This window comes from Pseudopodoces humilis, chromosome 3, assembly GCF_049639895.1.
Source record: "Pseudopodoces humilis isolate 2021_Gansu_Grassland_sample_001 chromosome 3, ASM4963989v1, whole genome shotgun sequence".
NCBI lineage: Eukaryota > Metazoa > Chordata > Aves > Passeriformes > Paridae > Pseudopodoces > Pseudopodoces humilis.
Window position 1 is genome coordinate 40,476,483 of NC_142202.1, and position 288,358 is coordinate 40,764,840.

General features: G+C 40.1%; 3 protein-coding genes across 36 annotated transcripts; 2 read left to right on the plus strand and 1 right to left on the minus strand.

Annotated features, from left to right (window-relative positions):
• The first annotated feature begins 43,009 nt into the window (after window positions 1-43,009).
• On the plus strand, window positions 43,010-160,762 carry AFDN (afadin, adherens junction formation factor). Of its 27 annotated transcripts, none has more exons than XR_015772291.1 (35): window positions 43,010-43,458; window positions 76,955-77,150; window positions 78,686-78,801; window positions 80,308-80,471; window positions 80,925-81,085; window positions 82,063-82,220; window positions 87,365-87,476; window positions 87,893-88,060; window positions 89,452-89,496; window positions 94,306-94,400; window positions 95,137-95,399; window positions 96,916-96,985; window positions 99,166-99,281; window positions 104,044-104,105; window positions 104,950-105,155; window positions 108,925-108,945; window positions 109,681-109,826; window positions 112,088-112,182; window positions 114,239-114,504; window positions 114,990-115,133; window positions 116,291-116,489; window positions 117,991-118,094; window positions 119,553-119,639; window positions 138,088-138,153; window positions 138,312-138,385; window positions 138,890-139,008; window positions 140,027-140,221; window positions 140,490-140,581; window positions 141,020-141,208; window positions 143,728-144,750; window positions 146,565-146,600; window positions 151,106-151,240; window positions 153,305-153,401; window positions 153,512-153,599; window positions 157,768-157,846. XR_015772291.1 is itself a non-coding variant. In XM_014263476.2 (35 exons), the coding sequence occupies exons 1-35, from the start codon at window positions 43,348-43,350 to the stop codon at window positions 158,741-158,743; spliced, it is 5,778 nt and encodes a 1,925-aa protein (XP_014118951.1). In that variant the 5' UTR covers window positions 43,010-43,347; the 3' UTR covers window positions 158,744-160,762. The 27 variants fall into 27 exon arrangements, 26 of the variants coding, with proteins under 26 accessions (XP_014118951.1, XP_087909803.1, XP_087909813.1 ...); XM_014263476.2 differs by adding an exon at window positions 158,599-160,762 and having other exon boundaries at window positions 153,305-153,824; XM_088053677.1 differs by adding an exon at window positions 158,599-160,762 and having other exon boundaries at window positions 153,305-153,599.
• Window positions 160,763-165,333: 4,571 nt separating this feature from the next.
• KIF25 (kinesin family member 25) lies at window positions 165,334-206,519 on the plus strand. Of its 5 annotated transcripts, none has more exons than XM_088053219.1 (15): window positions 165,334-165,476; window positions 166,189-166,254; window positions 170,301-170,417; window positions 172,269-172,407; window positions 177,147-177,250; window positions 178,474-178,562; window positions 180,038-180,080; window positions 183,847-183,914; window positions 188,882-188,956; window positions 193,254-193,403; window positions 194,440-194,616; window positions 199,662-199,813; window positions 202,278-202,475; window positions 204,854-205,009; window positions 206,169-206,519. In XM_088053219.1, the coding sequence occupies exons 1-15, from the start codon at window positions 165,399-165,401 to the stop codon at window positions 206,324-206,326; spliced, it is 1,770 nt and encodes a 589-aa protein (XP_087909345.1). In that variant the 5' UTR covers window positions 165,334-165,398; the 3' UTR covers window positions 206,327-206,519. The 5 variants fall into 5 exon arrangements, with proteins under 5 accessions (XP_087909345.1, XP_087909346.1, XP_087909347.1 ...); XM_088053220.1 differs by having other exon boundaries at window positions 194,536-194,616; XM_014263400.2 differs by lacking the exon at window positions 165,334-165,476 and adding an exon at window positions 165,564-165,654.
• Window positions 206,520-223,058: 16,539 nt separating this feature from the next.
• Window positions 223,059-262,193, minus strand: FRMD1 (FERM domain containing 1). Of its 4 annotated transcripts, XM_088053511.1 has the most exons (15): window positions 261,976-261,999; window positions 256,094-256,144; window positions 251,915-252,079; window positions 247,096-247,186; window positions 237,495-237,574; window positions 235,323-235,399; window positions 233,504-233,690; window positions 231,186-231,341; window positions 228,876-228,941; window positions 228,599-228,667; window positions 228,236-228,410; window positions 227,009-227,344; window positions 226,748-226,876; window positions 225,994-226,073; window positions 223,059-223,986 (listed from the first exon to the last, which is right to left on the minus strand). In XM_088053511.1, the coding sequence occupies exons 3-15, from the start codon at window positions 252,008-252,010 to the stop codon at window positions 223,699-223,701; spliced, it is 1,830 nt and encodes a 609-aa protein (XP_087909637.1). In that variant the 5' UTR covers window positions 252,011-252,079; window positions 256,094-256,144; window positions 261,976-261,999; the 3' UTR covers window positions 223,059-223,698. The 4 variants fall into 4 exon arrangements, with proteins under 4 accessions (XP_087909637.1, XP_005518633.1, XP_087909638.1 ...); XM_005518576.3 differs by lacking the exons at window positions 256,094-256,144; window positions 261,976-261,999 and adding an exon at window positions 262,083-262,193; XM_088053512.1 differs by lacking the exon at window positions 256,094-256,144 and having other exon boundaries at window positions 261,976-262,051.
• Window positions 262,194-288,358: the final 26,165 nt, after the last annotated feature.

Below are 288,358 nucleotides of genomic sequence, written 5' to 3' on the forward strand. Positions count from 1 at the left end.
AAAGTGGTAGCCATGTTGGATTCAAATCTTTCAGGGTAGTTTGGTCTCATAAAAATATTCTCTGTGGCTTTCCTTGCCAAGAAACTAAATGTGACTTTAAATAAAGCAGATGAAATCCCTTCTCCTGTCCTCCTTTCATATGCTCTAGTAATTTTTTCTACACTGAGCCCTTGACGATATGCCTGTACTCACTGCTGCTGCCTGACACACATCCTGGCAAAATAACACCAGGTTTCTAAGGATGTCCTCATGTGCAGGGAGGCAGGACCATGTTCAATAGCCATAGACACCCCCAGCCCCTCCTGCCACCTCTCCAGACTGCACTGGCCATGATGAGCTGGCACCATGATGCACAGGGACCAAAGGGACAAGCACCAGGATGATCTCAATCCTGCAGAGAAGGGCAAAGCAACTTCTCTGGAGCAATGCCAGCCCCAGCCTTTGGGCTGTCTCTTGGTGAAGCTTACTGGCTGCTGACAAAATGGTATGGGAAAGACACTGAAAAATTATTTGATGGACAAGGGCCCCAATCTTGCTGATGTATCAAAGAGTCTCCTGCACCCCCCTTCAGCAGCTGCCTGCTCACCTTAGTGGGGCTACTGACATGTATCACTCCATGCATACCTGCAAATGCCCAGTATTTCCATGCCTAACTAATTGGAAAATTTCTACAATGGCAGCTACGAGAAAGGTTCATATGCTTATTCTGCTTGGCCTTTGAGTCAGACATTACTCCTGAATGCACAAGAGGTGGACCCTGTTCAGTGATGTGTCAGGCTGTTCCCCCCAGCACCAAGCAGAAAGAGCAGGCTGGCTTCAGCTGCACTGCATCACCTACTTTCCCTGTGGAAAAAAAATCCCTCACTTTGTCTGGGATCTTGGAGAGCACACAAGGTATTTCCTAACTCAGACTGCAGCAATGCTAATGGGATTTACCGAACATGTTGATCTTTCCTCCTGTGCCCTTTCTCGCAGGATGTCGATGTGAAGTGGCAAATGAGCAGGGTTTAGGACTGAGTTCTGCTTCCTCTCTCTGGCAGAGCTGGCTGCAAGGCAGGCTGTGGCCTCCCCGTGCTGGGTAGGTCACAGCACAGCAGGGTACAGCGCAGCTGGGGTGCCTGCCAGAGGGGGATGCAGATGGGGAAGCACTTGCAACATAACATCGTGCCCTCAAATCATTACAGCCAGACAGGCCAGTGATTTGCAGTCGTGTTCTTCACTACACTTTAGCATCTCACCCCTCAAGAGATTTCAAGAGAAAATAAAAACCCAAAGTCTGAGTGCTGGCAGGAGAAGCTGGCAGTGCTGAGCAGCTGCCCGGCAGTCTGCAGAACTGTCCCTTCCCCCAGCCGCCGTGAGCTGATGTGCCAGTCTCATTTTGATGCTGCCAATGTTCAGATTTCACCTTTATTTTCCCCCCGTTTTTTTACCCTTAGACAAAATTTGGCTCTTGCATTTGCGTGCTGCTGAGCTCTCCCCAGTCCCAGCAGCTGGAGGGTGCAGCCCTCAGCCCCAGGACAGCTGTCACCACCCCTGCTGAGAGGCAATCAGCAAAGGGGCTTCCAAATATGCAGAGCAAGAGATTTGGATCAGCAACAAAAACATTTAATGCAAGCTTGAATGCATATTAGTTTGGAACACTGATTAGATCCAGAAATAAAGGGATCGATTAGCCAAATGTTTTGGGGAGCCAGCATTTTGTGTCATTTATTATTCTTCAGCTAGCTTGAGTTGGAATAGAAACTGATTGAATAATTGAGTATCACTTTGTCGCATACCAGTCCTGATGGTGTCAGAGGTTTTGGCTTAGGATCTACAAAAGATTTGGCAAGAAACCCAGCTAACTAAATACGACCTTTTCCTAAAAGGTGGCCAGGGATTACTACTAAGGGGATCACAGTATGTGTGAGGGAAGCTGTTCCTGTTTCTCTACAGTGCTTTGGCTGCATGGTCCTGGCTGAGTGTTGGCCCCAGACAGTGCAAAAACATCATTTGTAAGTGTAAAATGGGGAGACTCAAGCAGGAAACTCTAGTCCAGTGAAGGGAATTCCCAGGTAAAGGAGACCCCACAAACTAGTGGAGAGGGAGGAGTCGTGGAAGAGACAGTGTGCCTGATGGAGATGGGGAGCAAGGGCTCCAGTGGAAGAGAGAGGCAAGAAATGCAGGAGATCATTAACAGCACACTCACAGCACTACCCAGAGCCAACTTCAATTAAAGAACTCTCTCCTCCTTTCCTGTAGAAATCCAAACTCAAAACACTTCCCTGCCTACATATAGGTCTGGGTAAACATGTTGAGGTCTACAGAGGAAGTTCACTGTAGAATGATTTCTCTGCTTGAGAAATGTATATGTAAAGGCAATGCAGGAAAAGGCCTGGTTTCCATGCAAGGTTGCTTCATGGGTGCTCTCTCCCTGGGCTTTGCCTGCCCTGTCCCTCCTTGCACAGCCCCTGCACACATGTTGCTTGCTGGATCTTTCTGAGGATTATCTTTTATCTGCCTCTCCACCTGCTTCTGCAGAGCCCACCCAGAGGAAGGCTGCCACACCAGTTATTATTATTGCTCACTGGAAACAAGGGGTGTGGGTGACTTTCCTATTTATATCCAGAGTTTGTCTCTTTGAAAACATCTTTCTCACCTCTCATTAAAGTGTCACTGGATGAGCACCAGTACTGCTGTGACACTGGGCCATCTCAGCCTGTCAGTCCTAAACTATTAGAATATCCTGGTGAGAAAAAAAGGGTCATTGCAGCTGAGCTTTGCCTAGTTTGTGGTACTATGGTGTAAATCACTGGAGGCAAAACTACTCTTGGTTTCAATATTTATTTCTTTTGTCTAAAAGACCAAAGTTGTTGGTGAACAGCAAGAGCTAACTGTTCACAGACTAAACAAAAGGAAGGTGATGCATAATGCACTCTAGGATATAATTATTCATGTGATAGTAACTGGAGTTATTTCTGTCCTCTGTAAGACTCATTTTCCAGTAAACTAGAAGAAAATTGATTGAAGCCCATCCAAATAAATCAGTGGATTTATTCAATAAATTCACAATAAATTCATAGGTTGTGATGTATGTGCACTGCAGAATGCCTGTGGGACCCAGTCTGTACTTCACTAGACACTCAGGCAACCAAGTCATCATCACCTTTACTTCAGAAGGTTTCAGGTGTAAGGTCCCTGTCTTGCAAACTGTCAGGTGGCAACTTTCCAGTCAAGGCTGGGATGAGGGGAAGTGAGGCCTGTCAGAATTCAATCCTGAGCCCAGTAACTACACTGTGACAGTTAAATTATTCCACTGGCATCCCATCCTGCTGCCTCTCACTTCTTCCAACCAAAAGAATAGCTATTCAATAGAGCGAAATGAAGGAGACACCCAAGCGGGAGAGAAGGACAGCAGGGCAAGGAAGCAGCAGAATCCATGGCTGTGTATGAAGGCAAGGCAAGAAATTAATTCTACCACCTGTGCTATGGTCATTATAAAACACATGCATTTCATTTATTGTGTTATAACAATTTGACATTTTAGTCTGATCCAGTTGGCCATAACAATACTGTACACATGCTTAAGAGAGGTTGATTGCAGTGAAGAGGAGAATAAATGCTTCTGGCATCCTTGACAAGTACTGGGTTTAGCAGAGAAGGCAGATTGCCATGGAAGAGATTCTAGCATCATTATCTACCTAGTCTTTCAGCAGCACATGAAAGTTCCACTGGTCTTCATCTTATGCTAATGTGGTCCCAATATTTATCATCACAGATGATTTATTCCATTCTCTGTAAAAGAAGACTTGCTTCTGATAGTACATATTAGGTCAAAGGGTGTAAAATCATTCTTAAAAAAGAGATTTTTATCAGCATACTTTAAAGGATACACTTAATGATACACTTGCAGATGGGGGTTTAAAGCATCATGTACAGACATCTTGCATTACAAAACTCTGGCAAAGCGATGGAGGCAAGCAGGATGCATAGATACATCTTCCTTAGATTCCTTTGCCAGGCATCTGGACCAGCTTAGAACAGGACTTTAAAATTCTGCAATCATATCTACATCTTTCATTCCTGCAGAAGCCTGTCAGATTAAGGGATGTGATATAGACTCTTCAGTCATAATAGAAAAGGGTTTATATGAGTTTTGCATTAAAGATATTATAAAGCTTTAAGAGGTTTGTACAATTGTACACTAATCCTCGGCAAACAGATCAATATCAAGGTAAAAGGCATAATGTTTTTACAGAAGGACTGATCAAGATGGATGTTCTCAAATGAGAGGCAAGGCTACAAACAAGTTGTCAGGTGATGCTTGTAGGACAAAATCAAATAAGGAAAGATTTCTTTTTGTGAGCATGGTAAAATTGTTTCTGTTTATCAGGAACCATGTTAAACCTGGAGGAGTCACATTTGATCATCTGACCTATCTGAATTGTTTAGCACATCAGATTTCTGAGTAGCTTATTGCTCAGTGTTGCTTCATGGAAATTTATGCTCCCTGGGAGAACACTCATGTACACTTATGAACATCATTAAAAAATTAAATAATTTAATCACGTATGCAATGCAGAATTTGTCAATGACAGTGGATATTTCACTGAGTAGGTTTTCCTCTGCTGTAAATCATTACACAGAAGCAGAATAAAATACAATAAAATGAGAATGACTATCTAGTGCGGAGGGAGCATAGCAATCAAAAATGATGGTTCCTCGACTGAAAACAATTGGATTTTGCAGACATGCCCAGAATCTGCTAATACTTGTGTCCTTGAAAAATATATTGATGGGATTACTGACTAGTCACAGCTTGCAAATTAAGAATATTTCTGATCTATTCCACGGGGAATAGGAAGGAGCAGAAAGAGGCCCTACAGGAAGGACTGGTGTGGATAAGGCACTTAATGAGTTATGTGATTGAACAGAGTAGCTTGATGAACACAGTGATGAGAAGAGCAGGAGCATAGTTTAATACCGGCCTTGACACAACAGATTAATTTTGTAGGCACAGTAGATTATCTTTCTGTAGCCCTAGGCTACTCTCTCCCTTCCTCCTTCCCTCCAAGAAACCTTGCTCGTGCTGCCTGCAGCCACCGACCTGCATGTGAGAAATTGCCAAGAGAAACACAGGTAGCAGAGGGCACAGAGCAGCCGGTCAGACTGGGGAGAGGAGGGGGAGGAGGAAGAGGAGGAGGAAGAGGATGAGCAGGTGGGCTAGGTGTGGGAAGGCAGCAGCAGGATCTGGGAGCTGGGCCTCGGGCAGGAGGGAAGGGCAACTGTGGCCACCTCTGCCCCTGGGGTAGGCAGGGCTGGTGCTCACTGTCTGCCCTGCGTTCCCACATCAACAGTGCTGGCTTGGCAGGTCCATAGTCACCTCTTAAAATCTACCCAGACTGTCACAGCCCTGCAAACCCTGCAAGGTCGCTGAATGCAAAGCAGGTAATGCAGCCACCTCCATCACTGTCAGGGCTGGGACACGTTTGAAGCTCTGGCTTTCTCAAGTTGTCCCTGCAGAGCTGTGTCAGCCAAAGGGGAGTGGACTGGGTGCTGCTCCCTTTTGTTCTTGAGCAAACACTTCCAAGATCCCGTCAGATACGCATCTGCAAACACAATTATGCATCCATCACCAGCAACTTAATTTGAACAGAGCAGCACAGGTGTGTGAGACACCTGTAGTCACTAGCTACAGAAAATACAATTCTCCCTTTTCCATGGGAGCAACTGGGTCAACTCCTAAAATGTCTTCCCACCCTTACAAGTACTTTCAGGAGAGTAAAATACTTGGAGTTTATGGTCCAGTTAGTCTGGGGTTATTTGAGCATGCCCTCTTTTTTAGCAAAAAGTTTTGTTTAAATGAATAAACTAAAACAGAATTTGGACTTTTTCCAGATTCTGCAGGTGTCAAATACATTTTGTCTCAGCAGACAGCTTCACGCTAACTCCAGAACCATTTTACACACACACACACACACTCTTACACCAACTATGCACAAGAGAGGCCATCTGTGGCAAGAGAGGCTGCCTTAGTGACATCCACTTCCTCAGCAGGCCCCACATGTGGCAGACACCTCTGATTTACCACACTTCACTGCACACATGATACAGGCTCAGTTTGTTCCAAATTCTTCAGATATATTTTTGTGTGGGATAAGTGCTAGAGGTCTGAGACACCTAACACACTCTGCACATGTCTTCTGCACACTCATTTCCATCCAGGATTCCCTACCCAGAGATACAGGGGCCAATGTGAGTAGACTGAGTAAACTATAAGCACAACTTCACCACACCCAGCCCACACCATGCACTGGGTAGCACAGGGGACTCTGGGCAAAGACACAGCCTGTGTTGCCAATTAACACCAAGAACCCTCCTTCCCAAGATGTGGGAACTGGAGATGGGAACTGCTAATACGCAAAGTGCTTACTTAGTTTCCTCCACCCTTTTAAGTCAGAAAGGAAAGGCAAAAGCAGAACAAGCAGTGGTAGGTGTGTGATGATGGGGTTAGCTAACTGTGCTCTTTGGCAATTTCAGAGGTACGCAACTGCACGGCGGTGGTGGTGGCATGTAATCGCATATTTGCACAATGGCGTGAGGCAGCAGAAAGCTGCCCAGATCAGAATTCAGTTATGGGTCTCATTCTGTCAGTGAGAAACTTGCTTGGTAATCCCTCATAACTCCAGGATTTTAAATAATGTTTTCTAAAGTCATTCTTCTTTCCAGGGAGGCCAATCAATATGCATTACAGGGAGGCTTTGCTCCTAAAAGTCTTTGTATTGTTGTTGCATTCACAAACAACAACAAAAAAACCCTGGGATGCACTGTGCCTGGTGCTCAGTAATGACTGGACTAAATACCTGAGTTGGTTACTGCCCCAGTAGAGCTGGACCTCTAAGACTCTGTAAGAACCCCAGCATGCTTCTTTGCCCACAGAATCATTGGCATGAGTGGGGTTTCTAAAGCAAATAACTCACCAACTAATCTTATCCAAAAGAAAATCCAAGTCCAGAAGAAAATCCAAATCCACTGATTTAAGAAAAATGTGCTTTATGTATTCCTTGTTCTAGCAACACAGAAATCAGCTGGATGAAATTCTGTTAAAGTTATACCCCAGTCCTGCCCTTCTGGCTGCAAATTTCCGTACTCAACTTTTAGATGAAGAACACATTATAGCCCAGATTGTAATGGGTGAGCAAAATCAAGATGCTTGTGAGGAAGTGCATGTTGCCATTTTAAACAGAAGGCTAATGTGGGGAAAGTTCTCAATTAGATTTACACTAGAAACAAAGTTTGTACAGGCAGAGAATGCCAAATTCCAGCATCTGAAAACAAAAGCCTCTTACTGTAGGGCAAACCAGAACACACCCTGGTGAAGCTCTGTTCAAAATCTGAGCTCTTTGAAGGTAGCTACTGTTTGCATCATCTGCTAAAGAACTTGAATCTCAACAGCAGTGAACACCATGAAGTTCAAACATCTGGGTTAACATGAAGATTTCTACTACTCTGAAGCATTAATGTGTCACCATTCTCAAGCTCCTTGAGCAGCCTGAGAACTGCCACAGCATTGTTGATCTTTAGCCATTGACTCTGCTTTGGGAAAACAACATTAATAACTGGGTTTCAGAAGCACTTCTCCCCTAAGCATTCAATGTGACTTTGCCCTTCAAACAGGGTGGATAGGACACACGTTGTTTTGTTATTGTTATTTCCAAACTAGGTCTTCTAGGTGTGTCTCCCGTCTTTTGTAAATGGGAGTGTTACATCATGCAGCTGAGGAGCTATCTAGATTTTCAAATTTTTTTCTGGTTGCTCATACCCATGGCACCTCAGCCTTAGCATAAGGCTAAGCCATAGAGAATAAATCTTTTGTGCATTCTCCTGAAATGCCTGCAGTGGGTCTGAAGAGAGTGAGAAAAGAGTACATGTAGGTTGAATATGTGGGGAATAGATAAAGCTGAAACTGAGGAGCAGAATATAAAGGAGAATGTGCTCAGAAAACGTCATGCTCACTTTTGAGTCTGTGAAGGAGTGGGCTTTTTAGTTGGTTTCCCAGCCCCTGAAAGATAAATGGCTTTTCATGAGTGTGGGCAGGATCTCCCATGAGGAGAGGCCATCCTGGCTGCCCTCTGGGGATGTTGCTGCTCTCCTGGTTGGGACAGGACAGACAACATCTCAGCAGGTCCTGTAGCTCCCAGCCTATTGTCATCCATCTGGATGCTGAGATACTTGCTCAGCAAGTTTGGCAGCTCAAACAGCTTCTCATAAGATACTAGATAATTGCTCCTGGATTGTTGTGTGATGAGTAGGTAAGATAACAGGACTATTAAGCACTGTTTCATCACCACCCCCAAACCAGTATACCAGATACTTCCTCTAAAAATACTGTTTCATCCCAAATCTAATAAACATATCTATCCTAAACTCCATCTGCTGTTACAATGCTTAATTAATAGGAAAAATGGCCAGTGTTAGATTTGACAGCCCAGGTGTTAATTATAATGTACTAGGATCTGTTAATTACCTGAAAAAAAAAAAAGAGGTAAACAATTTGTGTTTTCAGTCTGGGCAGATACAGTAATGATTTTTCGAAGCCTTCAAGCCAACTTCCTTATGCATTAAGATTCCCATTCAGAAAGAACCATAAACACATGCAAAATCCCAGTGTGACAATGGGTAGCTTGCATTAACTGAAGATGAATACCTTGCTGAAAGAGGGCCTGAGAGACCCAGGAGCAGCAAAGCTCTGTGGACCTGTTTCTGTTTGGCAAGGGAAAGCAGTGGCTGGTCCCTCCTCACAGCTGCTTCAGACTGCAGATGAAATCCCACCTGCCAAGGGCAGCAGGTGGTATTAGGTTATATTGTTTGGCCCAGAAGGTCTGTTTCTCCTCTGAACGCGCAGTTCATCCCTGTCATCATCCCCATAGTACTGACGATAACAGAAGCTGGAAATTGCCATTTTAAAGCCCTTTCTACGCTACGCTTCTGTGGCTGTTGGAAGGTCAAACCATATCCTGCCTCAGAGGAAACAAGAGGGATACACAGTGAGGTCATGTCAGCGGCAGTCAAGGGATCAGCCAGCATCTCCCAGCCACTCGCCCTGGCCCTGGGCCAGCAGCTCCACGGTTTCCCTTGCTCTGACACTGTGCAGCACCCAGGGCAGGCCTTACCAGGAGTGATCATGGGGCTGCAGTCCTCCCATGCCACAAATAGGTCTTGTACAGGACCAGGGTTGCGTTAGGCAATGCCAAAAGGGCTGTGCTGCTGCCTGGTACCCACCTTGCCACAGCTATTGCACCCATGTGCAGTATCTGGGCACCAAGCATTTTGCAGGATGCTATGCCACTTGCTATTGACTGATACCAACTGCTGGTAGGGTGATGAAGGGCTTATTATGGGTTTGGATACAATATGTTAGCCACCAAGATCATCATCTTTGATTAGACCATATAATCTGCCAAAACTCATAGCACAGCTAGCCAAAGGACTGGAAAGCTATAGTTTCACTTGTGGAAAACCTTCAGAAGCTTCTGGGACCTGATCCATCTTTGAGTTTTGCCGGTAGTGTGGAAAGTCTGCACAGCAGAGCAAACTGCTGCAGCTCTGTTAGCTGATGCCCTGTGGCACTTTGCTAGTGGGAAAGTGCTTTTGTTGATATGGTTTGTTTCATTTTAGGACTTGCAAGAGAGTTTTTTTGCTGCATATCCCTAGATTAGACTGTACAAAAAAGCCAGTATCTACCTTTCAAGGACAAAAACGATTCTGTGAGACATTTCAATCTCAGTAAAAATCTGCTGGATTATTATCACTTATAATTAATTCCCTACATGCTGTGACATTCCCTGCTGGCAACATCTTTTTCATCTGTAAAAATACTGAAGAGTTGTAGGCAGCAAGAAGGCTTGCCAAGACATCTGTATCAAGGTTGTTAGTATAGACAAGGAATATGTGTGCCACACGGGAGGTCTGCTGTGTTTAAAGCAGACCCATTCCATCCACACTGTATCCTCTCTAGGGGTATGGCTATGGCAGTAATATGGTATTCTGTTTTCAGCACAAGCTTTAACTCTTTATTGTTTGTACAAAAATATATTTTGAACCCTAATGCATTTTTCACTGTGAGTTGGTTAAAAAATTAACTACCAGAGGAAGAGTGCTTTGAATTTGATTGTGTAAGTAATTTTCCTTTTTAATGGTTTGCTCATCTTCTCTTTATACACATCTAAACACCCAATCTGAGTCTGGACCAGTTTGTTGCTTCCTGTGTCCTTACACTCAGCACATCAGTTATACTGAACATTTTGTACCAGCTGAGTTTAACAGCAAACATATGCACCACGCTGAACCAGCTGAATTCAAATGTTATGATAAACAAGCTGCCATAGAAATGACACTACTTGCCAAATATCCCACTAGCCTGGGTGCTGGGCTGCAAAAGAAGAGAGCAGAATCTCAGATCTCTTCAAACTCCTGCATTATTCTTCACTGACTTACACCACTCTTACATTTCACACATAGAACATCCTGAGAAGAACCATGCTCTTTGCTTTAGCAGTGGTCTTGGTGTTAGTAAGGCAAATTGCTTCCCCAGAGGCACAGAAGCTGCCAGGCCCACATGCTAACTTGCAGGTATGCACAAGCATTTAATGGGCTAACTGATATGGCTTTGGAGGAGAAAACATACTTGCAGAATTTAAGGGTGAGCTGTGATTTTTATTATCTGGTGAAAAGGAGCACACATTTTATAAAATGCTGGAAGGTGGAGGGGGACTTTGCCCTTCACTATTTCTTCACATCCTTTCACCAGTTTGGATGAGCAAAGTACGATGTGTCTCATGCTTAGCTGACGTAACTATCTGCTATGTTGTCTAAATATAAATTAAGCAAAACTAATATTGGCCACCTTTTTCTATTAATTTAAGTAGCAGCCAACCTCTTTATGGTGCAGATTATGTTTTTTCTCCTCTATGAAGGCAGTGGTCATGTTGTACCTCCACACTGGTTCTGCTGCTACCAGGATCATCCTTGACCTGCTGAGAAATCCTTACATATTTATAATGGCATATGCATGAAACTTGTCCCCTTTTAATTAGACTCATGCAGAAAAGCACACTTTATAATGGCAGGGGGAATTCTCCAATGCATTTAATGTCAAGGCAGGTCAGTCAGACTATTAGCTCTAATTGCCAGTCTAACCATTCTTATATTCCTTACCTGCATCCCCTTTCTTGCCTGAGGCAATATAAATAATAAAAATATTTTCTATCTCATCACATTGGTTCATTAAGGAGCATGAGGGGATACATTCAGCAGCAGCAGCAATTTGTGGGCTGGGAGTGGGTTCGACCCAGGTGTCATTCACTGAGTCTGTGATTCAACATTCATTTTATAACAACTCTGTATCTACCAGGTCATCTGGCTGTACAAGTCTAATCCAGATCAGGAAAAAGCCCTCAGACGCATTGCGATCAGGTTAGTAGTTGTGTACTTTAGTACAATTAATTGTGTGCCAGCTTGCACCATCATCATGACCTGGCAGCTCTGCTGTTGTGTTTGCTGTCTTTTTTCAGTGTTTTCATGTGACTGAAGAACGCTGTCCCAGCTGCATTGAGAGGATGCTTGGTGGTGGCACCCCAAGGGACCAGCCTTCTGGTTCCAAGGCAAGGTCATGCGTGTTTCCAGTGTGGTCCTGCAAAAGGTGTTCAGGGGAAGCTCAGCATTATTGTCAGCAAAATATCTCCAAATCAGAGTAAATAGCAGGATTAATCCACACCTAACTGCATCCTTATGGTAGAACTGATTAATCTAAATCCTCTTGTTTACGCTAAATTTCCCGATTCCTTGCCTGTTGGTGAATACAGCCTAAGAATTACACATGGCCTACCCCATGTCAGGATCTTGTGGATCACCTGAGACAGCAACTGAGAGTTTGCTCTGCTGGCCTGGTAAGCTACACAACCCCTTGGTTTCCATAACTCCTGACTGGCCAAAGCATGTGAAACCAGCACCTGTGCTCCTATTACAGAGAGCAGTGAGGTAATTGGAGTGTATGTACTGTCGGTCATCATTCATGCTCTTGCCTCCCCTTCCTCTTCAGAAGACACCAATTGACTCTAAACCAACAGGGTAAGAGATGCTCCCACAAAGCATCATTGTCATATTCAAGGGCTGTGCTTAGGTCCCAGCTTGTAGTGCAGTCCAGCTCCTTTGCCCCAAGAGGAACAAAACACTTGGTACCACACATCATTGCAGTTGGCTTTTTGTAGGGTCATCTGGGGGAGTTATCCAAAAGTGTCTATTCAAGGTGCTGAAATAATTGTGTGGGATGGTATGACAGACTCTACTATTCCATAGGTTTCAAGTGACAGCCAATTGCATGGGCTTGTGTCCTGATATGTCCGTGCCAGTACCTATACTTGGGTTCATATGATGCAGTTTGGATGTGTGGAAGTTGGATTCTGCCTCTGCAGGAAGACAGAGCGGTGGAGCTACACTGCTCATGCTGTACGAGGGTGAGTCCAGGCACTAACACAATTGGAAACTGAGGCATGTTGGCAGCAGGCAAGGAGAAGTATGATCACAGTTCATGCCTGAGGAGTGTGCAGATAGAAGAGGAAGTCCCTGGGTCCAAACCTGCTTACAAAGCAGAGCAGCAATAGCCAGAGACCACAACATTGGTGTGTAGATGGCAGGAAAAGGCTATGAGAGATCCAATTAAAGACCTACAGACAAAAAGCTTGCAGATCTGCTGAGAAAATATTATCAAACATGAGCACTCCAGTCAGTATTGTCTCTTTAGGCTGATAAATGGACTAATAGAATACATATTTTAATTTAATACATATTTCTGACACAGTGCCAGGTACCCAAGATTTCTTTTGTGGACTGACAGAAGCAGGGCCTGGGGGAAATTCAAAGCCAATGATTTGGAGCCATTGCATATAAGTCAACTTCTGTTTTAGACTCAGAGATCCGACACTCCAGAAAAATCTAAAACATAAGCAAAATGCAGTAACATAAATGTTAACTATGAAATACATAATTAGTCTAAACGCTGAGAGTAGGGAATTTAACATTAATGTAGAAGCTTAGAAAAGGCTAGGAGATAAAAAGTTGCTACAGCTGATTAGTAGGAAGAACCAAGTGTCTCCTCATCACTCTTTTTAGTTTGGGTGTTTTTCAGAAATAACTCATTAGATCATGTATTTAAATGCCAGAAGAAGGCTTCACATCATTCCTCCCACCTCATAAAAAGGCAAAAAATGGACAAGGAAGGGAGGTGCTGGTAGTATTTGTAAGTTTGTCCCTGGGCTGCTACGGAACAGTTTCACCATTGTGCTGATTACTGAAGGCTGAATCACTGGTAAGTAAATGGCCCTTGCCAAGAACTGCAAATGTTCCAACCACTGCAAGAATGAAAGTGTGCAACAGAGGCTCATGTCCAACTCTTTGGATAATGCCGTACCTTGACTGGGGGGAAGGGGGCTTAAGAAGTGACTTTTCTTCCATGGACTTTCCACTGTGAATTAAATACAGATGGACCTTCTCTTTCTCATGGAAGACCAGAAACCACTGGAAGCTGGGAAATTATTAAAAAAAAAAAAAAAAAAAGTAAAAAATAAGTGTATGCAAGCCCCTAGACACCTGGACTTCTTGTTCAAGGCAATGCACCAGACTACAGTGACCCCTGGTCTGATCCAGCCACTTCCCTTCTCTTCCTGAAACAAGGAAAACCTTAATTAATTTCAATTTCAATTAATTTTAATCTGGGGCAATCTTTTTCCTATTAAGGAGTTCTAGTCTCATTTATTATCTCTGAAACAATCTTCAGCCTTGCATATGGCCAAAACCCTGGTAGAAATTAGGAACATTTTGGCTATCTGGAAATGTGGGGTTTTCCAATTTAGTCTAGAATAAATCCATCTTTGTGGGATTTCACAAGGATATTCACCCATACATTTCTGATATTCTTTGCTGATTTGTTTATCACCAAATATTTAGGTTATCTTTACTTTGTTATGAGGCCTCAATTGATCATAGCCGTTCCATTTGACTCCACTCGTTGTACATTTACATAAAAGATGGAATGAGGCTGCTGCTGGAAGACTGTTCATTTCCCAGCTGTAGAAAGTTTAGAAGCAGAAAATCAACCAGCTTACCTCACAGGGATTTATCAGGAACTTGTGTAGCATTAACTAAAACAGATGGACTAGACGCATGTCCTTAAAAAAAATCCTAAAAAAAATGCCCTAACCAATCAAAACCCCAAAACCACTAAGCAAACATTACAGTCTGGTATCAAAAAACAAAACCAAACTATCCTTCAGAAAACCCAGCGCTCAGAAATCTAAGTGATTATTCCATTCGGGGACAGAGACATTAAATTGACAAAAGCAGAAAACTTTCAAGAGATACTTCAAAAGATGCCTTAGTTGCCAGCTCAACTGCACGATGATGTCCCCTGGAAATCTATCATGTTTCTATGCAGAGCCCAGTTTTGAAGTCACTTTTATTTATGTAAATAAATAAATAAAATATTATTTATATATTATGTGTGTTTCTATGTATAAGAATGCATTTTAAGAAAGATTTGTATATCCTTTTTTCTGCCTACAAAATGTCATCACTGACAAATTTTGCAGCATGGCTCTGCAAAACTTTTGCCTGTTCAGAGAGGACAGGGGCTGAGAGAATTGAAAAATGCAGAATGTCCTCAGGGGCTCACTCCCAGTCATAATTCATGCATATTGCTGCAAAGAGATGTGAGTAACATCTCCCATCTTGGCTTCACCCCAAAGAGTAATGACTTTCACTTTTCATTCTGCTCTGACCTCTGTTTCAGACACTGGGAAAACTGAGAGGAAGGTTTAGTTTAACTAGTTCCCAGTTCATGTAATGATTTTAGAAAATAGCCTCTTCACCAAAAAAAAGGTCTGATAATTTGGGGTTTTTTTTCCTAAGCTGAGTAGCCCAAACTTCAATACAACACTGAGTCACTTCATGCCCTTTCTTAGAGCATGTATTTTTCATCTTAATTTAACAACTTAAAAAGTTCATAAATATTCTGAGGGAGAGTAGATCACACTGACACTTTCCTGTGAGTTCACTCATGTGTATAAATATACATGGATATATTATATATATATATATATATATATATATATATATATATAGGCATACGTATATACAAAAACTGGCAACATAAAAAAGTGTTGCAGCATATAAGACAGTATACACAACCTTACCTCTTACAGTAGAAATTTAATATATAAGAAATCCAAGTTTGCAGAACAATTTGTATCAAAAAAATTGCAATTAAAATTTGTATTTGCTTCCTATCTTTTATAAAAGACTTTTGTTAGCAAAACGGATTAAACACAGTATTTCACTGCCCATACCTGAATTTTTATATATTTGTTAGCCATAAGGCAATATTGGCACAACAAAGCAAACCAAAAGGCATATCTTCCGAAGAAGATTCAAAGGTGAACACAATTCTGCAGTCAAGCAAAATTGCCAGCACACGCTTTCTGTTGTTCCCAAAATAAGTGAATTGTCAGTAAAATTCCAGTTCACACAAGGTCATAAGGAGTTCTCCCTCCAGAAATTACACCATGATTTGCAAAGAGGGAAAAAGAATCCATGCCCTCTTCTTGACTGTGCTGGCATTACTAAAAGAGTGCCACAGGTGATGGCTCCCCAGAACACAGACCATCACAGACACTATAACAGGTTTTCCCTGGTTCATTTGAGCAGTTGTAGTTCATATCAGAGAAAATCAAACAGAGGATTACAGACCTAAGGAAAATAACCAGCTAGTCTGTCTAAAATTGATCCTGCAGCCTGGATAATTGTAGTGCTATAATAAATAGGCTGCTTTGTTTTCTCATCCATACTTGTTGTCTACTGCAAGCTTTGTTGAGCTTTCCATTATTACAGGCTTACAAGATTTTCTATCCCACTGTCCCCCATTTGCTTTTTTCTCTTGTATGCAGAAAAACACCTGTAAAATATTAATACACTTTATGTAAAATATGGCCAAAATCCAAATAGGTGCAGGTGAGACCACCTTGATAACTGCTTATCATGGTAAAGACCCAGTATAATTTCATTTAATGTGATAAGCACATAAGTTCCAATTTTTCTGACAGTTACTTATCTGGTGTTTCACTTTTATTTTTCTTCTTTTAATATTCTTTTAGGTTAAAAAATTATTTCTGTCAGATACACAGTGGGTAGATAAGAACAATAAAGTATTCATACCATTCACAAAAGTGCCAGGCTTTACTTTTATTGAAAAATATAGTAGTGATGTGTAATAAGCATTCTCCCTTTGTGGAGGTGGAGAACAGCTAGTAACATTCCAGAAGGCCTCATTTTTCTGTACTCCTTCTGCATTTTAAAGAAGAATTGCACCCATTCTCACTTGATTTTCAGTTTTGATTGAAGCCAACATACACAGGCAAGAAATTAAACCTCCATAAATCTGATTCTGCATTGCAAGATTTGTTTATGCCCCCTGCTTCTCACTTAGGTTTGGAAGCTGTCCCTGAATGTAAAGTTGGTCTTTGTAGCAGTCACTGTCAATATAGCTGGTTTGCACATATTAATTATATTTTATTTACTGCATCATATTTATTGTGATTGCTTGGTGGGTTGTTTTTTTTTTGTTTTTTTTTGTGCTATAAAATACGCTAGGCATATAGCATTGTCACATAAACATTCCCAAAACGATCTTGCCTTTTGGAAGATCTAATTCTGCAGTGCGGACTCCATGACGTTAATACTCCTTTTCACCAGTCTTTTCCATTTTCACTAAACCATCAGTGGCAGGTCCTGGAACCAGCCCCTCCCAAGTGTCTCCACATCAGGCAGCACACAGAGGAACAGGTTTCCATACCTAATAACCTGCAGCTAGAATATGAATCTCTTTCACATGCTAATGAGCACTTATACCTATCCACCCCTGTGGCATGGGAGTGTGTCAGGGGGCTGCAGTGATGTTAGATTTGATTTCCAGTGCATCCCATCTGGCCACACACAGGTTGCACTAACAGGTGTCAAAATCCCTCTCTCAGCACCTCCAGGGATCTATGCAACCATTTCTGACCAAGTACCTCTTAATTGGCAGACCTCTTACAGGCACATCCAGGAGTTATTAACTTTAAGCCAAAAAGCACTGATGAAACAAGGAAATTAAGAAGACAAGAGCATGAAATGAATGGCCTGTACAGACACACTTGGCCCGTGCCCTTTCCCAGCCTCAGTGCAGGCATGCCTACCCATTTTATTTGCAGAGACATTCAGGGGTCAGCACAAAGCCTATAGATCATCTAAGACCTTGGGCTGGCCTTCTGGGCAGGGCTGAATTTTGCTCAGCTGACATCTTTATTATCTTGAAGTAATCTCCAATCTCTTGGGTTTGGTGCCACATGGAAAAATACCTCTTCTGGGAGAAAAAACCCTCCCTGATTATTTGAAAGGTCTAGACTGGGTGGAATTTTCTTTTTCCTTAAAATTATCCACATGATATATATATTGCATTGTAATTTTGATCTGTATCTGTTAAGCTTATAGTTCTGCTCCCACCAGAGTCTGTGGCTAATACTCCCTTGATTGTAGGAAAAGCAAGCCATCAACCTGGAGGGAGTTAGACCTCTGTGGAAAGAAAAGCAATAAGAAAATTCTAATTTCATATCTGTGGTAATAAAAAGAAACAGATCAGATAAAAATGAATTAAAGGAATATGAAAGCTTCAGGTCTGTAGGTTATTGTGAGATTATTGTGTCTCTAACAGTCTGTCTTAAATGTTAGACTAGGAAATCAAAGTTTGATCCAACAGTAAATCATCTGGTTAGCACAAAATCTGATGCATTAAAAATCTGGCTTCATAAAAATGTCATTCATTGATGCAGTATAGAGAGACTGCCTGGTATGTCAAACACCTTCAAGTAGGAAGTAGGTCATCTTTTAGGGATTAGTCTAAGTTGCTATCTGTTGACATTTCACATGTGACATCATAAGCTTCTTAAAATTAATGAAATTCTGTTTCTTTTCTTTGCTTCTTTTTTTTTTTTTTTAAAGGCAAATGATAGCTGAAAGGCAGAAAAATTCGCAAACCAGGTAAGTGATTTTTGGCTGCCTCTTATTTGAAGTATCCACTTTCACAGAATCTAAAAAGTCTGTCAGCAAGCGAGTTTATTTTGTTCTGAAAATTAGACCTTTTGTCTCAAACTGGAAATCAAACCATGAAACATTATAGTAATGAACAGCCTACTTTAAAAGTCCCAAGCCATCACCTTCCAATTAATGATGTATTGCCCTATTATTTGCCAGAAAAAGACCAGTTAGGAATATGGATGTGAGTTTGATGCTCTAACTTTCAGAATCAGTTCTGCCACCGATTTCTTGTGTGCCCTTGAGCAAATTACCTGTGTTAGGTGTTTCAGAGGTGCTCTGCTTGCCTGTCCCTTGGGCATTACAGCCCACTTAGAAAGGATCTGCAAAGCTTCCTCCTACTGCAGAGAAGCAGTCTCAGCACTAGGACTGTGAGTTTGGTATGTAAAATTGACCAGTGAGACCTACACAGGTCCACAGGGCATTATAACACACAGATTTCTTTTTTTTTTTTCCTCCAGATTATATTTCAACAACCAGATGAAAAAACTCAAGAATGTCTCAGAGCTGGGCTTTCTAATGGAGTGGCTGAAAGGTACAGCAGCTTTTTTTGGTTGCTCCTTTCCTGTTTGTCCTCACAGCAACCACAGGCTCTGGTGTGGAGGACAGTGAGAGAAGGTGAACTACACTGGAAATTAAGGTTGTTCCCTGCTACTGGTAAGGGGAAAACAGGACAAACTGTTGTTTACTATTGTTTTATGATGAACTGATGAAGACTTTATATGAAAACTTTTATGAAGACTAATAACGTCTCTGAATGCATTAAATTAAAATGAGAGACATTATACAGGAATGTTTCTTTTTACTGTAGGGAAGCAGCATCTTTTTGTTGTGTGTTCTAAAGATTTCAAGCTATCATGTTGGCCATCCTGAATACAATTAAGAAAAATACGCTTGTGGAACAATTTTCTTATTAACAGTAACTGGAGAAGAAAGCTAGTATGAATAATGGTACACAAGTATACTATTTATAAATGTGATTTATTTATACATCCTTTGTATATTTGTGTATTCATTGAGACCCTAATTTCTCAAGAAACTTATCTCTGTATCTTATTTACTCGTTTGGAGTGGCTTCCCCTTTTGAACCAGTCAACTAAACATATAATTGTTTAGAAACTCTACAGACTTGCCAAAATATGAAGTCACGCTCGTGGAAGGGGCAGAAGTTCAGATTTCAATCTGGCCATGTAGAGTGGCACGTGCTGTCCTAAGCTGCTCCAGTGAAGTTGTTCACTTTAGTTGCTCTCCAGAGGCTCTTTTATTGGGAGAGAAAAAAGATCTGACTGCCAAGAAGGAGGACGATGCTGTCTGCGGAGATGTATCAAGGCTCTGATAGGGAAAACAGAAGATTTATTTTTTCTTTCTCTCCCTGTTCTGAGGGACTGTGGGAGAAAGTACAAGTGGCAAAATGGTAACTCTCTGAAAGTCCCTGCTTTCCACACTGGGCCATGCTCTGGCCTTTCAACTCACTGTGCTGGGCCACTGACTGCCCCTTTCTGTTTCATTCCTTTGCCACTAGAAAGGAGCCCCTAATTCCTGGGTCATAGCCTTCTTTTCTTTTGTGCTTCTGCAATCTGTCATCCATCAAGCAGCTGTAACCAGGATGGCAGTCTGCTTTACTGACACTTTCTCTTGCACCTTAGACATAACTCATAAGCAATATTCCATCATACAGACCCACACTGGAACAAGATGCAAAACACCATTTCTTTTTCCCTTGGACACACATTTAAAGGATGTCAGGTCACCAAGGGGAAAAAAACGTGGATTCCAGGAAAATTTGAGTTTTTCATCTTTTCCCGAAAGCAAGACAAATGTTTGTTATCAGCTGTATGGAGCAAGAAAAAAAGATCCACTGCTTTTGATCTTAATTACACACAATCACTGTGAAATACAGATTACTAAAGAGGACCCTCTAGGTCTCACGTTGTTTAGTGCTTGGCAGGATCAGGTTCACAGCAACCTGTGAGCACAGAAGTGGAGACCACATCTTCCTTGCTCTCACAGCTTCCAGGGTTATTCTCTTAGGATTCTGACTGGTACCTATTCTGGGAGCCTTCAGGTCTGCCATGAAACGTGGGGCCAATGTCTTTCCAGGTGAACTTTACCCTGTGGTATAGAGGAACAAAAAGGTAGCTGCATTTTTCCTGCCAGGTACACCTAGTATCCTTCTAGCTGGCTCTTGTGGGGTGCAGCAGCTGTGGCAGAAAGCCATTCCAGGCTTTCTGTTTCATTCAAGTTGCTCAGTGTAAAATGCCAAAACATGCTGCTGACCCAGAGTCAGCCAGAGCAGGTGGTGAGGCAGAAATGCTGTGACTCCTGTGAGCTGAGGTCTTGAGAAGCTGCTCAGCAGCAGCTGTTTTGTGCAGCTTCAAGGACACATCATGATAAAGAGCATTAAGGCATCTTAGAGCCTGACAGTGCAGCTTCTTTCCCACTGACAGCTCGGTATTCTGACAGCATTTCTCAGCACTTTAGAAGTCCACAAACTAGCGACAAACACTCCTGTGAGCATGCACAAGATGCAAAGGAGCCATGCAACATGAATAGCATGCAAGAAAACTCAAGCTAGCCTTCACTCACCCCATCATTTAGATGAGCTGGAATAGGTCATTGCAAGAAAACTGTGAGAAGACGACTGCTGCTCCCTTCTGCAGAGGTTTGCCATGTGTTACGGCTCATATGGCAAATTGTTCATCGGATTGAGCTTTCTTTCCGTCCTTGGATAATATATCCCATCCCTTCTTCATTCGTTATTGGGCACGGTACATATGGCAAGGCTTGGTGCACAGAGGGGTGGGAGGAGGTGAGGGTGCTGTGCTCAGGTGCCTCCTGCAGGCAAACCCCACAGCTTGAAAGCCCTGGCTGGGAGGACAGGATGGCATAGGATGTCGGGTTGCTATTGGCATGTTCTATAAAATATGTGTCTTTTTGACACATTTTGGGAGATAGTGCAACAGACATGCATATGCCACATAGCACACTTCTGGGAGTATGGCAGCAGTCCAGTGGAGTTACAGATTAAAGCTAAAATGGGATAGGATGTTTTTTAAAGATGTGTACCAGGCACTCAGGTCAGGCCCTATGGATAACATTTGTAACTAAAAAAAAAAAATCTGCAGACGTTTTGTGATTTCTCTTGTATTAATAATGACCTGTATTTTGTCTTGATCAGCAGATATTTCTTCTCAGATTAATTATGTCCTCCCTGTGTTCTAATAGGAACTCAGATCCAAACTCCTGGAGGATGCATGCCAGCAGTTTTAGGGAACAGGTGGGAGAATGATGCAGTCATGGGGACATCTAGGCTATGCTTTCTTGCCCACTGTCAAACTGATTTTATGTGCAGCATCTGAATGTTATTTTGTGGGCAAGATTAGTAAAAAAGGTAGTTGCAATTCTCTGCATATATATTGGGGGGTGGGGGGTGGAGGGTGGAGGAGAGTCTCGAAATCCCAGACACAACCCGGTCATTTATCAGTGCTGACCTTTTACCACTAAGCACTCTGAGTCTTACCTGCCAATATCCTCCAGAGAGAGAAAATGGACAGGTCTCTGTATTCTTCCTCAAGGTGTTGCAATAATTCAAAGCACATCTGAAGTCTGATAGAGAATCTGTATGAGTATCCTGACAGCCATTCCAGCTTGACACCTCTTTGATGTGCAAGAGTACTCTGTCAGCACACTCCCTCTCCTCATGCCTCTGACTTCCAGACATGCAAGCCTATAGTCCTTTTAGGAGTATCCCCCCAAGAGGGCAATGTATGTGTTACCTGTCTGCTGTTAGAATTTTTCCCAATCCTCCAATTCTGCATTGCTATTGATTGATTATGTGCTGGCTGGCTGACTCTAATATACAGCATATTCACCACCTCTAATTGACTGCAAGTTCATCATCCTTTGCCCAGTACCCTGAGCAGATTGCTATTGATATTTACTTATTTCATAATACTATTTATTGCTATTTGTCTTCTCATCAGCTTTTCTCTTTCCCTCTTCTGTCCTTTTTGCTCCCCTTTTATCCTTGCTTCCAAATCTCTGTTTGCCCATGTCTCTCCTTTTCCTCTTGTTACATCCCTACTCTACTACATCATGAACCTGTTTTTTTGCCATGGTCTTGGTGAAACCTCTGCTTGCCACAGTCTCCTTTCTCACTGACACCTTTCTGCACTATAGCCTCTCTGTCCTCTGTTCTGGGCCTCTCCTCATCCCCTGCTGTTCATGCCCTCAGCAGCTCTCAGGAGGAGACACAGATGGGCTGGCACTGAGCACAGCCCATGAGAATGCAGAACCTGAGCCCACACCTGAGTCCTTCCTCTGGGGCTGCTCAGTTGTGCAAGTCATGGTGCGCCAGATGAACCAGATGAAAGAGCAGGCAAGAGTTAGAAGCAGGCCTTCCTACAGTGCAGGGAATAAGATAACCAGCATCTGTGCTTTGGAGCGGGAGTATTTTCTACAACCCCTTTGCTGACCTGCACTGTGGCTGCCAGCATAGGGACACAAGTCGTGGTGAAAAAACCTCTAAAAATGAGTGGACATTGTTGGATAGGGAGCCTCTTTCTGGTGTGTGTGAAGAGTCTTCTACATGGCAATGGTGCACGTGTGTGACCTCAGGAGGTGACATTCAGTGGGACTGTGGGCAGCAGCATGCTGGTGGACACACACTGAGAGCTGTGAGTCTCCAGTATGCCCTGCTGCACTTGACACATCCCAGCCAGGATGCAGCCCAGGGACAAGCACACCTGTCTTCAGCACTGCTCATCAGCATGCAGAGCTACCACTGCACAGCAGGGTACAGCTACTGAGAGCTGAAGCCCGAGAGAGGGATGCTGCGGACAGCATGTTCGGACATGACCCACAGCCTTATGCATTTCATGGATCAGCACCAGGGAGGTTTGTGCATCTCCTCACCTGCCTTCCCACTCCCATATGTGCTTGATTGCTGCTGTGTCCCCTTCCCAGGCAGTGGCTGCCACTGCAGCAATGCGCTGCATTATTTCACATTATTTCACAGTCAGGAGGAAAGGGTGCAAGCAACTGGCCCCCAGCACTCCCAGAAATCAAAGGAAAGTTACCAGGGACACTCAGAATGCTCAGGAAAAAGAAAACAAAACCCAAAACAGAAAAAAGGGGCTCTTTTTAATAACTCAAAGCCTTGCATTCCTATATGTCTTAGAAGGAGTTATATTGCTCTGTGACCTTTAAAAATAGTCTTGGGTTTGGAAATCATCATAGTGCAGATCCTCCTTTACTGGAAAGTTGATAGCAAGGTGTGAAAAAAAGAAAAAAGAGCAGACAAGGATCTGGAATCAAAGGCAGGGAAGCACTTAGAGATGTGTCGACAAGAAGTGCTATATAGATGCCACATTGAAAGGACTGGCAGATTTCTATCTAAGCTGTTCCTCTGCCTGGTTGCATTCCTCTCCCAGCACAGTGCTTCTTCATCCGCACCATCCCCGTGACTGTGATAGCACTTCCAGGGAAGACCATGTTTTGAGCAGAAGTGCACAGTTCTGTCCTCCTTCTGTGTTCATAGGGCCCTATCCAAAGCAGCAAGGTCGTGTTTGGTCCCTGACCTGTGCAGTGTAGCAAAGGGGCAGACAGCAGGTGGGGTGATCCTAGCTCAAGTCCATGCAGGTTTTCACTCCTCCTTTTGATCTGTGATGGGAATAGACCAGGTTGAGTTTCACTTTTCATGCAGAAACTTAAAGATATTAATTCACAGGCTTCAAGCAAATATCTGTGGATGACCAATAAGACAGCTGAGAGTTTTCCTCTTCTAGTGGGAGTTGCATTTGCCAACATAGTAGTGCAAGGCAGCACTTTGGCCATAAAAAAATTAAAGCTGTTTCTCTTGCCCAGCACATGCCAGAAAAAGCACAAATGAAGTTTGGGGTTTTTTCAGTTCATTTGCTGGATAAATTATGTATAATGAAGAAATGGCACAGATGGGGCAGTTGAAATGAAGGATGGCAGAAGGGAAAACTGAGAGAGATCCCTGGGGCAATTCACCTCAGACCCTGAACAGGGGAAGAGAAAAGCCTCCCTACATCAACCCCCACATCTGCTCAGTGCTGGGAACTCCTAGCAGAGGAAGGGATAGTGTGGTGCCTGATGGGCTGCTCAGCCCAGGCAGGTCACCCTGGTTTCAGTGGAGGGGACAGAGAGAGTGGCTGCTGGCTGGGGACCACTGTGGCTGGCTGACACATTGGACCTGGCAGGCGCCAGTGCTCCACTGTGGAATTTGGCAGTCACTCCTCTGCAAGCAGCAAGCAAAGGGTCAAAAAGGAAACAAAAACTTACCTTTTAAACTGATCTCAGAAGATACAGCAAGACAAATTTTGAAATCAAAACCATAGTTCTGACAAACTAAAAATTATCAAAATTTGATTCATCATTCCTATTATTTAACTTTAGGTGGGAGAACTAAAATTTCCCAGAGAGGAAGGATATATATAGTTGAGTTCAGGTGTGATGCAAACGTAGTTTAAATTACCCCTCCTTTATCTCCATTTTTATCTTCTTTTAAATGAAAAAGAGCATTACTTTTTCTATTTTTTCTTTTTTTTTAAATCAAATTGGTAGAATTTAGTCTTTGAGCAGGAGAGAAGGCATCTTTACCTTAAACAAAAAATTGTTTGTGGAAGTTTGTATTTGACAGCTGTCTTCAAACAGGTAATAAGATTAAATAAATGCACCAGATACTCACTGAAAGTTATCAGTAAGAGAGCTAACAATTACATACAGGAAGACATGACATCATTGGTTTTGATGGTTTCCCCTGTGGTTTTTACTTCTCCTTTTGGTGAAAGTGAAGCAACTGTGATTTCTCTCATTTCCATTCTCTTTAGATATTGTGAAAGTATCTGTCTTTCTTTTTATATCAGCGTCTTCACTTTGATGTTGATTCAGAAGCAAATCCAGTTGTACAAACAGATTAAGGCTAAAATGAAATGTAGCTAGAAAACAGCATTTTCCTCAAAGAGTAGTTTATGCACAAAATCACCAAGTCACAGAATCACAGAACAGTTGAGGCTGCAAGGAACCTCTGTGAACCTCCTAGTTTCCCCCTCTTCTGCTCAAAGTAGATGGCATATGGGGACCAAAAAAATAGGAGTGTGCTCTGCCTGTCACTTCAGTGAAATGTATGCAACAATTTCTGTAAAATACTAGCACTTTCTTAGCGCATCTAATGAACAGTCATTGTTTAGATATTTTGGAATACAGATGGCATTCAGGATTCATAAAGTGGGCCAGAAGCACTAATCTTCATCCCAGAAATTAGCAACACAGCTATAAAATCAAATGAATACTTGTATTCTCATGCGCCAAATTATAAGTTTTTAACCTAACAGCACTCCAATGAAAAAGTACTGAGCAATTTCCCTTTAAGCAGAATGCAATGCATTGCTTTCGTGCTTGCAAGCCCCTGGCTGTGTGAAGCCTTCTGTATTTTCATGGTTTCATAGTTTTCTTAGCCATCAATTTATTTTTCACATAGGAGATGTTGATGACTCTTCATCAACATTTGGCTACAAGCAGCAAGTATGGTGATGTTTTTGAAGGAATATGCGAAAGCAGCTGCATCAGGTGTTTCTACACAGGAACACTTAGCAGCAGCACGCTGACATTGGCTGGCCTGTGTCCTCTTCTGAGCCACTGACCCTTCCCTGTGCCCACTCTAGCCAGCCAAGCCCCTAAACATTGGTTTAGATGCAAGATTTTATAGCCACCTGAATTCTCTTGGATCCAGCACTTCATGTCTACTCCTGAACTACATCAAACTGTGGGAGCCACCAAACACATCTGTGCTTGTGCCCACACATGGCTCTGCCTGAGCAAGCAAGGGGCAGCTGTCCAAAATCATTTGCTTTAGGGACAGGCAGGCTGTAGCAAGGCTCTCCCTCCTTACAGGTCTTTTTCATTTAATCCAGCAGCTTCAGCAGTCTCTTTCTTCAGGTTAAGACACATTGAGGTTTTTGGTTCATGTTTTTCTCACAACTCACTGGGAAATTTTCTTACCCTCTGTTCTTGCCACCTCTCTGCCAGCTGTCACCATCCCTAGAGCAGTATCAGGACAACAGCCTCAGCCTCTGTTTTAAGAGTAAACTGTCCTGGGGAATGATGCCTGAGACAATGATGCTCTAGATGTCTTCCCCATGCCTGCTGTACCTGGCCCTGTGCTGCTCACTATTGTGGTCTGAGCCTCCATGATTTCCAGTCAAGCAGTGGAAAGCAAAGCCTTGCAGATTTTGGTTTGCTCAAGACATGACATCAGCGAGGTTGCACAAGCAGTTCCAGCATCTGCTTGACAAACAGGACAGCAGAGGCAATGAGGAAGAAAGTTGTAAGTCACACAAATGACTAAGTAAATGGCTAAGCCACCCCTGAACATCTACACAGTGATTTCACTGCCATGTCAGTGGACACATGGACAGCCAGGGACACTGCCTTCAAACACCAGCAGGTTTGGCTCTAATATAATTAATTTAGAACTAATTACAACTGCCATAGCAAAGTCAGATGAGTCTCAATATTATATAGGAATTTAGTAAAATTAAAAAATTATCAGATCTTACCTTATGAATGTTAAAAAGAATCAAAGAGGGATGTGCCCTGTTTAGAAAGTGAGAGACTTTTGCCAAAACCTGTAAAGTTGTGATTGAAAGTGTTAACCTTCTGTGTGCTGAAATAAAACTACCGTCTGACAATTTGTCTTAGGAACCACGATTAAAGCTTTCTTCTTAGAATTATGTTGCTGAATGGTTGAGTACTTAAACAAACAGCCTTCTCTGTGCTTTTGAAAATCATATTGACAACCTTGAAAATCTCGTTGCTGCTTTTCCCTGCCTTCACTGTCAGAGATGTTTATTAATTTGGTAAGAAGAATGAAATGAAAATGAAAATGTTATTTACCAAGAATTGTAGATAATTCATTCTTTTCATGCTTTTAAATATACTCTAAAGAGTCTCTAAATAGACACTAAATAGACTCTAAATTTACAATAAACTCTAAAATCCAACTTTATAAAATATTATTTGGACAGCAAAACCTTCCCTAGATTGACGTGCCATGTGCTTATATGCATGCATTTGATATGCCTATTTTCCCACATCAGATTAGGGAACATAAAAAGACCATGGCATTTCACAGCATAGAAGAATAGAGATAGGGGGGGAAAAAGGAATAATACATTTCTGAAGATAGCTGAAGTCTGAGAACATACCAACTCTTTCAGGCTTCTGGATCTGTACAAAGTAAAACCTAGGACTGAAGCCAATAAGGCAGATGGCAATCTGCTGGTCATCACACCTCTTGAACAGACTTTAGCTCCATTCAGGATGCCTAGTCACAGGCTGGTAGAGGTGCTTTTTGGTGCTGTGACTTTTCTCTACCCCAGGTAAAGGGTTACAGAGATTTTAGATTTTCTTATTATTTTTGGGCCAGCTCTTCTTTGCTTTCCAGAGTATCTGTCGGAAGTATTTTGACAAATATGGTATGAGGCCTATCTTGAAGTCATGTCAGTTACCAAAAACTTTCAGGTCAACTCCCCAACTAATATCAACTTTTAAGAATTCTGCTTTAAAAGGTAGTTTAAATATAGTCAGTGTTCTGCTTCCCACAGTGCCTCCCTACCCCAATTATGTACAAAATCCTTAGACAGAAGACCATTTTGCGGAAACTGGTGTGGTCTTATCTAGCTGAAAGGTCTTGAGATAACATTGTGTCACCAATGTAGAGAAAGTTCAGCATAAAAATAGAAGTCACTACTTAAAAAGGAACTATGATAAACATTCATCACCAAGCATGTGCCCATCAGAGATATTTAGCATGTTTATTTTAAAGGTAAGTTTCACTATGGTGATTTTTTTTTCCAGAAACAGCTGATATATAATGTTTTATTCAAATGGGATCCAAGTCAAGATGTCTGTCAACTGGAAATTTCATCTTTCAAGACAAAAGTATTTTAAAGCTGCTCAGGAGTGAAATTCACATAAAGAAATAAACTGTATGTAGCAGATTTGAATTTCTTATCTTCCTGTGCTGGAAATTACAGCACTGTGTTGTTGAGAACAGAGAATGGTTTTAAAATATTGCAAATACTGTAGAAGTTTCTTCCATAAAGTTACTTTCACTGGGAGCTGCATTCATGGGAATGTTACCATCTCGCAATACCAGCAGTAATAGAAAATATTATTTACATGAATCCACACAGACATTTACATCATTCTCTCCTTGAATCCCACAGCAAACCACCTTTTGTCTGAAGTCAGAGCAAACAGAAGAAAATAAACATTGTGCTGGTGAATGTGATTAACAAGGCATAAAACATTACAGCCATGGTGACTCTTAGATGGGAATAGAAGCATAAATGCCAACTAATTCTTTGACCTGAAAACCAGGGCTAAATCATCCTGTTGGCAGAACTACTAGTGCTACAAGTACCCTTACAGGGAAACTGTCCTATGACGGAGTCTCTCCAAGGCAGATTTCGTCATTTACCAGCAGTAAGAAAAGAGCAAACAGAAAACTGCTCAGAAACTGCCAGTGCTGAGAAGGAATGACTCTGCAGGCTGCAGATGTAGATTAACAGAGAGAGACCATCAGGAGCTATGACTCAGAGACAGTTTCAAAGCTGTGGTTCTGAGATTTGGGCAGAAGCCTTCCCCCAGAATTGCTTAAAAACTATTCTTATTTCTTTAGTCTCTGTCCTGACATAGTTTGTCATCTTTATGCCCCTTCTTCCTTGGTCAACACGCTTTACTTTGCATCTCTTGCCTCGACTAATTCTTGTGCTACAGTCCCTCATTTTTAAGTCTTTACTTTTTAAATTTATGTTTTTTCTTGCTGATGACTGATGGACAACTGCTGGAGCTGATGGTCATATCCATGTGAATTTCTACACCTGTCTGAGCTACAATTCCCACAACAATACAGAGGGAACATGAATGCTGTGTAAGGACCTGCCTTTATCTACAGGTAAAGTGGCACCAGAAGCGTCACTTATAAGGAACAATAGGACCTTGGGCCACTCAGTTGTACCCTTATGTTAAACCTGTGACAAACACGGGGGAGTAAAACAAATATTCATACATTTTTAGTTACATAGCCACATTCGTATGTGTTACAGCCAAGTATTAAAATTCTTATGCATCCATGATTTCACACTGACTTTGCACTGTATTTATATCACTACAAAAGAGGCTTAAAAAATTCACCAGATTTTCAGAAGTGTAAATCAGTTTAGCTTCACTGCATGCAGTGCATTGCCTTAACTTTGGTGAATTTAATTCAGACCTGAATCACTGAAAGCCCACTTACTTGTACCAGTTAAAAGTCTAAATATAAGACACTCATAGAACAACTAATGCATTTATCTCTTTGTATCAAAACAAACTTGGGTGAAAGCAAGCCAATGAGTCTATCTGTATACATACTACATTCCACAGGACTGCCAAATTTTTTTTTGTTTAGAAAATGTGGCTGACATATGAAATTCTCCATGGGAATCAAACACAAAACTGTTAAAATTGCCTCTCTGCTGCTAATTACTTCTTCCAGTTCTCATCCATATGACTAAGGTTTTGCTTTATCTGATAGCTATAGTCAGAGTTCTATTATGTATTGGTAAAGGAATTATTTATATTTAACTTAGCAATGAAAAAACCAGCTGATTTCTTCCCATCTAAAGGACAGGTCCATTTGTATGTAGTTTCCTTTTTTTTTTTTTTTCCTTTAATGCTCTGCAAGAAAATGCATTCATTTTTTAGAGAGCTACAAAGTAGATTTAAGCTGATACTCACTGCCACTATGTAGAAGGCAAATTGCCAGCACTGCTGACATAAATGAGCACATAATCTGAGTAACCCTTAAGACTCTCTGCAATCTATTCTGGCTTCCACACTGGCATTGTGGACTTTGCTGCTAGCTCATCTACCAGACATTTTCCAGCAAGATCTCTCAGGCATAGTCTGAACTTCTAGGGTCTCATGTCTGCTTGGTGCCTAAATTTGAGGGTTTTTTTCTTTAATTGTAACTCAAGTTTTACCGAGTAACTCACAACAGTGTGGTGGAGTCCTGCCTTTGAATGCAGAGCTTTTGCTGCTGAGATTCAAGCACAGTTTCGCTGACCTCCCTCTGTAACAAAACTCTTCACCTGCCAGTAGTACGCCACAGGAACAGATTGTGAATGGGGAGCTCCTCAAGAAGTCCTTTTAGGGAGAATTTGACAAGGCAAGTGGTGTGTTGGGGCTGCCGCTGCTGAATATGGGAAAAACACTTGCACCTCCCCATCTACCCTCTCCACAGGAATGGAAACTATTTGGATCAGCACTTTCCTAGGTCCCTGGACATATCTAGGGTACTTGACAGGTATTCAGGCCAGGGTGGTGTCCATGGGTCTGCCCAGGGACAGCTAAGAATAGCTGTGTTTACTAACTCCTCTCACAAATGACAAGAGCAGCCAAGAGCAGCAAGACAGGGGGTGAGTGGATAGGAGGAACCAGGAAACTGCTTCCTCATTCTGCTTCATTGACTCACTCAGCACCTGCTTCCTTCTCTGTACAATGGGAGTTTCTGAGTTCACTCCCACTTTTGATAGCTGGATGAAAAGAGGTGATGCACATTATGATTAATTTTCATAAGCAGCTATTAGGCTTGCTCACGGTTTTGAAAAGCTCTGTCAGAGAGAATCATGATCTGACTCCTTCCCCAGCTATGTAAAGACTCAGTAGTCAGTGGACACTGAACCTTCTCATGTGGCAGGTTTATATCCCACTCTGAGATATGGCAGTTTCAACAAGGCAGTCAAACTCACCGGTTGGGCATGTCAGAGAAGAGTAGTACTCCCACAAGGGAACTTGTTTGCCTGACTTGGATATTCAAATTGTATCAGATAGGATCAGGATCTCCTTCTGCAGCAGGCGAATTTCCTTCTGTCCTGTGTAAGGAGTAGCCCAGGCATTTGTTCAGGAACATGACATCATTATGTACTTCAGTGCAGGAACAAGATGAGTGCCAAAACAGGGTAACTGGGGCACAGCTGTGAAAATGTCAAGCAATGGAGGATCCACCACAATATGACATGAGACTCTGGAACATGCATCTGTGTCTTCTCCTCTTCCTCATTGTTCACATATGTGTGTACCATGCTCATCCCATAAGAAAACATAGTATAATAAATGTGGTGGATTGATCAACCTGAGTTTTTACCCAGCACTCTGTCCCCAGGAAGGGCCAGGAAAAAGATATTTGCTGGAGCTACTCTGAGTGACTGGGTGTGTCCCTCAGCTCCCAGGGATGTGGTAGCAGTGAGTCTGAAATACATCATCTGCCCCCCCTGCCCTGCACAAGGCTCCTTTGCCCACTCCAGCCCTACGGGGGCCAGAGACAGCAGACCACGAACAGCAGAAACAGCGACTGAAACACCTCGCTCCAGGGTGTGGGACTTTCCACACACAGGTGTGGGGTCTGGCACGGGATGAGGTGTGTTATATTGAAAGGATTTCCTACTGTTGCTTCTAAATTAAGGAAGAGAATAATTTCCAGGGGTTGATTCTGAACAGTGAGGAGAGGAGCTTGTCCTGAAATGCCCTTTGTGAGTGAAAGCCTCAAACAACAGAGAAGTTGCAGTGAGTGTGGCTTTCCCAGCCTCTGTGAGCATCTTGTTATCAGCTGGAGAAGTCTTTGAAGATTCTAATTAAGGTCTGACTTCACCTAAATACCTAAGTAGTCAGGAAAGATATGTAAGCATAGCATGAGCTGAGATATATTTTTCATAAAGAGGAACTCAGCAAATATATAACTGTCTTCTAGAATGGGCAAGACTAGGCAAAGAAAAGCAAGTAAAAGAAAGAAAGAAGGAGCAAAACAAAACAGAAAAAAATTGAAAAGGTAGAGTGGGAAGAGGAACTTTCTTCTAAAATGGACAAGGTTTTATTTTATTCTACCCTCATCCCTTCCCTGTGTATCTATTACAGGTTCAATCTTGCTTTTGTTTTGTCACTGAACATTAAGTGTTCCAAATCGCTTCACAAGAAGTCTTGAACCACAAATGAGCCTCAGTTTTGATTTTGTTACAGTCACTAGAAAATCCATTTATATCAGGGACTAAAGATCATAGTGGATTTGCTTGAAAAACATTACATCAGTAGCAGGAAGGTGATTATAACGTGTTAGGCTGGGTTCTTAACTACTTAATTCAGTTTGGGTCTGGTGTAATTTTATTTTTCCACCACTGGTGTGGAACCTAGAATAACCCTTTTAAATCTCCTGTACACTTAATCCAACAGGCTGCTGTACAGATATCAGAGCAAGGCTGGGCAGTTGCAGTCACTTTAAGATGTTTCTTAACGAAAATAATTATATTTAAAAGGAATAATACTTTCTGAAGACCGTTTTTTTCTCTGCTCAGTCTAATGGAGCTTCTTGAGCTCAAGACATCATTGTATATGACAGTATGAAATTGCTATTTTCTTTTAAATCTGTTTCACTTTCTTACCCTTGCTGAAATGCTGAAAGTTATAACACTGATATATCTGCTTCTCAGGGACACATGCAAGTAACTAGAACTTTGAAATATTTTGTAAGTATTTCTGAAAGCACATTTAATACCCCTACATAATTTTTCTCCTTTTTGAAATGTATGTGCTGTAGCTTGTTCTGAGACAGCAACCCCCAAACTGGCCACTGAGCAATGCTGTGGATCATGGGAATTTTTAACTATGTCCTCTCTGACCTGCACCATTGTGTTTAACAATAACAGAACAGCATATAATCTTTAACAAAAGAAGAGTTATCATATATATACACACAGTCTTCAGACCCACTGCAAGCATTCATTGCAATGAATCTGTGATTCACTGCAAACAGCCACCACTGCTTTCCTTAAGGTTGTTCTAGCATTTCCTCCATAAGCAACCCACCAGATCATTAGGACTGAAATTTAGACCACCTCTGACGTACCTCAATACATCACTTCTTGGCCTAAAAGCTTGATGTGGGAGAAAAATCCCAACATTATATATATTTATTTCCATTTAGAGAGATTTGTGAGTGAATAGAAGCTTCTTTGCACATTCAGACATCAAAGGACTGGTTTTAAGGAGTGAAATTATTTGTATTACTGCAGACAGAATTTATTTCTCCTTAAGATATTTTATGTTTTTTAAAGAGACATGGCTAGAAAGAATGCTGCTGTGCACATGAAGGAATGTTGTCTTAATACACACTTCTTCAAATTAATTTGGTAATGCTTTGTACTCACAAATGAAATAATACAATACTGGAAGTTCAGGAAGAACTTGATACTAGAAGTACAGCCTGATATATGCAGAGTTAACATTTGTGCCAGGAGGCCCTGGAGAACTCGGTCTGTTCTCCAACTCCCATAGCCAGAAATATAAACTGTTGTTCTGCTGGATGCTAGTATCTCCTTTACGATAAATCAAAATGTGCTTGCAAGTGCAGTGAACAGCCTTAGTGCTTACTTCCAAGCTAGAAAAACTGTGTTACGGTGAGAGAGGGGGTTGTCTGTTTAGCTTGTTAAAAAGAAGATAAATTGATGTCTCCTTAAACCAGCAGGTAAGATATGAGTGACTTAAAAGAGAGAAAATAGACTGTACCAAAGGGCTATTCAACAAAACAGAGAAGCGTGACAAGAGCTAGTGCCTGGAAGTTGGATTTGGGCACATTGGATACGACACATATCTCAGCAGCAAGGATGATTAATGGCTGGAACAAACCTCACGAGGTTCTTTATCCTCTGTCTCTTGCCATCTTGAGTTCAAGCTTTTGTGAAAGATGGGACTTCACCAAATGTAAGTTACTGAATTACTCTAAAGACCGGCTGAATTAAATTCTACATTTTGCATTAAACAAGCCAGAACAAATCTGCTGCTCATTCTCCGTCATACAGTTGAGTTTTTCCATTGCTCCCTCTGCACAGTGGCACTTGTGCCACAGCCCATGCCTTCAGCAGAGCATTTTATATTTTGTCTCCTTAGCAGATGAAGCTTAGTCCACTGTAAGTCAAAAGTTAGAGTGAGAAGGAGCTGTAGTATTTTCATACTGCCTTCTCACAAGACATCAGATTAAGGCAAATAACTGCATGGAAATCCAGCATGGTCTTGGGACTTCAAGACTCCCTACTCACGCTGAACTCCCCATGTCTTGGGATGACTACGCTGCCCTAGCTGTAAAATGCTGCTAGCAGCATGCCCTGGCAGCAGAGAGGTCTACCAGACTGACCCCTTGGCTCAGCATCATGCTCAGTTGAGGTTTGCAGAGCTCCCTGCTGCCACAGCATCCTTGGTAGCAACAGGCAAAGTGGCCATTGCAGCCCCACGGGAACACATGGCAGTGAGCATGGGGCATCGATGGGCCCAGAGCAGCTGGTCACTGTGCCCTGGGACCAGGGCTGAGCAGGCAGAGCCCCTGGAAGGGAAAACCCAGAGCCTGGCAGCATGTCCCAGCTTCAGAGCAGTGCCTCCAGATGCTGGTAATTTGTCACCCTAAGCAGTTTACGTCCATCTGCCATAACCATGTCAGGTGAAGCAATTTTGCAGAGCCTTTCTGTTGAATTCCCATATTCGGAGAGGTGCTATTGGAAGGAAAAGGACACATTTTTCAAGCCTCTTGGTCTAAATTTGTAAATGATGACTCGAAGGTGCCTTTGATGACTGGGGATTTATGACATTTTGGAAAACAGGTCATTAATCTAGGTGCCTATTTCTGTGCATGTGTTTCTAACTTTAGTCAGAGAGCGAGAAAGTAGTGCCTTCCCATTTTTAAATGAAGAAGTAATGTAATTCGGGAGATCCTTCACTTACAGAGCTGTACTCCTCCAAAATCTTTGTCTACAATCATCTTTGAATTCTTAATTTCTCATTTGATTGGCCTGCAGTGCTGGATCTGAATAAACTCCATTGGGATATATGCCTTGAAAATGGTACTTTCTTTGCGTCAGATCTACCTCAAATTGTTCATGGTTTGGTTTTCTCTTTTGTCTGGTAACATCTAAACACACTTTTACAACGTGAAAACAATGCAGGGACAAATTTCACATTCAGAAAAACTGCATTTGGGAAAGTTTGTCTGGGAGGTGTTGACCCTGAAGGTGCTTCCAAGGTAGAGTGTGCTGTCTTTAGGATTTGCTTAAGCGAATAAATTCCACAGTGCCTTGCTGGATAACATTAAGTAAGGACACTCTTACACATTTCCTAACTGACCTGCAGTTAGGGGGTCATTAACAGCAAGGTGTAGCTGCTATTGTGTCAGCCCGACTGTACTGGCCAGGAGATGGTCTGATTTTTCCATTCCCTGTTATTGTACAAAATTGCACTCATGGGAGAGAGAGCCAAGGATAAAAAATGATTATTGTACCAGGGTCTGGTAGTCCCACTCGCTTTCCAGCAAGCTTTAATATTAATCAAATGGTGATGCAACCTTCCCCTGCTATTTTGAGCTGTGTTAACTGTACATGTGCAGAAAAAATTGGATCCTGCCTCAAACCAATACACAAATCCCAGCACATACTGAAACACAGTAATGTATAAAGGAATATAGTGACCAAACAGAAAGGGAAAAGATGTGGAAAACAGGGTAAAAATGTGAGGTTTGTAGTTAACATAGCAAACAGAGGTCACAGCATAGCAAGTGCATTATCCATATGCTAGTTCTTGACAAGATTCACGACTGTAATGAGTTTAGAAAGGTCTGAAGGAAGTACTTTTGTGATTTCAGCTGGGTGTCTTCCCACAATAAAGAAGTGGCATGGGATAAAGGTCAGGGCATCTGACCAAAAAGAAAAAAGCAATTAAAAAAAAAGCACAACCTGGTATTAAAGGTTTATCTCACAGAGAAGAGTTAAGGCTCCATTATTTAAAAGTGTAATTATCAAGTATTCCTGCGCTGGCAGATGTGGTATTGAACACAGACACACAGAGAGCTGTCTAGGAGATGAGACAGAAAATAATTTCACCTGGATAAGTTTAGCCACCTGAAAAGGACATGCTTCGAAATGTAGCCCAGGTAGCTCTATTTCTGCAATGTAAATCTACTTCCTAATGTGCCCCACATGGTTACTTCCTTCTTTACCCAGTTGGGCAGGGCTCAGCTGTGACACCTGTAAATTGAAACCCAGGTCCTTCATTGAGTTTGAGACATTTGGTTTAACACAGATGGAGAGACTCATCTTCACGTAAATGTGATGACCGATACAGTTGTAGCACACCCGATAGAAAAATTGCATAACTGGCTAAAGCAATGTGGGGCTTGGAGATGAAGCCTATGTCAAAATCAACAGATTTAAGCTCTTAGGAAGATGGGGGATAGCAGAATTACCTTCAAAGGAGGATTCGTCTCACTTCTCTGTAGCCTTCTAAAATTATGGTTTAATCCTGTCACAAGATATGTGTCAATTGCTGTCTGCATTACCTATAGAGGAGTCTATACTTACCCTCTTGTTATAACTTTTAGACAATTTAGGTTAGCTAATATAAATACCACTCCAGGCTTCTACACAGGAGTTCCCTGGTGCTTTCTGTTACTTTTCATTTGTACATACAAACTCCACTTCTATTCCATACTTGCTCAGGATGAAGACCTCAAAAATACAGAAGCATTACTATGGACAATTTGTAGAGGGGAAGATTGATTTTTTTTTTTTTGGCTTTCATTTCACAGGTTTACATTAATGTTTTCACTTACAAGCTTCCTAAAGTATTTGTTTTAAGGCTGAAACTTCTCCACATACAGAACTCATGCATATTGAGTTAAAAAGAACTGCAATTGCTGGACCAAAGAAATGAATATCCATTGCATTTTCAGCTCACAGGATATTTCTACGTGAAAATACTTTTGGTGCTTTTGGACTTGTTCTAAAAAAGTGAAATAAAACCAAAAAAGCCAAGGCATGCTGACCCAGTTTGCTCCCAAATCAAACTTTTCTAACAAAAACTGCTCAGATGTGGCCAAATGACTTCTGCTAATAAGTGAAATATACACAGGAGTTATAGTCATCATGTGAGTGTGAAGGAAGATTAAAATTAATGCTCTTTTAATTTTCTATACAATGTATGCATTGAAAGGTGTTATTTTTTCAGTCAAGTAATTACAGGGTGGAGAGAATGTGAGGCCAATGGCAGAAGGTTAATTGCATGACCAAACACCCACTACATCTTGCTCAAAGAGCCCTGAAATGATTACACATTGTTGTAAATAATAGCCTAGTCTGGTTGGAGGGCTACCCTCAGCTTAAAAGAAACGCATAACTTCTACCTAAGAATCTTTACTATTTTAAAAAATAATGCTGTATACCATAGAGAGATTAGCTAAATTTCTGGAGACAGGAGATGTCAGTTTACTTACACGGTCCACTTGAGAATTATACATAGACTCTTATTCTTATGGCCAGACAATTTCTCATCTTCTTTCACAACACAGCAGTTGGCAAAAAAATACTTTAAAGTAGACATCTGTAATTAAAAATAAAAACTGCCAGAAAGCTTTATTTATACCTGCAGCAACTCTGAACTTCACTTTAACTGATTTAATTTTAGATTATATTGGATAAGGCCAAGAGATATCATCTGATAATCTAATGTGTATACCAGTCATTAAACTTCTCCTCTGTACCTCTGCTTTGAAAAAAACACTCCCTGGATGTAAAGAGTTTTCAAGAAAAACATTCAGTATTTATCTGAAAATGAATCCAGCAGATATTGCAGTATTGGGATAACACAGATTGCTGACCTCTTACTGGGACCTGACTCTCTTCCCACATGCTTCTGATTCCCAGGAGCTGTTCACCTGAGGACAAGCATACATCTTGCTGAAGTCAACCTGAATGCTCACGTGCTACAAGACAGTCAGACTCTCATCCACCTCGCTGAACACAGATCACAGCTCAGTAAAGAAAGGACAAAGGCTGTCTGTGCTCTGAACCTACAAACACAGGTATGCCTGAGCACCCCACTCTGCAGAGGACCGTGACTTGAAGCCAGGTGCACAAGAGCTTCCAGGCTCTTTCTCTACTGCTAAATGGTCCCCTGGGCCATTTCAACACCCAAATCCACTCCTTCATGCCCAACTATCTGTAAGTTAAGTGGTTAGCAAAGTCTGGTGGTGAAATGGATAGCTCATAGACAACTCCCGGGCATGGACTAGGAAAGAGCTTGTGCCAGCGACCATTCCAGCAGGCAGTTTGCATGCAGCCACTATGTTTTAGAGCTAAAACAAGTTTAAACCGTGGAGGTAGTCAGGCTAGGTCAGATGGCTGTAGGGCTAGAGAAAGGTCCTTACATTGCCTACTTTATTAGAACAAATATAACTCCAGAGGTTTTGATCCAGGAAGTGTTTACTAATAAATGACTTTGAAAGATCTGTACATAATAAAAATGAAGCATCTTCCTTAAGGAAAGTTTCTTGACAGTTTTTGTAATTCATCCGTACATAAACCAAAAAGTAAGATACATTTATTAAGATAACTGACATTTTATACATTTATTAAGATAACTGCCATTTTATACAGTTCTCCTCCTCCCTAAAATAGAGCAAAGATAATTGAACTGAAAAAACTAAAGATTTCCAAAACCCAATTACATAACTTGCCATACTTCCTCTGTTTTCCCCTCTTATTTGTATTTCAAAGAGGTCAAGGTTATTAAATATAGGCTTCTGCCTTAGTAGGAAAAGCAGGAACTAAACACATAGTAAAGACTTTTCATGTAACATGAATTTGCTCACATAGTCTGTATATACTACATTTACCAGTTTGGGTATGAAATTGTTACTTCATTGTACACAGTGGGTGCAATTCTTACAGGTGAGATAAACCTGTAAGATAAAAACTTATTTTCTCTCCCTGATTTTTATGTGTGTTTATACTGTCAGAAGATGCAATCCTTATTCTGGAAAATTTATTTTCCTCAATGGGTATGTCATCTATGTAGAGACTGCAGTCTGATGACCCAGGTTTGTTGATGTTGCTCTAACATAAGGTTTTGCACTGCATTATGCAAAATTACAGCTCTGATACCTCTGCTCTCAAAACACATGTACACTTGGGAAGCCATGAGAAGGGTTACTTTAATAATTTTGATCTTACATATGAATTTATAACTTTCAGTAGTTTGCTGACTTACACAGCGTGGCACTATACATGAGATGCATGCTGTCTCAGAAAATTAATGCTGCATTATGGCAACCATATGGGCAGCTGGCAAGTGGCCAGGAGACCAGCAGAGCATGACCCTACCTTCATGTAAATCTTCCCTATGCGAGAGAACTGTTTGCATGGACTGCACTAGTCAAGGAGCAGAAATAAAGGGATCCTGTACATGGTTGTTGCTCATAACCATCAGATCCCGCAGGGACCAACGTATGCCAATGTGATTAATGAGAGGAGCTGCACAGACAGCAGACAGACCCTTGTGGCAGGTAATCACATGGGCACTTCTGACTTTGTGATGTCCAGGAAATGAAGAGGATTGTAAAGGCTTCCTTTTATATCTGTGTTTCTTTATGGTTCTCTTTTCTAGTTGGTGCTCTCACCTGTGACAAAATTTAGCTTGCAAGCTCTACAGGGAAGGGCATTTATCTTATTTGTTCTGTAAAATGCATATAATACATTGAGTGCTGAACAAACAATCAGAATAATGGCTTACAGTAGCTTAGTTATCTTTCGCACCTTGAAAAAGAACACTATTCAGCAAGAAAATAAATTAAAAAAAAATTACCATCACTTGCAAGGAAAGCAGTTTTTGTTTCCCATTCTTTTGCTTCACTTACCCTATTATTTCTTATCAAGCATGTGATCTTCTAAAGACTTAAACCTAACTCTGCCACCAGCTTTAGTGGGAATACCTGCAGGAATGATAGGCCGAATTTGAAACTCCTCAAATAGGATTGTCTTCTCACTGTAGAAGATAAAAATCTTGCAAAGAATAGAGAGGAAAATTTAATTTAATGGTTTCAAGTAACTTCATACATTGCCTTAAATGGAAGATGCCTTGATGATAGTCAAACACACAACCCTGCTTATAATGCATTTTATACATATAATACTTTCCATTCATAAATATCTGTAATTTTTTTTACAACTGTTCACAGGAATCATGTCACTCTCCAGGCTTTATAACAGCTGTTTTACTTCTCATTGCAATGACCCTAGGAAAAAAAATAGGGATTGCAAGTGAAACAGCACAAATTTTCCACTGTAAACTAGCTGGTACACTGTAATTTCACACTCTGGCTTCCTGCACACTTGCTTTTCCAAGGAAATCAGGGCCTATGTTTTATCTTCCACAATACAGTCTGTACATGCTGGTCCTGCTGGTTCACTCAGACATCTAAATTTTTGTCTACACTAGTATTTTTCTTAAATCCTGATTCTGTACTAAAGATGCTGTCATTTAACTGTTGATGGTGACAACTTGTTCAGCAGGCCTGGCTTCTTTCAGTGCCGCTTCAGCACTGACCAGCTAATGGCAGTATTAATCAACAGCACAGTTGCTGCTGGTATCTGACCATCAGTAGCATTTCCATTTCTTCTGCTACACAGAAATATATTGTAGTCACCTGGGATTTCTGAGAAGTGACACCTAAACATTATTAGCCTGCTCCAATTCTGCTCCGTTTGAGGGATTTGTTTGTATCCAGGCTGGAGTCAAGCTATGGTTTAGAAATGCTGACTAGACACAGTTCAACTGGAAATAAATAAATTCTCAGCTGATTATATACACCATGTGGGTCCAGCACAGTGGTAATTTAATTCCTGGTGCTCCCTGGCATCTGAAAACCCAGGCATGCCAGCAACGCTAAATCAACTACTTTTAGTAGCCAGTGTTCCCAGAGCAACCACCTCTTTTCCACAGGAAAACCAATTTTATCTATGTAGCTCATAACAACAAAATGTTGACCTGTGCACACTCTGTACCTAAGTCTCCTTTCTAATCCTGAAGCAATACAGCCACTGTTCCTCACCCTGTGAATTGAACCAACCCATTTCACCAATATGCAGACTGAACCAAGCATACAAACCAGCACAACAATCCACAAATGTCATCTGTGACAGCGCACATCAGATATCTGCCTTGGGTAGTGAGCTATCACATCACAGATTTTACATGGTTTCTGGCAGGCATTGCAAAACATCCAATGCTATCTGGCTGCAAAGTTAAAAAAAAACCAAAAAAATCCAACTATTTGGTATCACACTCTGGATGTGGAAAAAAAAAATCAGCCTATTTTCCCCCCTTCTTTTATGTAAGAAAAGTTTTGTTTTATTTTTCCTTTTCTCTACTTTACATCTAAAAGGAATACAGTATAGCTTTAGTATGATGGCACTACAAGAACTTGAGGTTTTGTGTGTTGTCCTCCCCCCACCCCCGCTAAGTTCTCCAAGGGCTCTCAGAAAGGCTTTCAACACCTTCCGAAAGTCTGGGACCCAAGAAATAGAATCCCTTCCGTCCTTGGAACTGGAAAGCCTGAATATGGCACAGTTACATATGTAGGGCAAAAGTATAACTGACCTTCACCTGTAAAACCAGAACTTCTGGTAGTTATGCAGGTGCTGTACTACTGGATAAAAACAATAATTTAATTGCTTAATGTAGACGAGGCCTCTGAGGAATCTCCTTCTTTAAATAACCCAGTCAAATCAAAACTTCATCAGCAAAACTCCCTCCTCTGAACTCCCTCAGCAAAGAGGAACTTGAAATACTTTGCCAGGTGTGCTAAAAGGAAACAGTATTTCCCTCTTTTTAACCACCCGAAGAAACCAAAGATACACCCTTGGACAACAGAGTTCAAAGAGGATTGTCCAACTGTAAATTTCAGAGGATGCCCAATGCACAACAAACATGACTGCTGAACTATCAGGATGCATTACTTACTTCTGCAGGTTAAGAAACAAAGCCAAACCCCCAGAGCTGGTCTGAATTCCAAAGTCTACACAATGGGCAATTCCTCTTAGGGCCAACTGACACGTTCTGCGAGACACCACAGAAAAATGACGCGTCTAAAACCCATTAAAACGCATCTGATGCTTTAACTTCTTATCAGGTTCATCTCAAGGTGTGGAAATTTGGGTCGATAGAGCCTTTTTAGACAATTCCTTTCACGCGGTGCCCCCCAAGCACTCCACAACCATTATCAAACGCAGCGGCGACCGGGGCAGCAGCGGAGCGTCGCTCCCCTGGCTGTGCCGGGAGACGCCGAGGCACCGCGGCGAGCCGGGGGCCGCAGGGCGAGGGGGCGGCCTTGACCTGCAGCCGCCCCCGGGCCGTGCGCGCTGACCTCCGCCCGCGGGCACGGAGGGCCGGGCAGCGCCGGCATTCCCGCCTGAGCGCGGGGAAGCCACGGCGGGGCCGCGCCGGGATCCGCCCGCAGGCTCTTTGTTCCCGCGGCCGCGGCGGCTCTTTGTTGGTGCCGCAGCCCGACCGCGGGCCCCGCGCTAAGGCGGCACCCGGGGCTCCCGCCGCTTCTCCCGCGGGGCCTCCTGCCGGCATCGCGCTCCCCGCCGGGCCGCGCTGCCCCCGCCGCCGTGCGGGGGTTCCCCCCGCACCTGGCCGCGCCTCGCCCCGCCCTGGCCACCGCCGGGCCCCGGCCGCCTCCCCACGCCGGCGGGAGCGGGGGAGCCGGAGGGGAAGGCGGGACACCCGGGGCACTCTCCGGAGGCGCGCACCGGCGGGAGGCGACGGCCGCCGGGAGCGCGCGCAGGCGCGCACACGCCCGGGAAGGGGAGGAGGAGGGCGGACGGCCGGGCGGGGGCGCGCACGGCCGGTGTGTGAGGGAGAGCGAGGGGAGGGCGATCCCGGGGCGGAGAAAGGCGGCGGCAGCGGCGGCTTCGCTCGGCTCAGGGCAGGCGAGCGGCCACAGACGCTGTCGAGCCGGGAGATACGGCGGCCGCTGCCGACTCGGGGCATCCTTCCTCTTCCTCCCCGCCCCCTGCCCGCCCTTCCCCCTTCTCTTTCTCTCCTTCCCCACTGTCCGCCGGGGCCGATCGCTGTCGGCGGCACGATCCCGGGGCGTTTCCGCGGCGCCCGAGCCGGCAGCGGCCGCGGGGAGAGCCGGTCCCTCACCTCGCCGGCCGGGACTGAGGGACCCCCCGCTCCGTCCGGGGCTCGGCTGAGAGGGCCTGGCCCCGGCCCCGGCTCGGCTCCCCGGCGGCGGGCTCGGCGAGGATGTCGGGCGGCGGCGGCAGCCGGGAGGAGGAGCGGCGCAAACTCGCCGACATCATCAACCACTGGAACGCGAACCGGCTGGACCTGTTCGAGATCAGCGACCCCACCGAGGTGAGCGACCCCGGCGAGGGCCTCCCGCCCGGCCGGCCCGGTGAGACGCCGCGCCCGGGCCAGGCCGCGCCCCGCGACAGCCGGGCCCCCGCGCCGCCCCCCGCCCCGGCCGGGGGCTCGGGCACGGGCTCCCCTGCGCTCCTCGGTGGGGAGCGGCAGCCGGGCCCCTCGCCGCGCCCGGGTGAAGGCAGGTTGTAGGGGGCGCGGAGAGGAAGGGAGCGAAGGGCCGGAGCCCTCCCCTCCTCCCTCTCTTCCCTCCCGTAGGCACATGCCGGCCTGACCCTGCGGGACAGGCGGCTCCGAGGCAGGGGAGAAACCCGCTGGGAGATGGAGGTGGCGAAAGGGGGCCGGCAAGGGCTAGGATACAGGAGCTGCCCCCGTCCCGAGCCCGACGAGACCGGGTAGCTTCGTGGGCTTTTTTTTTATCTGTCTGTGACTTTAGCTGTACCGACAGGCGGCTGGTGGAGGAGGATGGAGAATCTCGGTGCTGGGCGCTTTTTTTTTCTTGCTAGCTTGTTTGTTTCTTTAAATATTCCTCTTTGTGCAGAAGGCGCCTCTTACAAAGCAACCTGCCGCTTATAGTCCGGCTGCTCTCCGGGCTGCTGGTGCAATCCCCGGAGTGGCTTTCCCAGGGCGTGACGGACGGAGCGCCTTGGCTCTCCGAGCCTGCAGGCTGCCAGCCCGCCGCCTAAAGTAAATACCAGGAGCAGGTTCGTAGACCCGAGTTCACATGTTGTACTGGAAAAACACAGCCGCTAATTTCTGGCTAATGAAGTGGGTGTTTCTGATGGCCGAGAGAGGCTGGGTTTTGTCCTTTTTTTAAAAAAAAAAAGAAAAAAGTAATAGTCAAACCACACCCTCCCGCTGCCCCTTGTCGTGTTCCCTTTGGCTGGTTCGTGCTGCGCGTCTGGTTTGAAAGCGACGACGGGCGGGGGGTGGGGTAGGGGGAGGGCTGGGGACGCAGGTTACAGCCCTGTTTGTGTGTGACAGCGGGCTCCCTGCTTAGAGGGCGGAGGCTGATCATGTGCGTGTTCCTGGGGAAAAGGAGGAAATTCACACTTGCTCTTGGCCTAGCCCTGGTTGTTTATTAACAGAAGCCTCTGAGAAATCACGTTGGCTTGGTCTTGGAGCTGGCTCCTGTTTCTGCACCCAGGTGCTGACTGCTAGCAGAGCCACGACAAAGCGTTGAAAGCAATTCTAAGATTAGGAACTACGACACCTTCGGGTATTTTCAGTTCTGTTCATTGCAGACAGTTTCTTGAACACAAAGATGACGGTTTTCTGTGATTATTCTCTACATCTTGCAAGATTTATCGTAATTAGAGTTCCTTGATTGTATTGCGTAGGTTTTAACAGCATCATTGTTGGCTGACAGTCACTGTCTCAAAAAAGTGGGCTGAAGCCAGTGTCAAGAAGCCTACGTGGCTGTGTTTGAGACCATAGCACAGCCTTTTTGGAATTGCAGGCTGACTGCTAACGGCCTGTGGCTGAACTTTTTTGTCTTATTAATGTGTTTGTCCATTCCCAGTACATTCTAACTTCAGCCTTCTTTGTGTTAATGGCAGACTGTGCTTCTGTGGTTCTGTTAGTAAGTAGTTCAACAAATCACACTTTCTTTAGGTCTGCCACGCATATTTATTATCATAGTTAACTAGAGCTTGCACAAAAGTCACCAGCTTCTTTATAGTTATTATTGAAAGAAAAAATAATTTTCCTTGCATTCACTCCACACTTCTGCAGTTAAGCCTCTGAACCTATATAGGAGCATTCTCACTACTTTCAGTGATGCTATTTCAGTTGAACTACTGAATGTGAAAAATGAAGTGCATGCATAATATGCTTAAATGTATGAGCTCTTTAGCCTACTAGTTCTAAAAGTGTTTGATAAGTCTGCAGGTGCGTTTCCATGAACTGGCAGCAGGTAACAATTTTATAGATAAAGTATATTTTCCTTCCAGATAATTACGGTTGCGAATGTTCACATTTATTTTCACTGTTACCCTGAGTTGACACAAATTTGGCAGTATTTTCAGCCCAGATGATGGTGTGATTCCCATTTGTACTGTTTATCAGCTTAAATGAAAGCCCGTTTACTAGACTGCTTGAGAACCGACAATCCTCTGTTGTTTCCCTGTTTTTCCAGGCTCAGATGTGCTTGACTGTAAGGCACATCTTGCTTTTTGTAGAGACTGCAGCAACTGTGGCATCTGTGAAGATGCAGTAACCTGGATATGACTTTTGTCTCTGTGTGCCTGAGCTGGGTCAAACTGAATAATTTTAAACTATCCAGATGTAGTTGCTGGCCTGCTGTGTTAACTTTGTAGTAGCCCAAACTGCAGACTGTCATCCTGGAGCTGCTGATTGGATGTATCAGTAGAGTTGATGCCTTCTAGTGATTCTTCAGGCATTTCCTCAGTGGAAATAACGTGGTTTAAGTGACTTGTAACTTTCCTATGTAAGAAACTAGGATTTTTCCAGAGGGGGTAATCACAGCTTTAATAGTGGGGTTCAGAAAGGTTTATATTTTTGGTGAAGCAAAAGTAAATTGAAATGTAAATTGACGAGTTCTGACAGTATAGATTTTGCAGTGACAGTGAAAGGAATTCACATGTGACCAAATGATATACCTTGGTATTAGTTTTAAAAAATCTAATTCTTTGGTGAGATGCAGTTGTTCCAACTCCATTAGATCCTCTTTATTTTACTGCAGCGAGTAAAATGTGACTTTGTTTTGAAGGTCGGGCAGTATTTTGGAAGTAGTTCAGATGTGTGGGATTTTTTCTCAGAGAAGTGCTTCATTAAATTAATCTGTTTGAATTCCTGTTAATATTTTATTGAGTAGACTAGTTCTAAGGGATTAGAGATTTACTTGTTTACTTGCCTCTTGGGAGACTTAAAGGAACAAATTGATAAGGTATGTAAGACATTGAAAAGCAAAAGCCTTGGAGTAATAGAACTCATGTTGAGTTCTATTACTAACTTCTTCTTAACTTCTCTTTGACTCTAATATTAACTAAGTCATTCAGAGCTGCGTTACCCTAGCAAAACAGAAGTGAAAACTTTCTGTTCCATGCTCAAAGCTGAGTATTCCTCTCACTGTGTCACGTGTTAGGAAAACTGAAGACTTCTTTGGAGTGAGGCTTTCATATCTTCACTTGCTTTCACTGAAGTAATTTGTGGACTCATGCTTGAGAGCAAGGTGGTAATTTTAAATTTATGAGGTGTTTACCAATTTGAACCATTGTTGCTGTTCTGAGAAATCTGTTAATTTGCATTATTTTACTCTGATTTTTTTTTTTTTTTTTAAATTCAGAAAGTAGCAGAGAAGCTCTGTGGCTTGAGAAGCTTATAAATGAAAAAATGAAAACTCTGCATGTACTAGCAGAAGTTTAAACCATAATGTTTTAGGAGTGCTGCTAGGTACAGACCTTTGCTAAAGATGTCTGTAATACTGGTCATAATTTAAACTTGATTAAGCTTTATTGTGTCTACATTGCCTTATGAGGCAGCTACCTGCTTTGGCAAGTCTGAGAAAAAGACTGGTCTTTTTGGGGGAAAGTAGGGTGCATCATGTTTTTGTTTGTAGATAAATTCACAGATTCAAAATGAAGCAGAACGTTGACCCTTTTCTTCAATTGTTTCCTGTTGTCCTTGTTCCAAGTATTACCAAGTTTTATGGATGCTTTTCCTTTTTTTTTTTTAATTTTTTTTTTTTTTTTGGTCAGGCATAGAAACACAGTAAATAGACTTAGAAAAGACTTAGACCTTTTGGAGTAGGAGACAAAATGATTGTTTGATCTTGATTTAAGTCTTGGGTGCTTACAGCACCCTGAGTTTTCAGAAAGGAGCAAGTTTGAATGAATTTGTAATAAGTGCGTAGAGTTGTTTGGAAACTTGTAGATACGAAATGATTTGCGTTTATACAGTTTAGCTTTTTTAGCCTCCTCCTTTAATGAAAGTGCTAAGTGGAGTTGATTGTTAAATAAAATAACTGCACATGGGTGTTTTGAGTGAGAGGAAGGAATGGAGGGGTACTGTACACTATGCATTTATCACTGTTTGAATGCACCTAATAAGATGCCTTGTCTGTACTAGGTGCTACAATTATTGCTGGTGACAAAATCAAGTTTCATTTTAATACATGCTTTCATAGCTGTGTATGAGAGGAAGAGAAGTGCGGTGTTTTTTCTAAACATAGTTTGCGGAGTAGGAATGTGAATTACATTTAATTCCTTTGAGATAGGCACATTTTAGAACAAGTGAGATTTTTTTATAACAATTGCCCAAGGGCTGGGGGATTGTTGTCAAAAACATTGATCTGTTAGCGTTTTGTTTTCTCATGGAGAATGTGGTTCTAGACTAATATAGATATAATATACCTCTGTGTTAGCAAAAGTAGAAAGGTCTAATCAAAAAGCTTAGAGAACATACTTTGCATTAAATAATAACTCCTGAGAGTTTGACTTTTAAATGGCCATCATTTAAAAAAAAAAAAAAAGAAAAAAAAGAAGGAATTTCAAAAGTCTTCATGGCTATTTGATTATTTTTTGTGTGAAAAACCTTAGGTACAAGCAAAAACCTTAGCAACAAGGTATTAGAAATACCTCTTCAGAATGTGGGTGGGGCTTTTTTTCCCCGTGTTGCTTTGTTTTGTTTTTTTTCATATTGACTTCCTATATATTGTGTTATGTATGTTTGGTCTATTCAGTGTGTTTCATATTGTTTTGTTTGGCTTTAAATACAAGTTAGCAATGTATTAACAGAAAATATTGCACAGTACACTGTATGGCAGGATATTTTGGGGCTGATGGAATTTTTGTCTTCATTTTTTGGATTCAGATCTGATTCTGGTTCATTAAGTGTTGCAGGGAAGACTCGTATATGACATAAGCTTATAGTCTTTTAATGGTAGTTATGCAAGCTTGTTATTTAAATCTAATTAAAGCAAAAAGAAATGGGAAAAATGGGTTTTAACCCCCCTGCTGTTTGTCTGCATGGTTGCTCACTCACCCATAAAAAGATCCCACCCTTTTAAAAATCTGGCTCTGAGGCTTTTTTAAGACCTGTTTTTGAAATTGGTAACCTGTTGTGTTATGGGTGATATTAGTAGCAGAAATGCAACTCTGGAGCTAAGGAAACGCCATCTAAATGGTAGAAATGCTTGTGCTGTCTCCACTAGTTGGATATCACTAGTTCGAAATCCCTTTCAGTAGTTTTAGCAAGTGCAACTCCTCATACTGTACAGACCTGAAGAAGCTGGTAATATATCTGAAAATACTGTCTTTTTAAGTTTGCCAAACCTATGGTATGGAAAGTAAACTCAATTTGGAACAAATGTTTAAACTAGTATTTAGTCAGTCTGGAAAGGTGATTGGAATCCTGAGCACTGATGCCTGTGCTTTTTAGTGAACAGAATATTTTCCAGTAATTGCTACCACTAAGCAGGCACAGTTCAAGAGGGGATATAAACACTGAGGCATTAGAGGTTTGGGATTACTAATTGCACTTTACTGAGCCTGTTGAGCTCTAGTTCTGCATTAAAATGGTTGGAGAAAAGAAGTCAGGGATGCAGGCCTGCTCCTCATGTGCCTCAAAAGCAGTATTCAGAGACCAGTTTTCCTTTAACTGAGTCAAAGTGAATAGTCATTACAAATAACTTAGTGCTCTCTAGAGAGTCACAGTTATAAATTTGAATTAAGATATTGACCACAGTATACAGACAGCATGACGTACTGAAAATAATTCTAGGAAGAAGTTTTAGGCTGTACTTTTAATATTCCTTATGTAAGTTATTTCTTGAGCTAGTGGCTAATTAGGTCCATACATTTCAGACATACTGGCTTTAAGAATTCCCTCCTGATGTGTCAATCTGCTCCCTGCCTAAAATGCCATTGACAAGCATTACCCTTCAGCTGAAAAAACCCCTAGTCCTCTAGATATGTAAGGGGTTTGCTTTGTTTGTGCGAGTGTGTTTTTTCTGTCAAAATCATTTCTCTTTCAGAGAGGTTAAACCAAGATGAATGGAACACACTTTTATGATTTCTGAGGGAAACCTAGCTTTATAATTAATGAAATTCTACTCTTGTGTCTAGATGTTTTTGTCATCTAAAGGAGGTAACAAAAACTGAAACTTAGCTGGAAAGTGATAAAAGTTGAAATGAACTGGTGTTTGTGGTAAGGCTGTAGATTATAAGAAACCACTTTGAGTTTATCTTCGTGTCAGTATCTGTTGGAGTAGTTGCTTTGTTATAAATCAAGGGAAATAAATTGTAGCTGTGCAAAATTCAGAACATGCGTAAAGAAAATAACTTCTTGTTTTGACCAGTGGTTTCTAATGAAGGTGGAATTGAGAATCACAATGTGAATTAGTAAACTAAATGTTGTGATAAACTTGAGAAGTCTAATTTAGCAGGTATTACAGATACGTATTGGAGTGTTTGCTCTATTTGTCAAAGTGAACTTCATGGTAATGGAAGCCTCTTCTGAAGTATATTTGAGTTAAACACTGTTTAGGTAATTGTTGATTTTTCAAGATTTTTGCTAGGAAGAATATTTACATGTAGAATAGATATTGAGTGATGCTCATTTCATCTTGTGAAAAGGCTAAAGCCTGTTTATTTCTGCTGTTAAGGTTGATAGGTAGATAAACCAAAGAGATAATTGATAGTTGTTCTGGATGCATGCATGACTTGGCTCATAATTGTTGTTAAACTTTTTGCAGAGATCCCCCCTTTCCCTCAGGTCTTTAATTGCGAGTAAAAATTACTGCTTTTCTGTTACAGTCCCTGTCTGGACGCTTGATAATCTAAGATGAAAACTTGATTCAACAGAGATAAAACTCTGTAGGAGATCAGATCTAACAGTAGCAGTCAAATTATCGACCCAGACTGTTTTGTGCCTCATGAGCTTTTGCATAATGAAGATGTGTAACGTTGTAACATAACTATTTTCAGTGTAGGGATAAGTTTTCCATGTGATTGGTTGTCTTCAGTCATTGAATTGTAATTCTGCCTTTTGCTACTGTCTAGTTTGGTTCTTTAGTAAGACTAAAAAAATCTGCTTTGACATGAAGTCCAGTGTTCATTACTTATACCTTCTTCCTCTATGTTACTTTAATGTTTTCTTGTGTTAAGTGCTTGTAACTTGCTAAAACAGTGGGCATTGCCCTCAAGGTTATCAACTGATCGTTACTACATATTTCATTAAATTTTCCAGATCTGCCTTCTTCCCTTGTATGCTCACCTTGTAAGTTAGACAGCTCCTCTTCAGATCATCTACTACCACAGATCCACAGATACTCTTACGAGGAAGCCATTCCTCTGGTTCTTATTAATTCTTATCTCCTGTGAAGACGCCTTCTGTCTAGATACTGCTTGCTTTGTGTTTCTCTATGCACAGTGCAGAACAGGGCTCTTTATTGCCCTGGTCTGTCTTGCAGAATTTTGTTGTAGATTACTAATTACTTTGGAGAATTTCTTTAGACTTTAAATCCCAGAAGAACTGGGAAAAGTCCTAGGACTAGGGTTGTCATCTAGAAGATCAGTGTAGGGTGTTAGTTTTAAGTGCAAATTTGCACTTAAACATAAATTTTACTTGGTTACATGTATTTGTAATTTATCATCATATAACAATCATCATGTAACAATCATATTAGTAGAAGAATCTATTAGAGTTTGATTGTACTGATGAAATTGTGTACACTTCTGTAAGTTTGTTCATGTCACCTCTTCCAGTGAAGAGCAGAAATTACATATCATCAGTTTTGAAAGTTTTAAGCTTTTATTAAATGGTATTTGGTATATCTTAAGGATAATTATAAATGGATTTCTGATTTCACTTACATATTCCAAGAGTATAAGATAGATTTGACTTTAAAAAATAGGAGTTACTATAGTGACTCTTTTCAAGGACATCAGATAACCAGCTGGTTTGTTATGGAACCGGAAACTGAGTATGTATTTGGCTATGACTCCCAATGCCAGGTCAACTCTTGGGTAAATATTTTAGAAGGGATTTTGTGCACTACAGTACTAGTTGCAATAGACTGATGGCAGACCTGAAACAAAGGCTGCTGGGTGGGGTTTTTTATTTGGTCAGTGTTTTTCTTACTACTTTGATAATTTGCATTCTTGTAACTAGACCTCAGGAATATGAAGGCTCTTGCAAAAACTCACTACCTACTAATAGATGATAGTTTCTTGATGATCTGGTTTAAGGCTTCCCCTTGGTGAATTGTGTCCCAGAGCATGCCTCAATATCTGGCTCTGCTGTGTGGTAAGAGCACCTTTTGTGGTGTGAAAAAGAATGAGTTGTCTGGCAACAGTATTTATTTGGCCAACAAAGTATGTTGCTCAGAGCAGTATCTATGAACTAAGATTTCAGTGCATAGACTTTTCAAGCACTCCATGATGTGTTTAGTAGAGCTTTCTCTTTGTTAGATGACTTGTCAGTCCACACTCCTCTATTTTCTTAGAGGCAAGACACACCTTTTGATGTCAGTGTAATGCTTTTTACATATGTTTACATTTTGCTTTTACATATATTGTATTGCTTAAAAAACCCAGCAGAAGATCTGAATCTCACTTCTTAATGAAAATTAGGGGCTGTTGGATAGCCTGTGGCTGGGCAAGTGTTGAAAGGACAAACATTTCCCCAATGTCTAAAACAAGAAAAGGTCTCATTCCCTCTGCCCTCCAGAAGGTGCTCTACTTGGAGCAGTACATCAGCTTGAAATTGGAAAGGGCCCTTTAAAGATTTTGTTATCGTTCTCAATTTTAGTAAAAGACAATTATACCATATTCTTAATTTAAAAAACATTGGGACAGTGCTGTCTGTGATACAGTGTCCTCCTTGACGGGAAAATGTCTATGTGGAAACAAACAAAATTGAACCAGGTTGTGTTTTAGAAAGCTTTGCATTGCTAAAATGATTTTCATAATATCAGTTCTTTTATGTTGAGATATCTGGTTTGCATTCACCTTCCATGCACAGTTTGATAATATTTTCTACATTCGGATCATATCCAAGCATTGCATCCTTGTAGAAAGCTGTGTATTTTATTGGGAAACATGGTAAGTTGTTTCCAGTTAAAGTGATAGCCTTACTGAATGTGACTGCTACTTACTTTCAATGTAGACAGAATCAAAGTTTTAAGACCTTTAACACTCACTGTACCTATTCTGACTGTTGAAAGATTTGGATAGTTACTTTTCATATCTGGAAAAGGAAAATAATCTGAGAATTGTTATGGAAAGACAATGTTTACTAATGAAAACATTGCTCAATCCTGGTAATTGATTTTGATGGATTTGCCTCTTAGGTCTAGTGTTTGCTGTACAGTGAAGAAGGTCAGAACTGGAATTACTAAGATTACTGCATTTTGTGATCTAATTCTTTAGCTTTTTGAAGCCTTTAAAAAAAAGTAAAAGGTTAAACAACTGTTTACTTCTTTAAAAATCAGTGAGGTGCTCTAACAAGGCCCTTCTTTGTTTTGTGTGAGATGTATTGTAATACTTTTGATAAAGTCTCCAGCAATTCTGAAACTGTATCTAGTATTTCATGAGAGTTTTTCTTGTTGCCATAGCACAGCAAGGTCCATTTCAATAAATTTACTTGTTATGCCTATAGCAAACTGTTTTCAGACAGATAAGGATTGATACATAGACTGGGAAAAAAAAAAAAAAAAAAAAAGAAAACAATGAAGTAACTGACTGCTGATATATTCACCAAAGCCATCTACCAGCATCCAAAGACCAAACCAGCCCAAAGTTTTGACATTATTGTAGTTCTGTGAAGTTTTCAATATATGAGCTGGGTTTGCAGTCTGTCTCAGGTGTTCTAGCCATTTAATAGGAAAAAAAAAAAAAGTGAGAGGATTTGGCTCTACCCTGGAGCCTTTGTCAGGATTTACAGTAAAACATCTATTTTTTTCTATTATCTTCTGATTTCTGCCTTAGCTTTCTGTCTTAGCTTTTGACTAAAGGTCACCTGTAAGGTAGGATCTGTGATGAAATTCAGAGTGTTTGAATTTTAGAGTGTTCAAAATTCTGGTAGAATTTTCTGAAGCAATAATCAACAGTATATCCTAACATTCTGATACTGCCTCAGTGTCTTGAGTATTAGAAGGTCTGAAGGCGTTACTAATTCTTACTGTTATAAATAAATTGTTTGTGGTCTAATACAAGCTCCAGAATGCTTTTATTTCATGCTTTCTCACCTGCATTAAGTTTAAGCTTGAACTCAAAAAATCAGTGCATCAAATTTTTAAGAGATTAGACAAATTTGAAAACTTTGCCTTCTCAAAGTAGTCTTCATTCATTTTGGGTTATAAGTGTCAAGTGGCAGCACAAAAATTGGTAGCATTGTACCAATGTGAGACAGTCATGTACTGAAGCTCAAGTGTTGTACAATGTACTGGTACTGCTGGTTTGTAAAAACCTTTTGAAACTCAGCACTTAAGTAACAATCTTCAGTGTTCTAAATTTTTCTTTAGGTCTTTGAACATTCTTGTGGTTATGGATGCTCATAAATATCCATGTATATAATTATAAATGCACTGATCTAGCTCTCTCAGTAAACCTTCCTGTGTTGAGACCTTTTCTCCCTCATTTCCTCTCACACTCTGCTCCAAAAATCTCACACCCACAACCTTAAACCAGACACTCCAATCTTCTTCTTTTAGGGAAAAATGGCAATTACAGCATTCTTCTCCTGCTACACTGGCTTCAGAGAGCTGCCTTGTGATTATCTGCCTCTGTCAGAAGTTTCCTGTGAGGTTACAGATCAGACATTAAATCCTCTACACTTGCCATGTGGACTTTGTAGTTTGAAGTGGCCTTGCAGTTGGACCTGTTATAACCAGTTAGTCTGTGTGCTGATGTTGGCTGTGACACCTGGGTTTTCTTCTAAGGGAGTGCTTTTTTGCTTATTATACTGTTACAACCATAGATACTTTTCCCTATTTTTGGAGAAGATTCCTTTTAACAGGCTTCCAGCTTTTGTCATCTCTTCTGGGTATCTGCTAGATAGAGACAGACTGAGTTTCCTGGATTAATCTTATACTGAATTCCTTAGCTGCTGAGAAGGAAATCTTGCACCAAGGGGAAAAAAACCTTCCGAACCACCTCGGAGGTAATAAGGATGGTACTCAGAGCATGTGGAGCTTAATATATCCAAATCCTGAGGATAAACAGGGTGGTTTTTTATGTTGCAAAAAGGTCAGGACAATTTCACTGAATCTTGATAGACATGCTTTTTTCCTAATGTCAGCTGTATTCTCCTATGGCAATATCATGATGTTATTGGTAGTAGTAGAAGCCTGCAAGCAGGGTGAAATACCAACATATTTCTGATAGATACCTTTATATCCTTAATTTATGAAGTGAAATGTTGAATAGCAGTGTTCTTTGTCATGACTGATGGATGTGTGAGTAATCTGAAGCTATTTCCACCTCAGCAACTGTAAAAGAGGATGAACGCTTTCACAGGTACACATGCACTGTGTTCTTCAGCCACTTCTTCACCCACTTCTCAACACTTTTCAAGCACAGAAAGGAAGTGGTAGCGTTGACCCTCTTCCTGCCATCACTGCTGTCTGATTGCTCTCATGGGGTTCTGTCTTCTGCCACACGGAACTGGCCATCTTTGATTCTCTTCCAGCTCTGTGGTGTTGATGATACTGACTTTTACAGCAATCACAAGTACATGGTAGCAGTTAAATTTGTATGCTGCTTTTTACTATGGCTTTCAGGAGCTTTGGCTAGCTCTTTCTCTGCCTTATTTGCCACCCATAATGTCCATCTGACTTAAACATCATTAAGCATTGACAACATTTTAAAATTGGTGCTTAGTTTATTTCAGAAATTTCTTTCTATATTTACATACATGAAATCTAGGTAAAATAAAGGAAAAAAAATAACTTCAGCAAGTTTAGGTTTTGCTAAAGCTTACTGCATTTGTTTTTGGGAAAAGCTGCTTACTTGCTATATGCAAAGAGACTTTTTCTTTAATTACTGAGCTTTCCTGTTTTCCATATGACTTTTCCTTACGTTGACTATCTATCTGAAACAGTTCTGTAGGTAGAATATTTATGATACATTTTGTTCATGGAATGAGCAATTTTGAGTATAGTTCTTGAAGTATGGGCAATGGTCATTCAAGTATGTTTGGAACTGAGTTATATTACTTGAATTGATTTTTTTTTTTTTTCCCCACAGAGTGCTTCTCCAAGTTGTTGCTATTAGCAAAATTGAGGGTTGGGACTAGATGATCTTTAAGGTCTCTTGCAACTCAATCCATTCTGTGATTCTAAGACGATAGGTATTTAGATAACGCTTAGCTTATACTTGTGAGTAGCTGTATCATCTCCTTAAACTACCTTGGTTTGTATAAAAGGCTTCTAACATTCTCTCTTTGTTATAATGTTTCCAGGACAGTGGGATGGGGAAAGTGAGGCAGATAAATGAAGTAATGTGTTGAAAACTGTTCTAAATTTAGTTACTACAGAGTCAGAAAGAGAAGCCAAATTTTTATAAGTGTATGCAGTTCTCTAGGTTATCCTAATTTGAGATTTCACCTTTTAAAACATAGGGGGAAGGGAGTTAATCACACTTATAGTGTCATCTACCAGCACTACCACATCATCTCTGGTTTAAATCTTAAGTGAGTTGTATGGGTTAGCAAAGAATTCTCCTTTTCTCTGTTGGGGAGCTGCATACAGTAGGTTACATATCTTCATAGAAAACTGGAATAATTTTCATATTTTGGGTTTTGTTTATTTGTTTCAGAAACACTTCTGTATCAAATTTACATGAGACTGCCTCATTTCAGTAAACATGTAACTTAAGTTCTAAATTTGATGAATCAAGCTGCTAAGGAGTTGGAATGGACCTTAAGGATTGCCTGGTTACAACCCCATCTACCATGGGCAGGGACACCTCCAACTAGACCAGGTTGCTCAAGAGCTTATCCCGTCTTCCTTGAACGCTGCCAGGGTCAGGGCATCCACAACCTCCTTTGGAAACCTGTTTCAGTGTCTCACCACCCTCTCAATAAAGAACTTCCTGATATTAAATCTTTCCCCTCTTCCAGTTTGTACCCATTATTCCTTGTCCCATCGCTGAAGTTCCTGACAGGCTCTCCAGCTTCCCTGTAGGTCCCCTTTAGGCACTGGAAGACTACTTGAGATTTCCACACAACCTTCTCTTCCAGGCTGAAGAATCCAGGCTGAATAGCCCTAGCTTTTTCCCCAATAGTTTCCTGTATCCACATGTGTAATTATCTGGTGTTCTAACATCTCATAAGCTATGATGTTTTATTAAGATTTTTGAAGTGATACAAAATCCCCAAATGCTTTGCAATAATAATTTAAAAAATGAAATCTTTTCGAATGTGTTACTCTAAGTACCTAATCATAAGGAAAGTTTGTGTCTCACCGTGGAGAGTAATAAAAAATGCACAGAACAAATGATATGGTGTTATAAGAGTTTATAAAATGTGCATGTGTTTTTGTTTGGGTTTTTGTTTAATTTGTTTTCATTTCTATACAAATAAAATATATTTGTAGGAATAAGTCTGGAAAAGTTTTCTGTCCTCAGTAGTAGAAAAACATACATCCTGTAGTCAGCATACATACTATACTGGGAGATATTATTGGTTGTTATTTAAAAGGAAAAGAAGCCAGAGACTCCTTAGATTTTTAAATTACTTTCCACTTCCGCATACTGCTATCTTTGCTTCCTGACAGAATTTTTGTTTTGGGTCATCTTCTCTTATTCTTGTGTCATCCTCTCTCAATAATGAGAGTATAGACCTCTTTGGTGTTACTTTTCACTGTGTTAATTCTGATTTGCTACAGAGACTGTTTGGCTAATATCAGCAGTTAGTTAAAGCCTAAATTGTTTCACTGTGAGTCAGAGTATACTTGAAATCTTGTACAGTAGTATCATTTATGCCTTCATTAACTATGTTTTAATATCTGACTAAGCCAAATGAAGTTACTGAATACTTTTGTAATCTGAGCCTGTTTAAACTCGAAATAGTCCTGCTCATGGTTAATCATCTCTGTTAACGTTTGTATTTTAACTTTTCCTTGCTCTGTGTGCCACTCAAATGACAGTCCCTTGATAAGGATAAAATTAAGGGTATTTGATAGAATTGTGTTTTAGAGCAAGAAAATGCCTGAAAGTAAGCAACCATTTAATTTTCTGATAGTTTCTTGCAATGTAGAGATGACAAATGAAAGGTGGGAATTTAAGTGAAGTGAACTAAACATACAAACCATGTCACTGGCAAAACTAGCTACGGGGCAGAAGTGCAGGACTTGGTGAAAGTAAGAGTTCATGCACAGTACACTTTTTTTTCTGGCAACTGCTAATTAACGGAGGTGTAAAGACCTGTTTTGTTAACCAGTGCTGCATGATAAATTGTTGTCTTTGAGAAGAAATCTGTAAAATAGAGCTGGTAGCACTTCTTACACATAGCTCTTTCGTGACCAAATGTGCTATTTGAAGGTGAAATGAGCATTTTTATGAGTTTATTCCACTGAACAAAGTTACTTTCCTAACTTGGGGAATACTTCTCACTTATTCTATTTTAAAAAATATTTTTTAAAATAAAAAAAAGTATATAATAATAATCTCTAAAAATTAAAAAGGTATATTTTCTGTATGTGTAAGGCATATTACAGAAAACTTCAGTTGCAAGTATAAAATTGCAGTATAAAATTTACTTCAATAAATTGAAAGAATTAGATTGTATTTTCAAAATGGAAAGCATTTCAAGCATTTTTTTCATAAAGCTGGAGTATATTCCAGAGGATTGGAATTTAAATAGTGAACAATTTTTGCGTAAGCAAAAAAAAGTATTGCATTACTTTGATAAATATGGGTCTGATCTGGGTTTGATCATTGTCAAAATCTACTCCTTGGGATGACTTTCTTCTTGAAACAAGCATGAAGATTTTCAATGCTTATTTTTGTAAGCCATAGCGATGATGAAGCAGGGGATGGTATGTGGGACAGGGAGTAATGGCATGTCTAAATTCAGTAGTTCTTGATCACAGCTTAAAAATGAATGGATACTGGAACTACCATTTCTGACCATGTTGCAAATGAATCCATCTAAGTTTATTAGTATGGATCGGTCCAAAGAGAATGGACTGAAATGGACACCCATATCCTTACACAGAGAATTATGTTTTCTCTTTGTGATTCAGAAGAAAGCCTGAAAGATTTGGCTTTGGGGAAAAGATGTATTTGCTGGCCTTTAACTCTTCGAGGAATGGGGCATCTACCACCTTGCTGGGCAACCTCACAGTAAAGAATTTCTTAATAATTAACATCAGTCTACTCTTTTTCAGTTTAAAATCATTCTGCTTAGTCCTGTCCAATACATGCCCTTATAAAAAGTCCCTCTTGACATTTCTGGTAGCCCCCTTTAGGTGCTGTAAGGCTGCTATAAAAATGCTTCCCTAAAGTCTTCAGTTCTCCAGGCTGAACAGCCCCAAGTCTCAGCTGTTGTCATAGGAGAGGTGTTCCAGACCTCTGATAATTCCTGTCTTGATCTCTCTTTTGTCTTGGTCAACCCCACTTTCCTTTCCTTCCTGCTTTGAGTTTGTTTTCTTCTGATGTTCTGTTGCTTTGTGGTGTTCTCAAAATCAAGCTGTTTGCTGTCGTTAGCTTTTGATTATTATTATTATTTTCACCACTCCTGCCTTCCTGTGCCCCACATACCCTATAGCAACTATACGATAGCAACAAATACTTATTGATGGTAGTGAATCACTTCCTGTGTTCCACTCAGATGATTGTCTGGAGCTTCAGGACTGAACTGCTTTCAAAAGTAACATGTAGAACCTATGGAAATCTCAGTGGTTTGAGGATGTAGGGAGGGTAGGGAATACTGAATCTTATTCTTTTTTTTCAAAGCCACTTCTGAGTTTTTGCCTTAAATGTCTGTGTTTCTCTTGAGTTTTCTGTTCTTTCATTGTTTTTTGGTAATATAATCTTTCTTGAAGAATGAACTTCTATGTTAAAAGAATTATTATTTCAGGCATAGAGTTCATTTTATCTGTATGAAAAGTGAAATCATTATGCAATTCACTAACTACAAAAGTGCTCTGCAAAAGAAGACTTCTCAGATGCCAGTGAACAGTCAAGAAGTGGAACGGGTTGCACAGGGAGGTTGTGCAGTTTCTGTCCAGGGAGATTTCCAACAGCAGGCTGGATAAAGCTGCAAAAGAGCCTGATAAGACCTCAGAGATGACCTTCCTTTCACCAGGAGGTTGGATTGGAAACTCCTGAAGTTCCTTTCTCTGTGAATCATCCTGTAATCTTAGATGGCTCCATGGTGTACATACCCAGTGTAGTTTATTTCCAATTGTGATGGATTGCATTGCATTATTAATGACTCTTCTTATGTGTAGTAGAACTACTTACATAGGCTTTACAGTCTCTAATGTCTACCAGTTGGGCTTGTACCTGAAGAGAAATACGCAAATGTTATGCTGCCTCTAAAACTACTTTATTTAGCTTTTTTCATCCCTTCATTTGTCACGGCACTTTTTAAGACACACGTTGGGACATCTCAGTATTGGGAGCTCTCCTGTTGGTTGGAGGTCATCTTGTCTAAATTAAGCATATCTGCCTGCCTGGCTGCTATAACAATTAGTGTTTTCTGTAGCTGAACAGTCTTGGAAAATTAGCTTTGGAAAATGAACATCCACAGGTGTTTAAATATGATCCTAGCATACTTTGATTTGGAGTAGACCTCAGGAGATTTCTAGTCCAACCTACTGCTTGAAGCAAGGTCCGTCCTGATGCCCTTGAGGGCTTTTCTTAGAAGGTGTTGAAAACTGCCTAAGTACTGCAATAACTCTGGGCACCCTCCTTCAGTGGTTTGACTGTCCTAATACTGAAAAAGGTTTTCTGTATGGTCAGTTTAAAGGCTGCTTTTGTTTCAGCTTATGTCCAGTGTTTCTTGTCCTCCCACCATACCTTGTTGGTCACTGCTGCATTTTCTTTTTGGCCTCTTTGCAGATCCTCTGAGCTGCTTTGTAGATCTCCCCAAAGCCAGCTCTTCTACAGGAGCGAGAAACCCAGTTCCTTCTGTCTCACCTCCTAAGAAGGTTCTTCAACCTCCTGATCATTCTGTAACTCTCTGCTGAACTTCAGCTTATTTCTGTTCTTTCTGTACTGACAGCCCAAAACCAAAGTGATGGGTAGAGCAATACAATTGTTTTACTTCACCTAAAGCTTGTATTCCTCCTGTTAATGCAACTAAGCATGATGTTGACTTTGCTGCCAGTGCATGCATCTGAATAATTTTCAGCTTGCTGTCCACCAAGATCCTCAGGTTTTCTTTAGCAGAGCTTCTTCCCAGCCAGTCATTTCTTAAGTCTGTGTTGTTGCAAGATATTTTACCTTTCAGTGTCGGGACTTTCCTTTTTCCCTTGTTGAATTCTGTTGAGTTGAAAAGCTGCTCCAAACCTCAAGCAAAAAGCAAAGCAAAAAAACCCCTACCTAAACCCCCAGCTTGAAGAATTTCCTTTGGCAAAACATTTAACCATAGACTAGAAAGCTTTGGATATTGAAATGCTTAGATTCTTCTTGAAGTTGAGTGCAGCATTCTTCTACCCATCCTACACAACCTTCAGGACTGCAAGTCCCTCAGTTGTTTCAGGATCACTTTATGTAACATTTTACTGACTCGAACTATGTTCTGTCAATGTATCTTGTGTGTTAGATTGCCCAGGGGAGACATGGTGAGGTCCTAGTGCTGCAGGACAGGAAGTGTTTTCAAGTTGCATAATTTGCTCACAGTTTTTCTGTGTTTCTTCCTTCCCCAGATCACATGCCAGTATTAGTTTCTGGAATAGATAGTTGCAGTGTATGAGCTGTGCTGGATTATTTTTGTTGATTTGTGTTTATTGGGAATAAAGATTTGCTTTCTCTCCTGATAATTGTTAGTGTATAAAACTCTATTTTTACAGGATGGTGTGTTGACTAGGTCAATTACACATACTCAGCTTCATGTTCTTTGTTTTGAATTCTGCTATTGTGATATAGGTCTCTGTGTGATGCTGAAAAGTAAGTTATGCTGATAGTGTACCATTTTTGATGGAAGAAACATTGAAAATAGACTACAGTCTCATCTGGCTATGGGTATTTGTAGCTACTTTGTTATTTCAATGAACTATTTTTACTTTTAAAATTTAAGTTGCTATTTTGAAACTTTAATTTCAAAGCTTTAATCTGTTAATTCTACAAACATTCTTAGGTCAGTATTAATATAATAGGAATTTTAAGATGAAATAAACTAAGAAGAACCTCAGAAACTCTGCATTAAATTGTATATGTTGATATTAAGTTTAAAGAAGCTTTAACTTACTTTTTAAGTTAAAAGTTAAAAAGTTAAAATAACTTTTTAAGTTTTAAGAACCTTTTCTGCATGTTATGTTTGAATCTATATTGATGCAAACTTGCTAGCCATTCTTAAGTAGCTGACCTACTACTTTAGCTGTTAATCCCTATTTTGGAAGGATTTCCTTCCAAAAAAACATGGTTAAATAGGTTTGTTGCACGCACCCTGGGAAGTCATTGGATAGGACTGGTTTGCCCCACATGTTCAGAGATCAGAATGTGAGTTCCTCAAGAAAAATATCTTTCTGATCATTTCTTTTCACAAGTGGAATCTGCTCAGTTGAAGACAGTCATGCTTCATGTGAGTGGGGGGAGACTGCCGAGGTTATAACAGCATGAAGTCTTACTGCTGGGTGAACAAACTCTGGAAGAGAGCTGTTGAGAGTAGTATTTTGTAAGATCTGTAATCGTCTGCTCTCTCAGTTTTAGGAATGAAGCTGCTGCCTAGACTAAGCAATGTACAAATACAGAAATGCATTGTTTATTTTTAAGTTCATTATTCCAGACTAGGGTGGATAGGAAGGGTGAGGAAGAAAGTAGTAATGTGAAGGATGCCTATGTGATGATTAAGTATTCAGCTTTTCAGTTGTCTTTTTGTTGTTCTTATCTCCTGCCAACTCCACACACCCAGTCTTGTAACTGATGATCTGACTGACCTGCCCTCTGAAACTTCCTCACTCTTCTGTAAGCAGGCAATGGCAACCCTTTGTGAAACAAAGAGCAAGGCACTACAAAATGAGGGGACGGTATTAGTTTGGTTGCTGACCTACCGCACTAGATTTGTTCTGATGCTGAGATGAGAGGTGAGCAAGTGGTTCTTGACTACTTCAAATTTTGAGCACTTAATCAAGTGAATCAATCCCATACTTGCCTTTCAACCCCATATCATGTCTAAAAGTAAAGCCACATTTCTGCATTACCTTATATTGCAACAAAATTACGATTTAAGATGTCTTATATAATTTTAAAGAAGTAATAATATATTAGTGTTTATGACTGGGAAAAGAGCTGCCTTGCTACTGTTTGAGAATTGTAATTTGTCGTAAGACATGAGTAGTCTTGCACAGAACACTTACTCTAATGGGAGACTCAACTCCAAAATATTTGAGAGGTTATGATCAACAATTATAAAATAGTAAGACAAACTTTTTTTTTTTTTTAAACTGGGGTGTGTATATCTCAACTATTGTTTGAAAAACTAATGCTGGTTTCTGACTGAATTCCTTCTGACAAAAAGTCACTGGAATTGGTCTTTATGCTACCCCCACATGATACTTTTCTCTAGACTATTTCTGCTATTATGAAGAGAACTGCAAAGGAAATGAGGAGCTTCCTATGTAATCAACTGGTCAACTGCTGTTTCCTCTATCGGGAATAGTGTTGGCGATTACTCACAGTCGCCGCATTTGCATTGTTGTCCTGAGCATGGAATAAGAGACTGTGAAGTAGTAGGAGAAAGAGAAAATATAGTGGCCATGACTGAAAAAAGAAAGCTTTTTACTCCTATAGTTAAACTTTTGAGTACTTCTCTGTTTTAATGACTGGTGGCACAATGAAATGTTACCTTTAGCAGGTCAGATTGAGCTTTTTAAACCTGTGTAGCCCACCTTGTCTGTGGACTGACTTTGTTAATTGACTGCTTTTTCAAATCTCATTGTCTCTTTGTTTACTCTCATCCTCTAGCTTGGAATGGTGCTACTGTGGTCTCTGCAGGACTTCGGAGACTCTGGGGCTGTAAAACTCAGTCAGTGTTTGTGTGTGGACAACTGAGACAACATCTGATGCAGCAGGGTTTTGCGGAATATCTCTTGGCACTGCTGAGTAATTCCTGTACCATTTGTGTCATTCCTGCTTGAGCTGAACCCTTGCCTTTTTATGCTCAGGACATTTAAAAAAATTTGCAGGTTAGAGTTAGAAACTGGTGATTGGAGCTCTAATGTACTCTGCACTGGGTGGCTCCTGATGTTTTGGAGAAAACACTATTTATAATAGAAAATAACACCACCTTGGTATTTGATACCTTTAGTCACTTTTAGTTGAAGCAGTAGAAAACTGTGTTTATTTGTGTGTAGAAAACATGGGTTGCTATGTCCTCTAGTACTAAATCAGAAACATGACTTAAGTTCTCAGTTAAATGATTTATTAATTGAATTATGGTCTGATTTTATTTTAATAGCCTTTTTTAGGTCTATTATACTGAGTTTCAAATACTGTATTACTTTCACAATGTTTTGTTTGTTCATCCTTAGGCAAATGAAATTGATTTCGTTGTTTAGACAGGGATGATGAAATTCCCACATTCCCACAGATAACCAGTTTATTTCCACTGTGGAAGCTGGCCTGTTATCATACAGCTGACTGGTTAGATTTCTGGAAGTATTCCTTACCTCTGTAAACTACTGCTGTTGGTTTTTATTTTGGGTGTCAATAGCTACCCAAGGGAAAAAGTATGTGAATGAGATTTCATATTTATAGCTTAAGCTGGTAAAATGGCTTTCTAGCTGCAAGAATGCTCCCTTCTCCCCTTCTTCAATTGAACAGGTTTGTTTGGGTTTTTTTAATCCCTCCTTTATGCTGGCATTGGGATTTATGTGACTCCATGGTGAAGTTCTTAGGAAAACTGGTAGACTAAGATTAGTTCTTGTTGGGCTTTTCTCTCTGAACTGGCTCATTAGAGTTCATCTAAATGCTTGTGTTGAAACAATTAAAATGACACACAGCTGGGGTGATACGGATAGGGAAAGCCTCTTCCAGTGTAACTGTTAGTTGCCATTGGATTAGCTTAATGTCATATTTTCCCTTCCTGCCACAAACAGGACTTAGAGAGTAATTTTTCTTTTGAGGTAGCCATCCAGTAATCAACAGTTAGGGACTTCTTTTGGGAATTTATTTCTAGGTCTATGTGACTAGTACATTTTGTGTTCTATAATGACAATAACAATAATGTGGAAGATGCATATAAGAAGAAAGTATTAAGTTAGAGATTTTCTTGTTAGATAAGCCTGTTTAGAGAGCAGAACCTTTCAGCCAATAAACTTGATTCCGTCTGGAAAAATAGACACTTCTGTAGATTGTGAGCAAGTCTGGAACCCCACTGGAGAAAAGGAAGTTGGTAGGTAATTGGAATGTAAAATGCTTCTTCAGTAACAAGGGCGCCAGCTCAAGTACAAAACATTAAAGTGCATTGTTATGTTGATAGCTACATGGTATCTTCTCTTTCAAATCTAAAAGTAAACAGAGCAGAGAGGGAGTAAAATCAGAAGCAAAGTAGTGTTTTAGTTGTGCAGGTGCCTTAGGAAGAAACCTTTTGATATGCTTGGGACTGCTTTGAGCTAGCTTTTTTGATAGAATGGAGGATTTTGTACTATGAAAACAGTGAAAAGAAAACATCACAAAGCAGGGAGTGCAAAACCACTGTCAGTATGAAGACACTGTATATGGTGTTACTGCAGAGAAAGCCCTTTTTTAGCTGTCAGCAGTTGTTTTTAAATAAAACTAACTGAGGCTGAATGTCATTCCCCAGGCACAGAGCTTGATGAAATTATTGCCAAAGATTATAAAACAGGATTAAGTAGGATTTGCAGAGAGAAGTCAATCAACAGATGAGTTTTACTAAACTATTAGAATTACTGTATAGATTTTTCACAAGCTATCTGTGGCCTTGATAGTCCAACATTAAGATAACCAACATCAGGATAACTAACAGCATTAATAAACTGCTTTGTAAATTCTAGAAATGTCTTGAGTCCTTTAAATATAAAAATAAAGAATTAATTCAAAATGACACTTCCTGGAGGAGTTTTTGAATGACTGAACTAAAAAAACCAAAAAACAAACAAACAAAAAAAACCCCCCAAAAACCAAAACAAACAACAAAAACACAACTCTTTTTGGGACATGTTCCTGTTTGGAAGTTGCAATGTCAACCCCATATTTTTTTTTTTTAAATGTTCAATTTTATGCTTTCTAATGGCAAAAACTGTGTGGCAATTTCGTGTTTTAGTTTGACTACGTTTGGTTGTATCCGTAGTGAATGATTATCATGTTTTCTGAATATCTGGTAGAAGTAACCAGAAGGATGTCTTAGCTTGTGTATGTTTACTCTAGACAAACCTGCTTATAAAAGCAGCATGGTTGTGTGTCTTTGGCTGTGACACAGATTATCTCACTAAATTTCATTCATCACTGCAGATTTTCAGTTTGGGGTTTTTTCAAAAGTATTTTTGTAGATGTTTGTTATTCCATAGCCTGAAGTACGGCTGGTTTACCCTTAGAAAGGAAAGGGGAAAGTAAATATTTCAGGTAGGGAAGAAAAACAGTAGTAGTTCAAAGAGGTCCTTTGCCCCAGTTTGATAGAATTTGTTACAATAAAATTGCATTTAGTGGTACATTTTTACCTTATATTATTATTTCAAGCCTGCTGGATTTACCTAACTTATTTGGGAAATAACTTACTGATATCTAGTCAAAGGTTGTATTTAAATCATAATGTTGTGGTTTGGGGTTTTTTCTTTTTTCTTTGTTTGATTTGGGGTTTTTTTTTTGCCTTTTTTTTTTTTTAAATGTAGATTCCGGGCTGCAGTTGTCTGCTTTAGGAGAATCAGGTGCTTGCTTTCTATTAGGCTTGTTAGCATTCCTACTTCAATTCAAACTCCTGACTAATTAGCCTTGTTGCCAAAGCTCCTGGATGCAGAGTATCAGATAGCACTGGGGTTTTTCTCCTTCAGTCAGTGTAGCTGGGTGTCTTAACCCTGTATGGTGCGGATTCCAGCTCATCCCACGGGACTGAGAAACCGGGTACCACAATAGAGTTCATCATTACAGAGCAGAAGTTGGCTCAAACTTTACTGGCTGTGTCAGCATAAATACATGGCATGACCCTTGTTGCATTATGTAAAAATGACTCTGTTTTTGTGGTTTCCTTTGATACCCTCATCATACTAAAGCCTGATACTAAAATAGTAAAAATACAGTGCTAATTACAAGAATTTAATCCAGACAGCTGTTAATTTAAAGAATTGTTGGTGTCACCTTTTTTTTTGTCATGTAGTGAGAGTTTATTTCTTTTATTTCCAATATAGAGGTTATATTGAAAGCAAATAAATATGAATGTTTTGTCAATGAATGTCAGGTGGTTGAAGTGGGTGTGGTTTCTGAGTTGCTCTATGTAATTTGCTGGTGACAGCTCATCAATGGGTACCAGCTTGTCAAATTTGGGTTCTCATTGGTCTGTTGGTTCTTGGATTGAATCTTCAGCCTACTGTGGAATGTGAAGTTGCCAGTGTAAGTGGTCAGAAAGAGCCAAGATACTTGATTTAGTTTGTACTAAGTAGTGTATGTACTTCTGGACACTAGAGAATCCATGTGGGAGGGAAATGTTAAGAATAATTTTATTTGTGCCATCCATAATAAAACTGATCAGCTTTGGGAAGACAGCCACAAGAAACCAGGCTCCATGAGTTTTGTTGCTGGTGGAAATGTTTTTTTCAGTAAATGCAGCTTTCTGCTGTGAGTAGATTGACATTTCTGTTAGAAATACTGAGTTTGCACTCGAAAAGAAGTATCTTATCTGTGAAACTACTAAAAGCTGAAGAATTTGCAAACTACTTGTATTTTATGGATTTAAGACTATTTCTAAGACATTCCTCTATCAGAGTTTTATTATAGAGGAAAAACTATAATCTTTTTAAGTTGTAGAGAATTTATCATGTAACTCTGGAATCTAACAATTTATATGCCAGTTGTAGAAATGACCTTAAGATTACAGTATTCTAAATTTTAGTTTGTGATTGTAGAAAATTAATTTATCTAAATGCCATGTGTTTGTGGACTAAGTCTTTAAAATATCTGAGAGATTTGCCATTCCTGTAGCAAACTACAGCTTCCACTTAGCTGATCAGGACTGCCAATCTCTACTAGGCTGCTGTATTTCTGCAGCCTTCTTTGGTCTGGTGCTTATCTCACCTGTGTCAAGACTTCACAGCGGAGTCACCATAGCCTGAGACAAAAAACAATAAGGGCCTGCTGGCTCATGCTGCTGTAGTCAGGTATGTGCTGATGCTGGTGCAGAACTAGGAATGAAGTGTCCGGCTTGGCAGAGGTTGCTGTTTCATGGTTCCTTCAAGTTAATACCGTGCCAGCCGAAGGACAGTTTCCCCAACTGCTAGCACTGACAATTTCCTCCACACTGAACGAGGGGAAGGGAAATATCTTCTGAGTTAACCCGATTCATGTTGCTGTACAGCTGCAGGATGCTGGTGCCTGGCATAAGAGAGGAGGTGGGAATGAGTGTGTCAGTATGAGGAAGTGCTTTGTGCAGCACTAGAGTTTCTGTTGCTGACTGTGTGTCTGCACTTTTAATGTTAAAGTGAGTAAGGGCAGTCTTTTTTGTGTGCATCTGACTGATGCCCGAAGATGCTTTAAATACAGGGATTGCAGCTCTGCAAGTAGCAATGACAGTGAAAAGTCACACTCACAGTGCCTGAACTTTCATTCTCCCCCTTCAATTTTCCTGTTGTATTTTGTTTTGAGGTGGATGTAGTAACCTATTTCTTTTCCTCTAAATGGGACTGTTCAAAAGGAACAGTCTTTAACACAATAAATAGTATGGAGAACTCTGATTTATTTCAATGGGTTTGTAAGATGCATCTGAAAAATATTATAGGGGATTGTCTGTACTTTTAATTCTTCTCCTCTATGTTTTCTGGTGCTGCTCCTTAGCAATGTCTTAGTTGCACAACAGTGACAGGTTGTAGATAAATAGTAGAAAAATAAGCAATATTTTATTGATGCCCATTGCTATTTGTTGTTTTTCCTCTTTTATGTATGTCATGATTAATTCAAAGGAGGCTTTATTTGGTTTTGACTCACTTTTTAGCTGGTTCCAGGTATGATTGAACTCTGCCTGTACCTCTCTCCTGTTGCTGGAGACCTTCAGGGTATTTTGATACACCAGATGTATATCAATCACTTTTCCATTGCATTACTGCCATATCACTGCCTTCAAACAATTTACATAATAATAATAACAGCAATAATAATAATAACAAGCTTTTGTTTGGTATATTTTTTTTCAGAATATGTGTTGACAGTTACTGCATGGTCCTCAGTCTAAGGGTGTTGGGGGAGTCTCTTTATGGTACTGGCATCAATATAATTTATAAAAGTAGGTATGTTTTTAACTTGGGAATATGATTTGATTTTCTGTAGCTTTATTTTTATTTTGAAATTAGTCAGTCTAATGAATGATTAAATGGTAACCAAACTGTTGGTAGTGCTTATTGTTGAAAACATTTTTTGTTTGATTTCTTCAGTTAACTGCAGGTTTAATTTATACAAAGAATAGATCTGCATGTTCTCTGGTTGATGGTGTGAATGCTGTCCACTGAAGCTTATCAAAGCACACCCTGCAGGGGGCAGGCAGCAGCTGTGTTGAAAGTGCTGTGCTGATTTTGCTGATCCCATACTGTAGGTTTGAAAATTAAGAGTTGGAAGGTAATGTCTGTCATGCTTTTGAGGAGTACCCTTGGCAATTTTTTTTTTCATTTTTAATGGTAGCTCCTTTTTGACTCATAAATCTTATGTGAAGATGCTTCATGTTGCTTTTGTAATAATATCTTTTGTAAAAAGGTTGTGAAGACTTTGGTGTATTCAGAATGAAGTGTGGTTGATGGCTACACACAGAATGTGGTAGCTCTGGTAAAAGACTACTCTGAAAACAACTTGTTTTGTTTTGAAGCCAGTAGGAAATACCTTGTCTCATCTACCTGGTGTAGATGGGTCTCTTTTGAAACTTGATTTTTTTGATCTCTGAGGTGTAAGTTAGCAGGAAAGTATTGAAGATTAAAGTTGTGTTTGTTTCATCCCAAGAGTTTTCTGTGTTAATTAGTCTTGCTGTTGGGGACAGATAGGCAGCAGGAAGCAGGGTCAATGCCTATACAGTAAAATATTTACATCTATGATAATTCAAGGTTCACATGGGCATTCAAGCTGCATTTATGAAAGTTAATCCTTTTTTAGTGGATATGATAGTTATAGACTTTGGCATTAGTTTTAAGATTTTGTGTACCATTTGTCATATACTGCAGTGGGTTTTGCATTGACTTGATTGCATTACATTTATGTTGTGAGAATGTTTGTAGTACCTCTTGTCTTTTGGTCTTGAGGTTTTATTTTGTACTGTAGTGGGGGTGGTTCCTAAGATGCAATTTTCCTCAGGAAAATAAAGAGGAGGTTTCACTTAGTTATGATCTTCATGTTGTGGGTTATTGGTAATTCTCTCTGACAGAAAGGTCAGCTGTTGGTCCTGCTGCTGTGAACATTATGGTGTCTAAACTGTTGTGGCAGAATGAGTCATTCTGTAGTTGAAAGTCTTTGTTGATCCAGGTGTCAAAAGTTTGGAAGAGGAAATAAAGCTGATGAATGTTTTTTTTTTGTAGCAGCTGTTTTTTCATCTGTATTGTTCTTCCTTTCTTCTGTTAGATTAAAGGTAGCCTTTTGTCATGAAGCTGCACTTTTTGAAGTAAACTTAAAAACTATAGCTTAACAAGAACACTGTGTTTCTTTACTACATGGAAGACAGTTTATAAAAGTTACCAGGATTTTTTTTTTTAAAAAAAAAACTATTTGGAATTCCTTTTTAATAGTATTGTTTGTCCTCAAGTTTCAAGTTAAGCAGTCATTATGGGAATTGAGTGCTAGAACTGGGAATGAGTGCTAGAAACCTCACCCCCATGTAATTTCACAGTGCTTATTCCCTTACTGATTTAAGTGGGTTTTAAAATATTGCAGGATTTTTTTTTTAATATAATATTCTTGTACTCATTAGAATTCCATCGATATGTTGCATACATACGGCTTTTGGAGAAGGAAGCAATTCCATTTTGCTTTGTAGACTGACAAGTCAGATACAAAGGCGTTATATGAATGTTTCAGCATATTCTGCAGTGATAATACTATTGCTCTGCTGACATGTTATATCAATATTGTGACCCAAATTCATTTGAAAGCAACTTGTATGTGATTTAATTCTAATTTCTGTACTGTGGATTGTTTTTATTGTTATTTATATTCTATTAGCAAAACTCCTGAGCAACAAGCACATGTACCTGAATAGTAATTGCAGCTTAGTTCTCTGTAGGTTTTTGCCTGCAGAATTTGAATGGGGCATGAAGAAAGATGTGATGTTCTTAGTGCTGGATTTTGGTATTTTCTAGATGCAGTCATGCAGAATGTGCTTGCAAGGCAAACAGTGTTATCAATGCAGCTGAAAGAGATCAAAGCCTCTTGGAGGTGGTGCAGATGAGGATTTTTGAAGGGAAAGTTGCATATTCTCTGCTGCTCCAGAGACTGAATAGTTTATAGAATGGGTAGTGTAATACTCTTAAATACTGAAGTATGTGGTGTTTTATGATGGATACAGGTGGGATAGGAGTTTAAATCCTATGGGTATTCCTTGCTGGTTGGTGCTAATAGTAGTTTTGATTTCATTCATTGCTGTGCCCTATGTTGTGATAAGTACTCTCTCATTATCTCTGACACTTGAAAGGAGGGGTTTCCTTTCCATGCCCATGGCTGTAGATTATGGCTCTTGGATAGTACTGCTTTGTTTGCAGAAGCTTCTCAGATTCTTCAGGAAGTCCAGGTTTCCCTGCTGCAAATCCTGTTATGTCACATTGCAGGCTTTTCCGAGCTTCATGTACAGGGCGGTCTTTTTCTCTCTTTCTACTTGTCTCGCATATTCTTTCTTGACTACTATATTCTTGTATAAGAAGAGTGGGATGATTGACAGAAAGAGTTTGGAGACATTTTTTTTCATGGGGATTTTCTTTGTTTTAGATTGCAAAGTATTAAACACCTTTGCTTTCCATAATTTTTATCATTTCTCATATGTATTAATAACCACTCTTCTTAATTGGAGACGTGAGCTTGAGATGCTCTTCCCTCCATCTTTTACTTACTTGCATTTCTCTGTAGCATAACTTCAAATGAATGATCTTGTTTATTATTACTACTTTAAAGCAGAAATCCACTCTTGACAGTAAGTAGCTGAGAACTAGATTAAAACTGTTTCGAGAAAGAGGAGTCACTTTGGTGAAGCCTCATGGAAAACATTGATGATAATTGATGTGATAACTTGTACCTCACATCTTCAGTTTTAAGTTTGACTTGTGTGTTCTGTGTGACTGACTTTGTTATGTATTAAAGTTTATTTGCTTCTTGCTTTCGTAGTGCTCTTTTTAATTGCATAATGGTCTGAGGTACTCAAGGAGAATGTCAGAGGAGATTGATAGCACTGAGAATGCAGATGTTTTCTAAGAATGTTTAATCAAAGCTTTTCACAAGATTTTGTAGAATTTCGAAGTTGTTTCACTTTGTGAAAGTGTTGTTTCAGGTGTTTCATTCTGATGCTTTTGTGTGATTTTATTTTTGTTTTCTGAAGACATACTTTCAGAACATGTAACCCATTGATTTTGAAGCAGTTACTGCCTGTCATTACCTTTATGCAAAAAGTCATAACTAGGTATTCAAAATGCTTCTATAAACTCCTTGCTTTGTGCCTAATGAAGAGGTGGTGCAGCTTACTTCTGTTTGTAAAACAAAGAAATGATGATTAACTGGCAATTGTTTTGTAGGTTGAAACCTTTTGAGTAGGATATGCTTTTGAAAACTACCATAACTTCATTTGAAAGTGATAAAAAGGAAAAATTATGCTTTGTATTTGAGGAAATAGGCCTTTATTAAAGGTCTAAACATCTGATTTTCACTGTATGCTCTTTAAAATATGTTTTGTAGTCTAGATGATCAGAATTAAGTTTTTGTGAAAATTGACTGTACTTGTGTGGCTGAAGACTGGTCTGCATCCTTGCATTCCTACATGAGCCAAGATCTTGAACAGCAGATACATAAAATATCAAACATGATCCAGTGATGTTGCTTATGATGCATATAAACAACCTCCTGAGAGAAATTTAGGAGTGTTCATACACTTAAGTAATTAGTCGCTCTTGAAATCCAGAAAACATTTTAATTTCTTTTTGTTAACTGATAAATGACAATTCTCATCTTTAGAGGAAGATGGTTTCAAGAGATTTATAAGTGTTTTGGAGAGATTCCTTCACTTACAAGAATATATATCAGGGAATAATAGATGCTTCTGTATCTACCTGATTTAGGACAAGCGTTTTTTTGTTCTTCAGCCTCTTTTATTGTGAGTTCATATTATAAACTGCAGCGAATGTGCCTAGCAGTCTTGACAAAGAAATTCAGAAGTGAATGAGTTTGAGGGTGAAGCACAAAACTCTGAGAAATAAACACTTTAATGCAGAGTTAGAGTGGAGTGTAGAAATTTAAGTGCAGTGCCTATCTTGTTGTCTGAGTGTGAGTGGTGGCATCTGTCTCTGTGTGGTTGGGATTTATCTGCTAAACATGTGGTGGGAAGGTTAAATATGGCTTGAACTGGAGCTATACACACACTCAAACACATGTGATTTAAAAAAAAAAAAAGTATTTTTCGCTTTGTTTTTGTAGTCTCCTACTTTCTGATTTTTTGAAATGTGAAGCCAAATTCTTCCATGTTATCAAACAGTTTTATTTAAATATGTAATAGTCTAGCAGTGCCCCAAGGTACAGTTTTGGAACAGTGGAAATGAAACATTAAAAGGAGTTTTATATGGGGAAGTGATAGAAGATTGTGATGCTCTTGTGCAGTCTTTTTTTTTTTAACAAAAAACTTTGGGAAGAAGTAGGGAGAGGGAACTAGGATATGGTTTGTGGAGACACAGCTTGAGAAGCTGCTGTAAAGGAGGTTGTAGAGGGGAAATGGACAGACAGTGGTCAGTACATTCAGTTTTTTTATAGCCAGATTGTCAAATGGCAACTTTAGAAAACATGTTACTTCTTTTGGAAAATGAAAACAAAACTTGCTTATACAGATACTGTATCTTGAGAATTCAGAATGTACTTTGTCTCCTCTGCTTTGTTAGTGCCTGGAAGCAGAAATAAGTTGTAACTTGCATTGTTATTATTGATAATACTAATATTAACAGCAACAACAAACATGGTAGCTTAGAAAGCTTCTTGGATTGTTTTTTTACATCTTTTCTGAATGGATCTGTGTTCCATTCCCTTGCTGTTCAGTCTTTCCTGTGTTGTTAAAAAATCTGCAGATTAAAAGCATGGCTAGTTGGCAGTGGAATGTGTCCCCAGCAAAATAATCCCCTCTTCCTAACAAAAAACAACAGAAACAAAAAAAATTGGAAAAAGCTACTGGAATCGTATCACTATGTAGTACCTCACATGGTACATAATGCATGGAAAAGATTAGCAATGTGCTCATTTTTCTCTTTTAAAATTTGTGCTTCAGCAGTACCTTGAGATAGTGGTGGGGAAAACTTCGTATAAAGGGAAATAAATGTTCTAAATGGGACATGATTGTGCTTCATGATACTTCTGCAGAAGTCTCATGTGTTGTTTTTTGCAGCAATCAAACAAGTGGCTGGGAACTTAAAGTTGATTATAAAAATACTATAGCTGTTTTGTGAAGCATCATGGTTAAGGAATATTAGCAGAAGAGGCAACCATTTAAACCGAATCCACATAAAAGCATGCATGGAATGTCACTCAAAATATTACCTATGAGAATGCTCTCCTTTCTAGAGATCATGACATGCTTAGATTAATTTTTCTTGCAAAAAATACAGAACTTTCCAACCCAGTTGGAAATGCAACATACGTGCCCCCTAGGAAAGCTTGGTAAAGCTAAAAGGAGCAGGTAAGTAACCAAGTACCTGCGGCAGCTGAGAGTTAAAGATGCTGTGCCGGAGGTACAGACCAAAAGCATGCCAGCTATCAAGGGAAGTGTGAAAGGAAGCTGGCATGACTGAACATCAGGCGAAGATAGTTACTAGAAAGCTGAAGTAGTATCCAAATCTGGAAAACTGTGAGGATATAAAATCTGACAAGTAGAATATAAAAAGCATGAGATAAAAGAGGAATGCTTTCAAACCAGCGTTTGTTAAGAGAGAAAAATGCAAGAAAGCAAGTTAATAGAACCAGAGAATGTTCATCCAATAAGTGTAAGAAGTGAGAGATGAAGTGATTTTACAAAGTGGTCTATAATGGCTCTGTTAGGTGGACACCTTCAGGTCGTTGGATGCAAATGCAGTGTGAAGCCAGTATTAGAAAGGATGTTCTCATAGAGATAACATCAATAGTGAAGAAGCTGCATTAGCCTACAGAATTCATGGTGGTGTCTGTAGTAGACTGTGGAAAGGTCAACAGGACATAGAAAAGAAGTTGTGCTTCAGAATTTTTGGCACTCACTGAGAGAGTTAGCAAGAACACATAAAAGGAAGCTCCAATTCGCTATGGTAGGTAAGATTTCCAGAAGTCATTTGGTAGCCTTCTGCATGAGAGGGGTAAGTCCTCATATGGATAATTAGTTAATCATTTGGTATATATAATTAAAGGCAATAAATGAAATAGTCAGGGTGCTTTTCAGAGGTGAGTAGTAGCTGTTATAAAAATGTTCACAGCTGAAGAATTATACCCACAGTTGTATAATTGCAGTCAAGTTCAGAGTGTATGCAGAAGTGGGAGTGAGCTGGAGGAATGTGGAAACTCTAACTCCTTGCAGGAAGGAACAGTGGTTTGGAAGTACAATAGATAGTTGTGTGAACAGCAGTGCAGCCTCAGATTAATTCTGTAAATTGTTAGGATAACAACAAGAGAATAAAACACAATTGGCTATTGTTGAGGTCCATGGTGCATTTCATTGGACTGCTGTATTGGTGTAGGCTTGGGAGTATTGTGGGAAGAACAGTGCTTACTTCTGCAAGTGTCTAGGTGAATAGATGTTTGTCTAAGTGCAGGTTACTTGACTTTTTAATTCCTTTTTAAATATTCTTATTTTTTCCTTTCTTTTCGCAGAGGTCTTCTGTATGATAGCATAGCTTCAGTAGATATCTCGATTCTTTGCTGTTCTAAGAAGCATTGTGATGTGTGTCCTGTGATCAGATGTAGAACTGGAAAGGGCTGTGCTTAGCATAAAATTTACCACTGTGCCCAACACATAAGGATTTGCCTATTTCAAAGCCTCAGGATAATGAAGACAGGAGGAACGATTATTAAACTGTAGAGTAAACTTGGCAAAGTCAGCTGGAGACTTGAATATCCTTGCTTCCTCTTGAGTGCAGGGTCCTATGATTGTTGGGATTTATGTAAGGGGCAAAAGTTGGCCAGGTGGAGACCACTGGGAAACTAAAATTTGAATTTGGAGTTGTTGTTCAGACCAGTAGTGGAGTAGACAGTAGTCTCCTGAAGTTTGCTGTGCTGCAGTAGAGCACAGGCTCCAGTGGCTAAGGAAAGCACTTGAGGATGTGAATTTAAAATAGTTTGAACAAATTGCTATTGCAGTTGTAGTGCAGCCACCTGTTTGACAGCTGCAGTCCCTTTCTTCACCTTGTGTTGGTGCTGGAGTTTTTTTTCTTTCACAGAGTGTTTAGGGAGCTGTAGCAAAGACTAAACTTTCTTAAAATAAAAAATACAATCAAGTCAAATGGTTTAACTTCCTTAAAAGAATGTTTCTGGGACAAACTGATGCCAGCATGAGAGAGGAGTGCGTGAAGGGATGAATAGAGGAGAGAAAAGATGGTCCTGTGACTTCTGTGACAGCAAGCTGTTCTCTTCAAGACACGCTGCTGTTCCTTGAGCATACACTTTTACAGACTTGGGCTGCAGGGGTCTGTTCTTAGTTAGTCTTCAAGATGTATCTCTAGGTTTAAGAAAAGAGGTTTTATTAATTCTCCTGACAATGGTTGTAAATTTGGATACTTAAAGATTCAAGTTCAGTATTTTCAGTTATAGATAGTCCTTAATTTCTTTTTACAGGATAGCCTTTTTTTTTTTTCAAGTTTATAGTGTCCTGGTTTTTAATTCTAATGTTACGAAAATTTTGAAACCAATGTAATATTTGAAGGTATGACATTTTCATAATAAATTTGTAATAAATAATAAAAGAACTCTGAACCTTCTAGCTGTTAGCTAGCACTCAGATTTGTATTTTTATTTCTTTGCAGGATCTTGAGTTTCATGGAGTAATGAGATTCTACTTTCAAGACAAAGCAGCTGGAAATTTTGCAACAAAATGCATCCGTGTCTCTAGTACCGCCACAACTCAAGATGTGATAGAAACTCTTGCAGAGAAGTTTCGACCAGACATGCGAATGTTGTCGTCCCCTAAATACTCACTTTATGAAGTGCATGTCAGTGGAGGTTTGTATTTATTCATTAAGTCCTTCCTGCATCTGCACCACCATCATATCTACTCCCAGCCAAGTAGTACCTCTCAACTAGGTTTGCCCCCAGTTTCTGAACCACATGAGACTTGGGTTTTTTATTCCTAAATATGTTGTTTTTTAAATACCACTTGTTTTTTTAGAAGTGGTTTTCAAAACTTTATTATGCATATCAGGCCTGCAGTTCATGTAGGATTTGATTATGATCTATTAAATGCTGTAATAGGCATCCAATAGTTTGTTGACATTTGTGAGCGAGTTGCTATTTTTAGGATTAGTAGGTAAAGACTAAATTCTTAATGGGAAACTAAGGTTGTTAAATTAAAGCAGTTAAGAGTACATCTGTTCTTTGAAGCTGTGGGCCTTTGATGGCAGCCTTATAACTCACGTTGTTTTACTGCTAAATTTGGGGAAGTTCAGCTTTTGTTTGAAGCCACTGTGTTTCTTAGACAGATCCTCTAATGTTACGTGTGAAGAACTTGAATATCTAAATAGCCTTTGGTACTGCTAAAATTTGTCTGTTTCAGATTAGAACATGATCGTGGTAAAGACAGATATAGGAGAAACTACCTTTTGATTGTGTTTTTTATTGTATTTCAGAAGTTTGCACAAGTGCTTGAACAACCTTAAATTCTGCATTTGAAAGACTGAAAATAATTTAATTTTTTCTGCTTTAGATTTCTTGAAAAATCTGTTAGGACTTTATATATAGTCAAAATGGAATAATTTTCTTTGTGGAGCAAGTTCATGATTTTTAAAAGATCATTGAGTCATGCAAGGTCGATAGGAGTGTTTCTCACTAAATAAAAATAACCACAGAAACATTGTTGTTTTCCTGGGCATATGTATTGTCTCCTTTTAAAAAGGAAAATCAAATGGCAAGACTTGCTTAAGTTTTTTAACCATTCTGTCAGTTGTTTTTCCATATACTTAAAATAGATGTAATACACTAAATGAAATTTTGTCTTGGATCTGCATAATGTTGTGGGGGTTTTTGGTTTGTTTTATTTTGTTTTTCTTTTGTTTAAATTTTGTAATCTTGTTTACTTTCGTGCAGTCTTTTTAGAATAGTATTTCTTGGGCTGCAACCAGGCTGTCAACTTTAAAGTAAATTTAAAATATGACAAATGAGTATTTGGAAATCCCAAGATGTTAAAAAGTTTTAAACATTTCAACTGTAGATCTAACTTCTCCTCCAGACTGGTAATGTGTTCTGAGACTTAGTTCTAACAAAGGAGTTTGACAAAGGAGTAAGGCAAGACTGCCTTATGGGGACCTTTAGCTTTTAACATCTGTATAGATGGAATGCACTTGGGCTTGTTGCTAGAAAGGGGACATGTAATTAATTCTGCATTCCCCAGCTTTCTTTCTGTCCCTATAATTAACAGGAAAACATCAACAGATGTGTTCTGTTAAGCCAACCTTTTGGTTTTTTTTAAAGTTTAACTTATTTCTAAATATCTTTGCTCTTGAGATACCAAGTAACTGTTACTGCTTTTCATTTTTTTGAAGAAGAAAGAAGATTAGATGTGGATGAGAAGCCTCTTGTTGTACAGTTAAACTGGAACAAAGATGATCGGGAAGGAAGGTTTGTCCTCAAGAATGAAAATGATACACTTCCTCCAAAGGTGAGTCTTTACAGAGCATGCTAGTGGTAACAGCATGAAATCTCTGGGGTTTGCTTATATAAGAAAACATAACTTTTACTTTTTTTAATTCCTGGAAACAGCTGCTGCTCGTGACCTTCAGTATCTGGAACAAGTATTTTTAAATACTTAAAGTGCATCTTTGCAACACTGCATTTTTTTTATCTTTCTATGGCTGATGATGCTGTCATCCATGTAGCTGTCTAGTACCTGGAGCATGTAATGCCTAGCTTTGTTCTATTATGATGACTTGAAAATTTCCTCAGTGTACGGTGCCAAATACCAGGAGGTAATCTTGCCTCTTGCAAAACTTTTAAAAGGGAATGCCAGGGGGAGTTAAAGAGCTAAAAATTATTACCTCCTTAGGTAACACTCTGTTTCTAGAAAATTGATGGAAGACTCTTTCCTTTTGTACAGGGTTTTTTGTTTTGTTTTGGTTTTGCTTTTTTGGGCATTGATTATTTTTTTCTCTTACAAATGCAAAATGAATGAGCTGCCAACATCAGCTGTACAAAACTTTGCTTTAATATTAGCAATTTAAACATTAAATTAGATTAGTCTTTGGCTCCTGAAATCATGTAATTACGTATATTATATGTAGCTTGGTGTCCTGTAGCTATGGAAAACATGCTGTTCAGTGTGGGCTATCTTAAGGCAAATTTTTAATCTTGTGCTGAGCGCTAAATTTCCTTTGCTTTTGGAATTAGAGCTTGTTAATTTTAGAAGTGCTTTGGGTATAGGTACGTGAGCTTGCACTGGGCTTTTGACTACAGGATACATCCATGTTACAGGGCAGAAGAGGAAGTTAATGATATCTTGCACTACACATACCAAACCTGCTATTCCTATTAATTGAATTAAGTGATTTGCAATCTTCCTTCTCCATGTTCTTCACTTCCTGATAGAAGTGAGAAAATCTGCATCTTCTTTCTCTCATGCTCTGTAATCTTCTCTACAGAAGGCAAATGAGTGGAGGATTACAGGTATCTTGTGTAAGCAAGGAGCAGGAATTGAAGAAGAGAACACTGGAATGACAACTTGGAAAAATAGACCATTGGGGAAAAGTCCTCTGTAATGTTTTTTCTTCTGCAGTTGATTATCTGGTGCTCTAACAGAGTTGCCTTGAAAGCAAATTAAGCACAGTGTTGTTACAGAATATTTTTACTCAGAAGCAAAAATTTGTTTTGCAGCCTTCAGTTAATCTTTTGAGGCCAAGTAGATAGCAGGCATTACTCAAGTAAAATTCTGCACTTTGTTGAGTAGAATCAGTTCATTCCATCTTTGGAACATGAGATTACATTTGTCTTCTCTGTGTTTTCCTCAAGAGCTTTAGTCCCATCACTGTGTAATGGAATGTTGTTGCCTTGAGTGTTGGTTTTGCGTCAGTGATACTGTGTCTTAAACAGATTCATCTGTAAAGTTAAAACCAATGCTAACTTTTCTTTGCATTGAAATTGATGGGAGCTGTTTTAAACTCATTTATTTCAGAAAGCTCAGAGTAATGGCCCTGAAAAACAGGAAAAAGAGGGAGTAATTCAGAATTTCAAGCGAACTCTGTCAAAAAAAGAAAAAAAAGAAAAAAAGAGGCGTGAAAAAGAGGCATTGCGACAAGCGTCAGATAAAGATGATAGACTTCTTCACGGGGATGATATGTAAGTGGTTTAAACTTTTTTTTTTGAAACTTAAACGATAGTTGTTTTTAAGTGTATTCGCAAAAGAAAAAGTATGACTTGAAAGCACATGCCACTTTGGCTTTCCCATGCTTTGCAATATTTGAAATCATAATAAAGTTAGGGGTATAATTTAAAGTTTTTTTAATGCCTTTTCCCCTTCCCCCATGTTTAAGAGGTGGAAGATCTCTTGTTTTCTTGGAAAACTAGCAACTAGCAGTCCTTAAATTATTTTTTTTATATCAGGTAAGCATGGGTATATGAACAGCATTAACCTTAGCAAAAGTGAAATTCATGTTAAAACCATCTTACAATAACTTAAATGAGCTCCTGTGTTTATGAATTCTAATGCTTTTTTGTCCTATGTGAAGTAATAAGGATTATATGTATTTTAAGCTCTTAATGACATTCTTTTTATTTAAACTAACTTGACAGTGAGAATTTTCGCCTCGCAGCTGAGGTTTACAAAGATATGCCTGAGACCAGCTTCACTCGCACAATATCCAATCCTGAGGTGGTTATGAAACGGCGGCGACAGCAAAAACTAGAGAAGAGAATGCAGGAATTCCGCAGTTCTGATGGCAGACCAGACTCAGGTACTTGAAGGTCTTCTGGTTAAGTTACAAGCAGTAAACTTTTTACCAGGAGAACATTCTTATGGCCAGCAATTCCTGTAAATTTGACTTTTGCTTTCTCCAACGTTTTTTTACACATGGCTAGTTTATCTGTGGTTTAACTGAATGAAGGATTTGTAAAGGTAGGATTCAACAGGAGGGTGTTCCGTGATGAGTGGGAGTCAAAGCTTTCAGTGGTGGGCAGACTGATGAGAGTATGCTCATTGAGCTTGCTAACAGTGCTAAACTAGGGAAAAAGGAAGGATGGACTTTGGCAAGCTGAGGAGGTTGGCTGAGATAACTGATAGTCATTGTACTAAGAAGAAGCTGAATGACCTGAGACAAAATTCAATCAGTAGCATAAATAAAGGATGTGAAGGACTGATTGTTCTGCATAAAGGATTCTGGTAGATCTTGTGAATAATAGTGGTTAAGTATTTCTCATTCATGGGGTGGGGACATAACAACAGTGATTGTTTAGACACCATTAGAAAAGAACAAGTGAAGCAATGTTAGAACTGATAAAATCACAAATTATGTATTCTGTTCATGGAAGAGTAGTGAAGAAAGATTTAGAGGTTTAAAAACATTGTCTTGAGAGAAATCTTAAATGGACTTGTTAAAATAAGGGGAGGTAAGCACAGACTTCCTGTCAAGATTGGGAAGGTCTGTTCTTCAAGCAGTCATTGCCACTATTTAATTTTACCTTCTTGTTAAGCATGGTGAAGCACTGGGAAAATGACTTCATTAGATAAATTACAGAAATATCAATGGAGATTTTTACCAATGGCAGAGATAAATCTATTTTGGTGACGTTATGTAATTTTTCTTGTATTAGTAGAGTAATGAAATTATTTCTGAAGGGCTTTGTTCTTATATTCTGTTAGAAATATAATAAATTGCCACACGTCTGTCTTCTTATTCTCTGGTTGCATTGTTAATTCCATTTGGTTTCCAAGGTGGGACGCTGAGAATTTATGCAGACAGTTTAAAACCAAATATACCGTACAAGACAATCCTGCTGTCCACTACAGATACTGCAGACTTTGCAGTTATTGAAGCACTGGAAAAATATGGCCTGGAAAAAGAAAATCCCAAGGATTATTGTATTGCTCGTGTAAGTCACTAAAACACAATCTTCTCACGTTTCATATTTGGTTGGGTTATTTTTCTTGCAGTAGCTTCCAAGCTAAGTAGAATGACTCAGTTCTGTAACTAACTCCCTCTCTTCCCCCCTCCCCACCCCTAAATCTAGGAGCCCCAGGAGTTGTGAAGTGACATGTCAGGTTTTTTGTTTTTAAAACTTCAGTCTTCCAATCATACTAAATTACTGCTTGTATATAGAAAAACATTAATGCTGAAAATGGCGTATTTCTTCATTTGGCACTGTGGTTTTAGACCACTAAGTGTGCTGGTGATTCACAGATGTATAAACTAATAGTTCATCCTGTGGATACCTAAATTTGTGCCCAAAACTATTTCCCTGAACCAAGAGTGTTCGCTCTGGAGTGGAAATGCTGAGGCAAGCTCCATTGTAAAAGGTGTATGTTGTGTGCTGTTTCCTTAAACCTTGCAGTGCTAGCTGACTCTCATTACAAACTCATCACAAAAAAAACAGGAAAGATTAAAGTGACCCTCTTCAGAATTTAATTATTTTAGAAATTCCAAAGGAATTGCATAGAATTCTTTCTTAGAGGCATAGCTTTAATCAAGAAATCCCATGGGCAGTACTGATTAAAGATCACAAACTTCTGACTATGTTGTCTTCTCAGGGAGGACAGTGAGGCTTAAAAATATTGATCCTTGTTTGAATCCAGTGTTTAACTGCATTTTTGGCTATGACTTGTCTAATAAACTTGAATTTTTTACTCCTTAAAATGTTGAAAAAATGGAAAAAGTTCTCATGATATTGTTGGTTTGAGAGTATCATGGACTACAGCAGAGGCACTGAGACTGAATTTGAATTTGGAAGGTAGTTTTACTTCATTCTGCTTAGTTCAGACTTCCTGTGATGTATTAAAAAATCTTTGAGTATTATGGAATTTACTGGACTACTTGCACCTTTACCCAGGAAACTGTTCAAGTTACTCTTTTCACAGTGGTGGTGTTCCCCTTGCATCCTATTTTCTGATCTTGTGTGTGGATGTTTAACGTAGAAAATAGTCTGGAAAATGTTGCTTTGATCTTTGGAAAGGTTAATGAAGTTATTGCTGCAAAAGAAATTGTTTTATGTCAGTTTTTTGGGAAGTACTTCTGGAAAATATTTCATGTTTTCTGCTTAACACATCTTCATACATTAAGTTCCTGAACTGATTGATAAAAGTTGTGTGCTTATGTTTAAATTTGACATACATGACTGGTCTTCACTGACTAAGAGCAGATCTGTTTTTATAACTCTTAAGTGTAGCAGGCCTTATTTGCTCACAGTAAGTTGTTGTAATAAGCTAAAATCTGCTTGGCCATCCTCTGCTGATACAGTGCTTGGCTTTTAATATGTTGATTCTTTTATTGATGAAATTGAGTATTTTGAATCTAGATTTTAAATCTACTTTTTTCCAGATATTTTATAAAGTTACTTTCCTTGTTTGAAACATTAAAATAGCCAAGAATTAGCCTGATGTGTCTTTAATCAATGTTACTTTTTTTTGGAAACTCACAAATGCACCACTAAATTTGTCCAATGGCACTCCTTTATACTGAAGTCTCATAGCTGTTCTCTGTCCCTGGTTTTGCTTTTTCTCCTGTTGTTCTGGCACTTTACAGTACTCTGTATAAGACAGGTCCTGTACTATTCCTGTTGTTACACTTCGTTAAGTTCAACTGCTATCAGTGGAACATGCAACTTCAGTTTCTTACTATCTGGGATTTTGAAATGTTTTTTTTCTCTTTGAGTGCCAGGTGCAGTATCTTCTTTGAAGATTTAAGCAGTTGACATTTACTTAACAATTAAGATGAATTTTAAGTTATAGGATAAGACCATTGTAAGGCTTAAGTACCTGTAGTAAAGATCACTCCTGAAGTTTCAGTTGAAAGATAAATATTGTAAGACTTTTTCATAACGCATTTGACAACTTTTATTTTAAATAGCATTTCTCTATTGGTTGTTTGCTTTCATACATTGGTTTGCAGTGCATCAAGTTGTGCCTTTATGCCTGGTTCTAAACTGCTTTTCTGTGTAAGCAAATAAACACCAGTTCATTCCAATGTGTGTTTTGTTTGCTTGGTTTGAATTTCCCTGAGTAATGTGGGGTTCACTGCACATCTCTGAAGATGTCAAATTAATTAGACAATCTTCCAAGCTACCTGTGCATATTCACTCAGGGCATTAGACTTCAGGCATGCAGCAAACCACTTAACTCTTGAAAGTAGAATCTTGATTAGACTTTTGTTTTTAGCATGTACTTATTTTTTACTTGAGGGTAAGACATAAATAACTTTTGGTAATGTCAAGCAAAAATATGCATTTCATGGTGAGTAGTTTTATTGGTTTTTTAAGAAGTAGTTATTACAGACATAAGGCATTAAGTATTTTAGCAAGATTTGTTGAAGGGGTTTTGTGGGTTTTTTTGTGGTGGTGTTGTTTTCTTGTTTTTTTTTTTTGTTGTTGTTTGTTTTAGTAGGGACATGTGCAGAGCCTGTCTTCCCAGCTTGTAAAGAAAATTGTAGATTAATGAATCACATCAAGTAGATATACTCAAACATACAGTATATATGATAGTTTTTACTTAAAAAACATTAAAATGACAGAAGAATTTATTGAAGACCTGTTGCAGCATGGGGTGTTCTCATGTGAGACTTTTATTAAGGATGGGTCTGATAACTTGATCTCTATTTATTAATTATCACAGGGGGCTTAATACTCCAAATACTTAGCTTCTCTTACTTGTTTATTTCAACAAAGGCTTTGAAAGTTAAGGCTGAAGTTGCTATGCTCTTCATTTAAATTTCTTACTTTGTATTTTCTTCATGTTTCACTGCTTTTTAAATGAATAAATAATAGAATGGAATGACTCTATGATAATTTATGTATGGTTGTGAATACATTCATGATGAAGCAGAGTGTATTTTTCCAAATCTCAATTTTGTGTTTGTTTCTGTTTATAGACTGCTTCCAAAGCTCGAGGTATTAGGCTGGTTTGACCCATCTCTATTTCCTGTGCTGTTGGAGAAATTGGGGAAATGTCTGTACTTGATATCAGCAGCCTGTAGAGATGAAAATTCACAAGACTTATTTAAGTGCATCTGTTTCTAAAAACTCAGGCAAATCTGAACCCATTAGCCAAAACCTAATCATTATACAGACTTATTCCTATGCTTTTCCATTATTCTAAAATGTAGGCATTTCAGTTTTGTGGGTGGCACTGAGGCAGCGTTTGCCTAAACCCAGAGGCATTTTCTAAAATGGCATCATAACAATTAGAAGCCTTCTGGCCCACAGGAGCTCAGCTATCTGGTGTTCTGTATCTTTCTACAGGTTAGAAAGATACTTTTTAAAGTGAGGGATGTCTAAGTAATCAGCTCATGCTTCCTGGGAGATGAGGTGAATGGTAACTGACTGTGAGGATTAAGGGAGCAGTGCTTTTGTGACCCCTCTTCTCTACCTTGTCTAGTTCACCACTGCTGCCCTTAAACCCAATAGTGAGTATGGATGCTTATCCAAGTTCCATGGTAGAAGTACTTACAGATTCAAGTAGCACCTATGCATTTGTAGCACATCTGTTCCTCTGGTTTCACTGCATTTGGTTTTTCTTTGGTTTCCTCCCCAGTCCAATATCAGGTCCTGGAATTGTATATATTTTGTGCTTTGTAACTAGTTACTTTCTGTCTCAAGGGCTTTGGAATTTTAGGATTGTTGCTTGTTGAACATAGCTTGAAATAGCGTTTCCCTAATTATCCTGTATGTGTAGTTGATTTTAAAATCTGAGATGTGAAATAGAGTAGTTTGGCAAGATAAGATTTGAGTGTAGATGTGTTTCTGCTTCCCTCTGGTTTATACATTTTAATGTTTTCCTTCTTTTATAATATCTTGTCTATTTGAAAATTTAATTAAAGATAATTTAATTAGTCCTATGTTTAGCCAAGTTTTGCATAGAAAATGGTTTAGGGATTACATACTTTTGATCTTAAATGTAATTGTTTCCTGCTTGGAAGAAGATGAAAGGATGTTTGAGGTGGATCTGTGAGAACTTGGTTAACGCAGAAATGGGTGTGGAAAGGAGGGAACAAATGAGAGTGGAAAGTCTCTAAAGGGCTGCAGCATAGTAGAGTGCTGTAGCCAATGACTGCATCACTTCAGAAGGTCTTACCTTGGTCATAGTTCAGAGATGGGAATAATTTGGAGTAGTTTAAAATAGAACTGTCTATGAATTTAAATAACATTGTTAGGATTATAAATGTGGGAGTACAATGTATTTTATTTTATTTTTTGATTCAGCTTTGAAAGATCTGTCTTAATAACTGTAATACTGCCTGTCATTGTTACTTGTTCTCGATCTCTGTGGGGAGCAGTAATACATGAAATTACAAGCTGTCTCTTCTCCAAAATCAGTTTTCATTAACCAAGGTCTCCCCCTTCCTCTGCCTTGTAAGGATGCAGCTGTAAAAAGTAGGAAAGGTCTGTAGTCCAAAAGTATGCTTGGTTTTGTTTCTTTTTAAAAGCTAGGCAGCATGAAGCAGTTGTGTGAAGTGCTCCAGTTGTGCCCTTAGTACCTTGTGTAGATCAGGTAAATTTTGTGTAAGACAAGGATACAGCGGGTATGAGATAGTCTTTGCCAGCTTGTTGTGTCTCTTCTAAAGCTATGTATATGTTATGTTAGCAGAATGGCATTAGCAAAATGAAAGGCTAATTCCAGTGTGTGAAATAATAATGGAAAGTTCAGGTTTGTTTTTTTGACTATCATCTCCAGAGATTTTTTTTTTCCTTTTTTGTCTTAGCTGATGAGAAATTAAAATATTTTTTTCTTTTTACTGAAAGAAGATCTTGCCTACCTGAAGTGTAACTTGCTTTTCTTTGCTTTTTAGACTTATTTGGTGTTCTGGGAAGTGTGATTTAACTGTAGCAAGAGGCAAGAGAGGAGTGTTAGAAAATCTTGGAAAGCAAAATGCATTCCAAGTTACTGAATTCTTTATTTACAATTTACTTACTTACAAGGTCTCATCTCTTGTTATAAACAACACATACAAAAAAGTTATCAGAGAATAATACCCCTGAATGTTCTAATTGTCCACTCACAGCTCTGAAAACTGATAATTCTTTTTTAGGTCATGCTGCCTCCTGGTGCTCAGCACTCTGATGATAAAGGTGCTAAAGAAACTATCCTTGATGATGATGAGTGTCCACTGCAAATATTCAGGGAGTGGCCTAGTGATAAAGGTATGTCAGAAAACCTTCAAGATATCTTTGTGCTTGGCTTGTTATGCATGTTGTGGAACCTCTGTAAAGGAAGAAATTGTTAGTTATATTTTAGTGTGTTTTGGTTTTGGGCACTTAAAATGCTACAGAGAGGTATTAGAGTTATTTACTGTGTCATTATGCACTGTTTGTAGTATTGCATCATTAGGTAGTAGAAAGGTTTTGCATTTTATCCTGAAGTTTCTAAATTATTCACTATACTGAAGTACGCTTTTAATCTGTGTGTAGTTATTTTTAAGTTAAAACTTTTCTAAAGAAAGGACAGGAACCTAGTAAACTGAAAGTAATCTTATGGGACACTTGCAGATTAATAGATATTGGCTGTGGGCTTATTCACTGGTAGTGTGACTCAAAGCATGTATAATACTGTGTTTTAGGAATACTGGTCTTTCAGTTGAAAAGACGGCCTCCTGATTATGTCCCAAAGAAAACCAGGAAGATAACTGATGGAAAGCCTTTAAAGGGGAAGGAAAGAATTGATGGGTCTGGCTATGGCTCTTGCCTTCCTCCTGAGAAACTACCATACCTGGTAGAATTAAGCCCAGGTAAGAATTCTGGTTATCTAATAGGCTAAATTACATTATTATATAGTACTTTGGAGTTTTCAAAAATAAGACATTCTTTTTAAGCACAAGGAACTCTGTGTGGCAGGGAGTCTATGCCAGATGAGTTCTTCTTCTGACATCAGATTCTGAATTGGAGGTAACAATTCTAAAGCTAGAGATGCATATTGCTGTAATACCAAAATCTTAGCAGCAAATGTTGGCAGTGAAAAAAAGGGGAGAAATTATTTATTAAGCTTAAATCTGATCAGCTTTACATTCATAAGTACACTATAGCATACCTGGTATTTGACAGTGCCATATGTGGAAAAATCACATTTTTTAACAGGACAAGAACATGAATTTTTAAATCAAACTTGGATGTTAAACATTTTTCAGCCTATATGGAACTTTCAAATCACTAGCAAGGTAAAGTTTTATTTTGGCATGATTAGAACTTGCTGGGTTTTAGTAATTAATTTTATGACCTAGGAACAGCCAGGAGGGATTGATTGTGTATAGCACAACTACCAATAAAACATACACAACTTACGCTCTTAATTTCTGTCGTACTCATGTTCATGGATTTGGATATGGACTTTCATTTCTGGTGATTGAGTTACGTACAGCTCCTTTTCCTGTTAAAGATAACTTGAGTACACTCAGGTGAATAAATGAATAAAAGTGAATGTTGCAGTTTGAAGTCGGTTGCGTACCTTTTGGGAAGCAAGGTTGAAAATCAGTGCTGAAACTTTTGCTGGATCAGAACTGCAAAAAAAAAGGTTACATTTGTGGTCAAATAGTGTGGGGGTTTTTTTGTTAGTTTTAAATCCAGATTAAATTATCAGTGCACAGAATATATGAAACGTACTGTCATGTTCTACAGGTTGAGGTTTGGTTTGCATATTAATATTTTGGGTTCTTTTAATAGTACTGTTGATTTCTTTTCTTGTTCTCTTACTCTTCATGGGATTTAGTGCTTTATCATTAAAATGTTGTGCTTGGGTAGCAGCGCGAGGCACCTGTTAATGGAGAGAGTAAACCTAGTCTGAAATGCCACAGGTGTCAGTGCCTTGTGCTGAGCTTCACACATGGCCTGTGGGACTGACCTGTTGTCCGTGTTTTTCTTCTAACAGCTTGTTGTCACTTCTCTAAACAATAAGGATTGTTTCATTCAGTAGTTTTGTAGTACTGATGCCTTTATATTCTACACAGTTCCTAAAATTGAAAGAGTTTAATGAACTTCATCCTTATAAATTGAATAGGTGTTGTCTGGCTATGGTTTCACCCTTTCCTGTCTTTTCTTTTCTTGCCCTCCTCCGCATGTTCTGCATGGTATCTGTCCTGCTGGTGCTGCCTTCACCTGGGTCCTCTGCATGTGTTTCTAACCCCAGGGAGAAGGAATCACTTTGCCTACTACAACTATCACGCTTACGAAGGTAACACTGAATTTGATACTGTTTTCTCATTAGTCACTAAAAACTTCTCCAACTGTAAATCTGGTGTTTCTTTATGACAAACGAAGGACTGTCTTATTTATCTCAAGTGTTTTTTTCCAAGGGACTGCTTCTGTGAAGTAGTTAGGTTTTGTCAGCTGCCATTTAATTATTTGGTCTGTGAACAAACATCAGATAGATCATGAATATGCTGTTAACCAAAGAGTTCAACCTTCCAGCTACGGTTAACAGCTACATTTCAGAGCGGGGTTTACGAGCAGTGTTGTAATAGAACTAAAAGTTCTTTGATCCATCTGCTTGCAGAATTCATAGTTAAAATGGTTACTGAATAAATAATAATATGGAACTTAACTGTCCTTTTCAGTATTTGACTGTGTTGATGCAGTGGATGAAATCTGTGATGATTTTTATGTGAAATAGTGTTTGGACCCTGGGAAAATGACTTCACTTTCTACTCTGTGGTGTTCCATAGCATCCTTTGGTATTTCTGCTGCCTGCTTTGTCTGACATTTAGTGGTGTATATCAAAGATGTAGACTTTAGAGACTTGTTCAGTTTTTTTTATAGTGTTTGAAATTGGTAGCCTAATGTACAAATCATTTTGGATCTTTAATTCTCCTCCTCAGAGTTTAGAGTAACGTACAGATGTGTTCTGGTTTGACCAAATAGACAAGAATACAAAGCCATTTTCTTTTCGTTGTGAAATGTCTACCAAAATATTTTTTCTTTTCTTTTTTTCCTGTTCCCTCACTTTATTTTCTAGACTGCTATAGAAGAACTACATGTGGTAGTCAGTGTTGCTCACCTTTTCCTTTATGGTTGTGGAGTGCAATACTGGGGTTTAAAGAACTGTCTTCAAGCTTGTCTCCTGCGCTCAATTATGAGAATGGAATTCAGACTTCAATTTTGTTAACATTGTTATTCCAGAGAGCAGAAAGGTTTCATAGAGTGAGCTGAACCAAAAATCAAAAAGTCATGGATGGGCTCTGCAGGAACACTTGACCATTAGCTAGAAAGATTGAAATTTGGTTGCATGTCACTGGGAAAAAAAAAAAAAATTAAAATCTTTATCTCACTGTGTGAAAAACAATCTACTCTAGAGTCAGACTGTGTCTTTGGAAAAAGAAAGCACTTTAGAATACTTGTATTTATTACAGAAATAACTCCAGTAGAAATGTCCTCCTGTCAAAACAGAGGCTGTTTATATTTTTGCAGAAGAGCCTAGCAGACTCACTTTCATGCCGTGTGCAATTGCACAAATTCAGTAAGTTTGCTAGTGAAGTATGTCCAGTTTTTCCACTTCTCCACAGCTGCTGATGTTGCTGTTTGTACGATTGTTTCATTGACTGAAGATTAGATTCTGTATGGTAGAGGATGCACTACAGTAGCTTCTGGCTGTACATGTGGGAGTCAGCAATTGTCTCTGTATCCAAGTCATGTGAATGAACCAGTAAACTGAGATGAATCTGATAGTAATAAAAATAGACTGGATGGACTGAAATGACATTCAGCAGCACTTTGAATAGCTGATTCCATCTGTATTATCTGTGAATATGACTTTTGATGAGTTCAGGGATGTTAATAACTTCAGTTGTACAATCATAGAATTTAAAGGCTGAGAAAAATGGCAAACTCCTTCCCATTTTTTCAGATGTTAGCCTCAGGTCCTACAAGCCTGAAATTAAAATTACAAAGCATAAATAAGAAATAAAAAGGCAAACCCATAAGGCTTTTTTCCTTGCATCATCACAAAAAAGAGCAACCTTGAGTTGTAGAACAGATAGCAGTGGGAGATACAGAGGACATGGAGGTATAACAGTTTGGAAAGAAGAATTGCAGAAGGTTGGAGAAGTGGAAAGCCTTGGCCGGGATGTTTTCCTGGCCAACCTCCTTTCTGAGAACAGAACTGCAGTATGGCATGTGTAACATGTTTGTGCATGAGTTTGAAGGAGCTTTACAGGAGCTCTACAGTAAAAAAAAAGTTTACTATTGGCTTCTTCTGCTGGAAGTGCACAGCTAGTCTGAAATTTAATAGTAGAATTACCTCCTGAATTTGATATGGTATTTCAGATCTGCCCAACCATCTCCTAAGCTTATTAGTGCTTTAAACCCTTAGTAGTTAGGAACTTGTACAGGAAATATGCTTTTCAAGTGTAGACTTGACTAATTTTAACTCAATAGGTAAAGTCCATTGTGTGATTGTTTTTGTTCAACTTTGGGCTTACTTGTTTTCTTTGAGCTAATATTCATAATTTTGTTTGATCTGGTGCTAAGTCAGTCCTATTTCCCAGCATTCTTTTAAGCATTGGACTAATGAAATCAAGTGAAGTTATGATTTTCAAAGTGGAGTAGGATTCACCTTTTAGTGGTGAAGTAACACATTTCAAATATATATCCATGAAGGGCAGCCTGTGTTGGTTTTTTTTTTCTATTGTTTAAAAAATACACGTTTGTGTTACAGACCACTGACTTGATGTCCTTACGATGACTATTCATGTCTGTTCACTACAGAATGAAATTACTATTTGAAGTGTAAATGGTGACTCCTAAGTGCAGAAACCAAACAATGAAATCTTTGTATTGCGTCCTTTGCTAAGATCAGCCTTTGTGGACTGTCATGGCCTGGGGAGTAGAGCCTTTGCCATACGTATAGCAGAATAGGTATCCTACTGCAGTGAGTTATAGGGGATTCATTCAAAATACCATTTAGGGGAAGTTCCAGCTGTTAAAAAACAGGAAATACACTTCACATTGTAGTATAACACAACTGTCCTTCCCTTATGTGTCCCCCCCCTAGAACAAAAAGGCCTTTCATCCTTATCAGGATTTGTAGTAATCTGCAAGATTAAGATGTCTTTTACTGTAGAAATTGGCTCTTAAAACTGATGGAGTATAACAAATAACCCAAATAACTTTAAATAACTCCTTAAAATTTTCTTATTTTTTGTGGAAGACAAAAGTTGCGTTTGTATCTAGTCCTGTGGTTTTAATACAAGGTGTTTTCCTTGCTATAATGGACACTGCAGAGAAACGAAGGTCTTAATTTGTGTTAGCAGAAACATTGTGATACTAATATACATTTCTTGAGTAATTGTTGCTTGAAACCACACACATGTGGGTGCCAGTTTTACCGAACTAGGATGTGGGTAGGAGGAGTAAATACTTGACTTTTGGATTCATAAATAAATAAATGAAGGAGCTACTCTAGGTTTTGATGTGTAAGTTGTGGGGAGACATAATAAAAACTAATGGAATTTGGTGTAAACATTCAGATGCATTCAGTAATGTATTACATGTCTGCATTTAGTGATACCGAAGATGCAGCCATATAATTTCTGATTTAGCATTGTTAAGTATGTAAAATTGCACACAATTCAAATTGCTGAAGACATTGTACTAGCATTATCTTTTTGGGGCTACTGTGACATTAAATATGTGCCTCTCTAGACTCAAATACAGAGATTTTATAAAAGGTTTATCCTTCTACCTGGAAGATGTTTGGAGGGATGAGTGGTCTTATGATTAATGCTTCTTTTGTGATGGATGGCATATTGCTATAGTATCAGCACTTAACTTTAGTATTTACAGTACCAGTCTATGGACTAACTGTGCCTGGTGTCTTTATGTCCCAATAACATCGCAACAGCCCCAGGAGAAGCTTATTAATAACTACCATTTTAGGGTTAATTGGTGTGCATTCTGTTTTTAATAAACAGATTCTGGGAATTTACAACTAGATATATGGAGCTTCTGATTATATTGACTTTCAGTTATAAATTTGAGGATAACTAGTAGCTTACTGCAGACAGTATCAATGTATATGCCATGGTTTTGATAATAGTCCCTAATGCTTTTTTGGAGATGACTTGAAATCGGTGTTCATTTCCACATTTTATCTTGCAGCCTCTCTTTTTTACAACTTTGCTTTGGAGCAGAGATTGGAGAGAAGTTAGAAATGACAGTATTACTTCAGTTTCTGCTCATATTTAAAGTTATAGGATTTTCTGGGAAGTGGGGAGGATTTATATGTATGCCAAAGCCCATTTGTGTTAGCCTGTGAAGGCACCAGCTAAATTGTGTACGCTTCGTATGTCCAGTGGATCTTCTGAAATTTTAATTTGGACAGTATGTATTTCTGAGGGGAGTAGGAAGTTGGACTTTATTTTTTGCCTCATTTTCTGTGAGATGAAAATATAGGTTGATGGAACTATAAAGATAAGGCCAGATGTGCTAAAGTCCTATAGATTAAGACTAAAGCTGTCAAAGGTAAATGTTTTGTAGGGTTGTTTTTCAGTATTGCTGTAGTTCAGTATCTGATGAATTAAAACCAGTTTGGTACAGTGGATGAGTTGATAACAGATATTGCTGATAATGTGTGCTTTAGTAATATGAGTACATACTATTAATGTGGGGATCTGCAGGTATTTTATTTTCCTTATCTTCTAAACACATACCCATATAAAAACTTAAAGATTTACAAAAACTGTTGTATTGCTTAAATTACTAAGGAAATAGAAAAGATTTTTCACTATGTGTTCAGAATAGTAGTTCTTGATTACTTTGTTCTTTGCATTTGTAGTAAACAGCTGCTCCAAGTATGCTTTCTCTGCTTTCAAGGTTCTTACATTGAGAGGAACAACCAAGTTCCCAGCAATCTTGAAAGAACATCACTCGGGTTTTCTTTTTTTGTGAACCTTGTTATTCTGAACTAAGTTGCAGTAAATGTAGAAATACTGTGTGACTATTTGAACTTTATTAACTTGCAAATTAATATTTGTCGCTTGCTGTACAGATGGTTCTGATTCCAGAGATAAGCCAAAGCTCTATCGTCTACAATTAAGTGTCACTGAAGTTGGAACCGAAAAATTTGATGACAATTCCATTCAGGTATGGAGAAAAGCAGACTCATTTTACAGCACTGATCTGATCTTTGGTGTGTTATGCGTCATTGTGGAATGTAATAAAATATGCTTTAAAAACCCTTCAAAGCTTGAAGGGCAATATATTGCTGAAATTTTGTATTAATGATCATTACTGTGTTTTAATTTACTTCTACTCATGATCTAAGTGAAGGGTTTTATTATTTTAAGTCAAGTTTTTATTATTGAAGGGGTTTGTTATTTAAAATGGAGTTTTCTTTTTTGTCATGGGGTCAAATAGTGTGTATCAATGTTATTGTAACTGTGTAATGGCTTTCTTAATCCCATTGAGGTAAGATTTTTTAAGAGCATAAAACAAGCATATTAGTATGAAATTCATGCTGGGGAGTCTCTTACAGTACCCTGGGTCCGTAGCAGCGCATTTACTTGATTTTCAATTATTTGCATAGTGAGAGTTTGTATAAAGCAGCAAGTGGAAGTAAACAGTATATGACCAAAACAGTGAAAAATATTTCATTGAGGGATGTCTGCTGCATATGTTAGTTAAATGTGTGTTTTATTATTCTTGTTGCATTGAAAAATTAGGTGAAACTCACTGATTTTGTACCCCTCATCTTTGTAAATTCATAATCAAGCAACGTTAAATAACTAGTTTGTAAATAGGGGAAGCTACATCTTAGTCTTTGTTTTTTTATTTCTGCTGGTGTATAATTTAATTTATTCTATGTTAATTTTATTCCTAGTTATTTGGTCCAGGAATTCAGCCTCATCACTGTGACCTCACTAATATGGATGGAGTTGTCACTGTAACCCCAAGAAGCATTGATGCTGAAACATATGTGGAAGGTCAGCGTATTTCAGAAACCACCATGCTGCAAAGTGGAATGAAGGTTCAGTTTGGGTCTTCTCACGTATTTAAGTTTGTGGATCCTACTCAGGACCATATTATTTCCAAAAGATCTACTGACACAAGTCTTATGGTCAAAGGTCCGAGACACAAAACTGGGTGAGTAAAATTGATTTTCATTCTTCTGAGGTTAGAAGGGGAGTCTTGGGGAAAAAATACAGAGTCAGAGCATTATAAATGGGCAGGGACTGGTGTGTGAACTCATTTAAAGCATTAAGTATATAATTTTAATACTTGAGCTCCACCTTGTGATTTTATGTAGGCTTAGCAAGTGTCTTTTTCATTATGAAGTATTCAAGTTTTCCTCATGCTCACTTCTGTGTGAAAAACACTATAATGCCTCATTTTCATGTATTTCACAGTTCATCCAAGATCCAGGAAAAGTCAGGAAATTGCTGAATGTTCTCAGAGAGTCTGGTTTTTGTTTCTTCTCAGATAATAACTTTCAAAATTCCACTAAAAGGAGTTTGAAATGAAGTAATCATATTTAATGAGTCTGTTAAGATAGGGGACTACATGTCTCAATATGAAAACTACTTTTTATAGTGTGATTACTTACCCACTAGTTTCTGTGTTGCAAGGACTGACAGTACAGAAGTCTACCCTGCAGTTTCTCATTCATATTTTTGATAGGTGCATAATAAAAACACTGATCATAGATGCTATGACTCATAGGGGTTTTGTTCAGTGGCTATAGAAAGACTCAGAAGAAACAATTTTAAAATCAGTTTGTGTAGTAGGGGAAAAAAACCCAACATCCTGTTTTCCATCTTCTCTGGGTCCAAATGAGCCTACTATTGTTAATATACACATTGTTGTATAATATAATGTCATTTAGAAAAGTAACAAATTGGCTTGGAGATGAGTGAAAAATACCTAGGAAAAGAAGCTTATCTGCTGAGTTAATATAGATATATGCTTTAACCACTTTTATTTTTTCTCCGCTGTATTTTCTTACGGAAGGGCACTATGCTTTTTGTAGGCCCTGTCTGCAGTAAGACCTCCAGCCATGTGGCTGTCATGTAATATTCCTGCTTAAATCTTGAGTTCATTTTGCATTTACTCTGCAGATCAATAAATAAGTGCTCTTGCAGATTTACAGTCAGCTGGAAAGCACTGTATTGCTGCGGAGCTTTATCTGGACAATAAGATCTATGGCAAAGGGCTGTTGCAGCTTGAACAATCAAATTTTTTTTTTTTAATCTTTAGAATAAGGAGATAATAATATGCATTACTATGATTTATGAGTTATTTACATTATGCTGTATGTTTAATACTGAGGAGTTGAGTAAAAAATTGTAGCTAGTCTTCTGTAGTGAATGTGATGTCATGAACATGTTTTATGTGTATTATGTAAATGTGTATTTATATTTTCTCACTTGACTTGAAGAAATCAGCTAAGAATCTGCTTTTGAAAATGAAATTATATATATAAATATTTTTAGATGTTATTAATATTAAGAACTAATACAGTATTAAAAAAGGTAATATTAACTGGACTCATGGTATAACCCTTGAATTTTAATTCACTAACTTTAGTTACTCTGTTCCTTGTTTGTTAAATGTTTAAGAACATTTCCAGTGTGTTTTAGAAATTGTATTATCTTGCTTATAGAGCTGTCCAGGAAACCACATTTGATCTGGAGGGAGATATTCACAGTGGAACAGCATTACCAGCAAGCAAGGTATTGTATTATGACTGAGTTAGCAATAAAAAAGAGCATGTGTAAGTTAAATCAAAATTACAACATCAGTAATATTTGGGGTAGTGTGGCCCATTTATCAGTCTCCCCAGCTGTTTTCATTGTGGATGGGGTCAGATATTATGTGCATTATTATTTTATATTTTTTAATAATTATAAAATTATTATTTTATATTTCTTTTTTCCCCCTAAAACCCTTTTGTTTAATTTTTTTTGGCATTGGGCATGCATCTAATGCCGAGACTAGTAACATTTTTTAGGAAGGGGAACTCCAAACCTGAAGTAGTTTCTCCCCAAATTGACTTACAGAAAGCAGATTACATGCAGGTATTGATTCTTGTAACTGGTACATTGTTACCTTGTGTATGTAGCATATGGCTGTTGTCATTTGTGATGGGGTAAATAAATGTTTTATATAAAATGTGAAAGGGTGTTCAATTTTAATTTAACTAGGCTTTTAAAATTTAATGGATGTGACTTTAGACTTCAATAGAGCTCCTGTACACACATTGACTAAACAAACTGTCTCTGCAGTCACAATTATAAACATTTTATGAGGTGATAATATTTTCTTGCTTTCTTTCTGCACTTTCTGTTAATAGATTTTCTGTCAGAATTGCATTTTCCAAGAGCAAACAAACAGAGTAAATGACACAATGGTTAATGCCTTACTTGCTATGATCACATGCCTCAGATGAAATGAGAGAATGAATTATTTCAGCAGTATGAAATGGAGTAATCTTCCCAGAACTGCATTCCCTTTTATGATTTATTTCTACTTCTGCAAAACTGAAATACTTGTAAATATTTAGTGATATTAATGCAGCAGTGTAGGTATTAATAACTCTGATGGCTTTGAATGTATTTTTAGTCTTATTTGTTTTCTTACCAGTCTTTTAATTCAGTTTCTCTGCTTTCTTTGTAGCAACAGATAGTGCTTTCTTTTATCTTACATGTGTTCTTTACCTACTTCTGATAGGAATTTCAGTGATATTTTAGAAGGAAGAACAGAAATTTTGTAGACTAATAAAATGTCTTAAAATTTCTAATAATAAGAATTTCTGGCTTTATTATATAGAATACTTCTTACCCTATGAACTATATATCCTATCTAATTCACAGTCATTAGAAAAGTACTTCTAGTGGACCTAGGGGTTAGTGGGAAAGTTTAGTTTCTTTTTTAGTTGTACTGTTTGAGACTGTGTACAACATCTTGTTAAAGCACTGATTAATCACTCATTTACTAACGTTTGCTCTCTTCTAAGTTTGCTTTTCTGTTTGGAAAAGGGATAACAGTAAGTTTAATTAAAGTTCTCTGAGATGTGGTGGTGAAAAGTGATTTAGTTCAAACTCCTGCTTTGAGATGCACTTGTTGGCAGGTTTTCCGATGTTGAAGCAAATTATTTAGTCCTAGAAATTTCTTAATGAAATGTTGAAATACTTTATATTTTGTCTTGTTTTCTACTCTTCATGCTGAAAAGAATTTGTATTTATTTTGCTGCCTAAAGCACTGTATTTGTCACATTCCTGATAGGTTTTGATTGAATTAGAAATCATAAATTAAAAAATAAATTAAAAGCTTCCTACTAAGGAGCATGAGACACCAAAAGAAAACAAATTAAATGGTACATAAAAAAAAAATAACACCGTCTGAATTGCCCCTTCTTGTCTTGGAAATTTTGTACTGCCTGCCAGATCAGACTTGTTTTGAGATCAGGATAATTTATATTATGGGTCAGTAGTGCAAACACTTGTAGCTATTGCAGAAGCAGAGGGAAGGAACATGACCAGTTTTAAATTTGTAATCACATTTAACTTTGTCTCTAATCTAAAGTTCCCAACTTATTCTGACCTTGTACTGATAGTGATGTAGCTTTTAATTAAAGATGTTTGAAAGCTGCATTATAAATTCTAGCAGTGCATTAACAAAGAGCTGCTCCTAGCTGGCTGTTGCTGTCTGTTGAATTGGAAGCAGGCTCTTCAGTGCTTCACTGTGGTGAATACGCCTGCTGAGCTGTCGCTCTCTGTGCCATACTCCCTTCTTCTGTTTCCCCGTCTCTTTTCAAGCCTCAGACCTCAGCTTCATTTTAGTGCTGCTAGGCACAAACACTGGCTCATGCAGTGCTTGCATGCTAAGCACCTGTCCCGCTGTTTTGAATTAGAGCACCAGCAGGCTGGACGGTGACAGGACATCATCCGCATCCAGCACAGCCGAGCGAGGAATGGTGAAGCCGATGATTAGAATAGACCAGCAGGATTACCGCAGACAGGACAGCAGGTAGGAAACGTGGGATCCATTACTTCTCAGAATGGAAAAAATTGATGTGTTTTTCCAGTAGATCAAGTGCTGTGTTAAAGTATTTTAAATGATCTGGTTTTCTGTAAAGAGAATGATATTTCTTTTGAGATCTCTCTCCAGATAAACCCCAGGGTTAACAACCAAAGCAAAAAACTTCACAATACTTAAAAAATCCAAAAAAACTAATCCTTTGCTTCAGTATTCTGTTATTTGTGGTTTTCCTTTTGTAAAGTCAGGCTGATAGTCCTGTCACATCATTGTTGATTTGTGGTTAGGCATGTCATATGAAATGAAAAGTACACTTACTTATAATTTTCATTTGTCAGTGGCAAGATGATGTGATTTACTCTGGAGAGTGAAATAACCAGGTCATTGCTATGTCTACTGTGCTGTTGTCAGCGGGTGTGGAGTCTCTGTCCTTGAAGATACTTAAAACCTGACTGGACAGGGTAGTGGACAACTTGCTATTGTTGACCCTCTTTTGAGCAGGGAAGTTGGATCAGATGATTTCAAGGGTCTCCTATCACACCTCAGCAAATCAGTGAGAATGTGAATAGAATTTTTTTCGAATCTTTCAAAAAATACAAGATTTATTGCTGTCTACATAAATCAACTTTTAAATTTAGATGAACAGCGGTGATAAATGGATGAAAGGTAAGGTAAATGTGCTGCAGGGTTAAAATGTGCAGTGATCCAAGTTGTAAAGCTTGCAGTATGAAGCTTTCTGTACCTTTAAATTGATATATTATTCACTAGACAGAAAAGAGAGTTCCAAGATGGGAGGGGCAGGAAATAAATACAACCAAAAAAGGGCAGAAAACTGTGCTTCCACTTGAACTTGAATGTTCAAGGGTCCTATAGCAGGGGCATTTTTTTAATACTTTCAGTGAAGTTAGGCTAGAATACAACTCGGTTCTACTCTCTTGTTAGACTGCCTGGTCATCTTCAGATTCTTTTTAGAATTTTATTAGGGTTGTGAAGATTTAACTCCTTCTTGAATTACTAGAATTTTAATTGTAATTTTCCTCATAAAAGATAACAAAGCCTCTTTTTGAACTTTTTATATCCTGTCAGAAGTTACTGAGGCTTCTCCTGCTAATATTTCTTGATCTATGCCTCTGTATGAAGTTTATTAAATTCCTATGAAGAGGATTATCTTGTGCTGTAGGTCTGTATTTCAAAAACACAGAGCCATCTGTGAGCTGTATCTTGGCTTCATTTGTTGGGGTTTTTTTAACTTCTTAAATTCCTTCTAAAGGGAGTATTCATATGCTAGTTTTTACAAAGGTTTTTTTCACCATTGTTCCTGTGTGCAGAAAATATTTTCAGAGGCATCTAGATCACATTTAAATTTGCGATAACTACAGCCTCAGAGATCTTCATTATCAGCCCTGACATTGATGTTTTATTTCAGTATATGTCTTACATGTCTGTAGTATGTGTTGTGTATTATTTGTCTAAATACAGCACTTCTGTCATGTGCTCTTTCTCAGATACATTCACTGTGTTCATGAGAATAACAAATTAGCAACGTCAGGATGTCAGATTAGGATGTCAGGACTTGACAAATTGGGCAGTGAATTTGTCTGAATACATGGAATATGCATGGATATATTTTGTGGGCCTTTAGTTGGGTTTCCTCCGGGATACTCTGGTCTCATTTTGTGAACTGTAAGGACAGTAATTGTGAACTGATTTATTAGTTTAAAAAATCAAAAATTCGTCACTGGCAAGTTTCAGGTTCTTGTTACTGTACAACTTCCACCCCACACTGAATGTGCTTGTGGGTACTCTGTCTGTTCATCACTGCTCTATAAAGGTGAATAATAAGACAAATAATACTTTCTTCCAATAACTCACGGACTGGGTTGAAGACCAAAGATTAGAACTTGGCTGCCATGGTTTTTTTTCATTTCTAGAAAGAAAAATAATTGAGATCTGAAAACATAACTCCACTTTACTTACTGGGTATCGTTGTTCTGATTGTCATGTGATTCTTGGAAATCAAACATAAAGACTATTTAGTTAAGGATTGTGGTCATACATGCTCATTAGATAGCTGATTACAATTAACATGAGCAAACATACAATAAAAATGAGAAAAGATAATTTTTTGCCTTGGATACCTTTCAGGAGTCCTTCAAGATGTGTTTGGTTGGAAAAAGTAGGATGATATGTAAGTGGTGTTAAGTGAATGCAGATGCTTACCTAATTCCTTGCTTTAACATGCCTTAAAAATTTATACATAGCTAGTATACTGACTTAAATAATCACACAAGGGTGTTTCCATTTTTTATGCAGTTTGAGAGACAATTGAAAATACAGAAATATCAGGAGACTGCATTATTGTGTTTATTGCAATTTTAAAGTGTAATATTACCTTACCCTATTCTAAGAGATGAGGCAACCCCTAATCAATATTTTATGGCCCTTCTAAACCTAACTAGACTTTCAGACTGGTTTAGCTCAAAGAATTTCATTACCACAGAGAGGCTTTATCTCTAAGAGCAATAGCATAAAGACAATATACACTTAGAAATGTATCCATTAAAATGTGTTATCATATTAGAATCACAGAGAATTACTTCAACTTGGATCTCTAATGTGCAAAGCTTAATTAGAGAGTATTTATATTGTGTGTCCTTAGGGGAAGGAGGAAGATAGTACAGGGTTTGGAACTAGATGACCTTCCAGAGCCCCTTTCAACACAGACCATCCTGTGACTCCATGGTTTCTTGAAGGGAGCTCCTATTAGGATGGTTAAATAATTGATTACTGCATCAGTTCCTAGACAACTAATTTACAGTTAAAATAAATTAACAATTTTTAAAGAATACTTCATATTAATTTGTCTCTTACGGCAAATTTCCAGTAGTCTGTAGGCAATCTTGCATTAATATCAGGTCTCATCATTCATGACACATTTTCTCTCATTGGCTGGCAATCCAGTTCCTATGTTTCTGCTGAAACTGATCAATATCATTTTGTTTTAAGGAAAATAAAATAAATCATCAGCTGAAATCTGTCACTGGTTTACTAGCCAGTTTGTTAAAATATTTCTATCTCTTATTATTCTTCCTATAATGAAAGATTAAAAATTGCTTTGGAGTTGTCCTTATAGTTCTGTTTTATAACGCTGTGTATTAGTAATTTTTCTATGGAAGTAATTAAGTTCTCAGTGAAGATGGTACACTTTTGACAGTGTGCAAGTAGTGGCAAATTAGTTCATTTTTAATTTATAGCAATAAAGACACAAAATATTACAATTTACACACCAGCTGGGTGCTTTTCATAAAGACAGCATGCTGTCATGTTTGAAATATAACTGAAATGGCAGAAATTTGTGTACATACTGCCTACTATTCCTTAACTTTCAACTCCCCAGAAATTTGATTTGCTGAGCACTTCTTATAATAAGGCATTATGTAGGTGGCATAACCTGAGTTCTCTGCTGGTTTGAGGTTTTCCAAGTTCGTAAAAAAACAAGTAACCAAACAAACCCCCCACCAAAACCCAAAGGTACCCCAGATTTTTAGATTCAATATGCTAAAATTTAGTTTTAGATCTTTTAACATCATCAAAATTGTATTGTGGATTTTTACTACAGGAGGTAACTGAATAAAAGCTTTCAGTGATGTATCTCTGCTTTGTGGCATAACTAATAATCTTCAGGAGAATGAGATTAATATAGTTATATTACATTCCTTTCTTTATCAAAGTTGTTGGGGAAAGTAGAAAGCTGCCTGTTGTGTTACATGTGGTTAAAATGGTTATTGCTTGCAGAAGATGTTAAGCTTTTATGCATTTCCTAAAAATGGGTGCCCAGCTGCAGAGAACAGCTCAGGTGATGCCTCCACTTGAGGCAGTAATGAAAGGATGGAAATTAAGAAAAGGTTTTTCACCCGGGGGTGGTTGGGCACTGGAACAGTGGAACAATTCCTCAGGGAAGTGGTCACAGCACCAGCCTGGCAGAGTTCAAGAAGTGTTTGAACAATGCTCTCACACACATACTGTGACTCTTGGGGTGTCATATGTAGGGCCAGGAGTTGGACTCAATGATTCTGATGGGTCCCTTCCTCTCAGGATATTCTGTGAAATACATACTTAACTTTTTGCAGGCACCAGAAAAGTCAACTCTCTGATCAGTTTTCTACTCTCTGATTTCTCTGATAGGTTCTGGTAAGAAATAGCTCTGCAGTCAGTTGCAGTGAAGACAATTCTGGGGCTGACTGCTGTTTCTTAGTGTAGTGTGGCAACAGCTAGGTGGGGGTAGGGACTGTGTTTGACCTCCTTTTCCTCTTTACCAGAAAAAAGGACAAATAGGTTGACTAAGTCTTCATAAATTTTGAGAGCATGAAAGGCAGCAAAGTACATTTGTTGTAACTAAGCTGATGTGTCAGGCAAAGCTTCATTCAATTTCTTTCATGTGTCCATGAATAATTTGTTATTTGAATCCTGTCAATGGCAGATGGCAAACTGATCCTATCGGTCTGCTGTGCAGCGCACAAGAGGGTGTTCATTAATATCGCAGACTCCACAGTTCAGGTCTGTTTTTTTATCTGTTGTGTTGCTGGCAAATACAGCTTGAATGATTCTGGAGGAAAGGTAAAGAAAGGGTCATTCTGTGGAAGGTTGTGGTGTCAATATTTGGAACCAATGTATTTGGAGAAATACGTAATTTTACAGTAGTTAATATCACCCATGTGGATTATTTGTTTCAATTTTTCTTATCTTTCTTTAGATCTCAGGATAGTCATGGACCAGAACTGATATTGCCTGCCAGTATTGAATTCAGGGAAAGCTGTGAGTAAATTGTGAAGTTACAATACTAACCTGTTAATGCTTTCTTCTCTACTGTAATATTTCAGTCAGATTGAAAACTTAAGTAAATGTTGAAAGAAACGATGATGATAGAGATGCTAGACAGTCTAGTAGTATAGCTAGTTTTGTTGGGAGGGTGAACAGGTACTTTAGATATTGAGGCATGTTCATGCATATCTCAATTCTGATTGCATTTCAACTCTATATTCAGATATTCAGATTAAATGTGAAAAAAAAAATTATGCCACCTCCTCAACAGTACCTTGGATTCATTGTTTTCTATGCTGTGTGTCACCAAGATTAAATCATGGTGAAAATCCATTTTCTATAAAATCTGATTAGGTTTACATTGTCATGTAGGGTTTAAGTTTTTACTATCTTGGTCCCCAGGTTTTTAAGGCTTCAGATCTGGTAGAAAAAATAACATACTGGATGATTGTCCATCCTTCAAATATTTGAAACTAAATAGATTTGTGAGCAAGCAAAGACTGATTTTTATTAATATGAGAGTTTTGTTGGAGTAAAATGTGCAAGAGAAATCTTGCTGTTTCCTGTTCCCTTGAAGATGCAGATTTTCAGTAGATAGGAAATAGTACAGAAATGTTTCCCAATGATCAGGTTTTCTGATTTTATATAGAAGTGTTTTGTTAGTGTGTCTAACTAACTGCAGTACATAATAGACAACGTAGAGTTCTAATTCCTGTAAGTTGCTCCCCCTTCCTCTTTCTCCCAAAGAAAATCCTTTATGCCTCAAGTTAGGAAATTGTTTTCTTTCATTTTCTTTCTGTCTTTGGATTTATGACATGCTGTTTCTTTTCATCTACAGCTGAAGATGCCTTCTTATCTGCCATTATAAACTACACAAATAGCTCAACAGTTCATTTTAAGCTGTCACCAACATACGTTTTGTATATGACATGTCGGTATGTATTGTCCAGCCAATACAGACCTGACATCACTCCTGCTGAGCGTACTCACAAAGTCATTGCAATAGTCAACAAGATGGTGAACATGATGGAAGGAGTGATACAGGTGAGTTACTCTGCCAAAATATGTCAAGAGAATTACCTGCATTTTGTTGATAATCTAGCAAACTTCTTAGCCTTTTTCTTAGTTGGACCCTTAACAGTAGCTGATTATACAATAATACCTGCATTGACTGCCCTTATGAAGGGCAGCCACTGCTTTTGTGTCAGTGAATAATGTCAGTGGTAAGAAACTCTCTCCTGAGCACTGTGGGAAGTTAGGGAGTGGCTGTTGCTCTGAAGATTGTGTTCTCCGACAAGAGGTGACTCTTTTCTAGAAGGTAAGATCTTTGCAAATGTTTCTGGCTGTGAACCCTTGTAAAACAAGTTGGATTGGCTTCTTAAAGAACACCATATAGGTAGCATTTGTTTGCACTGATTGATACTTGAACATATTAAACATGACTTTTAAATTTTGACCCTGTTATTTTTGCAACTTTTGTAACCAAGAAAATGGTCAGATATCTTGAACATAAAACTGGACATAAAACTTGGACATCTTGAACCAAGCTGAGACAACTGCTTTGTAAAGAGAAATAGAAGTTCTCAAATGTTCCAATATTTTATATGTAGTCTAACAGTCTTGCTACTATATGTGCAAGACTTCTACAGAATCCCAGGGAATTCTGTTTTGTGTAGAAATGCAGGATCAGATCCACTGGGTTGTCTGTGATATTAGACAACACCTTGCATTGTGTACCTCACATTGATAAAACAGACTGGTCATCTTCTCTAAAAGGAGTGCTATTTCATGTATCCTCAATAATTAATTAATTAATTAAACTACTTTGTCTTCAGGTTTTTCTCAGAAGAAAAATTGAAATATGTTTTTATATTTATTAAAACAGGTGTATTTGATGCAAATAGTGCTGCTAGAGTAGCAGCAAGGACCCTGCTGCACAAAGTGCTACACAGGCATAATAAATGTGTCAGTCTTGCCTTAGAGAATTTACAATGCAAATGTTACACAACAGCTTGATTAAAAGAGAATAGGAGAGTAAACAACAGGAGTGGCATGAAACATAGCAAATCAAAATTGTTCAGCTTCTGTTCAGGTTTTGGAAAGATTTAGTGAAGTTTTCAGCAGGGGAATGTTAGCTCTAGACACCTGTGTAATCTTACAGAACAGGCTCCCACCTTTCACAAGAAAGATTGGGAGGAAATTCTGGCGTTGAGGACACTTTGCAATAAGAAAGTAAGATTTGCCTTCTGTGTACATTCCAAAGTTGATCAGAGACTGAACAGCTTGCTTCTGAAGTGAAGAACTAGTATGTTGCTTATTATGAGTCTTGATGTCACAGTCATTTGAATATTGATGTCGCAGTCAATGGCTAGTTGATAAAATTGATGATGAAATGGTATCAACAATTTATATTCAGACTCTTTTATTAAAAAAAAATTAAATTTAATCTGGCTATGGGAGACAGGAGACTGTGACTATAGGGGAGAACATGAACTGGCAAGAGCCTGCAATTCAGCAGCTAGAATGGAAAGTAAACAGAGAAGGGTAGGCTTCAAATATAAACTGGAAGTTACAAGTATGAATCAAAGAAAGTTACTCAGTTTATATAACTCATGTATACTAGTTATAATGAACCTAAAAACACTTGTAGTGACAGAGGCGGGTGCAGTGGGAAAGCAGAGATAAGATTTCTGTTCTTAGTGTTGAATGGCTAACAAGGTGGCTGCTAGAAGATACTAGTGGGGTAGACTCAAACATCAGTTTGACTTGAAAACAGATCAAAGCTAGAAAGTAGATTATCCTGTGAAAATGTTAATTTACCACACTGAGAAAAGCCTTCCCAAGTCACATGCAGCCTTGTGGTTGTAAGCAAATGTATTTTCTGTAATCCTGCTAATACTATTACAAAACTGTTAAACCAAACTGTTTGTCTGGACTGTCCTTTGTGAAAGGCCATTCCTACAGCCTTGTAACTTCAGCTTCAATCCAATCTTCAACCTAAATTTTAAGGAACACATCAGCAAGGAAGCAGTATTTGTGGTTTGTGAAAGATGTTGCCTAGTTGCAAGAAATAAACTGAAAGGAGTCAAGGTTGCATAAAAATTGGGAAGAGGTTCATTTAAATGTTGTGGTGAAGGAACCAGAAGGGGGGAAAGTACACCTGGGGCAAAAGATTAAAACTTCAGTGAATTTCAAGGTTAATAGGCTGAAGGCAAAGAAATACATTGATTCTAATGAATGACCAGCAAAATGTCTTTAGCTTGGGCCTGTCTTAGTGGAGTAGAAACAGTACAAGCTAAGCTAAGTCAAATGACTTAATCAAAGGTAACATAAGTGGCTTGTATTTATGGCTGTCACAGTCAAATTACCATGTAATAAGTTGTATCACAATAGCTTTTTTGTGTATCTCAAATGTAAAGCATTCCTGCACTGAAGGGGATCTGGGTGTGAAAGACAGAGAAAACAAATGAGACGCAAGGGAAGAAAAGCACCTGAAACAGTAGTGAGTAGGTGCACAAACTCCTGTGCTGTATTGTAGGAATAAATTAATGGCTGAGATTCTAATTTTGCCCGCCTAGATCAGAAAGCTGTCAAGCATCCTTGTGAAGTTACTCAAGAAGTGTTTGTTAACAAATTAAATCTGTGACTTCATATGTAATATTTGTATCCAAATAATATAGATGACTTGGTATGAGGTAGGTATAAAGTAGGAGAGATCTATGAGAGGGCTCAGTGCTTTCAATAAAAAAAGTAGGACTAGAAATTTAGTTCATATTAAAAAGCCTTTTTGTTTGTTTTGTTTTTTGGGTTTTTTTTGGTTTTTTTCCTTTTTTTCTCTTTTTTTTTTTTTTTTACAAATCATTCTGTGGCATTTTTCATCCTTTTTAAATTTTAACATTTGTTTTTAGAAGGAGCATTTCCTTTTGTTCTGTGCCAACACATCTTCAGTCAGTTAAGACTGCTTTGGTTGGAAAGATGGGGGAAACAAAAAAGAAGAGATTTGGTGTTTTGAGCTCTAACTAAAATTATAGTAGTAACACCTCAGATATTTGCATCTAATCTCACTGTGTTGCTGGTGGGGGAGAGTGATCTGAGCAGAGCAAAAAAATAATAAAGTGCTCAGTTCTAAATAATCAGAAAAACATCTGGTGGTTGCTTTTTTCTTTTAGCTCAGTGTAGCTTTATATTTATCAACATTTGAGAAACTTAATGTGGTATTTCATTTGACTCTTCTGTTGTTTAAAACAATCTTTTTGTTCTTTAATTGAGAAGTCATGTATTAAATCTGTCCTAGGTGTTCTGTGTATTTTGTTTGCTTTTAAATGTTATTTGGTTGGGGTTTTTTTTGTTTGTTTGTTTTGTTTTTTCCTTTTGGATGGGGGTTTTTTATTCCCTCTTTGTGTGTGTTTGTATATTGTCTCTGTTGCAGCAGTGTGGGCAAATGGTTCCCAGGATCTGTTGTTTGGATGGCTAGTTACCCAACTGCCTGCAAAAATTTTTGTAAGGTTTCTCTGGCACACTGAGCATGGAATAACCAGTCTGGGATGGCAACTAGTTTAAAGCATTAATTCTTTGAATTCATCGAGACATGTAGGCACTTCAGTTTTTTGCTGTTGTGCTACTGGTCCTAACAAAATAAATAATTTTTTAGAAGGAGCTCAGTTGTATCATAGCTACTGATTAATGCATCTGTGTATAACTGTGAACATGTGTTGTACCTTCATATTTAGTGTTTGATTTCTAAAGCTTTCATGATTGTTCACAAGTTTCTTTCTTCTATTCTGTTTGATTTCCTTCGTCCGTTTTTCTCCAGGAGGTAGACCAGGTTGATCAGGTAGGATATATTTGCTGGGAACTGATCCTAGCTATGTTGGCTTAGCTCAGTTTCTCATGCTGCTTCCATATCAAAATACAATACTCAAACAGCTGGACTTGAACAGTTCATAACACTCATTCAGCAACTGGAACATGCAGTACTAAAATCCTTTTTTGACTTTGCAACTTTTACGGCATTCCATAATTTCTGCTTAACGCACTTCAATGTGGATATGAAATGACCAAAGTTCTTTTTCTTCCCTTTATTTTCTTTTTTTGTTGTTTGTGGTTCCTATTCTTTGGATTTCATCTGAGGTTGCCTGGCCTGGCATTTGTGGTCGGGAGATGGTGAGATAGATCAGTACTTGATACTGAATCACGTGGTATCAAAGCCAGTGAGCGCAGTATCAGCGTGGCAGTGGGTAGTAGTGAATATGCGCTTAAAAGTGCACAGATTACCAGATACTGCATCTGCTAAGCTCTTAGCACTGTGTAATTAGATGCTTACACCGTGGCTTTCATTGATATGGCTACTGGCAATTTATTAGCATTTCATGTGTTCAGTGAACATGTTAAAATTGGACTTGGTAGTTACAGCAATTGCGTACAAACATTTTGCAACTATCTGGTATCTGAGAGGTGTTTGGTGAAATGGGAAAGAGGTACTGGTCTATCTTTTGGAGACTTTTTAAGCTGCCATGCTTTATCAGAAAATTATTTCCCTGTATTATTTCTTGCTTCTTTCCTCTTACAGAAACAGAAGAATATTGCTGGGGCCCTTGCCTTTTGGATGGCAAATGCATCTGAACTACTCAATTTCATAAAGCAAGACAGAGATCTTAGCCGAATTACTGTGGATGCACAAGATGTTTTGGCACACTTGGTTCAAATGGCATTCAAGTAAGGCTATCAAACTTCTGTTTCAATTACCATTTTCTTTGTTTCTGTGATTTATAGAACAACTTTGCATTTCTGCCAAATTTTAGATATTGCAATAATGTCCTTTGTGTATTGTTAAAAATCTGAGAGGAAAACATAAAAGAATGTCCTACACTTTCTTTAGACAGATGCTCTGTTTTGTGAATATGTATCACTGATTTGTGCACAGGTTTCATCCGTTAGATGATTTTGTGATACTTGAGGCTGCTAATGAAAATTTTAGGGAAATTTAGTTTGTGTTGATTACTTCCTCTTAGTTTAATGTGAAATTGTGAGGAAAAGTTAGTTATGCTGTTAGTATGTAAATACATAGGGTTAAATATTCCTGGGTCTTTAAAGTAATGAATCGTGTTCTCTTTAAGGGTTTCTAAATATAATCTATATTCATAATTCTCATAAATAACCAATTGCACAATGGCTTTTTTTGCACAGATTTTTCTTAAAAAAGGAAGGACAGGTTTTGGCTTGTATAAAAATCATTCTATACTTGTCAGCTCAGGCAATTAGAAAACTGATGGAAGGAAAAATTGAATGAAATAGCCAAATGGGAAGGGAAACCCTCAGAGGAAAATGTCCTTGAATAAAGATAACAATATTGGCTGAGCACAGCATTAATAAAAAGGCTTAATTTTATTCCATAGTCAGATTTTTTCTTCTTCCTGATCCACTACTGAACAAGTATTTCTTACCAAATTCGCAAATCAGAAATTAATGTTTAGAGAAGTCCCCCAGTGTACCTTGGGTGACTTAGACCCAGGCTACTCTCACTTGTAGGATGACTATTTTAAACATAGCATTTTCTTTTTTTCTGTAATAAGAAATACTGTATTGTGTGCTGTTTTTATATTATAACATGACTGGGAGACCTAACCACAATTGAATGGTTTAGCTTTCAGGGACCGTGTTTCTCAGAAGAGCAGTATGTGTCATTTGTGAAACCTTGTTATTGCTTTCTGAACTTACAGAAGGTTTCAGGGGAGCATCAGACCCTTTTGTATGGATTCCCATAGATTTATTTTTTTTTTTCCTGGGGGTAAAATTTGGGCAAGTATGGTATAGCAAGTAGCTATTTTGAGAGAGTTTCGATTTTTATAGCATCTCTAAATCACTAGTTGTTAATGAAGCTGTGCCTTTTGCTCTAGCTCAGTGTCTTGAATCAGAGTGTTAAAATAACTTCTTGCTGCTGTAATTGGCCAGGTAGTCACCAAAGACAGAATATTACTGTGGCTAGGAAGGAATGGTGCTGTATTTCTCTCTCCACATTATGAGCAGTCTGGATGCAAAATTATTCTTGAATTTTAGCTGTGTAGAATTTCCCTAAGTATAATGTAACATGGCAGATTCCAAATGCATGTATTAAACTTCTGGAGAACCCTGGACTATATACGTAGAAGGCAAATAAAAAAGCACAACTGAAGCATGAACAGAAAGAAGTCTGCTGTGAAAATGTCATTTGATGGTAACTGTCATACTCCAGGACTGGTTTAAATGGCCATGGATTTAATTTCTAGCAATTGTGGGGATTTCATTAAAAATGTTTCCAGTGAAATGAAAGGGGAGTTTTAGAAAGCCATGGAATGTTTTCTTGTATACGTGTGTTTACAATCAGATTCCTTTTTAGTTTCAGTTCTTAACAGAAAATATATAAATGAATTAGCAAAAATAGAGTTAAAGAGAATGTTTAATTATTTGAAGAGAAAGAAATTATTTTCATTTCAGGGTAGTTAAAGGTAAAAGAAATAAAAGAATGAAAAAATTTCTCACACAAAGCCATAGGGCCATTTCAGGATTTTGTGTGTGGGGTCACAACATGAATTTTTTTTTTAAGTACTACTCTTGCTAGATTTTAAACAAAGAAACGTCTATTTCTATTTAGAAAAAAATATTTTTGCAAACTTCTGGAATCCAAGATTGGCCTGACAGTATCTCTTCATGTAGCATATGATACTCTCTTACCAGTGTGGTAACAATATTGCATGTAAATGTCTGTGCTTGTTCCCAGACTACCAAAGACCAATTGTCTTTGTTCATTGTTTCTAGGAAATTTATGGGAAAATTGGTCTCTCGGGCCTTTTTAAAAGTATTATTGGGTTTCCTGTAATCATATTCATAACACAGAAATTTCAGGAATCTTGTAATTTGATAGAACCCTTTTATTTTGAACCACTTGTAATGAACACATAGAGGATTTAAAATTCACTTTTTTCCCCATTCCCTTCCAGGTACCTGGTTCATTGTCTGCAGTCAGAGCTTAATAACTACATGCCAGCATTCCTTGATGATCCAGAAGAAAATAATCCTCAGAGGCCTAAAATAGGTTAGACTACTTGATCTTTGTGTCTTCCAAAATATACCATTAATTGTTATGAGAAAAATCTATTTATTACTCATGGTATTAGATTTACAAGTTACTTTAACCCCTGAGAATTATTTGGATCAATTTTGAATGGATTTTCAGCTTTCTGCTGAAAAAATATGTATCCTTCTAGTGCAGGGGATTCTGAAACTGGATGCTGTGCCCCAGATGCAGTCTTGCAATGCTGAATGCATCGGAAGGATTGCTTCCCTCTTTCCTTCCTGTTAGCTGCTCTGCAGCTGACTAAACAGCTTAATGTGCAACTGAATACTTTTCAAGCAACCACACACTGTTAATTCTCATTCAACTTGATGTTTACTAGGATCTCTCTGTAATTTTCATCAGGGTTGCTTTCTGTCCAGGTGGCACCTGTCCTGTGCTGTTGCACAGACTTTGTCCCGCGTGCAGGAATTGGCAGTTGCCTTTCACCTTCATGAAGTCCCTGTCAGCCCATTTCTCCAGCCTACTGAGGCCCTTCTGAAAAATACTGCTGCTCTTTATTGTATAAGTATTTTGCTCCCTCTTGGTATCATCTGTGAACTTGCTGAGAATGTGCTCCATCATATTGCTCAGATCATTAATTAAAGTCATTAATTAAACAGTATCAGTCTCACCTCAGAACATGAGGGAAGCCACTAACCTGTGATTGCCAACTGGACTGTGTCTGCAAATCCACTAAGTCTATGGTCCAGCCAGTTCTCTCAGTGTGTTGCTGTTGCCGTCAGTTTATCCAGTCCTCACCTTGGCAGTTTCACTGTAGAGATGTTATGGGAGAACTTGATCAAGAACCTCCAGCTGTTAAGGTCAGGCTGACTGGCCCTGTAGGTTCCTGCCACAGTTCCCTTCCATAATACTTGAAACATGATGCTTCACAACAATGAACCTTTCTGGGTTTTCCTGTCCACCAGAGCACCTTGCTCAAATGTGTGCTATCACACTGTGTCTGTAATCCTGGCTCAGTGACTCTGCTCAGACTTTTAATGCCTCAGTAATTGAAGAAGTGATCTGCAGAGCATTTAAACAGAGCAGTCTGTTGAACTACAAGGAGTATTTATACAAGTGTCATAGATGCTTTTGGGTACTTTACATATTAAGCTTTCTCTTCTTGCTTTTTCTCCTGCATTAAGTCTTTAAGGAAGACTGAAGATGCAGTGCTGTGTTTTGTAGTGCCCTGTACTGTGAGAGTACTTCTGGGGACACAAACCCAGAAAATGTAGCAAACTGATGCTAGAATAAAAGCAGATGCTGTTTTTATTTCAGTTATTTTTGCCTTATAGATTTCTTATAATCTAGAGATATTTTTTTCAGACACAATCCTGAGTTTCAATTTTAAAAAAACTAATGGTCTCTTTAAAAGAGATTTCTGGTTAAAAGTATTGCTTTAAAGAAGATGTGGAGATCAATGTGTTGCTTCCACTAGGAAGCATATGGGGATGTTTGCTGTTGGTGATGCTATTAGAAGTCCATGTTGCTTGTTAGATAATACTGCAATGGAGTAATTGGAAAATGGGACTTTGAATAATGTTTTAAAAATCTGATGTAGAAACAGAAGGTGCATTGTATAGTTTAAGTGCATCATGCAATGCAAATAACTTCTGCTGAAATTTATGAGTACAACTTAATACTTAGAAGAAGTTATGGAATAATTGGAATATGCATTTGAAACAGTAGAATATGAAGGTTGAAACTTGTTATAAAAACTAATAGGAAAAACAGTTCACTCAAGTGAAGATGTGATTTAAATGTTGGGTATAGCCAGTTTTTTACTTGTATGATAAATATTTTCCGCAAGAATTTATTTTCATTTCAGGGGTTACATTCTACCTAGCATTTTAATGTTGCTCAGTCTTTAAAATCATGGAGCAGTAAATCCATTTCTGAAAGACAGTGTAACTTAAATAGATGTAGGTTCCACCTAGCATTCACCAGCCTGACTTGAGTGTCTTTGTGTTATTGCCTAAACTAGGTGTACCCTGCAGTTTGTGAACATGAGTGACTTTTTGTTTTATCTCTTTAGATGATGTGCTGCATACCTTGACAGGAGCCATGTCCCTGTTGCGACGATGTAGAGTGAATGCTGCTCTGACCATACAGCTCTTCTCCCAGCTGTTTCATTTTATCAACATGTGGCTTTTCAACAGATTAGTTACAGCCCCAGATTCAGGGTTATGTTCACATTACTGGGGAGCTATCGTTCGCCAACAGCTCGGCCACATTGAAGCCTGGGCAGAAAAACAAGGTTTAGAATTGGCTGCTGATTGCCACCTGAGCAGAATAGTACAGGTGAGTGTATTTGTGATTAATGCTTCTCACATGTATTCAAAGAGAATATTTGCCTATGCTGTGTTCCTAGAAATAATATAGCATATAGCTTGTGTGAATCAATCCTGGAACGTTAAGGTAGCATTGAGGTAAAGACACAGAATGTTTTCAGTAATGTTAATGCTTAAGTTACAAGTGAAATTAATAGTGAACATGACTGTTAAATTTCCATTTGTAAGACTGAGCAGTAACTATACTGAACAGAGACAAGAAGAGTAGCTGAAAAGTTGATATGCTTCACTTACAACAGATTTAGTATTAATTCATATTTTGGTGCAGGAGATGTATTTAGCGTTTGTTTCGGGAGCTATTTATGTTGCTTCTGTTACACTTCTGTCTTCTTGCTTTCTCTTTCCCTATCTCTTATCTAAAGAACATTTAGACACCAGGCTCAAAATTTTATTCTGGTTTGAATTTGTCATCTGGGAATTTTTTCTCCCCTCTAGGCAACCACATTGCTTACCATGGACAAATACTCACATGCAGATGTTCCAAATATTAATAGTACTTGCTTTAAGCTGAATTCTCTGCAGCTACAAGCTTTGTTGCAGAATTATCACTGTGCTCCAGATGAACCACTCATCCCAACAGTAAGTCTCTTCTATTGCTCATTGTGCAGTTTTAACATGCCTGAGATTAAAAAAAAACCCTCTTATCAGTGAATAGCTATCTTATCTTTGGTGGATGTACTTCACTGGCTTGACCAGGGTGTTAACAAGAGTCTCTCACACTGAATTGGAAAGGAAGGTACCATTCCATGTTGCACATATTCAGAGAGGTGTCACTGCATCTTACGCCATTTGTCTGGAAATTTAGAAAGGTGCTAGGAGAGAACCCTAAAATCTGGTTCTGTGTGTAACCAGAAGGAACAAAAGTTTGATAATTTGTATAAATCAAAGGAAAGCATCAGAAACACTACACTTTTTGACATGCGAGATGGGATCTTGAATTCCTTTATACAAGCAGCGGACAAATTGTCCTTTGATTAACATACCTGGAATTTTTATGTATGTATATGTATAATGTTGCTTTTGGGACTGTGCTTTTATACTGATATTTAAGACGACTGAATATTCTAAGTTTTACCATGGCAAAATTCAAAAAACATCTGTGTTCCTTGCAGAATTAAAAAAAAATATAAATCATTCTTTGGGTAAACTCTGAAAGTTCACTGATCTTAAAAAAAAACCAAAAACCAACAAAAACGAAAAGCCAGAGGCAGTCTAATATTTATATAGTATTGTCTACAAAGTCCATCTTTTATTAACTTTGGATACATTTGTTTATTAAGTCAGAAGTACTAATACAACAGCTCAAAAGGTGTTGTGGGAGTGGGAGGAAGAAGGATTTGTAGCTTGGAGATGTTTTTATGTATTGGCTACCAAAGAACAGTCTTTTGCTGAAGAATATAACCTATATTACAATTCCATAGTTGCTTGGTTTATTATTATTTTTATCTTTATTAATATTACTTTTATATTAAAAACATACACCACAAGTTTGAAAAATACTGAAATAACAATAAGAGCTTCTGTCACATTTGCTAATACAGTTAGCTATGGGATTTCATAAAATAAAACAATGCAGGGTAGTGACTGTACATAGCAGAGCCAAAGAAGTTTTATATCTGGTAATTAGTTTTTCAAATTGATTTTTCTTTCACTCTTAGCATCTTCTTAATGTAAAGTTTTTTAACTTAATGATATTATTCCTTCGTAGTAACAATGTCTTTCTGCCTTCTGTCCAGGAATTGATAGAGAATGTAGTAACTGTTGCAGAAAATACGGCTGATGAACTTGCTCGCAGTGATGGTCGAGAAGTCCAGCTGGAAGAGGATCCTGACTTACAGCTACCTTTCCTTTTACCAGAAGATGGCTATTCTTGTGACGTTGTCAGGAATGTTCCAAGTGGTTTACAAGAATTTTTAGATCCACTCTGTCAAAGAGGTTAGTTCTTTTTGTTGTTTTACAATGATCAGTGTAGCAAACACAGAATGCAGAATATATTTTAGCTAAGTGTAAGCAACTTTTCTTTGTGTGTGATTCAGTCTGTCTATACTGTGTTCTTCTTTGCTTTTGCAAGCTGTTAAAATTAAGGCTTTTTAATCCTTACCGTGTGTCCTTGTCCCTTTTTTTTTTTTTACTTATCAGCTGCTTCCATGTAACATTGAAAAATCCCATGAGCTTTAAATAGTTCATTCACGGTTGATCAGTTTAAAGAACTTATGGTTTGGGCACTTGTAGTCTGACAGAACTTCAGATGACAAGTAGATGACAGATCTTGTGGTTGCATGAAACGGACTTTAAACTTTTGAAAGTAAAGCAGGGGGTCTGTCTGAGCATTTGCAGTAAATGAACAAGTCATAATCTTTATTTGGTGCTACTCAATTTTATTAGAATTTCTTAATTTTCTGCTTAAAAGCAGTTGTTTAAAAAACTGCTACACAAATGTCAAGGTAAATAAGTGGCTGTAGCAAAAGAGGCTATTGAAAAGGCAGATTTGCTCCATGCTACAGTGAACCTTTGCAATTGTTTCCAACTTATAGAAAAGCTATATTCTTGCATTTAAAAGAAAAGTAGGAAACTGACTGTTTTGAAAGGTCAGTGAGTAAGAGAGGATATAGTTTTGAGACTAAAGGAGACTAGTAGTATAAATTCTTTAATTAGTAAGTATAATTCAGTTGCTATACAAGTGGTGGTATATTCATTATAAGTAAGGCTCTTTTAATGCATGTATTCAAAATTTTATTTTTTGGGTATGCCTTAAATTATGCTGAGGGACTTTTTGGAGTGAAACAGTATAAACTTGAATTGCTGAAAAATGGTCTTGATGAGGAGGAGAATATGATATATTTGGATGGAGTGATTAATAATTTTTTTGGTGATGTGTATTCTCAATGTCCCTGATTTAGGAGAAAATGGATATTTCTGAACTGCTGTGGTGTCTTTTTCAAAATTCTAGGAGTTTTTCAAATAACAAAAAGTAAATAAAACTGAATACCTGTTAATTGCAGTGCTGCATTTAAAACCATAATGTGTGCATGCGAAGCTTCTCCTCTACTAAATCTATGCTGAGACTCGTTAGCTAGACCTTCTGCAAAGCAGGTATCTGTAGCACTGTTTTAACGAGAGTTTTGGTGGTTTGTATTCTAAAAGATGATTTGGTGTTTCATGTCTCTTCTGAATCTGCTTGGTAAAAGCAATATTTTGCAGCCCCAGAGTTTTCTGTGAGCCTGCAGTGTTTTTAAATAAATATGTTTCTCAAAAACAACAGCTATAAAATGATAGGATTTCGTAGCTAGTAGCCTACAATTGCAGCAAAGCCCATAATGGCATTTAAGATACAAGATTTGACACATTAATGAGTATAAAAAGATTAATACTATTTTATTTTAATTGAACCCTTGAGAAAATACTATGACTATATTGATGTTACTTTTTCTTTTAGGTTTCTGTAGACTAACACCTCATCCACGGTCACCAGGGACATGGACAATATACTTTGAAGGTGCAGATTATGAAAGTCACCTGTCCCATGAGAATGCTGAGCTGGTAAATATTGATCCAGGGAATAATTATCCAATGCAATCTTGGCAAGGCATTGAGTTTTATGTGATTTTTAGTCCTTATTAGGAAGAATAGGCTTCGTTGTTAAACATGTAGTTCGTCAGTGAATTGTTGCATTTAAGGAACTGTTTGGAGAATTTTTTAAGTCACTGTTTTTCTAGGCTGTAGCATGATTATAATTTTCACAGAATCAAACTTTGTCATATTCCCCCAGTCTGAGAATAAACAGTGAAGAAATTTTTTCTAAACACAGGCAAAAATATATATGGACATGGATCTATAAGTAACTTATGGAACTGCAGGCTACTTTTATTTATAAATTGGCAGTTACCAACCAAATATATAGTATTAAGTTCTAGTCTGGGGCTTTTTCCTGAAAAAAGAAAAAAATCATTTGTTTTGCTTTACATTATGCTTACTAAAAAGGGTCTCACTTCAGTGCAAGTTGAGGGTGTTTTTCTTTTCTCTTGTAAGGGTTTGTTTTTTCATTTGTTTGCTTTGTGGTGATTTTTTTCTGCTTCGCTGTTTGAATATCAAAGTTACAGAACAGCATGGTTTTGGAAAAATGGTGGCTGTATGTGAAATAATTTTTAGAGCAACTAAACAGGAATAGTGTCATATTTTAAATTAGTATTTTCAGCTTAAAAACCACTTGCATTTCTTAATACTTGAACTCAGTCAGAAAGCACTAATTTTTTTTTTTAATTACTCTCCTTGGCTTATATTTTTATTTGTCATGGGTCTTGTGGAACTTTCAGTTACGTTTCAGGATGAATACAAGCTAATGTGCTCCAACTGACATGCTTCAGCTAATGAAGGTTGTGATGACAGCTTCTTGAGCTGAGGAATGGCAATGTTGAAAGATATAAAAAAAAAAATACTGAACATGTTTGGGGACTCTGGCTGTATTCAAGATTATTCAGAACTAAAATTTTTTGTAATTTTATTTCAAAGCTTTAACTCTGCCTTTGAAATTAATTGCCTTCTTAAAAATTCTGTAAATGTGATAACCATCTTCTAGATCCAGCACTAAAAATTGTGCTCTCTATGTAGATCACCCTCACCTTTGTAATAGGGGCCTATGGGGTCTGAACTTGAGTTTTTGTTAAAAGTTACTACAATTTTATAGAACTGTTACATTTCAATTTGTGATTCATTAATAATTTCTTTACTGAATTAAAGAAGGAGAAACAATGAGTAGACTTCAGAGTTTCAACAGTATAGTATAAGACAGGTGTAGTATTTAATATGAATTTGTATTAATTAAATGTTGTATATTCTACTTGTAAAATAGGTGCCAGATATAGTATTTAGGATGTGAGATCTGCTGCTCTAACAAAGTAGTTTTGTTTTTAATGACCTATTTTGCTTAGTTACTTCCCTAGTCTGGCAGTGAATATGAACTTCTGAATTTCTTCTTCTTTCCCCTTTGCTGTTTGATAGGCTCAGCCTTTGAGAAAAGAACCTGAAATTATCACTGTAACACTAAAAAAACAAAATGGAATGGGACTGAGCATTGTTGCTGCCAAGGTATGGAAATCAGTTTGTTTAAGTCTTACTGAAGAAAGTTTCTGTTTTTATCAGCCTACTGTGGAAAATGTTAATGGGAAAAGTCTATTTCTCTTAAGTTGGTAGGGCACATTGTGTTGATCATGCTTTTATTCTGATTGGGAAATGTTGCTGTAAAATACACAGATGTGGGTAGTGCAAATGGAAACATAATATGGATGTAGTTATTATGACATTTCAATTCAAACCTCTGCTACAGGTTTATTCAGTTCTTTTAGAGCCAAAAATTAGCAGTGTTATTAAATGGAATTAATAAGCAGGTGTATTTAGCACTTCTGCTGAAAGTGAAGAAGTAAACACAACATGTGTGTGGGTTAATTGATGAATAAACAAAACAATTCAAATGTATACATAAAAGTTTGACTACTTTCTGCCATGAAGACAACACCTTTTCTTTTGCACAGTGTAGAGGTGCAAGAATGGCTTCAGTTTTGTTCCTTTACAGTAGAGACCTACAGCATAATAGCCAAAATTGTGGGTATATGCTGTAGCTAGTAGCACCACATAGTAATGTATAGAATGCACATACAGCTCCAGCCACCAGATGGAAGACTCCACTAGTTGGTTGGTTTTGTGTTATTAACTGAATCAAATAGGAGACATAATCTTTTGAGTTTAAAATTTGTTATAAATTATGCAGCAGTGATACTCAAAATCTGTGTTGTGATTACATGGCGTACAATAGATGGAACAAGTCTTTCCTAATGTCTCTTCACTGTGTAGTACGTGAAACTTCAGAATACTGTGGTACTCCTTGGCACTCAGTGCATGAGCTGAAAACATGATTGTTTTACTTCTAAGTTACCTCACATGGATAACTGCTTCTGAACAGCACTGTTTGTTTTTTTTCACAACCTTCACTCATTTCAGAGTCTGTTCTTGAAATGGTAATCTTGCATGGTATCAGCTTTTAAGAATTATTTCTGACATCTGTAAAGGAAAAACTGGTGTCAGGTACATAGTGCTAAACAATCAGCAATTATTGAGGAAACAGTTCAGGATCTGAAAAATATAACTCAATATTCTGTTCTGATTTTAGTGGATTAATAATTTAATTTAGTGATTTAGTGGGTTAATAATTTGAGAAGCAAATACTTGATCTTGACACTGGATTAAATATGTATCAGACTTCTTACTACCGTTTGTATTTCTGTTGAATGTTTCAAAATGTGCCATGGAAGTAATTTTATTTTTCACTTTAGTCTGTGAAATTAATTTTTCATCTAGAGTGAAGCAGCATATTAGAGGGGGAAAAGTTTCCTTTTTCATTGGAGCTGGCTGGCTGGCTTCTAGACATTGATTTAGCAACTGACATTTAGCTTCCATTAGCAGTACGTAACAGTGCTACTGGTCAGTGTGTAAGATTTATCTGAAATTTTTTTACAAGTTATTTAATACATTTCATGATTTCTTTATCATGATCAGTCATGGAAGGAACAGTTTTCATCTGCACAGTTGCAGAAACACTGGTTCAGGCAGTCATATTTCATCTTACTGCTGTGTGCTGCCCTAATATTGGAATTCTGATATGAAAACAGTTATGTTTTAAATTTTGGTCTGAAATAAGCAAGAAACAGATTGTTTTAGTTTTGGTGTATGTACAGTAGAAACTTCTGCTTAATATGAAGTCATCAGAATGTTCATTGGATAGCAATGATTGTATGCATTGTTTGAAGCAAGTTGCTGTAGTAGTTAAGTAGGATTATTTTCAAGAGGTTCAAAGTTGCTTACTGTGAGTAATTGTCAGCATGTTTTTCCTGTTAATAGGCTTCATTAAAAAAAATAGTAGAGAAGAATACCAAGAATACACAAGCATTAATTTTCTCAATCTAGTCAGAGCAGAACAGTTTAGAGAACTGAGTGTGACTGAGAAGCTAGCAAGGGTTGGTGCATTTTTTCTTTCTATTCCTTATATTGTTGATATTTACTAGCATTTTTTTTCTTTCAAGTAATGTATCTTCTAACAGCATAAAAGTTAAAATTCTCATTTTTAACTTGTGAAATGCAGGAAGAAGCCAAATGGACTATTTGTTAAAATTCTCTAAACATTAACCGGATGAAATACCTGAAATGAGAGGGAGAGGGAAGTATGAGAATAGATTCAGATTTTTCTAAACTTTCTAATAGTAAAAGGTTGACTATTCAGTGCTCATAAAGTTGAAAAAATGAAAGCTCATACTTTCAGAAATTCCTAGTTGCTACTGCCCTGCACAGGAGCCCAGTCTGATTGCTGACCCAGTTGTGTTTATTAAACTTTTGGTTTCTATGGTGCTTCGAAAGGGCTGTAGCAGTAGAAAATGCAGCTGGTCAACAGGCCCTGCTCCAACCAGTGAAGGACAACCCTGAATCTGTTTATCTTTTGTTAGGAAAACAGTTCTTTTCCTGTCATGTGACAAAATACTTGCTTTCAGCAACATGTTGTGAGAATACATTTGCATGTCAGTGCTGACCTGCCTTTCTTGTTATGCGTTATGGGGCTTCTCATACTTGTCATGGGCTTTGGATGAAGTTTAACATGCAGCTTGGTCATATTCTAGAGGTGGACAAAACGGGCAGATTCTCAGGAGATCATAAACAGAAATAATGCCAATGGACTGCTTTTCTTCTTTCTACCCATTGCAAAAAAACGTGTGCTTTCCTAGTAAATCTGTGCTCATCTCTGAGGAAACATCTAAAAAATTTGTAATAATTCTTTGGGTTTTCATTAGTTTTAAGGTTCTATTAGCTTTAAGTCTGTGCCAATTAAGAGTTTCTAAGGATGAAATTAGAAATCATATCTTCTATAATACCTTTACGCCAAATGTTCCTAATTATCAAGTGATGGTTACACATTCTCTTCTGCAATCAAAAAACAAGGATTGAAGTTGAAGCAAAGCTTGTACAAGCAGCGAAGGGATGCAACTTGCATTGAAATGCTGTGCACTTGTTCATTCTTATAATAGAAGTATCACCTTGGGATATTAGGTGATTGCAAACATCAAGCATTTTGTTTTGAAACCAAAACAGTACCTGAAGAGGTGAGTCAAGGAGTATATAAGTGTTAAGTCCCTGGGGAACCCTGTATTAGATCTTCTTCCCACCTAAAGATAAGTGAAATGTTTAAGTGCATTACTTCTTTAACTTTCTAATCACAACTACTCATATTTTATTTAATTAGAAGTTTTAAAGGCCTGCCAGGAGTGCCAGAGAGAGCAGAAATTCAGTGCATCACCTAATTCACCTCACTTTGGTGTTATCTGAGGCATGGCAGCCTCTTTGAGCAAGCGTGTAGTAAGTGCATATGCTATATGCAAACATAGCAGAGAAAACGAGTTTACTTATGAAACAGCTGTTAGCTTCCAGAGCAGTGTAAACAGTGTTTTGCTTGTTTGGGTTTTGTTTTTTTTTATAAATTGGGAAAGTACATAAAAGCAATTCTTAAACTGAATGCTTTAAACCAATTTTTATTTTTAATTAAAATTAAACTGTATAACTTCATATGTGATCCAGAAGAATAACTTCTTTTTCTTCCCTCTGGTGTATATTGCATGCTTTCTTACAGTAATACTCTGTAGCTTTATTTGCAATAGCTTTTGTAATAGCTATATGGAAATGTAGTTGGTAGGAGGGGTTGGGCATAGGGAACAGTGTTGCTTTTTGAGGTTGTGTGCAGACTTTGGTTGCTCTAACACTGAAAGATGTTTTGATGTTAAAAGCTGCCAGACTCTCAACCACATTGTGGTTAAGTTTTTATGAAATCCAGATGATTTGGAAGCTGCGTGTGCATGCAGTTTACTTTAAAAATATATCACTTTTTTGGGGGCTTTTGCATGTGACTTCTTAGCCATCTGTGGGCCAGCACATTACTTCCTGTTTAATTTGGAGGTTTTTTGTCTTTAGTACAAAAAGGCTCCCTTTTTGTTTTTTCTAGCAGTTTTCAGAGTTTAATAAAGCCTCTAAAGCAAATGGAAGTCAGAACAGCATAACTGATTACGTAAGAGTCTGAATATTGTATTGGTTATAGCTGGTGTTGATAAATGCTACACTGTGTCATAGCATCGAGCTCTGAGTTATCTTGATGGGTATCTTGGAAAATCCAGCAGACTAGAGCTGGTGGTTGCTGTTGAGGGCTGGAAGAGAAGTGGAGAATTGTTTTTTTTCTTTCAAGGATCTGTAGTCCCGGAGATCAAAATGTGGTTTTCTGTTGTTGGAAGAACAGAATCCATGGTAAGTCTGTTCAGGTTTCTGTTGGGACTGTTTTTCTCTGAAGTTTTACTATCCCTTTACTTTTTCCTGCTCTCTTGCCTGTTTAAACCTGCCAGTAGTTATTTGTTCATGTAGCAACTATGTAATACAGCATGCAGTTAAATATAGTCAGATGTTAGTAGCTAACTTTCTAAAATCTAGAAAGAAAAAACTAATGTTTTAGCTTGTTCTTCATATGTACTTCTGGAATTTGTGGAAGTGACTATTAATATTTAAAGTTTCAGGTGTGATAACTACTGTTTTACTGTGCCAGAGCATGAATAGCATGACCTGTGATCTGTTTACTTGTCATATTAGTTGGCTTTAATCCAGGTTCCTCTAAAAGTCGGTTTTCCTCTTGTAAAATCTTAGTAGAATAATTAAAATTGATGTCCCAAACAGTGTAAGAGTTTAAATATTCTCTAGACCCTTCTGAAAAGACCAGAACATGCAAATTTGTTGCAGTTAGGGTGTGTTATTCAACACGTTCACAGAAGAGAGGCATTTAAATTCTGTTTAGGTTACTACTGCACGAAAAAAAGGATTCCATGTTCTGCAGGAACGATAGAGCGAGTTTTGTTGATTAACCTTTACATGCTGGTTATACTCATTAGTGTACTGTGATTGAGTTCTTTAAAGTATGGCATACTTCTACTTCTTGCCCAGTCATCTTCTAGCAGTATAAACAGAAAAAGTTACTCTAAAATATATACAAGGACCTTAAAATACATGTGTATATGGCCCCACTGGCACATAAATCAGAGTGAATTTTTTAGGATTTTTAAACAGGTAGTCAGACTAGGTAGTACTTACTGAAATATTATCAGGTGATAAGGTGTTTCTTTTTTAATAGAAGCATTTTGAACATGAGTATGACAGTTCAGCAGAAAATACTCCAGGGAACAGACTTACTGTTCTAAGAACAAAAATGTAACATCCATAGATAATTTGTATTATTTGGCAACCTTGTTTGTTCTCAAGTTAAATGATTCTAAGTTGCTTTTTTAAACCATTGTTTGTCATTTTATATTTAGCAGTCTGTTCAAGGTATTAAATTAAAGGAGGGTTTGAGACTACAGGAATATAAATTTTGACGTAAAAGTTTTCTTAAGGTTTTTTTAACAAATATCTGGTATGAGATCCGTGTAGAAGGAACAGGTTTAAACATTCATTTAAGTATTTTTTTTCCAAAATTGAGAACTATGCTTATAGTTAATTATACTGGTAACAGTATACAAACATGGATCTCTGTAACCTGTGTTAGCAAATATAGACAGTTGATAGGATTTTTTTTTTTTATTTTGTTAGCTTTTTACATGTGTTCCAGGTCTTGAGATTTCAGATACCTCAGTATTTGAAGTCTTTCTGTGACTGTGTTTTCTAAGTATTTAAGGAAATTTTCTGGCCTTTCCTTCCAGCATTAATTAATTGAAATATTTCAGTAATAAGATCTAAATTTTTTTTGTGGAGGGGTTTTTTGTTTTTTGGTTTTTTTTTTTTGGTGGTTTTTTTGGCGTTTTTTTTTTTTTTGGTGTTAGGCACTAATTCACCTCAGTTGTCTAAACTACTGGTGTTGCCTTAACAGGCTTCTTGGGAGTACCTTAGGTAAAATACAGTATATAATTCTCATTTCCAGAACATATTTCTCAGTCTCACAGAAATAAAATACCATGTAGGTTGCCATTTTAGTCTTCATCATGAACAAATAAGTAGCTGTGTGTTAGCAATTTGCCTGTTTTTTGTTGATTCCTAACATCCAGCACAGTTTTTGCTTAAATTTTGGTGTCCTGTAAATGTTGTACAAAATTTTGTTTATGTTTTTCTGTGCTGTGTAAAATCTGAAGGTTACACCATCACAGTGTGACTGTTCTTCTCAGTAGCTGTGGGACCTCAGCTCTGCTCAAGTGCAAGTGGTTTTTGTCTTATTTATTTGCTCGTATTTAGATTGATATTGCAAATAGGTGACCCAGACAGGGCCACCTTAGGCCTTCTGAAAGAAAGCGAGTTTTAAAATTGATGTTTCCTCATTGCACTAATACCCTGTGTATGCAGGCACTTCTTAGTATGCCTGCTAAAATTGTAGTGCACATACATCGTAGCTAGAATTCTGTTGTTGTAATAACTGAAAATTCTGTTGAGATATTTGTTAATACAGCTGGTGGTTTTTTTTTTCTTTTTTTTTCCTTCTATTAGTGAAAAACACTTTCAAAACTTAATAAGTTTTGTGTTGATTTTTACTGTGTGAATAATACTCTCAGTTGCAGTAGAAATTAAATTTAGGTGCTTAATAGCATGTGTTAGTGTACGCATGGATCCTGAATTACATTGTATCCGTTTGATAGTGCCGAGCCTGCATTATGTAGAACTTAATGCTCTGGGTTTTTTGTGTTTTATTTTATCTTTAGCTATAGAGGCAAGTGCCATTTCTTTGAAAAAGTGCAGAGATACAGGGTGGGGTTTTTCCCCAAATAAATTACCCACTATGTCTTGCCTGTGAAGCCCAATGCAGACATAGGATCAGAACTGACTTACCGAGGAAGAGCATCACAGAACCTGCAGTACAACTTGTAGATTTGTACATAACTCTGAGTAGCCCTTAGCGTGTCTGTGCTCATGGAATATTTATAGCAAATGTACATTAAAAAGTTAACCCTTAGCTGGTGAAATAGAGCTCAAGTAATATATTTTCCTTGAATTCAGTGAAAGGTTTTTGTTTTTGAAACAAAAGAGAAGTGGAATCAAACAATGGTCATGTATATATTTTTTTTTTAATTAAGAGTGCCTTTATAACATTTGTAGACTATCATATTAAGTTGCAGCATTTATAATAATAAAGAAGACTTTTCAGAAAGGTTAAGAAATACAACATTTGTAAAAGGCTAAGCAAATTTCGTTCATTAGTCTATGAAATAACCTTTTGCATTTACTTACCACTTTGCCAATTTCGTGAGAGTAAGAGTAACATAAGTTAGGAACTGTTGCATACTTGATTCCAATCTTAGAATGAAATGTTAGGCCAATTGCATTGTGAGAGAAATCATGCTATTGTAAATTTATATATTTCTTCTAGCACAGAAGATGCTAGAGCTCTTTGTGGCAGTATACCTGCTTTCCATGCTGAATACTGTTAAAATCTCCCAACAACTATGTATGCACAAGAGTACAGTAGAGTATAATTTATTAATGCTATTTCAGGAGGTTCACTTCAGAACATCCTGGGTCGTCCTGTGAGAAGCACATTTAGAAGATGAGAGTATATTCACTTGCTTGCTTTGTGTGCAAGTCAATCTTGATTGCAAACATTCTTTTATTAAAAAGTGACATGTAACCCTTATTCCATTAAAAATAACAACAAAACTCTTCAGTCTTTTCTCTTTACTCCATTTGATGTTTCTTGTAAGTAGAGCATCTGGATACACCAGACATAAAGTTTCTAGGTTGTTGGATGTTTCAAATGTTGGATGTACTGCTGCCAATCTACTATTTTTTTTTTTTCTCTGAGTAGTAAGACACTTTTCATCTGTTTTTCCCACTCAGTGCAATTTAAAGCTGCACTGACTGAGCTGGTCATAGCAGTTAAATGCTTAGTTTCTTTACCTGTTGAACAGTATTATCACCAAAGTTTTAATTTATAGTCTTTGTTTGGTTTAATTTTGCCTAGTCGTGACTATACTTTGTCTAGCTCCAGAAACATTTGGGTTTTGGCCCCTGACATGGAGGAGTATGTGAGAGGGGAAAGCAGAAGTATGTTGTATGTAGAGCATGGGTCAGTTTTAAAATTACTTTTAAGTCAGGGTACAACGTGACTCAGTGCAGCTGTAGCCACAGCTAACAGATCAGTTTTAGATACAGTAGGCTGGTTCACCTCATTTATATTAGAAAAGCATTTTCTCTAATGATGACAGATTTCCAAAGTGTCTGCATCGGTCTTGAGGCATCACAGGCCTTAGCTTTCTCTGACAAAGTGGAGTTTTTCTGATTTTCAAGTCCAGAAATTTTGCCCTTGCTAGAGTCAGGACCAGTAGCTACAAAGTTTGCCTTTCTCCTGCCTCTGGGCCCACAGCAAGTAGTTCAGTGAGTCTTTAGAGTTAGTATGTTTGGTACCTAAAATAGATGAAATATATACTCATCCAGATGCAATCTAAAAAGAATGCATGTGAGTGTTTGGGTGGTCAAAAACTTTTGCTTTTGCCCCCTAGACAGTGAATTTGTAAATTTGCTGCATGGTTTAGTAAACTGTTATTTTTTAAAATGCTTACAAGCTTGGGTTATTTATTTGCCTCTAGACTAATTACTTACCAGGGCAGTCACAGTGAGACTTGACTCTGTTCCATAAACTTTCTTTTGAGGATGTTTTTTACAACTTGCTGAGATCTTCTGTGTAAGCTTAAGAATCTGGAATCAGGAATTAGCCTTGATAAAGATTAGTCAAATTGACTCTGGGTGTAGGCAGATAAAAGATTTCAGGCTGGTATCAGGCTTCATAAGCTATGTTTCTGTGCTATTTTCTTGAAACACATTTTATTTGCAGTTGATTCATCCAGTATTAAACTGTTTAAGTTTTAGAAAACATCACAGAAGCTTAAGTGACTTGGGAAAACTGTCAGCTTTAAAGCATTATGAGACATTCCAGATACCTTTAGGAAGGTATATTTGTGTATGTGTGCAAACATATATGTGATACTCATAGTATTAAAATAAAATTTTATTTCATATTTACATAAATATGAAAAATCCAAGAAAATCGTGAAAATTACTTGTTTTAAAAGATCTATGGTTATGTGAACTACTGGATTGTTTTGACATACAGTCTTGGTATCTGAAGCCACTTAAATTGGAGTATTACATGAAAAGGTTGGTGACTGTATGACACTTGTGGATTCAAAGTATAATTGGAGAGTGAAGATACTTTCAGCTCAGGACTACTTTTTCATTTTACTGTTTATGTGACATGTGAAACCATTTACATGTATATGTACTTAAGACAGAAATGTACATTTCTATATTGAAATATCTAGGAAGACACTCTTGACATTTTATGGAAATGAAAGTTGGCTTTTAATACACCTAATTTTTTTTTTTTTAAATGTTATTGAATGGTATTTGTTTTAATCAGGTGTGATTTTGCCAGTCTTCACTGGAACCTGTTCATTGCTCCAGTTTTATCGGAGTGATAAACAAAGCGTATGAAGCTCAACGGGTGCGGGCAAAAGAGGCTTCAGAACAAGTAATGGCAAGACCTTCCTGTTAATTGTTTGTAGCAGCACCGGTTTGGTTAGATGCAGTACTGCAGATCTGCTTTGCAGATGCATAGTTTTTCCATAATTACTTAATACACTTCTGCTGTTATTTTTAACAACAGTGGAAGTGTTTTTATAATAGTTTTTGTAGTTCTAGTTCTCATTATAGGTATTGAAATAACCAGGTCATTTTACAGGTCTCCTAAAACTGCAAGAATATTGCTAACCTCACAGAAAGTACAGCTGGTTTGTGATCCACCTATGTTGGGTGAGGCATGATGTGTGGGGTGGGAGTAGTTCAACTGTTAGGAGGTTAGCACCTGGTCAACAGATGGACCTTCACTCCCTCTTATTCTTTACGCTGGGATACTGGTGGGGCCATGTGGTGTCTCATTCTGCAGGTGGCACGTCCCTATGAGCATGTCACAGCATGGGTGGCTGACCTGGGAATGAAGCTGCGTGTTGACTCTCACAAGAAGGAGCTGGCTGTTGTTTTCACCATGCCTTTATGGCTGCTTGTCCTGGCAAATACCAAATGGGAAGGAGGAGCAAGCAGAATTTCTTCTGCCTGCTTTTAATGCTTCTGTGGTGACACACCAGCTCATGGACAGCTGTGGTGCTGCCATTAAGGAGTATGTTGGATATTGCTGTTATTCAAACTCTGACTTTTCTGTGCAGTTGAACTACATGGTGTGTTTTGATTTTATGGCCGATGTAATGTATGTGAGCCAGAGTTTCATGTGTCTGTTACTGACAAGGAAGTTTTATAAAACTCATCTTGTGACATAGAAACACTAGCAGTAAAATCTGTTCTCCTTAACTACTCTCATTAAATCTGTCATGTTTATTAATTCGTTACTGTGGTACTTTTGTACAGCTTCAATTTTACATCCTCCTGATGTAGGAGTAGCAGTTTCTTTTTTTAGATCAGTGTAGTTTATCTTGTTCTGTTCTTCATTGATCTTAATACTCTGTAGAAGTAGCTGTGATGGTTTGTTTTGGTCAGGTGTTTTTTAATACTGCCTCTTTTATTTCTATGGTTTTCATAATGATATTTTCAAGCAAATGCAATATTTTGGTCACAATCCTTTTAGAGCAAGGAGGGGCTTGCAAAACAATGCTAATTGTGCAAACTGTTATGGGCTACTGTGTACTGATATATTTTAAGTGAATGTGATGGAAAAGGACTTGTTTCTTGCTAAAATTTTCTCTTTAACTGCTGTGGATTGCCATAGTTGCATGAGTTCTTAGAACTCTTCCAATCTTTTAGTCCCTATAGGAAAACAATTCAGTTATTTGTTTGTTTATTCAATAAATTCTTTACTGAATTCCTTTATAAAAGGTTACATGTCCTGGAATCTAGCTCAGGTTTTCCAGTTGTTCTGCTGCTAGCTAGAAGACAATTATAAGTGAAAGTTTAGAGTCTTTCTTATGTCTTAATTTTCCAAATATGAGTACTTAGCAAGCATGTTTCCTGGATTACATGAGAAGAATATATGTTGTGTCTGTGTATATGAGCACATTTGTCAGTATATACCAATGTTATTCATGAATGTTAAAAAGAATGTTATCTCTCAGGTGAGATTTTAATGTCAGCTTTAATTGTTGGTTTTAGTGGGTTTTTTTGTTGGCTCCAGTCTGTCTGAATTTATTAATCTCCAAGATAAATTATAGTGTTTTTATAAAAGGAACTGGAAGCTCTTGCTGCAGTTCCAGCTGGTTTACTGTTCTCTGCTCCATAGTCTTTGGTTGTATTTTCAGGTGAAGTTAGATTTGTGGGGACTCTGCAGCTCATGGCCTTTGAACAGTACTGATGGGAAACAAAAATTATCATCATGCAAATGCCTAATAAGCCCTCTTTGTTTTATTCCCTTGCTTTTTATTTTCCTTTGGGTTTTTGGGGTTTTTTTTTATAGCCTTAGGTTGTAATTTAGACTATATCTTGTAAGATTTTTCGAAACACATTTTTGTTCTGTGATCAGAACTATTTCAATCTAGCCTTCCTTGTAAAAAATAAAGCTACTCCTCTTCTCTGAGGGGTTCCCTATCTGTCTTCAGTCCCACTTCAAATATTGTCAAACCATGTGAAATGAAATAGAGGTAGATCTAAGGAAAGTAGAACTCCTGGTGAGTTTTAATCTCTGAATTTACTGATAGTGCTTCATACCTCAGTTTTTCATTTATCCTCTTGGCTTGTAGCTCCTTTTATTCTAGCTCTCAGTAAGGGAGGACTCCTTGTTTATTTAGTTTTACAAAGTAGTAAGGGAGGACTCCTTGTTTATTTAGTTTTACAAAGTAGTTTGGTCACTTAAGCAGTTTTTCATACATTCTTTTCTTCATTTAGGTTTAGAATAAAGATCAAGTTATCATTCTAAACAGGCTTCTGTATGCATAAGTGTCCTGTGTTTATTTTTACCTCCCAAATAGGATTAGAAAATCTTTCAAAATTCCAGTTAAATGGAAAAGTGGTCCTTTGTCATAGAATTCCAACCTGAAAACCACAGCAAATTTAGGATTAATTATTCTCATACTTTGACTAAACTCCAAGTGCATGACAAAAGTGCAGTGTGTTAACATCTTTCAACTTATGCTGGTTTAAAACATTGAATTACTTCTTAAGATAAGTGTGAGATGGTTAGAAAATCTTTATACAGGTATTGCATCTCATGCAAATGTGTGGCTTCATCTTGGGAACTGGATCTAATAGCTTGCCTTAGTTTCCCCTGTGTGTTGACTTTGTGCATCTTAAAGATGAATAAGCCCAAGCATGGAGAAGATTATTTTCAAGAATCTTTTCATGTTTTGCCTCAGAGACCTAATAAAGCTTTCTGGAGAAAAAAAAAAGGGGGGGGGGCCGCAGGAATATGACATTTTTATACCATTGTACAATTTCATGAGTAAAACTGCATTGTGTTTTTTTTAGCTAGATGCATTTTCATCAGTTCTACGTGTGTCATTCATTCCTTGCTAAAGTTAGGATTATTTTTGCATTTAGAAGGGGAATGGGTGGGACTTGGCAAAATTGGGAAGTGTCTTTTCAGTGCATTTGCCATGCAGGCATTCAAAAGCTTAAAATGAAGACATTTTTCACTGTGTAGTTTGCTTCTCTGTGTAGGAACCTGCATGTATGTGGGTGTTTGTTTTGCAATTGTTTTGGGGCTCAGCTCCCACTAGAATCCAGTTGTTTTGCAAACCATACACAGAGCTGCTTGAAAAGTCAGTGGGTGAGCTGTAGTAGGATTTAGGAATTTCAAATAGTTTAAGTTGTTGGTTTGAAAGTAACATTATTCACCAAATAATGGACTTGACCTCCCTTAATGATCCAGGCCCCTCCTAGCAACCTCCTTTCCTGCACTGTTATGAACAGTCATGCTGTGCTGTAAACAATTTAGGGAAGCTGATTAAGTTGAAAACAAAGCTTGCATTTGGGAGGAGGGGAGCTAGAGACTGGGATCAGCTGAGCCTCCAGCCAGGCCTATCATGGGACCTGCCACAACACAGTAATGCCTACACAGTTCCAAGTGTGAGACAACATGGGAGCAGACAGGTGGGTTTCTTCCTGACACTCTGTATAAGTGCGCTACTACTGTCATTGTAATTAACTTACCATAGTGAAATGTGTGAATAGTGTTTCACTGCTGGCCTCCAAACTAGTTCTCTCTGCTTTATGCCCTTTATTTGTGCATAAAGGTTTTTGTGTACTGATTATTTAACTGGATTGTAAAAGCACAGAATGGAGGTGTTCCTCATATTGAAGCTTTGGTCTGATGTACTTCAGGTATCAGCATTTTTAAATACCACGTTCCCTTCTTTAGTCCCCAGTTCACAATTTGTTGAATTCTGTTCAGCTAATATCATCCTTATAGAACTTTTTTCCCCACTAAGGTTCTGTTTTGGCTATGCATTATAAAAGTAGATACCCTTTAGACGTCTTTAGAATAGTGTTACAGTCAGTTCAGGAATATTGTCACCTAGCTAAACTGAAGCAGCAGTAGTAGTTCAGTGTTTTTTTTCCTTAAATTATTACTTAAAGTGGAGGATCTCCCAAATTTTTCCTCCAAAGGGTGTCTATTACTTTCTGCAAGGATTACAGGAAACAGTTGCATCAAGTGTGAAAGAAAATGGGTAGATTGGTAGCACTAGAGAGTATGGTACAATGGATGAGACTTTTTAAAATACAGAATATCTTACATTATTTTTTGAAAAGTAAAATATGTTAAAAGGTTTTCAAGATTTTGTATTTGGTCATGTATATTTGAGAAAATATGCTGTAGGTTTTCAGTATGTTAATCTCTGGGAAAGGGAATAAGCCATCTCTTTATGCTTACTGCATTCTTGCTTTCCACAGTCATATAACTCCTTTACAGCTGTGTTCTCTTGTTTGAACTAAAAGCCATATGGATACACATGCTTCTTGTACTAAGGACTGGAGAAAATAAAATGAAGTGAAAGGAAGGTTTATCATATTTTTGTTACTGATACACACATGTTATTTCTCTGTTTTATTTGTGGGGGTATAGTTTTAATTATGTTGACCTTCACATTCCTTTGAAAGAATAGCAGTTTAATAAGTAGTTCACAAATAAATCTGTTTTATTGTAAAGTCAGTAAATGAAAACAGGAAAACCCATGTGGCGTGTATGAGAATTTTTATTCACTTTGGAGTTTAGTATGGCTGACTACATATTAAGAACCTTTTTGTGTTTCTAATAATTGTATATTTCCTTCTAATGCAGCCTTCTAGAATGTAGAACTAAAGCAAAATCAAGTCTGTTTCAACAGAAATAAGGTCAGGAAGTCAAAGGGAAGGTGGAGAGTTGATTTTAAGGGTATTTAGTGAGAAATCTTCCCAAGCTTGTCAAAGCATATACATATGGTTAGAAACATGTTAAATGACATGTGAATTAGAGGAGAAGCTTACTGGTCCTAATAAGACATGAGTAGATGTGGTAACTGATAAAGATTTTTTTTTTTAATGTAATCTGAACAGAGATTTATTTTAAAATATTTTTTATGCTTTCAAAATGCATTAGTTTTGTATTTAAGTGAGATGACTTGGAACTACCACATTTGCTCATAACTTCCTTTGAAAGAATAGGAAAGAGATTGACAAATAGTCAAATGATCTCAAATGACACAAAGGTGTCATAAAAACGTTGGAGAAGAGGCAGTGAGGAGTAAAAATGTCAGCTCCTTTGAATCATAATGAGGAATTACTGTCCGGGTTAGAGTATAGGCACAGTTAGAGCAAAAATCTGGCTGATAAGGTATCTTACTGCTGTGGTGCCTTTAGCCAAAGAACGTAACAAGAACAAGTGTAAGATCTTTTTCTCATGTGAGGAGATGATGGGAGAATTTGGATTGTTCAGGCAGAAGAGAAAGCCCCAGAGTAACCTAATTGTGGCATTCCAATGCCTTAAGAGGACCAGCCAGCCAGGTGCAGAGGGACTTGTTAGATGGTCAAGAGAATGGGGAATGGCTTTAAACTGAAAAGGAATAAGTTTAGATTAGATTTCAAAAGAAATCCTTTACTGTGAGAGTGGTGAGGGATTGGAACTGATTACTCAGCTAAGTGGTGGGTGCCCCATCCCTGGAAATGTTTGAGACCAAGCTGAACAGGGCTCTGAGCAACCTGGTCTAGTGGAAGGTGTCCCTGTCTGTGCAAAGGGGATTGGAGCTAGATGGTCTTTAATGTTCTTTTCAACCCAAACTATTCTACGGTTCATCCTGGTTTCTAGCTTTCTGTAATTTCAGAGTGCACTGTATCTGTTCAGGAGGGTTCATGTTGTTTCTGTGTTTTTTTTCTCTAAAGCCTTAAAGAACCCTACTGAGAATCTCAGATTCTGTTTACACTTTGGCATCTTTCAGCAGTCTTGTTCCTGGCTGTTGCCCAATTTAATTATGAAATCCTATGGAAAATGTTTTGCAGGGTGGAGGTTTGTTACATGTTGTTTGTGTTTTACTATTTAAAACATCCTAGATGTGATAGGAGAAGTAAGAAAGTGTTTTCTACTGGCTGATTAGAGAGATTATAAATAATTCTATCAGTGCAACTCATAATCCACTGGCCTTCAGTACCTTGATTGTTGCTGAGCTGAGAAGCCCATGTCTGCTTAGTTGGTTCTTGCAAGAAAGGTATTCCATGTTTCTGATGAGTCTTGTTATCCCCTGAACCTTATGGTTCTGTTAGTGTCATTTTGTAAGGGAGTAATCAGAATTCTAAAGGGTTTTCTAAATGTGACCCTTTTAGATTTTTAGTGACCATGGTGGCTTCTGCTTTGTTCTTTTCTGTTTTGCTGGCTTCCAGTTTCTGAGCTGATATAAGATGGCTCTGAAAACAGTTACTTAGGAGTTAAAGTCAGTTTAGAAACCACTCTTATGGGTATTTGTGCAATTTAAAATGTTTATTTCATCATTATCTGGACATCAATATAAGCCACATATCATGGGCTTATACAGAAGGTTTCAGCTTCCTTTAATGTGCACTAGGAGTCATAATCAAGCATGAGAAAGGTGATGTGTATGGATGAATATAGTGTCTGATGGAATACATGAGTACCAAAGTCGAGTGATTAATGTGTGTGCTGTTTAAAGTGGCAGGGCTCTTCCAGAGGTTTGCTTGGTTTTACCTAATCTTTGTATGAGACAGATCTTTGCCTGAATTTCTGGACCTAAGGGGAAGAGATTCCTGCTAGCATCCTTTGAAGTTAGGACTGAATAAAAATGATGCCAGTTCCAGGTGGCATCAGAGGAATCTGGTTATCCTTGGCCAGTGTCGCCACCAAGAAAAGCTGCTGTTCGGTTCCTGCAATGGCAAATGTGATGCATGAGGTTATAACTGTAAGGGTGGGTAGGTGAGTTGCTGTTGATTCTTTTGCCCTTTGGAATTCAAGGAGCTTGTCTTCAGTTATACTTAGTAGCTGGAGGGAGAGGAAGGGACATATAAGCACTGTAATTTAATTTTCAGTTCTCAGCAAAGGAAGGTGGTAGCTGGTTCTGCCAACAGTGTCCTGATGGGAACCAGTGCCTTAGAAGGTTGAAACATTACTTCAGATTAGAACAAGTTAAGTACATCTTCATCCCATCTTCATCACCACTGCTCTAGTGTAGAGCATCATGTGATCCATCTCCAGCTCTTGGTTTTGACTTATTTGATGAATCTTCTATTTGGTACATTTAGCTACATTATTGTTTGCGGGTTTTTTGGAATGCGTATGAGCATGGCGAGCAGCACGTTCATTTAGGGCTCTGCCAACTTCAGTTCCTTGTGAAAACTAACAACTTTTGATCCATTATTGAACCTGTTAAAAATACACAAGGACAAGTTCTTTCTTATTCCATGTCACCTTGAAGTCTTGAAGAACTCCTGCTAAAAGATCTTGTGATGTCCATCTTGGAAGTTTAGGTGTTCAGCTAGATCATCCTTCCTCATGTACATCTTGGTTGCTTGGGAAGGAAAAAAAAAAGATTTGTGAAGTGTGATTTTATTTTCCGTTACATTTATCTAGCTATCTTCTGACTTTAACCAATTCTTCTGGTATGAATTTGAAATTATTCTGCAGTTACAACGTTTCTTTTGAGCTCTTTTAAAAAAAAAACAAACTAAAGTGGAACTAAATTTTTTTGTCTTTGTATTCTTTCTAGACAAAGTATCTGTATTTCAGTTATTTTTAATTTTTTGTTTCTTTTTATCCATAAATATGGTTTAAGCAATTATTATGAAAAATTTGGACACATAGAATGTTAATCTGGAATTATAAGACTTGAAGGACTTATTTTTCTCTGGCTTTTGTGTAAACATTTGGGATTAACCTAAGACTTACTGAAAATAGGTCTTTCACTTGTGTAGAAAACCATGTCTGTGTAACACTAGCTTTTGAATAATCTTCACCTTGATTCTTATTTTACTTTATTATAACAATGGGAGCAATGCGTGCTTTTGCTACCGAAAGAGTTGAAAAGGACGAGGGAAAAAAAGGAGGAAGCTGTATGTTCAATATCAAAGCTTGGGGGGTTAAAATAGAAAAATTATGTTATAATTAAGTCTGTACTCTGTTGAAAACATACTTGGCACTCTTTTAAGTGACTTGCAGAGTAAAACAACACTGTTTGCTGTAGTAGATAAATGACAAGTAATAATCTTACATTATAAGAGAATTTAAAGGTTTGTGATACTAACATTTGGACTGATTTGTGTGGTGTCTTGTACATTGGAGCATGTGGATGACACAACAGCATGGCTTGAATAGATGCTTTCATTCTTGTATCTTGGTATCTGTTGGTATCTGTCTTGCAATAAGTTCACTGTTAACAGTCCTTTCAAAATGTAGCAGAACACTTTCGAGAAAGATGCTTTATGAATAAAATTGCATGGTTTTGCAGTAGACTTAAATATTGGCTCTGTCAATTCTAAATTACGTTTGTCTGCTTTACTTGTTTTTGTAAAGCTAGACGCACTCAGTTCCTTTACACTGGCTCCTTTACAGTCCTAATGAATGTAAAAATCATTTCTATTCCTTTTTTCATGTAATCTGCAATTTACCTTATTTCACTGGGGTACAGTGCTCTCTTTAAGAACCTAATACAAAGAGGTATAAATAACATGTGTAAAAGTGCAAATAAGTATTTCTTATTAGAAGGGGACTAGAGCGAACTTCTAAAGTGTAAGTTTTAGTTAATGTACTTTTTCTTATTCAAACTTGCATTAAGACCAAATATTCTTTGCTTCTAACAAAGCTTGCAGTTTTAATAGGCCTAATATTAAATTTTTCATATGACTTCAATTGAGTGTAACTTTTCTCTGTGTAATTGGTTTTTCTCCAGTTTGAAAATATATAAAACTAATGAGAAAGTAGAGGTTTACTTAGCCATGTTTTGATTAAAGTTTGTGGAGTGCTTAAGAGATCAAATATAAATTAACTAAATTAATGCCTCTTTCTCTGTAGGGTGCTGGTCAAGACAAACTTGGAATATATGTCAAGTCTGTTGTGAAAGGAGGTGCTGCAGATGTGGTTAGTAATATTCTTAATCATCAATTTCAAAAGTAGAAAGAGCCTTTGGAAATGCTTAAAAATCCTTTGTTTACTAGTTTATGTGAATGATAAATTATTTTAATGGAGATCATGTTAGCAGTGGTGTATGAATTTTCTTCTCTTGAATATGTATTTAGGATGGTCGTCTGGCTGCAGGGGATCAGTTGCTTAGTGTGGATGGTCGAAGTTTGGTGGGCCTGTCCCAGGAGAGGTACAGAATGCTTTCCTTGGTTGTTTTTATGTGAAGAAAACATTAGCTTAATAATGTACCAAAACGGGCAGAAGTTAATTTTCTTTACACTTTAGGCTTTGTCTTGGTGTTTGGTAACTGCCTGTGGATAACTTCAGCAACAAGTTCATTTGTTTGTATACTGTTTTTTTCCTTCTTTACATATGGTATGGGTTATCTATATAGAAGAGATTGTATTATATATTTGGATTTTGGTTTTGAACAGTCTTTCTTTAGCTGTAATTTTAAATATTTTGGCTTCTGACCTTTTAAGCAGAAACTGTGAATAAATAGTACTTGCATATACAGTAGGCATTGTCTGTGGACATAAACCTGTCTTCTTGTCATTATCTTGTAATTTTTTTCAAAGTGATTTTAAGTATTAATCTGAAAAAGAGTACTTTGTCAAGCAACAGATTACTGATAATAAGGGTAACTAAGTAATAGTCCTTAATGGAATTTTATTTGCTCTGCCTTTTTTTGCAGGGCAGCCGAACTTATGACTAGGACAGGTTCTGTAGTAACACTAGAAGTAGCAAAACAAGGAGCAATTTACCATGGTCTGGCAACCCTGCTTAATCAGCCATCCCCAATGATGCAAAGAGGTAAAGATACAAATATTGATGTTAGTAAGAGCTTTGTATGTCTGCTTTCTGCACTTATAAGAATGCTGAAAATACAATAATTTACAATGTCTTACAAAGTATTAGTCTAATATTAATTCAGAAAAGAAATATAATTGCACAGAAAAAAAAAATTTCCTTTCTTATCAGAAATTGGTTTATATACTGCTTGAAATTTTTCTAGTTAGTAATTAATAAATCCTTTTTCACATGTACCTTTCAAAACTTAATTATTTAAACACAATTCTGATTTGAATTAATTTTTATTTTAATAAACAGAATATAATGAATATAAAGGGCATTAAACTTAATGGTAGTTTTCGTCCCTTTCATAAGAGCTTCTCTCTTCTCTGTAACCACAGAATGCAGTGTAATTAGTAGGAGAGAAATGAATGTATATAGAAGCTGTGGAATGTATTTTGTCATTGAATTTTAATTTATTTTTTTTTAAGCTAGAAATGTTGAAACATATCTCCATAAGTTTCAGTGTCTGATTATAAGAAGTTCTTGGATGCTTCTCCAGTGTTTTATTTTATCATCCTACTTAAGGGTACTAAAAAAAGACATATTAAAGTCCAATATAAAATAATACTGGAAATAATTTTGTCAATGAAGACATTTTCTACCTACAGGGTAGTACCACAGTATAGGAAAGAATGGGTTAAAAGAACAAATCCTTATTATCACAGTTCACAACACCATGCCAGATGCCATATGCCTCAGTCATCCAGAGCCCTTTCAGTATAACATCTTTAGTTTTTCCAGTTGTTGTGGTACCTTGTGAGAAGTTCTTTTGAAGAATACAGATTGAAGGAATTCTGTATATTTGATACAAGATTGGGATTGCATACTTGAAGAAAAAAAAGATTTTTAAATCTAGCCTTTGCTTTACTGGGAACTTAATTTTTAAATATAAGTTCAAGGTGGTTCTGGTTTGAAAAAAAAATACACTAGGCAGTAGTTAAGTGAAAAGGAGAAACTACGTATCCAACTGTTACAGTTTCTGACCGCCGTGGCTCAGGTAAACCCCGACCAAAGAGTGAAGGTTTTGAGCTGTATAACAACTCCGCCCAAAATGGATCACCTGAGAGTCCTCAGCTGCCGTGGACGGAGTACAGTGAACCAAAGAAGCTGCCAGGGGATGACAGATTGATGAAGAACAGAGCCGATCATCGTTCCAGTCCCAATGTAGCAAGTAAGATAAATTATCCTTTTTTTGGGGATAGATGCCTCCTCCAGTAGTTTTAGAGGCTGTTGTATTCAAAAGGGAGTGATTGCTTTTAAAAATGGATTAGGTTTAAAATACCAGTGTAGAGGTAACATTTGGAGCAAGCCTCTTGCTAGAACTACTTAAAGACAAAATTGTAGTTGTTTTGTGAATACTGTTACTTTCTTAAGTCTTTACTAAGTTTTGTAAATTGTTATTAATAGTCATGTAAATGCTTCCTTTAACTTTCCAACAGATCAGCCTCCAAGCCCTGGGGGAAAGAATGCTTATGCATCTGGAACTACCACCAAAATAACCTCAGTCTCTACTGGAAATCTTTGTACAGAGGTCAGAAGTGGCAAGCAAAATGCTGGCTATTAAACTTTCTTTATCTATCAATAATGTCAGTGTGCCTGAGTAAAACCAGTGTCTTACTGAACTATTTGACTACAGCGCTGGTGCTTGTGACTGGGTGGGGTTTTGCTTATTACAGCTAATTAAAGGTTGAGATAGTTTCCAATGATTTCATTAAATTTTGTTCATTAAATTGGCCATGTGATTTCTTAGGTTTGTACAATATTGTATTCTCGCTTTGAGACCATAAAAACATGAGTCATAGCCACAGTTATATTTGATACTAGGCAACATCTTTATCTCCTGTCCCAGATGAGTAATGCTTTTTGGAGCCAAAAGGAAATATTTGGAAAATGCATGTTTAGAACAATCTTCCATACAGATCTATGTGATTAGAGAATTCTACCGGATTTTTTCCCCTCCCTTTTTCAGGAACAGATTCTGCCACCACGACCTGAAGCTTATCCCATTCCAACACAGACTTATACTAGAGAGTATTTCACATTCCCAGCTTCAAAGTCCCAGGATCGAATGGGTCCAACTCAGAGTCAGTGGCCAAATTATGAAGAAAAACCACAGCTCCAGGCAGAAAGTAATCATTCTATCAATACTACCATGCAGGTGAGAATTTTTTTCAGTATAAGGAAACAAATGAGAAAGAAACTGCTTGCTTTCCATTCCTGGAAAACTGCTAGAGAGTTTTTTCAGAACAGTCATCCCTCTATAAGTATACTGTAAGATGGGAACAGCTATACTTTTGCCAAGATGGGCTTGGGTTCAGGAACCCTATGGTTTGTTTTTTTTCCTTCTCATTTTGCCTTTTTCCCCTCCCTTCTTTTCACAGAATTTGTTAGCATGTTCTGCAAACCTGTTACCTGGGGTATTTTAATCCCCTGTTAATGGGGTGTAAGTAGTAGTAGAGTTCATCTTGTAAAATGTTTTGTAGATTTCCGAAAAGCAAACTAAATCTTCATTCTTCCAAGAAGGTTTATGTAGAAAAATATTTTCCTGAAGGGTGTGTTATTTAAGTGATAAAGTATTAAAATTTAAATAAAACAGTACTTTGAGACCTATCCAAGGTATTCACTAAAACACATTTCTCTGCTCCTAGTTAAAAACAGAAATGCATATTTTCAAATTGTATCTGTTATCAAAGTCTAGCTGCATCTTGACATGGAATGAATTTACACCCGTTGTACTTTTAGAAATTCAAACACAGTGTTGTTCTGCTCCTGTTAGTGAGAACTTCACTCAAATCCATACAGGAAATTAAACCTAGATCTAATAAATCTAGTGACTGGATGATCTTCTTTCTCTAATCCACCAGATGAAAAATATAGAGAGGGTGGGTTTTTTTTTTTGTTTGTTTGTTTTGTTTTTTTTTGCTATTTCTTAATTGGTGATACGAGCAGAACCTTATACCAGGCTTGTCTTTTACTTTTGGAAAAGTCTCATGTAAATTATCTTGAGATACTGTCTAAATAAACAAAGAAAGAATTGTTTATTGGTTGCTCACACATGTATGGGCAAATGGATTCAGTAAAAAGTTACTTTTTTTTTTAGTGTTTTTTTAGTATTATAGAGATAAAATTCTCATTATTTGTGCTGTTAAAAAAATAGATATTTTGCTCAAAGTAGGTAATTTGAAAGGGAGTGCTGTAAGTTGAACAACTGTGGCAAATAGATATGGAACTATTTCACTGAATTTCCATGCTTAACTCTTCCACATTTTGTGATTTCATCTCACTTAGTCTTAGCTGCATAGTTTTAACATCTATGTGCTCTCTGTCAGTGATGGGAGAAGGGGAGGCGGGTGTCTCCAGAGAATGGTTCCTACCCATTTGTCTTAACTGAATTCTATGATATTTGCTGCCTGGACATGCATCTCTCCCCTATTTAAAACAAGCTTAAGTGAGTGGCTTAGATGAGATGGTTAAAACTGGTAAAGGTGAAGCCCATCTATTAAAGTTGTTGACAGACACTGAATATGAGCTATAGCCTTAAGGCTGAAGGCAGGGCAGAAAAGGATTTTGCTAAAGCAAAATAGAAGCTTTAACTCCTTACAAGCACTCAAAGTGTTCATTGTTTTTCCATGTGAGACAATAGTTCTTTAAGTTGAAAATTAGGAGAAAACAGAAGAAAAATTTTTACAAAAATAAAAAAGTACATTTTAATCTTTGCAGAGAGAACTGGGCCTGTAAAAAATGCTGCTAGATGCCTATTTTGTGTTCTGAAGGCATTAGCAAACTTTGGCTAGGTGCATCTGTACAGCAAATCTAACACAAACAACTGTGTGTTCAGCTCTGTTGGACTAATAGAGCATAAAAAATACACTTGTTCCTTTCAAAGAAGGCATTCTTTAGAGGTCATAGTTAAGGTCATTGATGGAAGAAAATAAAAGGAGTTTGCTTTGTTAGTATTCTCTCAGTTGTTGATAATTGGTGCATTATGTGTTCAGTGCTTAGCAGTTCCTGACATTCGAAGTATGAATATTTGCTTCAAGAAAATAATGAACAGATTTAATAATCCTGGTTTATGGTCCAGTGTTACTTTTCAGATGGTTGTTCAGTGCAATGGGACCTACAGGTTCTATAGAAAAAGACTTGGTGTTTGATGCACTAAAGTGAGAAAAACCTCAGACCATTATACTCATGTTCCAGGAGCAGGTAGAATTAGACTGCCTGCCTGGATTCTGTACCCTGAATTGTGTTAGTAATGGGAGCTTCCTGCAGGGCCAGTTGAAGGCTGAATGGGAGAGCTGGTATGACTGAGCCACCGCTCAGAGTGCCAGGACTCTTGTACTCACATGTGGGGGGGGAGGGGGTGTCAGGGATAGTCCTGAGAAACTGTGCAAGCTGGGGAGGTTTTCAGCTTAAACTCCATCTTGCATTCATTCTTCCTCCCAGTCCAGTTACCAGGCAGTTCCCAAGAGCTTGCAAAGTCTTCTATCGTTTGAATGAGTTAAGAAGACTGAGAAGAATATTTTATTGTTGGTTTTGGGAAACCTTCTGTGCATGGAAATGCTGAAGTTTGTTAAAAGTAATTACCTTCAGTAATAAGAATGTGTTTTGTTAGCCATTTTCAAATATGTTGTAATGTGGATGGACTGTGATACATATGCCTTGTTTAATATTTTTCAGCGTGTAGCTCGTTCCCAGGAAGAGCTCAGAGACAAAGTTTTCCAGCCAGAGAGGAATCGTTTGGAAGTTGTTATACGGAAGGATGTGGAGTACATTGATCGGAAGTCGGACAGCGATCAGTGGATGAATTCATCTGTGGATTCTAGCACATCTAGCCAGGAACACCTGAACCATTCTTCCAAACCAGTGTCACCTGGTTCTTGTTTAACTAAAAGTGGACCTGGCCGTTGGAAAACTCCAGCCACTAGCCAGCCCACTCCAGTGGCCATTTCCCAGCCCATCAGAACAGATCTTCCCCCTCCACCCCCACCTCCTCCAGTGCATTATGCTGCCGAATTTGATGAACTACAAATGGATTTGCCTCTGCCTCCCCCTCCTCCCCCAAATCAGATAGGAGCACAAGCATCCTCCCAGGTAGCTGCTGCTGAGCGTAAAAAAAGAGAAGAGCATCAGAGGTGGTATGAAAAGGAAAAGGCACGTTTGGAAGAAGAACGAGAAAGGAAACGTCGTGAGCAGGAGAGAAAACTGGGCCAAATGCGTTCTCAGCCGCTAATTCCTGCTCAGTCTGTGGTTCCTCCTGTCTCACTTCAACAAGTGAAATCAGAAAAACCCTCAACTTTGCAGAGGTCTCAAGAAACAGTTATTCGAGAGCTGCAGCCCCAACAGCAGCCACGGACTATTGAGCGAAGGGACCTGCAGTACATTACTATCAGCAAGGAAGAACTGTCCTCTGGTGATAGCCTCTCTCCAGATCCGTGGAAACGGGATGCGAAGGAGAAACTGGAGAAGCAGCAACAGATGCACATTGTGGACATGCTGAGTAAAGAGATTCAGGATCTTCAGAACAAACCTGATCGTACAGCAGAAGAAAACGACCGCCTCCGCAAACTCATGCTTGAGTGGCAGTTCCAAAAGCGACTGCAAGAATCAAAGCAAAAGGACGAAGATGATGATGAAGAGGAGGATGATGAGGTGGATACTATGCTTATCATGCAGCGACTGGAGGCAGAAAGAAGAGCAAGGGTAAAGTCCTTTCTAGAAAAAAAATACTGTAAATTTATAGCTTGGTGGGTTTTCTTGCTTTGAGTATTTTTATGTTCTTAGAGGGTAAAGGAGAATGACACTTTCTTAAATGGCTTGGATTTTAAAATTAATAGCTTAGAGTAGTTTCCTTAATTAAGTAATCTATTACAAAAGTATCAAAGATACCTTTTATAGAATTCAGTTTTGCAGTTGAATTTACTTTTCTGGTTTTGGGGAGAGAAAAGTTCCTTTCAGATAAAGGGTTTTTGCCATGTACCTAGAGTATGGTTAGAAGGTAAAATACAGAGAAATTTGCTTGCAGAAAGGTAAGCCAAAAACATTTGAAATTGAAAGTTTGTAGGAGAATCAGGAATAAAAATAGTGTGATTTCTCCCTCCCCTCCCCAGTGTATTTACCTCTAAAAGTTTTTATTTATAGTCTTGGGACATGAACACAAACACTGAATGCATACTGTTTCCAGGGAATAGTGAGCTGAACAGACACTCCAACTTGCTGGTCTGATCCAGCTGTTGCTTCTACCTTTATACCACCCCTCAGTGCTGACCTCAGCAGTGGAGGGAGCATTTATTGAGCCATGTGGTTTTGGGTGGTGTAATAGCTAATACATCCTGTCTAGAGCTCCAACTCTCACAGGCCTGGATTTTTAATGGTGTCCAGTTTAACCAGCATCTGAGGTTTGCTTATCTTAGCTCCACTTCTGTGAAAACTCATAATATATGTAATAAGATAATACAGCTGAATAGTATGGTGAAATTTTTAACCACTCTTGCTGCTGGCTGTTGTCTCCCAAGACTCTGCTGCATCTACTGTTATTGAGAAAAAGTTTCTATAGGAAAATCTGTTCTTTTCTGAATAGCAGCATGGATTCCCAAGTTACATACCAATAGCTGTGCTTTTCCAGGCTTAAAAGCTAGCTCTGTAATATGTTCAGTGTCTTCTGTGTGTTTGTTTTGAAAAGTTGACTTAATTCTGTGATAAGCAATGTTTAATTCCTGAGAAATGTTTGGACATGCTTGTTTTGACATTTAGAAATAGCTAGTGGCTTGAGTAGGATTTGAGTTCAGGATTGTTTTGGCAACTTCATTTCCTAAACTTACTCTTCTCATATTCGCTGCAGTCTGCATTGCTTTCCTTTTTTTTCTTATGCCTAACTTTATTACTGTGTAAAACAATAGATACCTCAAACTTGGAAATTGAAGAAAGGAAAAGCTAATATATTATTTGGCAAACAGGTTGCCCTAAAGTCCAGCATTGCTAACAGGCAATTTGTGGCACATAGACAGTAACCAATGGGCATAAAAAATTCATGTAGAACTGCCATTTAACGAACAATGCCTTAAAAATTTTACTGTGGCAAGACTAAAAAAGCCATGTGTCATTAAAAATAAAAAGCCAGTTGTATTGCATAACAATATTAGTCTTCTCTGCAAGTGCTGGTTTTAAAACACTGTTTGTGCATGAAGTTCTTCCAGCTGTTTGGAACATTTTGAAACTTAAAAATAACAGTGGTCTTGAACTGAGTTCATTCTCATTTTGGTTACATTTCACTTTCAGAGATGCAGTTAAGTAGCAACTCTGTGGAATTACTGAGGTGTTGCATGAATCAATACTGATAAAAATTTTGGATTATTTGTTTTCATTTCTGTATTTCACGTTTATGTCCATTCAATTCCTCATTCTAAAGCAGCCAACTTAACAAATAAAAGAAAATGCTTTTGAAATTGCACAAATCTAACCTATCTTTATTTACACTGTGCATCTTTCTTTTTTTTTCCCTTTCTTACTACCTGCAGCAGACTGCTGTGCCAGCAATCTCTGTTCTAGATTTGGTATGTTTGTTTCTTTCTCTTCAATATCTCTTTCCCATTTCAATTCCTTATTATTATTATTAATAACAACCCTATGTGCTTTGGATGATGATTTGGCATCTTTGGGTGTTCAAAGATCATTATGATACAGTAAGCAGTAAGTTAATTGCAAGCATGCATTTGAATGTTTTCAGATACGGTGATTCCTTTCCCTGTGTTTCCTTCCTCATAGATGTTGTGTTCTACTTGCAGACTTGATTTGTTTGTTGCAGCAGTGGTCTAACATAATGTGCCTTTTTGTGCAATTTTGTTTATAAAATCTTACTAATAACTTTGAATAAACAGGCTGTGAGGTAAGATTGCTTCCTTACCCTTTCCCACCCATGCAGGTTTTAGAGGAGCTCTAAGAACACTTCCTTTCCAGTTTGAAGGGAAATTGTACTGAGAGCCTAGTAATACAGCACAGTTTTTCAGTACATGGAGACACCTTGTTTACAGGTGTGAGAGGTGTTTGGTTTTGGCATTAACATAAAAATGGATTGTAAACTCAGAAATTACTTCTGAACTGGTATTTCCAAGTTGGTTTCATAAGCATGCAATCATTAAGTTACAATATAATTTCAGTTCCAATTGGTTAATGCTGTTTTCTTGAATCTAAAACATGACAGGCTTTCAAACTGGAGCAGTAATTGCTATGACTCCAGCTAATTCTGTATTTTATTGCACTCATTGGATATGGGGACATGAAAAAGGAGTTTTGTAGTCTTCCAGTGCAGAAATACATCCCCTTCAAAGTCAATTTCTGTACAGTTAGTGTGCCAGTTTGAAAGAAAGGTGATGCTTGCAAGTCCTGTTAGTAAAATTTAATTTGTGCTGCTTGAAAAAAATAAATGTGTCGGTTCAAAACATGGATTTGGATATTCAGCGTTGCCTTATGAAAAAGAAAGTCACTTTTTAAAATGCATACTTCAGGTAACTTAAAAAATCTAAGATGTTCAGTTTTGTATTTGTGTATTACATGAGTGTTAAGAAGTTTACAGCAGTGGAACAGGTGAAGCATTTCACCTTTCTGAATTAATAGGCCAGGAGTCATGGATTTTTCAGACTTAGTATCTTATCAATATTATTCTATTACTACACCTATGTTTTTTTTCTCAAACCTTGATTCCTGGAGCTGCAGCTAGATAGATAAAGTACTTTTGCAAACAGACTGCAAATGTCTGGATCTTTCAGCGACAAGCCTCTGTGAAGGCAGATGGTATCATCAGCTTGAAAAATGGATTAGACAGATGCATAGACATCACGCCTGCAAACAGCTACTCAGAGGATTACACGAGGCTGTACCAGCTGACATCTCTAATAGTGTGCTGAATGCTAGACAAAGAGGCCAGGCTCATGTGCTGCTCTTCTTGCCATGGTCAGAGACAGCAGAATACTGGGCTAGATGCGTTCATGGCCTGAATCAGTCGATGATTTATGATGTTCATAAATTTAGCTTTTAAAAAAGGCAGCAAGCTAATTCTGAAATAGTTGAACACTACTCCCAGCAAATACCACTTTTGCATAATTTCATTATTTTTATCCCGTTCACGTGACTTTTGAGACATACACACATCATCTAAACAACGCCACTTCATATATCCAAGTAATTGCTACGTTGTTTCTAAACAACACCACCACTTTCTTATGTTTAATGCTTTTTTTGTATGTCTGGTGAGCATTGTTAATACCTGTTCAGCTAATTATAAGGCTGAAGGAAAGTGATGAACAGTTAATACAAGAATTGTCAGCTTAGATGGTGTTTGTGTTTTAAATTCCCTAGGCCGCTATGGGATCTGACCTGGCTTTTTAGCTGTCATTAAATAGATAGGTATAAATTTAAAGTTCTCCTGGAACATCTCTTAAAGTGTTCTAAGCAGTGCTTGGAGAAATGAATGTTGTCTGAAATTTGAGACTTCCCGGATTTCAGAATGGCCTGCCAGTCCTGTGAACATCTTAACATTCCTGGTAGGATCAGCCCACTGGCCCCTTTACAAGGAGCAATAGCTCAGAGGAAAGGTGGACTTCTTTGCTCTCCTCAGGGTAGGAGTAGTGCTGTGAGTGTATGTTGGCAATAGGGAGACAAAACTGTGTGACTGAGCGCGTGGTTGGCACTTTGCAGTAGAGCTGGGTCAAAGCAGGGGAAAAGAATTGGTGCTTTGTGCTCAGCTGCTTTGCTCGGTTACAACTGGGAGAGTGCTCTTCTCCATCACTCTGGCTGTACAAATTAGCTGTTCTTCCCTGTTAAAATATAAACACATGGCTTTAGAGGAGATGTGGAAGTACAGTAAATCAAGTGAAAACGTGTTTTTTTTTACCAAGAGAAAAACTGATTGGCATAATGAAGCATCCAGACAGCATGCTCCACCTGGGAATCTTAAAGCCCTCTCACTAGAAGTGGGATACATAAAGCCGAATTTCCTTTGCATCTTGAAAATTTGGGGTGAAGTTAGAACTGGGTACTGTTGTACACACAGAATTACGAACACAAATGCCTGCAAGTGCTCTGGCATACCTCATCATCCCACTGCTCCCTGCCTTGGTCTGGGAATGCTCCAAAGTAGAAACTAGTTACTGATAATAAAGAAATTAAATGTCATCTCTTAATAGTTGATGTATTCTCACTTCTGCCTTCCATATAATTTTTAGCCATTTTCCCATAGGTATTATGTTTAGAATAGCCTCTGACCTGGATACAGCTGTCTTCACAATTCTTATGATTCAGATGTTAACAATTCCCAGGTGGGAAGCTTGGTCACTTTTGCCTTCTTTCTTTAGTTATGGTCAGAAGACAATTAGATAACCCAGTCTTATTTTCTCTTTAATTTAGTTGGGAACTCTTTCTTGTTTAAGTGCTTTTGAATAGGAATATTTGCTGCCAAGCAGCAAGGCATATATGCCATAACGTGGGAGCAGTAACTACCATGTTCAGGGTGTTTTTCTAAATGTAGTAGAGACAGGAATTTTCCTGTATTTTATCACCATGCACTTTTTGCATGCCTTTTTTACTTCCTTTTTTTTTTTTTTTATATATTAAGTGGAAATTACTTCTCTTGTATAAACTCTTGTGAATTACTAGCTGTCTTTTAGTTTGACAGTAATATTATCTCCTTTGCTAAAATAATGCCTTTCTAGTAACTAAGACAAGAAGTCTTAATTCAAGCAGGGAGTTGGTTAACTACTCTGTTTCCTGCCCTACACTGCAAATTGAGCTTGATCTTTATCATTTTCAGTTGGGAATGACAAAGTTTTAACCCTAAATAAGGGGCATTTACTTAGCATCCTCTAAAATACTACTGCCTAAATGAAATTAATTAATTTTGTTCTGTAGCTTTCATGCTCAAAAATTAACAGTGGGTGGAAATAATTGTAAGAAAATTAGCCAAACTGTTTAGACTTTTTTTATTAATTAATTAGGGAGGAAAATACTTACATGAAGGTTGTCCTCACAAAGTCTATTAAGATTTAATTTCTCTTTCTCCCTTGCACTACTTTGTGTCTTAAGGGTCTTTTTCTATAAGTGAAATTGGATTGTAAAATAAAATCCAGAAGTAAAAAAGTATCCCTGCTACATGCAGTTTACAGCAAGATCAAATAAATTGTTGATTTATACTAATAAGGATAAAAAACAAAAAGAATTGAGTGGAGGGAAAAAATTACTTTAAAACATATGCAATAGTAAGAAATAACACAGCATGTAGTCCAGTTAATTTCTACTTGTATTATTGTGCCAGTGAATATTCTTGTCCATCAAGGGCTTATATGCTGTTAACTTCAAAGAATCATGCAAAGTTTGGATTGTGCTCAGTTTCCTATCTGTGCAGCATCATGTGCATATATAAACCAATACTGTCTGTTGAACATGAATTGTTCTTGTAAGCTGTTTAATCCCAGTACTCAAAAGTGTTCTTCCCTTCACTCTCTGCTTTTTCCAAAACATATCTGCTGCAGATACAGTGGGAGACTTGATTTATCTCCTGAGACTATTTGCAGACTTGCTGAATGAGCCTGTTACTTTAAATGGATTGACCCTCTGACTAATGAGTCATGATTTTCCAGTGCTTAAATTCTAATCCAGAATGAAAAAAACAATTGACTGCTGGAGCTGTGGACTCTTGGTTCCAAGTATTTAATTTCACTTTACTGTACCTATGATTGTTGAAGCTCTTTGGAACATGAGCCACCTCAGTCTTTCACTGGGGGTTCATACATGACTGCTAAAAAATGTCTCCCTGTGTATTTTGTGCTTTTATGTATGTAGTCCTGTGTGCCTCTGTTTTGCTTTTTCTTTTTTTTTTTTTTCCTTAAGGATTTTAGGCAAGTCAGTGTAACAAAGCATACTCATAATGGCTGGAAATTATATTGATGGATCTGTAGCATAGCATTTTCTACTGAAGGAGTTACTTTTAGATGCCAGTATTTGATTACATTTTTTTTTGACCGACCTTGCCCATGTGAGTGACCAATTAAAATTTTATCTCTGTTAGTTACAGGATGAAGAACGCAGACGGCAGCAACAATTGGAAGAAATGCGGAAACGAGAAGCAGAAGACAGGGCCAGGCAGGAAGAAGAGCGCCGACAACAAGAGGAGGAGCGGACCAGGAGAGAGGCTGAAGAAAAGGTTGTGGTCTTCTGAGTGCGACAGGGGTTCTTGCAGGTCTTTCCTCTTCAGCCTGACCAGTACCAGCTCAGTCTTGGGTCAGCAGGATTTAAACACAGTAGCCCTGGTGATAAGGGTCATAGCCCAAGGCTTCAGTTTGTGTAATCCAAACCAAAAAGTAATTAAACAAACAGGCAATTGCTGCTGGCTGGAGTAGACTGGTATTGCAGAAATAGTACTGTGGGCTTAGTGTGCTTGAAAGTTTTTAGCAGTGTCAAGGCTCTTACCTTCAGAACCTTTCTGAAAATTATGGAAGAAATCAGGTACTTCCCGTTTCCCTTGAGATCCAAACATAAACTGCATACTTTCTTTATTATCCTAGCTCAGTTAGTGCTACTGGGTTTTCCTATGTCCCAGGGACGGCACTTAGATATTTCTGTATTATTTTTTAATATGGATACAGAGAGAAGTATGAAATACAGTGTAATAGTTATGAATACTCCATACTGATTTTTATGTTTTGACTGCGGGAGGGAAGTGGTCTCTAGAAAGCAGGTAAATCATCTCGGCAGATAAGTGTGCAGTCAAATTATAAAAATTCAGAGTTTGTAGGTTTCTTTGAAACATTATACATGAATATGAGACGCTTTACTGATAAAACTAGAAGACAAAGCGACTTATTTGACTCAGCATGTTTCTTAAGACCTTTTTGTTCCTAGGGAAAGCAGTTACTTCTGTTCTGTTTGCCTGTTACTAACACTGACTTCAGAAAGAAGAAAGAAGGCTATCTTTTAAAGTTGTTCATCTTGGAAGATTGAGCAAATACATTTTAAAAGCCCCCAGACCTCAGATATATTAATTACATTCATTTATTTTTCAAGCTTTGTTAAATTGTTTCCCATAAACTGTATGGGTTGATGAATGGAAGAGGTGGTAATAAGAGAGAAGAGAGGAAGGTGTATCTGGAGTGAGGAAAGATACTTCTTCCAACTCAGAACTCAGTACTATCAGTAAAATGGTTTTAGAGAGTAGTACAAGGAGATGAGTTTCATGTCTTTGCTGTAGATGAACAAGATCAGATCTATTTATTATTTTTTCAGGATAACTGACTTCATGTTGGACAGATAAGCAGATAATGTGGATTTTTTAAATATGTGGATTAAAACAAGAAATGATGGTTATTCCAAATATCATATATTCCCAGCAGAAGTTATACTATGCTTATATCCAAAGGGTTTTGTAATGTACATAGAGTTCCCAAATACACCTCATTTGTTATCAAACTACTGAATAAACCCTTGCATTAGTTCACAATGTGTCTGAGACAAGAGCTGAACAGAATGAAAGGCTATTTAGTTTAAAAACAGAAGAGTCTTTTAAAGAGGAAGACTACATAGAAGATATTTAATGACCTTTTAAATGGTCAGTAACCTTATATAAATATCATTAGCATAGTTTCTGTTTTAAATGCTTTTTAACAGCATTCATTTGATGCCTATTTTGGAAATGTTCTTTGTAATCGATTTTTGTGTGAAAGTGGGTTTCCTGCTGTTTATACTAGAAACTTTGTTAGGTGTCTTCTATTCCAAGGCTCTGTTGACTAATTTACATTTTATAAGCATGAAACAAAATTGTACAAAGTTCCTTTTTTAAGATGGCAGTTAATTTTAGTTATTTTCCTCTCCCACAGATTCTCTACAGCTTTAGTAAATCTTTACTTTATTAACTGTAGTTACAGCTTGAGTAATAAATGTTGGAATGCCCTTCGTTTACACAGGCAGTTGCCTTAGTGACCACAGGCAGTGGTAAATCTGTAAATGACAGCTACATTGTGTTATTGGATGGCTGCTGGTTTTTTGCAAATGTGATGGTTTGACCACTGGCCAAATGTAAGTGCACCCATGAAAATAATTTGCTCTTAGTAGTAAATATTCTTTGTATGAATCCATATAGTTGCTGTGCTTATTGCTAGAAAAGGAGACAAAAAAGATTGACAGAAGATGCTTGTAGCTCAGTGATGGAAAGCTTCAGTCTTGTGGATTGAAATGTCTGACCACTGTGTTTCTGTTTCCTCTGGGCTTTCAGAGGCGCCAGGAAGAGGAGTATTACAGTCGCTTAGAGGCTGAAAGGCGCAGGCAGCACGATGAAGCTGAACGAAGATTGCTGGAACCTGACGAGCCTGGTCTGTACAGACCTCCGCTTCCACGGGAATATGAACTCCCATCCCCAACCCCTTCATCTAACGCTCCTCCTCCCCCACCTCAGCGAAACACCTCTTACCTCAAAACACAGGTCCTCTCCCCTGACACGATTTATACTGCCAAGTTTGTTGCATACAATGATGATGATGATGATGAGGAGGAGGATTCCAATCTAGCAGGTCAGGATAAGTACTCCAGCACAAGAAAATCTTATGGTGACTTTCCTCCTGCCATCCTTAAGCCACAGCAGCCCTCCCGCCAGCCTCGCCCCGTTTCAGATGGCATCTTTCTTTCCAACTCATTCCAGTCATCTCCTGTCAATGCCAACAGTACTACTGTCAAAAAAAGCCAGCCCCCGCCCCCATCAAACAAACCAAGTTTCATCCATGCCAGCAGCTCTAAAGGTAGAAACAATGAAATAAGTCATCTCTACAAAACTATCCTCATATTTTCAACTCCAGTGCTCTAGATTGAATCACTTATTTTGTGATTTCCCCTTCCCTTAATCACTGTTTTCACTCTGGTGATCTAACTTAAATTCTGATATTAATATGAATCCTTCAATTTTTAATTATTTTGATCTCTCAAATTTTCTTGCTCTTTACCCAAACTTTTCAAAAGCAAAAATTCCATCTTTATGAATCAGAAATGATTTTAACTTCTACTCAATCAATTCGAAGTACTGTTGGTTTTGGCTTTCACTCTGTATCTCTAAGTGATTTGTTTTGTATGACTGACCACTGTTTACTCAGGACATCTGGAAATGCACCTTTCTTGAACACAGGAAACCTCTTCTAATGGGTTCATGGACAGAACTTCTCTTCTGCTTTGTTATTGGTACCAGGGTTCTCTCTCTTTTAATAGTGTGTGCAAATGGCTTTAAAAATCACATTTGTAGATGTAGTTCTTAAATACACAACCACCAAGAGAAATACTGGTCTTGCAGTTAGTTTCACGTATTAGGCAGCATTCCTGAAATTCTGGTTTGTACACTGCAGCTTCCTTGCAGAGAGACAAAAATCTAAATTTCATCTTAGTACTGTTTGCTTTACTCCTTCCCATCTATATCTCCGTGTTTCTTTTAGTCCTCATCTTGTTATACAATAACTTCAAGCCAACCATAATGAAGTTTAATTTCAGTTAGGGCTCTAGCTGCCAGTAACTTCAGCATCCTATTCTACCTGCAGAGTACTAGTTGAACTATACTCCTGAATTCAAAGCTAATTCAATCCAAAGTTTCGGGATTTTTTTTAAACTGCTGCTGTATAGGAGAAATCTTGTATACTTGACTCCTTGAGTATGTCTCACTTGGATAAGATTGCACTTTATTAATATAATACTTTTTCTTTAAACAGCAGCATCTGCTGGTACTTCTACATTTGTTTTCTTCTATATTCTTTTTGAAGGTGGTGGCCATGACCTTCTTCTAGTTTGTTCTTTTTATTTATGTTGGAGGTTAACAAGTGCCTGACGACCAATTCTAGGTGATCAGTTAATCCTTCTGAAAGGAAAAGGGTAGCAAGTCACCTGAGATCCCAAAGAAAAGTGTTTAGGCTGGCTTCTTGCTGAACAGTCAACTTGATTGCTGGATTCAAGTCTCAGTGGTGCAGATGGAATCCTATAATATGCTATATCCCTCATCACTTTTTTGACTGCGTAATAAATTAGGAAAATTGCTCACTTGCTTTATTCAGCAGTGTGCCCTGAGCATAGGGAGGATATGAGGTTCCAAATATGCTCCATCTATTAGAAGCACTTCTAATCCAGCAGCAATAGTATGTGAATCTGATTTAGGATATACACAAGGCCACTGAGCTGCTTGTCCACATCCTTTTCAGTTGAGGCTCAAGTCATCCTTTTCCAGGAAGGAAAATTTCTTTCCTTTGCAGGGCAAATTATCTTCCAGTGCTGAAGAGAAGCTCTACACAGTATTTTATATTTTTTAATATTGCTGAAGGGACAGTTTAGCGCAGTTATAATTACTGTCCTACTGGTGCAGTTGATGATGAGTAGTTCCACTGTTTGTGGTCAGCACAAACACCCAAGCTGCATAGAAAAAGTATCCGCAGTGATTTTCCTGTAAAGGCAGCGGAAGCCTGGTCATCTACACTGGTGTTGCCTGTGAGATCTCAGGATGTAGTAGTCTCTGTGGTAATAGCCTCTCTTCTGCAAGCCCATGTGTCACTCCCGTCTGGCTCTGTAATAGGTTCTGAATCGTAAAAGAAGGTGAGGGAAGGTTTTATTTTTTCAGTATGTTTTCATTAGACTGGAGTATAAGTAGACATTCTGGATGCTACCTGCTGTGACTACCATTATGCCTAATCACTGTGAATGTGAAGCCACTGATAAACCCACAGCCAATTTTGTACCAGAAGGGCTTCAGCTTTTGAACACCAGATACCACAAAGAATTAAGAATATTCTGAAATGGCAGGCTTCTGACTTGAAACTTTATGTCTGTACTGAATTTTTTTCTTTCAAAGGAAAAAATTTCTTTCTTTTTCTAGAAATTCTAATTTGAAACTGACTATAATAAAGAGTAAAATGTGCCTTCCATCACAGCACCTAGGCTTGTAAAAGCCCTTGGTTCCCTTCCCTATTTGGCACTTTGAAGGCTGTAGATGTAATGAATTAAGCAACCCTAGAGCCATCAGTCACTACTTGTCACCACCACTCTCCCTGCCTCCCATTATCCACAACCCAGAATGACATTTAGTATATAATTGCATTTCTAATCCTGCTTTCTGTTAATTTTAATTGAAAAAATGAATCTTGGGGAAAGTGAAACATTCAGCAGTATTACGTGTACACATTTGTTTTTCTTGGAAAACAACCGAAAGGACAATTTACAAAGATTTGGTTAGGGTTTTGGTAACAATTAAGGAATATTGTAGTATGATGCTTCGCCTTTAATAGCCTAATTCATAAACCATACAACTAATTCTGAATACTCTTATTTCATGATTTTTAAAATAGCTATGAGAACAGGTTAACTTCACTTGATTGCTCAAGCTTCTATGAAGACTGCCTGCGTAACGTACAAAGCCGTTTGCACAAAATGCAGAATTCACTGTGCAGTTTGACCATCTCCCATCTTGCTGACTCTGTTACATTCCTGTCCTTTAAAGCTCTTTCCTGTTCTGAGTGTTAACTCTAGTAAACCATGCTTCTGCAGATTTTGCTCTCGTGCCTTCTTCCACTGGATCTCTAAAGACAATTGGGTCTGTCAGCTCACCAAGGAAAAAGTCAATACCCAAATAAAAACCACTATCCTAATGTAAATGAAACTATGAACCACAGCTTGTGGATCCAGCCATAAGCTTGTCAAAGTAGGGAAGGCAGTACTTACAGGAATGTAAGACTCACAACTAAGAGGAAAAAAATCTTGATATGCCTGGCATACCTAGTATGATTTGGTTTGCTGCAAATTTTTGGTGGAAAAAATTAAGCCTACAACACATTAGCTAAATTGGCTTGTGTGTTCTAGCCTCATTCAGAATTACTGAATATTTTTGAGAAGTTAGATGTACCAGTGGAAGAAGCAAACATCTCCTTTTGTACCAAAGAAGGTTCACAAGACATAACGTGTATGGTATTGAGACCAGAACTGTCTGAAGACGAATCTGAGTAGTTGCTGACATTTCTGTTTACTCTTTTCCTGATAGTTATTAACAGAATATGGTCTTAAATATAAATTAAATTATTAAACTTCTGATTGGAAATAAAAAGGTTTTGTCTTGTGGCCTTTACAAATAATTAATATAATGTGTAAAACCTGTGTGTTATATCAATTTAAAGGTGCAGTGCTGCAAGAGTTACTTGAAATTTAAATTCAGGGATGGGAGGAAGGGGCCATCTTCTGAGTGATACAATTTGTGTACTCAGAATTAACAGACTAAAATTCTGATTCTGCTGAATTGCAAGGATGGTATATACTAATCTTTGCAGAAAGAGAGGAGCTACAGCTAACTTAATTTTCTGTGGAGTTTGTCACAGGATAATGAAGAGTGTTGCTCTTTCTGCTGATCTGCTTGAACAGCTTCTAGTGTCTGTTTTACAATAAGCCACAATAAGATAAAGACCATGATTCAGCATGAGCTGATAATCTAAACAAAATGGGCTTTGACTCAAAATTAGGAATAAAAAAATTAGGCCATTTTAAGATGGTCAGAATTTTGTAGTACTGGGATTAAATATTCTAGAGGTTAGATGACATCTGATAATTTATGATTCTCATTTGAGATAGTTTCTTGAAAGAAGCACTGCACCTTTTTGAAGAAATACATGCAGTATAAAACTTTTGTGTTGTAGCTGCAGTCCTTAAACTTACTTCTTTCTTTTGCATAAGGAATAAATTCATACACTGGATCTACAGGAGCAGCTGCTGGGGAAGTTTATCGGGATCCAAGAGACAAAAGATCTAAAAGGTGATATACAGGAGTCCATTAACTTTTATACAGCTGACTTAGCTAACTTCTGCAGTGTTTTGTTGTCATCATTGTATCTCTGGGGGCTACTCAAGATTTCTGCTGTTGACTATTATGGATTACTATAAAACACAACTGAGTTCTCTCCATAAGTTCTTAGATGATCTGAAGCCTTGCTGAACAGCAACGAGTTTTTGGCACTACAGCTAAGTAAACAAAATGATCACCGTAAATGAGCAACTTCAGCTGGCTTAGGTGTATTTATAAATCTGAACAGTACTTCTCCAGTGGGATTCTTACCAAACTTGTAATAAGCATAAATAATATAAGCTGTGTATATATCTCATACAGGCTTTACCATGTAGCATACTAAAGATGGGACAGTAAAAGCTTTGTCTTCCAGTGCTTTTACTTAGGAATGTGCCACCACAGAAAAGCTCGCTAGTTTAGCCAAAGCAATAATGCTGTGCTAATACAGGCAGAGCCTTAGTTTATACCTGCCATTCATGTTGCAAATTGGCCAGCATTTCCATCTATTTTGACATGCACTAAATGGTCACCATAAATTTCTCATAAGTGATAGCACAATGTCAGAGTTAAAGGTATGTGTGAGGAACAAAACCTTTCAGAACACAGAATGGAGACTGCTTTGCTGTAGTCAAAGAAGCTGTCATTACATGTCATCAAGAATGATTATGTTTAAGGATCTTGTAGATGAGAATTATAAAAAGTACTTTTTGTTTCCTTTCCAGTCAAGATGCAGATTTACCTGGAGCACCAGAAAACTTGACGTTCAGGGAACGCCAGCGACTTTTTTCACAGGGTCAGGATGTATCCAATAAAGTAAAAGCTTCTAGGAAACTAATGGAACTGGAAAATGAGTTGAACACAAAATAAGATTAAAGCACCTTATCAGATGTAATGGATGATCTCCAAGTTGAGAGATTGAGATTGGGGGCACACTACTAAGTATGAACAGAAAATGAATGTTTTCTGAAAGGAGTGACTTTGATTCCTCTATATCTAAGACTGTTAATTAAGACTTAGAGATGTTGCAATAGCAAGAAAACTGATACTTTGCCAGGAGCTTGTGGTTTATACAATGAAAGCACTGTAAATTTTTAAAGATATGAATCACGTGAAGGTAACTTTTTTTCTGTTTTGGGGGTTAAGTTCTTCTGCACCAGACCAAGTAGCACTTGTCAAAGATAAGTTCTGTTTCCTGGTGTTTTACAGACACACTTTTGTTTTAGCTGCTGAGCAGAGAGAGTGAGAATAGCTTGAACTGCCTAAACGAAACTGTGCACTAGAAATTAGTATTTTAGGTTTGACAAGAATCCAATGTCTGGGCCACCTTAAATAAGGTTTAATATGCAAGTCTGACATATAGTATGGTGTTGAAGGATCAACATATCAATACAGATCTTACCATTACTTAGTACTGGCATAACACACATTCTCTAGATAGAATCTTGAAATAAAAATGTTTCTATTCCTATATATTTGTTTGGTCTCAAATGGATGCCTAAGATTTTATCTGTAGTTATGGAAAAGTCTACGTTGATGCATCCCTACTGTATGTTCTTCTGGCTTTGAAAAATGTGAAGATAACAACCTTTGGATAACTGTTTCATTAAAAATTACATAAGCAATAGATAGTAGGCTACACTTAGTGGCCCTTCATCAGCTAGGACCAAAATGTTAGTAGTGTGTTAAAGGCAAGGATTCATGTTAGAAGGTGAGCAGAACACATAGGTATGTTTTCTGAGAAATTCAGATTAGAAGTTACTGAGCAATTAGGCCTGGAACAGTATTGATAAGTCTGTTATTATCCGTTCAGCAATAGATTTTCTTTATATGGAGACGTGAATGGGCATGTTAAAGGAGATGACTGAACTGTAAAGCATCAAATACAGTACTGCAGTCTGGAAGTGGGAATTGTTTGTAAGGTCATTAACAGCTAGCAAGGAACCATCCCTGCTCACACTGAGAAAGCAGTGCTAGCGAGCTCCTCTTCCATCTAGCTGGCTTTACTGACATCCTATTACTGTTGTACTGAAAGCCTTTTTGGCAGTTCAAGCTATTTTTTCACACTGTTATAGCCTTATTTAATTTTAAATTGTTAATCTTTTTCCTCCCACTGTTTCCTCAGCTATGCTTATGTGGCTGATGATGTTGGGAATAAGGACCTCATCAGAGTCTTTCTCATTGTGTGATGTTAAGACAATATATATTGTGATTCCAAACAAATTTTCTATTTGACAAAGCCCTTTACTGGCTTTAGATGATTTTTTTTTTTTCCTGTATCATATTGTTCTCTTATAAATATATATTTAGGGATTTGTGCACACTTCCAAATACAAAGGGGTAGACTTTCACTGCCTTAGGAAAGAAATCACTTTTAATAAGAGTTGTATGATAAATAAATGCAAGTTAATGAAAATTGGAGTGTAAATATTTTTTACGTATTTCAGGTTTCTTATTTGAAAGTGTGCTTTTACCGTTTCACCTGTTAAATATGAAGTAGAAGATTAAACTGGTTCAAAGTGTTAATGAAGGATCTGCATGCTTGCTATGTCTGTTCATCAGCAAAAGCAAGCCTCTCCCAATTTATCTTGAGAACACTAGCAGCCTTACAGTGACAAATTTTTCTTGAGGAAAAAAAAACTTATGCTGTGGCTGAATTACTGTTGCTGCTAGACTCTGAAAAAGGCTTAGCAAAAAAATACCTATAACCTTCAGTTGAGTGGATTTGGCCGCTATTGGGCATTCGGGTCAAGTGTGAATATGTGTAAAAGTGCTTTTCATATTTGTCTGTGCATTATTTGAAAAAAAAACATCAAAACTGCTGTAGTTTCCCATTTCTACTGTATTTCACTTGCAACCTATTTTTAATAAAGTTTGTATTGTATTTAACTTTGCATTAAATGTTTTTTGTATTCTTATTTAATTCTGCATTCCTAACAACATTATCATAAACCAGAGGGGGCTCTTAGTATCTTTTGCCTTGTCTATCCTCTTAAAATGTATTTATGAGCAAAGTCAGTGTATCTCATATGAAAACCTCAAATTAATTTTACATGGAGAATCAACAGAGGCTGACCTTCACGAATCAGAGAGGAGAATTTTAGCCTAATGTTTGGTACCTATAGTGAAAACTTGAAGGAAGAGATTTTTACAACATAACCAGCAATTTGCAAAGTGAATACCAGTGGTGTCAATTATACAGACTAGTCACACTGTATCTGTATCTTCATCAGGTGCAAAGGTGTTTTTCTGACAGCAAAGAAGAACCTAGCATATGACATCGTTTGGGAAAGTAAATAGTGTATGCAGAGTCTCCACTGGCATTGCTGTGCTTACTGGGAGTCAGCAGTTCAAACTCTGCTTGGGGAGGGAGCCAGGCCCCAGTGAAGTGCTGTAGATGCCTTCTGCTGTAGCTGCACAACTACTGAAGATGGGATTGAGAGCCACCTCTAACCTGAAAAGAGCTCAGCTTTTAATTTTTAATGTAGAATGTCTAGAGTAGAAGAAAATAGCAACAATCCATTGCCCTTCTGGATGAGTCCTTCAGTCTAAACCAAAGAGCCAATACAAGCAAAAAGTGGTGTATTTGAGTCTGTAGTTATTGCAGCTGCAAACACTGTCATAGAAACTTTTATTTCTAGACCAAACCATTCCAGAGGTTATGAGACAGGCACTGTGTATGATGTGCAGCAGTAGTAATGCATTTTCAGTGGGAAAAAACATTTTGGGCTATGCCTTCAGGTCAGGCTTGCTCAGTGAGCACACAAGTGTGGTGCTGTTGGACAGTACAGCACCGGCTTTGCTTTAGGGATGTGAACTGTCAGCCTTGGAAGCACAGCTCTTGGTGTTTTTACTGACCGTGGTCCTTATGGTGACAACTGTGTCAAGTTAAATTTGCACATGCAGAGAGCTCTCTACATTAGGAATCATTTTAAACCTGTGTTAAATTCTCCCTTCTGCACCTATCATTCATAGACGCTTTTTTAAGTAATCTACTGCAGTGTTGCTGGGGTTTGAGAAAAAGGGAAATGAAGATGTTGACAAAGTCCATAGCATCCTGTTCAGTGAAATAATAAGCAATATACTTGATCCTACAGATTGCTGTTTGTATGTCAAGCAATGAGTGTACAAGTAGCAGAATAAACAAGACTGCTCTTTACCTGCTAATTAAATTAGATAACACAAAACATAGTGCTGGTAAAAAATGAGATTCAGTAATATCAGTCTTAAAACATGTAGTGACTCATGTATGTGATGATAAGAATTTGCTCTTCCTCCTGTTTTGTGAAATGATACTGCTGTCTCAGGGTCAGTTACTGGCTGTGTGGCCTAGAAGGCAAAGCCTCACAGGTCAAAAATTTGGAGTTGGCTGACTTCTTTCCCAGCTGTAATGGCAGGTAAACTTAATGAGGCCACAGTGCAATACACCTGCCCAGAGAATCTCAGTTTGTTACTGACAGATGATCAAAAAATGTGCAATGAAATAATTTACAGCTCCACCAAATAACGTTTAGAGGCTGTGTGCAGTACATCAGTCCCAAGTTACCATCTGATGAGTGTGGACAATGTCACCTCATAGAGGCAGTAGAAAATGTAGACAAACACAGCAGAATCTCTCTGTGTTTGGCAGGAGAGGGATAATGGCCTTCTCTCCTGGGCTTAATGCTTTGTGTTTCTTGTTACTGCATTTAGGAATGTTGCAATGACAACATCATTGCAAAAATGCATAAATTCATATAATAAATCAATGCAAAAATACTACACAAATGTGGTAACAAGAGGTGTATGGAGCTGGGACCTCTTAGGTCTTGTTGGTTTCACTTCACGTGAAATGCATCAGAAGCATTCGAGACAATGCTTAGTTAATAGTATCCTAAGATTTGTAATCCACTGACAGATTTTATAATCCATGTATGGTATTTCACTGTTGCTAAAATTAAGAGTTAAATGTGGATTTAGACAGTTCCATTAAAATTCTGTCCCTGAAGTTCCACAAAAGGATCTGTAATATGGTAAGGCCTTGCATTTGCAGGGAGAATATGGGATCAAGTTGGTAAAAGTTTGGGTAAAAAAGATTCTTCAAAGCAGAGAATCAGTGTAGAAGGATGTGCTGCAATACAGACTGGCAGCATTTCTAGAAGATCTGGATTTTATAATTGTTTCTTGCCCAGGTTTCACCAACAGGCTGTTTAGTTCCCTGCCCATCAAGCAACCTCACCTAAGCTTTGGAAATAGAAGGAAGATCCCTAAGGAGATTTGCTGCTGTTATGATGAGTCACATATCCTCCTGAGATTTTTTTTCTACTGATGGGACAATTTTCAGTACTATTTGACCCTCAGAGGTGCACAGAGAAATGACTAAATAGGAGTAGTGGATGCTCAGTTTTACTACTTCAAAGAGTAAATTAAGTATTGTCTGTTACAGCCTACAGAAAGATCCTTAATCTAATTAATAGTGGATAAAATCCACAGTAAAGGAGAGATTAGCCATTACACTTCAGAGGTGATCCTTCTGGGATGAAGCTGAGTTTTGCTGGAAAATAGCATTGTTCTGACTTGATTGCTACTGCAGGATAAGCATTACATATAAAATCACAGCTTATTGTCAAGAATTGTGAGTCACACCCTGCAAGCAACTAAATCATCCTCCTCAAAATAGCTGATGTTGATTAAAATACTGTCTGCCTTAGTGCCAACATCTTGTAATATCCACACCATTGCAGCGCTTTTGAACTGTTTTTTAGCTTGTACCCATGTGTCAGTTCTCATTTTTCCATCAAAGCAGAACAAGTTGCAAGGAGGAACTGCTGCGTTTGGCACTTTTGTGTGCCAAACCTAACTGCAACCAGACAGCTGGGTCTTTTTTTCTGAAAACAGAAGCTACAGATTGGAGCAACTTGTTGAAGATGCAGTATCCCAGAAGATGGTGGATAGAGCTGCACAGGGGTGTTTGGTTTGGTCTGTGATGGGCTGTATCTGGGTTCCTTAGTAAAGGAGCACTACCCCTTTTGTGCCAAACATGGAGGGACTCAGTACTCTCTGTCTGGATTTTCTACTGCCCGCATGAGAGCACATTTGCCATCAAGTAAATGTTGTAGTCCAGTAGAGAGTAACTTGAGACTACTGTTTTGCAGAACTGGATTCCTCTGTAATTATCATGTTGGTTTTAGTTAAACAAAACAAAAAAAAAACCAAAAACCAAACCCAAACAACTATAGTACAAAAATAGTGCTATTTCCCACTTCCAAGAAGCTGACATGTCTGTATCTGGTATGCTTACATATTTTATAGCCAAATAGTATAATGACTGCTTTCAAGACCATGTGAATCTTTCAGTGCAATACAGTTGAGTACGAAGTAATACTGCTAATGCATGTCACATTTTCACCTTGGAAACCTCCATGTAAGGAAGCCATAGCCTGCATGAATAGCTCCTGCTCTGGGCAGCTTCTCAGGAGTCCCACCTCACCTGAACCTACAGGCTTTGTGCTTGTCCTAAGAGCAGCCCTAACGCTGGCCGTGTTCGCAGTTACTGAACAGACTCTGTGATGCATCATCCAGCCAGGATCAGCATCAAAGCCAGGTCAGCTACAGCTGCTTGCCCAGGGCTGGGTCTAAGTGGGGTATGAGGGCTCCCAAGGTGGAGCTCATCATCTCTCTGGGCAGCCTGTGCCAGTGTTTGACTATCCTCACACTACCCTTAGACTCCTGCCTCATCCTGGCCCCTGGGCACCACAGAGCAGAGTCTGTGGTGTTCTTACTCTCCCATCAGGTATTTGCACATACTGACTGGATCCCCCTCAGCCTTCCCTTCCTCCAGGCTGCGCTTCCCCCAGCACACTCCCTGTAACAGATGTTCCTATCCCTTAATCTTCTTTGTGGCCCTTACAGCCTTAGCCCAAAGCACACATTACCACCTGCTTAGGGGAGAAGTCCTGAAGCCAAGTATCAGAGCTCTCAACTCTGTCCTCCTCCTCACCCTTTGCGCTTGTGTCCCTGGGCCCAGGAACCGGCTAACCTCAAACCAGCCTCGGGAGCTCTAGGCTTTCCTTCCATTCCTGCACTCCCTGCCCTAATCCTTGGCCTTGGTCTCTGAGATCGGGAAGCTGCAGCCGAAGGGATGCCCAGGCCCCCTGGATAATGGGTATGGAGCTCCGAGGTCACTTGTCCCACGGGGAGCTGCAGGCGGAGGGATGCCCAGGCCCCAAGGACAGCACACCCCTTCCCTGCCCAGCCGCCCTGAGGGGGGCGCTCTCCACAGGCCATGGTCGTGGCCCCGCCCCGTTCCCGCTCTCTGCTCTCGGATTGGTTGGCCGCTCTGCCCCTCAGGGATAGGGCGTGGCTGACAGGCGGCGGCACTCCCTCGCTCAGCCAATGGCGGCGCAGGGCGCTGGGCGGGGAAGGGGCGGGCCTGTCGCCATGACAGCCGCGCTACCGCCCCAGACGCGTCCCGGGTTAAATCCCCGACGGAGCCGGAGCCGGAGCCGGGGAGTTCTCGCTCCGCCTCGGCACGGAACCGGGGAAGATGATGCGGCCGCGCCGCGGGCTCGACCCGGGCTCCGTGTGGGCGCAGCGCCTGCGGCAGCTGGAGCAGCGGTTGCGCGTGAGAGGGCGAGGGGCGGGGCGGGGGCGGGGCCTGCGGGCGGGCACGTGCTGCGGGGCCGCGCCTCGGCCGCCGAGCGGGAGGGCCTGGAGGACGCTCCCGAATCCCCGCTCCTTCCTAAAGCGGGCGTCCCGAACCCGGCCGTGTGTGAGGGCCTGCTGGGCCCCCACGTGTTGGAGTGAGCCTGCTCCAGCTGGGGCTGGGATAGAAGTAGTGTCAGAGCAGTGAGCAGCTCTCCTTCCCTCCGGCCCCGCCGCCGGGCCGGGCGGGCGCTCAGCGCTCTCGGGAGGCGCCCCTGTGCTGAGGGAGCGTCGGGCTGCTACACCGTCGAAGACCTCTAAATAGTGCTGCCTTGGAAATGGAAGCTTAGCTGCTTATGTATAAATAAATAAAACAGTGCTTTTCTAAGGACCACGGCTTTAGGAAATGACAGGAGGAGGCGGCTTCGCAAAGCAAAAGAGCTTTAAATTGTGTACAGTAACATAACAGAAAATATAGAAATAAAGGAATATTAAGAGTTCATTCTAACTTTTGCATGCTCATATACAAATATTGTAGTAAGTAGGAGTTGGGGGTAGGTAATCCATCGATCTCAGAAATCTGAGAAACAGTGGAATACGGTCATAAAGGCTGTCATAATGAAACAATATTAATCTGACTCATTTTTTTTTCATTTTAATTTTTGTGCATTTGTGTGGGTTTTCTTCCTTAGACCAAAGAAGAAAGAATAGTTGTCCTGGAAACTGAAAATGCTGCTCTTCATCTAAAACTTGCAGAGGTGACTGTTGTTTAATTTTTTCAAAAAGAATTCATGTGGAAATAGAAAAAAGACACTGAAATCTGCCTTCCTCTTTTCAGGTTTTTCCCTTCTTTACCAGTTGGGAAAATCTAGGAACGGTTTAAGGCTCAGCATCTCTTTCTTTTCAAAATCATGAATAGTAGCAGTAATGATAGGCTGATTAAATAATTAGAAGTCAGCTTGAATTTAAATATTTGCTTTTGTTTTAAATCCAGAAAGCTGAACTGAGGGAATGACTCTGGAAGCATTAAATATGAAGTATTTCTTTCTTCTTACAGGGAATGTGTTTGTCTAAAAGACAATGGCAGATTTTTCAGGAATACTTTTTAGACACAGTTGGGATGGTGCTTTTAAAAGAACTGTTCACAGAGTGCAGGAGAGACATTTCATTAGGAGTAGACTTACCAGGGATGCCCAGCTGTGTGTTTTTAGTACTGGTATTGTTGCACTTGTGCCTCGTCGCGCATCATACAGCAACAGCTGGATGCCCTCATTGCGTTCTGTCCTTCTACAGAAGCATAGGTTATTCATAGATCCTCGCTGAAATAAGGAGCAGCCTGTGATAATGTTTGGGGCCTTCAAAAGGGGGATTTCAGAGATTTAAAGAATTTTGACTATAGATCTAGGCTGCTAGAGCAGAGCCAGCTGTGAGTATTAGTGGCGAAGCAAACTGTTGGCCAAGAGTTTCTAGTCTGGGCTGAAACATTAACTGGTTGGGTAACCTCAGGGAAGCCATTTGCCCTCCCTGTGGGTTTGCTAACACCCATGGATAAAAGTGGGTTTAACATTTTTCAAAGTCTAACTGGAAACAGGTGGTATATCTGAAATGAGTTTTTCTAGGTATACAGAATAACACTAATTTATTCTGAGGAAATGTTTTTATTGTCTTTGTTCTGCTTTACCATACTCTTTGAAAGCTTTAAGTATTTCAGCTGATTATTTTTTATCCTCACAAGCACAAGAAATAAATTATTCTAGTCAGTAAGGGATATCAGATGTAGGAAGGAGTTGCCTGTGTATTAGATAATGAAGCCTTGTTTTTGAAATAGAGCACTGCTTCATTTTATTGAAAAATGTGCTGGAAGAAATGGACACCTATAGACACACAAGGAGTATGGGCAGTGTTACCACTATCAGTCAGAAACAATGTCATATGAAATCCTTTGCAATTAACCTTGGACTGATGGTTCTTGCACTGATTCAGGCAGTTATTAAAATACACTTTAAACATTTGCCTCTTCTTGGTTAATTTGCCCCAGCAGTCTGAAAATATGAGCTGAACTGATACCTATGAAATAGTTTTACCTTAATTGAAGACTCTCTACTAAAAACAATACTCACAGAAGATAGTATCATTTAAGGTTGTGCGATCTTGCACCTTGTGTCCTAATATTCTACAAGCTATGCTGGTGAGAAAAGCTACTGCCCTTGACTGTCTATCCCTGATCCTTCCAATCTGCCTGTGGAGCTGCCTGAGTGATTGAGCTGTAACAAGTTCAGTCACAGGGACTAGGGTTAACAGAGGTCTCATTCTTAACTTGTAAAAGCTAATTGGATTCATTTTGGCTGGAGTGAGCTGGGAAGCTTTGGAGACAAACTTATGAGGATTGCCGTAAGTTAGGATTTGCAGTGTAAACGTTTGTCTATAGGTTGCATCAGTCTTCTTAAAATGTTATCTCCTGCTACAAACCTTCGCTTTTGTCCTTGAGACAGTGATGAATTTCAGCACTTCTCCTGTGTTCTGCAGCCTGGGATATTGTTATCCCAGCGGCATACTGGAGGGGTTGTTACTGAACATAGGAAGTCGGATTTTTTTCTTCCTCTTGCTCTGCTTTTTCCTGTTTGGAAGTCTGTTTATCTACCTGCATAGCCCTTAATTTTATTAGCAGTCTTTGAGGTCCTGACCCTGCAGCCTTCTTTGCATAAAGCCAGGTCTGCCAGAATGGATCTGATTGTAAAACTGAGATTTCACTTTGGAGAACTGATCTACTATTAAGTAGATCAGTTTCAGTTCCACTTATAACAAAGCTGACTGTAAAGATGTTTAGTCCAATTTTTGCTGCTATACTCAAGTACAGGTTTGCAAGTGCTGGCCTATGAACAACTCTGGTGAATGTTAAAACTATTTTAGTGGAAAAAATCCCAAAATCAAGGCAACATTTGTAATAAAGATGAACTTGATAGTGGAAGTGATGCCATGACAGTAGCATCGACCTTTCAGCTTTTTTCTTAGTGATGAGAAATGTGGAGGGTCAAGGGGAATGTGTGCAGATGGTGCAGATTAGGTGCTAAAAGGAGGTTTTAACTACCCTAAGCTTACTTAACGACAAGGCTTGGGCATTGCAATTGCTTATTTACATATGCTTAACTTCTCGCGTGTGATTAGAGATGCTAATTCTGGTACACTACTCATGTGCGTTTTTGTGAAGCTGTTTGTAAAGTTTGCATCTGAGAAATGTGAGTCTTAAAAATTCTTAGACTTTCACGTCTAAATACTGTGTAGAATCAGTCTCAATATCTGGGAGTTTAAAGCCTGTAGCAATTAAAAAAACAACTAAAGAAACCCCTGCTCTTTCTTGCAAGAACTTTTTCTATTATGCTTCTATTATATGTTGTATGTGTACTATATATGTGTAATATACACTATAATACACTATATATATGTAAATATATTTCTATCATATGCTAAGGTGGTGCATTATTTACAGAGCTTCCACTTGCATGTGTAAATAGAAGATTTATGCTTTGTGAAGGTGAAAAAGCCTCATGAAAATATTGGTTTTGATAAGTGCTTTTCTTTTGAAAGCACAATCTTTCTTTATCCTAACAGCTCCAGGATGTTGTACTGTTTTTGCCGATATCGCCTATAGTTAAACTGCAATTAAATGCTTGCTTTTTACCTATTCTTATTAGATGATTAGAATTTAATCAAATGCATTGTGTGAGTAGATTTAGCTCTTTCATGTCTTATTGTACTGTCTATGCTTTGCTAATTTAAATAACAGGGAATTGCAGTCACAGAATATATGGTGTGAATAAAGTAGGAAATAAGTCTGTGCAAGAGACAAGTGCATTTCAGAAATAGAGGAAGAGGCAGTTGGTAGTGGTTAAGGAATGATAGATGGTGGTAGGGGAAAATAGATAAAGAAGTTGCAGCTCGTTTTAAGCACCAGGACTGTCAGAAAATTACAAGACTGCATTTTTTAGTGTAATACAGATTCCTCCATATTGCAGAATTTCACAAGGAGTCTCTATCAAGATGACTCTTTTTGCATTCATGCCTGCAAATATTTAAAGTTGCATTATTTCTATTTTCCTTTTGATTTCGACACCTCAAAAAATTCCCAAGATGGCCATAACAATTGCTTTTGCATAATAGGTAATTTTACACTGTTAGAAAGCGTTCTTCTCCACAACCTTTAAAAACTGGTTTGGTTGCTGTGATCTCTGAAGACCCAGAGCAGAGTTTTGTTGGCCCAGCTTGGCACCATTGCAGCCCTACTGATTGCAGTGGAATTGGTGTTGTCAGGGGGCACAAAGCGGGAGGCTGTGTATTACCAGCTACTTCAGGACTTCAGCATTTAACACGTGCATGTTTGTCTTTGTTGTTTCATGTCCTTCCACAGTGCTTTCTGCATTAAGTCTAGTTTCCAGAGACACTTAATCCAGCTGTGTAACCAGCCCTTTTCCCTAAGTGAAGGGACAGTTTTAACCCTTTAGATCCAACTTAAGCATAAGTAAGAGGGTTTAGGTACTGCAAAAGCATTTTAGTAATCGGTGCTCGGGTTTACGACCCTAAGAAAGTAGAATTTTGTGATGTTGGCCTGTGTTTTACCATGAGGTGGTTCTTCACATGACTCAGAAAAAGGTAAAAGCAAAGAAATTAAGTATTGGCAACATCCTGTGTAATCAGATAGTTGAAATACAAATATTTACAGAGAAAAAGGGGACAGAATGCAATAGGAAACATGAGTGTTTTAAGTGATTTTTTATGATTTTTTTATGTTTGTTTTTTTTAAAAATAGTATCAAGGCTTGGCTGGAAGAAGCACTGATGAAGTATTGCAGCTTTATGCTGCTCATGGCCAACAGATGAAATTGCAGAGGAGTTCTCTTGTAACCCAGCTGCATGGAGCAATAAAGGTAAAGGCATTTAGATGTAACATAGAAATAATCAATGCCCTAAACATTTACATGCTTATCAAATATAGTAAACCACAGAAAATGGTGTGATATGAACCTGATCTGTGGCTTTATAGTATTCACAACAGAGCTTACAGTGAGGTGTAACAGATTTCATACTGGTTTTGCTGTTACAGGTTGCAAACTGAACTGAGAGGCTGGTAAAAGTGGATGCTCCTGAGCTCCAGGATCTTACATATAGGGTGCTATTCGTACCTGATATAGATATTTTTGTAATCAAAACTTTACAGTTCCCCATTTGACTGTCATACAGCCATCCCTAAAAATAGTAATTGTGATGTACTTTAACCAGGTAGGCAAATCATTTTAAAGAGCATTTGAGTGCTCCACTGATTACTGAGTTCTCTGGCAGATCTCACAAGAAGAGTAGTTTGCTGTATGCTTACTCAGGTTTTAATTTTGCATCAGAGAGTCTGAAACTGTTCTCGTGCCAATACCATAATATTTGCCTTTGTTGAAGTACTTATTTGTGAAGTTACTAGGTAGAGTAGTGAGTTCCTTCTAGGGATGCTACCAAATGTCAGCTTTTCTCAGGGCAGCACTGAATGCCTACATAAAATGACTGGCAAGTATCTCAGGAAAAAATCTGGTTATTAACAGATTGAAGGATGCAGTTTCACTGTAGCATTGTTGGACTAGGTCCCTTCCAATGGAACTATACTGTTTTACTCTAATAACAGTTCTGATTTGTAAACTTTGTGGTGGTATTTTACATTTTTGGTTAGCTAGAATGGCAGAACTGCTTGTGATGCAATACCAGTGGATTGAAGTAGTAAACTATCAGATGTCAATGAATACTAGGAGGGAGCAAAGCTCTCTAAATAAAAGTCTAGACGAACACTCATCCTATACCCATAATAACAAAAAAATACTCCTTCCCATTTCTCCACTGTGTGGCTTTTGAAAATGAGAAATGCAATGATTTTGTCCCTTTAGTTTAGATTGTCTTTTTATCATTGAAATTAATTAATTAATTCAAGGTTAGCACCACAATTAGAAAAAATAAAATGTTACAGAATATGTAACGCTTTGTAACACAGGCTGATGATGAAATACCACAAGGTTTCTGTGACATAAGGTATAGTTAAGTTCACCTTAGAGATGGCTTTACATGTCCATTTCAGGACTTGGATATCAAGAATTTTACTAACCCTAAAATCAGGTCAATTTGTTTTTATTTAGGTGGACTTGTAAGTGAATATAGGCTGATCATATAAACATTTATAAGTCTTATCATGTGTCTTACTTCCATAATACAAATACTTTTCTAACATCAGTTTCTGATATTTTCAAAATATATCTGTTCTCATAAGAAGACATAGAGCTAGCCTCTACAAGAAATGCCTTGAGTGAATCCTAGCAAATACCTTCTGATCGAAGTGTGGAAAATGAGAGTAGTAAGGGATATATGGATCACAACTTTTCGTTGCTAATTCTGGATATGACTTAAAAGTGGACAGAGCCCACACATGCTCACTCACACTTATTTTTGTGTGATGAAATAACAAAGCTACTTGGTTATACCTGAGGCTGTGTTACAGTCAAAATAGGTATGATAAAAGTATAAGGATCCATGAAGTATTGGTGAAACTTTGAGGAAATTGCATTGCTAAATGTTTTTCAGGATCCTTCTCTAAACATACTGAAATATATACTCCTGATGGCTTCCTTCCATCAAGAAGAAGGTTCTTCCTGCCTGTGGTGTCTCACCATAATAATTTGTGTTGTTATATTGATTCTTCTTAACTGCTGGTTGTGTTTTTATAACGTATTTTTCTCCTTGCTGAGAAGAGGCTTAAGCAAGACCTGAAGAGTCTTCATTCATTTGCTCTTGAACTTTCAAAAGACTTCCAACGTCAAAGCAAGACTTGTCTTTACCAAGTTCTGGTAGCAGTCCAGGGGATGCAGCTGCAGAATGAAGCAATGCAAAGTAAGGTTCATTGCACTTAGATTTCAAACATGTAATATCAACCATGTAATTGTTCAATGTTACTAACATTAAAAAGTTGAGTTTGATTTTTGAGTAATGTGTCAGTGAAACTGCAGCACTTGTTTGACATTAAATCATCAAGGAGTTCTGAAGCATTAGGAGAATCTGCAGAGGTTATGACTGATAATTTGGATTTTTGTCTTTTGTGTGGATTACAGCTGCTATTAGACTGCTGCTGAGTTGGCTCTGCTGTAACATTTTTAAACTGAAGTTCTCAGGCTTGTTATCTTGCGTATTTTAGAAGAGCTGAATAAAGAATGCATTTCTTTATGAAGCTGAAAATTGTCAGCTTTTGACTGTACCAGGCAAGGACTTGGCTGATTTTAGAGTTTTATGAAAATACTGCCTGAAATTAGGATAGACTTGATTTTTAATATTTCTGTGTATTTATCAAAAAAACCCCAACAAAACAAAACTAAAAAACAGCTTCAAAATAAAAAAACAGTTGCATCTGCTGGACTGTAGATACTAACAGCACATGGATTGCTGTTTTGGAATTCAGGTACTTCCTTGTTCATGTATACATAGGAAGGAGAGCCAGTGCACTGGTGCACTCTGCCCTCTTCACTGAGGATTAAGTGCATTGATCCTACACCTGGATCCCATAGTGTGGATTTCTGCACCTGCTTTTAGTATCCTTGGTTCTGGTGAAGCTCGCACCAGGCCTGAGAATTAAATGACACATGCAATGCTTAAATTGTTGGACGTGGAGCAGCCTGGTGAGGTACAACAAATGTACAAATTTGCAATCTGAGACCCTTTGTGATGCTCTGATACCCATGTGTTGCCATTTAAAAGGAACATTTTCTTTCCTTGAGATATTTCATTTTGGGACTGATTTGGTTCCGATGGGACTCCTCATGTCAATAGCACTCTTGGGTGGGTGTTTACATAACTTATTTCTGTATGTTAAGTACTAAGTTATAATTAAAATTTGATTACTGTGTTATTCCTGTAGAGAAAATGCTCCATCAAAGAAAAAATCCCCAAAGCTGAAAATCAACTTTATCTAAAAAGTAAACTTTTCTCTCATTGAAGCAGGTGGCTAAATGAACAGCTATGAGATTGAATTTGGCACTTGAGCTATTATGCTGTAAATAAATAGTAAGTATTCCTTTGGAGGCCTGGCAAAATTGCATTGACTGTTCTCAATTTGCACTTCCTGTTGCATTCTTCTTTGAAATCATAAGGAGGAGAAGCTTCCTTAACTATAACAAAATAGCATGTTGGTACTTTGGTGGATGACTTTTGTTTTGAATTTGGCTGGTTACCAGTTCTCTGTCAAGTGTTTCAGATGGAGATTCTATTGTTAAGGTTAAATATGACCGTTGGAATTGCTGTCCTTAAATTACATGTAATCTTTTGTAGACAGAAAGCCCTAAGTATATATTCTGGAGACAGTATATATTACCAGTTTAATCTTAGAATAGAGATTGAAAACAAGGGAGAAAAATACAGAAGAAGCATTTGAGTAGGTAAATTTCAAGGTTGTAGTTGACATGCAAAAACTATAAAACTTTCTTATAATAACTGAGTAGTCCTTTGCTTAGAAATATTTATTCACAATCTGAAGGCCAGGCTACTGCCACCTTTCCCACTGGAATTTAAGCAGTAGCAATTCATAAGAGAAAGAAGTGCTTATTATTCTTCTGTTATAGGCCTGTTTCCCTCATGGATAAAGCTGCTATCATTTTTGCTAAAAATATTGGCCACCAAACTGCAAATGATACAACTGAGACAGTAATTCAGCAGATTTTTGAAAAGGTAGGAATTCATAAAAATTTAAGATTAGTTTTCAGATTATTTCACCATGCAGATATTATCAGAAAGAGGAAATTTGCAGTTCTGAGACACTTCCTCTCTGGGCTGGAGAAGATTAAAAAAGGAGCTTTCCCATTTTGTCCATGTTGGTAGCATGGACATGTAAGTCCAATTTTGTTAGCACCTATGTGCTTTGCTGTTGCTGGAGAAAGCTGAGTTCTGCACTGTGCTAATTACTTGTATTGGTAGAATGTGAACTACAATCATCTTTTATCTCCAGCTCCACAGGTGATTTTCACCAGCTCAGCTGCCTTTTCAGAGCATTTCCCTTAGCCTGGAGTAGGGAAGCAGGAGAGGGACCTTGGATCCAGCTACAGAAATATTGTAGCAAAGAATAATCCATAGAATGGTTTGGAAGAGATCTTGAAAGGTCATCTATTTTCATTTCCCCTGCAGCAATTAGGGACATCTTCAACTAGATCAGGTTCTCAGAGGCCCACCTAACCTGACCTCGAATGTTTCCAGGGATGGGGAATCCACCACCTCTCTGCACAACCTGTCCCAGTGTTTCACCACCCACATTGTAAAAACCCTTTCTTATAGCTAATGCAAATCGACCCTCTTCTAGTTTAAAACCATTAACCTTTGACCTATTACAACAGGCCATGCTAAAAATAATGTTACAGTGTGGAATATAAAATACAGCTGAATTCAAAAGAAATTTTGGTATTAAGTCTATCGCATCATAGCTACAATATGTCCTAGAAGACATGATCAGGTTAATCCCTTTTTTAAAATGGACTCTAGACTGGCAGGAAACATTAAAAACCCCAGGGAATGATAGGAACACATCCATATCTCAGATGTGCTGTGTCTGTGCTAGGTTATGCAACTCCTGTTTGTCATGTCCTTGTTATGGACCTTTCTGCTATGTTCGTGTAACTCTTTGTGAAACCACATGCAGAATAGATCTGGGAGCTTATCCAGGACAGAATTTGCTCAGAAGGAAGGATTGCTTTTAGACCTTTGTGTGACTGAGGAAACAGTTGCATGAGCACAGCAGAATGTCCAGTGCAGCACTTAAAGAGAGGGAATAAAAAACTCTGGGACTGTCAATTAAATGAAAGACTGTAAAGGTTACAGTCCTGAATATGCTTGCAAGACATCACAACTGTTAGAGAGATGTTCTTGTAATTGGTAACATTTAAACAGAAAAGTTGCTGGCATTCCCAGCTCCCAGAAAATTTCTATATAGATCAATGAAATGGGCAAAGGATGGGGAAAAAGGGATGTCTGTAATGGCTGCGTTCATGTGGTGACTACTTCTCTTGCCTCATGAAGAGTGTGTTATTAGTATTTGAAAACAGATGTACCCAATGTCTGTCCCTAGGTTAAGGATGAAAATGTAACTCCTGTATAGCTTGCATCTGATGCCAAGCAGAAAACTAGGAAAATGTTAAATGAGTGTTTTTATTTGTAACTGCATAACTCTACTTTCATAAAAAAATAGAAGTTCAGAAATAATTTATGCATTAGGAAACTTTGTTTCTTTTAGTACTGGAATGGTGGAAGAGTACCTTCAACATCTATTGCTTTACCTTACTGCTTATTTAAGAGACTTAAAGTGTGTGAATGCATATATGTAAATGAAGATACTTATTGTGGAGATTACTTAAATAATCAGTGGAATCTAATCTTGTGTTTTAAAATTTACAGTATGTTTAGGGATCAGTGACTGTAAGTGGCCCTTTTGAAAATTTATGATAGTACATTTGTGTGAGGGTCTCCAAACCAAAGCATGTTAGTGTTACTCCACATGCTGGATGCGAGAGAAGGGTTTTTCATAGTGAAAGTCCTAGACATTGATTCCCCAGCTGTTAACATCATGCTTCCCCTGCATGCATGCACTTGTGGAGGAACACTGTGAGTTGGAGGTGAACTACATGGGTATTAAAAAAAATAATAATCTGAGAAATCTCTAGTGTATACAAATGTTCCCTGAAATTATCTGATTTTTAGTACCAGAAAGATTAAATTGTATGTGTGACCATGCTGAGATACGAAGGTTGTTCCTTGTTCTGCAAGGTAGCACACTCTGAGGCTGGTGACCATCCTGCTAATTCAGCTCTCAGACCCTGGTTTTGACTGCTTGATACTCTGCATCTCCAAACTTCTCACTAATTGCTGGGGATACTGATTTCCTACTGGAGTTCCTAAAAGCTTGCTCTTTACACAAGTTTACAGTCACATGTCTTCTGGGCTGTATGTTTCTTTTAGGCCTGCTGACTGTTAATGTAATTGGGCTGAAATAAAACCATTTGTGAAATTAGAAGGCTTTTGTAATGACCCGTAAAAGTCTTCTCAGTTTGGTGAAAGAGACTACCTAGGCTTCAAATGATCCATCTTTCCTATGAATTCCTCATGGAGTAATGGACCTATCTTAAAGGGGAGCCTTACAACTGTTGTAAAGGATCAGTAGCACTGTAAGTGAGGCTGAGGATAACTGACAGGTTAACTTCTTGTAAAGTTAGCCCACATGAGTTTAATAGGTGTAAATGTGGTATGAGCCTTGCAAGTGGCAGCCCCATGTAGCAGCAGGCTGCTTCAAGTGTAGGTTTCAGGCTTTGCTGGCAGGTAACATCACTAACTAAACTGACACATTTGAACTGCCTGTAAATATCTTACGTTACTGACTGCTTTTCAAGACTTCATGTGTGCTTGTGGTAATTATTTGTAGCTTCACATAGCAAGAACCATGATGGAATTTTACATAGCTGTCTAGTAAATCAGAAGCTAACCCTTCTAACTGAAATTTGGTAAAAGTTGAGAAGGTTTGTGCTTATATTTCATGAGGTGCTACTGGACAATTACTTTTGGAAAGTCATGGAGTTTATATCTCTGAAAATGCTTTCTTGTAGTGTTTCAGATAAAAGCTTTTGATCTTGAGCAGTCTCTACAAGAACTGACAGAGAGATATGAGAAAGAAAAGCAGAAGAGGAAGGCTTTACATAACAGCTTAATTGTAAGTGTGTTTAATAACAGAACACTGGCTTATTTTGTTGAAATTCCTCCCATATTTTCCTCACCAATATAAGTGAAGAATATACTTCACATGGATATATCACTTGTCCCAGCTGTCTATACATGATGTATTTATTTGCTGAGGCACATTTGTCTTACAATAAACCCCCTTCCTTTCTTTTTATATAAGATTTTCCAAATGCACTCATGTGACCTATTGCCCTAATGAGTATTATCCATTTTGGGTAGTGGACAAAAGTTGAGTTTCTTCATCCTCTTCTCTAAATTTGCAGCTTCTGAAATTGGTTTAAAATTCTTAAAATTATTAACTTTTATTTTGCAAAATAAATATTAACTTTTATTTTTCCAAATCTCTAATCTCTAGCTTTTCAGCCATTAGTGATGGATCATTTGGGCTTAATTTTTTCCTATTTGTACTTTAAATTAACTTTTCTTCCTATCCTTACAAATGACTAGTTTTGGGTTTCCAGATTCAGGATCTGATTTTTAGAAACACAAGCCTCCTTCAAACAAATTTTTTTCAAGTTTTTCTACCTGGGACAATGAATTTCTTTGTTAAAAAGTACTTACCTTCTAAATTTTGCCTTGTGTTGCAGTTTACTGAAAGGGTATTCTCCAGCACATTGGGGTGTTAATACCAGTGGTCAATAGTCCTCACAGGCAAGCTATGTTCGGTCATAAAAAATGAGAACTGATCGCTAACAAAATGGAAGAGATAAGTCTAAAATGGTCTAGAGTGAAAAATCAGGTACTGGCTTTTTAATCATGTAGGAACACAGTAGAGAGGAAAATATACAACATATTTTATATTCCACATCTTCCTCGGGACTGGTGGAAGAGAAATGGAGTGTATAATGTTGTCTGTTGAGTTAGTACAGGTATTATTGAGCTGCAAAAGCTCAAGTAAGGAGGAAGGAAAAAAAAGAAGGGAAGGGAAAAATGGCTCAGAGGGTTTTTTTTTTGTCTATGTGAGGTGGAGAGGGATATACAGTGCCAGTGCTCTGAAGAGCTCATACTTCCTCAAGTACTTTCTCCTACCTTACTAATACAAATTATATTGATTATATTTTTCTCCCCAGAGTCTAGGTCTATGATGTGGTAAACACTGGCTTTCTTAAAGATGTTCATATCTGTTTGACAATTTCAGTGTATTTATCCTCTCCAGTAACTTGTGTTAAATACAGATTAATATTCTTATCCCAGGAACTGAGAGGAAATATCAGAGTCCATTGCAGGATTCGACCGTTGCTACCTTTTGATGATGCTGCTGGACATTCGCTATCACAAGACAGGTAATCTCTTCTGGTTGTGTTAGATCCTATCTGACTCATAATTCAAATACAGAGAATACATTAGTTATGTTTATGTGAGAACAACTTTGTCCTTGATTTTTCTGGTTTTATGTATGTAGGGAGACAATTGCTGTTTTCATTCTCCTGCTAAATTGGCTCTAGCCATTCATCCCCCTGCCTAAAAGTATGCCCATCTCAATAGAAAGCCATAGTTGTTCTGCCAAGCCAGGATTATCCTTGGCTTGGCAGAAGTAACACAGCTGCAATCAGTTTAGAGTGTATTCACTATCCTATACAAATTCTGGGATGCAGTAATGTGAGAGCTGCCAAAAGTCGTGGGTAGAGAAACACTCAGCATTACAATTGTTTTGTAATGCTATAGAACACAGTGGCTGTCACCACAAACATTGGTGATTCCATTTCAGTCTAATTTGGCTCTGCATCCCTAATTTATAAAATGTTTACTGTAACTGATGTGTCAAAACATTCCAAGATCCAAAAGGAGAAGAGGGATTAGATGCAAGTATCTGCTTAACAGGCTGAATTCTCCATAGATGACTAACATGAAAGAAAGTAGAGATTGAAATGTATACAAAGAAAGAAAGAAGGGGAAAACTAGGTGGGTGGCTAGAAACTGGTAACGTTATCATTACCTTTATCACTAAATAGCTGATTTGGGGCTTTTTTTTTACTGCCTGGTAATTCTAAAAGAGTACATTCAGTGTTTTAATGTTTATGAATTTTTGGCAAATCTTACATAAAAAAGGATTGTTTTAATTAAAACAGTGTCAAAAATAACAGACAAGATATTTCAGAAGCCAGGAGTTGAAACTTGCATTAACCTGTGCTTGGTATACCTGGGAAGGAACCCACTCACTTTTTTGTTGCAGTATGAAATAGAACAATCAGGTACTGACTTGCAGTGTAAAACAGGATGGACTGGGCCAAACAAACAATTGTCAAGGGTAACTTTTCTTAATGGATCAAAAAAATAATTTAAATAAAACTGTCTGTAAAACTATGGATTGATTCTCCAAAAACTTGCACACGTAAATAGATTTATACCCTTCAGTTATCCCAGTCAGTGTTTGGACTAATCATGGATTCAAAATCAGGACAAATACCTGAAAGGAAGGTGATTTTCACTTTAATTTTCTAAAGTGAAAGCCTCTTGTTATGAGCTCATTCAACAATCTCAAAATAATAGAATGGCTTGCATGTGCATTCATCTTAATTTGGTTTGTTCTAAATGTCTTTTCTAAAAGCAGATTATTTTGCTTGATTGCACTTTAATTTGTTCTTTATTCAAAATGAACTGCAGTGTTAGTGTGTACATAGGGTACAATAATAGTGGCAATTCTGAAAGGTACTATTCAGACAGTGTGCAGTTAACAGACACTTCAAACAAAGTGGAACACTTACGGTTTGAAAGGTGCCTCTTTTTCCCCTATTGATGTTTTTTTCTTCCCTTACAGGCAAAGAAACTTTTCAGAAAAAGCGGCATATGCAGCTGATGATGTGAGTATTTGATGGTGGAATTCAACAGCACATTCATTGATACTAGAAGAGGAAACAAGAGGGGCAGGAGAATCATGAGTTTGAAAAAAACCAAAACAACAGGCTCATCTGGTACTCAGATTTGATTGCTCATGGGTGCAATAGCAGGTGGTTTGTGCCATTTTCATCCTGACTCTTTGTAGAGGTAATAGCTTGGAGATTCTGCTGGGGCAGCTGTCCTCTGACTGGAGGTTGAATATTTGCAACAGTCAAACTGCTGCTGACTTCCTGCTGTCAGTCCCTTTGAGCCACTTGTATGTGCTGTAGCTATTTCTAAAAATATGTCAGACCTTTTTCAAATTTTACTATTGCAACACAGCTAATGCATTAGGACAGAAATCTGATACCTCATGAGCCACAGCAGCCTATGTGGTGCTGCAGTCAAGCATATTAAAGTATTCTGGCTTAGATCCATTGGAGGAAGAATGGTCATTGAGGTTGCAAATCCAAATGACATTCCAGCATTAATTGAGGCCATTTACCAAGATATAAAATTTTAAAAGGTGCAGCAGTGTGAGCTAAGGTCAAAGTATCAACTTGGGTTTTAATTTCATAGCTGCCATGGTTCTTACTTGGCTGCTCACTGTTACTTACATGGTGATGAGCCAAATTTTCTTTTATAGTGTAGTGCATAAAATAATGCTGAAGTGACCTACAGTATGTTATGCATTTAAATCTCCCAAATTATAGTTTCATTAGGCAGATCTCTCTTGCATTATATGGATAATTATATATACATCCATATCTATGTCTATATGTGTGCCACTAGGGAACTAATGGAGCTCATAAAGAGATGAAGACAGAGTGAATATGTCAGGAGATAAAAAACAGGGATCTGTAATGGTAGACATAGGATTCTGGATATCCTGGCACATTTATTGTACTATAAAATATTGCAGCCATTTCTGACCCATTAAATTTTATTGCATAAGGAGGAAGTTAGGCAATGTTTAGGTTTTAGATTATTTCATATAGATATCTGATTTATTACACTATTGATATGTTATACCAGCAAGGCAGTATCTGCTTACTTACTTGCCAATTTATGAGTTTTAGTTTGTATGAAAGAGTGACCTTTAATATGTTAATCTTATGAAATATTTCAGGAATATAAATATAAGCATGGGCTTGATTGAGAAATGAAATTTGCAAAATACTGTTTTGGAAAACATAACATAGACTTCAAATGTTTTATTGGTTTGCCTTGACATTTATTTAGTTAAAATACTTCCCAGTTTTGATCAAACACCTGAAGTCTTTTTGTTAGTTTCTTAACCTGAATTTATCTTTAAGAAGAAAAAAAAACGTTGCAAGAATCCTTCTTACAAAAAGCAGTCGATTTAGACGAATCTTACAAAAGTGAAGGAAAACAATGTTTATTGCCTGTTAGCTTTGCGGTTAACAACTGAAGCTGTTATGCTTGTGGTTCGGATAAATGTGCAATTTTCAGATTAAAATATCAGGCTTGACTTGTTATTGAGCTTTTAGTTGTGACACAGTCAATTATTGTATTTCTGGAAACAAGTTAACCATTTCCCAGACAATGATTTAAAGGAAATTTTAGATCAAGGTGAAGGAACACTGTAAGTGGTAGAGATGTTGAGTTTATTAGTTTTGCTTTTTAGGTCATGACTGTCTCTCCAGATTTTTTTCCTGAAAATACTTTTGTGTGTAGCATAACCAGGAAGTTATTTGCCATGATTGTGTTAGAAAGCAGAGCCACATTTGAGAACCAGATCCATGGAGGCTACATGACTTACATTTAGTGAGTGGGGTTTTTTTTGTTTTGTTTTGTTTATTTGTTTAGAAATTCATATCATTCTTAAGACATATGGTCTTTTCCAACATATTGTTTATCCTGTCTAGAGAAATATTCTGATTTTAAGTCTAAAAAAGCCTTAAGATTTTACTAGATGTACAGAATAGTATTGCATTTCAGTTTTTGAGTTGAAGATTTTTGAAGTTTTCTTTTTGCTGTCTTGTGTATGCTCAGCTTCTCAACATAACATTAACAACTGTCTGAAGCTTGCTGTGCAATAACTGTGGAGAGTGAGTATACACCACACGTCAGGTTGAACAGCTCCACACAGATTAGGAAACTGAACAGTGCTGGTATTGTCACTACCTGAGGAAATGAGCGGATGAGGAGGTCCTGAATGCACGGACTCTTTCTGGTGGTGACAGCCCTAGGGGGAATGAGTGCAATCTGAAATACAGGAAATTCAGCCTAAACATGAGAAGAAGCTGTGAGGGTAGTCAAACACTGGCACAGGCTGCCCAGAGAGGGTCTGGATCTCCATCTTGAGAGATCTTCAAAACCTGACTGGATGTGGTCATTACAAATGCTCATATGAAACTTCTGCCTATTAACAGTCAATTCCTTTGTTTCTGTGTTATGCAAATAGAGGTTTTTTTCTCTTATTTCTCACTTTCACTTAGAGAAAGCTGGTCTGCAAGTAAATTTGGTATCCAAATCAGAAATGTATTCTGTCATTCTCTGTATTTTTCAGTTTTTTCCCTTTTTCCTTCCCCAGGGTCCTGTTGGTTACTGATCCTATTAGAATTTTAGTGTCAGGCCATTTTGTAGCAGTGCTGTACTGACATCTGCACTCAGCTAAATTTGCCAGTCCTGGGGTGGGTAACATAGCTCATTCATAATCATTTGTCATTATTAGTTTGATAATTACACATTTCTCTTCTCCATAGAGGTAGAAATACTCATAAACTCAAAGGACAAATGTGATTTTTATTAGCCTTTTACATGCTGGACATACTGTTATGTGACTGTTATTTGCTCAGCTCTTTGTAACTTCAGTCTGTGGCAATACTTATTTGAAGGCCACTAGTTCAGCACTCCAACCTACTTGTCTGAAGCACATTAGGAATTTCAGCACTCCCATCAAATGCAGTAATGTAACCACAGGTTAGTAAGCTATAAAATCTCCTTGAATTTGATGAAATATTTTGTGTGCTGGAGAGCTTCCACCCAAGTTGTTGTAAGCCCCCATATCTTTTTTCTTTGCTTTTCTCAGCAATTAAGGAACATTTGCCATGACGAGCAGAAGAGCACAGAATTTACTAGCTAAGCCACATCAGACTGCTGTGATTGTACTCTGGTAATAGTTTAAGAAGCTGCTTACATATTTGCCAGACTTAAAAAGTTACTGTATAACTCATCTGGAAAGTGGATTCCACTAAAAACTCATGGAATTCTACAGATTGTTGTAGTGCAGCTCTGTCTCTTAGTTGTGGACTAGAATGTTATTTAATAAAATGTGCATCTTGTGCTTAGTTCTAGATAGAGCTATCTATGAAATCAATCTGTAAAGGCACTGTGAAAATTTGCCCAACAATGAACAAAGAGCTCTGTTTTGCAATTTTTTTTGTGCCTGTAGTGGCAGTTGGGGAGCTTGCATTTACTTGGCTGTGACTTTCTAGGTCCAATAAAAAGTTCAGGTAAGGGTTTGGATCTTTCTCTTGAACTTAAGTGCACGTTTTGTGTTGGTTGTTGTTTAATAATCTGAATGGGTTTTGAGAGCCTTTCTTACAGTTTTGTAACTTCACTGCATTATATGTGCTCTAAAGCCTCATGAACTGGCTGCTGGAGAAGGGCCTTGGACTTCATGATCCTTAAAGCTGTCACCTGATATCTGATTAGGATTGATGCACATTTGGTTTTGTGTGTGCCTGTGATATTAACTACAGATAATTTGCTTTCTTCTTTTAGGAAACCGTCCTTGTCAAGTGTAGTCGTCCTGGTCATGCCTCAGTAAACAAGACTTTCCAGTTTGACAGGTGGGTAGTCCTGTGTAGCATTCTGGAAATCTGAATTGCTGGAAGATTTGTGTAGTGAAGATTAATTTTTTAGTAGGCATTAGCTAGAGGGTAATGCTCTTTTTGGGAAGGTTTTTTGAGCAGAGGAGGCAGAAGGAAAAACTCTTGGGGTTTATTTAATGTGATAATTTTATTCTTCCCAGGACAGAAAAATGCATTTCACGGAATAGACAACTGTATTCCCTCTCGGTAAAGACTACTGATACAGCTAAGCTTGAAACCTGTACAGAAACTTACTTGACTCTTTTCATAATCTGAGTAGCTGTCCTGATCCTTGCAATGTTGCAAGGTAGCAGAATGTTTTAAAAGTAAGGAAGTGTTGTTTGCCTTCCAGTACCTAAAGGGAGCTCATAAGAAAATGGGGCCAAACTTTTTAGTAGGGCCTGTTGCAATAGGAACAAGTTTTAAATGGTTTTAAACTAAAAGAGGGTCACTTGAGACTCGGTATAAGCAAGAATATTTTCACAATGAATGCAGTGAAATGCTGGAATAGGTTTCCCAGAGAGAGACTAGATATCAGATTCCTGGAAACATCAGAGGTCAGGTGATATGGGACTCTGAGCAACCTGATCTAGTTGATGTCCCTGCTCATTGTAGGGGGATTGGACTTGGTGACCTTTAAAGGTTCCTTAAAACCCAGACAATTCAATGGTTCTATGAACTGAGGCGGATTGCAAGATTTCAGCATTAGACATAGGGCATGACTTTGTCGGAAACTGGACTGAGCACTTGTATGAGTTGATGTTTGAACAGCCTGACCAGAGACAGCAAGGCAGAGCAGTGGCATGGGAATCAGTGCTCCCCAAGGGAAAGGCTACAGTGCAACTACTTTCCGTATTAGATGCTCAAAAATCCACAGAGATGGATTGGATTTTGAATGCACCATTTGTGATAAGGGCTTTAATGAGACACCAGAGTCACTGCCAGTGAGACAGAAAACTGCTGGGAGTTAGGCTGAAGGATGCCTTCTGTTCTCTCGAAATGGTGCTGACCTGGACCTCTGAAAACAGGATTGAGGAGTTAAATAATACAGTGAGAACTCTTTAAATGAGGAAATACAAATTTTTAACCTAATTCCTCTTTCTAATGCAAACTTTGCATCTAAATATTGCAATGACTCAGGAACCATGATGCAAAACCCTCTGGAAACAGAATACAGAACAATTTCATGCTTCCTTGCTTGAAGGCAAAACTTGATTTAAAGTCAGATGTACCCAGCATGAATTATCTGTCCTGGTTTAAACTTAGTGTCTGAGCCTGTTCAGCCAAAATTCCTGTAGGTTTGCTAAACATTATTAGTTGTTCACCCTTTCCTCAATGCGTTCCTCAAAATGCTTCAGTTTTCTACTCACAGGATAGTGAGGACTGCTGTCATGTAGGTCACCAAGCCTACACCACCAGCCACCTGAAAAGCCCTGAGATAATGCAGATCCTGAGGAAGCTTTACTGATCCCACAGATTATAGGACTTCTTGGATTCAAGGCATATAAGATCTCTTAAGGTACAAGGCCCCCTCACATGTTGCTAAGCTACTCAAAGTAATTCCTTTCACTCTTCAGTTGTACCTAACCCAGCCATACCAGGTGAAGTAAACACAGAATAATGCTGGAATTCAACTCTGTGGAGCAGCACAGTTAATGGTATTGACACAGGACTCCAGAGGTGCTGTGATTCTGGAAATGTGGTATAGATCCTGGTAATCAGGAAAAGGGTTAAAAAATGTAAATCCCCCAAAGAATGCAGTTCTCCAGGAATGTTTTTTTAGTGTCCCAGTGCAGCTATTTTTATATAAACAGAAAAGCATATGTTTCATATGAACTCTAAAATGTTTATTTTTTTAGCAATGTTTTATGGAACTAATAAATGTCAAAATATTTGATTTCAACTCAGGAAGAAAATTCCAGCTTTCAACATGTTATGCTTTTATAATTTTATTGGCAAATCAGTTAGCAAAATAAAAAGGAAGCTCAAAATTTTCAATGTGAAATTCACATTAATCAGTACACAGGGGCAAGTCTATCATTCTGGTAAAAATACATGGGGTTTTAGAAAGAGATTCTTTGGATTTGCAGCATCTTTCATAGTTTCAGATAGCTAATGAAGTGGGTGTCCATGCTTCAGCCAAGGCTGTGGTTACAGTGTAGCATAAACTAGTTCAAGACTACTTTAAACCACTTTATTTCAGTATGGATAGCATTTGAGCCACAGGAGCTAAGTAGTGCCAGTAAAACCCCTTTAGGAAGTTGAGTAAATATTTGAGTAGTTACTGTAACATGGAATCACATGCCTTTCCTCGGATCAGCTACTGGAGCCTGACCCTGACACAGCTGTACGGACCTCAGCTGTGGCTGTACTTGGAAGAAATGGCCTCAGGCTGCACTAGGGCTTAGGTGTGTGTCCAGCCTGTGTTCAGGTTGGACATCAGGAAGATTTTCTTCACAGAAAGAGTGCTTTAGCAGGCTGCTCAGGGAGGTGGTGGAGTCACCATCCCTGGAAGCGTTCAAGGAAAGACTGGATGTGATACCTACTGCTATGGGTTGGTTGGCAAGGTGGCAGTTCAGTCAAAGGTTGGACATGATGGCCTTGGAGGCCTTTTCGAAGCTAATTGATTCTGTGATTCTACTTAATGAACTGCTAAGACTGATTGATTCTAGCCTGGGTTGTGGCTAGTAGCAATGTGTTTGCTTTCTCAGACAACAAAAATTCATCAACTGTGAATGCATTAATCCTTAAAATGCCTTTCTTAGTTGTTTTTTTTTTATTTTTTTAAATTTGTGTAGTAGTTCTGAGATGCTTTGATGTGCAAAGAAAAAATATTTCTGCACATACTGAGTTAGAGACCTAGTTAGTTAAGATGGAGAACTGGTTGCTAATGAATATTTCATCAATTGCAGATGATAGATGAAGCAGAGAAAAGTGTTTGGAAGTGGTTTTGCTCCTTTATATTGACCTCGCAGTTTGGATGTGTAAAGTTTACTGAAGCATATGCTCATGTGCATCCAAAGCAGGGACAGAGTATTCAGTGCCTGTGTCCTCCCAGTCTGAACTGTGCCACATCGCTGCATGTTTGTTGGTTTCTCAGTGCACTATGATGGCACATCAGTGGAATGGCAATACAAGCAGTATTTGACTATCAAGCCAGACAAGTGCTCCTTTCCTGATGAAAAAGGGTACATTTTCATGCAGCTTACAATTAGTCTGTGGAACACATTGCCACAGGATGTTGCTCTGGGCCAAGAATTTAGCAAGATACAGAAAGAAACTGAATGCTGATTCTAATAATATTTTTTTTGAAACAGAGATTCAACTCATATTTCAGTTTTGAGGCCAGTATAGAGCTTTTAAGGATTTGGATAAAGCACAGAGATGAATTATTGTGTCTCTGGCCACCATATTGTTTCTTGCTCCCTCCTCTGGGTGTTGTCAGGAAAAATGCTGAGTCCAGTGCATTGGCTCCAGTTCTGCGTCTGTTTATCAGTGATCCCTCTGTATAATCTTATTTATGGAGAGCATGAATACAAAAACTCTTTTTGTGTAGTCTATAGACTGTACCAGACAGATCATGGTCAGGTATACAAAGAGGCTTGAGTAAATGCTGAAGAGCATGCTTTGTCTTTTTTCAGTTAACCATGTAGTATCCTGTACAATCTGTAGGATATTGTTAAGTGAAGTGTACTCTATACACAGAGAAGTGACTTCACTTTGTAATGTTTGTTGCTACCAAAATTTCTAATTCCTAATTAGTCATTTTGCTGTGAGCTATAAAGAGCATATATCACCTATTGGAAAACAGAGCTAGACCAAAAAAAACAACAAAACAAACAACAACAAAAACACCCCACAGAAATATACCAGAAAAGGAAATTTTAAAAAAAGATAAACATTCATACCTCAAATATTTAACTGTGGGTAATGACATTCATGTTTTAGATTCTGTTCATCTTGTATAGACAATGGATGCTGAAGGCTGTAATCTTGGGGAAGACACATTTTTGGTGTGCTACAGAAGAAATTAATGAATTAGGATATCCATGTTTTTATGATCAGAATTTCCTCTCTTTGATGATTTCCTGTTTTCAGGTTTTGATTTTATGTTGTACAAACCTGAAAGGGTTGGAGTAAAGATTTATTTGAAGGTAACTGTTGGGGATTTTTTTCTCCTCACATTCAAGAAACATATAGAATTGTTTTAGGCATCATTGTATCGGCCCAAGTACTGAACTGTCATTTTTCTTTTCTAAGAGGTGGAATAACTCATGCAATTTAATTGTCTTCTGCTCTGTTTAAAAAGGTCTGTACTCCACATCATTATGTAAAAGAAAGTCTTCTCTTGAGTTAGAAGTGTTGATTTCAGAGTAGGTAGCTCATCAGGGTTGGGGATGGAAATACCTTGACTGATATTGCTCACAAAGATAATGCTTAAACATGACCTTCAGGAGCATTCTAATTTCTGCTGTGCCACTGAGTCTTCTGAGACAAGTCCTCAGCAAGTTTGCAGTCTCTGTACCTCTTTTTTTTTTTCTCCCCCAAACTTTACCCACATCTAAGGGGTAGTACAACCTGACCATGTCTTCCAAAATGTGACACACAGGAAGTCCAGGCAGCAGGGCTATTTGACATTCTAGTAGGTGGGAAGTTACAGGGATCCAGTACAGCCTAAAAAAAGACTCTGTGTGCCAGAGGGTCAGGCAGGAGGTTTAGGATGAACTCAGAAATCCACAAGGGTGCACCTATGTGTTCTCCTCAAAACACACAACAGCTGCTCCCAAAATGTGTGAGAGAGCTTTAGAGTTCTAATTTTCAATTCTCTGACACACAAATGTCAGCAGGTCCCAGATTTTGTCACTGGCCTACAGTTTCTATAGTCTGTGTTCTTGTGACAGCATTTATATTTCTTCTTTGGTTAATCATTGCACTTTGTTCCTCAGAGTTTACAATGATTTGGAGTCTCAAGATGCAGTATTTGCAGATGTGGCCCCTCTGCTAACATCTCTCCTGGATGGGTAAGGCTAAAAGGTTGCAGAAAGAAAGCTAAAGCACAGTAATCCATTGATTACTCAATTTAAAAAAAAAAACTTAATAATGATGATCTAGTCAAATTTTATGGCTTTGCAGTTCCATTTTCCTGTTTCCTTTCTACTCAGCACCAAGTGAATGTCGTTCCCCTTTATAAACAGTGAAAATGCAGTTTACAAAATTTAGCAGAACCGACAAATTCATAAAAATAAAAAAACCCACTTCTTTCCTCTGATCTGCTTCTATCAAACTGATGCTTCTAATGGAAGATGTCTTTTTGCTTTGTGTTCTTTAGGTTACGTTTTAAAACTTGTCCAGTTGCAGACATTGTAAGATACATTTTTTCCAACAGTGTGTTAACTGTGTACAAAAAAGCCTGCCAGGGCCACTCTCTGTTCTGGTTTTTTGTCCAGCACAGGCCATAGGAGATGGGGTGATTGATTCCTGGTTGAACCAGAACTGAGCATTCTCAGTCATTCTACTGCTCCTTCAGGCACTGAAGTAAAACAGAATTCTGGTTTGAATACAAAACTGATCAGTAATAAGCACTAAAAAACACATGAAATTACTTCTAGCTACTGAAGCTCATAAAGTGTGATTTTTCATAAGTACTGAGCCAACTTAAGCTACTCTTGCAAAGAAGCTTTGATGTGCATATTGTTACAATCCTTGAAGCTTGAACTGAGTTTTATACATAACTTCCTTTCTGCTTGTTTTTCATCCCTGTTCCAATACCACTTAATTATATGGTAGGGTTGTCATGGACGTTTTACTCCCTTTAAAGGAAAAAACAGTCCCTTTCCATTCACAGTGCCATAGTTGAACAGTGGCAATCCTTGTTCCCAGTAGCCTGCACACTGAAGTTTGCAAGGTTCCTTTTCTTAAAAGCATCCTAGAAGAGGTATCTAAAGATACTGTGAATACTGGTAATTCCATATGTCTTAGAGAGGCCTCCAAGGGCTCTTTGGCTGAGGGAAGGCATAGATTGCATTTATTCTTGTTTACCAGTGATGAGTAACCACATTTCTTTAGCTGATCAACCTAGGGGACCACTAGGTTGCAGGAGCTTAAAGAAGTCTTAAAACTATAGCCTTCTCTCTCTACTTTTCCTTTTGCAACGATCATAGTTTTGCCTTGGTTCAACACATCCCTTGTCTTCAGATGTATCTGATCTGTACCTTGATCTGCTGTACTTCCCACTTACTAATTTTTATGTGTCCTAAAAGCTAAGATTTTTGTATTCAGTTAGGAAATGTTCTGTTACTGAAAAAAAAAAGACCTGTCTTGTTCTCCAAGAAGTGCTATTTAAACAGAAGCAGATTCTCAGGAAAGGCGAGTCTGTGCATATGAGCACAGCAGCCTTTCCACTGTAAATGGGAAACAGACATACCTAGTCTGAACCTTGAACCCCTTTGCTGCTCCTGATTTTTTTAGTCTGGGTTCCAAAGTGGTCTGTAACAACTTTTAGCTTGAGTAGAAGGGAGTGTTCTCTTCTTTTCCTTTTTTCTATGTTTTTCTTTCTTAATGAATTGTTTCATTTTTCAGTACAAATATACAGGAAGAAAAGAGTGCTCCATATGTAAACCAGACAAAATATAGCAGGCTTCAAAGTTTACCATGAGCCATATAGGGCCAACAAGGGAGTAAGATAAGTTTTCTTTACAGTGTTGAAGAATCCAACTTGTTTGTTTATTTTAGAGAATTAATTTCTCCTCCTCTCATTTCCTTTAACAGTGTTCTCTGCTAGGGGTAACTTTGCTAGAGTGAACACCCACGCTATTGTCAGGAGAGAAATGCTACAAAACTGTTGGTATTTTAGCTTGACAATAAGAACTTTTCTAAAAAAGAATATAACTGTTATATATAATAATAAAGTGGAGAAGGAAAAATATCAGGGCACATAGGTGAATCATAGTCCAAAATCTTCAGACTTCTCTATTTGAAAGCTTTATGCTGGAGCTAGAACACCAATTAAATAAACTATATTGAATAACTATTATAATATAGATAAAGTATTGTACTGCTTCTCCTCTTGATACCCCAACAATTTATTATCTTCTGTACCTACTTAGATATGATACTGCTGTGGCCAGTTTTAGCTCAGTTGGACTGACTGAAAACTGTTTTGGCTTTGGCAGAGAAGTTACCATTGATTGATACCCAGATTGAACCTCTGTCTTCAATGTTAAAATCCTCTGCCTACTTAACTTCTAATCATATCATCTTTATCTTGTCAGAACTACTTTGTCCATGATGTTTACTGTCTTACAACCAGCAGCAATTATGGAAAATTTAAATAGCTGTACTACAGGAATGTCCTTTAGGAGAGACTTCTAAGAAGACTAATTCTGTTTTTCCTAAGAAAAAACATCTGGCTCCCTCTTTGGTTCCAAAGATCTGTTTAATTTTGAAATAGGGCTAGAAGTCTCAATAAGGTACAGGCTGGCCAGGCAGTGTGTATGAGGGGTGGAACTGTGAAAATAACTCATTGTTAGTCTAGGTAAAAACTACCAAAATTAGCAGGAACTTTTCTACTGAGTTTTGTCAGCAGTGAATACTTCAAGAAATCCCTCATTTCAGATTTACAGTCCTAATTGCTATCACATTTAATTTTACTGTAGTGCTCTTTGTTTTCAGTTACAGTTATCTCATCTCCTTACTTCATCAAATCTATGACTAGATTCATAGTCTATTTTATACTCGTATTTTATACTCTATTTTATACTCTGCAGTGCATGCTAAAATCTGGAGGGACCATACTATAGATTCATTGACTGCAACTTTGACTTCACATTCCCAGAAAGGGTGCTCAGGTATTTTCTGTGTGGCTTATCAGCCCACATTTCTTTCTAACAAGTGAAAGCTTTCAAAATAATCCTCCTGAAATAATTGCTTCTAGGCATGTTTAATATGCATATAAGTATTTCATTACTTGAAACCGTACATTTAAAACAATTAGATGAGGGGTGTTCATTGAAATATGCTGGCATGTGCTTGATATGAGGAAAAGCATCAGATAATCAAAAGCAGCCGTTTCAGGTCTGCCCACAGAGGAGGTAGCTTAGGCGGTGAAATTTTATTCCCTGGCAGAACAGAAGCAAGCCCATTCCTGCAACTCTCTAGTAGAGCAGAAGTTTCTGCAAACTGTGAAGCACTTCTTGTGTATGAAGATTCTGCTAATGTCATATCTCTGAACAAATGAGATAGTCCAGGGAGAGAGCAGTCCTGTCAGCATAACTGCATGTCCTCCAAGGTTTGACTGGCACAGTACTGTGATCAACATCAAGTTGCTGGCAGAGGCAGCAGAACAGGCACAGCCAAGGACGGCAAAACTTCAGCTGCACAGCACAGCGTTAGTCCTCCATACAAAGCACTACTGTGGCTGAATGCATCTGTATCCAGCCACTTATTTTGCTTAAGATGTTGACTTTGATCTGATTGTGTTAGTAACGCAGTTTCTAGATAGGATTCGTTCATCTCAACTCAGATTCCTGTGTCACAGAATCCACAACAGTGCTCACAGCTATGAACAATTCTTCTTTTATTACTATGTTCACTGCAGCCAAGAGGCATTTTCAGAGTTCTGTTCATTAGACATATTTACTTGTCTACTTCAGAAGATGATGTTTCATAGGTGTCTGTTCCTCTGCACTGATATTGTACATTTTCATTTTCTACTTGTCCTTATCAGAGTGGTTCCTGCCACCTTTGTTCCAGAGTAGTCCTTGTGTGCATGCTCATTCTGAACTGGTGCTCTTGGTTCAAAATTTGTGCCTCCTGTTCTTAGGGCTGTCTTCTCTGAGGGTTATGACTGATGAGCCTGCCTGAAAAAGCCTATGAGAGATGAAGACTTCCCAGCTATTAGGATTACAAGTGCAGTGGTTTGCAGCACTGTAACACAAATCAAGCTCCAAAATGGTTTACTTTAATGTGCTGTACTGTAAATTGCAGTGGTTAAGGGCTGATTAAAAAGCAGCTTGGTAGTGCAAAAGCTGAAAGTTGGGCAGGCAAGGAGGTCTAACAGCATCAATCATTCCACTCTAAGGATCCTTTAAACTTCTACTAAAAAGCATCCCTTCAACTCTGCTTAAAAAATAAAATTTGTTTAGGTGATGTTATGAACAGCAATTACTGTCAGACTTTGAGAACTGCAGAAAGAAACTGGGGGCAGTGTTTTTATTTTCTTGTTTAAGTTTGTGTTTCCAAATTGTTTGAAGTTTGACCTGCCACCTAACAGACACATTTGGTAATGGTAAAATAAATTGTAGCACTTCTATTTTTCAGGTACAATGTGTGTATCATGGCTTATGGACAAACTGGAAGTGGGAAGACATACACAATGTTGGGACCACAGTTAGAGGAGAACTTAGCATTCTCCATAGAAGAGGAATCAGAACTTGGAATTATTCCTCGAGCTACCCAAGAAGTGTTCAGGTAAAAACTAAGTAAAGGCTTGCTGTCAGTGGCAGTCACTTTAAACTGTATAGAAAGGATGAAATAATGATTGTAATGTATTTATTGTTACAAATTTCAGCTTCACAATGGTTAATATTTACAGCTTCTCTGCCCACCATTTGATATTTGAGGTTTTATATAGATTTTTAGTCTCTCTCCTGCTTAATCCAATTTTCTAAGACAATAAGATTATGCAGTTTTACTGTCTGTTATCTGTCCATGTGGCTTTCAGACTCTAATTAGATTTTTGAAGATGTTTCAACCATAGTTGTGGGAGTCCAAAAGATGATTAAGTTCCAAAAAGTTTCCACTGTGAAAGTTGACAACTGGAATACATGAAGAGGATTCAGATTAGAACCCAGTCCCAAGGAAGAAGGATAGTAAAATTTTTAAACTACACTCTGTTGTTGTTTTTAAGATTCTTAGAGTATTTTAGTTGAACCTAATACAGGATTGAACTGATATGCTGCTATATTATAGTACAAGAGCCATTAGAAGTTTTTCCAGCTAAGCCTGTTTGTTTTGGACAAGGGTATAAGCTAAATCAAAGAACCAATTTTGTATGAGAATAACTGCTTAGCTGTAAATACTTTCCTGAATAGGGAAGCCATTAATTTATGGATTTTCTGAGGCTGTGTACAGATAACTTCTTACAGATATAGTTTCCCATCTCTGTTCATTGTTTGCGCTCTAACAGATTTTATACTCTGAGCTCTGAGTGCAACAACTGCCAGCAGAGAAATGGTATAAAAAAATTCTAAGGTGGGAGGCTAGTGGAAAAAACAAGCTGGCACAGCTGTTTGGAAAATTAAATTCTATTTACTTCTTCATGTTTAAATAAACTGTATATTCTGATTCTTCAAGTTAACATTAGTATATGGATGAAGCAATTTCATGGCTACAGATACTTAGTAAGCACTTTTATCAGATTCTAATTATATTAAAATTAAAGAATAGATCTTTAAGCTTTTTTTTTTTTTATTATTTTTTTTATTTTATTTTTTTTGTTTGCCAGGCTTATTTCAGAAAAGCCACCAGGAAGTTACTGGGTTGAGGTTTCTGTTGTAGAAGTGTATAATAATGAAATTTTTGATCTTCTGGCCAAAGACAGTTATGGAAAAGTGTTTGGCATCAAACGTGATGTTGTCACAACCAGAGAAGGGAAGAGCGATGTGCCACTGCTGACGCACGAGTGAGTACATGGCTTGTTCCTACCATCCAAACACGATCTGGTGTTGACACCACATAGAGCTGTCACAAAACTGCATTATAGGCACCAGATTGCTTCTAAACAATGAGTCATTACCATATGCAAAAGAACAGTTCTGTTTCTGTTAGCTCAGTCTATTAAACTGCAATTGGCTGCAAATGTCAAAATACTTCCATAAATAATTGTACAATTACTTTGAATTATACTCCTTTGTTAAGTGCCTTCCACTCAGAAAGCCTGAAGATTGCTGCATATTTTGTTGTTGCTGGATCTATGGCATCTTGTCAGCTGTAAAAAAAGAAGGGATAATCTAGTCACAAAGCATTTTTCCATTCAGTCTTACTGAATTATAAAATTTACAGATTATAATAGAAATTTATGTACCAGTTGCAAATATTTAAGCATCTGGAGCTTGTTAGCTTTCCCTTTATGCATTGGAGTTACAAAAAATTAGAATAAGCTTTCAAGTGATCTTTTAATACAAATACCCATCTTAATATTGCTTAATATTGCTTAATGTTCTGTTTTCATAACTGGATGTGTTAAAGCTGGATTTGTTATGTTGGCATTTGAACTGGTAGGTCTTGAAAATCGAGGTTCTTCAAACTAAAAGCTAAGAAGCAGCCAAGCTTCTCACTATTCACTTTTAAGATGTCCCAGCATTGATGTATGTCAGGTTTGATCCTTATTTACACAACTTGACAGTGTAGGGAGAGCTAGGGTACTTAAGGCTACAGCTATACTACTTTAATGCCTTCTTTTACTTACTAAGCATTACAAAGATTTGTTCTAGTACTCACAGGAATGATTCTTGGCATTACGTAAGTGTGGCATACGAAGCAAATGTACAGTGCTTTCTTGTTATATATAAAAAACTTACCTTGGCTAACTAGATCTTAAAAATCATGTGTTTATAAAATTTCATCTATTCACAAGAGGGAATCTGTTTCCGATGCTTCATTTTAGTAATGGCTGTGTTGTGTATCATAAAATGTCCTGAGTGGGAAGGGGCTCATAAGATCATGGAGTCCAAATCCCGGCCCTGCACAGGATAGTCCCAAGAATCTCATTCTAGTACCTGGCCCTCCTCTGGGTGAAGAACTTTTTCCTAATGTCCAGTGTAAACCTCCCCTGACAAAACTTCAGGGTGTTCCCTCAGATCACCAGAGAAGAGGTTGGTTCCTGCCCCTCTGCTTCCCTTCACAAGAAGTTGTAACTGCAGTGAGGTCTCCCCTCAGTCTCTTCTTCTCCAGGCTGAATAGACCAAGTGACCTCAGCTTCTGCTTATGTGGCTTCCCCTCTAGGCCTTTCACCATTTTTGTGGCCTTTCTTTGGGCCTTATATTAGTAGTATCAATATTAGCTAGAAAAAAAATAAAATTAGGAAAACATTACTAGTGGTACCACAGAGGTGATGGTACTCAGTGGAATTAAACTGGACATCTCTCTGTGGGCACCCAGCATGAGAAGAGATTCCAGAAGGGAGCATGTGCATTATCAAGATGTCACATAAAGAAGTGAGTAAATAACATTTGTGGAAAGAAATGTCTTGCTCTATTGAAATGCTTAGAACAGCATTGTGTTTTCTATGTTTCTAAAGAAACATGATGGTTTTCTTTGCTTCTCTATAATAATTGTCGTGGTCTAATCTCTACTTTTCCAAGGGGAATTAGCAGTCAGATATGAAATGCATCCCATGCCAATTAAATAAAATGCACCATCAGTGGAGATAATTTTGTCCTATGGGACATAGTCACATAAGCAGACCACTAGTTTGTTTATGTGGATTTAATGCTATTCCCAGCAAGCCTTGACAGAAAAAACAAGAATGTACTGGAGGATTGTGCAAACATACCTTTTTTCTACCTAGTGATACACATTTATTGATTTGTACTTTCTAGGAATTTAATTGCTCATAGGAAAGTGGGAGCCCAGATAAATTGTCAAGTAGTTTTCTTCACTGTGGGAGCTATAGGACTCTCCTTTCTTTCTATGAAATAATAAGCACTGCAATATTCTCAGAAGGATTAACATTTGTATCTGGGGTTTGCCTGCTCTTTGGTTTTGAGGTTAAATACAATTTCCATAGAAATTCTGCAAGCTGGATTGCACTCTCCATGCTCCATAAAAACATGGAATGAATGAAAAGTGACTGGAGATTAAAATGATGAATCCTTTTGCCCTTTCTGTCTGTATTATGCTGACTAGTGGGTTTCTCTCTGTCTCTATTCTTGTATTTCCCCAACTGTGACTCTACTACAACTTTTAGTATCTAGTTAAGTTTCTGCTGTCAAGGGAATGAAAAACTCCAGAAGAGGCTGGGAGCAGAACTTAACCTGTGTGTGCTGAATCTTTCTTGGAGAAGCTAATCTTTTTCCTTTGACTAGACAGGAAAGGGGCCATATGACTTAGAAAGTGAAGATGGGTGCACATAGTGTAGGCATGCTGGGAGCTGGACTTTCCCTATTTCATCAAAACCTCCAAGTAATTTTTAATTATGTTATTTCAGTAACTAAGATGCTGGCCTGGCATAATTTTATTATTGAAAAATGCCTGTTCCCAAGGCGTCTTTGCATAGTTAGGGTGACCCATCTCTTTTCATAGGTTTTGGAGAGGTGAGAAGCAGTGGGACTTGTGCCATAGAAACAAAAAAAAAGAAGCTGCAATAAGGTTTTGTTTGTCCTTCTACTTAATAAAATAGCTGCTATGTTTATTTCTGTAAATTTTAATTTATTGCTAAGGAGCCTGGCGCCTTGAACTAAAACTCTTAAAAGCCACTTATCTCAATCAGTTAATACTAAATTCTAATGCAAACATAAATAAAAATATGGACTTGTATCTCAATTACAATGCAAGCAGTGAAAAAAGTCCAATTCATAAACAGGTTATATTAATAATTACATAGAAAGGTTAATAAGAAAAAACAAACCCAAACAAAGTAAAGGAACCATTGAATGAGGCCACCCAGCTGCCCAAAATCTAAAGTAAACAGATGGTGCTTTGAATAAAAACACATCCTCATTTATGATAATATTTCATCTAGAATATATTGGCCTGCTGGGTCTTATTGGCTTCTCCATATATCCACTAAAGTACAGTAGTCTCTTTCCTGCTAACATGTTCATCTTACTGAATCACAAAAACCTCAGTCTCTTTCTTCTTTTATAGCTTGGCTGACTTTGGAGAACTTTCAGCATCAAATTTTTAACGTAACCACAACAGGGCTTCTCTTTGTGGAATCTGGTTCAGGAACGTGCGACACATAGTACACGATGAAGTCGTAGAGATTATACTAAAATATTATTTTTGTCAGTACTGTGGAGGAGCTACTGTGCCAAGCTTGCCACACTGGGCTGGAGATGTTGCTCGTCTTCAAAGCCAGCTGCAGCTTCCCAGCCATAGGTGACCAGCACTGACAGTACACTCTGAGCCCTGTCTTCCTTGGCAAATGCAGGGATGGGGCAGCAGCTTGGAGCACTAACCCTTTGGCAGCTCACAGCAACAGCTTGCAGAAGCCAACAGCCTGGAGCTGCATCCTAGCCAAGGCTGCTTCCCGGTCAGGCCTTCCAGTCCTGGCTGACTAGCCAGTGGAAGATGCAGTTAAAGGCTGAGGAAGGCAGGATGTGTGCCCCCTTGGATGTGAGGCAATAGTCAGATCACCCCAGTGTCAGGCTCTGACTGTAGGAACTAAAGCCACTGGTTCTCTGCTGGCACCAGGTCAAACAGCAGGAGACATCCCCAGGGGGTGCCCAGAGGTAGAGGTGTCACAGTGGAGGCGGGCATGTCTGGTTCAAGAGGAAGTCTGTAGTGATTGTTTACCTCATAGAGCCCTGGGTGCACAGGGAACTGCACTTAGATGGCTGCTTCTCCTATGTGCCTATGGATATGGTGTGGCCAAATGCTTTTCTGTGCTTCAGATGCACTTGCTTTGTTTTTCGAGGAAATTGTTTTAATTGAGTATAGTTTGTTTTCTTTTGTTCTTCTGTCTCTAAACTGTTCAAGTATGGCTCTTAGCATAAAACAACTTTGTGCCAGGTGTGACTTTCTTATGGAAATCAGACAAATCTAAGTCATAAAGACATTGCCTTTTATCACATGCTTGCTTTTGCTGACTGCCATGCTGCAGAACCGAGCCTGTGGCCTGCGATGAGAGTTATTAATGGTTAATTAATTAACCATTAAATTATGATATGCAGTCATAATTTATACCCCCCAAAAAACAACTGTTTAGGTGTTCTAGCTTCAGTGACGATTGAAGAGGGCAACACAGTGAAAGAAAAGGATAGGCACTCTTATCTCATTTGTTTTAAACTTTGCAAACCTAGGGAAAATCGTAGTGGGTTTTTTCTTTACCTAACCAGTTTATTTCATTCACTGTGTTTATTTCACCATGTGTGCTAGGTTGTTGCCCTTGATCATATTTGCAGTACTTCCTTTAACAGGAAAAGAAAACAGATAGTCTGAGATAAATGGTCTACAGACATTTATGTCTATTTATTCTGACATTGTGCTCATTGAACAGTGGAACTGGACTTTGTACCAGGGATTCTGGATTTAATTCCAAATGTGAAATATGACTTCCAGAGGCCCAGAGAAATTTTGGGGGATTTTGCCTAATTCTGTACCTAAGAAAATGAGCTCCCTCAGCATAAATTGGACAAGTCTACTTCTGTAAGACCAGAGATTCCAGCAATGTCTAAACCTGTGTCTTTTCTTCCCAAGTGTGGAGCTATAGAAATGTCTGTTGCTTCAAGAGCTGAGCTACAGTACTTCTGGACCTGCAAGGCTGGCAGGCCACTTCTGCAGCACTTTTAGGACTGCACCACAGCTTTTGGCTTGAATTTTCATCTTTATCCCACCTGAAAAAGTGTAATACAGTTGTTTGTGCAGCTCAAAACTGAGAGTAGTTTTGAGAAGGAGAAGAGCCAGGAAGTGGAAATGCTGAGGTTCTCATTCAAGTTGTCAGCTTTTTTGTGTGATTTTTCCTGCGAGTCAGTTAAATATCCTTTCTGTTTCTTTACTTCTTAGGACTGTTGAAAATACATCTGAATTTTTGCATCTAGTCAACAAAGGCCTACAGCTGAGAGTCACGCACCCAACACTGGTGCATGCTCATTCCTCTCGTTCTCATCTGGTAGTGACATTGACCATAACCACAGTTGTCTTTGGAGATAACTTTGGTAAGCAGGATGTTACTAAAATACATCTGGAGCCAGTTGTTTTTAGAAAAACAGTCTGTGGATTGGGAGGTTTTCATACTGCTTTTTCTTCCTTTTTCCAATGTTTGATACATTCCCTCAGTTCTTTTCCATCTTTCTAACTTCTTCCTTCCTTCTTAAACAACAGACCATTTTCATGTTTGAATGCTACTGGAGCTTTCAGTTTCATAAAATCTTAGAGCTTTTCTTGACATGCTTTGACTTACAGATTTGTTGAAGTGTTATTACATGAGGCAACTAATGAATAAGTTAGTTAGTCATAAGGTATATGATAGTAAAGATCTTTATAAGGTAGATACTAAAATAAAGTAGTTAAATCACTTAAAATGGATAATTACATGCCGCACAAAGTTTGTGGTTAAGCTAACCATAAATTTTAGGGAACATCATATGCTTTTGGTTGAGAAAGAATTAAAAATATTTACTCCCTGCCTGGCAAAAATGTCCTTTAAATTCAGAATCTTTTGAACTGTTAATAATAGGCCTTATGAAAAGACAAAAAAGGCCTTATGTAAAGACAAAATACTTCTCCTATTTACTATGGCAACATGGATATTTCTACTTTTCACTACCACCCCAAGACTTACCAGTTTATTGGTTGAGGAAGAACTTTCTTTTGGGGCTCTTGGGGGTAACTTTGTTTTCTTCTGCTCATGTTCTAATTAGGCTCTCTGATTTCAGTGCTGTGGTCCATCTGCTTCATACTCTGCAACAACAATACAATTTTAGAAAGTGGGAAATATTTAACATTTTTCCCTTAGATTGCTATCAGAAATTAAACCAACAGTATCAGCAAAGCAGAACAAACAGTGCCCTCACTTACCTATGTGCCTTGCCAAAAGACACAGTTACTTCCCAGGTTGGAGCTTCAGCATTTCCAATGTTAACTCTAGCCAGCTCCAGATTTTTGTTGTTACACTGATGGTACTTTTCTAAAGTCAGTGTTTGCACCATTAGCACATAGCCATCTTGTCTAATCCAGAACTCCCTTTACCACCTCTAATTGCAGTCACCCCACCATGCCACGTTGCCTGGCAGCAAAGCTCCGTAGAAATGTCCAATTGTTGTTGAATGCAGACTCTGGCTTTTGACTCCCAGCACATGGGTGAAGATGTGTACTGTAAGGGAACAGAGCTGAACTGCAGCTGGGACCTCACTGCAGCAATGTGTGACAGCACAGCCTATCTTGGTTAGCAGGAAAGGACCCTGATTAAAAGCCAGGTGCCATTGTTGTAAAGTCTGTGATGAGTTCTGCATCTAAAGCCAGGGTTGACAAGCCAGCAGTTTTTCAGGTTTGATTAAGGTATTTTAGCATTTTGATCAGTATTATCTGTTGTTTGAGGAGAGCTGTTTCTTAATTTCATTGTCTAAAACTGAAGAGGAGTGAGAACACTTAGTTTGACACTGTATGTTTCAAGCCATTTATTCTGTGTAAGCCAACACAGCTGCTCTGCCTAAACTGTGAAGAGCTGGCTCAGGGTTTAGCAGCAGCCCACTTGGAGAAGTACAGAGCTCTGTAATTCAAGTCAGAGTCTGCTCCTTAGTCAAGTTTTGCATTTGGAAGCTTTCTACTATTCCATCTAGAGCTCTAAGCACCCAAGGAGGTCTGTTGTCTCTATGACCTGTAGCAGAATATGTGCCTTTTATTTTTCTGTTCTTCTGGAGAGAGGAGATAGATGAAAACCAAAACACTAAGAAAAAAACCCAAACTGCTTTGGGAAATCCATTTTGCATATATTCCTGCTAAGCTAATGTGAAAGCAGCTTTCCCAGAGAATCTTTGTCTTCCTTCCCAGCAAAGAGAGAAAGCCAGATGCTTCTGCTGAGGAATGATACTAGTAGGTAACCCACCTAAACAAGTGGAAATAGCACTATTGAGGCTAATAGCTCATCGTGTGGAGATCTTGCAGTGGGATATAATGGCTGAAGGAAGTCTAAAAGGAACAGCAGCAAAGGACAAAATAGAAGAGGCAGGATAAGGATTATTTTCTTTTTCCAGAGCACCAGCAGGTGATGTTTCAAATACACAGAACCAGTTTTCAGAGCCTACTGCTCCCAAACATCTGAAATTGCACTTGAGTTGCCATCAGTCTAAAACTTTAAAGAAAGCCTCTTTAAAGTCCTTACTGGACTCCCATTTCTTGTTTTCCACACAGATGTGTGAACAATGGGGACATTGGATACAACACAATGTACACCAGAGTTTCTTACCAACTGGTACAATCACTTTGATGTGTAAAACTTTAAATGAAATAGAAAAAGTCATTCAGCCTGCCTGTGCCATGGATTCTGGCTTGTACGTTGCTTCTGTTAGAATAGCCTGATGCAGCAGATACTGTACATCCCCTATTGATGCACCATTTTTCCCCCATCTAAATTTTCAGTGTCAGTGAGAATCTCTCTTTTGGTTTTTTTTCATTAACTAGGTACTTTATGGGAAGATGAACAAACCAGTCAGAGACTAAATAAAGAGGCTTCCTGCACTTTTCCACAAAAAATGAGAGACAATAAATCTACCTCTTCTTCTGGAGCCTCTTCACCAGTACAACTTGAAGCAACTGAGAAAATGAAGCAAGTCAAAACGAGACTGCAGCTGGTGGACCTGGCTGGGAGCGAGTGTGTTGGTAAGAGAATGTGTCTGTTTGTGGGCATGGATACTCACGGATCTAGGTTACAGTAAATGCTTTAGTTCTTAATGGAGGGATACATGCTAACCACAGAGGTGGTTTGAACCCAGAGATCCTGGCATAAACAAAATTCTGAGGGCTGATTGATCCGGTTTTGCACTGGTGTAGTTTAACTTAAAGTATGACTGCATAAGCTTGAAATAAGCCCAGGATGGTTACACATATCATAGATACACTATTTGTTCAGACTGCTTTTATTAGGCCTGTTTTTCTGCTCTGAAAATTAGCATGTCTTTGGTACAGAAATGTTTAAAGAGCATAAATTATTTAAATATTACAAATATCTGTAATAATTTGTATTACCATATGTGGATTTTTCTGCTTTATTGTGGAAAAAGTCTTGGAGGAAATTAGCGTTGAAAAGATAATATTGCTTTTTATTGTTTCTTCAAAGCATTTTCCTCCTGCCTCCTCTATGCAAACAATAATTTCAAAAACTCGATTATTTCCTAAAGGACAAGCTTTCTTACCAAGAAAAATCATGCAGCCAAATGTATCATTCCAGAAATAATGTTTTGAAAAGTGAACCAGTATTATGAAAGAGTCTTTTACTTCACTGCCAAGAATTCTTGCTGTTGCTCACTGTTAAACTTTTGTTCTACAGAGAAACCTAATATAATACATTATTTTTTCATTTGCTCTAAATGCTGAAAACATGTAATTGAGCAACAGGGCGTGTGTTTGTTCTCTCAGTTAAACCAGGACAAACATTTCCTTGGTCTGGGGCTCGGCAGGCCAGTTCCTCCAGTGAATCCAGAAGAGCTGTGCTCACATCAGTGTTAGATGTGGCCCAGCACATGCAGCAGCTGACCTCTGCCATCAGCTGTGCTGGTGGACATACTCTGTTGAAAGTGAGGGCAGTGTTAACTCATAATTGTTTTAAAATGTGGGCAAATCTAAGTAAGCAACCTTACCTCAAGCTTCTCACACATGTCAGCACCTGGCCCTGTTGGCTCTGCAGTGGCATAGGTCATTTGAAGCATTTACAAGCCAATTTGTCCCTTTTTAGCAAACTGTTTCACTTTGAAAACTCACCTAAATGCTTTGTCAAAGTTCATCTAACCAAATGCAGATAATCAGCAGTTTAAACATGTACCCCCTACCCTATATGCAGTTTTCTCCTTTAGGGAGGATAACTGTTATCCCAGGAGTCCACTTTTCCTTGATATGAAGAGGATGCCTGGGGATGGTTGTATATATAATGACCCAAGTAAAGTTACACTGCGATTCATCCTATCTTGGATTGTTATCCACCCTTTGACATGGTCTTCCAAACTGCTTTACTCTATCTCTCTCTGACAAGATAGAGAGACTCTACCACTCCAACCTCATCCTCTCCCACAGTTCTAGAGCCCTCACTGTCCAGACTCCTGGGTTTTTTGCTATTACTGTACCTTTTCACATTTCCCTTTGCTAGAAAATGCTGGCCTAAGGGGAAAACAAGATTTCTGGCCACTACCTGTACCTGTCTAGAGATAGGAGAGTAGGCAGTAGAGGAAGCTGTTGGCCCCATCTGATCGTCCCAGTGCCATCAGCTCTGCCTGACATGGATCATGTGCCCTGGGTTAGGAGAAGTGACTGTGGATGCATCTGTACCTCATCCACTATCCTCAAGAAAGCTTGAATTCGAATAATATGATGGTAAATGCTAATAGCAAATTTCTCTTCCCCAAATGGCAAAGGTAAGGACAGCAGGAATTGATTACTATTAACTGTACTCTCATCCAGACTGATCAAAGAGTTGAGTTTGCAGCACCTCTTTGAATTGGTGCAGTATGTTGCATAGACCAAACCTTTACAGTGCTGCTCAGGGGCAGCATAGCTACATACAACCGTGCTGGATGGGTGGTAGAATTGCACTGTTTTCCTTTATCCATTTCCTTGCAGCTAATCATGCCATAAAACAGTACTCCACACGCTCTGGTGAACACAAATACAAGTGTGAATACTTGTGGCTGTTGTAGTTTTCTCTCTGCAGCTTGTGCCATCAGTGCCTCCCCTCTTCTTCCAAAGAGAGATAGATGGGGCAGCTAACTTATAAAAAATGGTGGAACAAAATAGGCTTCTCTTTGGGGACATTGTGGACTCGTGTTTTCAAAAGCTGTGTTGTCTTGTCTGATCTTAAGGTGTTCCTACTTTCTTGGTTCTTTGTTTTTAAAACATATGGAGCCAAAAATGCATTGAACATCTGCAGAGATCAACTTTAACATGATATGCTTTGGACCATCTGTGGACATTGAATCTTCTTTAACCTTTCCTCCACATTGAAGTAGCTTTGCTTAGTGTTACCAGTGCCTTTTTCTACGCTGTACCAGGTATGTCTGGAGTGACAGGAGCAGCACTGAGAGAGACCTCCTTTATTAACCGCAGCCTGTCTGCCCTGGCTGATGTTCTGGGAGCAATAGCAGAGCAGCGAGCTCATGTCCCTTATCGGAACAGCAAACTTACACATCTGCTTCAGGACTCCGTTGGTGAGGGATTATTCTGACTCTTGTTCAACAATGTAGATTTCTTCTCCTGATTTTTTCTCTCCTTTGCTGTGTAATATTAGATGATCTTCTACTCCTTGCTTGAATGTGGCCTCTATTTCAAAGACTGGACTGGGAGAGTGTCAGTACACAGTGACAGTTCTGAACTCTGAATTTGGCTAAATCTTGCTGTTCCCAAAGCTCAGTTGAAGAACAGCATCTCAGTAGGATCATGTGAAGGGTAAAAATTACATTTCACTTGTATTGTTCCATGTCAGGTACAGTTTAAAAGTTAAATTCCAATCTTTATTACTACAGGGTATAACCACCATTCCTTAACATTGTGCCCTGTAGCAGCAAGGCAAAGGAGGGAGACAGGACACGGCCCTGTAATAAAACTTCCTTTTGTGTTTGGGTCACTTCCTCTTCTTTAGCTCATCTACGCAGAAGCAAGTTTTAAAGCAAGTGTTATTCCTGCAGTAATGTTAGATTTATGTCCGTGTGTGTAGTACATGAGTCCATTTTTCTTTGGCCAAAAAATATTAGCCCTTATGCTTTTAGTCTCCAGTTCAAGCCATTGACAGTGAATGAAGTAACAGTTCTTCAGAGTTGTTGAAACACTATGAATTTTTTGCTTAAGCTTTGATTTTCGCTTGGTACTGGAGTCTCTACTGTGACAAGGGAAAGCAAAAAAGAGAAGTGAGAGCTATGCTGTACGGGTGCTGAGCCTGATTTTAACCAAGTCTGTTGCATGACTTTGGTGAAAATGGCTGTTTCCTCCTTTGTTTAATCATTGTCTGTAAACTTTAAGTCTGTTTTGTTTTATTGTCACAAAAGCCATTTTGCCATTACCCCAAATTTACAAATATTTGACAAAACTTAAATAAGTGTCCAGACCCATAACATACATGCTGATTAACTGATGAGGCTAATAGGGGGGAAAATCTATATTACAAATTGTGAAACGTTTGGGGGGAAGTACCATATTGTTAGACATAGACTCCCCATGAAGGAGATGTCTCTTTCTTCAGGAGCAGTTTGCTGCTTCATGAAAACAGTGGTAACCTGTGCTCACTGTTGTGTAGGTCAGTATGGTAACAGTGTATAACTTCCTGAAAATAATGAGGTAAATAAGTATGTTTTGTCTTTTCCCTGCTTTTAGGAGGTGACGCTAAACTGTTGCTGGTGCTGTGCATCTCTCCTGGCCAAAAGTATTTAACAGAATCAATGCAGTCTCTGGGATTTGGAACTCGTGCTCGGCAAGTTCAGAGAGGACAAGTCAAGAAAAAAAACTTTCCAGTGCCGAGTAAAGGAAAATAAAACCTAAGACTCCTGTGGATTAAAGTATCATTAATGAGTTCCTCAGACCGAAATGTATATTGTTGTCCTTACGCCTTTCTTTTAGATATTAACTGCCAGATAAAATAAACAATCTTCAACATGGCCTCAGTAAGCAATAAACCTGCTAATGATGTTCTTGCTCCAAAGATAATAGCAAGTATTGACAACATCTACCCACCATGGTGGAAAGGTAGAGAAATAAACTGGGCTTTAAGACATGGCTTTGGTGATGTGTTTCTTTAGTTCTACTTGCCCTAAGTCAACAGGGCCCCTGATTTAGGATGGTTCACTTCTGAAAGGCCAAGGGTGCATTCTCTCTTCTCAGTAGAAGTCAGGAGTCTAAATATCATTCCAGTGCTTCAAAGCAAATGAAATACTTCCTCCCATCTTGGATTAAAATGAGACACATCATTTTTTTATTGCTCTTCTATCTAGCATGGACGGGGTCATTCCTAATGCACTAGCACTAGGTAGGAATGTAAAGGAACCCATCAGCTGCACTGAATGGAGTTTTGTTCTCTGGTTTTAAGTAGGAAATAATGGCATTAGTGAGATGGAGAAAAATGAGTAAGGCTATATCTGTTATCCCTCTGGAATGTAGCTCAGAGAGCAAATGAGGGATTACACAACTTTTTGAAAACACACTTAAGTTAAATGGTTGGAATGAGCCCCAGCACTGCTGAGTTCATTAAACCCACAGCTTTGCCTGTTTGGGTGGGGGGGGGGGGTATTTTTGCTCCATGAATGCAGAGAGGCCCTGAACTACAGATCCTAATGGGACCCAACTTGAACAACTGTTGTAGTAATCTGGCCTCTTATTTCACTTGCATTTCTGAAGCAAGTTAAACTCATGACAACTTGAAGCTGTGCCTGCAGATTAAAAAAGGATAACCATGCAAATAAAACACTGAACGGCAGCTTGTGATATGCTGTTTGTCACCTGCAAGAGGCTTTCACCCTTTTACACCAATGGTGAGACAACGTCACACAGGGTTTGTGAGTGTACTGACACTGGGAAAAGTTTCAAGAAAGTTTAAGTAATATTAGAGGTGAGAAGTAGGCCCAAGATGAGCAATTGGGTTCAAGCAGCATCTGATGTGTTCTGTGCACTAAATTGTTGCTCGGCAGAGGCCTCAAGAGCCACTCTTAATTTTTTTTCCATCAGCAATTACTCTGCCCCTAGACTGGGAGAGAGGTCATTGTTAGGTCACTGCAAGAAGCCTTAAATTGCAGTGGCCCGCCCCAAAGGCTGGAGTTTATAGTACTCCAAGTCACTTAACCTTCACAAGCACAAATATTTATCCAGAGATTATGTAGCATACTATTATTGGAATTTCACCCTTGAAGATATAACAGCTGCTGTGTTGCTTGCAGTGCTCTGGTGCTCAGAACATAAAGTATTCAACCAGAGAGCTGTAATAACACTCGCTTTCCTAAATAATGTCAAGAGGGTAAAAAATGCCTCAACTTTACCTGATTCCAGCAGTTACAGAGGGGTAGAAAACAAATCTGGCCACAGGAATTTATGAAACTGAGTGGTCAGTAAAGCAATCTCAGGTGAGAAAGTGTCAGAGCAAGGAATGTGACCCTGGTTGATGAAATGCAGGAGGAGCTTCAAGCTCACCCTAATCTCTGGACAGCTGGGCTACTAAAGCAGCCTGGATTACAGCTCAAAGAGAGGTTAAGTAACAAGGGCTGATTCCACCAGCAGTTGTAAGTAAGTTCAAGCATTTTAATGATTTGACATTTTTAAATGTTATGCAGAAATACAACTTGCCATGTTCTTTATTTTCTTTTTCTGAAAAACTGCCCTTCAAAACTTTGGATTTATTTATAATCTTTGTTGTAGGAGAAAAGCAGCAATACTTATTATTGTAGCAGAGAAATAAACCCCTCAAATATGAGCAAAAAGGTTAAATTTCTACATTAACATTAACTCAGCCAAACTCAGAGTATGCAGCATTCCCTGCTCCTGTTTTCCTTGTCAGCATAGCATATCACTCACTGTTTGACCTGCACAACTGAGTGTACAGGATATGCAGGGCAGCAGGGTTAACATTTTGTTCCAACAACATTCAGGTTTGGAATTTCCTGGGTTATAGAGATATGATTGCTCAAGCCCAGTGTCAGAAGGGAAGAAGGGTAAAAGTTGTAAGGGTGAAATGGCTTTACTCCTGCATCTAAGCTGAACTGTCTTCTGTCCTAAGAGTCCCTCAGGCCTGCCAAGGAGGATGTTCAGACACATAACTGATGTCTTGGGGAGCAAGAAAAACAGCATGTGCAAGGCCCTATACTTCTTTGCTGCCATTTTTCAGTGTTTTGATCTTTCATTCTTGGAAATTACATCTATTTTAGAAAAGCAGATGTGACAGATATTCACAGAGCTAACCTCAGGATTCCCTCATTGACTAAAGCCTATCCTGATAAACCTGTCCTCACTGTCTTGGCACTGTAAGCTGAAACATACATTCCAACACTGGGAGAAAAAAAGAAAAGTTATGTTTTAAAGCATTCTGAAATATTGAGATAGAAGGACATAAGCACCAGGGAAAAAGGTGGTTGCTTTTAAGAGTGCCCATGTAGTCTATTCTAAAATAAGCTTTGCTCTCTGCGTGGGCAGGGGCACAATCAAATGAGGGTAAGAACAACATAAATCAGGAGAAGATCCTTTCAGTGAAGTCCATGAGTGCATAATGCAGCTTTCAGCTGGTGTCTTGGCACACTGAAGCTGGAGCACCCTCAACCCTGCTTCAGACAAGTCACTGTCTCAGAGTGCTGCTCAGTATAGAGGGGTGCTGTTTCCTATCCATGATCCACATGCCTTGGTGGCACTCAACACATTGACCTTCCACCACCTGGCTCTCATTCTCCTTCCCTGGGCCCTGACTTTCTCCTGTGACATTTCAGTCAGTGCTCACCTATGTCACACCTCACGCTGTCCCCTGGCTGGCCCTAGGAAATAGGGACACATCCACATGATGCTGCAAGGCACCACAAACCCCAGCTACCCCTGGACTGGTCTTCAGGACCTCCTCTTGAATTTATGCTGCTGCTTTCATCATCCTGTAGAGAAGCTAAGCAAATAACATCAGTAACAGTATCCAGGAACCTCCAACTCTTCCTCAAAGAGCCTTCCCACTGCAGAAACCACAGCAAACAGAAGAGAATTTGCTCTCGTGAATACTTTTGGTACTCAGCATCCTGGTTTAGCGTTCAGGTGGCCAATGAACTAATGGTGTGAAGCCTGACCAGCACAGCACCTGTCTGGGAGGCCCAGGGTCTCACAGTCACGCAGATGTACCCCAGAGCACCTTATTTACAAGTGGAAGCAGCTTCCACACTCCTAACCCATAGGCCAAGCATCCTCCCAGAAAGGAGAAGCTTTGGATCCAGTTCAAAGACAAATGTTTGAGCTCCTGTCTCTCCCAGAACATGTGAATGCTCTGGCACGAAGATGATTCAGCAGATCTGGAGACGGGGCAAGGAAAATGGGACTCTGCCAGACCAGTCCCCACGGCCTAACAGCAGCAAGTACTTATCTAAGGTAATATACACAGGTATGTGTACACATAAACATACACAAAGTTAGCAGAAATCTAGACTTATCTAGAATCACACAGTGACCTTTAAAGTACAAGTCCAAAATTTGGCTCAAAAGTACAATTTGGTGTCCACATTTCTCTGTGGATTCATCATTACAGACAGAATTTTTCAGCTGTGGTTGGTGGCTTGCCTTGCAGCCAAAGGAAAGGGATTAAGAGGATAGATCCACCTTCAGCAATAACTCTGCCTCCCTAGTCTAGCAAGGGAGTCCAGGCAAAGGCTTTAGAGCATCATCTTTCAGTTTGCACTAGCCAGGGAAACTGACTGCTCAAGGACATCATCTTAGAGAGCACAAAACTGCTGTGGAGAGTTTTCATTTATTCACTTTTTCAGCCTTGAACCCTACTGTGCCTGCCCATCTCTGTAGTGCTGGTCCAACGCATGTCTTTCAGACTTTGCAAATCTGTCCCCAGCTCCCTTGCAGCAGCCAGCTTTCTGAACAGGGAAAGGCAGTGTGAAACGAGGCAGAGCAGATCACGTGGCACAGGAGCAGGTCTCCATCAGTTCTCTCTGAAGATGTTTTACTTGGCACCTGCAAGATACATCTTTGGGCAGAGCAGTTTACCATCTTTTAGCTTTGAGTGCTAAACCCACACTGCAGTTTACAGCACTCTGCACCCTCTCCAGACAAGCCCTTAATCTTCCTCATCACCTAGGAACACTCTTATCAGCAGAGCCCAAGAAAGCACGGTGATCCATCATTGGTTAAGAGAGCTGCATATCATCACAGGGTTAAAACAAACCAGTAATTAAACCAGCCAGTGCTTTTTGCCCACTCTTAAACAAAACCTTGACCTATGCTGACATTTGAAAATTATATATTTAATTTCCATGTGTGGCTTCATGATTTGGCAGCAGCCACACCACAAAGAGAACCTGCTTTTAGCCAGGCTAGAAAAGCCATAATCAGCATTGGAAGGTTCACAAAAATGTTTAATTTGTTATTAAATTGCTGATTCCATTTTATGAAGTGCTTTTCCAAACCCTTGCAAAATGTGAGGAACAGGCAGAATGAAGCAGTTACTGGAAAAGGCTTTTGGCTCATGCTATGAAGAAGCAGTCACGAGCTGATGGGTTTAGAAGTCCCTTCCAGACAGAAGAAGCAGCAGCATCTGCTCATGGAGGAACAAACAGGCCCAGAGTGCAGGGATGCCAAAGGTTCTGCAGCCTTACACAAAACCAGCTTGGCATTTGAACAAGGACATTAACCATAGCCCCAGCCAGATCAAAATGCCACGTGTCATATAATGGAGGGCACAGGGGGATCTAATTGAAGGGCACGAGAGAGAGAAAACTCAGCCTACAACTATTTTTGGCTTCTTTTAGACCCACTTTATCAAACCGGGTTTTATCTTGCCCTTTTTATTTTGTTTTTAAAAAATCTAAGATTAAATTTGAGCCTTCTTGAATTCATGCAAGTATCTCATGAGGTTAGCACATCTTATCCACATATTTGCAGGCCTAAAGTTGCACCTCTGCTCATTTCCCTGGGGAACCTCAGTTAAGTCAAATTATCACCCCCTTCTTCTCCCAGCTCCCCTGTCTTCATGTTTGCAAGTATTTCCTCCAACACATATCCCCTCTTACTCTTTTCCTGTTACATGAAATTGCTATCCTGGCTGGGATGAGTCAGTTCACTTAAAGGCAGCACCAGGAGTGGTTTTCCTTTTCATTTTCCTCTGGACTTTACTAATTACTTGTGTCCCTCTTCTACATAAAACAAGACAAAACAAATAAACCAAAGGCACCACCAACAAAAACGCCCCACCCCACTACTAAAAAAAGTTTTGGGAGCCACACCAGAGGCTTTGAAGTTCCAAGAAACAGAAGATGATAGCTCCTCCCTCACTTCAGATGTCTGGGTTTTGTTGCAGTGTGAGCCTCCTCCACCTCCTTCTGAGCATGCACACATACACAAAGACTTTGCCCACTACATTCTCTGAGCTGTTGTTTTAGATTATACAAGCTCCAGGAAAACCACACAACTGAATTCTGAAATGCGAGCATTTTGCAGGGCAGCTGATACGCTGGTAAGCACTGCTTCTTTAGACTTTAGTCCTGGGCCTCCAATAATTCCAGCCTTTTTGCCAAGCAGCACCAACACTCCTGTCGATGTGCATTACACATGCTTTTACAAGTTTTGTTTGCATTTAAGATCCAGATGTCTGCAGTCCTTTTCTCCTGACCCATGTCCCACATCCTCCCCAAGGCAGGTGGCTCGGTGTGGGTGGATGCATGCAGTGATCCATGTGCTACCTAGAAATGAGGTAGATGAGGAGCCCATGCTGCTCCAGTGGGCTCTGCTGCTAAGGCTGAATCCATTGAAAATGGTTAGCAGGTATTTCCCATGCCAGTGTTCAGTGTCTCCTAATGCAACCAAGCTCAGGCAGTCAGATCTGACAAGTTATTTCACAGTGTCTGACTTGCAGGAAGCACTTCCCAACAGAGACGGGGAAAAGTTCACAAGAGGTACTCCAACATTCCAGTATCTAAACAGGAACACCTCATGGAGATGGTACAGGGCTCATCCCAGAGGGACAACGATCCAGCTGTTGGGAAAGTGCCAGGAGATGCAACAGCCTCTGCCTGGGCTGTCTCCAGAGACAAGGGGCCATAAAGGTCATTGTACCTCTGGACAGCCCCCACTGATGCTGCCTTATGAGAGATGTGCCCAGTCCACTGCCCTGCCAGTCTCCATCCAGAAGAAAGGCTGACTTCTGCAACCAGAATCTGGTTTACCTGCTAGATTTGGCATAACACTTGTAACAGTGAGGGGCAGGATGTGACTGTGATGCTGAACACGAGAAGCTGTACCTTACACATTCAGCAGCATCAGCTCTTTTGTTTGCCCACATGAACAAGGAGAGCGGGCTTCAGATGAAGACATTGATGTGGGCTGTAAGAAACTCACAACAGCCACTTTCAGGACATGGGATGCCAGCAATGGGCTTGCAGTTTTCCAGCACAAGTAGGCCTATGTTAAATCCCACTCAGGACCTTAGTCCCATAAACCCAGTCACATCAAAATGTCCCAATCTTTGCAGTCCCAGCTGCATGTCATGAGCTCAGCTCCTGTGGCATACAGACAAAAGGCAGAAGAACTGGTGAATAACAAAAATGTTCAAATGTGCAGTTGCATGGGGAAATGGAGCAGAGGACAAGAAGCAAGCTACCTGCACAGTCCCAGGAAGGATCCTGGTAAAGAAATTGTCCCTGGTCAAGTTCCACAGCAGGGAAATGCAACACCTGGGGAAGCTGAGCACACAGGTACTGCTCCTGATCCTCACATCACCAGGACTACACCCAGTCTGGCTGTGGACCTTGTATGAGCTTAGAAGTAGCTACAGGTATTACCTCAGGCCATATTCAGCCCAACAGAGCAGCTTCTCTCCATTCATATTTCTCCATCCACCTCCTCTTACTGGAGGTGAGTACCCATGCTCGCTCCTGCTGTGTCTCTCCTGAAGTGAGCCCTGCACTTCATGGCACAGTGAGGTGGTCCCTCTGCAGAGCATCCCTGCCAAGCCAGGGAAGGGGCGGTGCTACTGAGGACACCTCTGCATGTTGGCAGGCAAGTCTGGTGCTGCCCAAGGCAGGAATAATTGCCTTTGCCCAGGACATCTTTCTGGAGAGACCAGCCAAGCACATGATTTCCCAACATCCTGAAATGCTCTGGGAGAGCCAGAGAAGGTTACACACTACAAGGCCAGGCAAGGACAGCACACAGGAATCCTGCAGCCAGGTGTGCTCTGGGCCACACACAATGTCACAGTTAGAGGGCAGTGCAGTAATGGGAAGCTTGAAGGCAAGGCAACCTCACCACAAGCACAAGAAAGCAAAAGTATCCAGCTCCAAAAAAGCCCAGGGACTTTTGGACACCATCTACTTCCCATAAAGAGAGGAAAGGGAAAAATGGAAAAGGGCACAAAGTCCTAAGGGAGCTCTGATAAAGTAATGGCAGGCACAAGATAGTGGAGATGCCATAACACTGACTCATACCAATGTTGACTCACCAAAGTCCTGAAAACAACCCTGGCAGATTAGATTTCATTGGCACTTAGCTCCAGGCAGCTGAGGTCCCATCCTCATTGCTGGGATTTTGCCAGATCCTGGCCAGAGTCTCAGCTTAGGCACCTGCTTTTGACAGAGCAGGTCTGAGAGCCCCCTAAAGGAGGATCCCAGTGTCTCCTACTCACTCTCACCAAGTGGCACTGCCACCAGGTCAGTCCCTTCAGGTGTCCCACTGCTACCTCCTGCTGTCTCCTTCACCCAGCTGCTCACACTGCCAGGCATTTGTGGCCTGTAGCCAGACAGGGCTGCTCCCAGTTTGGACTCAGCAATAACAGCACACGTGCCCTGGGAGAGGGCACCCTTGGACAGTTGACATATTTAAGGTCAAGGTCCTCTGCAGAGCTGATCTCCCACAAGAATCCCAAGCTCCACACACACAAGAGCCCAAACATGATAAAATAAGGAGTAAAATAAGCCCTGGCCTAATGATGCAGTGAGCACAGAAGACTTATAAAGGTCCTGCCAAGTTACTGCTGCCCTCACCCTTGCCATTGCTGCCTGTAGTCCTTGCAAGTTATTCTGTACACCAGCACATCTCAGGGAAAAGTCAGAAGTTTCACCATTGGGACATACCAGAGAAGAAGAAAGTAGAAACAGTTTTCAGGACACACGCCAACAACTGATATGTCTCTTAGAGTGAACAACATTTGGAAAAGACTAAGAAGCAAAGAAACCCTACCCCATTATCCCAGCAAGACTCTCCTTACTTCTCTCTTAGGCAGCTCATCCACAGAACCATGACACTGGAACCTTCTGATCACTTCTCCCAGAGCTTCTGCTGAGCCTGTCTCTCTTATTTGGCTCTTCACCTCAGAAAGACAGCTGATTTCCTGTGCCTTGATTGCCTTCCTCTGGAGCAGCCTCTTCCTGGACCTGCTACAAGCTGCAGCAAGCTAAACACCTGAGCCCACTAGGAACACTTCTTGGTCCTTGCTGTCAGGCAGAGGAGTGGCTATGAGACACCAGAAACTACTTCATGCTCCTCTGCACCTTGGATGTCACCACTTCACTGCCCCTGCTGTCACTGTGCCTTGTGGGCATCTCTGTTTTAACCATTCATCCTGAAATGGGAAGAAACTGTAATTAGAGCTTTGTGGGCACCTGCTTGGAGTTAGAGAGGCAGCTCTGAGCTAAGGACAACCTCAATAAAGCAGGACCAGAGTGGTGCCAGTAGCAGTCTGAGGCAGCAGCTTTGAGGAGTCTTTAAATTTTGTTAACCTTTTGGGCTGTCCAAAAGCCAAGCTGATGCTCTGGCAGTGTCCTTGGGAAAAAGAAGCCTGTAAGAGCTCCTATCTGCCTCTATCCTGAAAACAGGATAACATTGACATTATGGCTGTGAAGCTCTCCCTAAGTTTACCTAAACATCCCTACGTTTTTCAGTAGTAATGCTGAAAATTTTGGAGTTCAAATGGGTTTGAGCTGAAGTAGATTGGAAAGCAATGGTTTGTACCCTCTCTATTATTTGCAGAGCATGTGTTAAGCAAAGTCATACCCAGCTGCTCCCACAGCAAAGCCTGCTGCTCATCCTGCTGCAGGATGTGGCTATAGCTGAATGCCAGAGCTGCCAGCCAGGCTGGGCTGGGCTGGGGCAGGCCAGGGGCACAGCTGCTCCAGGGGAGCTGTCCACACCTCCTAGCCTCAAGGCATTGTGTAAATGTGGGCTTGGATCCAGATGTTCCAAAACGCACCTGTACTTGAGGCTCTCTATTGCTCTTCTGGCATGGGCTCCTTAAGCACTCCTATTGTCAAATTTTCCCTTCAGCCAGGTATGCTGGGAAGCATTCTTTGTTTTCCTTCTTACAAACTGTAAGCCTTATGCAAAAGCATGATTCGGGAGCTGGGTTTCCAAAGAAAACCTAGAGCCCTGCAACAGCTGCATACATGTACGGAGAAGGCTGGCAATACTGACATTGTCCCCTGCCCCCAGGTGCCTCACTGGCCTTAATGCACCCGCTCTGGTGACTGGCATGTCCTTCCTGAGCATCCCAAGAACAGGAGCTCCCAAAAATGCATCACATAATCCAACAGCACTTTAACATAGGAATTATGGGAACCCCCTCTTCATGTCTGACTAGAAAGACTGTAGGCCGAAAGTTTGCATTAGCCACAGAAAGACCACAGGGGCAGAAAACACTACCTGACAGCAGTAGTGGTGCACTGTGTGAGCCAGAGGATAGGAGTGGGACACTGCTGGTGTAACTGGTCCTACAAACACAGAGGGTTTAAGGATCCACTTCAGGGGCAATACAGGTAAAATCCAGGCTGGCTTCCCGTGCCTCTTCCATACACCCAGAGAGCCACTTAACCCTAGAGATAGGAGTGCAGCTCATAAGACACGGAAGATTTCAGTACTACTGTACCACAACAATAAACTGCATCACAGACCTCATTTCTAGCAGTGGGTATCTCAGAACAGGGCAAAAGCCTCCTCCCTCTCATCCTCCATACATGGAGGAGGAAGACCTGGCTTCCTGCAGTGCAAGATTTTGCTCAGGAATCTCCATCCCAATAACCAGAGCTCTTTCGAATGCATTTGAGTTTGCAAAGGTGCAGAGGGGAGGGTAACCCCAAAGCCTGAACTGAGCAGAAGAGCAGGGAGGGGCTGCTTTGATGCAATTCTTCCAGTCTGAAAGCCCTTGATTTGACAGAGTCAAGGCTTTCTTTTTTACAAAGGTGGAGAACATCGATTTTTCTTTTTTATAAGGGTGGAGAACATGGATGTGGAAATTGGTCTCCATTGCCACAAATGTCAGACAGCTCAGGCTGTTTGTCATCTGGTTATAGCAAAGGGGCTCAATGCTTTCCGTGGCTAACACAAAATCATTTTTCCTACACTGAATGCTCTGCTCTTACTAAAGTGGTAATTTCCACGTGGTGGCTTGACATGTAAGGCTGCAGATTGGAAAGCAGCTTATGCCATATCCAATTATCTCATTGTATATGAGAACAGCATTGATTGGAGAAGGGAAAACAAAGATTGGTATAAATGTATTTATGAGATTTAAAATAAAAATGTGATGTTTATATTTCCAGGAGTATAAACAAAACAGAATTTTAAAATACCACAGCTATACTCTTCAATAACCCATACTCAGCTGCCCCTGCAGTCTGCCAGAAAGGATAAATACAATTTTTCATCATTGTATCTCTGTAGTAGAACAACAGACTTCACATGCAAGGCTTGCCTATCTGGATCTTATTCTAGCAACTACAATCTCCTGCTTGCAGAGACAAACTCAGGGTTCAGAAGGACAGATGCAGCCAATACCTGGCCGACTGGCAGCATGAAAATACAGCATGGCTATGGGCTGGAGTGTGTCCCCAAAAAATGAGCTTCAGTGCCAGCAAAGGAAGGACAGGAACTACCTTGAGCTGGGTTTACTTTATAAAATGTTGTTTGGATGAGAGAAATGAAACAAGATCATTTCTGTACATTTCTCCATCATCTCCTTGCTTCCTCCAGCCCATCCCTGCTGACCAAAGGCATTCCTGCTGACACCAGACTCACCTTCTCCTGTGCTCCACTCCTGCTGAAGCCCTGCACCAGTCCAGGCTACCACAGAGTATGCCATGCCAGGAGGGTGTTGTACAAGAGGCCCCTGTGCACTGTCTCGCCAAGCTGTGGGCTCAGCCACTGTGCCAGCTGCTCCTGCTCCAAATGGGCTGGAGGCAACAGCAGAAGGGCCCAGCTGTGAACAGGCAACAGCCCAAGCCTAATATTCAACTACCCATGGGGGCCATGGATCTGGAGTTGGATGGTGGGCAAGTGTTTGCAATGGCACCCAGATGTCATTAAAAACTCCGTATGGAATTAAAAATTCAGTACATCTGATTTCCTGGATGCACCTGAGAAATACCCAGTGGTGCTGGTCTGACACTGCAGAGGCTTTGCAGAAGGGAAGCTCGCTCCAAGTCGGAGAGAAAAACTTCACCGAGTGGTATTTGGGGCTCGCTCACACCCATCCTGTCTCCAGCCATGGCCCGTCCGTGACACAGAAGGCACAGAGCTGGCTCAGCACACACACGGCCATGCTGCTCCAGCTACAGCATCTCAGGGCGCAGCTGCCCGGGCCCCTGGGATTTCTCATCCCATTAAATTGGTCTGCCTTTCTTAAACCAACTCGTCAGAGGGAAGGAAGAGTCTATCAGCGTTTCACGGCTAAATTATCCCGTGCCAGTGGTGACCAGAGGCTAAAGGGCATCAGCTTTCTCCCCAGTGCAGTTTGGGTACACATCCTCCTTGCAGGAGCCGCACCCCGAGACCTGGCACGCTTCTTGTGCGCCATTCGGTGAGGACCCGACGGCTTTGGGTTCTGCTCACTCAAGTACCGATCACCCCGGGCTGCCCCAGGGGAGACGGTCAGCCTGGACCTCTCACGTTTCTGGCAGAAGCTGCCCGACGTGAATCGGCACCACTTGGCCCCCCGCCCGCCCGCCCGGCCCGCCCGGAGCCCCCGGCCCGGCTCCGGCCCTCAGCCCGGCCGTGGGGCGGCAGCGGCCGCCGCGCTCCTCGCGCGCCCCCGCGCGGCCCAGCCCGGCCCGGCCGGGCCCGGCGGCAGCCGCGCTGTGCCATCGGTGTCCATCGCTTCCCGCTGCCACCGCGGGCCGGGCAGAGCCGCCAGGGGACACAGTGGGTCCCTTCTTCCTCCTCACGCCCCACGTGATGGGCGTCCTGGAGAGACGTGAAGGCAGGAGCAAAGCCTTGGGCACCACGAGCCCGGGAAGACAGTCCAAGGAGGGGGAGGCGTCGTAGCACAGGCTCCGAGGTGGAGGCAGACTGGGGTAGGGATGAGGGAACAGAGCTGCCACGAGAAGCCTAGGCAAAGTAACCAGGAGCCAGCCGACCCAGGCAGAGGAACCACCATGGTGGGGTCAAGGAGCTACAGCTTCCCAGTGAAAGTGTTTAGGACCAGTTTTTGCTCCAAAATGTTAAGACTCTTGAAACGCTGTATCAGCCTTCAGTGTCTCAGACTTTGCTGCCAAGAAATCCATTGACGAACTGCTCTCACCTCACCCAAAACACCTGGGTAGTTTTACCCATCAGCTTTAGCACACACCTTCAGGCCTTACTTCCATGCAGCTCCCACAGCTGGCATGCCTCAAAACAGATCCAGTGTAGTAACCACATTGTCCCCATCCCACACTGCAGCACTTGACTGAACCCACACAGGATTTTCTGGTACCGTGAGAAGCTACATCTTCTGAGACAGACTCATTCTATACATTTTGGTCAGCACAGTTCACCCTAGAGGGCAAGAAAATGCCATTACTTGCCAAGCAAATAAAGAGAAGTGACCAAGTCCTTCAAATTTGGGTGACTTAATATTGATCTGTTATTTAGTTTTATCTCCATACAAAGCTCCATATCTAATCAAATCACCCTCTTCCAGCTTCCCCAACAAGCCAAAGTTGGATGAGTTTCTAAAGTCCTTGAAAATTTCTATACTGGAAACATGTTGGAAAGGTAGAATTAGAAAGAAATTATAAATATGACTCTTTAGCCAGAAAGGATAAGGAAGAAATTCAAAGAAACCGGTCTGGTATGCCAGAACACACTCTTTCCCCCAGTAAAACTAAGCTGAGACCCCTCTTCCCAGCCTTATAAGGAAAGGTCTGAAGGACCCTGAGATAACTAAAAATATGCAAAACCAGCAAGTTCTATAGGTCACACACAAATGTTACTGTATTAGTATACTTAGAAAGATTGGTTAGTAAAGGAATAGAATATTCAAATGTATAGGTTATATAAGCAATTGTAAAGGAGAGCTCACTCTCTTGTCTTGCTCTTGTCTCTCTTGGTCTCTCTTGCCTCGCTTTTTCTACGTTCTTTTTCCTGCTCTTTCTGCTCTTCTTTATCCTTTTTTCCTGGCTCTCTCACTTCTGTTCTGCTACTCTCTTTCTTAGCAATCTTAAGTCTTGAACTGATGTATTCATATTTTACCCCTTTTTGTATTGTTCCCTCTGAGCCTGCTTTGAGCTTCATCTGCTGGCTCCTAGCAGGCTCTCTCTCTCTCCCATGCCCTGCAATAAACTACTAACATCTAACTCGACTATAGAGGTCTCTGCCGTGTCCCGGACCATCCACATCCTGAAAGCGTCTCTTACAGAAACATAGCAGGACCTGGACAAAAATATGAAGTACAAGAAAGGAAATCTCAAGAGCAGGAGCAACACCACAATATCAAAGTGCATAAAAAGTAAATTTTGTCCAGAGAAAAGGAAAAAAAACCACATTTACAAGAGGCTCCCAATGAGCAAGTTTCTTCAATAAGAGATCCAGGTAGTCATCCTACGGCACTCCTTCACAGATTTATGACCCAAAAGAAAACTTCTCTCTATCCATGCCAGACTCCAGGCTAGCAGGTTAGGTGACTTCGGTGGAGTGTTCTTCAGCAACACTCTGCATCCCATAGGCTGTCTGCTGTCCTTGGATGCAGCCCCCAGGAGGCTGACAGGATCTCTCTACACCCTTGGGAGTTCACGTGCTTGGTTTTTTTGACTAACCACCACGAGCAGCTTAACTTGTCTCTTCAGTCAGATTCAGACCCCTTTAGTGTCCCACTGACTACAACCTGCTCAGCTGTCTTCTTAATACCTGACAAAAGCCCTTTGGCACTGTGCTACTGAGAATAGCAAGGAGGAACAGGAGTTGTTCCAGTGACTGCAGTGCCTCTGGGTTTGTCATCACAAGCTAAGCTCATATGGATTAGTCTGGCAGCAAATTGATTTCTACAACCCATCTTAAATGGAAGTCATAGTCCTCCTTGGACAGAAAAAAAAAAGCTACACAATTACCTTTTTTCTATCCATACTTTATTGCAGGTGTATATATAATTATTTATATTTTATTTTAAACAAGAAAATCCTTTCATGGAAAGGATAAACTTTTAGCATTAAAATAGAGTGATTATAACATGAATATTTTACAAATATGTACAAATATTGGCAGCTAGTTTCTAACATCAGCTGATAAATGCTTACACACCAATGTCTACCAAACTATCAAACCCAAAAATAAGAGACCTTCTAAATCCAAACAAAAAATAAATGTATTACTAGCAGAAACAGGTGGTTTTGTTTTGTTTTTTTTTAATACAAATACAAAAGTTGCATAATAGATATTCACAGTGCTCGTAAGATATCAATTCATTCTCAGGCTATACACAAAAGTGTCTGGTCTCCCCTTCATATGCGTATGTCACTTACAGTACTGGAGGGAGCTGCACAGACCACAGAGAGAAGATGGTCAGACCTGTAGAGTTTGCCTTCCCTACCAGCCATGAATAAATAAAAGAATCCCCCAGGAATGTACAAGGCAGTGGATGCTCATGCAAGAGTCAGTTACACCATTTTCAGGCATTGGTGCATTTTTTAAGTAGTGGCAGCAGGATTACAGCACTTCAAATCCTTTGCATGCCTGCTAACTGCAAAACCAGAAGAGTGAGCTGCCTGGTGGCAATAAACACTTCTGTGATGTACTTAGGCTGAAGCAGATATGGATGTGATTGTCTTTGAGAGTAGGGTGCACATGGTGCACATGCATTTTATGACACTTTTCCGAACAACTATAACCACATAAAAACGGAATTTTGACCTTTTTTTCCTGTTAACAATCATTCCCAGAACCACAAGTAACTGTAAATCTGCATGGGTGGGAAAACAACAGGTTAGCAGGGTCCTCACTCCAAACCTCCTCATCTTTTTTGTGGACAGGCACTGCTGCAAGGCTGCTCCCTGTAGTACAGCCACTGGCCTCCTGAATCCTGGCCATGCCCATCTCCCGTGGCTTACAGCCAAACGGGACCCAGGTAACAGGGACTGACTGACAGTGGGAGGCTTGATTTTCTTTACCCATTTATATCCATTTAGAAGAATTTATTTTGCATGTAGTAAACATACCTCAAGTATTTTGCAAAGGCATTTTGGCTTGGTTTGGAACAAAGGAAAAGAAGCTACAGTGAACACACAGCTCCTAATTGTTGATTACAAAAAGAAAGAACAGTGGGATCAAAGAGGGCACCAGTCAATTAAGTCATGGCTACAGTGCACGCAGCTTGGGTTTGGTGGTAGATTCATCCCAGAGGATGCCGACTTCAGTAAATGCAGATGCACCTGCATGGCCTCTACATCACACACAGAAGTGGCAAGACGATAGACTTCATGGATTTGCTACTTTGATGACTTATGGGAATGCAATTTACCAGACAACTACTGAGCTTGCTAGCCCAGCATCAGAACAGCAGCTCAAACCTTCCTTGTTGTAGTCTGGCTATCTTCAGTCTTTGATGACCAACACTGCACAACACACACTTCCCCAACCAGCAGAATAGTTTTCCTCTGCTTCCAGAGCTTGCCAGAACACACTAGATGGCTGTCAAAAGCTGGGCACAAAGCTGGGCCTTCAAGTACAAGATTCCCAATGCTGGGAATTGATGAGGGGAGGAAATCAAACATATTTATTTGCATGTAACAAGGTAGCAGGATGTTTTCCACACCAAATGTTTGAATCAAACAGCATAACTATGATTATTTCCTTAGTGAGAGCCAGCCCAGCCAGATCCACCACTCTCAAGATCACCAGACAAATACCCTGGCCTGGCACACAAACACCCTGCACTTCCACCATCATCAGCCCTGCAGCACACACACACATATATCTGCATGACCTATCCATGACTAAGTAGGACACAGTCACTCTGTCTGTCCTTGCAAAGTGACTTTCTCCAGTCCTTACCTGCCTCCTAAGCAGAGGGAAAAAAAAAATCTAAGGAACAGATTTATTAAAAACAAATAAAAGAACATTAAAGTATGAATCAAAGTAAGGGGTGATCATGCCTGGACAAATTCTCCAGTCACACTCCTCTCTTCAAAAGCCAGTCAGTTAATGCTCTTGCCCTCTGTACATTCAGAAGCAGCCAAGGCATTTGCTTTATCTCCTCCCTGTCTCTCCAACGATATAATACCAATCTGCATCACAGCAGTGGTAGACAGCTGACAGTCAGTTCCATTTGTTGCAGTAAAGAAAAAAAACCAAAAAAAACCACCACACACATTGTATTTGGCTGGATGCTTAGAACAGAATAACAACAACAACAAAAGAAGAAGAAACTCCTGGAAGACCAGGTCTTGCTCCCAGTGCAGTGAATAAGCAATTTGTGTTCATTACAACTGAAGTAGGCCAGACACTTCCATACACAGCCCTCCAAATGTGCTAAGAGCATATCCTGGCCTTACAGCTGTTGGCAATGTTGCAGCAGCACAAAGTGAAGACAACCAAACTACCAGTACACTAAAATTGAGACCTGGACCACAAGAGAAAGGCAGAAATATGACATAGACTTTAAATTTCTGATTAATCCATTTAGACACAGTTTGCTTTACTAGCTCAGTGTCAGTTTTGGTCCACTGTTTTTTGGTTTTTATGTTGGTTATGTCACTGCCAAGGGTGCAGGCCACTTCCATTTTCTGCTCACACAGACACTTCCAATGCCAGTTTTAAGTGCTACACTGATTTGCCCTGTAGCCAGGTCTGCAGAAGTGATGCCACTTACTGATAGAGAGCTGAATAACAAAGCAGCTCACCATCTCCTGCAAGAACCAGAGTGACATCACATGTGTTAATGAGGTATATATTTCCATGATGAGCTGTTTCCTGGTATGGAAGAGCTCCAATCTCATTACACCACAAACTCCTCTGGGAGCTGGTCCTCTCCCAGAAGATCCAAGGAGAGGCAGTTCATGGATCGCTTCCCATAAAGAGCAGACTTGGTTTTGCAGTCCGCTGTGGAATACACGCAGCCGTAGACAGACAGCTTATCCTCGAGGCTGCAGCCGAAGGTGTAGCTGTGGGATGTGTCTGAAGACAGCGTGGCACTTAGTGATGGGTGCCGGCGCTTGTACAGGCGGATGTCATCCAAACTCTGGCTGTGCTGGTCCATGCAGCTCCGGCTTTTGGGCGATCTGACCTGCCAGTTCAGCAAGACACACACAAACAGAAACAATGAACTCAGACACAGCCTAAGGATGCATGTGAAAAGTTTCTCAAAATTGTTGTTCCCCTCTTTCAAAAGAGCCTTCTGAAGGATGTTGGCTTAAAGAAGGGGCTGTGAACAATTCAGAAATTACAAGTGCATTAAGCTGCCCTGCCACGTTGAGCCGGATCATGATCTCTCTGCCCTGTGTCCTCAGTGTCCAGTACAACGGGTGAAACACTTGACAGATACTGACACCTGAATGACCTCACACTTCTTGGCAGATCCATTCAGTTGTCCTCAAATGGACAAAGTGCACTTAACAAAAAACTACCCCAAGTGCTTGAACACACTGAGTAAAGTCTAATGAGCTGAAAGGAAGGTTCAGAAGGCAACCATGCAAACTAATGGGTTACAGCGTCCAGTAATTGCAATAGTTTCTACATAACACTGTTCTGCAGAGAGCAGCAACAAATCTTCAGTGATTCCCAGAGGCACCATCTTGCTACACAAGCCTCTGTGAAGGAATTATAAACCATTTGAGAGTATTTCCAGCTTCAACATTTGCATTTTTTTCTTGCTTTGCCTCTTTAATAATCACCTCTTAAATGCTAATATTAAGGCTAACTTCAAGAATATAATTTTGAAACCAAGACACTTCTGTTGGCACCACAGAAAACTTCCTCCCAGTATTACTTCTCTCACTGCCATGGGAGGGGAATTAAAAATCTACCCTGAGGAAATCATGTGCTTGCTGGCTCAGCTGTACTCCCAGAAATCGGAGTATGTTGCACTGTCTGGTTAATGCTAAGGAAACCCTGCAGCTTTTATTTACATGGCCTTGTAAGGAGGATGTTGATAGTTTTCTAAGGAGGCACCAAGTATGTGATGCACAAAAGTGGCAGCCAGGTCTTTGCAATCATACAGACAGCCCTGTGTTGAGCAGAACCATTTTTATAAAACAGATGCCTCATAGCATAAGCATGATAACATTAGTAACTTTAAAAACACTACAGCTTTAAGCAAGATTCCCACTTCCACCCATGAGCTCTTAAGTCTTCCACTCAAATAGAGGACTAAATTCATTATGATTTTTACTGCATTGTCTTCATCTTTGGAAAAAAATAACAAAGATTTTAATTAAATCTCCTACAGCACTTTATGGACTATTTTGCTGATAAATAAAAATTTCTTATAATTTTTGACTGGGTCCAGAAAGGAACACAGAAAAATTTTTAGTAAGTCCTAAAAAGTGATTGAAATCTTTGTTAAGAGTTTTAGAACTCTCAGCAGATAAGGCAAATTTGGATTAAGAGAGGGAAGACAGGATTGAGGTGCTTTTTTTGTGGTTTTTGTTTTGTTTGGTTGGGGTTTTTTTCCAAAAAAATGCAACATTTCTACCCCAGTGGGTACAGCTATACTTTGAAGTCTTAAAAAGACATTTTAATAAGCTTCCTCCAAATATAACTTCTTCTGTGACGTACTTTACCATATATAGTTTCCCTTTCTCAAGTGTTTGATGAAAAGAAAACTTTGAGAACAAAGACTTCAGTACACAGACTATAATCACACAAATGATACAACAACTAGAGCTTGAGCATCTGGTTTTGCTCTGATGTAAGCTACTTCTGCCTTCAAGATGATCCAAGTCTGCAACTCATATCCAAACTGCATAGATGGTCTTTGCTCTGTATTGCACTGAAAATCTGGAAGTGGCTCATTTTCCATGTCCCATCTGGAAGACTAAGGTAGATAATAACTGGCTTGTGAGATTTCCCTGCTGATTCCTCCAAACCTTTCTATACTATTCTGAGCCCAAATGCTGCTCTCATCCTATTCCTGAGAGCAGTAGCTGGCCAGCAGCTGGTTTTGATTACACCATGTAAAAATCAGTCAAATCCAAACTAATCCAGGTGTCCTGATTTACAGCTGTCTCCATTACACAAGACCTCAGTTCAATGCCCTCACACAGACCCTCCTGCTGAGCAACCACTCCCTTACCTGGTGAAGGGATTCCACACTTTGGCCTCTCATTTTGATTAGTGTGACTTGCACCACAGACAGAGATTCCTGATTTATAGCTGCAAAGAAGAAGCAAGAAGTGAAAACCATAGCAAGTTTGAGGTTTTGTGGGCTGTAGAAAAGGCAAGTTGCTCTCACAGGCCACATTCAAACAGTCCTATCTTAAGATAACTATGCATCATTAAGCACTCTCGGTACTCCAGGAGTTTTGCTCACAAGTACTCATTTTTGGCCCTAAAGATCAATGTCTGAAAACTTTCAAGAAAACAATTTCTTGACAACTTGTCCCGTTTTCACCCTTCTTGCTTTGCTGTAAAGGCTGTACATATTAAGGCCAGACACAAGCCACAAAACTTTACCTAAGAATTCCTGTGACCGTCCCATTATTCTGTGGTTGAGCCCCTTGGCTGTTTTGTGGCATACAAGATATTAAAGCATATTCCTTCCCTACAAAAGGTTTACCTCAATTATCTTTTTGTCATTAACCGAATATAAGCTTGGCACATTTAGAGAAGGGAGACACTGAGGAGCACAGAGGAGAGCAGCACTGTACAACACAGAATGCTGGCCTGTAAATGCTAGATGAGCTGCCTGCAAATCCTGTTGCAGTAGGGCAGTAAATAGCACTGGCAGCTGTTTGGAATGAGATAAGAGTTTTTGTAGATCCCTCAGATTATGCCTGTTGCTAGAGCCTTAAAGAACAGCATTGTGCAGCAGTAGAAAGGCATCTCACCTTGGCAGCTAGCAGCATCTAGAGGCAGGGATTCAACAGATTCTCCCACAGTGGCCTCCTCTAACTGGTCTCCCTCTAAAGGCTCATCTACAGGCATCTCCCCTGGCTCATCTACTGCCAGCTCAAGCTCTAGGAGGAAGAGAGCAGCAGGAGAATGGTTAGCATCACTCTTATGCTCCAAGCTGCTGTCTCTTACTCCCTGCCCTCCTGCAGAAGACAAAAGTCAGCTCAGAAGTTGCTCCACATGTCCAAATTCTTTACCATCATCCTGAGTGTCATCTTCAGCCCGCCCCTTGCTGCCACTGTCAATGCCAGAGCTACCGTAGCTGATGGTTGAGCTGCAGGATTTCTCTTTCCTATGCACCCGGTCAATGCCAAAGGGCTCATCCACCGACATTTCCACAGACACGCGGTGCCTGGAGTCAGCCTCGATGCCCGAGGTGTGCGAGCTGCCGTGGCTCCCCGTGGACTGGCGTGAGAGGCGGTTATCCCTGCGGCTGCCCCCGCTGCTCCCGCTGCCACGGGAGTTCTTGTCGCACGGGTCCAGGTCCATGTCTAGAGTGTCACTGATATAGGACTCCCGGTAGCGCTTCTTCTCTGAGGAACAAGGAAGGGAGAAACCAGTCAGAATTTTAAGGAAGTGGAACAGAATATATTCAGGAAGTTCTGTTGGCACCAGCCAACAACTAATAAACGACTGCTGCAGCTACTGAACAAATAAGGGACAGCTTTGTATTTTGTTTGCTCAACAGATGGATGCTCGGGATGTTGTAAAAGCATTAGTCATACCTGCAGTAAACCCAGCATCTCCTACATTAGAACAGGCAGTTATGATACAGAAAACAGTAAGTTTCAGAGTGAAGGTCAATAACAACAAAGCAAAACAAGCAAACAAAAAACAGGAATTACTTAGTGAACATCGGTGCTCAATCTTTAAAATCAGATGCACTGATTGGTTCTTGAATTACCCACCACTGCATGAAGTCAGCTAAGAACAAGATTCCTGTGGCTAGTATTTATTAATGATTTATTATTTCTCCCATGGCTTGTATATGCTGAGGGTGGTTGAGAAATCCATGAGACACTAATGGACACAGAACAACCAAGGGCTTTTTGCCCACAGGCACTTGATCGTCCTAGTGAAAGTAGCCTTTCTACAGGTAACTGGCACGTGCCACTGGCTGCGCAAGGCTCAAGACCACTGCTGTAACCCCACTGAAGGGAAAGACAGAAACCACTTGAAAGGAGTTATTACCCCTCTACTGCTCTCACACAAACACACTTTCTGATCACAGTCTACAATGTGGGAGCCATAAATACTTCTTAGGAATGGACTGGAAACATACCTAACACCTCTGTTTCTATCACTGGCTCCCTGATAAGGCAGAAACACCATTAATTAGATGAGAGTAGGCACCATGAAACAGGAGAGACTAACACACTGTACTCTTCCTCTTATCAAATTCATTTGAGTTTTCCCTAGCATACCTTCAGCCTCCTCCAGTTTTTGGATTTGCTTCAAAACTGGCTGAATATTCAGAAAGAGCCGGTGGCTATTGCTGAGTAGCTGCAGCAAATGGCGTGACCTGAAGGGGCAACCCGTGTAGTAAACCAGTTTCCGTGCAGAGGGCAAACCATCTGGCTGGATTTCAAATTTCTTCCCCTGCACAAAGAGGAAAGATGCCAAAGAAATGAGCAAGAGCACATTTTCAGCCACACAGCTACCAGAGATAGCTGTGGTCTGTGCATGCAAGTGACAGGACCTGGGGCAGCAGCACGGGCAGGCCGACAGCATTGCCACATCCCAGGCTGGCAGCCACTGGCAGATGGCCTCCATTCCATCATACTCACCAGAAAGGCCAGCTTCCCAATGTGTGACCAGGGAAAGTCATAGAGGAGTTGGCGAACGTGATTCACCTCCTGCAACACATCAAGCTCAGAGTGACACAGGGACTGGCAGGTACAGGGTGGAGTCAGCGATGTGCAAAGAATTTGCAAACAACCAAGAATTTGAGATATGTGGAGCCTGGCGTTCACAGGGGAGGCAGAAGAGCCGCTGTGAAGGGGGAGGACAGGGAACTGGGGAGAGTTAATGCTACACCAGAAGGCTTTCACAGCAGTCTGTTACCTGATAGATGTGCATTCCTCTCAGGGTCAGGCCCAGGATAACTGTCGGTCGATCCTCCTTCTTATCCTAAAAGAACAGAAGAGTCAAAGGTTAATCTACAAAGACCACGCTCTTGTTCTGGCACCTACTGCAGGAGAGGTAGCAGGACTCCTCATCGTGCAGATGCCATCAGCTCATTTGGTTTTTATTATGTTTGTAAAGTGCACCTTGCCTTGTTGACCCCTGAAATACCTACACCTAAAAGCCCCTCATGCTGGGAGGCTCAGGCATTTCACCAGCATATGTCCTAGCTGCCCTGGACAGGGAATCCTGTAGCTTCAGTGATTTGAGAGTACGGACAATTACTGTTCTCAGAGGTACCTTGTAACCTCTCTTGTAAATACATGCTGTCTCTGCTGTCCCCATGAACATGCACCACTCTTGCTCTCCAGGTGACAGCCCAAAACAGAAGGGGAACCCATTCCCCTCTCCTTGCCACAGCACTGCTGTTCCCATCCAGGGATTTGCTAGATCTTAGGTGTCCCTTGGCTGGAGGGGAGCTAATCAATGCCCATTTACTGGGACTTTCATTCTAACATTCAACCTTGGTGTTGGGTGGTTTTGCATGAGTTTTATTACCTAAGTTGAAATACTGACTTTTAACTCATGCTGCATCTTGGTATGATATACTTGGTCTCTAATCAGATTCTTTTGCTTGAAGACCAAAAAATATCATAAACTAGTTCTTTCAGCGTCTCCTACCACAGCAGAGTTAGGGAGGGGAACACATGCATTTTTTGTTAGGAGGAAAAGCAGAAAGAAAATCTGGGGGTAAAAATGTATGGGCTCACAGAGCTCAAACTTTACATCACAACTTTCTCTCCTCATCTGGCTTACAAGATACAAGCCTTGTGCCAACACATTAGCTCACCCTTTGCCTCTGGTACCATCCATGTCTTCAGTTCAAAGTCACTAAGAAATATTTATTGCCTCCTAAGGACAGAGAGCTTCACAAATCAGTATTGGTCTGAATGAGATCTATGGAGTGTGTTGTGGGTTTTTTTGCAGTTTCCAATCTCAGAAGAAGCCATGAGGAGGGTGTTAAGACAAAAGTGACTGCTTTTGAAATCTCAGGGCAGCCAGCACACCTTCACCTGGCACCCCTCTGCACTTGATCAGGAAATCTGTGACCCAAGCATCACCTAGGAGGAACACCTCTCACCACAAAATGAGATAACTTTGTCACACGGCAGAAATAAGACATATTAAGGATCAAACAACACATGGAAGAGTACATAATGCCTAAGTTCAAGCCAGACAGGAATTTAAATATTAAGAGCAACTAATTTCACAGCCTTGGTTGCTTTTGGATATAAAATGTATCATGTCCTGCCAGCTTGATTTCTTACGGCATTCAAGTGTAACTAACTCTCTCATGACTGCATCATTAACAACATTAAGAATCAAAACAGAGAACAAAAGAGGTAGGTGAGTATCTGTGGTTTGCAAGCAACTAAGCCTGGACTACTGATCAAAACTTATTTTCTCTTGAAAATGCATGTTTCTTCAGTAACTAGAGCTGCTAGGTATGTTCAAAGGACATGGATACTTCCCAGACATAACTCCCACTGAGCACAAAAACCCAGAAAGTTTAATTATGATTCTGACAGAGTATCTCCATTTGGAAAAAAGGACCAAGCCATTCCTAATTGCACAGGCAAGTTTCACTCACCTAAGTGGAACATAAAACTTCTCTTTAGTTCTATTTCTAGATCTAAACAATCAGCATGTGAAAATGAATCGCCTTTTGTTTAAGCAGGTTTGGGTAAGGAATCTAACAAGCAACAATGTAGGAATCCAAAACTACTGAGAAAAGCATACAGCTGAAAAAATGCCAGCCACTCTGGCAGGGCTGGAGAAGGAATGGAATACGAAGGTTGGAATGACTCAGTGTCACCTTCAGTATTACACAACATTTGTGTGAAAGCTGGCTGACCTCTTGTCATTTTTTCAATGAACTACAACAAGAAAAAAAGAGGCTTCCTTGATTTCCCTGGTCCAATTCTACTGGCAGGCAGGGACAAATACGAAGTTTTGCCATTCCTGTGGCCACTTTCTTGGCCAAGGAACAAAACTAAATTCCAGCTATATCTGTATATTGGCAACAGATTTGTTTGTGGGGACAGGCCTCATTGGATGGGCATTTTAGATTTGTTTGGCCTCTTCAAATAAGAGGCAACCATCCCTCAAACAAACAGAAAAAGAAAAATGCCATGGTGCACTCAATTAATGATGGGAGACAAGTTCAAAATAAGAAGCTCTTTGTTTAACCTTCTGCAGCCTGTAGAAGTGGACAGGCACATCTTCCAGCAGGCAGGACTCCTTAATGAACTTCAGCACCGCTTCCTTCGTGCTCAGCCCTTGCTGTTCTCGGTGCATCTCTGGGGCATGTTTCAAGATGTAGTCGCTCCCCCTCTTTGCAATTATCTAAACCGCAAAGAAAACAAACAGGTCAGCAACTCTTCAGCAATCCCCATGAGAGGCAGCTGTGATCAACAGCAAAGCAGTGGCTGGAGGTGGAGGACGTTCATATATTCCCTCAAGATGTTAGTCCATGTTTGCCTCTACATCCCTGGAGGATAAGCATTTAAAGCAGCTCAGATGACACTGAAGTCTCCAAACAGATCCTAGTGGCAAAACTGCAACAGACCAAGACTACAGAGGTCATGTCAGCTCTTTTTACTTTTAAGTACTGGAATTAGTTTTCCTAACTTTTGGCATCCATACATGTTTATGGACAGATAACAAATACTCCTCTGCATGCCAAGCCAATCAGCAGCAACATCTCTGAAGAGGCAGAAATACTAGGCTTTCCTTTTAAGACCAGAAACTACACATTAGGCTTATTTAGCATTTCCATTCTCAAAGAGGTGGATAACACTATCTCAAGGTATTTTTTTATCTATTAGGAGTGGTTGGCAGGCACGTGGCTTCACTAAGCAGTAGAAAAACCCGCACTGGGCTGGCCTTTTGCTCCTGCCCTGACAGTGCCAGTGCCCATTTCCCATGTTTGCCCACATGTCCCCTCTGTACAAGACTACTGGGCAGCTCAGCTCTCTCCCATGCCCAACTGGTTCCTTTCAGGCAGTGACAGGCAAGAGGGATGATTGGCTGAATTCACTTCCCAACATCCCCCACCACCAGAAGCATTTAAAACTGGTTTGCACCAGGTACCTGAGAACATCCTGCCAGAAACAACCTGTCCTGGATGAAAACAACTAGACCTGGTCACCAACCAGTTCCCACTTACATTTCACTTTAAACCCCTTGTTTACTCTGTTTGCTAACACCTCTGCGTGCCCTGCTAGATTAGTTGCCCTCCCACAAGGAAGGCTGGCCTTGGTGGAGGACAATATCGATGCCATCACCTGTGCGATGTCAGCAGAAAGAGATGTGCCAGCTCCACGGTTCAAAGCTGGGTGGGTCAGCCCAGGGCAGCACTGCCTCTCCTCACTGGCACGAGACTTAGGGCAGCCCTTGGCCAAATGATATGAAGCACGTGTTGAAGGGAGTGATTGTGTTGGAGGAGGAGATTACTCTCTATCTCCCCATGGGAGCCCAGGGGCAGGGAGAGACGCGTCCCCCTGCCTGCCAGATTTTCTGTTTGTAATGATGTAATAAATCACCCACATACTTGCTTGGGGTTGTGGCTCAGCACAGGTGAGCAACAGTCTGTGATAAGCCCTTTAACTGCCTCAGAAACAGCACACAAGACCCAACTTTTCCAGTCCTTTGTTAGCTACCTCCTGACAGGCACCCCGTAACAAGGAATGGCATGGGAAGAGGGCCTGTTGTCTGGGAGAAAGATACACTGCGGCACAGCAAGGCAGGCAGGCTAGGATTTGTGTATAAAAGACTGTCAGTCTTCAAGACAAGTCCTGCCACTGGTCTGAACCTTCTCCGCAAAGCAGGGGACAGTGGCATCTTACAGGGGAGATGCAACTTGCCTGGGACAAACAGCCAACTAACAGAGTCTTAGCTAATTTGCCTTCATCTGACAACTAAATCAATTCTCAATAGTTGTAAGTCCTGAACGGCACAAGTCACATGCACATGCTTATAAACAAACATGCAAATGCTTTCTCTTTCCTCTTACTGCACTTGAGATTAATGACAAAGCAAGCACCAGAGGCGCTGCACAGCAGTATTACCCCATAGGGTTTAGATCTATCCATCCCTGAGGCAAGCATTACAGAGATGGGAACAAAGGGAAATGGACTGGGCTTTGCAGCCCTGAGGTTTTCTGGAGAGCTTGGGATGTGCAGATCTTGCTGGCGTACCACTGGAAACACACAGCCTTCTAAGTCACAGAAGAATTAAACAAAGACATCTGCACTGTCAGAGTTATTCATGTAACACCAACACATTCCATCAACAAGGAAGGATCTACCACCCACCTCACTGATAAATGAGCTCAGGAACATGCACCTACATCCAGTGGAAAGACAAGAGATATCTCCTAAGGGACCTTGAGGGTGATACTCTACCTGTCTGACTGATCAGTGCCGTAGGAGATGGGGAAGTTGCATGGCTGCAGTTAGATACCACCTTCCATAATCTGTTGACAGAAGGGTTTCCCCCAAACTTACCCATTGTGGGAAATAAGCCTGAGGTTCAAAATATTTGCCAGCATGGACCTTCTCTCTGTAGTTGCCCAAGTCTGCCTGTAAGCTGTAGGCAGCCAGCAAGAAGTAGATTTCTTCCTTGTGGTTGCAATGAGACATAAGTACTTGGTCTTTGAGATGGCAGTAGTAGAGCTGCCGTGCCACCTTATCGCTGCAAGACAAAGGCAAATTTACTTCAAGAACAAAGTTCAGATAAGGCCTCTCAAAAACATCATCTTGCTGAGAGAGGAGAGGGATTAAACTTTGACATGTCTGATGTGTGCCAATGCCACCCTGATACAGTCGTGCGTATAAGGAGCACCAAAACAAGATCAAGGCCTTCTCCCACTAAGTGTTGCACAAACACAAGAAATTGTAGCTTCTACCTGGAGGAGCATGAGATCTAAGAAGTTAGGGCAGAAGGTAGATGAAAGAAAAATCACATCACACCGGGAGACTGACTACAATCAAGCACTTCTGTTTCCCTGGAAAGTCTAGCAGCCAAGAGAATCAACTGCCTTGGACTCCCAGTCCTGTTTCTTGCACACCTGTCCTCCTTTCCCCTCTAAACTTGGCACTGCTTTTTTGTTCCACCTTGCCTTAGGCTCATGATACTTTTCAACAGCTAATTCCCTGCAAGGTAGATCAAAAGACATGGGAGCCTTGGGCTTGTTTTTGTCTTCTTCCTCAAGCTGCTAAACAGGGATTGACTGATAAGGAATAGCTATGGCAAAGCCTTGATAACCCACACACCCCCTGCCTTCAGAGATCATGGGAAGCAGGCTGCTGACATGTGCATGTAGAAGAGCTGCTGGACACTAGTCTGCTTGTAAAGTGTGCAAGTATAGTTTGAAGGAGCCAGATAACTACTTCTGCATGGCTCTACAAACCTCTCCAATTAAACTGCTAGTGCAAGAGAAATATGCCTGTGATGGTGAAGGACGCGTAACTCGGGAGTGGCAGGATGATATGTAATCTCTCTTTGTACAAAAAAAAGCAAAATGAAACAAAAACCACTTATCACCCAGACTCCATAAGAAAGAGTCCCATGTATCCAAAAATGAAAGACTACGGAGAGAGAAAACATAGAAAACCACAAGCCTTGTTCAAGACAAGAACAAATGCCAAAAATTTGGTAAAGATTTTAATCCACCTAAATGATCCCAGCTCTTGGCTTCCCCCAGGGACAGAGCCACACCAGAAGCGCTGACGTAAATTAACTCTGTCAGTTGTTCATTTTTAACCACCTCATCCTTTGTTCTGTATCATGGGTGAGGGTGGTGCTGTTCTGAGTGCAGCCCATATTCCATGTGAATGGACAACAAATTAAAAACTCTTAACTTAAGAAGTAATTTCTTTTGTCCGTGTATGAAAGTCTGTTTCCAGAAGTATACTGCACGGAGCACTGCTCAAATACAAAAAACAGATCTAAAGCATGTGCTTTGGAGTATAAATAGCTATTTTTGGTATATTCATCCAGTGCCTTTCATACAACCAAAAGACACAAGCAAAAGAGTGCTAATCGTGTTTTGATAATGTCGTCATTCAACCTGCTCTTTCAACACAGATGGAAAAGCAGTCACAATTTTCCTAGGGGATACGGAGTATGATTCAGGCAGAAAACATTCATAGCTGAGTGAGGAAGTCTGTGAAGGTCTTCAAAAAACAAAATTCAAGCAGATTTTTAAAGCTCATTTCAATGAGCTCACAGAGATGAGCTTAACAAAGAAACATTATTTTTCTTTCATTTTAAGAACACACTGAATAAATCCAAACGCAGTAATTACCACAGAAGAGAACTTACCCTATTACTCTTCCATTTTCTACATAGTATTGTACTCTAAAGAATGCAACAAATGGAGGGCTGAATTTCTCTGTCCCCTAGAGCAAAGACAGAAGACAATTTAAATTATGATCAGCATCCAAAATTTCTGTAACCCTATCTGGTAATGTTCTCTTCTCCAAAATTCACTCCCCATACTGCTTTTCATTTTCTACCCTTAGCTCTTGGCAAGTTTTGCAGAGGGAGTCTGACTGTCTTGGAGGCTCATGACAATGAGGCATCACAAAACATTCAGACAGGTTGAACAACAAAATATCCTAGGAAGAGCAGAAGATTTCTGGATATGAGGGATGAGCCGGTCTAAGAGTCCCAGTGTAGCCTGCATGTCCCCAGGCTAGCCCAGAATTACCTACCTCAGCACCTGGCAGCACCACAAGCATATTCGTGCTGAACGCAGCAAGTTTAACCCAGCCTCCCTCAAAGCGCCAGGGCAGCGTGCCACGCTGGCACGGCTGTGGCGTTTCCAGGGCACTCCTAGGAGCAGCCATCCATCCCTGCACCACACCACATCACTCGGCAGGGACACACACACACACTGCCGTGTTCAGCAGTCACTGCCTGGGGCTGAGGCGCACCAGCCTGGTATCAGCTCCGTGCCTTTTGTTTGGCAGAGCTCGTGGTTAGTTATTCACACGTCCCTGCAGCCACAGACCAAAAGGCAGCGTTGGTGTCTGCTTCACACTGAGGAGTGCTGTCAGAAGAAAGGCAGCATGAGGCCTGTTGTTTTAACCACAGCCGATCTTTCTGACTTACAGGCTTGTTTGAATGGGAGAAAAAAAAAAGAAAAAAGGGAAAAAGAAAGGAATGACTTACTAGCTCATTCTCTCATCTTTCCTACTTTGCCACCTTAATGTTCACACAAGTAACTTTGCTCCCACAGGCAGTTCCACGGCTTTGCTGGTCAGACCCATCTCACTGGGACAAGGTACATGGCATGCCCTCCACATCTGATGCAGACAGCTTCTTGATCATCTCTATTTTATTTCTGGAAGTTGTTCATAGTCACCCTATTTTATCAGCTAGACTGGGCTTTCCACCTGAAACCTCTTCAAAGGAATTAAATCCTTGTCGACTAACCCAGTCCAATAGGCTAACCCATCTGAGACTGTAGTACTGCCAATGGCAACTCATTCAGTCTTTTATGATTCGCATCACACCAGAGGCTCAACACTTTGCCTGACCAGAAAAGTGTAGCAAGAATCCAATCACAGAGCAACCTCAAAGCGTACCCCCCATCCTGAGGCAACCAGAAACACCTGCTTTGGGAAGCTCTCACTGGCTGGACAGACAGCCCCTCCCTCCGCATGACTCTGGCTGTTCTTGAAATAACTCTGTCGTTTGGGAAAAGCAGAGCACATGCTTGGGAGTAAGAGAGATCCCCAAACCTCACTAGTTATCTACAAACTTCTCTAAGCAGCAGAAATGGTTAGTGTGCCTACTCTGCAAAAGAAAACCCTTAAGCTAGATGGAAAAAGTAATTTACAACTTTTACAACGACCCAATTAAGATATTTGAAAGCAACTGCATACTATACTTTGTTCTAGACTATGGCCCCTCTATTAATAACACACACAAACAGGCATTCTCATGTCTGAATGAACAGTATTAAACAATAACATAGGCTTGTCTTTATTTCATGTAGCTTTTCCCTCCCTTGTCAGGGCTAGCTAGCCTTAAAGAACTAGGACTCATCTCAAACAAAATAACCTTCTCCTAACACAGTCTTTTTGCACATACTCTGGGAAGAGCCACAGCTCCAGTCATTTCCCTCATATCAGATTCTAGACACAAAAAGTTATTTTAGGCTGTTTTGCTTAAGGATAAAAATGAGGTCTCCAGACTAAGATCCAGACTAAGTTCAAATGGAAAACTGACCAACTGACCTTCTCCACTTCTGCAGCAGCCAAGCAGCAACCATGTGGTAACTATTGCTCAAGTAAAGTTGTATAAGGGGCTGTTTAAGCTCTTTTAATTAATTGTACAGCTGTGCACAAGTCACTCCATCTTGCTACTGAAAAGTATTCTGCAGACCATCTTCAAGAAATGCTCTATGGACCTTAGTTAAAGAGTTTTCATTTTACTGTGTAGTCCAACAAAAAAGCAGCAGCCTCCAAAATTAAACAGCTCTCTTACTTTGGTGGTCTCTTTCTTCCATTCCTTTGAAAAGTATTTGCTAAGCTTCTGCTCCAGGTCTATAAAAACATATTCATTATCTGAAAGATAAGAAAAAAGGGAATTCAATGTAAAATAATTGGAAATTTTTAGTCATTAAACATTTAGGTGACACTACAAATTATTTCCAAGCAACACATTTGCTCAACAGGGAATAGACAGGGCAGAAAAAAAAAAAAAAAAGAAGAAAAAAGAGTACTCTTAAATACATGTGCTACTCCAGAGAGCATGGAAGGAAGGTCATTCACACCTTCAAGAGATGCTGAGCTAAAAGTTCCTGAACACCTTAGCTAGAAATGCAGAATTCCTGCTTTATGGTCAAGAAGACACTTACAAAAAAGAGAAACGTCTTACCCAGCTCATTGTAGTGCCAGCTTACCAGATTCAGTTTTTCATTGTTATTAAACAAACAAGCCTTACCCAAGCTTGCATTCTGCCATCATGTAGTAACACCATGGTCTAACATGGCAAAAGTACATCAACAGAGCTGGGTATTTGACAGGTTTCATCCTCTGCATGTGAAGGGGATCCTCTGAAAGGGTGAGAAACAAGAGGACCAAACATAAACGCCTTCCTCAGAAGGTCTGGTGTGTCCTGCTCACACCCAGCTTTTTTCATATAAAGAAAAGATGAATGAAAGGAAAGGAAACCTGGCCTACCTCAAAAGACTAAAGGACCAGGACTTGCTCTCCACCCTAGTGAGATTGAACAAGACACAGCCTGAATGGCACATCATCTTGAAAGAGGTTTGTGCTGCTTTCAAAGCTGATGTTTCATAACTCTGCTTACCAATTATCAAATACAAACAACTCAGCCAGTGAAAGACTTTCCTGAGTCTTCAAGTCTCTTAAAAAAAAAAAAAAAAAAGACAAGACCTGACAGGTGTTTCAGGTTGCAGCAGCAATGCCAGCTGAACACATTCACCTGACCAGTCCTCTATTCTTTGATCTTGCTTAGGACAGTGTTTTGACAGGTGACACAAGTGCCAAAATGAAGAGCTTGCTCCTTAAACATGAAAGGAGCAGCAGTAAAAAGGGGAGGGAAAAAAAAAAAAAAAGAACCCTCCACTAAACAAACTTCTGCCCCTTAAGACCAGCCCAGACTTCCAAATGAGATCCTGCACTCATGTCTGTATTATGGCAGATGCAGGCCTGGCATGGCCAGTGTTACAGTAGGTGTTGCAGTGTTACAGCAGATATTGAGGGGGCTCTAAGCTACCTCACAGCCACCCTTCCAAAGCATTCCAGATCCTTACAGGGGCAGAGACAACAAATACTTTCTTTGCTGGCTTTCAAAAAACAAGCAAGCAAAACAACCTCCTATCGCCACCTCCTTCAGCTCCCACCTCAAGTTAAAGAAACCACATCTGCTGCTATCCAGAACTGGCCCACACATCACATATTCTGTAAAATAGCAGTAACACTGGATACAAAAAGGACAACATCCAAAAAAATCCTGTTTCTGTCTCCATGCTCCTTCCTGCATTGTACTGCTTGCAGCTGTAAGACCTCTGTTTATCATGTTACTTGACATATCACATACAGAAACAAAACAGTATTTAACAGCACCATCAAAATGGCTACATGGAATTTCTGAAAGTGGTGGGAATTTACACGCTATAGTACACAAGATGACATGGAAGTCATTTTTGCTGTTTTGACAAGGAGAGGAAGAGTTTTTTTCATCACAGAGATTGCATCTTGTACCTGCCCCTTCACTTCTGTCTGTAAGATAGGGTGGCTGGGGTCTACACTGGCCCCAGCTCTTCCTTCTCTAGGTCCAGTAAGATCAGATAATCCTGCCTGGAAGAGGCTGATAGAAGTCCTAGTCAGTAAGAGCGAGAAGGGTTTGTGCATGTTAAGCTTGTCTCTGCCCCTCGTCAGCTGCCAAGCTGGTAAGCATCACTCCAGAAAGTTTTTCTTAAAAAGTAAGTAAAAGCTCATTTAGGGAATCAATTGCACAGCAGGTGACAGGAGTGGGATTACATGAGCATGCCACCCAGTCTCTCCCTGGGCTTTGGCAGTCCTGGAGAAGGGCAAACCCTCCACTATGGGCTCCCCACCTGGCACCAGGTTGGTTGTGATGGCACAGCAGTGCTGGGTAAAGTCTGTATCAGTTCTGCAAGCGCTGTGGTCTTTAGATAACACCTTGTTAAGAGGCTGTAACAAGTTCAAGAGTCAGTTTCCCTTTCTAGCTCAAGAATGATCCCACGCCCAGAGGCATTTAGAGAAATACATTCATTATTCCTCAGTCAGGAGGGGAAAACTGCAACAGCAAACACAGTGACATACCCTGAACCATCCGATCACACCTGAATATTAGGTCAGAAAGGGAAAAGTGTGACAGAAGAGTTACACTACAGTAAAGCCATTTGTTACCCACACCCCCTCTTTATCTGTCATGTTAATTAGGTTAGAGATGATTTTGTGAGGGCACAGATGTCATACCTGAAGATTGCAGGTTATTACTAGGCCTACTGGGAGGTAAAGGGCAAGAATAAGCCAGGCTACAGGAGGACATCCCAATATATCTTCTCTTCTTCAGGGTCCCACTGCTCCCCAGCCCAGTTCAGCATCCTCCCTCTCATGCAAGAATGCAGCACTGCATTCCTCCTTAATGAAGTTAATATTGCTGGAATGTCAGCCTGCAATGTAAGCCTCCATCTACAAAAACAAAGAAGCATTTCCCTCCACACTCCTACTGCTTTGTGGATGGCTTTGTTTTGGTTTTTTTTCCTTACACTGGATTAGTGATGAAACCCTAAGAGATCTTTTCCCAGATGCTAGAACTATCTGCTTTGAAAATAAGCATCTCTAACAGATATGAGGGCACCAAACTGCAGTACCTCTGAGCAGTGCTGTAAAGGACAATATAGAAATGCACAGATGGCCCCCTTTCCAGGGAAGAATAAATTTGATCTGTGGATCCAAACAGGGCTGGATACTCAGCAGGTACAGACTGTCATTGCTTCACTGGCCTTATCTGAAGGACAAGTGAAAGGTACTAGGAAGCTGACTGAGAAGCATGCACACATAAAAATACACTCTCATCCACCTGCAGCATGACACTGAGTTCGTGAATCTCATCTCAGCACTGTAGGTGATCTTACAAATACATCAGCTTCTCTTGAAAGGTTCCCTCATGTATGTGTGTACAGATACCAGACCTGGCACAACTCACCAGTGCACTGCACTGCAAGCCTGAGATATTATTCTGGACAGCCAGCTCCTTTGCAGTAAGGCAATTTGCACATTTCTCCCAATTTCACCTTTAAGAATTCTCAAATGAGATTGAAAGTTTATGCTACAAAAATCACATTTCAAAGTAAGCAGTTACCAGAAATTAAAAACATTTCTACTCTGCAAAATTAACTTAGCACATTTTATGTATTTAAAAAAATATAGGACATACATTGTTGCAAAAAAATAATGTGCCAGGTCCCCAGTTAGGAAAAAAGTGACTCAGTTCCAGTGAGTGACTTCTAATAGGCATTATTGACAATGCAGGAAAAATAGGAATAGAAAATTCCTGTATGGAATAGAAAATGGCTGTAATACAGCGTCAAATCAGTTCTGAGTCATTGTTAACCTAAAGGCCATTATTTTGCATTAACCAGTTCCTCCTCATCTCAATTTTTATGAAAAGTAAGTTCTCTGCATAAAAGCTAAGTAATGGCAAATGCCAAAAACCTGTTCCCCTCCTGTGCCCATTGTGGGCTCGGAGCACCAAGAAATTCCACAAAGGTGTCCTACCACAAGTCAGAGCTTAGGCCCCCTGGGCAGCCAGGAATATCCCATTAACAAATTTGGCTGAGTCATGTATATTTCAGCAATGCAACTAGACAGTCTAGAAGAATAGGACTCAAATAAAATATGAATTAGTGCGAAGCCAAATTTCCACATAGCAAGCATTTTCTGACTAAAAGAGAGGGGAAAAATTATCCATGGCTATTGCACTTAACTTTTCCCAGATGCTTCAAGAAACTTTGTGGCAAAACCCCTACGTCCCCTGAGGTGCAAGAGGAAAGACAGCAGGAGCAGGACAGAGGGATGCCAGGGTTAGGGGAGAGCTGAAGCTTAAAAAAAATCCAAAAAACAACAAAACCCCACACTAAAAAATACCTCACAACACATGTTGTACACCTCACATAAACTGAATACCAGAATGGATTTTTTTGTTTGTTTATTGAAGGAGAGCTGGCTGCACACTCCTTCTGCATGTGTATCTACCCAAGCTTCCAAGTGTTAGTGATTTGGGAAAACACTACCCACACAGCACCTGCTCCCACCACCTCTGCATAACTGCTCAAAGCTCCTGTTTTTACCTTTCAAGCCAATAGAAGGAAATGTTGTCCATTTTCTATGTGGTTGATTAGTTTACTAAAGGGTCTAAAAGAACTTGGCTGAGGATAACCTTGTGTTTTCAGCTTTAGCTGGAAAGTACATATATCCCAAGTGAAGGGAAGAATCACAAGAGAGGCTAGGAGCAAAGCAAAGGAAGTCCCAGCTGAGGTCACTTTACCTGGGATGGACACAAGGTATATGGAGGGTAGCATGAAAGGAGACATTATCAAGGAGCCTGGGATCATGTGGTGTTAGGAACTGTTGAGGTCTTGTTGGGGGTTAGGTGTCCTTCCTTTTGTTCTGTCTCACCTATGGAATTTTTACCCATTTCTGGTGGGGAAACCTGACTGCTGGTGCTTGTTGGATGCTTGAGAAACACAAATTGAGAAACAAAGAGTTCGGCTGGGCCCAAGGGGGGAAGGGGGGCAGGAAAAAAGGGAGGGTGGGGGCAGCTGGTTTCTTCAGCTTCTCAGCTTCAGAGCAGAACTCTCGCTGGGAGCTGTTGCAGCTGGGAGAAGGGAATTCACCATCACTCAGACAGAGCTGCTGCTTCTTCTTCCTTCTTTGTTTGTGGGCCTCGCACCCCCTGGCCTGCTGGGATGTGGCAGTGCCAGCCCCGCTGTGGAGCTTCTGATGCATCTCTCTCTCACCCACCTGCCCAGGATTCCTACTCATCCCTGCTGTTCCAGCTGAGTGTTCCTCAGAGCCCTGCAGGAGCACCAGGACTGCCCACCTGAGGGGGTTTGTGAAGCAAAGCCTCTCCTCCATCCTTTCCTGTTTCGGCCAAGAAGGCTGTCATGGGGTCCCAGGTTCTGTTTTCTTGCTAATGCTGTAGTTATTGTTGTTTGTTTGCCTTGTTATACAAACTAGTAAAGAACTGTTATTCCTATCCCCAGATCTCTGCCTGAGAGCCCCTTGATTTCAGAATTATAATAATTTGGAGGAAGGGGGGGGCTCCTGCCCTCCCTAACAGACACCTGTCTTGCAAACAAAGACAGGTCTGAACAGTGAGCTAAAGGCTCAGTCATTCCTGGTAATGGACAGGTACTGCAAGAATTTTATGTTGGTATCTTACATTCAGCAACAAGGCAGGCCAAGGCAAAGATCTTCAGACTGCAGCAATGTCATAGGGGATTCTTCTGCACAAGAGCTGCAGAACCATTTCTAGCACTGCTCATCCAGGGGAAAACAAACTCTTTGCAATTCTCAGGCAGGAGAGCACTTGGCTGGATGCTGCACTGATACTGAATGAGAAACAATTGATAGCAGGTACAGACAAAAAATTGCCTTCATAGGAAGAGACCATGCAAGTTCTTTCAAGGAGTACTTTATACTCTCTGGACATCTGAACCCCTGCAACTCCCTCTAAGTGGTTCATTTCTGCATGTGTTTTTCTTATATTGCATTTAACTCATCTGAAGTACCAAAGTCACTGCAATAGAGTTGTACCTTAAGTTAGAGTACAAGAGAAATTCATAAAGGAGATTCAACTATATTAGCAGATTTAAGAGAGGACAGGCAAGAAGCATGGATAGTGAGGAAGGACTGGTGTGTAGAAATTGTCATAAGGTATTTCAAAGAACTGTTCTTTGTCTCTTAAGAGACCCTTTGTTGTAAGAGATAGTCATGTAATATAAAGAAAGCCTGGTAGCATATTCTGTCCATGAACTTCAGGAACTGAGGATATACACATATGCAGAAGAGTTAACTGGAGGCAGAGTGGTTTTGGCAGAGTTAATCACTGAGCTCCTTGGTAAGCACATACTGGGAAGCGTGGGTCTGGCAGGGTGAACAGCCATAGCTTTAAAAAACAAAGCTTTCAAAATCATCCTTGAGGCAGGGGAGCTGAAGCAAAGGGATTTGGTTTCCTAAGAAAGCCAGCCTAACAAACCTAAGAGGACACAGAGACAGTGGCAGGGTATAGGAGCTGCAGACTTGCTCCTTCCCAATTGAAGGCTTCCATCTGCTTAGGTCAAGCAAGGTTTGCTCCTACAAAGGCATTGCCCAAAACTCACGATCGAAGGGATCTGGGTTATAGCAACAAAGGAAGCTTGGCTGTTCTTTGTCTGCTGACAATCAGTTTTGTTTTAGAAGACTGAATGTGTTGCTGCACATACTTTCCGATAACAAGAGGGAAACCTCCCGCAGGGCACTGGATAAGGCTGACCCTGCAGGAGGATTTGCCATGTAAGACCCAGCTGCTGAAGAAGCCTGTGGAACCAGATTGAACCTGGCAGGGTCACAGGATCTTTCAGTGAGCAAACTAGGGGTTAAAAAAAAAAAGCAAAGAAAAAAAAAAGAAACACTTCAGCAGCAGGAGCACACAAGGTATAGCCTGCCTGATGATCCATGACAAAACTAGAAGAGCAACATGTCCCAAGGTTTGTAGGGCCTCCTATTAATGCACATTCCTGAACTTGATTTTTAAAGTGATCAACTTCTTACAGACACAAGTAAGGTTGTTTTTTTTTTCTCCTCAGATATATTTAGTTGCAGCAGTTTTCCTCTTGTGAATAAAAAAACAGTTCAAGAGCAGAAGGGATGGAAAATTCTATCCTGACACTGTAACCCTTAATCCTGAAGCTTGCCCCTCAGCATCTGTAACAGCCAGAAGAGAAGGCAACATATTTAGGCATCAAATGCTGGGGAACTTGTTCCAAGACCTATAATTTAGATCTTACAGCACTGGTGGTTTGCAGCTTACATGGTGCTTTACACTGCTGTTTTCCTTTTTGCCACACTTTGGAGTTAAACTTCTGTTTATGATTAAGGACCCCAACCTCTCCCCCTCACACACATACTTACTATGAGACCAACTGAGCATTAGTGTATCTGTACAATGTCTGCAGGTCAAATGGGCTCCTAATCCAGATAATCCATGCAGTGTGATTGGCTACAGTTCTGTAGAAATCCTTTAATTTTCATTCTCTTGCTCCTGCTGACAGTCAGGGTTTTGTTGACAAATTAGCAGCAAACTAATGGATGCAGGTGGATTAGAATACCTTGTTTTGCATGTGGCAGTATCAGATCACCAAAAAGAAATACACACTAAGAAACTGGGAAAGATATTATCATTAAAACAGGGTGTCTGTTTTTTTTTAAAAAAGTCTTCTTGAAGCTGCAGCACAGAGGTGAAAGCTTCATGAAGAGGATTACTTTGCTCAAAAAATGCTTTCTCTCCATTTTTTGGATACCTAGCTCAGCCTCTCCTGACAGACCAGGCCCAGGCCTCCCTTTCAGAGCATCTGTGGGGTGCACACTGACTTGCCACTCAAGCAAGGCAGTCAACTTAAGCACCCACAAGGCAACCTTGAGAACACAAAACTTACCCAGGCCTCCCCACAACCTGACCTGAGAGCTTCCTTTTTTGAGATGATAGCTTGTTGTGAAGTCAAAAATCCCTGACAGGCAGGCAATGCCTTAAAGGCTAGTTTCAAATGCCAGACTCAAAGTGCTACATTTGCTATAGAAGCAAGACCTCAGCTACCACAGTCTGTTGACCAAAACAAGGAGGAGAGAAACCAAGTTGTGGAACAGAAGTAGTATTTCCTTTCAGGAAAGCAAATAACCAGCCCCCGAAACAAACAAAAAAGAGACATTAATTCTGGCTATTGCACTCTTGCAACTCTTTCCCTTGACTTATTAAGAGCTTTCTGGAAGAATTAGCTGCTATAAAAAGGAAGAACACTTTCATGAAGTAAGAAGACTATTTCCACTTAAAGCTGTGGACAATATACTCTTAAGTCTAGCCAGAACAGCTCTATTATGCTCTTTGGGATGGGTGGTTACAATGCATTTCCAACAGGTTGAAAAGCATCTGCCACAACAGGGTATTTTGTGACCAGAACCCCTGTGCTTGACAGGGTGAAGCAAACTGCTTCACAGAAAAGGTGTGAGGGAAGGAAAAAGCAGGGTATGGAAAAAATTAAACAAAAAATATATGAAGGGGGGAAAAAGTGAAAGAAACACGGGAAGAACAAGAGAAGAATTCAAAGAAAAAAGGAATGAAATTTGCCCTGTCTTACAGGAGAGTACAAGGGTTCCAATTTCAGCCAAGATGCCCTGTAAGTGGAATACGCAAAACCTGGTGTTAAAAAATGTCACAAAGAGGAGGACCCAGAAACACAGATGATTTGTGAAAAAAGTTAAGACCATTCAGGTCTCCTCTCATTAAAAAAAAGCTTGTGCTGGTTTAAAGCACAGGTTTATTAGGTTTAAGGAATCTCTTGGAGACTCTGCAAACCTTATAGAGATAAAAAGCTTATGTGTCTCTCAGTTTGAATGCTGCACTCAAAAAAAGCAGTTCTTACAGAATGAGAGCATAAAGGAAATGAGACAAACTTAGGAAAAAAACCCTTATTTTATCCTACATATTTATAAAGAGGCAAAAGAAACCTTATTTAGAAAGACTTTTAAAAGACTACTGTAATTTCAATTAAATATCTAGAACTGCAGTAGTAAATAACACACTTGAAAAAAGTTTCTGGAGGAGAGACAAGTCTTTCAGTGCTTTTGGTACTGGAGGGAAAGAAGATAAACAAGACAACCTATCAATTTCTAATTACTAAGAGCTGGGGTGTGGGAGGGAATGGCAATGCTTACACCACATCAGAAATATGATCTCTTACATCAATTTGCTTCTTTAAGGCATCATCTTAACACCAATTCCTGGCTAATACTAAGCCATAAGACCAAGCAAACTGGACTTTAATTCACTGACTAAGAAGTTTTGTATTTCCCATGTGATATTTCAAAACCCAGTGTGTCCCACAGATGCATTCAGTCCTTTACAATCATTTTTATTTCCTGCCCAGTGCCACATTCTTAGTGTGTGACTTCAGACGATAAGTAACACTTTCAGCCCCGAAGTCCTTTTAAAATCCACCTCCTGTTCAATACCTATAGTTTGGAATATAGTAACAAATATGTTGACTAGCAACTCCCACTTCAGGAGAGAAAGAAATCCCCACAAAGAGGTGGAATCTAAGAACAAAGGTGGAGAACAAAAGCCCCCCTCCTTTACTCAATTTGTCTGCCCACATACCAAAGATCAAAAGAGCTCTGGGAAGGCTCTGCATAATCTACATACTTTGTGACCTTATTACAATCAAATTCCCCCCGCAGGCACAGCCACTGTGTATATATGCACACACTGTAAATACACAAGCGGGTCTGTGGATGTTTGCCAAGTCACTTGCTCGTGCATTGAGTTTGCTTACTTTTAACAATGCTGAGGCCAAAGAAGTGAGGCTCTTTAATCTTCACTAAATCACAAACTTGCTGAAAGAGCTCCTGTCCAGTGGCTTTGACCTGAAAGACACAACCAGTACAACATTACATATGGCTCACACACCTGGATGGAGCAACTCTTCTAAACAACTCTAAAGAAGAGTTCTAAACTCTAAAGAGTTGTAGACCAATACATTTTTGTGTACCAAAGCAAATACCCAAACACAACCACACCAGAGAACATGCTTTGTTTTCAGTATTATTGCTATTATCATAGAATAATAATCATTAATATTTACTGCTCTCTTGCAGATTCTTCTTTGAGAAAAGAAAACAAAAAAACAAACAAAAGTTTTCATTCAGGAGAACCAGGAACAAAAGTATCCAAACACAAGACTTTGAGTAGCTCATAGGTTAGAGATGTGGTTGTTCTGTACCCCACACAGAAGAGCTTGTTCTGCCTCCTGCTGACTTCTAGTCACACAGCCATTAACATCTTCATCTTTGGCAGCTGTAACCAAAACCCTCTAACCTCTTGCCTGTTTCCCTGCACACTGAGACCTTCCAATACCCTTGCCTCCTGTAATGCACAGACTCCTCCAGAAGGAGCATGGTTCTGGGTAACTTCTGGACCTGGATGTGTACTATGATTGGAAGATTCCCCCACTAAACATGTCCCCATCTAAAGCCTCATTTCCCTCTGTCCCTCTGCACCATCCCAGGAGTACTGACAGACAAACCACAGGCACAGACAGAAACCCCACAGAGGCATGGGGGAAGGAGTTCAGAGAAAGAACAGATGGGGAGAACAGAACAGCACTGACACAGACAACCTCAGCTCAGGCCATGGTGCAGGCAGCTGCAGCTGCAAAATGGGCCAGGACCTTGGAATTTCATTACCCCACTGCTGGATGATGCAGATTAGCAGGGCCAGGAGCAGCTGTCTGCAGGGGTATAGTGCAGTGCTACCTACTGAGCAACAAAGATGACAGGGCAGAAGTCGACTGCTTAACTCTCCTACAAACCAATCACCATCCTTATTTTTCAGGCTCTTTAAGTGTAGGTGTGCCACACACCCCAGAAACTGGCTTGCACTCGCCTCCCTGCCCCAGGATGTACCATGTCACTAGACATCGACAATGGGAAACAGGAGGTCATTTAAGTACTAATTTTCTTCTGTTTGACAAGGCATCAGTAGCCAGACACTCACTACTGTTTTATCAGGAGCTCTGAAGCCTGCCCTATACTATAGTGCAAACATGTGTAAGCTTTGAGCAGGGAGGAGGCAGTGCACAGTTCTGATAAGACCCAAACCCACATCTGGGTCTTATTATGAGTCTCCATGTGAGACTGCACCCTTTCAGTCTCAGACCTAGATCAGTGTTTGGTCAGACACCAAGAACACACATTTGGAAGGTTAAGTTGGGCACAGAGCAGTCTCCTTTGCCAAAGAAGCAAGCTCTGAGCATGTTCTCCTACCTGGGAAGGATTTGCTAAGAAAGATGTGACCTACCTCTAGCCAGAATGGTTATGGACATAAAAGAGTCACTGGCAGCACGCGACTCTCTGTAAATGCTACGCAATGGGATGAATTTTCTAAGTGGCAAGCTTTCATACCTAAGGGAAGTAAAACCTGCTTTAAGATACTTAATTCTAGGGAACTGAGCACTTCAAGTGACAGTTTTGTGGCACTCAGCTCTAAACAGTGATTTAGGCAGATTTCTTGCACAGCAGGTATGCTACTACCACCATGTCCATTCTCCTCTTGGCACTTCCCCTCTGTATCAAGTTCTACTCCCAGCCTTAAAGGCTGTGCAATACCAATTACACTTGCAATTGCTGCTCCCTCCTCCTACTTTCCCCTCTGCTCAAAGCAACCAATACTTCCCTTTGCATTTTTCATCTGGGTGCTTCTCTTTGGACTTTCCTCCCTATGCATATGGTTCCTGTGCCAAGATTGATCTCAGAATGCTATGATTCATTCCTTCCACTGATACTCAGCTTTGCCCCATGTCAGGCTCAGGGCTTCTTTACACGTGAAATTTAGTCCAAAGTGAAATCAAGTGCAAGTTTACAGAAGGTAATTCCAAGGTCATTCTGTGTACAAATATTCACCTGCATTGATTACCTGTATCTATTTTTCTTGGTACATATGCTTTGAAACATCAGCTTTCCTGTTCACAGAACAACTGAAAGACTTTAAACCTATGCTTGCTATTCACCAACACACAGGACCTCACCAGACTTCCTCCACTCCAAAAATTTCTCCCACTTTGCCTTGCCCTCCTCAGTGCAGCTGGTGAGCTGCAGCATCCACTAGTCCCCCTCACTGCTCTGCTTCTCCTCATGTTCACAGCTGGTCCCAAGAAGGCAGTTTTACTCCTCCCCATCCCCCCAGATTCATTGTACATTCAGAAAGGTAGACATGGAAGCTAATTAAGAGATACTTGATTGTGGGGGAAGAGAATTGAAAATAGCTCCTGCTCTTCCTTCTTCAGCACCACTATCTGTGAATGGTGTATGACAAAGCCATTTTAAAGAGCAAGCTTCAATCTATATGTGACCACATAAAACACATATAGGTAAACTCTTATCTGGAAGGGTGGAATTTATATGGGAGGGGGAGGGAGGACTTACCTGCATAAACACTGTGCTTATCATGGGAAGGATCTATAATTTATTCTGCTGGAAAGATAACCATCCCTACCTACCTCACTGAGCTGCAAGCTTGTTTAGTATTTGCATTCCACACTGAAGAGGTTAAAAGGCTTTGGAAATCTTTAGTAGTGGCATTATTATTCTAATAAATGCACAAAGTATCATCTGTGGTCGTGCTAATTACATTTGGGTTCTATCAACATCACTAGAAAATTGCCTTGATGTTTCTTTAAAACAGAAAGATCTCTCCAGCTGTGAAATCTTAATTTTTGTTGATGTTTTGAATGAGTGTTGTGGTAAAGTCAGAAGCCAAATGAAAAGCTGTTTCTGGTGACTTGCCCAGCTGTAACAGGTCATGTTTCACTCTCTATGCAATTAGGACACAACTGCGTGTTGAGGTCTCATGTTTTGTCCCAGGCAGCTATTCCCTTTCACACACAGGCATCTCCAAGTACATACTTTCCCAATTTCCCAGACACGAAAAAAAGGGGTATCAGAAACTAAAAGGGTGAATGTCTTTAAAAGGAACACAAAGGGGTGCTGCAGAGGATTCCTCTGCAACGTGGTCATGCACAAGGCACCCCTGCTTTGTGGAAGGGCAGCAGGCTAGGACAGGACAGGGGAACAGGGGGGGACACAGCACTTTTCCTCTGTCCCTGTCAGCTCCAAAAGACCATTTCTTATGCTTATTAAATATTTTGGAGGTATTGAAAAAGACATGCAGATGTAGCATTTAGGAACCTGGTTTAGTGGTGGACTTGGCAACATAATGTTTATGGCTGGACTCAATCTTAAGAATCTTTCTCACCCCAAATTTATTTTACAATAAACTGCAGGTTTTCATGATTTACCAGAGCATGACCCAGTGGTGAAGGAACAACTGCATGCTCCATTCAGGCACAGGCACAGTGAGGAGCAGTGATGGTGACAACCCTGCTGGCTCACTGCCCTCCTGCACACCAGCCTGCACCTTCCCCCTGGCTGGCCAGCTCTGCTATCTCCCATCTTTAGCCTCCCAGATAAGAGCTATAAGAAGGTGAGATTTAGGGTCAGCTGAAACAGACCATTACCCAGGCCTGTACACCTGCTGCCAAGAACTTAATTAAAATCATCGTTTTCTGCCTCGCACAAAAGCCAGCAGATTGCAGAAGCCTTCTGGGGCAGTGGATGGGCTGGGTTTGAACCAGTAACCTAGAAGCAGAGCGTCCCAGATTTTTCTCTTAAAGCTTTATTCCATCCAGCCCTTGAGGCTGTTTCAGTTAAGGACGCTACACTTACACACAGCAGGTTGGAAAATTCCGACACGGATTTTGAAGATTAGCACACATCGTTTCAAAAGCCACTGTTTCAATCAAGTACTTAAAATAACAGTTCACCTCAACTGTCTTCTCCCCCTCCTCATCCCAAAACAAAGCCAGATCTCCCCAGCCCACACGAGTGCGCGCACACGCTCACTAGAGAGCACTTATCTTTGAGACTCGCTTGTCCTCTGAACGCCAAGTGCCTCTTGTCAGCTCAGTTTCTCACAAGTTCAAGGAGCAGCCGGCATTGCACAAAGAGGCACCGTGCTGTGCAGACACCGTGCCACCCTGGGCTGCCAGCTGAGCTGGCCCTGCTGTCACTCACACACACTTCCAGATATTTGAGGCAGCAATCAAAGAAATGAAGCGACTTACCTCGATATTTCTGTGTGTACGAGTACTCAAGAAGAAGGAAAATGCCCCACCCTCAATGGCTGTTTGCCTTAGACTCTTTGAAGGGATCTGCAGGCTACCAAAACCAGGAATAGCTGGACTCTTTACAAGAGTAAACAGTTACATGTTGGGTACACTTGCTAAGTAATCAAGGTATTTCAGGTTCAATTTTTTAAAAATTGTTGGATTATTATGAGCAGCAAAACCATTCAGAGATAATAAAAAGTAAATAACAACAGAAAAAGAGCAGAGGAGACCCCCACCCTACAACAGAGCCATGACTTTTAACGAACTCTGCAAATGAGTTGAACCTGCCCAATTAGAAAATGGAGCACCAATTACCCTAAGCTGGCTAATAGCCTTTTGGTCAGCAGACCAGCACCAGGCTTTTGGGAGAACAATGGGAGTTAACAAAACTGAACCGTGGCCACGATGCAGCGACCTCCCGGCCACTCACCCCGACGGCCAGGCTGAGCTGCTCGCGGGTGGGCAGGAAGACACAGACGCTCCGGATCTCTGGCTGCATCCTGCCTGCCAGCAGTGTCCTGCTCATGGTGGGCAGCTCCACAGGGGCTGGGGTCTCCTCTCCAGACAGGTGTCAGGCTCCCTTCATCCCATGTACCTGTTGAAAAGGCGAGAGCATCAGTGCCGTGCTTCTGTTGGCACTGGGAGCAGCTTACAGGACGCGTGTGATGAGATGTGTAAAAACAAAAACACTCCCAACAGTCACCCATTTTCCAGGGACAGTCAGTATTTCCACCAGCATCACAGCAGAAACCAGGCAGTGTCAACCTCTCAAACAGCTTGAAAGTCCCAGGAGAGTGCCATAAAGCAATGAGATCTCCCTGGAATAACAAACCAGACTCAAGGTTTCCAGACTCGTGTAAGTGACAAGGCAGGTGGCACCTCGGGCTGTTGCCTGAAAACACCCATGACATGGGGGAGTGCCCCATCCTTCAGCCAGGCACCTTGCTCACTCCCAAAGCAGAGATTTCAGTGCACTGTCAACAGTTAGTGCAGAGAACTTCATCTGTGCTGTCCTCCCCCTCACTCTGTCCCTACTCCCTGGGAAACCACTGCCTGAAATCCTCTACAACTCAACTCAAAGGAGGAGGTGGAACACAAACTCAAAAGGCTGAGCCACTGGATAACACCTTTTGTGAGGTAAGCACTGCCCTCCTCTCAAGGACTGAGCCCAGCCTGCACAAGCATCTTACAGCTGAAGTTCAGGTATTAACAGAAATAAGAGATGGAAGCTTTCTTTGCAGCCATATGCAGAGAAGCCAATATCATCTTGACTTAACAGCTAGGTGAGACAGTTTTATCAGCAACCTGTAGCATTTTATGTATAGCCCTCTCCTCTTCATTGCTCTCAGCATTCCTCTCAGGAAGTATCCGGTGGCACCTGGTGAATCCATCAGGAAGGGGAGAGGCTCCTCGAGGGTGGGTTAGGTATCAGTGCCAGCAGAGACCGAAACCAGCAAGACACCAACCACGGGGTCCACTCCATCCCCATACAAGATTTGATATAAGGGTTGACTCCCTTCCACCAGCAACACCTGGGCGCTCGCCAGCAGCACAGCAACAGAGGTGCTGCTGCCTGCCCCAAAGTCCCCACACACCTGGGGACAGGCACAGACCCCAGCAAGGGCAGCCCAATGCTCTGGTTCTGGCAGTGCCACCCTCTCCCACCAGCCACGGCCCAGACCACCTTCAGGGGACAGGCTGTGAAGGGAGCCATGGGCTTTTCCTTCACCCTCCACAATGCATAAAAGATGAGGGCTCACAAGTGGCAGGGAAGCAGGCCATGTTATGCTGACACACAACACATATAAATGTATGTGCCTGTACATGTGTGCACCACGTATAAGTTTAAAAAGCATTTTGTGTTTAAAATTGTACTTGTCCTGGTTCAGGAGAAAATTATGGCAGAAGCAAATTCTTGTGTGGGAGATGGGAAAAGCAAACAATAATGTAGAGTACAGCAAATAGAACTTGGATTTTATCCCTCTCCTTTCAACTCTGTACTCAAGCATCTTTTTTTAAAAAAAATTATTTTTTCAAAGCAAGTACACGATAGATCCAGGAGTGTCCTTTTGCAAATATAGAAGCTGTTCCATGCACCTCCCTCCCCGAGTCAGCATATAAAATGCTTCTTAATAAAGCAATTTTTGATTCAAGTTATGTAGAGCATTCCTTATAAGAAAGAAGTAGACAAAAAATGCAGACAAGGAGGTTATTAAAGTATTCTTCAGAACAAGTATTTAGTTTAACAAAACTTAGGAGGTTTAAAAAGATTGCTCTAAACTAAAAGCAAGTGAGAAAAAACCATTTGACTTTAAGTGACACGTGAAAGCTGCTATTAACTGAAATATTAAGAGGAAAATCCTGATTTATCTTCTCTTATTGAAATAATTATACTGACATGCTCTCTTAGGCTCTGGACTACACACTATTAACAGCTGCATATAAATTACAGATGTCTGCAGAATGACTTGAGGGCAACAGGTCACCACTATTATTGCCAGCTGATGTAATTCATGCCATAAACTTTATCAACAGCATAAAGATCATGGAGTATGAACTTTTCAGCATCAGGAGGTTTATCTTAATTGTCAAACGGCTGCACTGGCCAGTACACGTTCCCTCTCACAGAGGGATGTCACAGCCAATGAAGACATTAATGAGGCTCAAAATGGAACTGAAAATAGGACAAAAAAATGACCATAAAAAAACAAACACGTGCACACAGATTCCTTTGGACAGCTGAAGAAACTGACTCCCACTTCCCCGAAGCCTCTATAATAAAAAGTTTCTGGAGAGAAGTTTTTTTCCCACACCTGCTATTTCCATTTGAATTTTTAAGAGAACAGCTGTGGACTCTCAGAACAGGGAAGTGAGAAAGGCAGAAGAGAAGGCCTTTTTCTTCTTATGATTCAAAACAAATGAGCCTGTGGACCCCCCCACTACAGGTAAAGGGTTAAAGAAAAATGTCCTTAATCTGAAGGGGGAGGTCAAACACAAGCCCAGCTCAACCTTCTCTTCTTTAGAGGTATGTTAGGATGTGATAAAACATTATGAATCATTAACTTGCTAGCAGTGCATGTTTACACCTTTACTTTTTTTTAAAAAAAAAAGTTGTGAGTCAGGAGTAGCTGCCCAATGAAAACAAGTGACCAGAAGGAATGCTCTTACTTAAACATACACAATTTCAGACTGCCCATATGCCATTCTTTTGTTTACCAGATTCCAACCTCTTAACCTCAATTAAACCATAAAAGCTCCAGCAAATGCACTGCAGATGAATTAATAAAAGCTGAAGTCAATCATCAGCCTCTGGGACACTCTACAGGTTGTTTGTTTTTGTTGTGTTGCGCTTTTTTTAAAATAACATCACTTCATGTTTTAGCTCCTGCAGAAGTGCATTTTGAGTTGTAATTGCTTGGTCAAAGGCCCAGCAAGTCTATCAATTAAAACAGTCAAAGGCACTGTATACCCCAAAGGGATGTCCCCAGTATTTGTATACTTCTAGTATCAGACAGGAAGGCTTATTAGTGTCCAGAGTGGTGGTACAGCTTATTTAGCAGTGTTTGTTTTACCTAAACACACATGCAGAGGATCTTTGGAAAACATGCCTGTCATTAACTTCAAGCCCTCTCTCGCTAAGCAACTCAAACATGGTCATAAAAACTCAATTAAATCTTCCCCTCCTCTCTCCACAGACCCTCAAGCTGCCTCCCAGCACAGGGCCAGAACCTCAGCTGGGTCAAAGCAGGAACAGATGAGGTTTGCCCCAGCAAGGTGGGTAAGAGCAGCAGAGCCCTCCGCGGGAGGAAGAGGAGTTGAATGAGAAGGAAGGAGCTTTTTGCTTCAGGCACCAGCAGAATGGCTCACTGAAACACCTCACACCCCCACCATATACCCAATGACACAAGGATGTCCTGCCAACACTCAATCTGGGGCCTGCCACCAACAGACTGTCTGGAAGAAGGTCTCATCCAGACAGCATGTGGGTTCTCGTAATGAATGCCACTGTATTTTACACACCAGTTCATAACACCACAGCAACTTATTCCTGAGGTCCTAATGAAGTCCTAATTCTCATTTCAGCCTCTAGCTACAGCTACAATCATATCTCAAGGGGATAAAGGGAATAGATGAATGAGCCATAACTTACCAACTCAGAGTAGCAAAGCAGAACAAAGTTCTTACCGATTAAGAAAAAAGCACAGGTAATTCTGTGCTTCTCTCACAAACACCTGGATACATGCTCCTTAAGGTTTATTACAGTAAAACATCTGTTTTTTCTAGAACTGACAGAGAATGAGCACCAAGCATCTTCCTGATGAAACCTTACCACAGTGGGCCTACAGCCTCTCATCAAAAATTATCCAGAAACATTAAGACTCTTCTTAATATTTTCCAGACATCATCCAGAGATGTCTAAGGCTTCTAAGAACACTAGACTCTTGGGCTGCAGTTTCACAAACAGCTTAAGCAGCTTTAATCAAGGCTATCCTGCAGCAAGACACACAGACAACTGCCTGGAAACAAATCTGCCTTTGGCAGCAACCCACACTTGGGCTGCCTTGTACTCGTGATGAAACGCAGTTGTAAAACTGAAAACTCCCCTCACCTTCCAGGTATTTTGTCCCCTCAGATGCACACTGTAAGGCACCAGTACTATCTGCAAAAGAGAGTAATAAAGGCCCTGAGCAAGTAAAAGTCATGATGGCATGTATAAGCCCTTCTCAGCAATTTTAAAAAGCTCCACCCACCTTCTTTGACTAACCCCTGCAATGATGAAAATTTCTCTGAGAAGATGCACCAGCCAGGAAGGAGCGGAAACAAAGTTGCTTGTCAGGGCAGAAAACGAGATTGAAGTTAAATAGCTTTATGTCATGGCTGTAAGATGATGTGAAAAGTGCCACTTGTGACCAGCAGTCAGGACAACTAGGTCACATCCTGCAGCAAATTCCCAGAAGCACATTGACTTTTCAAATGTGTCTACCTCAGCATCATTCCAGGACCAGCACAACACATCCAAGGGCAAAGATGCCACGGGGAGGTAAGGTATCAAATTCAGTATCCACACACTGCTTTTGGGGTAAAATACATACCTGTCTTCAAACACTGCACACTACTCCATAGGAAACCCCTGTTCAAAGCCACTGAGCAAGGAATACCAAGACACCTCCCAGTCACGTGGGTGGTCTGAAGAACTGGATTTCAGAACCCGTGCTGTTTGGCTGCGGACAGGTGCAACACTGACAGCAGAGACAACTGGATCCAGCCCACGGAAGTGGGAGATGCAACCACAGCAGGCTCTCTGCACCTGGTCAGGTGTGACCACAGTCCCCTCACACAGCAGGGATGTGGGCCTGGCCCCCACACTTCCTTTAGGCCTTTTCAAGAGATGCAATGCAAGAAGCCTTCAAAAACTCCAGGGCTGTGAACCCATGCAGACGTGACAGATGGAGAAACCACTGAGCATTGGTCTCTTTCTTCCTGTACAAGCAACACTCCTTGGTGACACTGAGCTTTAACAACAGCAAGGAAAATGCCTTCTCACTAGTCTTCATTGCAGGATTAGATGCAGCTCTTAGTTAGGCATGACTGCTCAGGCCTTAGTGCTATAAAGTCTTCCTGCCCCACATCAAGCAGCACAAATGAATCCCAGAACAGGAAACATGCTCCAGTGCGTGTAAATCTTCTGCTCTGCACCCCCACACAATGTGCTCAGGAAGAAGGGACATCCCAGAACTCTGCAGATACCCATCCCTAACCTGGGACCATGCTGCTACGACACTCTGCAGGCTGCCCTAGTCCTTGAGCTCAAAGATAGGGACAACTCTCCTAACCCAGGGATGGTGGCACTCTCTTGCAGCCAAATAAAAGTGACTCATGTTTTTGGGTGCACTAATTAGTCCTCAAGGAGAGGAAAAAATGCTTAACAAAGGACAGAGCACCAAAGGAGGTGCTCTTGTAGCACATGGAAGTGCAAGGGCAGGGCAGCAATGGCAGCACCACACAGGGTAGCTGCCACGCTTCCATCCACCTCTCCCACGGGATGAAAAACATTCCTCAGCAGTTTGCTCCCTTTGAGGACAGCACAACACAAATCACTTTATGAACTTAATATTTAGCTGAAACAAAACTGAGTTCAGGAGCTCTTTGAAAGAAACAAACAATGAGTATTAAAGGCTTCAGGCAAAAAGGGATGAATTAGGATTTCACAGGGATTATGTTTTTCCATCGTTTTTAAGTGATGGAAAGTGGCTTTGAATTTTTGTACACAAAAACAGGCAGCTTTAAAAATACATTATGTATTCAGTACTACATGCAAAATGTAGCAACGTACACACTTTAAAGAACACCCTAACAGTAAAGTCTGCATCTGGAGTATACAATTCCTTCCCAGCATGCTTTTATACCTGGGAAGACAAACAATCTTCTTGTGGCAAGATCAGTGGATCAACTGATCCTTCCTTTTCACTGGCTGGTAAAAGCAGCAGTATGTACCCTATTGCATCTGACTACTGCCATGCAGTTTCTCATCGCAATGAATTTCATTACTGCTGCATAATCTACTAATGGACTTGTTTATTGAATACCAATCACTTACAAGTTTTCCTCATTCTTCATAAATTAAAGTTTAAGAGTAAGTGGTAATTCAAGGTATCAATTGGGCTAGGCAACTGCAGAAGCACAAGAAAGAACCAGCAAAATATGGCATTGGGCATGAGCCAGCCTCAGTATCCATTACACCTCACACAGAGCAGCTGCAAAGGAAGTCTGGTCAGAAATTCCAAGCTCCATTTTCTCAGCTGGATCCACAACACACATCACATGAGATCCTGCAAAAGTTAAGAGAAGTGAATTGCTGGAATAGCCATTCAGTAATAGCAACCTTGTCACCTCTCAAACACACCAGAAAGTCTCTTTTGAGATGGACCCTGAGGGAAATCTCATTTATGGACATACATATGCAGAGCTGGGAGTGCAGTAAAGACAGTGCCAGTCCAGGACCCCAGTGTAAGAACAAAACCAGATACTTCAATTTAGCACTCCAGTGCCTGGCAATTCTGCCTTGTAAATCGTAGATCTTTACTAAAGACCATTCATCTTTTCTATCTCTGAGAAACAGGAGAAGCAAAGTACAGGCAGCAAGTTCTTTAAAATAAGCAAAAGCCAGGCTTCTTTCACAGGCATTGCAACTGTCAGGAAACTTTGGAAGAGCAGGAGAGCAGCAGCAAGACCTGGTCTCTCTACTGGTAGCTCAGAAGAGAAGCACCTATACTGTGTAAATTGCAAATGCATGACACTTCCTGACCCAAAAGCATATCAGTTAATTCTCCAACTGGAAACATATTTCATTTTTAGTCTACTAAGGCTATAAACAGGATTTCTCCCAAGGGGATCCATTATACTCTTGCCTCAAGCACAACAGATGAGAGATACTCTTCTACAAGCCTGTCTTTGCACAAGTTATTTTACAGGGATAGTATTTTTTCACTTGAGCTAGGCTGGACTGATTTGGAATGTGTCCCTAAGACTCCAGAAGTCTGCTGCAGAACCGTCCAAAAATTTCTTCATTTCTATCCTCACCAAGATCTTGTAACATATGTATACCCCAAAGGGATGTCCCCAGTTTTTGTATACTTCTAGTATCAGAAGCAGCAGACTACAAACTATTTATTAAATAAAGAGCGAAGCATAATTATCATTTCACAAGCAATACCTTGAGTCGCAAAGCAAATAAGGAGCAACAGACTTTTTTTTTTTAACAATGTAACAAATTCTTCTGAGTAGGAATAGCTTTGCTACCAGTAATAACCATGTAAAAAAAAAATAAAATAAATTGGCTTGTGTCCCCTGAGGAAGGGGAAAGTCCACTGCTGATCTCATTGCATTTGAATCACTATCTAAATATTCACACTAACCAGGCAGCTGCTGCATCAGTTTGCTTCTAACTTTTCCCCCCTCAAGTGTATAGCTAGTCCTGAAAATATTCAGAGCAGAGAGGAATACTGATTTATGTGAAGTGGACAAAAGGAATAGATAAAACTCCACCTGGAACACAGCTTGCCTCTGCTACAACTGCGAAAATGCCAATCTGCCAATACCTTGATAAAATTAACACAAACAGCGGGGTCTTTTTGATTAGTTGCTGCACACAGCACTGCCAGACATCAACTTTAGCAAAGCAGTAGGGAAGACACAGACAAGAAAATAATCAGAACAAAAAAAACCCTCAGCCTTATAGAGTGCTGCATTTTTGAGGTGATGCTGAATTGTGTAAAAAGAGGAAATAGAGGGGTAAAAAAAGGCAAATGTAAGAAATGTTTTAACAAGAAGCAAATTATCTTCTCCTGCGATTCCCCAGGGAGCAGCTCCTCCTTGTCAGAGGATCTTGTTTGGGCCAAGCCCACCGTTTGTGCACAGCCACTAACCACACACTACGAATTAAGGTACCACTGCTTAACACCACCAAGATAATCAAGCAGCAGCGCAGTAACAGGGGACTTTCTGCAAGAAAAGCAGTGCAACCCTGGAGCACAGTAAGCATGCAAGTCATTTGTCGTCTCACTTTGGAGGAACAGTAGGGCAACGACTTTACTACAAAAGCCACCTGATAGAGAGCTAATCACTGGATTCACATGCTCTTTACCTGCAGGGAAGAGTGCTGTAGCCTTAAGGTACTATCAGCTTTGGATTTTTAAAAAAACAGACTAAAATATAACAAACAAAAAAACCCCAAAAAATCACCCATAAAAAACCTTAAATTATATGGCCCTCACTTGGGTCTAAAAACTTCTATCAAAAAAAGGCTTAGATGAGAAAACCGCATGAAAATCTACATGGTTTTGGTGCTACTGGTGTATATCCCATTTTATCAAGTTCATATAGAAAGAAATCTAGTTAACAACAACACAAATTCTAAGGGGAAAAAAAGAAACTGTCCAAAAAAGTACAGACAGTATTTTTTGGTAGACCACTGCAAAGAGTCACTACAACTCATGTTCCTCAACAGCGTTGTGAAGACTTATTTTTGTCTTACTCTTTTTTGTTTCCTCCCTTCTTTTCTTCATTAAGGTGATCTCTACAAGAAACACAACTCCCCCCTTAGATTCCATTATTTTCTTATTTGGCACTTCCTACCTGAAGCCAAAACACAGGCTACTACATAGACTCCCACCACCACCAGTGCTGAAACCAGAACACTTTAAGAGTGTTTAATTGTACAATTAAATGGGAGGAAAACAACAGTGAGGCCAAGGCATTCTGTTGTCATTCCAAATTTTCCAGGAACAAAATAAAAATTTTAAAAAAGCTAAACAAATTAATGGGTCACCAATGTTCAAACAGTTGTGGTTTGTTGGTTTGGGTTTTCAAAAACACTTTTGAAGTATTTATTGTCAGGGCCTGGGCATCACAGCAGTACTCTAAGAAGGGACAATGTTCAGACGGTGTGCTATTTTTCTGGTGCGGTGGAAAAACACAGATGTGCATTTTAAATGCCACAGGGGAGTTAACCTGAGAGCCTGTCACTGCCGAACAGCGGGAGAAACATCTCTCGATGCAGACGATGACGACTTCTCAGCACAGGAAACCCAAAGCCTTTCCCTGCCAATCGTTACCGAAAAAGAATTCCAGGGGGTGAGGAAACAACGAGGTATGGAGACTTTTGCCTTTCTGACGCCCAGCCCTTCTCCCGCAGGTACGCACCTGCAGGCAGGGGTGCTCCAAAGTCCCTCTCAGCTGACAGACCACCCAGACCAGCCCCACGAGATGCCTCCAGCCCCTCTCCCCCGAGGCTGCCCCACGGAAGGAGGCGGCCCAGGTGATGCACCACAGAAGGGGGACCCGCCGGGCCGTGTCCGGGTCACTGTCCCTCGGCACCTGCGGGGCAGGTGGCTGCCAACCGAGCACCAGCTGGGACGCGTCCCACACTCGTGCCATCCGTCCCACGGCAGCTCTCTGGGACACAGCCAGCCGCCTCGGGTGTCTCCCGTCACAGCCGGTGTATTGCTGATCCCGCCTCGGCATCACCTCATCATCCAGCACCAGCGAGACCCCCCGGCGGTGCCCGGACCACGACGGCGAGGGACGGATAAGTTACCACGACCCCGGGCTCCTCCAGAGCCCCACTCCCTCCTGTCCCCGCCGTGTGCCCGGGAGCAGCAGCAGCAGCCAGGAGCGGCAGGGACACCCACGGCGGCGGCTGTGACGGGAAAACCCCCTGATAACGTGACACGGCCGGAATCGCTCCGGCCGAAGCTCGCACCGCCCATCCAGCCACAAAGTTGTAAATACACTTTCGCAGCCGCTGCCCCGCGGCGGGACCGGCCGCCGCAGCACGGAGCCCCTCCCGGCTCCGCGGGCAGCGCAGCCCCGGCCCCCCGCCCTCGCCGCACCGCTCCCCGCCCCGGGCGGCGGGCTCAGCTCTCTCCACTCGCAGCCGCACCGCTCCCAGCCGGGACCGGTGCCCCTCGCCTTTGTCCCCCGGCTGCTCACCGGCACCGCGCCCGCCTCCCCGCCGCTGCCGCGGGGGCCCCGGGGAAACGCGGGGACCCTGGGACACCCCCTCGCCGCTGTCCCGAGAGCGGAGCCCGCGGACTCACCGCGGGGTGGCCCCCGCCGCGGAGCTCCTCCGGCCTCCCCGGCAGCATCCAGCGCCCAGGCAGGCAGCGGGGCAGCGGCGGGCGCACGCCGGAGCCCTGCGGGAGGACCGGCGCTGGGGCGGGGCCAGGCGGGGCGGCACACGGGGAGGGGAAGCTGCGGGGGCGGGCCGGGCCCGGCCGTGTGTGCCGGGGAAGCTGCGGGGGCAGATGCTCTGCGTGCGGTGGTGAGGGGCGCTGGCGGGGCTGCGAGGCGGTTTTGGTTTTGGTTTTGGTGGGTATTCCGTCCACCGTATTGGCAGCAATGAAGTTTGCGTAGGGGAGATTGCAATTATGAGTGATCGCAGCAAGTCGCTGGGACTCGGTCCGGGTGGCTGTGCCGCAACCAGGTTAACTGGGCGATGCTGGCAGGGGGAGATGGCACAAAGCGTAAAGAGGTGAAGTGTAAGAGTCGGGATCGGATCTGGGAACTCCTCGCCTGGAGTTTCGGGCGCTGGCAGCCACAGTGCTCGAGAGGGAGGTGCTGTGCTGCACGCATGGCATAAACCTTCTTGTTTCCCTCCCTCCCTCTTCTGTGTTATAATCTGCTTTTTAATGTGGCAACTTTCTGCAAGAAGGCGGACATCATCTCGAGTTCTCCCTCACGAGTAGGTTGTTGCTTAATTTCCCCACACATCCAGTGAGGATGCAGCCGGCATGGGAGCTGGGCTGTAAGGGGAGCAGGTGGGATGGCTTTTGCACAGTGTCGCACAGCTCCATAGCAAAAAAATTGAGATTTGCCCAGGAGGAACCGCAAGAGTGAGTCTGACTTGCTGTTCTGCCATGGCCACCTGACAGAGTGATGTGAGCAGGTCACCAGGTCACCTGTACTTATGCCCCGGGTCTTAATCTTGCGTTTTAGGTTGGCCATGAGACTGGCTAAAACCTCAGCCTTGCTGGCATGGATAATAAAGAGGACAGCTTACTTTTGCCTCTTTCCAGCTGGACTGTAACAGTGAGGCTGCTCTGTGAGCAGAGGGAATATCTCATCCCACAACAGTCTTCTGAGAGAAAATATCGGTGTCTTACTGAGCAAATGGACAGGCACCCCATTTTAGGAATGGCTCCAAGGCTGTGGGTCCTAACTGAATAGAGACAACTCCCAATGGCCCAGCTGAAGTCTTTCGTGGCTTGTCCTTTTGTTAAGCCAAGGCTGATCTGTGTAGTTGCCCTCTGAGCACGCTGTCTGTTTCCAGTGCTGTTCTGAGGTGCCTAATGTGTGGTTTCACAGGCAGCTGACTTGGCATGACATCTTCCTTCTGTCCACAGAAACATGTCACACTGTCCAATTTTATTATTTTTATTCTTTACCATCTTCTATCTCCTTCACTCCCTTTGCTCATAGTTGTAGCACCTTCATTAAGACAGCTCTGGAGCACTTCAGATCGCTAAACTCATCAATCTCACAAAATGGACAGAAAAATCACAGCTTTTTTATTTTTCTTTCTTTTTTTTTTTTTTTTCTGGAAGAGTGGTCTGCAGTGTTGCTGGATTAGATTGTCTCATGGAGTGGGACAGCCAGTGCTGGAATCAGCATCTTGTAATATCAGCATCTTGTAATATCACCTAATCTTCCTCATTTATCTTCCAGCATGCATTTGCAGGATTGAGTGCAAGGGCACAGAATCTAGTGCCCAAGTGTAGGCTCTTTTGTTGAACCTGTTCTTATTTAACCTGCCCTGTACCATGCATAAAGCCCGCAGTGGAGCCAGCACAGTAGTCTGGCCACAGTAGGACTTTCTGTCGTGCTCTGACAGCTAGTGGAGAGCTTGAAATGTTAGCAAACAGCTTTGAACAGTTGCTGCATTCTTCTGGGTTTTGATAATTTGAAAAAGAAAATGTTACAGTAGCTTACAAACTCATGGCTCCAGTTTGTGACAAGGTGCTTTAGCCATCACAGGAGGGAAGCACCATGTCTAGGCTGTCGAGACCACCACACTCATGGCACACCACCTTACCCTGCTCTCCTCATCACTAGAATCCTTAGGGCTGTTCCCTTCCCACAGAACCTGAGCAGGAGAGTAAGAAAAGTGTGGGTCATGTGCAGGTGATGTTCCCAGTGTAGCTGTGACCATAATGCAATATAGGAGGGAATGTCAGGTACTGTTACCTTAATTGGAAGTATAGTAATTATCGCACATAGCTGGTCTTCTAGGATTGTGTGTCACCCTAGAGAAAACAAGCTGCATTTTGAGAAACATCAGGACTGCAGGAAAACTGAGATAGTGTGAGCCTGTTTGTTTTTGAAGGAGACATCAAAGTGTTGGAGTCTGAAGATATCTGTGTTCCAAGGAAATACCACTGCAAGTTTTCAAAGCATCAGCTCCAGCTCTCCTTCTTGCAGTGCTGATAAGCAGTTTCGTCCAGATTGCTCTGTAAAGTGGAAGCTGGAGAAGGGGTTTTGTGGATTGGTTCTTAAAAGCTGGTGTCTTCAGAAAAAAGAGCTGTTTTTGCAAGCCAATGTCTCGTGCAGAGTCATGCCGGAGTCAGAGGGACCCCATCCAAAAATAAAAGTTTGCACAAGCAGATGTCTTTACTCTTGGTCTTGTCTGCATTGCATGTAGACAAAGAAATCTTCTAGTGAGAAAGGGAAAGCTGTAGCTTGCCTTCTCTGTCTCAGAAAAAGTATCCCTTTCCTTTTCTTACCATAATTATCACAGTGCATGTAGGAGATAATTTTGTTGCTACTATTTGTTGTCTAGTTCACAAGCAACACCTTAGCTTGGAGAGAAATGGGTCGCTTGTAGAGTTTAAAAACAAAAGGAGTTTTCACTAATGATGTCGGGGAGCTAAAGCTGGCTTCAAGCTGTTCAAGTCATGAGAGGATGACTCAGAAGTCAGAAATTTGAGGCATTCCTATGTCTAGCGTTTAATCAACAGGCAAAGCGTTGGGAGGTAAGCAGAGGAAATCAATGGCAAATCAAAGAAGAATAGGTCAGCTATTCATTAGAGAAAGGATTGATCTCAGGGATATTAGCAGAAAGGAGGGCATGAAATGAATCCTAAAGAAAAGTTTGAACTAACTGTGTCTGCAGTGAGCTGGCAGCCAGGGAGCCTTAAAAAAATTACTTGAATGTCTTGCATGAAATGCTATTTGCAAAACTGCATTCTCAGAGTCAGATTTAATCAGCTGCATACAGAGACTTCCCAGCCATAATGCAGCTCTTGCAGAAATAATAATTATTTGTGTATTTTTCATTGTGTATACGGTCATTATAGGTATTACACATGAAATTGTAATAATCTGCTTTCTGTTAGCATACATGCCAAAGCAAAATCATATTTGGTGATGTTCTCAGTGCGTGTTACAGCATGATTTTGCTGGCTCTTGCCTTATTCCTAGAAAATGATCAATAGCCTCAGTGGGGCTATTCATCATGATTTGGCTTTCATGATTAACAAGTTGCAAAATCTGATTTAATTTTGAGCTCTGGTGTAGGGATTTTTTTTATTTTTTTTTTCACTTGTGAAATATCAAATTTATCTAAAATAGCACATAAACAGGAAAAATAAAGTTTCAGTGTGGCTTATCTGCTATTGCAGTATTGGTTACATTATTGAAAATAATTAGTCATTATACCAAATGCCATGTACAAGGTATAGACATAATTGGTGACCAGTTTACATTAAATAAAAGTCAAATGCTGTTGTGCTGATCGTTGACTACATTACTCTACAAGTGAGGCCAAGGTACAGGCCTGGAGCCATAAACAGCTTATGGGCACTTGAGGGATGGCTCCTGTGCCAGGGATATGCCATGTGACTAGGGAGGACATGGGGTAATTTACTTTATACCCTGTTGTCTCTGGTGCCATATATGTCATCCCAGAGGATCCTGACATACTTCAAGTTTTTCATTCGACATTTCAAAAGAGACGCCTTCAGGTAGTAAGGGAACAGCTGCATAATGTTGCTCCGTCAACAACATTTGAAAACCAGGTGGGTAATCTGAGTACGGAGAATGGGTTCATAAATCAAATTTGGCCCTAGAGCACAGACGTTGTAACTCTTACCCTTGGCAGAGTCTCTGTGGGACTCTATTTACTAAAATGGTCACAAGCCACATTTTATTCTGAAGAGAAGCAGAATCTTTCAGTAACATGAAATCATTTAACATCATTATAGGCTTAATGCCTTTTTCTAACTCTGACCAAATTCTCAGGGCCCTTGGTTTCAAGGTTTCCTAACTCAAGCTCTAATCAAGCCCAAACCTGCATTCATTACACAGCCTCCTGAGATCCCAGGTGGTGGTGGCACGGCCACTGGCCATGAGTTTGTCATGTTCTCTCTGACAGAACCCATTTGATGTATCTTTGCCTATACAGGTGCTCTGGCAAGTTGGTATCTGCAGCTAAATACACACAAATTGCATGAGCTGCTGGGACAAATCCCTTTCTGGGGACAGCAGTTGTCTACTGATTTCACCATACACTGAAACTCAAATGGTGAAGTTTTGGTTACTTTCTGATTACTTTGAAACCATGCCAGAGCTGTTAAATCCCTGCCCAGGGTTTCACAGTGTTTATCATGTCTCTGCTAGGCTTCCATCACAATGCTAAAATTATTTCATGTCCTCGGCATGGCAAACACATGCACACATTGTCATTCACTGCTTAATAAAGAATTCTTTCCAGCTGTCTGTTCCCTGGAAGTTTTCCTCTCTCAGCCCCTAAAGACAACAATCCTGCCAAGGCATACCTTGCAAAGGAGTAAATGGCTTCTGCTGTCTCTGAACGTGGGTTTCACAAAGGCTTTTCACTTCATTTTACTTCCTTTCAGCTATGTGTTTTGATTTTTGTTTTGATTAGAGTTGCTGTCTGTAATATTACTTCCCAATTTTTAACTTTTTCTCTATAGCTGATTTATGTATTCTTGGTCCAAAAGGAAGAATAACACCACTAGATGATGGGGAATGGTGGCTTTTTTTTTTTTTTTTTTTTACATAAACTAATCAACTTTGGAAATATTTGGAAGAATATTCCATGCTTAAGCTTTTTCTTTTTCTTTCTTTTTTTTTTTTAAAAAAAAATCTGTATTTCTCTGTTCTTCCCTATAATAGAAATGTCTGCAATTATAAAGTGTTAGAGCATTATTAAAAAAACACTAGAGTCAGGAAAGATCTACAAAGGCAGTAGAGCCAAGAAAGAGTTTTCTACAAAACCACAATTTTTTTCATGCCCAAAGCATCGGCCTTTCCTCTTTTTTGAAAATCCTGTATGTCCCTTCTGATCCCCACCCCCAGCAAACTGGGATGTGGAAGAAATGTAATCTGGGCTGCTGGGGTCCTGCCTGCAGCCCCCTGCCTGGGGAGCACCTTGTGCCGCCACACAAAGGAGAGCTGGTGTTTCTGGAGGGGGAATGGGGAGGGGGCTGGAGTGCATGGGGAGGGAAACGTGCCTGGGAGCAGCTCCACCAGCTCCGAAATCCTAAGTGCAGGGAACAATTGGCTGAACAGAGGCCACCGCTTGCAAATGCCCCGGCGGCCCTTTCTCTACCTTCTGCTACCAGGCAGCGCTGCAGATTTCCCTACCTTGGGAAATCTTGTGCCTGGATAAGAAAATACTGGGAAAAAAAAAATGGAGAGAAAGCCAAAAATAAGCATACAATCCTGCAAGTTTAAGGGAAGCAAAGGGATACCCTTATGTGCTGTGTCATCCTGCTTCTTAAATGAGAAATGGGAGATGAAAGGAAAAAGAAAAGGGGCACATGTAGGCTGAAAATTTCCATGAAGTAATGGCACTAAGATGATTTGAATTACCCACAGGATGAATTTAGCCTGACGTGTAAAATCTATTTCTACCATTATCACTGCTAACCTAAGCCTATTCACAGATAATTACAGTCAAGTGCTTACCGTGCTCTTGCTCATCTGTTTTTCCCTCCTGCCCATTTAGTAAATGCATCAGTTATGTATTAACACTGGTATGCTGTGTCAGAGCAGCAAGAGCTTTGAAATTAGGCAGCAGAAGCAGAATATAATATGACAGGAAAGAACCAGTGAAATCTGTAAACAAAGGGTTGTGAAAATGGTCGTTAGAAGTCAGTTATGTTCTAGCAAATTAAGATCTTAGAACAAAATAATTTTAATTTACAACGTCAATGCACATGGAAGTAAAATGTGGTAAGTTTGGCTAAAATGGTAAAAAATCCAATTTTTGCATTACTTGGGGCAAAACAGATCCAAACGTGAAGAAAAGTCATTGCCTGTACCTGACTTAAAATGCTGTTGAAATTCACCAAAAGTTATCTTCTGCTGTACAGGGTGAATCTCCTGCACAGACACATTCCATAAATAGTCTTCTCTCCGCCATGTTCTGGGTAAAATTACTAATGTGTAGGTCCTGTCAGCTTTCTTCCTCATCACTATACCTGGCACTGAGTAAGGGGTTTGAATGAATTCCCAGCTCCCGTGCAAAGCCAAGAGATGACCGGGAAGAGTGCTATGGTATCTGTCCATACAGGAGGTGAGATTAGGAAAAGTGCCTGAAGTATGGGATTTATTCCACCCAGAGAGTATATTTTTTAAGAATATTAGAAAAAGAGGCATCTAGATCTCCCCTCATTCCTGATAAATTCCTTCTGAGTGGTTGAGTGGAGTTAGGATTTGCTCTTGCCTCTGAAAATGGGGCTCAGGTTTAAAGGTGCTCCACAGCCTCCACACAGCCCTCCTCTTTCTTACAGATAGGGCTCTGCCCCTACCCTTCACAGCAGCACCACTCTGGTCAAGGCTTGCTTACCTGTCATAGGAGCTTTTGCCTGTTTTAGTATTTTTCTGGTCTCTGCAAGGAGTGGTGGTTCTTCTAGTGCCAGAACAAAACAATTTACCTGGAGCTAAGTGTTTCAACCTGTCATTCTTCAGGAAGAAAAAATGTCTTCTTCCTGAAAATAAACAGAGCTGATAGGAAAGCTTGTATCAAGAAATAATAATCGCATTTTACCAAACTAGTAGTTCTAGAGGCTGCCTGAAAGTGTTAAAATGTCTGCTGCAACTCATCTCAATAAAGTATTTCTGTATTGAAAGCTATTTCATCACATTATAAGCATTTCATCAAGTTATGAAAACAACTTGGGTGTCTTATAAGTATAAAAAGTCTTGAGCACTGAAACCCCCTTGTAAATAAAGAATGTGGCTGTGAAATATAATCCCTGGTGGGATTGGTTTCTGTCCTTTAGAAAGGACATTACTTTGAGACAGGCAACGACAAAGTAAAAGCTGGAGATGATGGCTGGTAAGTGGAGAAAAGGCGAAAGTAATAAAAAATGTACACACACAGGGGTTGCTAATGTGCAGTGACGGTAAGCATGTCTCACTGACTTCAGTTCTGAATAAATCATGCTATCTGTACCAAGGTTATCTTCTTTTGTCATCATACATCAAGTAAAGATGAGAAACACAAGTCAGCCTGGTTCACTTAAAGTTACTTCCAAAATGTATTCAAAATCTGTAAAAGGTATTTTGTAAAAGGTAGGAAGTGTTCTCTAATTCTTTGTCCCATAAAAACTCTTACTGTTACTGATTTTTTAAATATTTAAATTCAAGGTTGAGGATTAAGTTTTGGGGGTTTGTATGACTGCTTGTTTTTTTTCCATGGGGAAGATGTCCACAGCCTTTTGGAAACGATCCCATAATGGAGTCCTACTTTTTAAAAATAGCTGTTTCTCTTCCTTCCATTAAAATGACAGAAGAAATACTCATCTCAGTAACATTAAAAGCAACTTTAGAGTTACCCCTTGCCATTTCCAGTAAAGCTGAGCTCTAGCAGAGGGAAGCCCTGCTGGCAGTGAAGTTCTTTAGGAGTGGGTCTCATTCTCAGGGGGTGCAGTGGGCTCTGGGCACTGCCCCAAACATAGCACTTGGTTGTGTAGATATGAGCAAGCTGCCGAAAGAGGGCTTTTCTGAAGAGGCCAAAGCACTTCAACCAGGCATCCTTGATGCCTTGAGAGGCTGCCTACAACAGAGGCTAGACAGTGTTAAGGGAATAAAGTAGGTATTTATTAAAAGGCTTTCAAAGGATACACCTCAGGCAGCACAAGAGCCCAGCTGTGGCTTCACCCAAAATGGATGACGGATCCCACATTTTCACACTTTTATAATTTTTGGTCCATTTACATATTGGGGTTAATTGTCCAATTATAGTTTCAGGTTATGAAGTCCTCTCCGTTATCTCTGCTCAATTTGTTGTTGTTTATACTTTTTGGGCCTGAAGCTGTTATGGTGTCCTTGGTTCTCAGGCTGGAAGAGGATTGTTTTGTCTAACTGCACTGTGAATAGAACTTGCTACACTTTATATGAAGTTCAGAGTTATATACCAATACAGTACAGAATCTGAAAAATATGAAAGCTAAAACTTAAGGTATCATCCTACACTATTGCATCTTCCTTTACAGGCCACTGAGAAATTTTATAGTAAGGTACATAGCACTTTATAATGTCCATCCTATATTTCTTTCAGTTGTTTGACTTCCTTTCAGGTGACAAATACATTTTTTCTTCCGTTTTTGTGTTGAAAATAATTATAAGAAAATTAGAAAAAGGTAGTAATTTTCAATCACCATGCATGTGCCAGTTACATAGCCATCTATGCTCATGCATTTTTTTGGTTTTCAATTACTCTGACTCTGTAGGGGTAAAAATAAGTTGGGTAAGTACTTTTAAGTAAATACAGATACCTTTGTCATGTTTTCAGTCACATGTCAGGTGTACAAAGCCAGTCCAGCATCCCTGGACTGACAGGTAAAAGGTCATTTCAGATATCTACAGCATTTTTGCTCTCTAGCTGCTCTCTCCCCTGCAAGCTCACCTCTCTGAAACAGAAAATAGTGTTGCCAAAATTATTTGAACTTGATCTCCTCATTTTACTTCATCCATAAATATCCATATGTGTGTATCCAGGCCTGTCCTCCATTTCAGAGGAGGGGAGCACCATTGGCACTGAGGGTGCCCATGGTAAAGATTGCTCTTCTGCGCATAGAACTGAAAGCAGGGATGTTGTGACCTGCTGAGGAGACAAGAAGAGCATGGCCCATGGCTGACTGTGTCCCTGCCTTGTGGTCTAAGCTCCTGGGTGGCAAATTCCTGCTCTCTGTGTTTAAGGCACCTAATTTATGATACAGTTACAGGTTACAGCTAAACTGGTCCAGTCAAAAGGAAAGTTCTGCTCCTCTCCCTCTCTCTTCTTCTGCTGCTTCTTTGGAATGCACCCTAGTGATGGCACAGCTGAAGGCTGAATTGGTCCATTTGGCCTACCCTAGAAAGACTGATCTATTTTTCTAACTCTGTGCTGAATTGAAGAATCTTGCTCCAACAATATACAGGGATGAATGGCAGGGACTGCAGCTGGAGTTGCTGCAGTGGCAACCAACCTTTTCAGCAGAAACCCACTGCTTAATAGGGTTTACTGAAATGTCAAGTGGCACCTAACTCACAGAAAGAAAAGGACTAAATCTTAAAATTTCATGCTTTCTAGATGTGATGTGAAGCAGAAGAATGAGAGTAGATAGCTGGGCTAGCTGGAACTGAGAGAGAGTCTGTCCATGTTTCTAACAGAGAAGATACTTTGCAGAGGGAATTCTCCAACTTTTCATACCATGCCTCTTCTCTTCTGGAAGAGTTTTGGGACTTTGTGCATACCTGCCCTTCCCAGTGTACATTCTTTTCTCCTCTTCCCCGGATGGGTGGAGCACATCAGCCAGTTTAATAAAGAAACAAAAAACCCTATCTCTGACTGGCTGTGGGGGGCCCCTTTCTCTTCTCTTACTGTACAGATCATCCCACCTAAAACTGGGCAGTATAAATAGCTCTCGGTAGTCTGGGTCTGCATAGGCACCTGACGTCAGTGATTTGAATGAATTTGGGCATTGAAATAAGACCACGGTTTTCTGGTCCTGAAGTATTTGATTGCACTGCTAGCAAAGAAAATTTGAAATTTCTTGGTTGATTGTAGGTGGCATGATATGAAACACTGTCAGTGACACCTTCAGTTTTGGGGACTAGAAGCTTGCCCAAGTGCAAGAAGATATGATGAGCCATGTGTGCATTTGGGTACGACTTGGGGCTGTAAGTTACACTTGCAGATGTTTGCAAGGACTTGATCTACAGAATTGCCCCTAACTGGGACAAAAGTCTTCATTAGGACAGGTATATTCCCTTACTGAAATTTTCAGTAAGTGGTTACTAAAGGCAAATATTGTACTGTCACTGCAGGTACTCAAGCAAATGCAACCTCTTCTCTGTTAGGACGTAAACTTAAGTAACACCATACATCCTGTATTATCTTACCCTTAGCCTTACATGGGATAAACTGGTGAATGAAGCCAAATACAATGAGGTAGTGAACAAAAAACAATGTCAAAATTTATTTGCGTTTAGTCAGTAGCCCAGGAATGAGAGCTGTGGTGGTTGTGGTGATGAGCCGGAGGAATGCTGCTGGTATTAAGAGCTCTTTGCTGTGTCACACATTCCTGTATTTTGCAGGATCTGAAGGAATTAGCCTCAGGAAAGCTCAGAGTTTATTTCAGGTGGGTAAACTCTGTTGTCTGGCCTTTTGGTCGGTGGTGGGAAACATTCATAGCGATTGAAGGAAAGATCAACTGGCTAGATAAGAATTTGTTATCTTCCAGATGGATGGCAGGTTATGAAAGCAGAGAAGGGGGCTGCGTCTGTCAGGTGTAGGCTAGGAATGACAAAGAAATTTAACTCCATTCCAAAAATGTTAACCATATTGATCACACTCAGCAGTGAGGGGGCCTGTGGCTGCTGTGAGATTAACCTTGTGACCCCGGCAAGAGTTTAGGCCAGCCTGTCAAAAGCATTATGCTTGAAGGCAGTAATCACTCTTTATTAGAAGAACAGTTACTTTGCCTGGTTTCTACTGCCCACCTATGAAGTGCATTTTGGCTGCAGCACCACCTTTAGGAAATGGTGTGTAGTTTAATTATTAACAACAGCAGATTCCTAAAGGCTGTGGAAAGCCTCTTCAGTGTGGTTTAATTTGCCCTTAAAAAGTAGCTTGGTGTAAAAATGTACTTATTTGGTATAGCAGTGATTTTCCACAGGGCTGTTATGGGGCTGGTAGTAGATTGTAAATTATTCCAGAGCATGTAAATATTTTTATTAAAGGAAATTGGGAAAAAATTGTTCTTGTTATTTTCAAGCAGACTTAAGAGCTTAAGTTTTTAGAATGGCTGTGCCTCTTTATGGCCATCAATTTCGGATCGTCCTGTGAAAGGCACCTGTTTGAAGAGTTGCAGCATTAAAAGCATGGCATCCTCGGTGGTCCAGAGAAAGGCTATTACGTGGCATTAAGAGCTCATACAGATGTAAAAAATGAGTGAGCTTTTGGGCCCAGAGGCTCTTCAGCAGGTTTGCAGAGAGTCAACTGCTCCTGAGCACTCAGTTTCCATGACTTGGTGGAGCTGTGGCTGCTCTGCCAAGTCCTCAACTAAAACTACAGTTGTTATAGCTTCCCATAGTTGTGGGATTTTTTCACATTCTCTGTTGACAAGTTCTTTCAAAGATAAAATGTGAAGTGATTTAGCATTTTGTTCAGTAGGCTGATTCACTCAGTTTTACTCTAGTGGTTCAGGCATTTTGTCACAAATGTATTATGCTTTAATGTATTAAAATGTATTAAATGCTTTAATAAACATGCACTGAACAAGAAAATAACTAGTTTAGGCCACAGAATATATTCATTGTGGTCATAAAAAGTAGTTTCAAAATACATGAAAAGTGTCTTTTAAGGAAGAAGTACTCCTTTAATAATATAATTTTATATGGAAACTGCTGCATAAACTTTATAGCCACATCAGACCACTTACAGTTTTCTGCAAACATCTGGATCCTTATTGCACCCCCTTGCCTAAATTTTCTTCTTTCTGATGCCTCAGGCTCTGTGGATGCTGAGAGTTACATTTGGGAGCATCTTAAGTGAGCACACCTCTTGCTTCCTATCTTTAGAACATAAAGGAGATAGACATAGGATGTAATTTCTACTTTTCAGGAGCACTGTGGCTGCTCTTACTAGTAAAGCAGTCTGCAAGTACAAACTCCTAGTGCTTCGGACTACTTTTATCGCAGAAGATGCTAAAACAGTGTTATTCCTGTAAATTCTCCTTTCCCAGTTTCCATGCTGTCCACTTTGAGGTGTTTGATTCATCCCTGTGTTTATTTTGATGGGGATGCTGTCACCTGCTTTTTGTGATCAATAGATGCTGCCAGTGTGACAGTAATAGAGCTCGTTCAGCTGCAGCCTCCCTTGGGACTGAGAGTATCTCTCTCCTAGCCTTTCAGGACAAAAAGCTGCAGCAAAGCCATTCATCTCAGGGTACTGGCATTACACCACAGGGGGAGATGCGGAGTTCTTAATGCATGAAGTCACTGCCATTCACAGAGAACTGTCTTTAGCTGTGTTTAAAATCCCTTGGATGCCTGTGTGTGTGCGTGTGCACTGAGAAACAGATAATTGATACTGTGAGGTCTTTGATACCTTTTTTCAATGAGGCTAATTGTCTCTGCATAATTTTTGGACAAGCCTGCAATAGTGATGTTTGGTTGCTGCCTAGGATTAGCATGTTTAGCAATAGGAGAAGGAGAAATAGAGGGAGATGGCATGCAGTACCTAGGTGATGGGCCCAGCTCAGTGACATGCATCTGAATAAGACATGCCTATTTAACCCTGGAATCATTTTTCTAGCTAATCATGGAATGTGCATGACATTTGTTATTACTGACATTATAATGCATCCATTCACTCTACTAGAACTGCTAAGCTGTTCCCACTGAAAGTAATGGAAGCTTTGTATAAGCTGAAGAGAGAAGCAGAATTGGGTCCCACTAGAGCAGGTCAGGAAGTTTCTCTACTCAGCTTTATTTTTAGGGAGCTGGATAACTGGCACGGAAGCCCTCCTGCTGCAGTTTTGGTAAGAATGCATTGGACAGCAATATGCTGTATAGTAATCTTTATTTCCACACTTTAAGTTTGCCCTAAGAGTACCTTTGAATTTCTTGGCTTTCAAGAATGTAGTTTTATTTGATTTTGCTTTATCTTTATTACAGAGAACGTTGAAATTCAGTTTTCATTCTCATCAGAAGCACTGTGTGATTATGGCATTGCCTCAATGCATGGCAGGTGAGCTAGAAAGCTGAGGGAGCAACGTTGGCCCCCACCCTCCTGGAATCAAAATGATTTCTTGTCCCTGTTTTGTCACTGACAGTGACCAAAGTGATAGCCATTTTTCTTACTTACCAGATTTTGCTCTGGGTAAAAAATATCATTGGTGCACTTGCCTGCCTCTCAAAAGTACTACAGAAATGTCTGAGAATTTGATAAAGTCACAGTAGTGAAGGACACATGGTTCAAAACGTTACACACTAAACTCACTGAAGCATATGTGCATGTTCTGGCACCCTATGTATATTTGAAGAACTGGGCCAAAATGTACTAGGACAAGATGTCAGTATTAAACTCTGCAGTCTGCAAATAGGTGTGGAACTGGGATGCCTTTGGTTCCCAGGCAATAGTTTTCTCAGTCCTAGTTGTAGTTGCATATTGGTTTGCTGTTGCACAACCAAAGAATACCATAAAGGTTGTTTTGATCACTGCACATTTTCCACTTGCAGGTTTTTTTTTAGTATCCTTTAAAATACCTCCTCCACTTTCTTGTTGAGAGCAGAAACTAGGCTCACAGAACAGGCAGATTTCTGTTGTTTCTCAATAAATGTGGCAAGTGAATGGTCTGATGACAACATTTTCATTAAAGTCAAGGTGGTGTTAAAGAACTGATGTGTCCCTTTAATGCCCTGATGTGCTCTGTTTCTGCATGTAATTTAGACAGCAATCTAATGAAAAGGTTTTAAATGTAACAGTAACATTGCTGTCTCTTTTTGTATCTGGTGTCAAACCTCCAATTCCTCTCTCAGTATTCATCACCTGTAGAATGCAGAGCTTTAGGGACAAGAATAGTGTTTCTTAACATTTACACAGCATTAGATATACATCAAGTCACTGCTCGCTGGAGCCTAAGCCTCTAATCAATATGAAGGCATTTCTCTTGAGGATAGAGTGTAGTAGAACTGTAGTTGAATTATTGAAGGCAGTGGGTAAGAATTCAGCTGTGTCCATGGCTGGAATAAGGATCTGAGAGGACAGTTCTTCTTTCTTACTGTGCAGCACTCTTTTCAGTCCCATGCTGAAGCGGACTCCAGCATCAAAAAATTAAAATATTCTAAATAAAAGCCTTCTGATTGTGTGCTCGAAATCCGTGTGGGGAGATATGTGTGAGCAAGCTGAACTGACAAACTGATAGCAACACTTGAATCCTGTCCACTGCAGAGCTCCTGCCACACTTCCAGCAGGGCTGTCGTAGAATAGAGTATTCCAGGTTGGAAAGATTTATAGTCCGTCTTGTCCAACAACCCTGCAATAAGCAGGGACATCTTCAACTATATCAGGTTGCACAGAACCACATCCAGTCTGACTTTAGTTGTTTCCAGGGATGGGGCATCTGCCACCTCTCTGGACAACCTGTTCCAGTGTTTTACCACCTGCTTTGTAAAGAAAAGGTCTATCTTTTAAGGTCTTTCTTATCTAATATACCTTCTTTCAGTTTAAAGCCACTCCCCATTGGCCTATCACTACACGCCTTTGTAAAAAGTCTCTCTCCAGAATTCATGTGCCCTTTAGGTACTGGAAGGCTGCCATAAAGTGTCTCCAGAGCCTTCCTTCTCCATGCTGAGCAGCTCCATCTCTCTGAGACTGTCTTCATAGGAGAGATGCTCCAGCCCTGTGATCAACTTAGTGGCCCAATGTTCTGGTTTCAGCTGGGGTAGAGTTGATTTTCTTCAGAGTGGTTGGCACAGCTTGGTTGCTGGCAGGGGTTAACCACGACAGTCTGGTCTTGCTCCAACAGGTCCATCTTATGTTTGTGGGCCCCAGAGGTGGATGCAGTACTCCAGGCAGGCTCTCACCAGAGTGGAGCAGACACCACTCCCTCACCCTGTTGGCTACACTTCTTTCCATAGAATCAGAGAATCATTAAGGGTGGAAAAGACATCCAAGACCACCAAGCCCAACCTTTGAGCAGATACCACTAAACCACACCACAAAGGTTTGTGCAGATGATGGGATACTGTCACTGTGACAGCAGCAGCAGCAGCAGCAGCAGCAGGGCGGGAGAGGAGGTGAAATTCAGCAGCAGAGGTGCAGGCCGGAGTGAGGCAGCCTTCCTGGGGGCCAGGCAGCTCGCCCTTTGAAGTCATGGAACAGTTTCCAAGTGCCATTTGTGCCCCTGGCTTGGTTTGCATACACACGGCATTACCTCACCCAACAAAGCCGCGTCAGCCAGGGCTGCACAATGGTGGGGGCTGGCTGTGCCCCATGGGGGGCTCCCAGTTGCCCTGGGAACGCCGCATTCCAGCATCAGCTGCTAATGTGCAAAGCATGCTGCTGGGGGCTGGCCCGGGCAGAGCATGGGAACATTCTTGCATACTTTATGAGACAGAAACAAACCGACTTTCAACAGAACAACAGCCAGGAATAATCCTCCCCCCCCCCCCATCCCCCCCATCCCTCGCCCCACCGCCTTCACCCACCCCTCTGAAACCGAAGCTCTCTGGACCTTTGTGTGAGAGCTAGGAGGTTCATTTCCAGGGTATTTTGCCAATAAAATGAACCAAGGATATGTTCTGATCCAGGAGTGAATTTTCCACGTCTTGGCAGAAGAATGGCCTTTGTGTTGAATGCCTACAGTGTAATTTCCTGCAGTTTTTTACACCAGGACACCCAGGCATCCTTGGCCAGGCCCTCCTGTGGAAGGTTAACACCTGGGACAGCTGGGACACCGACTGACCGTGATCAGCCATCTGCTTTTCTCAAGCCTCCTTTTTATTTTTCCTGCACAGACAGATTACTGCCTGCAATGAGAGCACCAGAACATGCCCCCAGAGCCCCTATCCATAGCGAAGCAGCCTGATTATTTACCACAAGGTAGTAGCTCTGGATATCACCACAAATCTTTTGTGGGGGAAAAAAAGAGTGAGACCAAGGAAGACAAAATAGCACTGAGGACAATTTCCTGCTTCAGGATTCATTAAGTGAGAGTGCATCAGTATGGGACTGCATGGAGTTCTCGCCTCAGGCCCCACTTATGGGCAGAGCTGGCTTCAGCAAAGGCAAGCCTTACTCATCTTTGTTTAAGAAGCAGCTAAACAGTAACTTTATTGAGTAATTCAAGGCACAGCCTTTGTGTCTCTGTAGCATGTCGGTGTTACAGAAAGAACAGTGATGCAGAGATCCTCTTAGCAGGATGCATTAGTAAGCCCGGGTTTTACACTGTTCATGGACCTCTAATTATTCAAGGTGCCCATGTGCAGCAGTTACTTGTGAATTATATCTTCTACATGCAGAAAAACTTGCAACATCCCCTGTGTAAGGCAAGCTGCAGTTGCACAAGGCAGCTCTCATCCTTTTACATTGAAGTTTTCCAAATCTCCTCTGTGGCTGGTTCAAAAAGCACCTGTGGGAGAAGTGATGGGCAGGGTTTGTGTAGCTGGTTTGCAGTTGATGGCTGTTGGGGATGCAGGTTCAGTCTACCACTGACAATGGTTCTCAGATCCTGCAACTCAGTGCCCCTTGATGCGACTACTGGAAATAAATGTGGTGACAGGCCTTTGCTTGGTGGTAATCTAGTAAATAGTGTCTGTTCCTAAACCAGGATTTTAAGAGACAGCTAATGCTGCAGCACCACATGGCAAGCTCTTTAAAGGAACATCAATTTCAAATCTGTCTCATCTGTGCTGGGCTGGTGCTAATAGCTGCATGCTGTACACAAGGCTCTTTTAACTAAAGATCTGAGTGAAGGTTTGCTTTTGTCTTCCCAGTTTGTTTACTTTGTAAACATGATGTTATGCACTGTCAATTCAGCTATTTCCCCCCCTGCAGTCTTCTTCTGGAGATCCTTTATATCTTGCTTTCACACAGCATCTGAGGAGAGAAATTGCTGTGCCATATGTCTGTAAAACTGTTACACTTAATAGGTAGGCTGGATAGTGGATACAGTGCTTACTTCTACTTCACCCTTTTTTAAAATAACTTTTTTGGCACGAGGATGCAGCACTTTTGACCTAATCAGAGGGTCTAAAGCTAAAGCTGTATTTACAACATCATCGAGGCTATGGCCTGGATTCTTCTTGGGGCCCCAAAGAATCTGGGGACACGTCTGTAGGAAATCCCTTACATCTCTACTTCAGTGCTTTCAAACATGTTGATCATGACTGAATACTGCTATTGTTCCTCACCTTCTGACACATCTCTTCATCTGGTTGATCCTCAGCTGAGTGGCTGCACATCTTTGCAGGCTGCCTTCCCCGTGACAGAAAGATTCCTGGGCAGTGAGAGACCAAGCCTGGCTGTGTGCAGCTGCACACAGATGTCCCACAACAAGTCTGGAAGCAGCCCAGCGATACTGACACTGCGCTGAGTTTGAGTTAACAGTTTCAGATGTCCCCATATCATGTTCCCCACTGTGTCTGATTCTGTTCCCACTGGTGAAGGCAGACACAAAGTGTATCATGTGGTGCTCACGGCACACCCCAAAGCAAAAGGACAAATAGCATGGAAGGGGAGCCAGTCCTTCAGATTATCTGCCCCCAGTCACCTTCACCCTCAGGAATTTATCCTGTTCAAAGTGCAGGCAGAGACCAAAGTGCCCATCAGCCAGTCCCACACTGTCTCCACAGGGATGTCTCCACACCACCACCTAAGCCACAAACAGCAAAAATGTGGTGTCTTTCAAAGAACCAGCATAAACTTGCATTAAGAAAAAAGAATACCTGAAAACATCTGCCCGAGTGTTACCATCAGGCAAAATGTAATTCTAGGCCAAAGGAGAGGCAAACATACTGAAGAACACATTTTCTATACAAAGGACCTTTCTGAGCAGTCTTCTTCAGTGACTGGGGAAACACACTGGGGTTTTCAGCTCGAGGCCCTTCTGCTCACCATGGCCTTTTCGCCTCTGCATTGCTGCAAAAACAGCCACTACTGTTCAGGGTTGACCCAACTATGCAGCCCACCCCAGAGTGGGAGCTGCTGGCTGCTGCAGCTGTTGCATTTCTGAAGTCCAGCTTTGACTGCAGTGCTGCATAGAGTAGGGACAGCATGGAAGAAAGCCCATCAAAATTCAGAAACATTTAATGCAAAGTTTAGAAGCTGCTTTGCTTAACTGTGTTTGTAAATGTCACAGCATTTCTCTGCATGGAGAGACTGGGCTGGGCCAAACAGCTGAGCTGTTTGCTTTATGGCCAAGTTATTACTGAGGGATTCAGCACTGGGCTGAAGGGCTGAGTAAAGGAGGCAATCCCACCAGTTCTGGGAAAAGCACTACTCCATTGGTGAGGGTTAATGCACTGTTGCTGAGAACATTGCACAAGCACATCCCCTCTTGGCAAATAAAAGTCCATCTCTACCGCACTCTCTGGAATTTTGTAGTATTTAAATATCCAGTTCATGTAGCAGGGTCTCTGATATTCCTGAGCTGCTGACTAAAGTAAATCCAAAACAGATTTTGTTTGGCTTTCCCATGGCTCAATAGTCCCCAAAAGGTGTTTTTATTATTTTAAGTATTAGGCATGTGCATGGGAAAGAATTTTGTTGGTTTAGCTCCACCACTCCCTAGGAGTTTTCTTGTCTCTCTCAGCGTCTCCTTACCCTCAGGCTGCTCATATCTTTCAACAGATCTCACTACTGGACTCAGCAGCTCTGCTCCCTGTTCTCTGCCTTTCCATGCAGATCCAAGCAGGGCTGGGCACCCACCACCCTCACCAGGCAGGGGGAACTCGTGGCCTTTCACAAGGAAGGGGTCGCTCTTTACAAGGGCAGAGGCTGTAAGGGTGAAACTACTACTACTGTGGTCTACTGCAAAAGCCAGAACAAAGCTGTACGCTACCTGGATCCCAAACAGCTTTCCAACTTTTTCTCAACCACCATGTAATTAATATATAAGACTTGAGCTGGCCTTATGCATATTAGTGAAATCTGTTACTTGCCCTTTATTCCAGTCCACCTCTTCTTGCTCGTTCTTGTCTGAGTAACAGCAGTGCAGTGTAGTGCTTTTCTCTGCCTAAACAGCAGGGCGACAATGAGTGCTGCGTTTTACACCATGTGAAATTTTTTCCCCAGTTTCTGAACAGAGTGGTAGGTGAGCCTCAATGGAAGAGGCAGGCAGATAAATTCAAATGAGAAATTAAGAGCATGTTTGGACATTCAAGCAGCTTCAGGGTAGAACTACCAAATATTTCTGGAGCAGAAGGGCCAAAATTGTTCAGGAGTTTCTTAAGGTAAGCAGGAGTCTAATATACTGAAATTGTTTGTGAAAAATGTAAGAAGAGATGCCATAGGCAAACAGAGTACTGCAAACCCTTTCCTTCCTATTTGTATTTAATACTGTTTGTATTACTTGAATGTTACGCCTCAGTTCAGAAGAAACCATCATGCTGATTTTCTCCTGGGCTCCAATAGCTTGTCAGTCATCACACAGGAAGCCACAAGCTGCTCTCAGCCCCAAACTGTCCTTTGTTGGAGCTGGCCAGGTTCACAACATGGACACAGAGATGAAGTTACTTTCTTTTGTTGAGCTGTCCAGGTGCTCTTTGCTCACCAGACTCCTGCTGTGACTTTGTCTTTTGTTAGCTACAAGCCCAGGCTCTCACAAGGCTGAGCTGATCAGGCCAGGCAGAACAAAGACTAAATATGGATGAAGTGATAAGATGCAAGAGGGGGTAGAAAAGAGGTGGATCTGTGGAAAAACTGGTCCTCTGGTGTCACCAGGGCGGCGTGCGCAAGATTATTTGCAAAAGGTGAAAGAAGCAGAGGAAGAAAATGCGAAGTGTGTGGTGTTACTGGCAAAACAGGCTCAACTCAGGGAATTTTTACTTACTTTAGTTTATTGCCAATTAACAGAGTTTCTAATCCCTGATTTGGGTATTGAGAAAAAGATACCATGAACAATTAAGCAAACACTTGGGTAAGCAGCTTTCTTGACTCTTCTTCCCCAGGCACTATTCAGCAAAACACCTTTCCTCCCTCCTCCTTAGTCTCACCTCCCTGTTTTTGATGTGGGTTACACTGAATGATCCTAGAGGTTGGGGCCATATATACAGTAGGTTTAGTCTGCTGCCTTTCCATGCTCCTTACTGGCATTCCTTTGGCCATCTGTCATTCTTACTGTTTTTTCTTTGTCCTTCATGCCTCTTACAGTTTTGCCTGTTGGCCACAGTCCTTCAGATCTGTCCTTTCCCTACTGTTGATCACCCATTTCCACAGTCCCACAGGGTTGTCCCTGCCCTTTCTGGATTGCCCACAAGCCACAGGCTGCCTCCCTTTAACATGGACCTCTTCCTCCCAAGAGTGTGTCCCCAGCTCCGTGTCTCCACAATTAACTCTGTCTTCGTTTGTCCCTTTAAAAGGGTTCTCTATGTAACTCCTGCTTGCAATGGTTGCTAGTCTTCATGAAATGTCTGAGCTGGGATGCTGCGGGATTCTCTGTCTGCCTGGCTGCAGCTCTGGTGTGGGGTGGTCACCCAGACTGGTTTCAGAAATGGCTGGAGCCAGCTGTGACTGGCACATGGGTTCCCACCACACAGGTCCCTACCACAGCCCCTGCTGCTGAAACCCAGCCATGCATGGGGAAACATATCTTAAGTGAGACTGAGAGATAAAGAAACTAAATTTTTCCAGAGAATGGTCGGGCAATGGGAAAGGAATGCAGCATTCAAGGAAGGCATGAGAGGAGTGAAGGTATAGCTGAAATTCATCTCTCCTTGTACAGATATGCATTTACTCCTCCTTGTATGATATGAGAGTATTCAATAAAATGGCCAAGCAGCACTTTGAAAAGGTTAGTCCAGAATTTCTACTCAGGAGTAAAAAGCTTATGTGGTATTTGGGAACAGTAAAGAGCAGGAAAGAGATCTCCTCCTGCCAGTGATGGATGCTCTTTCTCTTGCCAATTTTTATTTTCTGTGAATTTTCTATACTGATTCAAGCACCAAAGACTGCAAGTGATTCTACTGTCATAATTATTCTACTGTCATATCCCATTTATATTTAGCTCCTTAGAAGGGATGAAAAGACAAAGAACACCTTGGCCCTGCTGCAGGAATTCCAGGCATCCTTTCCCCGGTACCCAGCTTTTGTGAAGAGATTGCCAAGAGTTCTCATGGCCCTGAGGAGAAGGAGAGTGGGGATCCATCACAGGCTTGTTTCAGACTATTAGCTCCTCACTTGAGTGAACAAGCTTCACCTGTCTTCTTAGCAAATGTCCTACACGAATTGTAGATTTTGTGACTATTGCCAAAGTCCTTATTCTGCAGTCCAGAATTTCTCTCTGGGACTGCAAGACCTGTAGGGTTTGTTGGCACAGGATGATAGCCCTCCTGGAGTAGGAACATCTGACCATATTCCTCAACATAGCTCTAGAAAGCAAATTTTGTTCTTACACATCCTCATCTATGCATGAGGGGCCATCAACACCAAAGCCAGAATATTGACAATGTAGTGGCTACAGCAATCCCAGCTGATGTGGCAGCAGGCTCTCTCATAAGACTTGCAATGATCTCTGTCCTGCTTCTCCCATTTCACTGCTGCCATACCAGTTTGTGATGAATTGTCTGTGCTAGCTTAAAAGGCTTTCCTACATCACAGAATTGCTTTTCCATTTTTTTTTTAATGATTAATGTAAGAAGTTGTCTATGATTGCCATAAAAATGATGTAATGAGTGAAAGCTCTTGTTACCTTGGCTGTAAATCATCCCAGTGATCCTGATGTAATCACCTACCACTCAGACTTCCCTTCCAGCGTTTATGATACAATCATAGGGCTTGGCCTTGCTCAATCCCCACCCAGTACAAGCTATCTATGCCTGCTAGTGATTTGGTTGGTCCAGCACTGGCATCAAACAGATTTATCTTTGCAGTTTTGGTTTTTTTTATACCTGTCCCTCTTTATAGGGAGTCTTCTCTGCTCCTTCCTTCAGGTAGGAAAATATGTGATCAGGGATAAGATCTACTTAGTATTTGTCCTCTAAAAGTTAAGCACATGCTCTGTGCTACTTGTCTGTCTTTTTAATCAATGAAGACAAAAACCTCCTCCAGAGGACAACTGATCCTTTTAAAACAGGTGTCTAGCATATATGGGAGGAACTGTCCTTTTGAGGTGCTTTTAATGTTTTCTCCACTGACTGTAGATGAAACTCAGATAACTAGGTTAACAACACAATTTTAGATGGCTAAAGAACCATTGATGCCTAGAGGATGGATAAAGCTGCTTTCTTTTTTACTGATTGAGAAATCAACAAGACTGTCCTTCAGAGATTTTGTACGACACTTTCCTGAGCTTTTCTGGGTGAAGATGGAAGGAAAGTCACAGAGGAGGTGGAAGGCTTTCCAGGAGCCTGACCAGTACCACAGTCCAGTGCTGGGCATTTTCAGGCTCAGTCAGTGGCTGGGTCTCTCATGACACAGGGATGGTACTACAGTATGAGTATTCCATCATATGCCACACTGGAGGGCCGAATGAATATGAAAAACAAGGTGCAAGAGGATATGACAATCAGCTTGCACCTGGCTCTGCTCCACACAATTGGACCAGGGATGCTACTGTGCTGTAGTCCAGGAAGGAAATGCATGGAGGATAAGATGTGTGGAGCAATTGTTATTGGCCTGGAGCTGAAGGATGCTTGGGGATATGGTAACACTTTAAACCAAGGATTTCATCTTATAGGAAACATTTCTTTTGTGCCTTGTGTTTTGTATTTTTGAAAATGTTATCAAGTAATATTTTAAAATTATTATGAAGTTTTAAAAGCCAGTGTCACTCAGTTGCTTTTTAAAGATTTGTGTATAAAGTTTAGATTCTGCAGAGGTGGAATAAAACTTTTCTTTTTATAGTCACTAACCTCCAAACCAGCAAGGCAGATATTTTGTGCTGCTTCGTTGTGATTCATATTTTGTTGCTGGAGCTGAAGAGAGTCACAACTGTTTTTGGCTGTGCTGGAGAGAATTTGCTGAGCCCAGGCTTAGCCTGCACATTATTTATATATTTATTCACAGACTTAAATAGCGTTGTAAGTAAGCTCTAATGAATTAAAGAAATAACCTGTGGTTTGACCACAACCATGGTAAAATGACAAATATCTATAAACAGCACTTCTGTCCCAAACCGTCTTTGCATTCAACACAGAAGGCAACCTCTTCTTGCCTCACAACAAAAGACAAGTTTTAAGCTATGGATCTTATTTAATGGAGAAGTTTCACGACTTTCTGTTCCCCTTCTTTTGTTTGTTCTTCAAAGCCTAAGACGAAAGCCTTCAGTGCAAGCTGCCTGCTGTGCACAGCCCCGGTACCTGTTTGGTGAGGTCAGGGCTACGTGCGGTCGGGAGCAGTGCTCTTGGCACTGATATCCTGCCAGCAGAAGACAAATGCAGCAAGTGTGAGAGCCTTCGGCACAACTGTGGCATATCCCCTGGGTGAAATCCTGCCTTGCTCAGCCTGTGGAAAATCTCACTGGTGGCAGACAGGAGAATGAAGGCTCGAGGGCTATAGCTTTTCTTGCAAATTAGGGATGCTTAGGGGCTGTCTTCTGACTGGCACAGTCTGGAGATACTGAACTGCTCAACTCCATGCATGCTGGGCTCAGAATTTGCCTGGGAGAGTGCTTGTAAGCAGCTGAGCTGAAGCTCTGCACTAGGGTTGATGTAGCCCAACTGAAGCTGAAATTTTATAACAAAGCAGACGAAGTGACATGTAATAAAAAGATCCCAAGAACTTTCCAATTTTCCTCGGAGAGGATCAAATAATAGACAAGATGACTAATTTGTGATACTGAAACTTTGGTTTCCTTTACCTAAAATTGAACTCTGGTTATCTGTGATACTTCCAGAGAACCTTCCCAGATTAAACAGTATATTGAAGCACACAATTTCTAATCCTCTGGGTATTTAAGTCTAAATCCTTTGAGCCTCACTGAATTTATATATTTGTTAAAATGGCAGTTATTTGGATTGGGGTTATCTCAGCTCCTTGTCATCTGAGAGGTGTGAAAGCTCCTGTTAACCACATTGTGATAGCTTTTCAGATACTGAATAGTATAAAAATAATGATGCTGTAGTCAGAACAGTTTCTGAGCCAGTTAGGTTCCAGGGCTGGTGTACCACATGCTGTGAATCCAGCACTCGAGGTGGTGCAGATGCTCAGTCAGGAGGAAGAGAAGGATGAGAGCAGAATCTGAATGTGCTTGTCAAGAGCAGCCAAATGAGGTGTGAAACTTGGCTTTGAGTTTTAGCTGTCCTGTTTTACCTAGGGATGTCTGAGGCCCATGGCCAGGTGGGGCAGGACTGAGGAGAACTGGAGACCAGTCGTGCTGCAGGGACTGTGAGGGACTGACATGGAGTCCTGTGCTATCATGGGTAGAGAGGGAAGCGCTGGGGAAGCTGAAACGAGATCTGGCTGGGACAGGTAGAACTGGCAGAGCTACAGCTCTACATCCCTGAAACCAGCACCCCCTCAGTCCCTCTTCACAGATAGTGAAGAAAACACTGAAAATCCATTGCCATGGTCATTGCAGGGGCTCCAGGTTACGCCTTACAGCAGCCCCTCAGCATACACAATTGTCCCATCTGTGCACACTGTAAACGTGCAGGGTGTATGCTGTCTACAGGTGTAAATAAATTCTCCATTTATTTCTATCCCCTATAAATTCCCTCCTTGGTTACACATGGCCTCTTCCCAAATGTGGCTGCAGGACATAACTGACATAAAAGTAACTTAAAAATATTATGCTTAAAGATGTTATGAAAATGATACAATTCAGAAGCAAGAGATAGGGCTTTGTAATTTTTGGCTGCTGAGGTAACTGTGCTACCAATTCTGTCTGGGAGTCTTACATGTGTAAGATATGTTCACTCACAGACTTCAGCTATAGTCATAGGAGATCAGAAAGATGTGCAAGGAGTCTGAGCAAGAAGCTCAGACCTGAATTTTGTCATAACTGTAGTCTTCTTTTTTTTTTTTTCCTCTTTTTTATAGTACAGCTAAAGATACAAATACTTTTTTTCCAGTGCCTTCACTGAAGGCTTTTCTGTCCTGCTCCTCTCCACAGATGTCTGGGATTTGTGCCTGGCACATGGCTGCTGTATTTCATGCTGAACAACACTCTCTTGGGCTGCAGTGAAAGAGAAGGAGAGAAAAAAAGTAGCTTCTGTGGAATGAAGGGACATTGCTGGCAGCTGGTGAGATCTGTGAGAGCAAGGACTAGGTTTTGTAAACCTGTGAGCCAGACAATCACCCCAATGTGAGTGTGTGGCCCCACACAGCTGCCAAGGAGGAGGATGTACAGATTCAGAATCACACCCTGGTTTTGGTGCCATCCCAGTTTCTCACACAGATCTTGTCAGTCCTGCTGGTGTTTACACAGGACAGACACAAATGCTTTCTCTCCAAAGACTCAAAGAGAGAAGTAGAGGAGCTCAAGACCCCACCTTCCCCCCAAGTCTGCACCCAGGCCTGGTGTAGGAGTCAACAGCCTCGTGCTCTGGTGGCACTACACTGGAGTGACAGCCTCCCAAACAGTCCTGGTAAATCCAGTCATAATACCAGTACTTTAAAGCACTAATGCACACCAAATTTGGTCAGAAACTCTGTGGTTAAAGTCAGAGGAAGTACAGATTTGTTGATACAGCCATACGTGTGTAGGAGCTCTTGACCAACATCAGTTGTGTCTGTCAGGGAACACTGTTCTTCACACCTTTGGCAGATGTATCATTGCCAAGCCAAGTGTGTGCTGTGGCCCTGGCCTCACTCTATCCTTCATGTTTGTGCTCTGAGAACCACAGGTATTTTTCACACAAGATAAGAACGCAGAGGAGGAGGGTGAAACAATCGCCAGTTGTTTTCCACTCAGGACGGTATTGTTCAGTGGGTTTATCTTATTAGTATTTTTATCACATCACCTCTCAAGTGTATCTGTACTACCTGCAATATCTCAGGAAAAAGAGAAGAGGCAAACTTGAAAAAAAGGAAGATTTGGAGTCACTTTACCCATTCATCTGTGGGACTGGACAGCCCAGCTCTGGCTCCAGCAACCCTGCTCACAACAAACTTCCTGGCTTTGAATGAGTGCAGGGCAGATGGGCCGTGCTGTGTGCTGGAGTTGGCAGAGTGTTCTGAAGCTGTGCTCCAGCCTTG

Coding starts and splice junctions, on each gene's coding strand:
- FRMD1 (XM_005518576.3), bottom strand. CDS start 252,010: ATGAGCAGGACACTGCTGGCAGGCAGGATGCAGCCAGAGATCCGGAGC. Junction 237,575..247,095: donor TGGCCTCAGCATTGTTAAAA/GTAAGCAAACTC, acceptor CTTATCTTTCAG/ATAATGAATATGTTTTTATA. Junction 226,074..226,747: donor AGATGCTGCTAGCTGCCAAG/GTGAGATGCCTT, acceptor TCTTCTTTGCAG/CTATAAATCAGGAATCTCTG.
- KIF25 (XM_088053219.1), top strand. CDS start 165,399: ATGATGCGGCCGCGCCGCGGGCTCGACCCGGGCTCCGTGTGGGCGCAG. Junction 165,477..166,188: donor AGCTGGAGCAGCGGTTGCGC/GTGAGAGGGCGA, acceptor TTTCTTCCTTAG/ACCAAAGAAGAAAGAATAGT. Junction 166,255..170,300: donor TTCATCTAAAACTTGCAGAG/GTGACTGTTGTT, acceptor TTTTAAAAATAG/TATCAAGGCTTGGCTGGAAG.
- AFDN (XM_014263476.2), top strand. CDS start 43,348: ATGTCGGGCGGCGGCGGCAGCCGGGAGGAGGAGCGGCGCAAACTCGCC. Junction 82,221..87,364: donor AGGATTATTGTATTGCTCGT/GTAAGTCACTAA, acceptor ATTCTTTTTTAG/GTCATGCTGCCTCCTGGTGC. Junction 144,751..146,564: donor AGGCAGAAAGAAGAGCAAGG/GTAAAGTCCTTT, acceptor TACTACCTGCAG/CAGACTGCTGTGCCAGCAAT.